Consider the following 256,020-nt stretch of genomic DNA (forward strand, 5'->3'; position numbering starts at 1 on the left):
GATTCACTGTTTTTGAAACTCAATACAAATGGTTCCCAACTCATGATGGTTCAACTTTACTATTTTTCGACTTTACGATGATGCAAAAGCAACACGCATACATTCAGTAGAAACTGTACTTTGAATTTTGATCTTTTCCTGGGCTAACGATATGCAGTACAATACTATACTCTGTTGTGATGCTGGGCATCAGCAGCAAGCTGCAGCTCGCAGTCAAGCCACACGATCACAAAAGTATACAATGCACTTAGAACCATTCGCTACCCATACAACCATTCTCTTTTTTACTTTCAGCACAGTATTCAATAAATTCCATGAGATATTCAACACTTTATTATACAGTTGGCTTTGCGTTAGATAATTTGCCCAACTGTAGACTAAAGTAAGTGTTCTGAGCACGGTAAGGTAGGCTAGGCTAAGCTATGATGTTTGGTCAGTTAAGTGTATTAAATACCTAGAATATTTTCAACTTACGATGGGTTTATCAGGACATGACCCCATTCTAACTCCATATGTGAGTTGAGGAAGGTATATATCACAAAAACATTTTGAAAATGAATCTTCAGAGATGTTTCCATTGTTATGTGATTTTGCTGCATTTTAACAGCAGATGTAAATATATCATCTATAATACTCATATAGCTGCCCCTTAATTTAAAAAAATAACTAAAATTTTATAATCTGTTAAAATATTTTCTAAATGAAGATTTCAGTGGATCTTGAACTCATTGCTAAAAATATAACGATGCAACAACTTCTGATTAGGTCTCAGAAGCAAGTGATTGGTGGGGCCGGCCCCATGGCTGAGTGGTTAAGTTGCGTGCTCCGCTTTGGCAGCCCAGAGTTTCACCGGTTCGTATCCTGGGCGAGGTCACGGCCCCACTCGTCAGGCCATGCTGTGGCAGCATCCCACATGCCACAACTAGAAGGACCCACAACTGAAAAAATATACAACTATATACTGGGAGGATGTGGGGAGAAAAAGCAGAAAAAAAAAGAAGATTGGCAACAGTTGTTAGCTCAGGTGCCAATCTTTAAAAAAAAAAAAAAGTGATTGGTACCAAAGAAGACACCAAGTTGCAGAATTTCAACAAAATGTTTGCTTAATTGGTAGACAGGATTGAAAAATGAGTATCATGCTTTCCTAATGCTTCCATTGAAATACTCATTTCATTGGACTATACAGATTTTTTATGAAGTATCTTTTTCATCTGTGTTAGCCCTTAAAACCGAGTTTAAAAAGCTGAACCTTTAACTTGACTCTCAGATCACTGAATGATAAAATAAGACTTTCATAGAAATTCAACATATTCGATTTTATTGTTTTCACTAAAAACAATTATCAATAACTTTGTTAAGAGCAAACATTTTATATATCTTAGTAACTTTAAAAATTTTTGAAACATTATTTATTTTATCCTTAATCTAGCCTTTAAATTTTTCTATTTACATATTTATAACTATGTGTATGCTATATTTTATACAATATAAAAGTACAGTAGTAGGTATGTGTATATTGTATAAGTAAATATACACCTATGGGATACACAAAATTTTTTCACTACTAAGGTTTTACTACTCATATATTTTAGAGTCCAGTAAATTAGTAAACTAGAAGGAACAAAATAAACTGTTTTTCTCTGAGAGTAATAATTGTATTGAAAAGTAAACAGCACCGTAGTGTCTGTTGTCATATAAGCACCACCGAGGACTGTAATATGACTTTCACGAGCCCTAGGCACTTTTGCTTTCATGGGCCTCTTCTTCCATAAGAATATTTAAAATTATATTTTATGACTACATTGGTATAAAGATGAATGTATTAATGCTACTTGTGTTCTCTAACCTAAAAATTAATTTTTTTCTTCTAATTTTAAGATAAATTAAAGCATTTTTATGAGCCCCTAAAAGTATTGTGGGCCCTAGGTACAATGCCACATGGATAAGTTGGCTCTGACACCAACACCATAAGAGATGAAATAAAGCTTCTCATATTTAGATTTGAATTTCATAACTAGTACACTATTTGTTACACAATAGCTGCGCATGAGGACCAGTTATACTTTATGAGGAAGGGCTGATGTGCTACAGGGTATGTGTTTTCTCCACATAATCCCTCAAAGACATTAAGTCTTCCTGCTTGAAAGATGGTGGATTCCTCAGAACAGCAGCTAGGACAAGAGAAAGAAGAGAACATGGACCTGAAGCTACAACCTAGGAACAGGTGGACAACGAAGGCAGACTATGTGCAAGTACTACCAGAATCAATAAAACAAGTGGTAAGGGGTCCAATCTTTAATGAAATCAAAACCCAAACTCCGTCCATGGCCTACAGGTCTGACCCATGCCATTCTCTCCTGCCTCATCCCCCTGCTGCCTTGCTCCTTGCCATGCTCTGATCTCACTGGCCTTCCTACTGTTCCTCAAATGCAAACATACCAAGCTCACTCCAGCCTAAAGGCTTTGCTGGGACCCTCTTTCCCCATATTAGGGTAAAGTGGCTCCCTTGTGTCATTGAGGCTTCTGTTTACATGTCACCTCACCAGATAGTCTTTGCTGGCCACCCCTTCCCTCATTACTCCGTTACAACACCTTGTTTTATTTACTTCATAGCATTTAGCATTGTCTGAATCTGTCTTGATCATTTGTCTATTGTCTATCACCCCAAATGGAATGGAAGCCCCTTGGTTACAGAGGGTAAGTCTGCCTTGTTTACCTGTAGCTCCTCAATGCCTAGAACAGTGCCTGGCATTCAAAAAAACTTATGGAATGAGTAAATTGAGCTCAATTTAGCATCTATCTCAATAAGTCCTCTACTTCCACTTGAGCAGCTCAGTTCATGGCTCTGTCGACCATGTGACCTTTCCTTTTTAGGTATGTCAAATCTAACTCAACATCTAGTTGAACATGATATATCTGAAAACTGCCATCATCACAAGATAAAGGACAGTGTAATACAACTAGGCAGCAGAGAAAAACCTACCCATACATCTTAAATATTTGTATTTCTTGGTGCTAATACACTTCACATGAGTATGTATCATAACATTATTAACTAGCTCCATTGTTACAGAAAACATCTTTGTGCCTCATCTGTGATTTGGGTGACAGTTTGGGCGAAATGACATTAATACATACAATGTACCCCGGGATCATGTATCTGCCTCTCAAAAGTGGAGGCAATAACAGAGAATGCAATGCCTAAGGTTTAAAATGTGAACACTATCATTTTTAGGGCGTCTTTCTCCAGCTACCCGGGGCTATTCCCAGCAGGAAAGTTTTTGAGGTGCCTCTTTGCCTACTTTCATTCTCTAGGGGGCAGTTGTGGTGTCAAATGGTCCCAAATTGGTAATACTCAGCTTTAAAAAAACTGTGGAAGATGATTTTCAAGTGGCCCCTCCCCCACCACAGACAGTGGTTTTGACTTCACTCACAAGTACTTCTGCTTGAACCTCTGCAGTTTTCCATTCTCCCTGTTCTAAACTGTGTTACCCATCCACCTCCACATGCACTTACAAACCAATCAACCAAGAAGTATTTATTTACCACGATGGTGTGCTCGGTCCTGTCCCAGAGCTTTGGGGATTTGCATGTGAAGTGTAAAAAATCATTCTTGTTCCTGGAGAACTTATAGTCCAGATAAGAGACAAAATTAGTAGGCATAAAAAGGCATTGATGAGTGTTAACTAGACTTATTGTGGTGATCATTCACAGTATATAAATATGCTGAATCATCATGTTGTATACCTAAAACTAATATAATATTATATGTTAGTTATATCTCAATTTTTTTAAAAGAAGGAATGGTAAAATAAAATCAGTAAATAAAAGCAAAAGAAGCACTGAGTCTTAGAGGACAAAATACAACTACAGGATGTGGCCCTCAAGCTCATTCTGCAAGTAAGAGAGAAGGGCATTTCAGGCGAATGGATGAAGGCATAAAGGATGAATATGGCTTGTTTGTGGACCTAGAGGAGACCTGATTAAAATGGAGTCTACACTGGAAAAAAGTGAAAAATGCGGTTAGTTAGCAAATGAGAACATATCATCAGGACGTTGAATGCTAGACAGAAGGATTTAGATTTGTTTGAGCAGAAAACTTGGAATTATATTTACTCTCATCTTTCTCCCCATGTCCCAAATTTGTAGAGAAAATAAAAAGACTTCTTTTTGTTGACTAATTCCTTCCTGGAAGTCTTCTATTTGTAGTAATGACAGTCAAAACCCTCTGAAGGTATGTTAAGAATAGTGGCCGAAACCTCATGCTGGGATTTTTAGCATTTATATGTTTTTTCATAAGGTCCTTTTGCTATTTTTAAACTTAAATAATTTGGTTTGGAGGAATGAGAGAAATGATCTTTAATGAGAGGTGACTTTTTTCTGACAGCGAATGGATTTTTTATTTCAACTGTGTCTTAGGACACAGTTACTTTCTCCATTTTCATAAGCTGCTTTTGGTTTGTTTCAGCATCTGGAATAAAAATATATTCTATGCAGTTGGGTAATGTATGACCTAAATATTAATATATATTTTTAAATTTAAACCTTATTTCTATCACTCTGTGACCTAAATTATCGTCAAAGGAAAGAAGAAAATTTGTGGAGCACCTATTATGGACCAGTGTATTAGTCAGGATAGACTAAGATAAGTTGCTGTAAAAAATTTACTCTCAAATCCCAGTAGTTTAACAAGACAAAGATTTATTTCCGTCATGAGTTGACAGGGGTTCTGTTCTGACAGCTGCTCAGAGACCCTGGCTGACAGAAGCTTCATCATCTATAGCCCCACCATCTAGAACACATGATCTCCTTGGTCCCAGCATCAGGGGAAGAGAGCATGAAAAATCACACACTGACTCTGATGTGCTTTGACACGTTGGCCAGAATTAGTCACATGGCTCCACCTAACTGCAAAGAGTCTAGGAAATACAGTCTTCCAAGTATGCAGGACAGGTGGGAGAAGCAGATTCTGGTGGGCACTAGTAAGGTCTGCCATGACTAGACATCGAGCTTCATATATGTTTTATTTAATGTTCACAGAAGCTTTAAGGAGTAGTATCCTCATTTTTGCAGATTAAAAAACCAAGGTAGCATGGTGAGGTAGAAAGAAATTTGGGTCAGAGGTCCTGGGTTGGAACGTCAGTTCAGTTATATACTAGTTGGCAGACAAGTCAGCTGACATGTCACTCCTTCTGCACAATTAATTGTGCACATCACAATTGGATGATTTTCCTGACCTCTTGTTGGTGTTATGTGCCTGTACTCTATTGTGGGAGATCAGAATTAGCCACCCCAAAACATGTCTCTCAGGTCACATTGTCTGTAATTGGCCCATTTACATTTCCATCTCCATGTAAATTGCCTTCCATCCCGTTGAAGTCCCAAACCACCACTCGCAACATCTTCCTTTGTCTTTAGCTGAAGATGGTATTTAAGATGAGGGCCTCCACCATTTCGGGGAGTTACTTAGTTTTCCTGAGTGTCTCCCATGTATACATGTTATAAAGCTTTGTTTGATTTTCTCCTGTTATGCTGTCTCATGTCAATTTAATTCATAGCCCAGACAGAAGGACCCAGAGGGTAGAGGATTTGTCTTCCTTCCCTACTCTATCATCTTCCCATCATAATCTGTGCTCCTATCCCATCATTGCAGTTATTGTGTTATAACTACTGTTACAATGGTAAATTTCTTTTTTTTCTTTTTAACATTGGCATCTGAGCTAACATCTGTTGCCAATCTACTTTTTTTTCTTCTTCTTCTCCCCAAAGCCCCCCAGTACATAGCTGTATATTCTAGTTGTAGATCCTTCTGGTTCTGCTATGTGGGATGCCGCCTCAGCATGGCTTGATGAGCGGTACTAGGTCCATGCCCAGGATCTGAACTGGTGAAACCCTGGACTGCCAAAGGAAAGCGCATGAACTTAACCACTTGGCCGTGCAGCCAGCCCCTAGAATGGTAAATTTCTTGAGGAAAAGGGCTGTCCCTACTCATAGTTTTACCCATTGTGTCTAGTCCTGTCTCTAGCACCTGGTAATTGCATAATCTTTATTGAAGGAATAAATTCAAATACTTAACTTTCTGGTCATCTATTGAGTTAAGACATCAGATGAAAATAGAGATGTTGATAATGACACAAAGTAACTTGCCATATTCCAGAAAAGCATAGCCAAAAATATGTACTTTTACAAATTCCTGGGGTTTTATATTTGTAACAAAATTACTTAATATTACATGGTGGTAAACCGTATATGTACATACATAGACATAACACTCAGAGGCATGTTTATTTACTATTGTGCTAGTTTCCTAGGGCTGCCGTAACAAAGTGCCACAAAATGTGTGGCTTAAAACAACAGAAATTCATTGTCTCACTGTTCTGGAGGTTGGAAGTCAGCAAGATTGGTGCCTTCTGAGGGCTGTGAGGGAGACTCTGTCCTATGCCTCTGTTCCTGGCTTCTGGTGATGGCTGGCAATCCTTGCCACTCCTGATGTGGTTTGTAGACACATCACTAGAGTCTCTGCCTTGTTCTTCACTTGGCCTTTTCCTTGTAAGTTCCTCTATTCTTTTCTTATAAGGATACCAGTCATATTGTATTAGGGCCCACCCTCATGACCTCATCTTAACTTGATTAGATCACAAAGACCATATGTTGAAGTAAGGTCACATCCACATGCACTAGGGGTTAGGACTTCAACATATCTTGTGAGGCAACACAGTTCAACCCATAACAAATATGAATAGTATTTTTTAAATATTTGACCCAATGTTGATAAGATGTGGACTTCAAATAAAAGTAGACTTCAAATGAATATCTGGATTTCTACTTCTCTCGAAAAATCAGAAGATCTTGAAAGAGAGGATCTGTCTTCCCAAATGGTATCAATCCCCTGGAACTAACAGATAGCTGCCCCTTTACATGGGCCTGTGCTCTCCAGTTTGCCACACTCCCCACTGATCACTGATGTCTCCCTGACCAAGTTTCAACTTCAGTTGATGCCAAGGCCAAGTTTCAACTCGAGTACTGAACATTAGTTATGACAGCATCAAAATGCCAGAATTTTTGCACTCAGCCCACCTCTCTCCACTGCGTTACATCTCTGGCCCTGATGATTTATGATTCTGCAACTCCTGTTATAAAGAAAGAGAATCAGCTCTATAGATGGAGATAAAAGTTTACTAAATTCAGGGGCTGGCCCCGTGGCTCCGTGGTTAAGTTCATGTGCTCCGCTGCAGGCGGCCCAGTGTTTCATTGGTTCGAATCCTGGGTGTGGACATGGCACTGCTCATCAAAACCACGCTGAGGCAGTGTCCCACATGCCACAACTAGAAGGACCCACAACGAAGAATATACAACTATGTATTGGGGGTCTTTGGGGAGAAAAAGGAAAAAAATAAAATCTTTAAAAAAAAAGTTTACTAAATTCACTTTATTGTATAATCTTTCTTTAAGACTCACAATATTATTTACTACCAAAAAGACTTTATTCGTGACAAATTGCTTCAGAATGGCTTATTTATAGAGTCTGGAGTATCATCAGATATAGCCCATGAGAAATGCAAAGGTAGTGTCAAAGGAGAAAATAAGGTCAATAATCACTTTTCAACAAAAGCAGCTGAACCGATGCTGGCAATAATTAAGAGGAAGAGACACAAAAAATGATTTGTATTATATCACCCACCCATGGGCAAAATAAAAAGATGCTGTACTCAGAAAAAAAAAAAATAACACTATTAAAAGTTATAACAGTCAACTTTTAAGGAATACACAAAGAGGATTTATAAGTGAGGAAAGAAAATCCCTGAAGGAACTTGAGAAATGAGGGTAAGATGTTAATTCTTTTTCAAAGTTGTTCTTTTGTTTCTTAAATAGACTAAACAGAAAGTCGTAATTCTGTGCAGCATACGAGGACAATGGACTTAACAAATTGGAGCAAGAATAGATCTTTAGAGCCGAATGCATGTGAAGCTCTGTTCCTCAGTCATTAAATTTCATGTGTCCAAAACCCGTTTCGTCTTCACTTTTCACTTCTTCCACCAAATCCACACCTGCTTCTCCTGTTGGATTCCGTGAGTTAAAAAACAACCCTGTTTTCCAGTCATCTGAGCTTCAGGCACCCCAGCATGCCTCATCCTGCACCCTCAACCTCATCCAGTCAGAGATCTGGTCCTGTCATGTTTGACCTCGTAAATATACTGGGAGAAATCTATTTCCTTTTTTGCATCCTTACTCTCGCTGCCTTCATCATGCCCTCTTCACCACACACCTCTTACGAAACTGAGCTATGAATAATCAGATAAATAAATTAAGGCAATTTAAGTCCTCATCATCCCCCACAGGACCAGTGCACTTCCTGGAAATTAGTCCCTACCACATACCTTCCCCAATTTGCTATCTTTTTTCCACACCCACACCATGGCCGTTTGCACTTCCGTGTCCTATATAAAATATTCCCTCTACTCAAATGCATATAATATCTCCCCTTTCACCTTCTATTACTCATCCCTCATCTCCGTCTCACTCTGTGGAGCCTTCCTTGTGGAGTTAGTTTCCTTTCTTCTGTGTTCCTCTAGCATCTCTCTCTTTACATGTCAGGGCACTTGCTCCTCAAACTGTGGTCCATCGGTCAGCAGTCTCCACAGCCTGGGAGCTTGTGAGAAATGCAGCATCTCAGGCTCCACCCCAGACCTACTGAATCCAATCTGCATTTTAAGGTGATCCCCAGGTGATTCTTATGCACATAAAAGTTTGAGATGTGTTGTTAGAGATATGTGATCGGAGGTTTGGATTTCTGTCTTGTACACTGAACTCTGAGCTCCTCCAGATGAGAGCCACATATTTTAATTCTGAACCCCCTAACACAATGTCAGTATATACTGAGCACATGTAAATGAGTAAAAGAGAAAATGGAAACAAATTGTTCAGTGGTCACCCAAGTAGTGGTGGCAAAACCAGCGCTACCCGGGCACCAACATGTCAGAGCCTTTCCATCACCCATGTGCACCGCTTACAAACTGTCTTTCTTTTCCACTTCTAAACCTCAGAGATGCTGGATGATGCACTTACTGTAACCAGGCTATTTTAAGTGCAAAGAGGACTCTAGAACACGAGTTTTTCTTTTGACACTTAGTTGAGGATCTTTCCACTGTGTCATTTGGCCTCTATCTGTCAGAAGAACAAATGTAAAACACATTAATTGAACTTCTGTTCTCACAATTCAAGTTTCAAACAGCATCTGCCACAATGAGTAAAAATATATTTGTATTTCCCCAGCGTGCTTTGTTTCAGTAGGTCCTGGATTATGGTCCGGTAAGACAAGCTCAGTGAACATGTTCATCTCAAAGCTAAGGCGGGGGCTCTAACTGAAAGACAAAAAAGAGTCAGAAATAATTATATAGAAATATAATGAGTCAATTTGCCAATTTTATTTTTCCTATCTGGTGCAATAATTTGTAGCTTGTAACGTTAAATGCATTTTTGCAGTACATTTTGAAAATGTGTGATGTACAATGATTACAAGCTTCCATTTTGAATAAGACATATTTATACTTCAAATGCTGCATTTACTTATGTATTTCCAGTGTGCTTGAATATTGGGGAAGGAAACAAATAGGATGCTTGCATAATTGCCTCCAATATATTTTGCCTTGCTTTATTTCTCCGTTTTGAAATAACAACCGTGTTATGTCATAAGCAACCTTTTCACTCAGGAGGGCAAGAAATATTTACTACATGTGCACTATATACCAGGCACTATCATAGGCTCTGCCCTCAGAAAATTCTGACTCCAAGAATTTTATGGATTAATAGGGAAGACAGCCCAAGAAGCAAGCAGTTACCATGGAGTTTCATGAAGGACAGTGTGAACACAGATACTAAAGGGCATCTAGGCAGAAAGAGCCCCCGGTCCAGGTTTGGGAGAACAGCAAAGCCTTTGCAAAGAAGATGACCATGAAGCTAAGTCTCAAAGAAGAAATGAATTTAATCAGGCAAATTATGTGGGATGGGACTTTCCAGACAGAAGGACAGCTGCATGTAAAGGCCTTAACCCAGGAGAAAAAATGGAAGGTTCGAAACAACTGCAAGTAGTTCAGAATGGCTAGAGCTGAGTATTGCTGGTGCCAGGGAGGGAATGGTATGGAGAGTGATGAGGGTTAATGCTGGACAGGAAAGGAGGGCAAGATCACGAGGGGTGCTGAATGCCCTGAAAGGAATTTGGATGTCAAAAGTCCATTTGGATGTCTAAATAATGAGTAACATAAGCAGCATTTCTAGTGCTTCCTATGGGCTCTGCATTGTTCTAAACTTATCTCATTTAGTCTTCACAACTAGTGTATGTTCTAGGTACTGTTATTACTCCAGATTTTGTAGATAATAAAACTGAAGCACAGAGACTAAAGGTACTTTGCCAAAGTTGCACAGTGAGAAGTAATGGAGCTGGGCTCCTAAAGGTAATGAGAAGAGGCTTGATGCAATTTTTGTTTTACAAAGATCATTTTGGTTTGAGTGCAAAGACAGAATTTGAGAAGACATTTCAGTAATCCACGTGAAGTAAGCTGAAGACCTGAAGTAAGTCAAGGCAACAGGAAAAGAAAGAAGCAGATGAGTAGAGAGAAGTTCCAGGGCTGGGATAAGACTTAGTTATGGGTTGATAAGGTGTGAGGCCAAGTATGTGACCAGGGCTTCTCCAAAGGAGGTGTGAGTACTAGATGTTAGGACATATACGATCAAATATGCATTTTCTATGACCATATTTTGAATTAAAATGACTAAAACGAATATCAACTGACCTCTAATTGATGACACACAAATTAATTTGAATGGTGACATAATTTAAATGAAGAAATTGAAAGACCCAGGTTTCACTTTATAAAAAATACGTAATCTACCTCCGGTGTTACTTCGTTCTTATCTCAAGTTGCTTACAGTGTAGCTCTCTCTCGCTCTCTTTTTTTTTCCTGCCAATTCTAATTCCGCATCAGAAGAACCTCATCTGTGACTGTGTTCTTCCAACACAGGAACTCAAAATTCGGGTGGTTTCACTGCAAGTTTCAGTCTATCTTTGATAACTCAGATTCCAGGTTGTGAGCATCTTCCTCGACCCCATTCCTCTCTCTATCTTGTCTCTGATTATCCTACTTAGTGTGCCAGTTTCTACACTTGGCCTTTCCACCCTGCAATGCCTGCCGTTCACACAGCTCTGAACCCTGGCCTCTCTAGCTCAGAATCTCTATTACCAGCTGCCAAACCAATCTATCAGTTCATTAACTTGTTCATACTTAGTGGTCTCTTCCCTTCTGCTGTGAGTTTTTTGGTAACATGAATGATGTTATGAGAAAATGAACATCTTTCAAACACAATGTTGTTTATGAATCTTACCCATAATCTGTATTAAAGTGTCAGCTCAGTATTCGTTAGCTGTGTCCAATGGCCTTGTCCATCCCTGAGAAGACACCTTTGAACTTTTAGAACTTTTGTCACTTATTCTTCTGATATGCTTGTCCTTTTTCCTTGGATGTATGGCCAAGCTTTGAACTCTCTTTCAATATCATATCTTCAACTCCTTATCTTTAAAACAATTATCCTTGTGTGTTCATATTTCAAGTTTTCGCCTAAACTATAGTCCTCCCTGTCCTTTTTTTCTGACCTTCCATGTGCTGACCACTTCCACCAGGGCCAATATTATAAACAGTCATTAATCCTCACTTTAGACTAAATTATTATTAGATTAGCCAAAATTGTGATATTACATAGCCATATTTTAAAGATAATGTATCAGTAAAGGGAAAGGTGAGGGAAGAAAATTTTATTTTAATAAAAGGACAGAGAAACACACATTGCATTTATAAAAACCTAAAACATAAAATGATGCCTTTTATCAGGGGAAGGATAAAGAAAAAGCAAACATATCCTTTGTTATCATTTATCTCCCTGATATAAATAATATCTGTCATTTATTTCCTTGATATAAATAATAATACAGCAAATCAAAGCAAGTTTTGAAGTACACAAGATTGAAGGTAAAATGGTTGATTGACAGTAAAAAAAAAAAAGGTAGTGAATTTGGAAAACACTGTAAGTTCATAAGGAGTAACAAAAGAAGAAAAGTGAAGTATGAGTTTAAGATGAAAATTCTCTGCAGAGATAAAAAGTAAAAGTAAATTAGAATGATTAAAATGCCACTATCTTTGCATCTTTATCATCAACATTTAAAAAATTATTCCACTGGTGGATTTTTTTTTTATCGAGGTAACATTGGTTTATAACGTTATATAAATTTTAGGTGTACATCATTATATTTCCATTTCTGTGTAGACTACATCATGTTCACCACCCCAAGACTAGTTACCATCTGTCACCGTACCCGTGTCCTTTTAGCCCTTTTGCACTCCCCCTTCCCCTTTTCCCCTCTGGTAACCACCAGTCTAATCTCTCTATCTATGTGTTGTTTGTTGCTGTTGTTGTTGTTTTTATCTTCCGCTTATGAGTGAAATCACATGGTATTTGACTTTCTCCACTGATTTATTTCGCTTAGCATAATACTCTCAAGGTTCATCCATGTTGTTGCAAATGGCAAGATTTCATCTTTTTTGAAGCTGAGTAGTATTCCACTGTGTATGTGTACCACATCTTCTTTATTTATTCATCCATTATTGGGCACTTAGGTTGTCTCTAGGTCTTGGTTATTGTGAAAAATTCTGCAATGAACAGAGGGGTGCATACATCTTTTCACATTAGTGTTTTTGTGTTCTTTGGATAAATACCCAGAAGTGAGATACCCAGAGCCTGGATCATATGATAGTTCTACTCTTAACTTTTTGAGGAACTTCCATACTGTTTTCCATAGTGGTCGCACCAATTTACATTCCCACCAGCAGGATATGAGAGTTCCTTTTTCTGTACATCCTCTCCAACAGTTGTTATTTGTTGTCTTTTTAATAATAGCCATTCTGGTGGGCATGAGGTGACCTAGGTCTGATTTCACGTTTATTGCAGATGTCAGCAAACTACAGCTGGTGAGCCCACAAGCTGAGGATGCTTTCACATTTTTAAATGGTTGAAAAAGCCAAAAGTAGAATAATATTTTGTGACACATGAAAAATAAATAAAATTCAAAATTCATTGTCCATAAAGTTTTATTGGAACATAGACAATTGTTTATTGTTTATGGCTGCTCTGTGTTACAATGGTAGAGTTGACTAGTTGCAACAGAGACCATATGGCCAACAAAGCCTCAAATACTTAATATCTGGCTCTTTACAGAAAAAGTTTGTCAATTCCTGATTTTGTGACTAAAGTAAATTTTATCTTATTTGACAAAGACCTTTTAATTAATATATTTTGTAAGTATTCTTTTCCCAGAGCAGTAGATGACTGTATAATACGATAAGATGAAAGTGAATAGAATGACTCATTTCCTGTACGGATTATCATGTCACTTAATTACCAGTCCATACAAAAACAGCGATTTTTGTGGCATATGTGACAGTTGAACAATCGAGAAAACTTATCTAAAATATTTTGTTGCTTGTTTATTGACTTCTGTATACTTCTCTGGAAAGTTCATTTTGAGGGACACAATGAGGTTGTTTTGGCCATACAATGGGAAATAAAAATCCTTGGGAATTCTGAAAAGGAACAAAGAATAATGACAAATGAATAGAAGAGTCTACATAAAATGACTGTCATTTTTACAGCACATAAGAATATCCCTTCAGCAATAAATAGGACCCCTAAAAATGACATATGTTTGTGGAATAAGTTTACCATGCTAGATTGAACTTGACTCCCCTATGTAAAGGCCGCTGAAATCCTTCAGCCAATCTATTGTATTTACATAGGTCTTCAGTGCACTCTATCATTTCATCAACCTTTTAAAAAAATACAAGAGCTTTTGTTTTTGTTTATGTATACATAAAATTTGAGAGTTAAGACAACTACACAGTATATACATCATAGGCAAACACGTATAAAAAGTTAACACAAGGCAGGTCGTCTATATTAACCAACAGATTTCATTAAAGTTTAGGAGGAATATCTTTTGCTAAACTGAATTTGAGACACTAACAAAATAAATTAGTAAAATATATTGTAATGAAGGACAGGTTTAAAAATTGATATTCCAAAAAGGAGTTATATATTCTATCACTGATGTTTTTAATGTATTTATTTCATAAAAAAAAAATTATTCAGCCTGCAAGCATCACAGGCAGTGGTGTGGCTAAGCACATAGGCTGTGATAGAAAAAGACCTGAGTCCAAACCTCAACCCCATCTCTAACTAGCCATGTAACTAACTTTTTTTTTTTCATGAGGAAGCTTGACCCTGAGTTAACATCTGTGCCAATCTTCCTCTACTTTGCATGTGGGATGCCTCCACAGCATGGCTGATGAGTGGAGTAGGTCCACACCAGGGATCTGAACCTGTGAACCCCCCTGCCAAAGCAAGAGCATGCAGAACCTTAACCCCTTGGCCACAGGGCTGGCCACTAACTTTTTTTTGTTGTTCCAAGTTTTTCTCCCTAGAAAGTAGATGTAATTATATACCCATGTCATAAAGTTAACTGATATAAATTGTTATGATCATATTATGCCAGGCCCTGTGTGAAGAATTTTAACCCAACACAAGTGTGAACATTTACTATCTTCTTGATTTTTCCCTCCGTCAGCTCATTCAGAGTATCATTATTCCTAGTCACTTCAGCTGTGTGTTTTTGGTTTTTTTGTAATCTTGGTGCAGTATGGGAAAACTAAAATGTTTCAAACAACACTATGTCACTTATGAAATTTACCCATCAATTGTCCATATTATATATTAAATTGACCACTAATCTTTAGTTGTATCTGTGATAAAATGCGACCACCATTGGCTGCCACAATGTGGGGATTTAGTGTAGCTGGTGGAAAAGCAACTTTCTGAATGCATATTCCTTCTGTGTGAACTTCCCTATAACCATGGAGCCAGTCTCACAGTGAGACTGTGGGAGCCAGTCTGACTATAAGCTTCACTGAATGAAGTCCTGTTCTGATCTGGCATTGGCTTCAGGAGATTGGAGCACACCCAGTGGTCACATCCAAGACCTCATTGGGAATTTCCCTTTAACACAGGCATGACTCAGGTCAGGTAAATAAAACCAAAAGTCCCCAAGTATGGGAATTTCATATTGCTGGCTGAGCAGCCATTTCTGAATGACTATTCCAATTGTCTGGTTTCTCTATGGTAACCCTATCTGGGAATTTGGATCTACCCTATAGTAAACAGCATAAAAAACTGTGCAAAATTTTGGTCAATTATCTTTTTGTCCAAAAGATAAACATGCTTCTCTGAATTCACAAGACATTGCTCTGTTGTGAAAGTTCTGTGCGGCTCACATAGGAGGACTGTAGGAGCCATTGCAAGTGAAATCTTCTCTGAAGATTTGGTCTTGGTTCGGTATTGGCTGCCAGAAGATGGATCCAGGGGGATTTCCTGTAAGCTTGAGAAACTCCCTAGTAGATACACTATGAAAGGGGAAGCCAAACAACTCTGGAGTGCCATCATCTTTTCCCCCAAAGAATATGTACGATCTTTCCCAAAGCAGAGAGAAGACATTTTGTGTTGCCTTGAAAAGGTTGGACCATCCTCAGAGGTGACATCTAAGCCACTGAAGAAATGACTCAGATGAGGTGAATTAAATGGAAAGTCCCCAAATTTCCTCATAAAGAACCTTGGCACCAAGTCCCTCATGAAGATTTCTGTACCAAGAACCCACACTCTCTTGGGAAGGGTGTTTCCTGAGTTTGCTGTTCTCCAGACTAGAGCCTATCTCCAGACAATCAACTTGTGTTGGAGCTCAGAAAATAAAATTAGACTATGTCAAAAAAAGTCCCAAATTTCCACACGTACAATGGAAAATCGTATTCATGACCATTAAATTTTGCCAACTTTGTTTAATAATCTTTCATTATATGTTTATATACAAACATAAAAACAATCCATTGTAACAAAAAAAATTAGCCAATTTGGTTCACTAAGAGTTTCTTTAATATTTTAAAACTAGTGCAGTGGGTACTGCCAAGTCCCAGGCATATGGCTCCACCATGTGGATGAGCTTCCGCAAATAACACTGACAGTAATTTTTAAAAAGAAGAAGTTAGTTATAGTGAAAATCAGAGATCAGAGGTCAAATTCTCATTTTATATATGAGAAAAGAGATTTATAGAGGTTAAATGATTTACCCAGACACACAACAACACCAAAGCTAGAATTTGGGGGCTCTTTTTATCAAGTAGTTGCTTGAACTAATTAAATCTTACAATTAATTAATGCATTCATTCATTTTAATTAGTAAACAATCAGATTAAACATGTTCAGTGGGTATTTGCCTGGTTTTTGTCTGCCCATAATCTAAGCCCCCTTCCTACTAGGTAGGAATTCTGCTGTGTGCGTGTGGTGAGGAAAAGCCCCACTTCCCTCTAGAGAAATGGAAGGAACATTTATGTCCTTTTCTCACCCTAAAGCTAAGGTGTATGCATTTCACTTAGGTTTGGCCGGCAGGAAGCTCTGTGCAGGAATGTTGGATCTGCAGGAAGTGACGGAATCAGGGGTAGTTAGGAGTTGTCTGGAGGCAACAGAGCAGTTATGCCACAGTGGTGACATGTCTTCATGTCAGCAACAGCAGCAAGAATCCAGTGGTGGCACTGTTAGTGGCAATGGCCTACCTCGGCTGATCCTGAGACATGAACTTGGCTACATTCTCTGCTTCCCAGTCTCTAATTCAGGCCTATTTTCCAAGCTTGTTTCTTTAGCCCTTGTATAGACTATGCGAGCCAACCCATATTCTCCCAATGTAGTATTTTTCTGCTTAGTAGGACCAGAGTCAGTTTCCATTGTGCAAACAAGACCCCCATTTAAACAGAAATTATTACCAGTAATGAGTTGCAGCACAGACCCTCAGTGAAAGTGGCAGAAGCTAAGGCTTTTATCTGGCCTGCCTGAAGGTGAAGGAATTTAAAATCCTGGTCATTTTAGGGATAGAAATTACACCTGCCTGATTCTAGTATGCAAAAGAGAAAGATCAAATTAAATTCTTTCCTGCAGTCACTGGGAGTGAAATCTTTGCGCCTTGTTGCCATCATGCTATGTGATTGCCAGAAGAGGCCACATGTAAGTGCTCCAGCTGCCAGTCCTAGTCCTTGAATTGGTCCAGTCTAGGTACCAGATATGTGAGTGAATGAGCCTTCAATGGTTCCGGGCCATAGCCATCGAGACATCCACAGTCTTCAAGATTTCCGAGCTGAGGCAGCAGGTATGGTGGAGCAGAGAAAAGCCATCCCCAGTGTCCCACCTGAATTCCTTACCCAGAGAATCCATGATCATTATAAAATGATTGTTTTAAGCTGCTAAATTGTAGGTTAATTTTTTTGTGTAGCAAAGATAGCCAGAACAGGAATCTACACCAATTCAGAGGCTAATGAACTAGTTGGATGGCCAGGTGGTTGGAAAGAGCAAGACTGGAGCAGTGTGGAGGGAGTTGGGGGAAAGGGTCTGCTGAAGTGACATGACCTCTCGTGATGAGCCTGGAATGTCAGTATATTTCTTGGGAAGTTATCTGTTCACCACAAGGCCTCGAGTGTGGATAAGATGACCCACTCAGTAGATATAGGTCAACTTCCTTTCTCAGCAGTGCCAGTGGATTCATCAAATGTTCACATTCCACAAATGTTCACCATGGAAGGAGTGAAGATTATCCACAGTTTCAACCACATGGAGGTCTCATCAATGGCCATCTGGCTACAGCCTTGAGGAATGCTCCATTTTCTAGTATCAGTAACTGATCATGGGCTCCTGAAAAGCATTATACTTTGAGGAACCAAAGAACTATCTGGTGTCAAGTTGACTATACAGGATATCTATCATATTTTGGGGATCAACAATTTTTCCTTATTGCAGTAGGTGTTTATTCTGGGTTTGTTTTTATTTTCCATGATCATTTTTCTTCGTCATTATGCTATCTGCAGATTAATAGGTTGCCTTAAGCAAGGCCATGGTATCCCACACAAAATATCTTCAGTTTAAAATAACTAATTTTCTAAAGAAACAAGCAAGGCAATGGGCTAATGTTCAAGGGAGTTATTGGCATATTGAACACCCCATTACTCAGAAGGAAGTGGTCGTTGAAGATTCAGATGAGCTTAACCAGGGTCAACGACCTGGGATTTGAGGTGCTGTCCTTCAGGATGCAGTTTATGCTCAGAACTAATAACTACCACGTGGAGTTCCTTTTCCCCTTGGCCAGACTATCCGAGTCTGAATCATAGTGTTCAAAACTGGGATGGAGGTTCTGAGGATTACACTTACTCACTTGCCAATTATTTGCTTTCTGTACTTTAGATTTGGGATTCTGATAGAATAGCACCAAGAGAAGAGGAAGTCCATAGAATTGCAAGCTACAGCTGTACCTAATAAGTTTGGGTTCTTCATGTCCTATGTAAGCAGGAAAAAACAAAAACGAAAAAAAGAAAAGATTGTTACTCCTATTACTGTTACTATGTTTGTTTGTTCTCCTTAAGGGAAAGGAGAGTTATTGCCACATTTGTGGGTAGGAAGAAAATGTCAATATACTGCAACCTGATTTAAGCGAAGGCACCAGGGGCTCAGATCCCTCACCATATTGAGTAAAGAATCATGATCCACTGAGGTTCAAGCTGAAGGCAAAGGAAAGTGTAGTGGAGGAGGGGAGTCGCAAATATCCAGTTAAGGCCTCAGCCGAAGAACAATCTTGGTCGTTCCCATGGTCCCTTTTTGCTGTATCATGATTCTTTCTCGTTGTCACTGTTTATTTGGTTGTTTGCAACCAAGAATTCTGACTGATATAGTTACCTAATTTGTTGTTGACTCATTTTTCTGTTAAATGATACAAAAGTGCTAGTCCAATTTAAGTTTATAACTATTGGAATAATATAAATTTGCATGTTTTAATAAAACTATATTAATTAAACAAATTATAGCTCTAGGAAGAAATACTATATTTCAAGAAAATGGGTATATAAAAAATTTCAAAATAGAGTTTATTTGATGTAAATATTTCATCAGGCAGTGACTTAAGCCCCAGTGAGTTTCTCATTTTTGGATTTTGTAGTTGTAGAGATTGTACCTGGGAAGTTATTGACTTTTAGATAGTTTTTTATGTTACAAAATGTTTATTTCTCAGCTTCACATAAAATTTTTCCTTATTAACTATAAGAATGACATTTCAACTAGTCTCCACCATGAAAGTGAACTCCTTTCTTAAGAATATTTTTGATGATAAAGTAACTGAGTCTGGAAATAGAGCACTATTACTTTAGTATTGATTTTAAATCTCAGCAAATTTTAATTCTAAGCATTTTTCATTATTGGAGACACTATAGCTCACAATGATAGTATTTACTGTATTAAAATAACACAAATATTTTGAGTTTTAAAAAATGAGAACCAGGTATGGGATAGAAATAAGCATTTTATAAATGTTAGGATTATTTGCTACAGGATAGGAAAATAAATTCCTGAAGGATACAAACTTTGGCTCATGCAAAGAAAATAGGATAATGATTTGGGGTTGTTGGGGCCTTTCAAAATAAATTGGTAGTTATGTAAGAATATTATTTCAGTGTTTACAGAGTAATTTATCACAGAAAATTGTTCAATTAAGATTCCAAAATGATCTACCACAGACATTTTAAGCATATCCAAACATTTCCACATAAATTAAACATGATGTAATTGAGTGTTACATTAAGCAACGCACGACTGTTGATTCTTGTGGAAATCACAGAAGTTTCGCTGATTACTATCCTTTCACTGTGTGTTAATGTAGACGTCACAGATGCCTTCACGAGGATCAGGCTGTAAATGGACTTTCATGTACCATTTTAGAGACTGAAGCAGAGTTTTCAAAATGTCAGTCTACTTATGCACATTCACCAGATTTTTAGAATTTAATTTATAAATAAGTACTCGTAAGATTACTTTAAGGAAAACCATATGTTTAAGTAAGTCGTTTTCCTATGCTAGCTCTTTGTGTTTATCAAAACATGAGTTAACGTCTGTTAAAAAGTGACGCTTTTTTTTATGGTTATTCATTTTCTATTTTAGCATAAACATAATTAAGACAATAGGCTGCTTTATAGTTCTGGTCTTTTGGGTTTCCTAATCATCATACAAATTATGTAGTCCCTATTTATTTATTTACACCCAGATATGCACCAAAAACAATTTAAAGATTACTAAAAGTCCTCTTAATATTTAAAATTTTTAAAAATCAGTAAGTGATTTTAAATAAGGTAAAGGAACAACAAGAATGGAAAAGTTAAATGGAGCCAGGAGGGAGGTTAATATCTAAAAAACACACACTTACTAGTGATGAGCTGCAAATTTGGCTCCAAGCTCTCCAGCAGCCAGATATTCCTTAAATAGCTTGGGGCTGTCTTCACACAGAAGCCAAAAACCAGTCTGAATGACCTTGAGGCTACTCAGCCTTGCTTTCTTGTATGGTATAAAAAGATTACAAGTAGACCATGTTTTACACAATAGATTTGTTACTGAGAAACTGTGTGGAAATGGAAATTTTGCACATGCAATTGTGTTGTAAATGTACTGGTGGAGGGATCATAAATGGTTCCTTTTAAAGAAAACCTGCAAATGACTCCTTGTGACACATGCAACTTAGACACTTACTTCTTATATGTATTTAAAATTTTTACTATTGGATTTCCTCAAGAGTCAGTGTACAATATTATTGTGCCACCCTTTCATCTCAGTATCATGGTTGTAGAAATATTCAGTGTACGCAATGAATTTTTGAGGGAATGGTTTTAGTCTCTGTGTAAAAACCTCTAACTTCTACTTTGTTGTGTTGAGTTGTGCTTAGTATGTTTCATTTCCTTTGTTCAATTTTCTGAGGGCATAGGGAAACCTATAGTTTAAATTTCTTTGTGCAATACACATATCTTTGAAAATATAAATACACATATCTGTAGCCATATTCAAAGATAACCCTAACATTTACCAGTATTGTCTACCATGGTAAACTCTAAATATTGAATCGGGCATCTCTTAAAATATCTTTATTTTTTTTTAAAGTTTTGCTTTTGCTAAAATGTGTAATCTTATCTGATTCTTGCAATAAAAATGATCAGATTTATTAGAGACTTGATCCCTAAAAGGGCCCTTATAGATAAAGTGTCAGTTTCCCATTTTGCAGGTGAAGAGCATAGGATGCGGAGAGGGTAAGGTTTTGCTTACTGTTGTACCCAGGGCCTCACATTGAGCCTAACATGTAGTAGATTCTCGGTGCATATTGCTAAATGAAGGCCAAGTGTTTCCATAGTATTCCATGATGGCACTGCTTGAATGTTCACCTATGATGGTTAAATTAGCCCTCAGAAGTGCACTTACATGTCGCCTATGAAAACACGGAGTTACATTTCCATTTGGAGAAGCATAAGTTTCTGTACTAATATCTGGTATTTTCAAATGCTAAAAGAACTAAGTCAAAGCATGGAGTCAAATCAGAGTCCTTGCCTATAATCAAGACCTTATGACAAAAATGAAAAGCCCAATTAGTACTTATATGTATTAAGTTGAAAATTGCTTTAGGGCAATGATCCACTTGGAAAGAAAATGTTTCAATGTGAATAACTCAGAAACTGAATCACTAACTCCAAAATGGGGGTACAATGACTGCAGACAGACTAAACAGTAGACACCTTGCTCGTTTACTCCAACATGACTGAAAAATAGAGTTACTATTCAAGTATGAGACAAACTGTATAAACTAAGTGACAAAAACTATTTTAATAGCAGGTGAAAAAGTACTGTTAATTTCTCACAGGCATTTATTTATATTAAATAAACCTACAGAAATTTAAAGCATTTCCTCTGTTTATAACAGAGAGTTTCAATAAAAGACAGGAATAATGAGATGTTCTCAGTGACACAAAGCTATTCTCATTTAGTTCTCCTGAGAAATTGCTTAACCAAATAAAGTGTTATTTAAGAGCTGGAGTGGAGTTAACCTTTATTTATGTCCACTACTGAAAATGGAAATGCAGCCAGTCAGCCAAGGTATCTTTAAAAAAGACACAAAGCAGGACGAGAGTCAAAGTACATTAGAGAATCAACTATGAATAACAAATAGAAATGACAGGTAAAATAATCATAACAAGATGGAAGTTGAAGGAAAAAAAATGTACAAAAAGGTACTAAAAAGGGAGCCTTGAAGACACGTTGATGGCGGGGAAAGCAATTTGTAAGAGGAAGGAGGAAAGAAGCAACATTCATGTCTGCTGTGGAATAAGAAAAAAAGAAGGGAAGAAAGAAAAAGACAGGAAGAAAGAAAGGGTATAATCTAATTTTTGAAGTGATATCTTACTGAAAATCGAAGACCCGATTCCAGAAGTTCATTCTCAATCTCTTTTCTTGCTAGAGTGACTATTTCATACATAAGCCCTAAAATCACCAGCTCTCCTTGAAGGCAAATGGCAAGGAGCTTAGTTTTTGATGTGTTTGGTTGGTTGGCATCCATCACGGGGGGGGGGGGGGGGGGGGAGTGGGTGAGCAGAGGAAGATTTACTCGCTCTTCTAATGACAAAGAAAACTTTTCATCCATTTATTTATCTTATTTGTTGATTCTTTTGCATATTTCAAGCAGGTTTTTAAAAAATTGAAGAAGAAACAGTTACAGAGTCCATATTCCTATTTTAACACCATTGCTTCTGTCAGTCAATGTTTCCTCCCAGTTTATTCACGTCATGTGGTATAATCAAAGTATACAGATCATCAAGTGCTCTGCTTCCTAACTTTTTGTTTTTCTATGTTATTACACAGTTTATGTTTATAATTATTTGAGGGGATAAAATATTCCATGGATGTTTACTTATTTATTTGTCTATTGTTGAACAATCAGTATGCTCCTTAGTTTTTATTTATAATTAACTCTGCATTTGAATTCTCTCTACATTTATGGGTTTTTTTCTTCTTAATTACTGCCTTAGGATAAATTCCCAGGAATATGGGGAACTGTGCCAAATGGTATGAACATTTATAGTACACTTTGTAAGTGTTGCCAAGTTGTTTTCTAAAGGGAATATACCAATTTACACTTTCATCAGCAAACCCTGAACGTATCAGTTTTCTGCAAAAGTTGACATCAATTTTGCTTTATCATTTGACCACATCTGTGCTTGGGGCTGCTTTTTCTTTTCCCTCTTTCTCACTATCCAAAAGGGATGAATAAATGAACATAGAAAGCATGGAACTTATAACTTAGTTTGGAATGACTGAGGAATCCTGTTGTTTTCATTCAATAGCCATTGTTACGTCTACTCAATGAAATATTATGCAGGAATAAATAAGGATAAACACAAATGCTGCATAGTGACATCAAAAACACATTCTGGAATTCAATTCAAAGGAAAAGGAAGACTTAAAGGGTTTGGCTTGTCCACTTATGTTTCCAAACCCACACCATCTGAGAGACAACTGTGTATTCTCAGCCTTGTTTTATGCCAAAGACTTTCTTGCAGCACAGTCTGTTTCCAAGGGTAATACAAATCTATTTTTCCAAGAACACTGCTTGCTGCCTAACCATTTCTAGCCACCTACAAAGTTCAGAAGAAATGAATTAAATGTGAAGCCCTCTAATTTTGCTGGATGGGCATAATGGGCCTATTGGGAATGTTGCGAAACATTCTATCTAAAGGTATAGGACATCTAGCTAATTCTTTTCTTGGTATTTCTCTATCTGATCCTTTTCGAATTAATTGCAAATCATGTACTTTTTAGAATGTTTGACTTAAACTAACATTTACAAAAATACCTGCTCAATAATAAACTCTTCTGTATCTGTTTACAAGAAGGGACCCTGGAACTAGGTTGATTGCATTCAAATTCCAGCTTTGTCACTTAGCTGTGAGACCTTGCATGTTACTTAAACTGTATTTGACTCAGTTTACTCATCTGCAAAATGAAGATAATAATAATACCACCTGTCTCATAGGACTGTTGTGAGGATTAAAGGAGTTATGCTATCCCAGTGTCTGGAACCATAGAGTAAAGTATTCAATAAATTGTCTATGGCGCTGTTATGTGAGAAAACTGACTTTTCTGTACTGCACTGACTCCAAAAGCCCAAGTCACAATAGCTTGCTAGTGACTTCATTTCCTCCCCTTGAATTGCCATTTTTCCATTTAAAATATAATACATAACAAAGATAATAATAACAATAGCTGACATTATTCAATGCTTATTATGTCTCACACACAGCATTGCGGGCTTTGCATGCATTATCTCACTAATCACCACAATAACGAAGTTGATACCAGTTTTCAGATGCAGTGATGGATGCTTAGAGAAGCTAAATGACTTGCCCAAGACCAACTCGTAAGTGGGAGAACTTGAACTTGAAATCAGTCTTGCTTGTCAGAATATGTACAGAAAAAAGTCGAGAGAAAACGTGCCCCAATATCATCAGTGTTTGTTTCTGGATCATAAAATTAGGAGTGATGTTTTAAAATGTCTCCACATTTACCTCTGTTTTACGTAATAAGTACATATTTCTTTGATAATAATAAGTTATTTAAATCGATTTCAAATTGTGTAGATATTAGCATTTCTACTTCACAGTGAATAGTAGTTACTGTTATTGCTCACTCCTGTGAACTAAAAAGTAATCTATCTTTGAATAGGTCTTTTTATCCTTTGCACAAAGCAGTTCTATTACCGCTTTCTAAAAATGAATATAGTGTTTCAGAATCTGAACTCCATCTATTTGTTCTTAGCACAAATGTAACATGCACAGATTTTTTAAAATTCAAGTTAAAATCCAGCATCAGGTTTCCCTCGGCATCAGAAGGTCTCCTTGCTCTTACCCTTTACGTCCCTGAGGGAAATCCCCCCTGAGTTTGCATGGGGACCAGCAAGAGGGAGGAGAGGCCAAATGGAAGCAGAGACACAGCCTGGGGACTCTCTCAGAGGAGGCTGGTTTGTCCCTCACTAATTCACTTCCAGAACCGCAAAGGAATGGAGAGGAGGAAAGAAAGGCAGTGTGTGACAGATCAGATTCACGGCCAACTACCATTTATTCTAGTGCCTACAGCCCCTAGATGATTTTATCAGTATTATCCCATTTTATCCTCCAAGACCAGTGTGAAACTGGTATTGCTAGTCCCACCTTACAGGTGAGGGCAATAAAGCTCAGAGATCAAGCAGCTTACCCGAAACTATGCAGATGATAAGCAGTGGACAAGGGATTCGAACCCTGGTCTCCAAATCTCCTACTCTTTTCTCTATGTAAGGCTGCCAACGCATTCTTCGTTCCTAATGCCCAGAAGTAAAAGACAGGTAGTAATCTATTATGAGAAGTACTGTGTGTAAGAAAGTATCCATAAATTGGAAACCTATTAGCAAAAAAAAATTAGTAAATAAAGAAGTATGGGTCCATTTACTACACCAATCTGTATTTCCTTCGCTTTTTTAATGTAAGAACCTATTTTTTTATTACATGTTTCAGCTCAAGAAAGGGTTTGCCAAACCTATGGTCCTTGCTATGACGTGCAAGGCAAAATTTCATTTAGTGACTCAATAAATAGTTGATCTTATTTATAAAAACGAATAGTTGGAACCATAATATTACCGTAACTAGAACCACAATCCACAGATGTGTTAATTATTCTCTCCTCTGAGGTCTCTGGAAAGGTGATGATAACCCATTCTGTGACCCGTCTCTAAGGCTCTCATCATCTTTGACGTTTCTGTCAATTTATTATTCTCTATATCTGTCAACATGGAGATTAAACAGAGCAGAGTGTGGACTTATATTGCTTTCAGAACTTTATGAGGATAAGGACATTTAGATGATGGAATATGTTACCAAAGCACGTTATGAAATTTTTTTTTTCCAAGAGGCTGAGCTGTCATTTGCCTGGAATGGTTCAGGACAGTTCTGCCTGGAGGCAGGACTATGGACTCATTAACCTCCTAGCCCTGCAACTCTGTCAATCTCAATTCTCTCCATGGTTTCAATCAGATACAGCTGCCTCTATTTTCATTCTGGATGGTTTAGCGTGGCTGTGTGCTCTTGCAATTTTCCGTATTGCAGGGGTAAAAAGCATCTTCAATATGTGTCTGTAGCTGTGCACAAAGCATGTGCATAGTGGATCTTTCGTCACTGAAAGTCTTAGCGTAAAATATATTGTTAGATGAGCACCCTGCTATATAGAAAAGCACCATGTGTCAAATATAGATGATTCTTATGATTTCTCTTTGCATATAGATGAATACACAGCTGCAGCGCTCTCCGGAGGCCTAGGAGTCAACTGGGTCCAAAGGAATGACTGTGCTATTTTTGCACTTTCCCTCACATTATTTCTCAAGGCGTGAGGGAATTTAAATGTGACTTACTTGGCAATGACAAGTCTCTGTCCCCTCGGTGCCTTCTGAATGAGATCATTTACACAAGTCACTTCCCCATAGCTCATTCTATTTCTTCATAGAGAAACAGGGTCACTTAGATGGAATCTAGATTTCAAGAAAGGACAGGTTTCTTTTCCCCTTAAAATGGCTATGTTAAAACATGTTACTATTAAATTCACAGTATTTGTGTGATGATTCACAAAAATTAATGTTTTCTGGAAGAGACAAGGGTCATTTAACAGAACCTGGGTATTGCCGGTGAAGGAATTGCGACTCAGAGAATTCAGTGACTTGGATAAGATCTCCAGGTAAGTTGGTGGATTCACCAAGACTAGAACTCAGCTCTCTGGTGTCCTGGTCCAGCATGCAAACCTCAGCACCTTACTCAAGACTCTCTGTGCTCCCAAAGGAAACTGATTCTACCAAAGGCAATGAAACCTCTCCCCAGTCAAATGTTACTAAACTTATATCATGAAGTAGAATTTTGGAACAAGCAACCATATTTATTAGTACACATAATATCTATTGTTCCTTATGAGTCTAAAATAATTTTATTATTTATGAGATAGTGAAAATTGTCTGTTCCCTTATGGAGATCTGTCAAAATGGAGACAAGTAATAATCAAGTCAAGCTTAAAATACACAATGAATACAAACTCAGAGAAAGTGGCCTTTCAGAGTTATTCTCTTCCATAGAATTAAAAATAAAGGCTTGGCGAGGGGTGGGGAATTGGTTAGAAGCCACAGTACTTTACAGAGTGGGCACTTAATAAATGCTTTTAGGATAGATTAATGAACTCACTTATGTGAATTTCTAAGTGTGTAAACCACTTTTACAAGTACTATGAAGAGTTCTGTGCTTTTTAATGTATTTATGTGTATTGATGGCAGAATATGTTTAAATGGAAATCAAGGCTACTTCGAGCAAATGTAATCTAAATGACCAACATTTGCTTGATATCTTCTTAGAATCTGAGAAAATTCTATAATAGCTACATCGAGATTGAAGCTTGGCCATTGTCATATTATTATGCCATCAATACTATTGGCTACCACTATTTTCTTACAACATTTGCAGGGAGGTGGATCAATATTTCTAATGAGAGATAGAATAAAACTTCAAATGATCTATTTTACTCAGCCACGCTAAAAAAAAATGTAACTTACTGAATGGCTCGTTTGTTGTTTCAACAAATATGTATAATGCCTGCCTAAGACGACAGGTCATATAGAAGAAGGAGGAATCGAGTCACAGTACCTGGGTTATGCTCTGTTCTATTTACTAGATATATCTTGGGTAATTTGTTCCTCAGTTTCCACATTTGTAAGTTGGAGATAATAACAATAATAGCTATTACTGTTATAGATTAAGTGATTAATATCAATAAAGCATTTTGAAGAGCATATCATACGGGAAAATAAGTGTTAGTTGCTGTTATTATTATGTGTTATGGACTATGAATGGAGAATAAACAAGATAGATATGGTTCTGTCCTCATGGAGAATAAAAGTTAGTAGTAGGAAATAGTCATTAAATAAATAATTGGATGAATACTTTTAAATTACAATTACGTTAAGTGGTAAGGGAAGTATAGTGTGAACAAGGTAACAGAGATGTAACATCTCTCTAAATGTTCACGTGTCATTTTCTTCTGCTTTGGAACCAAACAGAACCACATTTCGCTATGCTATTCCACGCCCTGCTGACTGAGTCTCTAAATCTTTGCTATTTCCAGGGTGAACATACCCTTTCAAGTGAGTAGCAAGTGGAATTTCCCGTCACGAACATTGTGTTGAGCACACAGCCCTGGAATAATTAATTTTTCCGTTTTTCTTCTCATTTCTCTATGACCACTTAAAGTTTCAAGAAAACAATCCTAATTTCATTTTGCTGCATTCCTTGAGGCACAAATCTCTGTTATGCTCCCAACCTTTATCCTGATAAGAGCAAGTACTTCTGGGAAGAAATGAAAAGACCAACTGCCAGTGTTTGTTGAAGAGGAACTCAGTTGTTCCTCACATTATGCAACAGATGGCATTGACAGCCTGATGGTTCCGAAGGAGGAAACATACATTTCCATTTACCCAACCACCATCATCTTACTCCACAACACCACGTCATAATTACATACTCATTTCTCTTCTTCTGATTCCACTTTTCAGCCTTCTAGAAGCAAGCCTATGTGGGTAATCTGCAAAAATATTAACCAGTGGAGCTGGCCCCGTGGCTGAGTGGTTAAGTCCACATGCTCTGCTGCAGCGGCCCAGGGTTTCGCTGGTTTGGATCCTGGGCGTGGACATGGCACCGCTTGTTAGGCCATTTTGAGGCGGCGTCCCACATGCCACAACTAGAAGGGCGTGCAGCTAAGATATACAACTATGTATTGGGGGGATTTGGGGAGAAAAAGCAGAAAAAAATTATATTAACCAGATATCCCTAAACACACTTGGCATTTTGGCCCCCATTCACATATCAAAAATGTCTAAGGCAGATTTTAAATCCATATTTAAATGACTGTTGGCTGTTCCACAGACAGCTCATCTAGACGAGGATTTAAAAAGAAAAGAATGCTGTCAAAGACTCTTCAAGAAGTCAAGCTTATTTCTCTGATTTTTTTTTTTTCCTAAAAAATGAAACAAAACGATTTTCACATTAGGATTCCCCAAATCAAGACTGGACAAAGAGTGAGTCAAAAGTTCCAGGGTTATTAACAATGATTTACTTTATCATCGGCACTTGTATTAAAAATCTTATCCTATTTTTAGACAAGTTTTTCGAGGTCTCTTCTAAAATATAGGGGTAATCAAAATATCTTATGTTTCCTTTCTTTTTTCTTCTTGCAACAACATGGATATTCTTTATGATGGGTGAATGGGAAACTTTGGGCTCATCTTTTCAATTGGAAGACACAGATAATATAAGCCCGGGCCGCCTGCTGGAAGGGAAGGTGCAGTCCAGGACGGCCGCGGGCATATAGGGAAGTGTTACAGCATTTCCGCCGTGTGGTACTTGAGTACGCTAAAAATAGGTAACCCTGAACTATACCGCAGTTGAAGGACAAGATAAAAATAGGAAATAAACTTGAAAAATAATTTGTATAAATAGAGTCCTGGGATTAACAACCTGCAGGGTTGAATTCACTAATAAGATTGGTTATTTTTATCAAATGCATGAAATAGGATACTATTAAAATATTTAAGAGAAATATTGATTATAGAAGTGTGCTCTGAATTTAATAATGATTGACATTCAAGCAGTGACAACTTACACTGTCATTTGGAATAGAGTTTCTTTAACCTTTTCATCTGGGATGTCCCTTTTATCTTTTAATATACTCCTCCTGGTATAAAAACACAAAAATACCACAAAAAACCGGGGCTGGCCCCGTGGCCGAGTGGTTAAGTTCGCGCGCTCCACTGCAGGCGGCCCAGTGTTTCGTTGCTTTGAATCCTGGGCGCGGACATGGCACTGCTCATCAGACCACGCTGAGGCAGCGTCCCACATGCCACAACTAGAAGGACCCACAACGAAATATACAACTATGTACCAGGGGGCTTTGGGGAGAAAAAGGAGAAAAATAAAATCTTTAAAAAAAAAAATACCACAAAAAACCAAACGTGGATAATATCTATCAGTTAGATAAAAACATCTGATCTAGCAGATGCATCTACAACCCAGTGGTGATTTGGAGTGTCACAGCTTTGGTCTTGTTATCAATTCCCAGTGCGTAGTAAGGACTGGGAAGAGCCCAAGAAATGGAGGCATTCTGTATCATTTAGCATAAATTTAGCCACTATAGACAGCATCAATTGATTTGACATTCTTCTTATCTCCTTAAAAGACCGTATTTAAAATGCCGGTTTCAAAAATTCTGTTGTGGAAAGCTACTGGATTCCTGGATTATTAACTCTTGGCCTTCTATTTCAGTCCTCTCTTATTTTTGCCTCTGCATTTCCACCAAGAACACTCTCTCAGTTATTAGCCCTGCTTCTCTTTCCTTCCCATTCTCTTCTGATGCGACAGCCACGCCTAGGGCCACAACTCCCTCAGTTCACAGTTGGATTTTGGCAAAGATTCTTAACTTCTGAATTTCTGCTTTTGTCCATTTCTTGCTGGTTAAGTTCGCATGCTCCACTTTGGGACTAGGGTTTGCGGGTCTGGATCCCAGGGAGGGACATACACACCACTCATCAAGCTATGCTGAGGTGGCATCCCACATACAAAAGACTAGAGGAAGATTGGCACAGATGTTAGCTCAGTGACAATCTTCCTCACACACACACACAAAAAGTTCAGAAGATTACTTAGAGGATAAATTTTAGACTGTTAGGATAAAATTCCAGACTTTCTAAACCCACTTTTCATTTTTAACAGTAATTAATTATACATTCACTTTTATTTAACCGATTTATTAATTTTAATCCCTCAGTCCACAATCCAATTCATAACACAGAATAAAATATCACCAGGGGCCAGCCCTGTGGCCGAGTGGCTCTACTTCAGTGGCCGGGGTTTCACCAGTTTGGATTCTGGGCGCAGACATGGCACCATTCATCAGGCCGTGCTAAGGCAGTGTCCCACATAGCACAACCAGAAGGACCCATAACTAAAAATATATATATAACTATGTACTGGGGGGCTTTTGGGAGAAGAAGAAAGAAAAAAAGAAAAAAGAAGAAGATTGGCAACAGATGTTAGTTTGGTTGCCATTTTTTTTTTAAAAAAAGACAATTACCAATAACTTACCCAAGTGCTCCTTGCCTACACTGATCCTATCCTCTTTCTTCCCTCTCAGAGGTAATCACTGTCCTAATTTTAGTGTGTATCATGCCTCACTTTTTAAAAGTTTTAGCACATATATGTACATATAAACAATAGACCTTTAATTTTATGAAAAGGTTATCATGCTATATTTTGCCTTCTATGACTTGCTTCAAACTTTTTCCCTTGACATTTGGTTACTAGGACTCATCTATGTTGTTGCATGTGGTTATAGTTGACTAATTTTCAGTTTTGTATAATATTATGTTGGGCAAATATATCACAGTTGGCTTTGTGTTCTTTCCCTTTTTTTCCTTCTTTCTTTTTTTTTTTTTTTTTTTTGCTATTACCAAAGCGTATTGCAAACATTCTTGAATGTGTTTCCTGGAATGCATTCCTGCTTTGGTTTCTCTTGGGCATATGCCTAAGAGTGAAATTGTTGAGTTTTAGGTTGTACCAATAAGAGTCCCGGCAGGAACAAGATCAAATTGTGTAGTGATTGAGGAAAGTTTACTACAGGCACTATTACAGGATAATGAAGCTTGCTAGGACTAGCAAGGGCAGGGAGCCATAACCACCCCTATCCCTGAAGAGGTATAAGGGGGGAGAATGATTATTGGAACCCAAAGAGGAGAGATGCAGCTGTAGGAGAGGATTACTCAACAGAGCTCTAGCTTTCAGAAGAACTCAGCGAATCCACAGCCTGTCACAGAGGGAGCTGATCTCACTAAAAACCCTGACCTCACTCTCCACCTGTTTTGCCAGCATCTCTTACTGGCTGAACCCAACCAGAAGCCAGAATGCGAGGGAACCCACTGATGAAGATTATAAAGGTCAGCTTCCAAGAACACAGAGCAGCGTGGAGAAGGCTGGAGACTGGATCTAGAGAGGTAAAAGGATATGTGCAAATATTAAATATGATATAATTCCATCCTGTTTCCCAAAGTGTTGGTACCAATTTATACTCCCACCAGCAGTGTATGAGATTCTGTTGATCCATATCTGCTCCAACACGGCATTATTAGATTTCTGAATTTGTGTCAATATGTTCAAGTGGTATCTCCTTGTGGTCTTGATTTGCCTTCCCTTGATTACTAATGAAGTTGAGCTATTCTTTGTGTTTATTAGCCAGAAACATTAACTCTTCTGTAAAGTTCCCATTGATGTTCTGTGGAACTTAACAAGTTTATCGTAAAATTTATATAAAAAGAGGAAAGAGCCAAGAACAGCCAAGGCATTTCTGAAGGAGAAGAAAAAGGAGCGACTTCCCTTCAACATATAAAGGCTTATTATGAAGCCATAGTAATGAAGACAGTGCGATATTGGTGCAGGAATAGACGTCTTGACCAATGGAACAGAAAAAAAGAACCCAACACAGACCAATTCATTTCAAGAACTTCAAAAATGGTGGGGTTGGTGTCAGGTCATTGGGGAAAGGCATGGTTATTTAACAAATAGCATTGGAAAAATGGACCCTTGATATAGGGGGCAAAAGGGGAAACAGATTGCTACCTCATACCATACAAGAAATCAACTTCAGATGCATCCAGACCTTAAATTTAAGAAACAAAACCTTAAAACTTTCAGAATAAAATATCAATGAATACCCCTTTCTGACCTCAGGTTAGGGAAGGATTTCTTCAATATGATGCAAAAAATCTTAGCCATAAGTCTCATATATTTAATTACTTTAATAAGAATTTTTCATTAAAAACACAGCTTAAAGGGCCAGCTCTGGTGGCCTAGTGGTTAAGTTCGACATGCTCTGCTTTGGCAGCCTGGGTTCAGTTCCCAGGTGTGGACCTACACGACTCTGTTAGTGGCCACGCTGTGCTGACAGCCTACATGACGAAAAAATAGGGGAAAATTGGCATGGATGTTAGCTCAGGGCGAATCTTCTTCAGCAAAAAAAATCCCACAACTTAAAGAATAGGAAACAACAAGCTACAAACATGAAGAAGATATTTCCAATACACATAACTGATAATGGGCTGGTATCAAGAATATATAACGAACTCCGAAAAATCAAAAATAAAAAGACAATGACCCAGTGGAAAAACAGGCAATTAAATTTTCTAGCATACTTTTCTTTTACGACCATGTGTCATAAACTCTTGCTAGTTTATAGTTCTTGGAGGACTAGAATTGTGTCTTGGTTATCTTTGTTTCCTTACCACCCAGCACAATGCCTGGTGGAAAGAAAATGGTCAACAGATACTCATTGAACAAACGAGCAAACTTGCCATTCTAGAATAATGTAGACTCTGTTAACAAAACTCACCATATGCCCACTACCCTCAGGGTCCTCGCTCACATTCTCAGCTTAAACACCTCTCCTCCTATATTCATATTACCAACTCCTATCCATCTTCGGAAGTCCAGATCATGGTTCCTGTTTATGTCATAAAGTCTTCACTGCCCCTTACATCTACCAGATATTCCTTTGGGACACCTCATGCACTATTGAGTTGTGTTACTCTTTGTTGAATTGTGTTACTCCACATTTTCACATTGGTGTCACTTCTCTCTGGCTTAGATTCTGAACTCCTTGAGGGCAGGGGCCATCCTCTCGTCTAAATACCCAGCAGCTCTATGAGGTGCTCAATTAACATTCACTGGGGATGTTGCATAACACCCAGCAAAATTAATAGCCATCCTTCAAGTTTCAAAATGGCAGAATAACTTGTCTCAGAGAAATATTGGTCACTACATTTTGATTTTTCCCAGGTTCAGGCAATTGAGATCAGGTTACAAAGGCTATGGATATGCTCTATAAGAGACAATCATTGCAAAGAAAAAACAACTTTTTGAAGATTGTTCAAGCACAAATTTTTGACTGGAAAAAGGCAGCAGAGTATAGTAGAAAAAATGGGGGCCATGGAATCAAATATCTGTCTTCAACCTCAGAACCACCCTAGGTGAGTTCCTTAGCTGTTCTGGGCCTCAAGTGTAAGAAATATGATAAAATCCACCTCAAAGGTCACCCAGCAGAGTGAATGGTGTATCGGTGGTACTTAAATTTTGTTTTCCTCACTTCTCTCCTCCCTCTTACAAATAATGCTGTGTTCAGTCAGATTTTGGAGTGTACGTTTTTTAGTTAAGACTGAACCATAAAACCCTTCGATAAACTTTGCTGACAGCAAGTTGCTTTTGCCAAATGAATACTTGCTTCGCATCATCTACCCTGACTTGCTGAAAATTCTTAATTTGTAGAAGGGAAACAAATGACCACAAATTAAATCTCTCTCTCCCGACATGTGTATAGTGCAGCTGGTTGCAATAATAGGAATGTCTCAATAATTTATTTCCCAACTTTATTATGAATAATTCCAAACATGCAGGAAAGTTAAAAATCATGTATAATTATAACCACATACCTCCCACCTAGATTTAACAATTGTTATAACAATTTTCATAATAATAATGCTGAAGTTAATGAGGATATTAGCAGAATTTGTTAAGTATATTATTTCCTGATGATTTGAAGTTATCTAAAACCCACCAACAGAAGTCATCCAAAGGGTTTCTTCACTGTGAACTCTTCAATGAACTTTTCCACACTCATTACATGAGGGTTACTCTGATGGTGAACTATCAAGGAGAACAAAGGTTGAACTACTCTTTTCCATAATGCCACTTCTTGCTCTCTTGACTTAGCTGAGCCTGGGCCTGCTTGCTTCTCTCTTTTCTCCACATGATGGATGCTCCTTTTTGCTTCTGTTTACTCCTTCAAGATTTTCAATGAAACAGTAGAGCTGCCAGATTTAGCAAAGAAAAATACAAGATGCCCAGTTAAATGTGAAGTTCAGAAAAACAATTTTTTCGTATAAATATGTCTCAAATATTGCATGGGACATACTTATGTTACTGTCCCAGATTCGTTTTTGCCCGCCACCTGGAAAGCCAAACACTGAGACGATGAGATTGCAGCAGAGAGAGGGTTTTAATCACAAGGCAGCCATGTGAGGAAGCAAGAGGAGTCTCAAGTCTGCTTCCCCAAAAATGGGGACTCAGGGATATTTATGGGGTATGAGGGAGGTGGTCTGAAATGTGGAGACAGGTGGTTGGGGGTGAGGAGAAGTGAGGTAACTGATGATCTGTACAAGTGTAGTCAGACTCCACGCCTCTTCATAGGATGCATGTCCACAAAATGGTGGCGTTGGCATGATCTGAGGGAGGAGTTTTTAGCTTCTTGATGCCAAAAGGTCGCTTATTGGGCATCTTCATGGGCCCAGTGGATGGGTTGGTGGTCTCAACTGGCCTGAAGTGGACAAAGGGTTCTAATTCCTGAAAAAACCTCTCACACACCCATTACCATGGTGACCCAGGCTCCAGGGAGATGTTATCTATAGGAAACCAGTGGGAGTCAGATAGCATATTGCCTAAACAGCATAGTTAACAATTGGTGGGTTAAACAGCTAAAAGCTACAATCAGTAATTGCAAAAAGAAAAAAAACCTTTAGTTCCTACCTACTTAATCATCAATGGCTGTTTGCTGGTTTCACTTATACTAAAAAGTAATTCATTGTTTATCTGCAATTCAAATTTAACTGGGCATCCTGTATTCTGTCTGGCAATTCTACGAAATGGACAAATCCAAAGAGCTTCCAAGGGGGCTGTGGACCTCTTTGATAGTTGGGCTCTCATGCTACCAGATCTGAAGTTAATATGAGACAGAAGGATAGAGAAAGGGAGAGAAAATATTTCTGTACTACAAATAATAAAGGGCTTACTAAGTTAGAATTGTTTTGAAATAGTTGGGAGCTAGACAGTGAGCCTGAGGTGTGTATTTGTTGGATTTAGTAAATAGTCTGTGGGACTCTGTGGGACAAAGGGTGTGTGGACCTGAACAAATTGAGTAAATTTTTGATTAGGGGTCGAGTCATATGTGAAAGAGTTTAAGGGAGCATATGGCATCTATTGCCACATTCATGCTGTGGAACAACCAGCCATGAAAGGGAGTAAGCACTCATCGCCCACACATCAGAGTCAGCTATGGGGTGGCTATGCGGCCCTGCTGGTCTTGGCTGAACTTGCTCACGTCTGGGGGTCTGACTGTAGAATGCTTTAGGCTGGCCTCAGTTGTGAGTTCTCCTCCAGGCACCTCTCAGCCTTTTCTAAGGCCCATTCAGCTAACAGAGATGTCTTTCTCACGGCAACATTTCAGGCACCGGTCGAGCAAGCAAAAACATGCAAGCCTTTGAGGCCTCATCTCAGAACGGGCACAGCGTCATTTTCACCCCATTCTATTAGTTACAAAACCTGCTTCTATGGGTGGAGAAATAAGCTGTCTCTTTAGTGAGAAGAAATGCAAAGTCACATGGCAAAAGGCGTGGATGCAGGTGAGGTAAAGAATTGGGGCAATCACCATAATCTACCACAAGGGCTGGGTAGGAACATAAACATGAATTGGGAAGTAAAGAAGTTGCTTGTTTTGAAAACTACAAATTTGTTTGGTATTGTAGCACTTTTTCTTCTCCAAGATGAGTAATTTGCAAGACTTCCAAATGAATTTCTCCAGTTTGTGAAGCAGAAATGCCAACAGTTCTACACAAATTACCAGAATGTTTCACAATTCCTCTCGAAATACCTGCAGAAAAGTTCTTCTGAGGGAGCACATGGTGGCATTTTTCTTGCCATAAACAAAATACATCTATCCATATGAAGAGTGTGAGGTGTTAAAGATGAAAACTTGCAGGAGAGTGGTAACATTTAAGAGAAAAAAAGACCAACTGAAGATCCAGAATAAGCAGGTTACTATTTTGGTGTCCCTTGAAATCTAGCACCATTTTCCTCATCATTTGCAAAGTCTGGCTTTCGGAAAGAGCAGACTGGAAATCAGATTGGGATTCTGACACTTGTCTGGTTGAGTGACCTTTGTAAAGTAGCAGTCTCTTTGTGTACTTTTTTGGTTCCATATGTGGATCAAATAGCATAAAAGTTCTGTGTAAACTCTGAAGAACCAAATAAATGAGCTATTTTTTACTTCAAAAATAACCTCAGAAAAAAAGCTTCTGTCCATGGAAATCTTCATTGTGACCTCTAATTGCAAGTTCCCTTTTCTTTCAAGTCATTTATCAAAGTCAATAGACAGTAAAAATGATGTTTGATTCTTGGCTATTTTTGTATTTATTGTATCTACTGGTAGTGGGGAGAAAACGAACTGGCATTAGACAAATAATTGTATTAGTTGGGACTCTTCCAGTTTCCAGTATAGGCAACTTTATGTCTCAGGAAAAAGACTGGTCTCATTCAAGGACTTGGATCAGGTGGCAGAGTGTGGATTCGGTTGCCATGCCTGGTGGCCAAGGCCAGATCTGGCCTTCAAATGAGAGGGAGGGTCACTCTTTAGAAGGATGGCAAGTATATTAAATAAATAATACTTGTTCACTAATAGTAGTATTAAAAATAGGTAGCTTTTTAAAACGAATTATATGCTAGACACTTTAAAAATTCATTTAATCCTTACAACCATTCCCATGAGGTAGGTATATTAATAATTCAATTTTTCAGAGATAAAAAGGAGGTATCTAGAAAATAAGTGATATGCCCAAGATCCCATGACTTGTAAGTGGCAGACTTGTGATTGAACCCAAGTATATTGGCTCTAGCCTGAACTATGTACCACTGCAAGAAACAAACAACAGAAGAATTGGAAACTGAAATATGATAGAGTGGATCTGTCTATGTGTAAAGAAAAGCTCTTCCAGAACACCACTGGTGTAAAAGGCAAGTTGCTAAAGGGTATTAGAGTGTGATTTTTTTTAATGTTAAAAAAAACCCAGTAACAATGACAAAACCTCACAAAACACCAAAGCCCAAAGCAAACCTATAGATATATATTGGATGTAAATAGTACACCTATACAGGGATTCATATCGAACCACTCACAGTGGTTATCTCTCGAGAGGGGACTGAGATGCTGGAGACAGAAAAGAGAATATTTCATTTTGTACCCTACAATTTATATAGAATCTGGAGAATTTTAAAATATGTATTATGAAGAAATAACCTGATGGGGGAAAAAGGAAAAGCAAAATGCCTAGATGCCAAAAATTAAATATGAAAATCAAACTTTGTTTCTAGACCATTCCTGTATCTTAATTTTGCTATTACTTGAGATACAACTGGTGAAAACTACCTGTCACAAATCTCTTTCCCAATTGACTAGAGAGGGTAGCACACGTTTTTCTCCTGAAATTTTGTGGAGAAGGCAGTATTTTTAGAATGTGTGTGTATTAATGGCTCATGTACATATTCCCGAGTCCTATGTGATTTTTAAAAAATATTTTAATTATAAACTATTTCAAGTATGCTAAAATCTAGAATAAAACTACTTTGTTTTCAAGTGGCATGAAATAAAATACTACAAACACAATTGATGCATCCTGTAAATCTCCCCAGTCCAATCCTCATTTCTTCATTCCCACCACCAAACCTGTGTATTTTACTTTCTATATACACAGCCATAACAGTATGCTTAATAGTATCATTTTGCATATTTTGTACTATTCATAACTACTATCATAAAACACACATTTTTCCACAATTTGCTTTTCTTGCTCATTATTTTTGAGATGTATCCATGTTTTCATGCATAACTCTGGTTTGTTCATTTTGACAGTTGTACAGAAGTCTGTCATGTTAATAACTACCAATGTTGAGTGCTGGTGAGGGCTCCTTTCTGCTCTTATACACAAGGCTGTCATGAACACTTTGTATATGTCTCTTCATGCACATTCATAAGTACTTCTTTAAGGTAACATGGTAAGAGATTTTTAATTTTACTAGATATTACAAATTAGATGCCAATGTATTTTCCCACCAACAGCAGAAACACTCCCATTGCTTCACTGTCCTTGACAACTCTTACTATTTTGACACATTTTTGCTAATTTGAGGGTGTGATATGGTACTTCCTTGTGTTTTTACATTGTATTTCCTTGATTATTAGTGAAGAGTATTTTTTCCATATGTTTGTGGCTGTTCAGATTTCCTCCTGTAAGAAATCTTTGTTTTTTCAGTGTGTGCTTATTTCTACTGTTATAGGAATTTTTCATGAGTTATAGGAATATTTACATTTTTATAAATCAACCCTTATATATATTAAAAACATCTTCTTACTTGTGCTTATTTCTCCACTTTTATAGTACTTAATGTACATAAGTTTTAAATTTTAATATAAATTTATCATATCTATTTCTTATGACTTTGTGCCTTAAGCACCTTTGTGTCTTACTTAAATAACTTTTTCCACATTGAGGTCTGAAAGCATGTTGAATATATTTATCTAAGTTTTAAAATATTACTTTCAAAAGGCATCTTTAATCCAATCCAGATATATTTATGGTTTGAGGTAGGGATCCAGTTTTTTTTTTTTTTTTTACCAAGAGGAAAATCAATCATATAAACACCATTTTTCAAAAAGCCAGTCCTTTTCTACTAGTTTATAACGACACAACTGAAGTTTCTATATAAAAAGGTCTCTCCAAGTCTGATTCAAAGAAATAGCATCAACAGTTAACACTTAATGTGCACTTGCCCTGTGTCAGGAACTAAACCAAGCATTTTACATGCTTTGCTCATGCATTTTGGAGTTGGAATGCCTCAGCTGAAATGTATACTGGGGAGCTCTGGTAAATGGTAGGCCTTCCTATTACTTGTTTGTTTACTGGCTGATAGAGCTGTGGTCGTCAGGTCAAGTACACAAATATGCTGGTTGACATGAACTGCATTTAAAAAAAAAGCATCCCAAATATATAACTTGCTTTTATTAAACAGGGCAAAAGAATCAACACATTTTCCAAAGAGACAGATATCCCAGTAGCTTTAATGAAAACCAGCTTAACATCAGCTTGTTTGACAAAGCTTTTAGAATAAGTGAGCAATTAAATTCTTAAAGTAGGAATAGAACATCAACAAGCTCTAGACCCCAGAACAACAAATTAGGCATCGTTTTGCTTAGCAGTTTTAGCTTTAATGTAAATATATATTATTATTTAGAATATTAGCATCCGAACTACATAGTAACTTTATCATTTTATTTTAAGTAAAACCAGGATTTCTGGAACCTCCAAGTAGTCTTTAAAGTTTTCCAATATGGACATAAACTAACCCCTATTCCTCTCTATATATTGAATGTGAAACAGTTGTCACAATATATCAACATTTTCACAGGAAGATTTTTAAGGCTTCTGGCACATAAAATGTGTAATATCTGTGTGACAATAATGTCATAATTATATACAGAAAATATTTAAAATTCTCTTTGTGCAACTTAAGTTCTAAAGATTAAAAAACAAAGTGTTCCACGTTGATAAAATATTAAAATATTATGAGCGTCCTATAAATTTGACACTGATCTTGTGATTACATAAAGAACGTGCAAGATAAGACTTGCATGCTAAGTGATTCATCACTGAAATTAACTGTGGAACTGAATATACTTATTTGATATCATTAGTTTTCTAGATCATACTTTCAGCACAAAACAGGCTTTAATATAACTTATAAACGTTTCCAATTAAACTGTGACATTGACGCAGCCCGCGTCAATCTATGTTTGCCTAGTTATTTATATGACATACAAATATATGTCTATGAATCTTAATTTATCCTTTTGTCTAAGTCACCATTGTAGAGAATGTGTCAATAAGTAAGTGGAATCAACAAAAGGTGACTATTTCTCATTTGAAAAAAATGAAAGTCATTAACACCTTGTCTTAAAGATCTAAAGCAGCATAATCAGCTCTTAAGGCAAAAAAGGCCAAAAATATTATTATAAATTATAAACTCTTGTAATTCTTTCTTTTGGCATTAAAAGCCACAGCACAAATTCTTACACTTTAATAGATAATATATTAGTGTACATCTGAATATACATTTGCCGACATTCTCCATCAGTATGAAGCTGTTCTGTGAAGTGGAGGTGGAGAAGGGCAGGGCAACATTTAATGGGCGTCCTGGGCATCAGAGGACATGGAACGGCTGAGTCCTGACCTCCCGTTCACAGATATTGTATTTGATGGAACAGTCACCTGAGAGAAAGAAACATACTTTGCACCCATCAATTTAAAACAGGACAGCTATCTAATTTTCAATTTTCAACAGTTACCACATTTTAACTTCTGTTTAATTGTAAATGCTAACATTTAGTATTTTTTATTCAATAAATTACAAATAACGAGAATAAATGTTCATTCTACCATGAAATTAAAAACGAGCGAGTTGTTATTTCCACAACAAAGTTAAGTAATCCATTAACACATCATAGTCTTTACAAAATGACCAAATCAACTCAAAGGACAAGAACACAAACAGACTGCAGGCAAGCTGTTAATGACATTTTTAGCTACACTAATTCTGGCTTCCCAGAATGCCTTGGAGAATGTAGAAAAATAAAATGAATTCCACATAGCAATGAATTTTACAATTTTTGTACTGATAGTATAAGGAATTGTTTTTGTTTTCTTTAGTAAATAAACTCCTAAGTTCCAAAATTCTATGGCAAAGTCTCCTCTTTGCAAACTGTAAGTGAAAGAAAAACACTAATATAAAAATTTTCTAAATAGCTTGAAATTCCAATATTATTTAGAAGAATATAAAGAAAAATCACCTGGATTCTGAATAGGAAATAGGTATAATATTTAGAAATATTATACATAACATATAAGGACAATATATTAAGAAAAATGGTTTATCTCCAGATTATAATCTGACTAGTTTAGATTCATAATTAAAAACAATCATCTTCTCATAAGTAGGGAAGTGAAGTAAGAAAGGCCACAGATTCTGCCTAGCAACAGAGGAAGTTAGCAAAACAGAAAACAAGATTCGCAAATTTAGTTTGGATTTGGTTTTCTTGTGCTTCATTTCTTGCCTTTTACTAAATGAAGATTGGTCATCTAAACTAAGCAATTTTCTTGACTGTCTTATCAATCTAGGATGGAGTAGAATGGTTGATACCATCCACCTGAAATAAATTCCTAACATTCCTAAGAATTCCAGGGGAAGGAAAACTCATGTGCATCCTGTTTAGCATTCAGGTGGAATTCTTTCCAAGTAAAGCCAACAAACAATAGACAGGTAAGAACTTTTCACTGTGTAATCTGGTCTGAAAAGTCTCTGTATGTAGGAGTTATTTTTGTAATCCTTGCCCAAATTGCAGTTCTCCTAATTCTTTGTAAAGTGAAAGAGAGAAAAGTTGTTTTAAGCATTTTAAAAAACATACTGATGGCTCTAAATTTCTACAAGTAAAAGATGTTCATTGCAGCATCATTCGTAGAATGAAAAACTAGACTCTAGTTAAATGTCCACCAATAAGGAGCAAATAAGCTACAGTTCATTCATATAGTCGAATGTTACGTAGTCTTAAAAAAATAGCACGGATATATATATAATAAGATGGAAAGCTTCAGAGAGAGAGATGTTTATGAATGATTCACAGAGGATTCTATCTTCGTAAAATAGTAGTATGTAGTTTACATACTACAAAAGTGGTCTGGAAGGTTACACTATAATTTATCAAGAGTAGTTACTTTGGGGGGAAAGTGGTATTTTGTTTGATATTTAAAAATTTGTTTACTAAACTTTCAAACATGAGAAGGCATCGTTCGAAGACTCATATAAATTCTGTGAGGTCAGAGAACTTGTCTATTTTAATGCCACTTTATTCTCATGTTTATTTTAGTGCCTGGCACACTGTAGATCAATGAATACTTCTTGAATGGAATATGGTTATTTTTTACAAACATTTATAAAATAAGAAAGTATTGCTAGAATTTTTTGAATAAACATACAATACTTATAATAAAGATCTTTCTTAAAAACAGCGTTTCAGGATTTACTGATAGGAGCATCTACTAGTTGACTCTCCACCCTTTAAGTTGAAAGAATCTTCAGGAATATTCACACAGCTTTCTGATTTCCATCAAGGAGTGTTAACTATGAAACTATCATTTATTTTTGCTTTAAAAATATATGGAAAGAACTGCCAACCTGAAACCCTTAGATAATTCAAATTCAAACCAAGGAAATATGAATAAAAGGCAGACCAATTTAAAAAACAAAACAAACCAGCAAGATTCTGGGTGACTTATCCAGTTTTTTTCTTCCTTCCAGATTTCTATCTAGCCAAAGATAAGTTTTACATTCTGAGGAAACACTTATTATCAAGTACTAAATTATCATTCATTAGTGTATTCGCAGACTTTATTTTTACAAACCTATATTCGACTTGTAATCGTGTAATAATCTTTAGTAACTCAAGCACCGACAAGAACTTTCTTGTCTAGTCGACAATAAAGGATTACTTAATCTGCCTTATTCTCTGAAAAACAATTTGCTGACTCACATATAAATCTTGACATCAAACACGTTTCATAAAATACTGAGGTAGATTTATTAGTGCTTCTGTGAAGACAAGACAAATTTCTGTGACTACATGGGGGTCAAGCAGGGGTAAGGTATGGAAAAAACCTTAAGAAACGTGAAAAAACATAGCATGCTCCTGACTACATTTACACTAGAGCAATCAACTAGATAATTGTTCTAATGTGAACCAACTATTATAATGAAGGTTAATTGCTCGGGTATGAACCAGAGCCATAAGGCAGGTTGGTACCTGGAGTTAAATTGAACATTTGGGTGCCAAAATGTAGGCAAACACAGAGCCAACTTTCTGATGAACAATCTAAACCAACTGTCAAAATCACTGGAGATTTTATTTGGCACTGTAACTGCTGTTCTATAAAAGAAATGTTAGAATTTAAAACAAACCAGGAGAAATGTTCAGTACAGGACAGAAATTTGGGACTTAAGCAAAGATCACAAGAAATGAGAGTCTTCTTGTGTCCATCTTTAACCACTTTTTTCCAATATTTTGAAATACACGTACAGAAAAATGCACTGAACTTAAATAAACAGCCGAATGAAAACAAACACAAACATGTATATAACCCAACACCCAGGTCCAGAGACAGAGTACCTCCAGCTCCCCACGGATCTTGTCTTTAGTTAAAATTTTGACATTTTCTTCATCATGGATTTTTACATTAATTTGGACATTTAAAAAATACTGCCTTAAGATTTATCTTGATTACCTAGTTTTTTTTGGTTCCCTGTTAAATTGTATGCCTGTCCTGCTCCAATAAGCCCCTAACAACCCCTTTTCTTCCCCTCTGGAAGTAACCACTATCAAGATTTTTATAATTATTTCATCATTTTTAAAAATAACTGCTACCTATGCATGCATCACTAAAGAATATAATTTAGTTCTGCATGCTGTCAAACTTTACACCTATATTTTTATATGTCTCTATCTACATTGTTGCATTTAGCTGTATTTTGTCCAATTTATTGCTAAATGATTGTTTATTCTTTGAATATACTATTAATTCTACTATTTTTGAATATTAAGGGTATATTTATTTGGAGCTATTACAAACAATATTCTAGGATATTCTTTTAATATGTGAGTTCTGGTACACAAACACACACCTTTTTAGGATATGTAACTAGAAGTGAAAATGCTGATCATGGAGTGGGGATATTGAGAACTTTAGTAGACTAGACCCTGTGTCCATTTTTAGTGGGAAAAAAATGGAAATGTAACAAATTTTCATTAAATAAAATTTAGGAGCTGGCCCTGTATAGACTTATAGACTCAGAACTATCAATAACCTCCTACTGAAAGAGAGAAAATTTAGACTCAATAGAACCTAAAGTAATGAGTTATAAACAGGATACAATTATAGGATCATCATTTAGGGCCTGTTTTCTGTGTTGATCCACATCCAGGCTCATTCTGGAAGCAATGAGTTTTATATGTGAAGAGACTGCCAAATCAGGGCCCATAACACACCAAGCATACAGCTGCTTGCCTGTACAATTCTGTTGGCCTAAAAGGCAATTCCAATTTAATGCACTGTTTTCTGCACTTAATTCATTGAAATGATTAATCCAGCCACTGACAGTACAAAGACACTGCTATTAGTTTCTGTGTAGGTACTCGGTTCTTGTGCAGGCCTGATGGACCACTGTTTCTCAGTCCCAGGCTGCAAACACCCAGAAGGCTGAGGCTTCATTTTACGCATTTTTGTAGCCCTAGTATCTGGTACAATGCTTGGTCCTTATGTGCTTAAAAAAATGCTTGTCAAATTTATAGACTTGATAAAAAGCTTTAGATCGGAAATGATTGATTTCAAATTTGTCCTTAATTTACAAGATGAGAAATAGAAAAATTTTTATAAATGAGAATGTGTGATTAACAGGGGCATATTTGCCCACAAAAATATAAATATTGTGACCTGTGAGGTACCAATTTTAATATTTAAAGCTATACCAAATTTTTTTGCTGCCTGGCACCTAAATTCAGACTCTACAAATAATCTACAGAATTCAAACCTAATCCCCTGAATTATTCCTTCGTGTTTCCTCCACTCCAGACAGCACGCAATATTTTGCCTTGTCTCCATGTTTGCCCAGATGGGAGCGCCAAGCCCTCCGTGAGGACGGCTGTCACTCATGGCTGCATGGAAACACGCTGCAGAAACTGGCTGGTGTGGGCGAGCCTGGCTGATGTAGATGCGTCCGGGGGCCTTCCCCTTTCTTTCTGCCTTTGCAGCATTCCTGTTCCTTCGTGGATTTCATTTCTGTTGAGCTCAGTGTTTTACTCAACAAGTCTCTTACTCTTCTCTAAATATAGCTTCTAAAATGATGAGGGAAGGAATTCACAAAATGAAATGCCTAGGGAGTCAGTGGAATAATGAGCACTTTTCTTGTCTTGGGTGTTGAGGAACTGGCAACCAAGACAACTGAGGAGAGAACAAGAGAGACATTTAGGGAGACTACAGGCCCTGGGAAGTCCAAGTGATGACGCCAGGCTTCAGGCTTCCCCACCTCCTCTCTCAGTGGATGCCGGTGACAGAGGGAGGAAACTCAGCTGCAGAGTTCCCTGAAAGAATTGGTGGGTGTTTGCCCCAGAAGCAGCATACCTGGTCTCCTGAAGTTCTGCTTCCCCTCAGTTAAGGAGGAGCCAGGCAGCTCTGGCAGGGGAGGATTAAGACTTGAATTTCTGCATTAGGTCTCATCTAAATTCTCCAGATTTCCCCTACATTTTTTGGTTTAACCTGTAAAACTTCCCCCCACCCACAATCCCACATAGGGTAGTAACTTTGATCGCTGTAGGAGTGATGACTGAAAACTTGCAGGCTCCTATTGCTAGGGCAGTTTTTCTGAAATAGGGAGGGATTTTCTTTCCAAAAGAACCCTTCTTGCTGTGCTAACATAATTTCTTAAAAATAAGAGACCAGGGCACTCTCTCTATATAGTTACACAATAATGAGCAAAACTCATGTTCTGCACCTGGCCCGTGTTGCGGAAAATAGACCTGACACATTTTTAACTCCATGTAAGACTCTGGACTCTCTCAGCTGATACTTCTAAAATGACCCCGACATAAAAAAATAACTTCTGGCATCTTCCCTATTCAGATTTAAATGCCAGAAAACAATTTCCCCTAAGTATTAGTTTGACAATGTTGAAAATAAACCTACTGTCACCCATCTGATAAAGAAAACTTACCCTTTTCAATTTGGCAGCAGCCTCTCCAGAACGGATTGCCGTCAGCAAACTCTGCCGGACCTGTTCTGGGTCAGAGCTTTGGAATGGTAAAGAACTTTGTCTCTTAAGGGTGAATGATGGGCAGTCAGTCAGAGATGGTATTTGGGAATTCTGTTCATTATGTGCAGAGTTATTTTCCTATAAAAATAATGCAAAATATTTATATGAATACCAAGTGAAGAATGGGCCAGTTTTCAAAAATTTTCATTATCAGTTCTTAAAGAATCACCGTTGGCCACACTGCTGTTCGAGGCACAGCTCTGTTTCCTCACTCACTGCATTATGTCTGCTGCCAGGACTCAGTTGGAAGATGAGCACATTAACTTCCCTTCTCTTGAACTCAGGGGGCTAAGGAAGAAAAGTGGTACCTCTCTTTGTTTCATGAACACACGGGTAATTTTAGTGTCCTTGAGTCAAATAATGCTAATTTCTCTAATGGAGTTGCCTAGAAGAGCCAAATTAATAATAGAAATATTCCACAGACTAAAAAATAACCCCTTTTCATAGTTCCAACATATTAGGTTGTGAAATTATTATTTTTGAAGGAAAAAAATGGACAAATATTGGCAATTTCATATTGGTTGAATTTAGCATATCTTCTAATCAAGGAATACTAATTACTATGCTACACATAACAGCTTATTTTGCTACACATAATAGCTTATTTCTGGAAGTCACAGGGACCAAGTGATGGCCATATTTTCTAAAATATGAGGAATTTCCAAATTGAAGAATCAAAAAATTAATTAAACTTCTTAGCAAAGAATATTTAGTAACTGATTTAACTGGCAACTGTTATCAAATAATCTTAAAAATGTCTTTTTCAAAGTGCCAAATATCCTTACAAAAGATGAGCTAAAGAGAGCTCAGGCAATGGCTCAAAAACTGTATTTTCTAAACCCAGCTTCCGTTGTTTAGGAATGGTATTCCATTCCAAGAAAAAACACAGGCTTTGTTCCCAAGTAGAGAATTAATCTCTCTACCATACATCTCTTCCTGACATTATAACAAAGTAATAAACATAAATGTGAAATATATGAAGAAATATTCTACGAGATAAATATTGCTTTAAAATTATGGAAAAATCTTTACTTGGCAATATGGTTAATGTTCTGTTACTCTAGAATGTTTGAAAAAGTAATATAAAATACTTCTGGATCTGTCACACAAATATGAACATATTCTTTAAACACTATCAGAGTAAAAGTACACAAAGCATTTTTTAAAAGTTGCATGTGGATTATCATAATTCATACTGTGAATTTCATCTTCTCCTTTGACCAGACTATCTCAACCTAGGAAATTAGAACATTCAGTCAACTGAACACTAAGTCAACAAATCCCTCTTTTTGTAAATTATTACAGCTACATAGTGGTTAAATGATATTTTGGCCAACATACATATAACTGGAAAAGTTGACATTGAATTAACAAAGTGGGAAATTACGAAAATTACATATTTAAACTCTGGTTTCAATTTAAATTTACATGTAAAAATGTTTGGCAAGCTGAAGTTGAATGTATAGGATAGAAAATGCATAGCTGAGATATGTTTGGTTATTTTATCTAGTCTTTGACACTGCTTATGTTTCTATGTAATTGAAACTATTAATCTTGCTATTATGTAGAACTGGAGAAGAAAATCAAGTAAACTAGAACATCCAGAAAAGTTATAAACAAATTGAGATAGCAAAACACAGGAAAATATAGAGTCAGAACTACAAACTAGTACATTATACAAATGTATGAGCAAAGAAAAGTTAAAATATTTGCTAAGGATACAATTATATAATGATGACCTTATAGTAATACCTGATCAAGTTATGTGAATTACAATAATTCTGAGAGTGAATAATCGGATTCTATGTATTACCACTCTTTTTTCTTACAGCAGCTCAATATTAGATTAATATGAATTCAGAAATAAGTAACAGACATACCAACAAGCTTGTTCACCCCCGTTTAAACCATGTTGTATATGATGCCCTTATTAATTTTTTTTGTGAGGAGGATAGGCACTGAGCTAACATCTGTGCCAATCTTCCTCTATTTTATGTGGGATGCTGCCACAGCAGGGCTTGATGAGCCACACTAGGTCCATGCCTGGGATTGGAACCTATGAACCCTGGGCCAGCAAAGCTGAGCACTGGAACTTAATCACTATGCCACCAGGCTGGTCTCCAAGAATCCCTTATTTTTAAAAAGGTAACATTTACCTTATCACTGACACCTAGTTGTGGGATGTCCACAAATTTATCTACAGAAGGAGTCTTCCCTTCCTCTGTGTCAGCTGGAGGTTGGTCCAATGCACCCTCACTGCACGACTCTGTGCGTGATTTGCTGAAAGACTGTGACCGTTTCACTACAGCGAGGGCAAACGGTGAAGGAGCAGAGCTGGAGTAAGGTCGTGGGGCACCAAAAGTTTTCAAAGTCTTCAGATTTAGTGCAGCTAATTGACTCGTGGGAAGAGGAGTAGGTTTCGGAGCTACGGGAGGAGGAGAGGTTTCAGGGGGCTTCTTACTGAGGATGTCATCATCAGTGTTTTTAGTGTGGGGCTGTGGAGAGTGAGCTGTTTTACTTAAGGGAGAAAGAGTTTGCTCTGGAGGAGGTATCATATCTCTTTCCACCTCTTTCTTTATTTGTTCCTTTGGAGTAGGATTAGGGGCAGCATGGATACTCTTGGCAGCTGCAGATGTCACATAGTGACCGGAAACTCTTTTTTGCATCTGCAAGAAAAAAGAACTTGGTTTGGTCTGGGGATTTGAAACCCGAGATTTAAGTTTTGACTCCAAAATGTTGTTTATATCTTCCAAATTCGGTGCAAAAGGAGCTGTGCCAGTGTCTCTTGTCATTCTGGGAGTAAGTTTCAGAGGGTTCGCCGTGGTGCTGTGGGGTGAGCTCTCCATACTGTGCACCTGATGCTCTGTTCTCGGGGCAGGCTTCTGTCTAAGGGCTGCCTGTGGCTCCTTTGAGCTTTCAGAAATAAGATCTTCTGTTTGCATTGCCGTTTCTCTCACATTCTCATGAGGGTGCTTTTTTCCTAAAGTATGTCTGTCCTGATCATCCTTATACCCTATGGTTTCTGATTCCCAATCTTTCAATATTTCCAGGGATTTGGGAGGCACTATTTTATAAGTAGTCATCCCAATTTTGGGTATGTACTCTCTTGTAATTTCATTTGAAGGTTTTGGCTTGGGATTGTAGTCTTGTCTGTAATGTGGATAATTCTTTATATAAGATGCAGTTGAATTTTTATCAATCCCATCGACAGGAGACAAAAGACCATCATTACTTTGTGCACAAATTGGATCTTTGATGGTGAGTTGATCTTCTGAATGTACAGTTAGAGGGCCCTGACTCCTGAATTCTCTTGAGAGATCTATAGAATCTTGTGGACTTGAAGGTGAGTGTTGAGTTGATTTGTTGTTACTTGAAGTTTGCATGCTTTCATCAACTTTGAAGTCAGACAAATTATGATCTTGGTGATTCCCATCAAAACTGGTACAGGAAGGCGTTGTCTGAATTGCTGCATCTTGCATTTTTGTCTTTTCTGCACTGGGTTGATTCAGTTTTTGATCTGGTACTAATGAAGCAGCTGGATGATTTTCCTTGTAACTTCTAGCACCATCAGTTTTATGTGCCTCGTAGTTTGATAGTCTGTCAACTTCCATGTCCACATTGTTATTTTTGGCAACACCTCCTGCACTGATTTCTTTTCTCCACACTCCATTTTTCATATTATCTTCTGTGTTCATTGGAATGACAACTATTTCATTTTCATCTACTGAGAGAAAAAAAATGTCATCAAATATATGAAAAAGTAGAAAAATCTCAAGTTTTCAATGCCTGTCTCCCTGAAACTGACACAGTTAGTTTGAATTCTACGGCCAATTTTCAGCTCATTAATTACACAAAAGCAGGTATTGGCATTTAGAGAAAACGACATGGGCTTTGGTATCATAGAGACCTTGGTCTGGAACCCACCTGACTAATTAGTCTCTGTGGCAACAAAATGTTCCTTAACCCCTTTGAACCTCAGTTTGCTCGGATGTAAAAAGGGGAAAATATGTATTATATTTTTTTATATCACTTACATAACATGCTTTTATGATAGGATATTACCCAGAATAAGCACTTCATAGAAGATAGCTATGTTTCTTATAAGATTTAGTATTTCGGTCATTGTTAAGAATGATGAAAGAAATTGACAAATTCAGAAAATGTATTTTGTATTCTTCTGGGTTTTTTTCCATTTTGATTCTCCCTCTGTCTTTTCTATAGCCCCTTGTATTTATATTTCATACCTAACATTAAAACGGAAACAACCCCAGCAAATGTTATCAGTTTGAATAAAGGGAGATAACGGAAACATTATCTTTAAGAATCTCAGATGATTGTCTTGTTAATTAGGTATGCCTGCTAAAGAGCTTTAGAGGACTTTGTTTTTAGTCATAATATGGGTGATTTCAATTACATAAAAACAATCATGTGGGTTTTGATTTTTCTCTGTGGGAAAAGATATCCTTATTCTTCTCCTGTCAGAAGCCAAGTAGAGAAAATGACCCGCCTGTCCCCTGCACTACTTTTCCTCTTCATCCTAATTCAGACCACCTGAAAATGAAGACCGTCTGCCAGTGTCCAGGTTAACAAAGCAGCAGTTGCCAGCCAACAACATGATAACAAAGAATTGGAATGAGGCTTCTGGAAGGAAACACAGGTTTACTGAGTGTGCACCATGTGTCTGGTACTGGGCCAAGTGATGTCTATAATGTGCTCCTCTAGTCAATTGCCCTGAAGAACCATTTCTCCTAAATGACCAACTAGCCCTCATCTTCAAAATCCTTAGCGGCCTCCCCTTTCAGCTGTGTAATTTGCACAGCATGAGCGAAATGCGCGCCTTGGGAGTCAAATTGGGAAAGAAAGTCAAGTATTTCTCTCTAGTTTTATCATCACTCACTTTCACCTATAAGATAAAGATCAAGTTCACTGCCTAAAATGTCATGAGCTACTTAAAATAGTTCCTCTGTTAAAAAAGAAAAAAGAAAAATATGCATGCAAAAAAAAAAGTCATGTTGCCAGGTAAATTTGTATACAAATAATTTTTGAAAATATCTTCATATTTTTAAACCCTGCCTAATTGTACAACAATTTGGTCATAATAGTTATACTTTATATTATGCTGCAAGCTCCCTATATTAAACATATAATTTAAAACAGAATTCATTTTTATTCCCAAATAAAATGCAAATGATTATCAGGATATGTATTGTCTGTATGAGTGACTTCACTCAATGACTAATAATTACCAACTTTTATAACTTATAAAATTAAGGACACATGATTAGGAACCATGGAAGAAGTACATTTCTGCCTGTGTGCTTATTTACTTGGTTTATAAGTATTTTTAATATCTATATGAAAAGTGGTGCTCTTAACACTGCTATGAGTACAAAAGAATATAAGAAATGGTCCTTGGCACCAGGAAATAGCCTAAATGCATTTCCTTCTCTCTTGTTTATTTCTTATTTCACTGAATATAGGTACACCCCAGCTATACAATAGAAATGTTTTTCAAAAGGAAGTAAATCAATGTAAAAATATATTTTAAACTGAATCCCCTGTAACAAACCCTAATTTATTGGTTTTAGAGCTCCAGTTTTCTATTTTTCATATTTTCGGTGGATTACACCTACTTTATCAATGTCTAACTCTGAATGTCTCAACAAAATTTCATGATTATTCCCAACGATTGTCAGGCCTGGAAAGCTAGAATCACTAGTGAATTCATAGCTAATCCATCCTCATACATGCCTGATAATGATGTTAACCAAATGTCAATGAATGGTTAGGCCATTTTCCAAGAATGGCCAGTAGAGGGAGAAGGTATATTTTGTACTATCCTGTCCTTTCCCTATTATGACACCAACACCTACAACCTGACGAAAGGATGATTTAGGTAGGTACACAGGGTAGGTAAAAAAGGAAGAGGAAAACAGAATAAGACTACTTTAAGGATAACAGAAACTATTTATTTTAAAGATCACCTAGAGTTGACAAAGGTCATTGCAAATCAAGTGCAAATCAAAATAAATATTATTACAGAAATATACTTGTGACCCTAGCATTAACTTGATGCCAAATCTTAGCAAAAATGATTCAATTTGACTATGCTTTTAAGAAGAAGGAAGCAGCTTTTAATTCATTATTTCTCAATAGAAATGCTATTGCCATCATAGTATATGTTGTGAAAAACTGAATCAAGAGGAAAAAGAATGGGAAATTATATACTTTTAGGCCTTCTCAGAGTTGTATCTCAAGACAGCATTGACCATGGGAAAAATGAATCAGACACATACATATTCAAATTAACCAACACATACTATATATATAAAATGAGATATACCTGTATATCCACTTCTCTATTTGTTTGTGACACTGAGATAATCCATGTTTTATCTGAATATGAATACGTACATTCCTCTGTTTTCTAAGACTATTAACCTAGTTTTGTATATTAACATACATAAATTAACATAATATTTGTATATTAACATAATAGACCATGAGAATTCATAAGCCACTTCCTTCATATCCCCTTAAAATACCACTGTGCATTCCTTGTATCTTTTATTGGCGTAGTATCCATTTTTCTGAAATTCAATCTTAAGTATATATTTTAACAGTATCTCGGTATTCTGCTAGGTGCTTTGAGGAGTTCAAACAAACTGTCAGAATTTCTCTGATCCAAGACTGTTCAGTCTAGTCGAGGAGTCTAGCCCAGAGAACTACAAGGCTTCTAGTAATCAAGTAACAAAATAAGTGAAGTGGCAGGATTTGGATGGTAGTTGAACAGGTGAAGATAGGTGGAAAATTATTTTCCATGCAAAGACAAAAAGGAGCATAGGTCTAATGACAGAACTGAGTGAAATACAGGATGAGAAGGAGAAGAATCTGTTGATTTAGGGGGTGGGGAGTGGGAAATACTGGGTAATAACATTACACAATTAGGTGATTTGAACCTTAAAAATCAGGCAGATAAGTCTCACCCAAGATATAGCAACTTGGGTATGAAGTACAACAGGTTTGGACTAGGGAGTCAGTAGAAGGAAAAAAAAGAAATATATCACAAGTAGACTCACCGAGTATACAAGTTTAAGACCCAAGATCTAAGACAGGTAACTTCTAAGATTTAACAATAACAAAAGTAGTACACACGGTAGTTAAAAGCACACTTTGGAGTATATTGCCTGAGTTCAAATCCGAGGTCCACCACTTACTAATTGTGGTACCTCAAGTGAGTTATGTAATATCTTTGGGGCTCAATCATCTGTAAGATGGTACTAAAAATAATAATACCCATAAATGAGTTAATATACAAGATGAAATGGGTTAGATATAGAGAGTCACACACTGCATAACGATGGTTCACAGCAATGGACTACATATATGACAGTGGTCCCATAAGATTAGTGCCATACAGCCCAGGTGTCTAGTAAGCTATACCATCTAGCTTTGTGTAAGTACAGTCTATGTTCGCACAACAATGAAATCATCTAATGACATATTTCTTGGAACATATCCCCATCGTTAAGCAACACATGACTAAAGTGTTTAGAATGGTCCTTGGCACATAGTAAGTGCTGTGAAAGTGTCGGCTATTTGTGTTTATAGAACTCACCATTCTCTTGGTTTGGGCCCAATGACTTCAAGTTTCTTACACTGTCAACTACCTTCTCTTCATTGCTTGCATTATATACCATAATGTGTGGTCCCCTGCAAAATACGATATTGTATGTAATATATTGATACTATCCAAACATATACACAAATACACAATGAGAAAACAGGCAGTAATTTCTAAAGACAAATAGACTGAAATAATCTTTTTTTCTGCCAAATACTGGAAATGTAATAGCAAAGAAAAAGAAAAAATACAACAGAGAGGAAATGCTGCTATGAAACATTGGCTTTCATATGGTGGTCTTATTACAGAGAAAGATGCAAGAAACTTGGTAAAATAGACACTTTCCCAAAAACAGTGTCTTTTTGTTATTATCAATTATTTGTCTTTTAAAGAAAAAGGAAAGTAAATGAAACATTTTAGTCCTGCATCTGGCAAAGTCAACTTGTAGCAAGTCAGGATGTGGTTTGACCTCACTGGTTTTTTTTGGTGATAGAAGAGTTTAGTTTGAAGACAATCTCATGCAAATTATAGTAAAACTTTGATGAAGATGGTTTATTTTGCCTAGTTGATTCATCTTTATTCACGGTGTGGCATGTCTAACATAATGTAAGTGTACCGTACTCTATCTTTCAATTCCTAGGATCAAATGGAAAGTGCATTCTCTGCATCATAAAGTTGACTGTGAAAATAATATTAGTAATTTAACGTTAAATTCTAATATGCAGAATTGTCTTACATATCAGTCGGTGAAAATCCTTGGGGAGCATTTGGCGAAAGTTAAAAAGTAAATGTTTCATTTAGGTCAAATAGTTAGTAGGCAAAACAGATAGAATACAAATAAAAATGTTTATATTTGAGTCATACAAATTAGGTACACTTTATGGTTAATCTGACACAGGGATACCAGAACTGTTGAATTTGATTTTATTTAGAAACAATTACATGCAAATAGATACTTTATAAATAAATATTTTTATAATGATGGCAAAAGGGATAGAGTCTAAACTAAAGGGACCACCATATTTATGTTTAAAATATCAGATCTCTATTTCAGAAGACTAGTATTAATTAAACAAAGTGCTCCCAACCCTTCTGGCACCCAGACGACTTACTGTCCATCTGCGTTTCCAGCTTCTTGTTTTTCTTCTGCGGAGTTTGGTGAGGACCTGCCAGTGCCATTGCCCAGGGCTGCGTTGGCATCATTTTTCAGTGTATTTGTTCTATCAGTAGACCCGCACGGAATATCTTGTGACTTCAGAGAAATATTTTCAGCCTCATCTTTAGGCACTTCCCTCAGTTCTTCCTTTTCATCTATCTCTTCGAGGCTATAATCAGAGCTTATGCCAGCTACAAAGAAATGAAGATATAATACTAAATATTAATTTGCCCCATTCGTCCTAGGCAATCCTGGCAAGGAAGGAATTTTTGAAATAATAATTAGCTGGATTTTTAAAAATTCTGGTTCAAAACTAATAGTAAATACTTTTTTAATGGTGATTAATCATGTTAACATATAATCAGATTATCTCAGACACACATAATCCTAAAAATAATATGCCGTCACTCTAGGTTTTATTCATAGTAGAAAAAAGAGATTATTTAAACTCATAAATTTCAAGTTATATATTTAAGAATATATCTTTAAATTCAAATGATTTTTATATTCTTCCATAGCTCTAAATACAAGTTAAAAAAAAAAACAAAAAAAAACATGAGATTTTCATATTGTCTACAAGCGCATTTATAAAATTTGGCTCAGTAGTTATCAGAAACTACAATTGAGAATGATCTGAGCCCCTTTTAAAAACACTGATGCTGGGGCTGGCCCCGTGGCCAAGTGGTTAAGTTCGCCCGCTCTGCTGCAGGCGGCCCAGTGTTTCGTTGGTTCGAATCCTGGGCGGGGACATGGCACTGCTCATCAAACCACGCTGAGGCAGCGTCCCACGTGCCACAACTAGAAGGACCCACAACGAAGAATGTACAACTATGTGCCGGGTGGCTTTGGGGAGAAAAAGGAAAAAAATAAAATCTTTAAAAAAACAAAAAACAAAAAACACTGATGCTTCCCATTCCCTACCCCGGACCTGGTAAATCGGAATCTCTAAAGAGTGGGACCAAGAATTTTAAGGCTCCTCAGATGATTTTAATATGCAACAGGGCTAAAAGCCACTGATTTAGATGCTTAAAATAATTTTCAAAATTACAATAGAACAAGTATTATACAATGAAAATTAATTTTTATTACCATCCAGTTTGATTCTCAGAGGCAAATCCTTTAACAGATTTTTCCTATACATTATCAGAAAGTATAATGAGCACATATAAGCAGATATGCGTACTCACATGTTTCCTTCTTTCTCTTTTTTTGTTGGGTTATTTAACACAAATGGAAGCATACTATACTTCATGTTTTCCACCTAACTATTTTTTTCCCCACTTGATATTATCTTAAAGATTGTTCATATCAATATGTGTGTGTGTGTGACAGAGAGAGATTCTTTTCAATAGCTGTAGTTAATATTTCCTTGTATAAAAATGTGTTTTTTTATTATTGCTTAGTACCAACAACAAATGGCCAACAAGGTAAAAGAGAAGGAGACATCCTAGGAAGTTAGTGTCCACACCAGCTGTGAAAGTAAATTTAAACCAAAGAATGAGGTTCTGGATCTTTGTTTATTTAAATATAATTCAATACTTCCATTTATACAATAGCAGCTGAACAAAGCTTAATTTTACCATAGAGGAGAAAAGGAGGGCAGCATAGCATTGGATTATAGTGATCAGCACATCTACAAATTTAATAAAATTTTAACACATTTGAAGAATATTTAAAGTACTTAAAATGTATTTATTTAATTTTGTCTTTAGGTATAGAGACAGAAAGTGTGTTATTTGTGCTCTTCAATAAATAAATATGGGGAATCTTAATGGCATTTTTCTTGTAAATAAAAAATAGATTACTTAACAGAAAAAATATAAAGAATTTGAGTGTGTGAATTTTTAAATATATATATTTTTGGCAAATTTTATGACATGTGAAATAGTCATTATGATGCCAAGGTACAATATTATGTGTCTATGATAGCATAATACATTTATGTAGTAAGAGTGTGTTTATATAATTTGAAAACTGTATATTGAGAAAAATGAATGGCCGCTCTGGTTTAGACGCAAATGTGTTTTATAAATGGCTCCTCAATATATGTTAAGCTCTTTTGGAAATTAGATTAACTGAGGTAACATTTAGGAGATTACTAATCATTATACCTATTTCTCTCTTGCCTCTCATGAGTATTTCAGACATATACAACTTTTCTTTAAGCATGGACCCTCTCTGAGAAAGTGTTCTCAATTACTTAAAGTATGGAGAATGAGTTATATGTCTCAAGTCTTTTCAAATTATTTTTCTGAGTTGGTAGTTACAAGCATCATATAGGCTTGCTTAAATATATATTTTTCAGTAGCTTGAAAAGCATTCTTATTATTAAAAGTCTTAGAAAAGGCTGTGATTCTTTTAAAAAATTCTAATCATTCAAGAGAACTTTCAGTTTGCTATTTAACTAGTACAGATTTCCCCAAACTTTGAAAAATATTAAATCATATTTGTTTTGTATGTACTAACAGACTGATATGATGGCCAAATTTTAGGACTATAATAAAAAAAATTGGGGTGGAGGCAGTGAACAATGATTAATTTTCACGTGTTATATTACAACTATCATATTTCAGTTTCATAAGTTCTAAAGGAAGAATATTCACTTTCAAAGAACACAGTTGAAAATCTTAGTGTAATTTTAAGATTTAATAACTTCCAAAGTATAAACATTAAAAAATTACAAAAAACATCACTTGAAAGTCTAATTATTGAAACTTCTTTTACATTTACTTAGCTTGAATTTAATACTTGAATACTTTTTATCTTAATTTTTTCAGTCCCTCTAAAATAAAATTCAATTAAAAATTATTTAAAATTCACAAAATGTAAAAGGAATTTAAATAATTAAACTTTCAAGAGACATTTTGTAAGTTTGTAGCATTTTACTTGCAAGTTATTAAAGCTTAAAATTTCACTAAGACTTTTGGGATACCTTGCTTATTTTCCTGGAGATAATTAAAATGGCAAAGTTATCTGACAAATACCACTCTGCTAAAACAGAATTGTATTAAATTAAATCCATTCTGGTGAACTACTTTTTTATTCATTCATTCATTCATTCATTCAAAAAATGCTTACTGTGTCAGACACTGTTATAGTTGCTGCCAGACAAAGTCGTTTTCCCTTTCATTTTTTTAAATCGAGGTATACTCAGTAAAATTGATCATTTTGGGGATACAGATTTGACAGATGTATAATCTAGTTGTGTGACCACCACCATAATCAAGATATAGAACAATTCCACCACCCGCCAAATTCCCCCATGCCCCTTGGTAATCAACCCCTCCCCCAAGCCCAGCCCCTGGCAACTGTTATCCCTATAGTTTTGCCTTTGCACGAACGTATCTGAATGAAATCATACAGCATCGAGCCATTTAAGTCTGGCTTCCATCATTGAACATGATGCATTTGAGATTCAGCCATGTTGTTGCATGTATTAGCTATTTGTTCCTTTTTATGGCTAGGTGGTAGTATTCCAATGTATGGATGGACTGATCACAGTTTGTTTATTCCTCAGTTTAGGGACATTGGGTTGTTTCCCATTTGGGGCAATTATGAATAAAAACTACACAATAATTCACGTGGAAGGTTTTGTGTGCAAGTAGCTTTTCATTTTTCTTGAGGAAACACCTAGGGGTGGGATTGCTGGGTGGTATAGAAAATGGATGCTTAAAATTAATTAAAAAAAACCTGACAAACTATTTTTCAAACTGGCCACACAATTTTGCATTCCTATAAGCAGTACTCGTTTGAGGTGATAAGGACTGTTTTTGAGTCACTGAAAAACTATTTATGATAAAATTCAAGTATTACCTAACTATAAAGTTTTGCATCTGGTAACAAAATAATTTCAATAATTTAAAAGTAAAAATCCCATTCAAAAACAATATTATAGAAAATAAGCCATGCCTAGATAACAAAAGAGTAGTTCAACAAAGAAAAACGTGTATATATATATATATATATATATATATATATATAAATAAATATATATATATATTTTTTTGGTGAGGAAGATTGGCCCTGAGCTAACATCCATTGCCAATTCTCTTCTTTTTGCTTTAGGAAGATTGTCGCTGAGCTAACATCCATGTGAGTCTTCGTTTTGTATGTTGGACGCCATCACAGCATGGCTTGATGAGCAGTGTGTGGGCCTGTGCCCAGGATCTGAACCCACGAACCCTGGGCTGCTGAAGCTAAGCACATGAACTTAACCACTATGCCACCAGGCTGGCTTCTATTCTTTTATGATTATATAGTTACACATCGAAAATAATAAAGTTCAAACAGTTTTGCCAAAAGCAGAAAGTCACATAGAGAAGAAGCTGAAATCCTTTAGAGCCACTGATTTTATTCATCTTGCACCTTGCCATATTCATCTATATAGTTAGGGAGAATATCAAATTCTAAAGCTGTAATAAAATTCCAAGTGAAAAGGGGGAAAGTACTGTTTCTTTATGAGACATTTTTACCCAAGGGATGAACAAGTAACTGAATCTACAGGTGATGACAACTTGACCTACATCAAACAAAGCACCAGGCAGGAAAGGCCGGGTCACCTACATGTCAGAGAGGCCACGGCTGCCTCGGGCGTTCCAGGGCACTCCGAGAGAGAGGTTTCCTCCGTCAGTGTGGGCACAGAGCACTGCTTGTGACTGGGGAGCGCGAGGCCAAGGGAGGCTTCTGCCAAGGAAGCAAAATCTGTGGAAATGGTACTTAGACAACAGACGTAAGGCAAGCAGAGATCACGAAGCATTTCAGAAGAAATCAGATTTGTTAGCTCACAATTATCAATGCATTAGACAAGAAGAGGTGACAGGGAAAAAAAGGAAGAGAAAGATAAAGAGATAGCAAGCAAAGCTTAAATAGTAGTCATACCTTTTTTACTGATACTTCAGAATCTTCTCATTTCACTTATATAGTTTGATATTATCTAATAAATTGCCTTTGTGGAGTAAAATAGTATAATTGACAGTATCATGGGTTGGAGTTAAGAAAAATCATTACTAGTTATCTAACGGTAATTTTTTCTTTTTGGTGAGGAAGATAGGCTCTGAGCTAACATCTGTGGCAATCTTCCTCTATTTCGTATGTGGGACACTGCCAGAGCATGGCTTGACGAGCAACGTGTAGGTCTGTGCCTGGGATCCGAAGCATCGAACCGTGGGCCACTGAAGCCGAGTGTGCGAAGCCAACCACTATGCCACCGGGCTGGCCCTAATGATAATATTTTTAATCACAGAGGAAATCTTCTTTCCTCCATATAAAATGTGTCAAAATCCCAAAGTCCTAAATGTCACTTAAGGATTAAAGATTTGGGGGCATTCGGGTGCCTCTGAATTTTTCCTGTATTTGTGAATATGAATTTATATCATATTCATTTATATCTAAGTCTAAGGATTAGGAAATTTTATCATACTTATTCTTATAATAGCTACTAAATAGCTATTATTAAAAATATTAGCAAACAGTACTACATTGAACTATTTTATTTTTACTAGAATTTCATTTATTTGGGGAGAATCCAAAATGAGACCATACAATAGAAAAGATTTCGTGATAACAAATTTTTGCCATTAGATTAAGACACTATGTACTTGAATTCATAGCTATGATAGTTGCATGAAGAACAGTGCTGTACACCTTCATGTCAGTTTTCTTCTGCACACACCAAGATACATTCCCAACAAAGATGTCTCCTTCCTCTTGGGAAGGAGATTAATAAATGATAACCCGGCATTGCGTAAGGAAAAACAGGAGACCTAACGGGGAAGGTACTCAAGGCACCAACGCAGAACTGAAATTTGGGGTTCTGCCAGTTTCATACAGGGGAGGAATTTTTTCATTTCAATAAAATAAAATTTGGGAAATGGAGTCAAAGCAAGTATCTCTTTCACATACAGAGCATTATAACTAGATTCATTCCTCAACCGTCAGGAAAGCTCTTTGTCAGTAATCACGTGATGTGGAGTACAGGTGTCCTACCTGGGCTGGACAGACCCTCAGGAGAGTTTGCTTCAGAAACACTGTCAGTAGGAACTGCATGGACTGACTCCAGGGCTAGAAGACAGAAGCAACACGACTTATAAACAAGTCACATTCACAAATGAAACAATGCCTCAGTAGCTTAACTTAGCTATTTCATACAACTCAGAAAGAGATAGCCCTAACCTTGTTAGAAGCCTTTTTACTGTCCAGCTTTAATACAATTAAAATCTACTTAGATTCCCATTCCTACATGTAGTCAATCCCAGAAAGGCGGGATCTTTCTGAATAGATTCACAAATTATCACAAGCTCTTTTTAGTATAATGGAGCTGAACAATTTTTTCATTTGATATTGTTACGTTACAGATTTTAAAAAGGCAGCTGAGAATAACCAGCGACTAAGTATTATTATTAAAATTAATTAATTATAAACCTAAGTTTAAGTACTACTATTTAATAAAATGACATGATTTATAACCTATATCATTTCTACCATCTATTTAAACAAAACACAATGCAAATATAATGTTAATGGGAAAAGTAACATTACCAGTCACAGGACTATTTTCATCACTTTGATGCAGGGACATCTTAGAGGGTGGGGAAGGTGCTTTTCGCTTGGTCCTTTTCAAAGATGAATTCCCAACGGATGTGCTACTGAGCTGCAGCGAGCCTGTCCTCACTATGCCTGCTCCACAGGGACCCTGTGTAAAACAAAATGACCACACCCAATCTCTATTTAGAAAATAATAGCAAACTTTAGGAAGCCTCTGATCTTTATGTCTAACGCATCATATGCCAGCAAGGAACGTAATATTCATTCATTCGAAAAACACGTATGGAGTATCTGCCATGTGCCAGGAGCTAGGCTAAGAGATGGATACATAAAGAAAGATAAAATATGGTCCTTCTCAAGAAACTTAGGCTAGGAGACAGACATGCAAACAACTAATTATAGTGTAGAGGACTCATAAGCAGTACAGTTAAAAACTAACTCTCAAAGAAAACTCTGGAGAAAACATTGACGTAAAGTAAGAAGGGAGAAAGTGAAGAATATCTGTACATTAAGATAGCTTTTGATTCATCTTTCTCTTTTTAGCATTAATGAATCAATGACAAACATTTCAAAAATCTATATGTCTACCCAAGGCAAGGTCATTGGAGGCCACCGACTCTATGCACAGCTAACATTCACACTCATAGCATGTGAGTGTCAGCAGACCCTAAGACAATCCTCCCTCAGCAGGCTGGCTGGTGCCTCCTGGCCCAGTGCCATGTCATCTTGCTCTTTCCCTTTACAACAAACCTGCATAAAAGCATCATTCATAGTTTTTGTCTCCAATTTCTCATCTCCCACTAGAACCCTTCCAATCAGACTTTTCCCAACCTTCACTTCATCAAAACTATTTCTACCAAAGTCATCAATGACCTCCACCATGACTAAATCCATGGTTACTTCTTGGAACTCATTTATTTGACCTATTAGCAGCATTAAACAGACTTGACCACCCTCTTAAAATTCTCTTTTTCTTATTTCCAGGACACCAGGTCCTTACTCTGCACAGATCCAAACTCTGTTTTCTTTGTTGGTTCCTTTTCATCTAAGTCCTTGGACGTAGTCTCCTTAGTATCTTTGTTCATTCCTCTGGTAATCTCCCCTATTCTGTTCGTTTCATGTACTATTTATATGCTAATGAATTCCAAACTTATCCTGGACCTCTATCTGATCTCCACTTAATGTCTAAGGCCATCTCAAACTTGGTGTCTAAAACTGAGATCCTGGTAATCCCTCCTTTCCCCTCCCCCATCAAAAATAATCCTGTTCATGCAGTTTTCCTCGTTTCAATAAAGAACAAGCCATTCTTCATCTGTTTAGGCCAGTAACTTTGGAGTCACCCTCATCTCCCTTTCTCACACTCTGCGTAAAGTCCATCCTGTTGGCTCATCCAGCTTGACTGCTACCATGTAGTCCAAATTATCATCAAGAACCTTCTAATTGGACTCTGCTTCTACACTGCTTCCCTACAGCCCTTTCTCAACATATCAGCAAAAGGATCCTGTTAAAACATTAGTCAGATTAGGTCATTTTGTTAGAAATCCACTAATGGTTGCCTAATTGGCACAGAAAAGCCAAAGTCTGTGTAATGACTTCTAAGGCAATTGTCGACCTGGCCCCTTAATCTCTGACTGCCTCCTTCTCCGAGGGTGGAGCAGCTCACTCCACTCCAGCCACACTGGCCTTTCATGCTGTTCCTCAAATGCGCCAGAGTGTTCCCACCTCAGGGCGGTTACACTTGCTGTTCCATATGCCTGGAATGCTCTTCTGATATAACTTGAAGCATAACTCCCTCAATTCCTTCAGGTCATTTCTCAAGTGTCACCTTTTCAAGGAGCTCCTCCTTGACCCCCAACACTTCCTCTCCCTCTTCCCAGCTTTATCCTGATGAGCAGCATTTAATAGCTCTCTAACACACCATATAGTTGGCTTATTTACCTTGTTTATTTTCTTCTTCCACTAGGGTTGACTATAAGGGCAGGGATTTCTTCCCCTCCTATTTTGCTCCCTGCTGTTTCTCCAGAACAATGTCTGGCTCATAGAAGTTTCTCAACAAATATTTGTGGAGGGAATGAAAGAGTGAATGAGATACTGCTTTCTTCATTAACAAACAAAAAGCCTTGATAAACTAGGAGAGCATGTAAAGCTTAGGCCATTCCAATCTTATGAGACAATGTAAGCACACCTAAGGGAAGTGAACTAGTTCATAAGATGTCTTTCAGTCTTTATATCTTGCTGCACACCAAGAAAAACTTAGCAAATTTACTATTCGGTAATTATGTGATATACCTGCCAGAGAAGAAAGGAAGCCTGCCCCAACAAAGAAAAGCTTGAGTTAGTCTTCACCACTGGCAGCTATGTTAGGAACTAAAGGGGAAGGTAGCTCATTTCATAGGGACAGAGGCAGAGTTAGGTTCACAGCCGGAGGGTGTTGACTGAACACACCTCTCACTAACGTTAGCTCCTCCTCACAAGGGGGTGGGACAGGTTAGCACGGGCTGACTTTACTGGGAGTCAAACCATTAAAGTTTTTCCATACCAGTTGGTAAACAGCTGCAGCCACCAACCTCCTCTCCCCTCACTACTCTGGTCCCTCCTCCAGAACTCTTAAGACTTCTCCACAATCCAGCAAGAAAAGTGTTAAAGCCTGCCACCCAAACTCATATTGATTCAAAGTCACTAAATGCAATTCTGATTAAATCTGAGGGTCATTCCTCCATAGTCCTCCACATCCCTCCCCGCCCAGCCCCGCACCTCCCTCCAGAGTGGATATGGGGACAGATCCTCAACTGCAGCTTGGACTTTTGAATCTATCAGGAGAAGGGCCCTCAGCCATAAAGAGTTGGGAGAGAAACGCAGTATAATACAGCTGGATTAGCAGTATTTAAATATCATTTTGAGTAGAATGTAAAGTTCTTACAGATGATATATCTCTGTGTTTGGACATTTTCATTTGCTAGCTTATAAAATTAACAAAGTTAGGAATCATTAGGAAGAAGGCCAAAATTTTCCCTAAAACAATGTGGCACTTCACTTTTTAAAATATTGACCTAAAAATCAAAAGCAGTAGAATCTATCATGTTATTTCTTGATGAATGTGCTCCTGTGAAGCCCTATTAGCATGCCGCACTGCACAGACCCAGCGTATCAGGAAGAACACAGCAGGTGATCAATAAGTAACAGGCGAATGCATGAACCTCCTGGTTCCATGCTGAAAACTCATTTCCCACGTTTTCACTGATCTGTATATTTTGACAAATTTTAAATTCTTTATCCATAGAAATATAAATATCCTTTACAAAAACAAGTGAGCTTATTTTAAGACCTCTAGGGTCATAAATGAAATATATGAGTCTATTTTTATTCTGTCTTTGAATTATGGATAGGTTCATATAAATTTGTGAGTCAGTGTATACAAATTCTTCCCCTTTTTATTTCTATACTGTCTGCTTTATTATATTATAACCAAAATTCAAGAGCTCTAACTCCTAAACATATACTATTGTCTGAGAAATTCATGTCATGACTGCTTTTCTCAGGTCATAGAAAAGACCACTAAATGAGTTGTTTTACAAACGCCAAAAAATTTTCAGTAGCATCCACGAAGACAGTTGAAGGACAAGAAGGGCAAAGCCATCAACATTTTGGAGGAGCACATGTTTTATAACTTTATTCTTTACGACTTATCCACTTTAACCTGTTGTGTGGGTGTATCATGAAAGTAATGGACATATATTTCTAGAGCAGTAGTTGGATCAAAGAGACTAGGAACGAAGACTTTAGGGGAAGAGAGTATGATTGCCACCGAGCAACACCAGGTAGACTTATGTGGCCTGTCATAACTAGATTCTATCTGCAATTAATGGTTAAAACTTACTAAGTTTATGACAAAAATATAAATTTAACAACTGATGTAAAATGGGCCAAAGGTAGGCATTTTCAAAGAATAAGAATGGTAAGCTTAAATAAACACCAAAAGATTAATGACAGAAATATAAGTTTTGTCCTGAGATATGAGTGATATCAATGTTAGTGTTCAAGGAAATAGCTCACATATATTTCTTGTCCTTTAAGAGAGAAAGGAAAGAGCTTTTCTTTTCTTTTTTTTTTAAAGACTGTTAGAAAAGGATTTCAATCAGCTAAGAAGCAACCAAGGAAAGTTAAGGGAATAAAAATCAAACTTGGAGTTATTTTGTGTTAACTCAGGACCTAACTTTAAGAACAAAATGGAGAAACCCTAGGCCTTAAGAAAGAAATGTTCTATATGTACTGAAAACATCCTTTTCTTGGGGAAAAGCCTGCAGGAAAAGAAGGGGCATTTAAGTTAGAAGATCTAGGTGCTTCTAAACAGATTGTAGCCAAAAAAACTAGTGTGTAGTGAGGGATTTGGGTGGAATATACATAATCTGGCACACAAAATCGGAGAGGCTCCTGACCCAAGAATGACTCCTGCTAAAAAGCAGATCTATTAAACTACCACGGTTATTTAAGTAAACACATCATGAGTTCCTATGTAAAATGTTGAAAAAGGAAAGAAAAAAGGCCATGATGGCCACCAAAGCATAACCAGCAGCATTCTCAAACCCTTTTTTTCTCTCTGCACCTCAGGAAAAGGCTCCCAATAGGCTCCCACTAGCTCTCTTCTTGCATTAGTCAGGGTTGAGCTACCCAGTATGTCCGAGTGTAAGTTTGTCTAATTGCAGAGAGGCTCCCAGAGGGTTTGCCAGTTGGAAGGCAGCCCAGTGTAATGGTTACCAAACAGATGAGCTCTGGGGACAATGCCAGGGCTTGACCCAGGGAGCGTGCACTGTGACTCTTCCTAGTACCTACACCTCGAAAGGGGTTGGATGCTTAAGTGAAATGACGTGAAAAATAGTGCTGTCCCCAGCATCCAGCACATGCTCCATAAATATTAGCTAACATTATTCCACATGATTTGTCCATTTTAAAGTACGTGAAATTGCTCTGTAAATAAAATAAGCAAATGATTGTTATAATGTAGAGATTAAAGTAAAAAGTATGGATAAAAGGAGGTATTTATTCTAAGATTGTGTTTTCTCTTTCGTGACAGTAGTGGTGGGAGTCTGATTAGAGTCAGTCTCAGTTACAATCAGCCTTAAAACTCTGACAGCGTCCAACAGTCGGCAACTGGTGCTTGGTCCACTGCATAAGCCAAATTCGTTGCGTGTAATTCACCGTGTGGAAAAATTCCACCTGTAAGTCACCTCAGGCGGCTCCTTTGTACTTGAAAGGAATTTAATAAAAGCTAAATATTTAACAACAATTTTGGATGTATATAGTAGCATATAAATTTTAACTATTTTATAAATTTAATGTGAAGAATTAAATGAAAGAACTGTTTACCACTGTCTTTAGTTTTTACCACCAAGATAAATTTCCTTTGGTCAAACTGTGACTGAAATTTTTAAAAAGGGATTGAGATTCAATTATATTTAAGTCCAAAGGGTTTACAAAACAAGAAAATAAGAGCGGTTTCTACTCAGTGGTGGAAAAATGCTTTGGTTAATTATTAGAGATATTCAATTATTTACTTTAGTTAGAGTCACCAAGTCTGCCTGCTATTAGCGAAAACTCCATCTCTAACAGGAACGCACATCACTAAATTTTACGGTCTGTGAAAAGGAAAACACTGCATAGAGAAACAGAATACACTAGGGAAAGTGGCAAGGTCACGTTGAAAACCATGCCAGATACTTAATCCCTCAGAATTCACTGGTTCAAAATGGAACTAAATTTAGCTGAAGAAAACAGAATTGAATGGCATTCAATAGATTTACTGAGTGTTAGCTTTGTACTAGTTATTAGGTCACTTATTAATCATAGTTGAATTATAAGATGTGGGTCACTGAAATCAACATATTCTGGACAAAAAAGTTAAGTGAAAGAATACAAATAGAAAAATAAAAAAAATTTGGATCAAAGGATGTAAATACAGTGGCCCAACTTCAATGATGTTGTTAAATGTTTTTATTAAAAGCTTTTGGCTTTTTATTTCTTTTTATTCATATGATTTCTAGATGTGGGAAGGGTTGGGGTTAGAGGAGAGAACCTGATAAATCTCTTAAAATTATCTTAAAACTCACAAAACTTTTTTTTCTTCTTCTTAAGGGACAGACTCACATTATCCTTCTCCAATCGGGACATTCTCTATAAATCCTATGACATATTATTTAAGTTACTATGAATTATATCCCAGTGACTGAATTTTCATATAACTGAAGGTTAAACTTAAATTCTTTTAATTATTGATGGAAGAACTCTTTCTAAAATAATTTTACAACTTAGACAACAAATCAATTTTCTTAAACTCCAAAACGTATGATATAAAAAATGTAATATAGAAGTATGGGGTACTGAATTTGCAAAATAGGCAAAGCTATGAAGGCAAGTGTTTTTAATCATAACAAAATCAGTTTTATTACTGATTTAATCACAAAATTAGCACAATCTCATATAAGATGCAAACAATGCATACATTGATGAGGGAAAAAAGAAAAATCCCTGTTAATCCCAATGAATACAGGTCACCTCAAAGAAGTTTTGGTATCCAGGCTTTGACACATATCCTTTATATCTCTATACACATAAATGCATATTTTGGCTTTTATTGAATGAAAGTATACATGCCAGTTTCTTTGTTTACGATGTTTTATAAAATGAAACGCTATCTTTCAGTGGACCAGGGTATGTTTGCTTTGCTGCCCTGAGTCTCCTTGTTCTGGACCCTTTTTCCTCTTGGTTGGCACTTTCTCTCAACTCCTAAAAATTTAGGACTTATGTATTCTATTTTCTTATTCTCTACAGAATCATGGTTGTTTTTGGGGGGGTTATTATGGTGAGGAAGACTGGCCCTGAGCTAACATCTATGCCTATCTTTCTCTATTTTGTATGTGGGATGCTGCCTCAGCATGGCTTGATGAGCAATAGCCATGCTCATATGTCAGTGCCTGGGATCTGAACCCGTGAACTCTGGACCACCGATGCCGAGCATACTTAACCACTACTTACCAATGGGCCGACCCCCATAATCCTGATTTAAGATCCTTCATTGATAGCACTGAAAGTCTTTGTTTGTCTAGGTCAACTTACATTTAAAAAATCCTATCAGTGAAGGAGTATAAGAAATAGGGGTGACATTTCAGGAACCAGACAACTCAATTCCGGGAAAGGAGAAATAGGGCAATATCATCTGAGCCTGGCGCTCTTCAATCCGCACTATGTAAGCAGTCATCTATTCTGCCAATTTTAAAGGTGTTCCTATCAATCTCCTGAAATAAACCTATGAGAGGAAGCATTGAGATTAGAGCTGGATTCACTTATAGGTGTCTAAATACTACTACCACTCTTAACTTGTGCCTTTTTGAATTAACTAAAATTAAATCCTTTCAAAGGAATCTGAGTGGCCAAGCTTGCCACTAAATTTCTCTCAAAATTATGTCGTTTTAAAGTCATCCTTAGTCAATGATAACATCTGTATTCTCTGTAACAAGCTCATTAACCTGAGCATATCTTCCTCAAACTTTGTATTTTCTACCCAGTTTTAGTGATGCCCAAAGCACTTGTGTTGACTTTCGTGTTACAATCAGGAGTTCAGGGAGAAAGATGTCAGTCAGTCAAGTTTTATTTTGCTATTGTACTTTAAGATTCAAAAATCCTCAGAGGACTAAGACCAGGACTAAGTATTACTACCCTGTTAACACTGATCTAACCAAAGGTCCACGAAACAAACCACTTTCATCTGTTAAAGGCCAATTTCAAAAAACAATAAAAGAATAAAATCATCTTATAATACTAAAGTTGGAAGAGAGTTTTGGAAATTTAGTTACAAAAGCTTACTCTATACAGGAGAAACCCAAGCCATAAAGAAGTTCAATGGTTTGTTCTTCAAGGTAGAAGATGAAGAATACAATGAGAAAAATGACAACACAAAGAAGAATAGAATAGACCCAGGAGTAGATGCAAGCCTCTCTCTCAAGCCCGGTTATGGCTTCTTCTGCCACAACATACCTCCTTTCCAATCCTTCTCCAGGCGCATCAGAGAGAAAACAAAACAAATCTTACAACCTGTGTTATACCCTTGGGAGGTTTTTACATTTCTCCTCCTGAGGCAATCTGTGCTTTCATTTCATCAACCCTACAGTACTTTGAGACAGCACATAACCAAGTCTTACTAGTGGTAATCCTTTACTTGCAACATTTTTTAAATGCCCAACGATGAGGGCCTAACTCAGTGGTACATCTTGGATGAAAAAAGACAAGATGAACCAGGAGGAAGCAGAGCTCAGGACCAAGTTAAAAAGACAGAGGATGTCTAGGGGCAGGTAGGAGAATACTGAACATACACAGGTGAGCTGAGTTTAAGGCCTCTGCTAGAGTAAGTAGCAATCAAGAGAGCAAACTGGGACCAACTCAGTTCTTCCCAGAAAGGGAGACAAGGTTGTATGGCAGGCATTATCCAAGTAACTGCATAGTTTTATCACCATGGCTCCAGGAAAGAGGCCTGCTTCTCTCTGCTCTGGCCTCTAATAATACCTGCTGGTTATCAGAGAAAGGCATGGCTCCTGCATGAGGTCCCAAACGTCACTGTGGTAGAAAGGCCAAGTAAAATTCATACTATGTATGGGACCTTGTAAAGCAGATTCTTAACACTGATTATTTTCAATGATATTTCACTTCAGAGAGTATGCACTTCAGAGAGGCACAACTTTTGTATACTAGTAGATAAGGAAGAGGAATCCACACTAATTCCATAAATGACCTATTGTTCTCTGAATAGTACTGTCCTTTAAAGTTTAACAACTTTATAATGAGTATAGTTCTTTATTTTTAGGTCACAGGTAAAGCTGGCAGAAACCTAAAAAGTAATGGCTCAGAGGATTTTTGTGAGCATTAAATAAGTAACGTGCCTAGAACTTTGTCTGGAACATTAGTAGGTGCTATATAAGCATTGGTCATTACTTTTGCTATTGTGATTATGACCCTTTGAAAATCTGATGAAAACTACAATGACAAAGTATATCTTATATCTGGGAAAGCCTTAAAAAGGAAGTAGATTAAATATTGTACTGTGCTGCTGCATTTCTCTACTGAATGAAACAAGTCATATTTTTGGAAGTACAGACAGCTGTATCCCGTATATCAAACTGCAAATGCCATGGTAACCACTGTTCCTAGGCAATTGTAGAATTATGTTTGTGGTCCACTTCCTATGTAATAAATATAAGTGGAGAGTGGAAGGGAAAATTATTTGTTACGTGATAACCCGGAGAAAAAACTAAAAGGAGGGGCCAGCTCCGTGGCCGAGTGGTTAAGTTCGCGCGTTCCGCTGCGGCTGCCCAGGGTTCAGATCCTGGGCGCGGACATGGCACCGCTCGTCAGGCCACGTTGAGACGGCGTACCACATCCCACAGCTAGAAGGACATGCAACTAAGATATACAACTGTGTACAGGGGGGGTTTGGGGAGATAAAGCAGAAAAAAAAAAAAAAGATTGGCAACACTTGTTAGCCCAGGTGCCAATCTTTAAAAAAAAAAACAAAAAACTAAAAGGAGGTATCTTTCTTAAAGATTACAAATATCTACTCTATTACAACAACCTTAATGACTCTGCATAAAACAACTAGGATTAAAACTCATTAAATGAAACTAAGACCAAATATATACTTTCGCATTTTCATAAACATATGACAATCTATCATCTGCTTGTAAACCATGATAAATATTAAAAGATAAAATTGGGTAAAAGATGAATAATGTGAAACATTTTTTAAAAAGAATCAAGTCAGTTGTCAAAAAACTAACATTCTAAGTATTAAATTTCACTTGCATAATACTGGATGGCAAAGTATTTCAGTTTCTCAATATCTGAGTGTTTGTCTGCAGTAGAATGCAAAATGAGACCAAACGGATAACCCAATCAAGATTATTCCGTACGGAATTTCCAGTCCAAAGTCAATATCCTGAAGAAAATGTGGTACCACGTTAACAGCTCAGGAACAGCTGCTTGCTGTCGTATACACACACAACTTCAAGCGGCAAAGCCACACCAAATGTGCAAAAATGAAGAATTCTTCAAAAGGTTCTGTGAATTCTATGGGTCAAGATTACCCACAACTTCTTTCTAACTCTTCTTCCTCTTCTTCAAATGCTTTAAAATTAGCTGAAAAGGATAATTTGTCAATAATACTAGGATATCCTTTGGACACTGATTTTATTCAATGTGCTCTTCACAGACGTGTGGTTGGCAGTTACGGTGCAGAAACTGGATTTCTGAACTTAGTTTCAACCCCAGAATTCTAAGTCATTTTCAATTTAAGTCAACGTCATTGCATTTCTAACTTCTGTCATGTATGAAATAAATGACAATCTTATGTAAATAACTACATACATGTAACCTTATTGTAAATAAGGATATACATTTCATACAGTAACACACGCGATATGGGTCACATAAAGAACAGCATGAGCCGGCTATTTACATATGTTGTTGCACAAATGGCATTTCAAATCTTTAGGCAGAATCATATCCACAAAATACTCCAAAGGTACCAAGAAAAATTGCCAGAAAATTTCTAATTAGATAGTTTCCTTTTCCAAATGAACATTTCCATAGAAGACAGTATATTCACCCTTATAAGGAAAGTGACACAAGGCTTGGAATCATGTGAAAGAGCGTACAGAGAAATTGAGGGACATGAAAAGGACGCTGTAGCAATGACAGTAAACTATGCATTCTCTAAAATATATTCTTCAGGTGGACAAAATAATTTTAGATGCAGAAATGTCCCCAAAAACGTTAGGATAAATTATTTTTCTAACTTGGATCTTCATTGAATCCTCTTTGGAAACCGCATAATCGGTTGCCAAAATTAGCTCAGAAAATCAACAGCCTTTTATGTGAATATTTCAGTTTAAGCTCCAAAATCACTATCCAAATACCTTAATTTGCCAGTATTGAGAAATGCCTTAGAGGAATGAGGCAAATTATTAAATATAGACAGCCAAAAAGTATAAAATAGATGTGGGTGACAAAAGTTTTTCCAAGCGATAGACTGACTTATCCGTAAGCCTGTCTAAGGTAAATATAATGTCAATGACTACTTAGAACACTAAAATGAAATAAAAGCTCAAAAGGACTAACATTGGGCTAATTATAAATCACTTTGTCATGCATTACTGTTATTTATCTCTTGAGTTCTATTTTCTGGCACTTCACCTGCAAGAGATAAGCATTTGCTATTTCTAATATAACTATTGCCAATATTTTCTTTCTGCTTTATTAAAGCATGAGCTGGGGAAGAAACTAGAAAAATCAGTATGCTGTAATTCTGTTAAACAGCGCACCCTTGTGGTTTATTTTGCCTCCTAAACAATAAAAATTACAGGATAAGAATGTATTCAAAATTATTCATGGACTTGGAAATGATTTTGTCATTTACTTTTTTCCCCCAAGTTATTTTTCTCCCCAGCCTGCTATTACTTTCAATCATTAAAAACAGCATCTTTTTAAAATTTCAAATTCAAAACTAAGTTGCTGAAATAGAGATAAAATGTCTATAGCAATGATGACTATCTTTGATTTTAAGTTTAAAATAAGCAAGCAGTAAAATAAGTAAAATTCACCCATAAACTTAAATGTTTCACTAAATTTCCTGAATATTTGCATCTAGCTATATAAACAGTTTCAATTCAAGGGTCAATTTTATTTCTATGCATTATGTATTGCACATTACATTTTAGTTGTTGGTCCTTAAGCTTTCATTACAACCTTGCCAAAATTCTAGCTTTTCTGTAAAAGCTTAGGAAAAATATTGCCAAGAGTTACCTGGGCCACTTACTATAAAAGTAAATGTAAGCAATTTTTAAGTTATCCAGGTATTTCTGAAAATTTACCGGATATACATATGAAAAACTAATATTTTGTGATATTCTGTGTGAAGACATTCTCATTGTGTATACTATACCTGGCCATGTGAAAGCTGTGATTAAAGTTTACTTATTGATTCTCTTGAACATCTACTATGTTACAGAATTTTGCTGGGGAACACAATTCCTGCTTTCTGTTGGGGAGAGGAAAAGGGGAAAAATTAATAATGCTAAAAGCTTTAAGCATTAATCTAACCCGACTGTTTATCTTCACAGAATGGGGTAACTTAACCCATAACACGTTATATCCATGAATGGAATATTATGCATCCTTTAAAAAGGAGAAGCCCTTTATGTACTGATAAGGATATCCAAAATGCTTCATTCGGTACAAAATGTAAGGTATGACATAGCACATATAGCATATGATCACCTGATAAAAAAATCATATGTAGCATGAATATTGGCTTTAAAATGCATAGATTATGTCTGGAAGGATATATAAGAAACTGGTAGTAGAGGTTGCCTCTAGGCAGAAGAATTTGGCTAGGAGCAGGGTAGAGAAGGGAAGGATTTCACCGTATTCTCCTTTTTATCTTTAGAAATATATATCCCATGAATATACTACCTACACATATACCTAAATTAAAAAATAAATAGAATAAAAAGGCACAAGAGAGACAAATTCAGAGAAAGTGAGATCACTCTGGGCTGGAATCTTTAGAAAATTCTCTATGAAGAAGGTAAAAGAGGAGCTGTCCTGGTGGTATAGTGGTTAAGTTCGCATGCTCCACTTTGGTGGCCCAGGGTTAGCAGGTTCGGATCCTGGGCATGGGCCTAGCACCGCTCGTCAAGGCATACTGTGGTGGCATCCCACATAAAATAGAGGAATATTGGGACAGATGTTAGCTCAGAACAAATCTTCCTCACACACACACACACACACACACACACACACAAAAGAATAGTTTTAATTTGAATGTGTGAGTAGAACTGAAGATGATGGAGCTGGAGGTCACTCTACTCTGAAAGGATAAGAAACAGGATTTTGATGAGTGACAAGTCAAGTCTTCTGGGCAGAGTTAGAAGCATGCTGAAAATGATGAGGAATTAAAGTTTAAAAAAGAACTGTGCTTCTTCACAGCAAAGGAAACCATCAACAAAATGAAAGAGCCACGTATGGAACGGGAGAAAATATTTTCAAATCATCTATCTGATAAGGGATTAATATGAAAAATATATAAAGAACTCATACAATTCAATGGCAAAAAAATAACCAATGCAATTAAAAAATGGGCAGAGGAACTAAACAGACACTTTTCCAAAGAAGATACACAAATGGGCAAGGGGTACATGAAAAAGTGTTCAACGTCACTAATCATCAGGAAAGTGCAAATCATAACCACAATGAGATATCAACTCACACCTGTTAGAATGACTATCGACAAGAAGATAGGAGATAAGTGCTGGCAAGGATGTGGAGAAAAGAGAACGCTTGCGCACTGTTGGTGGGAATGTAAATTGGTACAGCCTCTATGGAAAACAGTATAGAGGTTTCTCAAATAATTAAAAATACAACTACCATATCATCTAGCAATCCTACTCTGGGTATGTATCCAAAGGAAATGAAAACAGGATATTGAAGAGATACTTTCACTCCCATGTTTATTGCATCATTCTTCACAATAGCAAAGATATGGAAACAACCTAAGTCTCCATGAAAGGAAGAATGGATAAAGAAGATGTGGTATATATATATGTATATATACATACAATGGAATATTATTCAGCCATGAGAAAGAATGAAATCCTGCCATTTGCGACAACATGGATGGACCTTGAGGACATTACACCAAAGGAAATAAACCAGACAGAGAAAGAGCAAACTACTGCATGTTATCACATATATGTGGAATCTAAAAGAGTCAAACTTACAGAAACAGAGAGTAGAAAAGGTTGCCCAAGGTTAAGGGATGGGGGAAATAGAGAGAGGCTGGAAAAAGGGGACAGAGTTTCAACTGTAAGATGAATAAGGTCTGAGGATCTAACATAAAACATGGGGACTACAGTTGGTAATTCCGTATTATATATTCGAAATTGGCTAAGACAGTGTAACTTAAATGTTCTTACCACACGCACAAAAAAGGTAAATATGTGAGCTGATGGATGTGTTAATTAACTAGATGGGGGGAATTCTTTCACCATGTAAATGTATTTCAAATCACCACGATGTAAACTTTAAATATCTTACAACTTTGTTAGTCAATTGTACCTCAACAAAGCTGAGGAGTGATGGAAGGAAATTAGAACACCACCCTCCCCCCAAAAATTGTGATCATTATAGAGGACCTTACATGCCCAGAAAATAATAGCCAGCTATTCAAATTTTCTGAACTAGGAAGTGATAACACAAAATATAAACATGGCAGCTTACCACGTTCTTTGTATTCTGAACACAAGAAATGGGGAGATGAGTTAAGTCTTCTCCCTACTCACTGCCCTGGGTTTCTCTGAGGCATGACTTCAGCAGACGGAACAGGAGACAGGGCAAGGAGACATTATGAAGGGAGACTGAATGAAGGATTGGTCACTAATTGGATGTGGAACGAAAAAGGAAAAAACATCTCAAGCTTTTCAATCTGGGAGAAAAAAGATGAGTTTGATTTTAAATATGCTGATTTTCAGGTAGTGATGAGTCAATAACAACAGTGAGTTCAAACTGCAACTGGAAGAATATCGGGATTGGAATTACAAAGTTGATGTACTAGTTTCCGAGGGCTGATGCAACAAATTACTGTGACCGGCTGGCTTAAAACAACAGAAGTTTATTCTTTCACAGTTCTGGAAGCCAGAAGTCTAAAGTCAAGATGTTGGCAGGGCCATATCCCTCTGAAAGCAGTATGGGAGAATTCTTCCTTGCCTCTTCCAGCTTTTGGTGGCTCCTCGCATTCCTTGGCTTGTGGTAGCGTAACTCCAATCTCTGCCTCCATTGTCACATGGCCTTCTCCTTTCTGTCTCTGTGTCTCTTCTTATCAGGACACTAGTCATTGGATTTGGGCCCAACCTAAATCCAGGATGATCTCATTTCTAGATCCTTCATTTGATTACATCTGCAAAAACTATTTCTAAAGAAGGTCACCTTCACAGGTGCTGGGGGTTAGGACTTGGACACATCTTTTGGGAAGACACTGTTAAAACCACTACAGTTGAGAACTCAGCAAAGAATAGATGTTTTCTCTGAAAGAGTACAGTAAATATAAGCTAAGACCATGGGTTCAGGTATGTCCAAACTTAGAAAAGGAGTAAAGGAAGTGGTGGCAAGAAAAAAAAATATCTAAGAGAGCTGAGATATACGAAGAGAATCAGGATCATGGAAGAGAGAAAAATCAAGACCAAGGGGGTGATTCACCAAATCAAGTACAGCCAAGAAGTTAAGGAAATAAGTGCTGAGATGCCTAGGAAGGCATGAATTCACATGAGCATGCCCATGTGTACGTATGTACACACACACACACACACACACTCTCTCTCTCTCACAAACAGAACCACAGCTTAATCGTTAAGAATTTTTGTAATGAATAAATAAAAAATAGTTCTTCAGTTTCTCTAGGGAAAAACAAATAATTCTGGGTCCTACTGAACAATACATCAAAGAATTATCCAGATGTCCAGATCAAAAGAAAAAATAATTAGAAAATTGTATAAAGATGGCTAGTTTGCCAAAGGCAACATACCAAAAAAACGATTACTTAACATGGGGCATCAACTGGTCATAGAGCAGAGGGCGAGAATCAAAAGAAACAGCTTTTGGTGAGGTCACAGAGAGCACAGACCAGAATTTTAACAAGCAGACTATTAGAAAGACAACATAGACATCTTTGGGATCCGAGAACAAAGGAAGTTTACTGGAATAGACTGGATGAGGACAGCGGGAATAAAAATTTGTGAGCAGGGGCTAAGATTTATTTTTAAGTAAAGAAAAAGTAGACTTTGGTAGCTTCTCAAGGGTAAAATAACTTACACGCTTAGAATGTAGTTTTATGGTAATTAAAAAAATAAAACAATTCTGAAAATTCTATCTTTGAAATGACTTACTATGAAGAAATATAAGGGAGTTACAGACACAAAATGAAGTCACTGGGGACCCTGACTTGCCCTCGGCTCATATCCCTCAGTTTCAATCTCTGTTTCTTGCTCATGTCCAGGCATGTCATAGCTTCACATTCCTGCATCTTTGAATAGAGTTCCTCTTGACTGATGAACACACTCCCACACAATTTAAGACTGAACCCAAAAATCACCTCTTCTGTGACATATCACCCAACTACCAAGCGGTCACCCTGGAAAACTTTGTCACTGGATAATTCTATGATTTGAAAAAATAACCATATTCCTGCTTTGATGAGATTTTACACCACAACCGTTAGACAAAAGAATCTTAACAGAAATAAGAAGGCAGCTTAATAGATAATTTTCCAAGTAACAACTGAGTTTAAGCATTTTGAGGGTTCATTTCTATCTACTCGAGTTGCTATTTACTTTCTAAAGACACATATGATAGTTTAGGAAGGATAGAAATGTTTATTAGTCGGCTGTGAAGAGTTAATTTACTTGAGCATTGAATTTAGTAAGCTTCCAGTGGAGAAGGAGGAAATAAAACCTTCCAACTAGATACAAGAAAACTTCTCAGTGTCTCAAATATCTCAAAATAAAATTTGCTCACAAAGTTACTTAAATCATTTTCTGATTACAAGCAACAAAATACATGGTCTCATGTTCAGCTGCATTTACTTAAAACTTCATTTATAGCTCACATGAATAAAGCAAGGAATGTACAGATTTTATAGGCATGAAAAGTAGTCTGCAAATGGATTTCCACAAAACAGCATACTCCATGAAAATCTGGGATTAAAGGCGAGGGATAATAAGAAAACTTGGGGAAAAGGTTCACCTAGAAAGTGGTTTGAACATAAAAGCATATAAGAGTAACTATAACATATTCTATATAAAAGAAGTCTTTTAAAAAAAAATTGTTTTACTGTAGAGTATCTATGTACCAGGCAGACACCAGGATTACCCCCCAACGAGAATCTGAGTCTGGTCAAGAATATATATATACTTAAAAACCCATGAACACAACACAAACACTGTATCGCTGTTTAAAAAAAAAGTGTACAAAAATAAGTATTTTCATTCCTAATATATACATCAAGCAAGAGCCTCTGGTTGGGCCTTAGTAAACCAGGATGTTACAGTTTATGAAGGATTTATTTGCTTGAATATGAAAGCTACTTAAAGTTGACATGTTTATTCTTTACTGCATTGCAGAACTATACATATATAGAGAATCTCTTCTCCGTACCAATCTAATTAGCAACTAGCTATTCATCTTATTGTAACATTAGTAACTGTTACTAACCTTACTAGTAGTCTATTCGAAAAATGACAAGTTACATAAGAGGAAAAATAGATGGTCACCAGCCCCATTCTAAAAACACAAAACAAAATTACGCACCTTATGTGTTTCATCCACACTCATCGACTTCACTACACAAGAAGCTGGCCTTTCCTGGATGTGAGCAAGGTCCTGGGGGACACTCTGTGACCCTGGCATGGGTGGCAATGGAGCGCGCCTCTTCTTGGGTGCATCCGACGGCAGGGTGTTTGAAACATAAGTTTTGGAAATGGTATTGGACCTCATAAAAGTTGGGCGATGCTTACTTACTAGAGGGGTTGCAGGGGCACTTGCAGTCTAATAAAGAATAAAAAGGCAAAATCTGTATGTAATTTCAGGATAAAAAGCACATGCAATTTAAAAAACATTAGAAAAATCGACTACAAGGCTACATAAAAAAATACTTACTTGCTCCCGCTTTTTCTTACTGCGTTGAAAAAAGCTGAAAAACCCTTTATTTTCTTTCTCCTTCATAATGTCGAGGTTTTGTGATATTTGGCAGGACTCTAAAATAGAAGAAAAGCACCTCAATTTTGTACACAGAACTGTATGTTCACTTTCAAGTGTTCCCTCAATTGCTTTGCTGTGAAAAATTTTTCTAATGATAAAAGCTACTAATTATGGTCTATGAACCACACACTCTCTTAGGCACATTATATCTGATTTAATTCTCAAAGCAACAAGTAAATTTAGTATTATTATTTCTATTCCACAGCAGAGGAAACTGGAGCTTAAAGAAACTAAGATACATATTCAAGATCAACAATCAGGAAATGACAGAGCTAGGACATAAACTCAATTCTTTGTGACTCGGAGTCTGTATTCTATACATAATTACCAACATTTCAGAGTAAAAAGGACACTTAAAATTTGAAGTTGCTCTCATACAGTTTGTCCCATTGTTTATTTTGAATTATAATTTTGTCTCAGAGCTAAGCTACCATGAAATATTTTATTCTCTAGAACATGAGGTATTATAATTACTTAGTACTTTGTTAAACGTTTCATAAGTGTTGTTTCTTTAATCCAGTGGTCTCAACTGGGGGTGACTTTACCTCCCCACCCCTCAGAGGACATTTGACAATGTCTGGGAACAATTCTGGTTGTCACAACTGGAGGTAGGGTGGGAAGAATGTGTTACAGCATCCACCGTGTAGGGACCTAATACAATGCACAAGATAGCCCCCCAACAACAAAGAATTATCTGGCACCAAATGTCAATAGTGCTGAAATTAAGAAACCACAGTTTAATCAGAATGGCAAATGTCAAACTCAGGGCTGTATATGTAATATTTCATTTTCCAAAAAAGTATTTCCTAATGTCAAATGAAAGGGCCTACAAATAATTACAAACCCAGCAGTGTTGAGTCACCTTGGCCCAAATTGTCTCTAAACACCATTTCCCACTAAAAGGAACATGATTGCTCAGGAATGGCTGATTCTCTGTCGACATCAAGGAATGTACAAGATGAGCCTGGACTATCTAGTCATACCAGAGAGAAGGCAAAGTCTAGTGGGATTGTTTTAAAAGAACTCAGGAACCAATCTGATATGGTTTCTACTAGCAAAAGTCAGGACAATTTGGGCATATAGGAATAACTCAATAAATTGAAATATATCACATACATTTAACTCCATGCATTCATAGTGATACTAAAATAATAACTGATCCTCATTGTTCACCTCTGGGTAATGCTAAGGAACGAGTTCATTTTTTAAAAAACTGATGAAGAGAAAGAATCACACTTTTATCCTACCTTTTCCGAATGAATTCTAATTAAGTAGACAAATAGCTGACATGGGGAAATTTGCTTTCTTAGAAATATCTCAACCAAAAATCAAAGGAATGTTTGCAATAGATTATGGCCATTTTTCAACTCTTAATTAACTTAGAGAGAGGCAATGATTATCAATAGCTAACATCAAAACAGGTCACTTGTCATTACATGTCTGCCAATGGAAATAGACAATACACCTACAAAGCATTCTTGCCAAAAATATCTCACTTAAATCTGAGCAAGTCTCTAGATTTAACAATCAATTTACAGGAAATAGGGAGGGTAGAGAAAAATGCTAAGTGGTACCACAGTATGCAATCAACAACATTCTGAATGTAGGAAAATCTATAAGACAAATGACCTCGTTTCTTTAACAAATAAAGAGCAAATTTAAAAACAAAAGTTAGACAAGGAGTGAGGATCTGTAAATTTTAAAAACATCTTTATAAAGAAACATGGATTTTATGGTAAATCACAATATAATTTCAGTAACATTGGAAAAAAAGTACAGTATATCTAAATTTGTGGGATACAGCTAAGCAGAATTTAGAGGTAAATGTATAGTCTTAAATAAATTTAAATCTTAAGTAAATATCCCTTACTTAGAGGTAAATGTATAATCTTTTTAGTTAAAAGAAATGTTTAAAAAACTAAATTACAACAAAGTAGGGGTTATTCCAGGAAAGAAAAGATAGTTAACGCCAATAAATATATTAATGCAATATGCCTCAATAACATATTAAAGGAGAATTATATTTCACAAAATAAAACTTCATAAATCTGATGCTTCAAATCTTGAGTAAGCAGTATGCATTCTGCACAATGAGTTTATTGACAATGCTAACAACTAATAAGAATGAACATGTGGATAGCACTTCACGGTTAAAGATTTTTTTCATGCCTAATTTATTTCTCAGAACAATTCTGCGAAGTAGGTATCATAACTTATCATTCTGAGCCCTTTGTCTCAGTAGGCGGATGTAAAGAAATGGAAGCAAATGGTATCACCCCATTACATATCTGAGGACCTAGGTGACCAGAGAGTTTGAATAACTTGCACTAATACACATAGGTATTAAATGGTGGAATTAAAACTAGTATGTATTTAAAGATGATTTATAACACTTTTAACTTATCCCCTCCTTTTTTTTTTTTTTTTTCAGAAATGCTACTATTTCATGGCTGGCCTGGTGGCATGGTGGTTAAGTTCACGCATTCTGCTTTGGTGGCCTGGGGTTTGTGGGCTCGGATGCTGGGCACAGACTTGCACACCACTAATAAAGCCACGCTGTGGCGGCATTCCACATACAAAGTAAAGCAAGACTGCCACAGATGTTAGCTCAGCATCAATCTTCCTCAAGCAAAAAGAGAAGGATTGGCAATGGATGTTAGCTCAGGGCCAATCTTCCTCACAAAAAAAAAAAGAAAGAAAGAAAGAAAGAAATGCTACCATTTCATCTTAAAATAGAATCCTCCACTAATTGAATACAGATATACAATTTTTAGTTGGAACAGTAGATGGAAAATTCACATGGTGGTGCAGTGCAATAAATATAACGAGAGTATTTCATACAGTTATTTTTGGTAAAGCAATTTCCAGGCACCCAGTCATCTTCCACACTAGTTCACCCTAAGTCTCCACTTAAAGCTCTGTGTCAGGCATCACTGCAAGTCAGAGTTAAAGACAAAGACAAATAAGGGCTTGAGCTTACTTAGAAAGCAATTCACATACTGTAGTTTCCTGTTTCCAGAACAAAGGCTATAAGTAACTGCATGCAAAGTTCTAAACCTTCTGATAATATCAGACAAAATTAGGAGGCAGGGGCAGTTAGAGCCATTGGCTTGACCCTGTAGATTCTGACACTGTAAAAGGAGCTTTCTTAATTTTCCTATTCCAATCTCTTAAAGTTATGTTCACAACACTTAACGTTCTAAATAAACCATCTACTTTTTTGGCTGAAAGAGCTATGAGAAGATGCATTCAACACCTTCAAAATGAGATCAACAAGATTACGGAATTTGCTTAGGATTATGAAGGTAGGGAACGGCAAATTTAGGAGCAAAAGCCAAGTATAAGTAACAAATGTTTTTGCTGGAAAGAATCACAGAGACTACTTTTTCCAACCTCTTTATTACAGAAGTGAAGGTGAGATCCAGACACATAAAGCTATTTGTCCTCTCAGCTTGCCAGATGAGTTTGACAGCTAGCATAGTGTCAGAATTAAAAAGCCTATCTTCTGATGATTAGCCAGCATACACTTTACGATCTTAAGGATCTTCAACTCCTTTGATTAGGGTAGTCTTTATAATAGCCACTAGTAATAAATAATCACACTATTACTAATGTGGGCTTAAATCTTGGAACTGAGAGGCTCATTGTGTGATGAGAAAATTGGAAGGGTAAAGAAAGAAGATTCCAATAACACATAATATGTACAGTTTATTAGGGTTATTTTTAGCAGGGTGGTAATTATTACAGTAATCAATTATCTGAGCCTATCTCTTTTTAATGGGGGAAAAAGACTTTCAGGTTTTATTATGATCGGCTAATTTTTAATAAAGTTTTCCTCTATGAAAGTAATACATTCCCATTATAAAATTCTGTAATATAAAGAAAAGAATGAAAAAAGTCACCTGAAGCCCTATATCCAAAAGTAATTATTATTAAAATTTTTTACATATTTTCTTTCAGAAATTTCATGTAGAAGTTTTTTTTTACATACCATATTAAACACACCTAAATGCTTTAAAAGCTAATTTTAGCAGAAGCACTTTCCATGTTATTACAAAACAGTCACAATTTAATGGCTGCCAAAATTTCCGATGATGAATATACCTTGATTATTCTGAATAAGTGTTCAATGGAAATAATCTGAAATCCTTCCATGATACCACCACACTCTCAGCATTTGTATCCAATAAAGATCCTAGCAAAATCATTTTTTCTTGTCTGAGAGTTAAGAATATGTTTCACAACATTCTTAGGATGATATTAATTTTTTAATTTAATTTGTTTTCTTTTTTGAGGAAGATTAGCCCTGAGCTAACATCTGCTGCCAATCCTCCTCTTTTTTTTTTGCTGAGGAAGACTGACCCTGAGCTAACATCCGTGCCCAACTGCCTCCACTTTATATATGGGACGCCTACCACAGCATGGCTTGCCAAGGGGAGCCATGTCCACACTCGGGATCCTAACCGGTGAACCCCGGGCCGCCGAAGCAGAACATGCAAACTTAACTGAGGCACCACTGGGCTGGCCCCACGGATGATATTAATTTTTAAACAATTACTGAAACGTAATTATGGTATTAAATTTAGAAATCAAGGAGGTGCTGTGTAAATTATTTTTCAGGAAGTAAAAACCAAAGAGCTTCTAGGTTAAAATCTTTTACAGAATGTACACATTAGTAATGTTAAGAACAGATAAAATTAGAAGCTTACTTTTAATTTACCCAACAGAAATAGAAATTTCATGTTATAACTCGTTTCTACTGATTCATATGTCTTACCTTGTAAAGATGACTTACTGAAGGCAGTAACAGAAGTGGCTACAGAAGGAGGGGGTAAAAGAGGGTAAATTGACTGTAAAGATGATGTTTGCTCAAGTATAAAACATCACTGAATTGAAATAGTCGTCTATGGATTATTTAAAGCCACAATTTCAGGATAAATTTGAAGTTCTCAATGCATAGAGGGTGTATGTACTTATCCATCACTAAACTTTTATTTCTCCTAATCAAACAAATTCATGTTGAATAAAGAAGCTTGCATTTATCTATTAGACATCATAGAAACCAACATTACCTAAGGTCTCCAAATTTTAATACATTAAATTATTTCTATAGATGAATACTGCAAGCTGTATCTATTTAGAAAAATGTTTGGAATTAGACTGATTCATTTTATAAGTCAGTTGATTTGCGGTGCTGAACTCAGAAAAAAATATGTCAAGAAACTTCCAAACCTGAATGATAATTAAGACTCAGAATAAACCATAGTGAATCTGCAGTAATTCACACTTAATAAGAACAATGAATTGACATGTAAATTTTTATTTTCTGTTCAAGGGGAGATGGAAAAGTGTGAAATGTGGATGACCGCCAAGAAAGACAAGTTTTTATTCCAATTTAAATAACTGAAATCAAGTTAAATTTCATTATATTTACTTTTCTCTTCTTATTCCCAGTGACATGTATTGACTTTTAGCTGTAGGATCCATTAACTTGCCAATACGAACTTGAGAAAATCTATGCATAAACACAACACACGCATATATACGTGTACGCACATCCTGTCAATTAATAACACAAAAAGTAACTTACCTCTGTTGACATCCATGGCATACAATTCTCTTAGTCCCAGGTCATTAAGAGATTTCGTCATATCGAGGGGCTCCTGAGATTGATAATCCTTCAACAACAGTGTATGTAACGGATCGAACTCACATTTGCTGCATATAATGGGGGCAAGTTCTTGAAGTGGTGCATGTGGGCTAACTCTCACTATCGTCTTCTGCGTTTTTTTAAAGTTGATCACTACTCTCACAGTTTTCTGAAACACAGATTAGAGCCACAGTTATGTCATAATTCCTTTACCGAGACAAACCTTCTACAATGATGTCTAGAACAATGAGATAATCTACAATTTTATATTCATATAATAAAGAGTATTTTTCTATTTTGGTGTAAAATTCTCTTTTTGATTAATGTTGCTTCCTAAATCCAAAGCAGATTCTTAGCACATTCTGCTTATTATAGAATCTAGGTTAAATTCATTACCCTCATACAGTAAAGTATTAAGTAGATCTAAATGCAAAAGGGAACACAAAAGCCTCACCTGGTACTGACGATATTTCTGTTTTGTTCCTTAAAATTTACTTTAAAATTAGCAAACATATGCAATAATACAGAATTATCCATGGTTTATTCTATCTTTTACTTGAGGAATATTTGTCTAATGGTTTGTCAATTGTCTCAAGGAAAAAAGGGGTATTTTGGTTAAAATATGAAACTTTTGTGCTTCTCTCTATTGGAAATAAGATAAAAGATAATCCATATAAAGAGCTTAGCACAACATCTGGCACATAGTAAATTATCAATAAATAAACATTAGGTATTATAATTACCTACTGTTGACACTACTACTACTACTTTGACTAATTTTCATATAGTAAGGAAGAATATGAAAATATTCCTTATTTAGACACCTAATACTAATTCAAAATTTTTGAGATTTTCATCAGCATTTTAATATAATTAAATCCTGTACATAAATGTAACTTAGAAACATGACCATGCTAAATAAAATCTACAGTTTGCAGATCTCTAAAGCTTAACATGTATTCATTAAACTAAAATACCATGTATAATCGCATCATAAAGCATAAATGATTTCCATTTAGATACATAGCACATGTACCTAGATAGAAAATAGCCCAATATTCTAATATTTAATATTCACATTTTATAGAAAGCAAATGTTTTAATAGTATAAAAAATTAACCTTTTTGTAAAAAACTTCATAACAATATGAAGAAAATATGTTCTCAAGTCATATGTAGATAAACTATTAATTTAATATACAGATCAGTTATTATTAATATAGGTAATATTTAGTAAATATAACTTTATATATTTCCTGAAGTTAAAAAAAAAGTTGATGTTCCTAATGAAAGAATATTTCTTTTTTTTTTCCTTCTTCTCCCCGAAGCCGCCCAGTACATAGTTGTATATTCTAGTTGTAAGTCCTTCCAGTTGTGCTATGTGGGACACCGCCTCAGCATGGCGTGATGGGTGGTGCCATGTCCACGCCCAGGATCCGAACTGGCGAAACCCTGGGCACCAGAGCAGAGCACGTGAACTTAACCACTTGGCCATGGGGCTGGCCCCAGAGTATTTTTTGAAACCCATAAACTTCTATCCTTGTTGCTTTAGAAACAGAACAATTTTATAAAGAATTGATGATATTAGAATCATTGTGGTTAAAATTTTTTGCTTAAAACTCATATATTACAGAAAACTGAGTCATTGGGCAGCACAAATTAACAATGATTTAGAAGTTAAGAAGTTACAACCAGTGCTTATCAAGTACAGAGAGGGCAAAAAATTATTTTAATAAATTCTTAAGTGAATTTTCATTAAAAGATTCTAAAATCTTCCTTTAAGTATAAAATACTTTTTAAAAGAGTAGCTTAAAATACAGATCATTCCTAATTGTCAGATTCTGATATGGTCATATATAGATCACTTTGGATCATCTAAAATCTTAAGTATTCCCCAAATTCTAGTTAATGAAGGACCAATAACCAGATGAATTCTAAATAATGTGGCCTAGGAAAACATGATAACTATGTTCACATCAAATTTAAGCAAGAAAGCCAATTTTTATTTCATTTATACTGAGCTGCAGATAATGACTTAAAAATCAACTTAGTATTTTAGCCACAAGACACCAAAAACTACAGTGAAATTCTTACCTCTGGTATTATAGGTATAGGTTTTTTCTTATCCAAAATTTTTGGCTTTAAAATTACTTTCTCCACCTCCAACATTCCTATTGGTGTGTTTGGTTTAAATTTAATGGGGTTCTTTTCAGCTGACAGCAGATCAATTGTGTAACTTGATGGATTTAAGTGATATTGTGCACAGAGGAATATCAACAGGTCCATCATAGGTTTACTGTAAAATAAAAGTAATGCTGATCATAAAGGTCCATAAAACAATTTCATTAACTGTTAAAGTTATTGTTTCGACTATTCTTCTTAGGGCTTTCCTGACTTCAGTAGATACAATAAGGCTATAAAACAGTATTTGTGAAAGCAGCTTAAAATCTAACTGCAAGATATTTAAGCAGACAAAATTTTAATAGTTAAAAAGTTCTGAGTAGTACTCAAGAGAGCTTGGATCCTAGCGTTGATTTAATAATTACCTATAATTTATCTGCCAAATTGTCTCCATTTTATAAATTTAGAAGAAGTCCTTTCCTGAGCAGTGACTTGTTTAGCAGTTGCTCCTTCATAATACTATTTTGAATACTAGCAGTCTTTAGCTTATGAATTGGTTATATTCCAAAGTTCTCATAAGAATAAAGCATTAAGAACCATCATCATCCTTTGGGCTTTAGAAAGCATAGTGAGTATCTACATGAGGAAGCCCACAAAATCCTAAAGAAGAGTATAGTACAGATTTTTTTTTTAAGATTTTATTTTCCCTTTTTCTCCCCAAAGCCCCCTGGTACACAGTTATATATACATATATTTCTTTTAGTTGTGAGTCCTTCCAACTGTGGCATGTGAGACGCTGCCCCAGCACTGCCTGACGAGCAGTGCCATGTCCACGCCCAGGATCCGAACCAGCAAAACCCTGGGCCACCAAAGCAGAGCGTGCGAACTTAACCACTTGGCCGCCAGGCTGGCCCCCTAGATTTCTTAATTCATTCAAACACCAGTTAATATTTTCTAGGCACTGAAGACACAGTACAAGTGTTATGGCACACTTGCCCTCATAGATCTAATACTCAACAAGGTGAACTAGATCAAGTGTTGGCAAACTACCATCCACAGGTCAACGTGGGCCTACAGCCTGTTTTTGTTAATTAAGTTTTATTGGAACACAACCATGCTTATTTGTTTACATAATATCTAGAACTGCTTTTATGTTACAATGCATATTTGAGTAGATGTGACTGAGACTGTATGGCTCACAAAGCCTAACATATTTACTATTGAGTCCTTGACATAAATATTTTATGGGCTCTTCAACTAGACAATAAAAAAGTAACCAAGTTGGGGCCGGCCCAGTGGCACAGTGGTTAAATGCACACATTCCACTTTGGTGGCCCGGGGTTCACTGGTTTGAATCCTGGGTGTGGACATGGCATGACATGGCAAGTCACACTGTGGTAGGCATCCCACATACAAAGTAGAAGAAGATGGGCATGGACGTTAGCTCAGGGCCAGCCTTCCTCAGCAAAAAAAAAAGAGGAGGATTGGCAGCACATGTGGGCTCAGGGCTGAGCTTCCTCAAAAAAAAATAAAAGTAACCAAGCAAATGCATGAGATAATTTCAAATAGTAATTGGTAAGTACTAATGGTAATACAGAACCTATTTCTATAGGAAATTACACACCCAAATTGACATTCAGAGACACTACCCAATTTTTTACTTCTCTTTCCATAGACTCCAATTGTTGGCATAGACTTGTGTTTTCATTCACACCAACAACAGAACAATGTGGTCTCTGAGTCTTTCTTAATTGTCAGCCCTTAAGAGAAGCACATTGAAAAATTTTTTGTATTATGTGCTTTCCTCAAATGTCTGCCGACTTAAGCTGTTAGTTCATACTTAATACTGAGGTGCTAAAACACTGTGTAAAAGTCCTGTTTTCATGGATTGAAGTACGGGTTAATGGGCTTTATTTGAGGGTAATCAGGTAGCCAGGTATATTTTTCCCTTGGGAAATATAAATGTCAATAAAAAACAATTCTCCGATTTCTCGACTAGAGATATGAACCTGACTACTGGCTTTCAGAAACTTGACAGGGAAATGAGGCTAGGAATCTCACCATTCAGCATGCCATTTTTAATTTAGTAAATCTTTTCATATGCGCCTCACCCTCACCTTCCTAAGTGGAGTCCTCGGGTCTCCAGCCTCTCTGGTTCAGTTTTTCCAGAGAGGCAGTCTTGTCTGACAGTGTGTGTTCCTGAGGTCAAACAGCACTTTCGATAGATTCTCAAACCATCCGGTGACCAGCCCCCTACCTCATCCTCCCCTTCTGTGGTTATTGCCCATTCTTAGGCCATTCCAATCTCAAGAGGTATGTTTCGTAATGGTACCCTCACGTCTCTTCTCCTCCCGCCCATATAAGTAGCACCCCTTACACAAATATCAAGAAAAATAAATAAATAAAAGACTCTAAGTCCCTCACAAAGAAAAAGTTCTCTGAAATATGTTTCGGTCCTCAAAATGTGTTCCCTACATCTTTATTAGATGCTTCCACAATAATATTCAGGAGTTTTATGTGCTTCTCTTGAGCTATCTAGGATGCTTATACCTAAATTTGTCTATAATTGCCCAAATTTTGGCTTTGGATAGTAGATATTAAATTTCATCCAGAGGGAGACTAGCATAATGGTATTATTGAAGTTTATTTTTTAATAACATAGTATGCCATGAGAGAAATTTGATGCCACATGGAAATGGTACCTTCTTTTTCTGATAGCAAATATAGTTAGGAAGGATTAGGTAATGTCTACATAAATACAACATAATTATAAATACAGTTAAGCTGGAAGAGGAGAGAACTTTCACTGCCAACTGAATGGAGAGCTGTCCACTGTTGTCTATGAATAAATAGTGACACGTTCAGATTATATTTCTCTTTCTATGTATAAATGTGCCAAGTAATAAATGTAAAAGTTAAAACTTATACTTCAAACATCTTTTACTTCTTAAAGGTACAGTTCTTTAGAATCTCTGCCAGAGCTACACAAAAGTTAACAAGACAAAAATAGTTATTAAAGTTTTGTTTTTGTTAATCCATATTTTTGTGCCATTTTCATCCCCTTATGTACAAACATATAAAAATTTAAAGAAAAAGATATTATCCATTTTACAAGGTAAGAACAATTTAACCCTCTTGATGTACACTTCTTATTTAACTCTTCTGATATGCCTTAATGAATTATTGTATTTATAACTGTGATATATTAATTTTCTAATGGACCAAGAATATTATAATAAGGGCCTATTCCCTCAGTCGACTTGGTCATTTGTAATCTTTGCACACTAGACCAGATTTCATGGCAAGAAGGTTGCATGCTGACTAGAGCTATATCATGACCTTTGAACTCAAAACTGCCTAAATATTTTCTAGTAAAAATGCCTCTTTGAAAGACAATTAGAAATCATACAACTTCTTTACGACTTTATTCTCTCATTCTATAATTTTAGGTTTAATTCTTTAGTCAATAATTCTAGAAGCCCAATTTTGTCTTGAAAATATTCCTATTCCCAGACAGATAAATGCAACAGACCAGAAAGTTCTGTGACAGACACAAATACAGATGGAAATTTAATACTGCATATGATAATGGTATTTCAGATTTCTGGGGGAAGAACTGAATTTTCAACAACTGATACTGGAAAAACTGACTAGCTATCTGATGAAAAATAAGTTATGCATCTAACTTATTTCCTACACTAAAGTAAGCTCCAAGTGGAGGAGATATAAAAATATGAGGATATAGCTCTAGGGGGAAAAAAAAACCCAGGATAGAAATTCATCTTTATGCAGGTTAGTTCTAGAACAGTGCTGTCCAACAGAGCTTTCTGCAATGCTGGAAATTTTCTGTATCCATGTTGTCCAGGACAGTGGCCACTCACCACATGTGGCTACTGAGCAATTGAAATACGTTGAGCTGGTGGACTAACTAACTGAATTTTCTTTTCATTTCATTTCAACTCAATTTAAGTAGCCACATGTGGTGAGTGGCCACTGTATTGGGCAGAGCAGTTCTAGTGCATTGGTTCTCAAAGTGAGATTCACGGACCAGCAGCACCAGTACTGCTGAGAACTTGTTAGAAATGCATGTTGTCAAGCCTCAACCCAAGGCTTGACACTAAATCAGAAACTCTGAGGGTGAGGCGCAGCAGTATGTGCTTTGACAAGCACTCCTGATTCTGATGCATCCTATAGTTTTCAAACCAGTGATCTAGAGAGAAGAGGATAAACAAACGAGTAAAATATATAGTATATCAGATAATTATAAATGCTATGATAAAAATAAGATAGGGAAGGAGGTTAGGAAACATCCTAACTGACAAAATGACATTAGAATAGAGAACTCAATGTAATGGGACATCTGGGGAAAGATCATTCCAGGCAGAGCTGACACGTGCAAAGGCTCTGAGGTAGAAGTGTGCTCCACGTGTTTACGGAAAAACAGAAACCAGTCCTCTAGGGTGAAAACAGTAGACGTGAAATCAGAGTGATGATCTTACAGAGCTTAAAGGCCTGGTGAAGACTTGGGGTTTTATTGAGTGAGACAGAAAACCACTAAAGAGTTCTGAGGAGTGATGCCATCTACTTCACATTTTAAAAGGATTATATTCTGATGGCTGTATCCAGAGTAGCCGGCGGGGAGCAGTTACAAAGCTACTGCAAAAATTTAGGTAGGAGATGGTGGTGGCTATGACCCGTCAGAATCCAGATACATTCTGCAAGGAGTTGATAAGATTAAAGCCAGAACAAGAGGAAAGGGGTAAGAAGGCACAAGAAACAGAGAGAAGAGCTAGCCAGTGCAAAGAGGCCAGGTTTGCAGGGGCGCTACAAAGTGGCGGGGTTGCTGAGAGGACTGACGGGAGGCCTAAAACGCTAGTTTAAACTATTTGCTATGTGATATGCTTACTAAGCTCTCCCTGGTGACCTATAAACCATCACCAAGGTCCTGGTAGCCTTGGGAAAGGTTAAATTAAGGAACGAAAGGAAATTTCAGAAGACAGAGGCTGAAAAACAAGAATTCGAAAATAAGAACGTCAGAGCCAGAGGTGGCTCCAAGAAAACAAATCCTTGGGCATTTACAATAATATTATAAAGGGTCTTGAACTTTCCACAAGGTGGGGTTCAGGTCAATCTTATCTAGACCTTAAGGAGCAGAGTGACCTCAAGCTGGTATCTGGGTTCCATTTCCACCTGGATGTGAACTCCTGTCTAGCAGGGCCATCTTTTAGCAACCTTTATTCCCAGGACCTAATACAATGTCAAGCACATAGTGCGGTCAACATCACTGAATGAGGAATTTATAGGAACCAGCGACCATCTATCTCTAGGTAATTCTGCGTAAATATCCATGAGCTGAAACATATAACAGATAATATACAACTGAGATCTCTGTATAGTATCTGATGCATGAAAAGGCAAAGTTGTTGAAAGGAGATTCAGAGGCTTTAAAAACCACCATACAGGTGTGAAAGCTGTGTTGCTTTTTATTTTATTTTATTTTTTTTTAAGATTTTATTTTTTTCCTTTTTCTTCCCAAAGCCCCTGGTACATAGTTGTATATTCTTCGTTGTGGGTCCCTCTAGTTGTGGCATGTGGGATGCTGCCTCAGCGTGGTTTGATGAGCAGTGCCATGTCCATGCCCAGGATTCGAACCAACGAAACACTGGGCCACCTGCAGCGGATCGCGCAAACTTAACCACTCGGCCACGGGGCCAGCCCCCCAGCTGTGTTGCTTTTTAATCAACAGACGACTAGTAGCCTTGTTGTGTCTAAAGCCATGACATCTTTAGATTTAAGCATTAAGTTGGGCTAAGACCTTTTCCAAAACAGCCTCAGACCAGTTCGAATGCTTGAAGCATTTAATTGAAACCTCAGCAGTTGGCACTAAAAGCACAGAAGAGATGACCCTAACCTAGCTGATTTTGAGGGTGGGAATTACTGACTGTCTAGCTCTACCAGAAAGGAGCTGTAACCCTATGAAAGTAGGACATTACTTTTAAGTGGGGGTCCATCCAGTGGGGCTGCCGTTAGGATTATTTAAGTCACAAAGTGTACCCACAGAAAATGAAATCATCTTGAGCATAGTTGTTTAGAATTATCCACCCGGATGCCAAATTACTTCAACCAAAGACAACCATTTTGGTTTGAGGATAATTATCAGAGCTGACGCACCAAACAGCAGTTGGCTCACAGTTTCAACCACAGGATCACCATAGGAAGGATGCTTGTTTTCTTGTTTGCTAAGGCGGGAGTACTTCTAGCAGTCCACCTGAAAGCTGAGCCAAGTTATTAAAAGTTGAAAAGGACTGGCTGAACTTGATCATCGCTTCCTCACTCAAATAAGTAACAGCCTCTTCCTCCATTATACCACCGTGTCACTTTGAATTTTGGGTTTATTATAGTACTTAACAGAGCATGCTTTGCATGAGTCTTATTTACATATCTTTCTCCTGCAAAATAATGAGTTCCTGGAGGGCAAATTTGTTTTTAAGACTCTTTAAAAACTCTTCTTTGAAAGGAAGAAATCCCTATGAGATTTCCCACTTCCTTTTAAAAATAAATAACAATCCTTTATATTAATTTCATATCTGTTACTTCATTTGAGCTCACAACCACCACAAAAGCTACTCCCATTTTATGAATGAAAAAATTGAGGTTAGAGAAGTTACATGAGCAGATTATGAAGAGAATACATAGAATTAGGGTGCAGTCAGGATTAGAACATCTTGACTCCTAATGCAGCTACATTTAGCCTCATGATACCATAAGGCAGGATTCAGGCTGGGGCGGATGGTTTGCAACAAGCTATCTGCTGTAGTTTTACTTCATGGATTAATGACATCACTAACTCACCCCCTAAATCCTCTGGTAACCCTTTCTGCGTTCATGACGTATATCACAGGTAATCTTGTCCTAGTTTTGCTACCTGATAGATAATAGAAGACTTCCATTTTTGTGTTTTAAAGATCCAGTTGGGTACCAAAAATGAAAGTCACGGTTCACCACAGAGCTTTCACATCAGCAAGGTGTCCAACAATTGCCTTGGTGAATTTCCAAACTCCAAAGGTGTTTAAACAAAGTCACTTACCAATAAGGTGGCTATGTAATTTATCATCCAACCTGGGACACCTGAGAGTGAAAGGGGGCACTATTAGTAATTACACTGGGATAATAGGTTAAAACAGGGACTGTCATAGGAAAACGTGGATGCATGATGAAAAGTACTTATTATGAATAGATGAGTTTCAAGCATCTTATAAGGGGCTGAACTCTATGAAAAAGGGTCTTCCTTATTATGATTCTTTAAATCTCCCCCAGTATATAATAAACTACTTTACCCATTTTCAATACATCCTCAAAACTGAGTTTGGTTGAACTGGTTCTAGTTGCCCCTTACAAACGCACACTAACAACTCAATTAGACTTACCAATGATGGTATGGGGGTTTTTAGAACATTTCTACAGTTACTGATGTTTGTTTGTCTTATGCTAACCCATCTAGTTCAGTAATGAGTTTGTAAATGAAGCAATGCTCTCTACCTATGCCTGTATACATGAAATGAAGTGGATCAGGTACAGAAAATAAAGAAACCTTGTCTCAAAGTTGAGAATGCTTATTGAATTATGCACAATAAAGAGTTGAAGATAATTGATAATAGATCAGATCAGCATTAAGTGGACAAAAGTTCTTATATCAAATACTAAAAACAGATATTTCTAAAAGTAAAAAAGAAAAAAATTGAAATTCACTGCTTTAGACTAAACTCTACCTGGTCAATTATCATGGATGTTATATTAGGAGATAATTATAATTAAGTGCATAAATACTGTGACTTAAGGACATACCAATTAAAACATATACACATCCCTTATAAAAACAGAAATATCACAAATATATCTCACTGCAATTGGGGCAATTGAAATATGGACAAAGGATAAGGTAAAATTTTATTGACATGAAAGTTAGAAATCATTGACTGAAAAAAGAGCAGGTAAACAGATAGCATGTGCAATATGATGCCATACTGGTAAAAAAAAAAAAGTGCCTATATAGGCATATGGATACAGAAACATTTGTGTGTGTGTGCATACATGTGTACGTGAATAAAAGGTTATACACCACAATGTTAATCGTTGTAATCTACCTGCTTAATAATGCCATGGCACTTCAAATTTTTTTTGGCTTTTCTGTATTTTCCTACTTTCTCTAATGTTCAACTATTGCATTTGTAGCCATGAAAAATCAAAAACAAAAATTAACAAGGGTCATTCTTATAAGGCGAAGCTGCCAGGAAAGGATAGGGAAGACGGTGGCCCTCCTAGGAACGATACCCAGAGAGCATTTGTGAGGATTCTGTCACCCATTCTCAACCCGGAGAGCAATCAGCCAACAGATGCTTACATGCTCCCTGGCTCAGGGCTGTGCAGGGCAGTCCCAGGGCCTCAGTTACAGCATTCTTCAGTTCCACCAAGTGAAAACTCAGGCAGCACTGTTACACTTAAATAACAGTTAAAATTCCAACGTTTATTTTAAGCAGCTACAGTTGAATTAGTATCTAAATCAATTCTTTTTCACAGAGTTCAACTTTGAAATCTATTAGCCTATTATATAATGTATTTATCACACATTTGTCATCATTTGACACTTTTCAATAAATATAAGTATGGAAGGAAATTTTGAAACTCTTTGAGATCTATACTGCTGTGTTACTGTTTTTTTTTTTAAAAACACAATTGACCCACATGATCCAGTATTATCTTGTCATTTTTCATAGTCTACTTTTTTCCAATAGGTGGCACTGCAGTCCACGTAAAATGCTCCTAAGCTAGTTATCTGACCCACCCAACGCCAGTCAAATCTGTGGGCTTATTCGCAACACTGCTATAAACTGTGCTACTGGACAGGCAAATCAGGCCACAAATCATGTGCAACATATCCCTGGGTCATTTTACAGGCAAAGGCCAGAGAAGTGAAGTGACTTGCTTGAGGTCACACAGCAAGTTATGGAATCAACTATAGGGCCTGAGATTTCTAACTTCAAGTTCTATGCTTTCCTTATTTGTGTTTCCATTCATGGCATTCTCAGATTTGCTCAAATCAAAAGAAATTCCTATGTATGGTAGGGGCATAAAAGAGAGAAATATTCTCCCCTGTGATAAATGGTATTGATTCCATCCTTCCCTCTGTAGGAGAGCGAGTGTGCTAGTATAGCCATAGGATGCTCTCCCTATAGGCTAACAAAGAGGATTAATGCCCATCTTTCAAAAAATTTCTCAAATGAAAACTGCTTGTAAAGTGTCCCAGAGGAAGAGAAAAGAGGAAAACGGAGTGAACACTTATTCAGTGAGGAATAATTACATACGGGGCAGACACTGGCTACAAGGTAAGGACCCCATATTTCCCTGTTCTCTGTAGTATTTATCACAGTTCAGCATATAAGCTAATTTTCATTAAAAATTAACTTTTCCCAAGTCCTGGTACACACCACCACTTAGGCTGTTGCGTAGGGTGGCATTTTCTGAGGAGGACAGCCTCTAGGCAGCTGGTCTCTAACCACAGTCACCTTTAACACTCACTTTAGAAAGGCACAGAGCTGCTGTGTCAGGTGAAAAAGGTCGTTCACTATACCAGCACACTCGTACATATATACATAAATATATATAGGTATATATACGCATATACACATACACATATATAGCTATACTACAGTATACTATATGTTATAAATAAAATATTTTAATTCCTCCTTCCTTCAGCCCAACCATCCATCATATGAGGATACACAGAAATGCTCAAGAGTTTTCCGGCTGGCCCTGCAAAGGATCACAAAGGCAAGATGGCAGACACGAGGTGACTTTTGGTCATTAAAGAGCCAGTATCACTAAGCTCTGGTACCTAAAGATTGTTAAGCCAGAAGAAGGATACCAACCCAATTCAGGATAACAAGCTTTTAGTCTCCCCCTGAGCATAAAGTCTATTACCAACTCCAACTTTATTGTGTTCCCTAATCTGAGTCAGCTCTTTGGTGAAAAACCAATGTACAGCAAGTGCATTCTTCTGAAGATAATGCTGTGTTCACATTCTTGAAAATGGAACATTCTGAGCATAACTCTGCATGAGTTGTATTAGGAAGACAGAGGGGAATTTTCTAACAATCTCCAAGAATACATTGTGAGCAAAAACAATATTTCTGAAAAGTTAAATGAAACATATGATAAATTTCCTAAATATTTATTTCAGTCTAATATTGATATTATTCTTCAAAGGAAATGCATAGAAATAATACTATCAAGATAAACATATTTATATTGGAATATGATCTACATTGGAACATAATTATAAAGGAATATTTACACAAATTAAGAAAAGATGGTCTCAAAATTATATTAGAGACCCTTCACAGTGACATATGGAACTCTGATTTACCTAAGAAAACCTTATGCACTCAAACTTATTTAAAATTACTCCTCCCTAGGCCCCCACCAAATTCCTGTATCATTTTGTTGAAACTTTTCCTATTCCATTTATAGTAATAAAGCCATGAAGAAATTTAAATTATCTATGTCACAGGTCTTCACATTAGGTAGCTAACATTTTTCAGAAGTAGAATGTATTTTTCTATTTAAACCTTTATGTTGTTGTTGTTATTGTTAAACTTTTTTTTTAAACAATGGGCCAAGAGTAGCTGCAACATTCAATACATCCCAAATCACACTCTTAAGATATCCTGAATCATACTCTAAAAGATCTAGAATCATTCCTAAGATATCCAGAATCATACTCCTAAGATATTCAGTCACAGAACCACTTTTAATCATAAAAGCTTAATATAAAAACTTTAGTCATAGCATCTACAGCTTGAGTCATTCCTGAATAAAACTATTAGGAACAAAGTCCCTAAATCAACCCCCCTAGAAAAACATTGATATAAAACAAATTCTACCCTCAGAAAAATTTTTCAGCCCTAAACAAAATGTAAAAAGCAATCAGTATTTGGGGCATTTGCATTCCGGGCATGCTTGCCTTGCTGTCTACCTGGAGAAAATGCCTATATTTAAAAGATCCTGGGGAAGCAACTAGGGCCCATTCAAATGCCTCTTCAAAGCACCTCATTTAAGTTGCTACCTCCGTCTACGTATAAGGGTCTAGGAAGACTTTAGTTACTACATTGCAAGAATGTGCTAAACACTATGAAGAAGAGTAATGATGTCCATATGAGCTTATGGTTTATTCAAGAAGACATACATATAAATTATAGCATAGAACATATACCATTTGATAACCATCAATGGTATGAAGTGTCAGAAGAGTTTGGAAAGCTTAAGATATTCAAAGGGGAGTATCAAGGGAAAAGCCTACTTAATTTCAGAGGAGAAGAAAATAAGGTGTCCCAATCTCCAGGCTTGGTACTCTAGACTTCCTTAATTTGGTATTGAATTGCTCTTCCTGCAGTCTTTTATCAAAGTAGTGCCACAAACAGAGGGTGTTTCAGTCAGATTAATCTGAGGGTGGAGGGTAACTGGGGAGAGCCTAGGATAAGGAAAGCAGTTCTCAATAGAAAATGGAGGAAGCCAATACTTGCCAGGCACTGATAGTATTTCATGTAATCCTAGGAAGAATTCAGTTAGAAAACATTTTTATAGATAAGAAAAATAATTCAACAACAGTTCATCGCCCAGAAACAAAAAGCTGATTGATGAAAAATTACTCAGGTTTAGGGACCTGGCAGGCAATTATGCTGGGAGGTCAAAAGGGTGAGGGAAATCTAGGGTCCTTGTAAGTATGAATGTGGTAGAAACGACTGATGCAGAATCCCAGTTAAACATGAGGAAAAACGCAGCAACTGGAAGACCAGTCACAAAGTAGACTTAACAAGGAAGATGAATAACAAATCCAATTAAGAAAGAGAAAGTGGGTAAGCTAGATGTCAAAAAGGTTGTGTCCAAAGAGGGAACACCTTAAGACCTCAGGAATGGAACAGGTTGGAAGTGATCAGTTACCACCATCCTGGTGGACAGGGGAAGTAGACTATGGATGTAGGTTCCCAGAGTTAAGGAAATGGAAGAAAAGTTAGCCCAGGGGAGCATGTGGAAAGGTCTAAAATAATTATGATGGCAGACAGGAGAGGACACCCTGATTCTAATACTGAAGTCATTAAGGTTAAAAAAAAAATCTAAAGAACTCAGAAGGCTGATAGCAGAGAAGACGGCAGTGTAAACAGATGACTGGCATGTCCAAGAAGAAATTTTGAGGAGTACTGATAATGAAATGACTGTCACCTGTCAGCATCAAGAACTAGGACAGACATTGCCTTTTTTTTTTTTAACGTACGTTCAATTCAGGGAAAATTAGATGAATTGCCTTTATTACCCCCAGCCATGTCCATTATTGTTATTATTTTAAAACTGGGGTAATGGTATTATTTCAGGGATTGAAGATGATGACTTACAAGATGCCTTCCTCACCGAACAGAGGAATAACCCATGTGATTACCCGCGTCTTAGGTCGAAAGCCCCCAAGGACGTTCAGAGGTTTCTCAACCTCACAAATATGCTTCAGTGTGTGATCTCCAAAACTACTTTCGATACATAATAAATGGAAAAACACGACTTACTTAAATTTGATGAGAATTTAATATACAATACTATGTATTGTTTGCTAATGTTGAGGTTTTCTATGTTCACGTTCTTGCAATAGTCTGTAAAGTTACAGATAACCTTGACAATAAATCTTAAGATTAAGGTTATCTTAATGAATTTCTTCTAGATAAAACCACACTGTAAGAATGCAATACCCAATATATTGCTTACTTATTCTTTTGTTCTTTACACACACACACACACACACACACACAAACACACACACACACACTATACTAAGGTCAAAATAGCTTGAATTTCTACAACTTGACTCCTGATAACAAATGCGCAGTTGAAGGTGAAATGTGGAAAAGGACCAATACACAACTCCCGTAACTTTCCACTTCAAAATGAAATGGAAAATTATACTTGGCTCTATTCCATTTTTCCAATTTTTATGCACTTATTAAAAATAGGCCTCCTAAATCACATCTTCACTTCTGAGTTAAAGTTTAATTTTACATTTCTATTAAATTTATCCACATTTTTTAATAAATTAATTAAATCATTCAATGAAATTAAAAATCCTGCTAGTTTTACAGATGGATTTATCTCTTTTGATAAAAAATAGAGTATTACATTTTAAAAGTAGTTAGTAACTTCTGCAAAATCAAATTCAGAGAAGCAGCTTAAAAGAGAAAGAATAATTTGGAGAGGAAGGGAAAGGGTTCTTTTTATGGGTCATTGACTTGCTTTGTAAGTTTGTCTTACAAAAGCAATATAACTGATGACCATTTTTCTGGGAAAGGCTATTTTTAAAAAAATTTATTAAATGACTAAATATAAAATAGCTCTAAATTTCAAGAGTTACTTGACAGGGGTTGTGGAATTCATAGCATTGATATTAAAACATCATCAGAAAAATTTTAATACCTTTTAGCACTTTTTTTAAATAGATAACTAAACTAAGTGATAAATGACATATTTTGTCAAAGAAAAAAATCAAGAAGTATACAACAGAGGGTTTCAATGACAGAAGAAGAAAGAGAATTCCTGGTATTTCATGCGCTCCACCATACCTGCCATGAACGGTAGTAGATTTGATAACATCCCCAGGGAGAACCACTGAGAGTTCAACGTCTTTATCTACCATGTTTTCTTTCTGTTCCATGATAAAAGCAGAGGATTCTATAGAATCATCAACTGAAGAGGCATCAAGGTATTTGGTCTCAGCTGGAGGAAGTGGTGCCTTCGCTTTTGTTTTTTTCCTAAAATAAAAACAAAACATGAAAAATAAAACATATGTATTTTAAAAGTAAATTTTTACTATGAAAAAATTTCATAAAAACACAAAATGTGCATGTATATATGATTTTCACATCTAGACAAAAAAATGCACCAAAACCTTAACTGTTAGTTTACTAGGGATGATAGAATTAAGGATTTTCTTTTTGGCCTGTCTTAATCAGCAGTTTTGCTTGTTTGTTTTCAACAATATGCCTACATTACTTGGTAATAAAAAGAAACATGATAAAGAGATTTGATATTCGCAGCCATTAGGTTCAATTAATGCATGCTCACTATAGCAAAGCAAAAGTATAACATTTTCTTTGATGAGATAAATTATAAAAATCCTCCTTCGGGAGCCAGCCCTGTGGCCAAGTGGTTCAGTCTGCACACTTTGTTTGCGGTCCACCAGTTTGGATCCTGGGCGCAGACCTACACACCACTTGTCAAGCCAATAGAAGAATTAGAATAACTTACAACCAGGATATGCAACTATGTACCACTGCTTTGGGGAGGGGGAAAAAAAAAGAGGAAGACTGGCAACAGATGTTAGCTCAGGACCAATATTCCTCACCAAAGAGCGTACCTTTAAAAAAAAAAAATCCTTCCTGTCAATATCTCATTCTCACACCTCGTTATAGCTCTTGTGCCTTTTATCTATTAATTTCTAATCTAGTGTGTTCTGCCTCTCTTCCAGATAAACCCTACATATCCTTCAAAGTCTAGCTGAAACCAATCTCTCCTTCCCACCCACCCCCTACACAGAGTCTCTCCCTATAGAGCACAGACAACAGATTCCATAAAGGAAATATTTTTTCCATTTTTTCCTGGGTGTCAGTTCCACCTCTTTGCCACCATTTATAACTCTCTGCAAGAAAGAAGCATGCTGTATTTCCCACTGAGCTTCACAATCAATGATGAACTGTGATTGGTTATTTAATAAATTATTTTTTCTGTTTCAATGAAAAATGTTACAAATAATTATTCTAATAAACACACTTCAGTGTCCCTTACTAGGACGATCCCTTAACTGATTTATAATAGAACTAGGTAGCAAACATTCTGAAAAAATTCACATGGGCCAATTCAATGATTTGATGGGTTGAAAAAGGAAACGAAAATAAATATAAAGTAACTACAAGTAATAACATACACATATTTTTTTGAAAGTCTTGCAAATTAGAACTTTTGAAAATGTTACCATTACAGGCCGATTGCTTTTGGAAGAATAAATACTACTGCTTTCTATTCAGAAAAACACAAATTTTGATTCTTCCCTCTCCCCATTTCCCAGGCAAAACAAAAACCAAACAAGATAAAAGGGCTTCTTTGTCGGTACACATGTAACATCCAGCCATTCAGTATGTTCAAAATTTACGGCCTCACAAATCTAAGCACATTTACACATTCAGCATCATGAAAAAATAGAAGCAAGTTTCCTACATTGTACATAAATTTTCTAAAATAATAGGGCTTTAATTTTTAGGAGTATAATTTCAGAGATATATTGCACTTCAGAAAAGATTTCTTTAACAATAGTGACAAAAATGAAGTTTTAAAAGTGTTACAATAAATATAACACGCTTATAAAATCTATATGAAGAAAACTTTATCCAATTTCACAACATTTTTAATCCACAGAAATTGACCACTCATGTATTCAAGAAACATTTATCCTGTAACAGACAATCATGTAGCAGATTCAGCTAAACACTGGGGATGTGAAGATGACAAGACCCAGTCATCAGTTCCTACCCCTAAAGGGTTCATACCCCAAAAAGGACTGAGAGATATACACAAAATTACAATAAAGTTTGATGATTGCTCTAATATAGGTCTGCAGACAGCACCACTAATGCTCATAGAAAGAGAAACTTTCTTAGGAATCCAGAAATGTTTTATAGATGAGAAACATGAGTTGGGTTTTGGAGAATGAATAGAAACTCAGGGAAAAAACAAGAAATAATTGATATTGCAGGCAGAGGAAAGCAAATGGAGCCATGAAACAAAGTGGCACTTTTTAGAATTGAACAGTTTGGTAAAATTCCACAGAGAACTCACAGGAGACAAGAAATCAGTGAATCAATTAAAAAGCTTTTATAAATAAGAGAATTTGGCAAGAATTGTATAAATAAGAGAATTGGCTTGGTACAAAGGTAACAAGCTAAAGTCAATAGTCTCTGTAAACATAAGCAAAAACTAGTCAGGAAGTATAATGAAAGAAAAAACTTCTTTTACAACAACAAAAATGAATTGTAAAAGTTGTTACAATAAATATAACAAGAACTTTGCAAAATCTATATGAAGGAAATCTTAAACACAAAATATTCAGCTGGAATCTCTCCCTTTGACTCCAAATTTGTAAATCCAATACCTACTTGACATCTGGACTCAGATCACTAACTGGAATCTACAACTTCATTTAACTTCCGATTCCTCTCCCCAGCTCCTCCAAACCAAATCTTTTCCTCTCCAAGTCTTCCCATCTCAGTAAATCACAATCCTTTCAGTTGCTTGGGCCCAAAATCCCCTCTCACACACACCCTCACGATACAACCATCAACAAATTCTGCCAGCTCTCTCTTCTACAAACAGACCCAGAATCCACCAACACCCTTGCTCACAAACACCTCTGTTCCAGCTGCTAACTGGTCTCCCTCCTGCCAACCTTGTCACGTTACATTCTATTCCCAACATGGCAGCTGGAGTGACCCTTCCAAAATGTAAGTTGGAGCACCACACTTCCTCTCCCACCTTCCAATGGCTTCTGGCCTCACCCAAAGTAACATGCACAGTCCTAGGATCTGTCCTCTCCTACTTCCAGCCTCTCCAGTCTCCTCTCCCTGCCTTTCTCCCTAGGCTCACTGCATTCTAATCTTATGACTCGTGCCTCTTCCTTGAACACACTTAGAACAACCCTGACTCAGGACCCTCTACAGAGTTGGCTCAGGACCTTAAGATAACACCTCTATTTCTCTGCTTTACTTTTGCCTTAGGGCTTACCAGCCCTTAACACACTTGTTTATCATGTCTCCTTCCACTAAAGAGTAATTCATCCCATGAGAATAGAGACTTGTGTCCACTGCCATGTGTCACACATATTTGCAAATGCATAGAACCTCTGGAACAATGCCTGCTACATAGTAGGCACTCATATTTACTGAATGAATGAATTCGGTGACTACTTCCACAAAGATGAGTGTACAGTTGGGAAGGAGAAAAGTTCTTACCACGAAGGAGGAAAATGAAATTTTATATCAGATTATCTCTGTTGGATTTTGGAAATTGATTATATTTTATTTTTAAGGAGATGAGTACTGACAAATACACACTAGATTTATTGGCAAGGGTAACTGGGAACTTCAGGGCTTTAAAAGAGCTTCATGGAGAAGGCCAGAAGAGAGGCCCAGCTGCCACAGACAGGCAGGTGAAGCAGCAGGAAGAACTTGGTCCACAGAGGACCAGGCTTTCAGGAGGAGCAGCAGTGAAGAAGGTCTGATGGGCCCCTCCAGCAGCCAGGGGGATCTTCCCCGCCCCTGCTTTCATGATTCCAGGCACCTTCCCATGGTCAAGTGGTGCTCATCATGATCTCCATTTGAATACCCTCCCCATCCTCTCTGCCTTTACACATGCTATCTATCCTTCAAGGTCCATCCTCTCTGCCTTTACATATTCTATCTATCCTTCAAGGTCCAGAGTGAGTCACAATTCCTTGGGACGTCTTCCCTGTCCACTGCACACTGCAATGAACTCCTCTGGCTCATAGTTTTAATGTTCTGTGTATTCTGTCTCATTTCCTAAGGTAGTTTGCATCTGTGATGAAAACCTATCTCTAATTACTAAAGATAAGCCTACTTTAAAAAAAAAAAAAAAAGGAAAGCAGAACAAAGCACTAATTGAAATATTATCTGCATAGAACTTCTATTAAGAACATCTTAATATTCCCCAGTATTACTTCAAATATAAAAGCATCTGTCATCTTTGGTCCTGAAAATTGGAAAGCACACGTGAATCAGACCAAGATCCTTCCACACTGAACTAGAAATCCAATAGGGAAGAAGCAATGTGTAAGTAATTAAATAAGGAATACAATTCAAAAAAGAAGTGTCATTAAACAGATGGGCAACCTTGAAAATTCAGAGCAATGAGCGCAAGCTGAAACTAGCTCTGTGGGGGTGGAGAAGCAGGTATCAAGGTGCACTTCAAAGGGAAGAGGCATGTGACTCAGTTCTCGAAAGGAAAGCAGAATTTAAACAGGTAGAGCCTGTAGGATCAGGTATATGTTGGTTCCCAATTGTGACCTGTTTACATTAAATTTAGGAATGTGTCTATCTGGTTAAAGTTTGCTTAGCACATAGTACAGTTTAGTACAAAGAATACAGGTAGAGGCCTGGATTGGGCCTGAATCCTAAGTAGCTTTAAGACTTTGTTAACTTATTTGACCTTTTACTCACCAGCAAAATTTTTAAAATACCTTTTACCTAGTCACATCTCTCCCAATATTCTTAATTTTTTGACTGAGACAGTTTGAAGCAATAACAAAATTAAATTAAATGTTACCAAAGTCAAAGATCTAGTGAAAATAATCAAAGGTTATAACTAAAGTGTAGGAAATCCTGGGAAAGCGGAAAAAAAAAAAAGTTAACACATGAATCTGCAACAATAACTATAATTTAGTGCTTAAGAATACTAGCTTTCTTTAATATTTTAAAATCACCATAACTGCCATTGAAGGACCCCACGACTTTTAAACAGGAATGTGCAGTTTTCTTACCCAAAGGATTTTCACATAAGCTCTTCATCACCAGTGGCCTAGTTTGACTATCAGTTTCTGCACCTTAGAGGGTGCTACTCTTAACAGTCAACAATAGCAAATTTCAACAAAGGTGGGTGGAAAGGAGGTTATACTGAAAAGATATTTGGGACAGAAAACTTGTCTAGGTCAGGGCAAAAATTCACTAATCAAGCCTTAAAAATCACAAGCCATAGTAAATTATGGCTTAAGTAAATTACTGCTTTATTCATGAAGATTATCTCAATATGATGATTGATTTTCATAATGAAAATTAAGGTGAAATTTCATATTATGCAATAATATACTTAGAAAATATCAAAACAATCTTAACAGAATTGGTATGCTGCTATTACTACTGATTAGTCTTTTTATCAATTGATTTATAAAGCACTTCAAAATCATGTGTCCATACTAATCATTATTCCATTTCCGTCAATATTAATATCCTTAAATAAATGAAAAGAGGGAATAAAAGAGAAAAACAACAAAAATCTACTCAAATACCTTTTCTTGGTTTGAAAAAAAACAAAGCTTTAAATTGTATACGAGATATACTTACATCCTTAATAAGCTACTCAAATCCAACAGAATCTCATGTGTTTGCAAAATCTATGCAGAATTCTTATAAATTCACTAAGAGAAGTACTATGCAAACTGGTTTTAATATTATAATGACCAAAAAGGAGTGTAATGGTCACCTTCTCTCAGTACCGATCATCCAATAGCAAATGCACTGTGACAAGCGTTGATGAGGAAGTCCTTCAAAATAACTGGCAATGTTCTGACGGTCCCTAAACTACACATTTCAACTAAAAAGTGGAGACCAGTTCCTCAAAACAATTTCTTGGTGTCTCTCTCTGGGCTTAATCAAATAGATTTTATTAAATAAAAATTTGTTCCAATGGTGGGCATAACATTGTGCTATGTGCTTGAGGAAATGCAATTAAGAACACCAAAAGGTCCTTTTTCCTGATGAACCTAATATCAGATCAGAGGGAATATATCAAAGTGGCTTTAAAAGATAAGCAATAATGAAAGGCAACAAGGAGAGACTCAAGGCGTTACATGACTCTTGACAGACACTTCTCATGTCAAGGTCACCAATCGCCTATGTGTGTCTAAATCTAATAGACAATTATCTGTCTTGTCTTGGTCACATTTAAGCAAGTTCCTAAATTCCAATCAGGAACACATTCCACAGCTGCCCAAGCTCTCTGCTTGGCCTTCTCTTCCCTTGGCTTCTTTATGTGACAACATAATCTATAGCTTTCTTGCCTCTTCACTGACACTCCTCAGTCTCCAACGCCCTGATCTCCTTGCCTGATTTCTCAGCACCCCAGGGCTCTTTCTCTGTCCTTTTCTCTTCTCTTTCTACAACCCTCACTCCCCACCTGATTTCAACAAATCCCATAGATTTAAATACATCTACAAGTTGATGACTCTCAAATTCACATCTCCAATCCTGACCTGTTGATTGAGCTCTGATTTATATGCCCAGTAATCTCACGGCCATCTCCGTTTGGATGTCCCATAGGTATCTCACAACCAAAACTCTTGATCTCCTCTCCACCCCCAACCCCTATTCTCATCCAAACCTCCCCCAGTATTCCTCATCTCTGCAAAGGGCACCGCACTCACTGCCCTGTTAACTCAAGCAAGAATCCTAGGCATATTTTGATTATTCTCTGTCTCTATTTCCTATTTCCAATCCATGATCAGGCCCTGTGGACTCTTAACTCTAAAACATATCCTGAATCTGTGTACTTTTCACCGGCTCCTCTGCTACCAACCCCAGCAATTAAGCCATCATCTCTTGCTTGGACTGCTCCAATAGCCTCCTCACTGTCTCTCCTGTTTCTCCTCTCGTCCCTTAAAATCTATTCTTCTCTGCAGTAGTCAGAGAAATCTTTTAAATACGTAAATCAGATTACATGACACATCTGATTCTTCACTGGCCTCCCAGTACATTGAGAATAAAACCCAAATTCTTTTCCTTGGTTTACAAGGTCCCAGATGAGCTAGCCTGGTGGTTCTCAAAGTGTGATTTCAGAGCAGCAGCAGCACCTTGGAAGTTGTTAGAAATGCAAATTCTCAGGCCCTACCCCAGACCTATATAATCAGATACACTGGGTAGAGCCCGGCAATCCTCATTTCACAACCCTCCAAGTGATTCTGATGCATGCTAAAGTCTAAGAAACCACTGAGCTAGCCTCTGCCAACATCTGAGCTCCGCTCTTACCACTCTCAGTTTCAATTCCCTGTTTAATTCACACTGGCATCCTTTTCCTTCCTCAAAAAGATCCAGCCCCCTCACAGCTGAAGGACTTTCACAGCTGTTCCCTCTGCCCAAAATGCTTTTAACCATTGAACTTCAAATTGCCTGCTCCTTGAGCTCATTCAGACTTCAGATCAAATATTTCCTCTTCATGGAGATATTCTCTAACCACTCAAAAGAGGTGCCAATGCCCATCCCTACCCATCTCTGCCCATTCTTCACATAACCCTGTTTTGTCCTCATCACATTTATCATTATCTGATATCATCCTGTTCATTTATTTATTTATTTGTTTATTATTTGAATTTAGCCTCTAGAATGAAAAATTCCATGAGAGTTGGGACCTGGTCTGTCTCATTCTCTGCTAGTACCTAGAACTTTGACACAAGATGGAGTGGGTGCTCTATAAGTGTTTGCTGATTTAAGTGAGGGAGGAAGAGAGGGAAAATTACATCAGTTCCATGAATTCATAGGAGAGTAAGAGCTTGGTGGGTTGCTGAGAGTCAAACTATTTTGTACCACAAGCTATTCTGTGACCCGTCAGACGTATAAGAACTCCACAGAGACTTACATAGGTAAAAGCATTTAATCCTCAGGAAGATATTAAATCCTCTACCTATTTGGGGAAAAAATAGGGCTCAGGATTAAATTGAAAGAGAATGAATTCTATAGTGGAAAGACACTTCCTTCATTTTGCCCAGATGTTCAATGACTTGGCTGAGGCCACGTAACCAATCTGTGGGTCAGAATTCAGATGTCCTGGCTGTAGCTTCCCTCAACCAGTGAGGATCATGATTAATACGAGGGGAGAATAACTTAATTCTGTGTTACCTTTTCACTTTAGGAATGGAACTCATCTTTCAGGTACATTTGGCATAATGTACCAAATGAAGAGGCAGTAGGTATCCTTCGCACAAAGTACGTACTTATTAAATGCTAGTGCCTTCATGTTCCAAAAGTAAGTTCCAATGAGGACATAAAGGAAACATAAAATGGCTTTTTTCTTATGTTACTATCGTATTATCCACAACAGCTAACCCCTGAGTGTTGACCACGTGTTGGAAATCGTCCTAGGTGTTTCCCATCTACTAACTCCTCTTCACAGCTCTGTATGAGGTAAGTGCTACTATCTCCCCATTCCAGATGAGGCAGCTGGTGAGCAGAGAGGTTAAGTGCTGGAGTGGAGATTTCAATCCAAGTCGTGAGATTCTAAAGCCAGTGCTTTTAACTGCTACACTCTATCGTCCCTTTGGGAACTGAAACGTTAAAACAAAATAAACTGACAACAACAAAAATGATTGAGCACAAGCCAAGTGCTAGAGGAGAAAAAATGAGAAGTTATTGAATATCTACTGCTAAGCACTGTGCAGGTGCCTTTTTTCTATTTAATCTCATGAGGCATTTGTCATTGCCATTTAGCTGGGGTTTACAGAGGTTAAGAAACTAGCCCCGAAGCACACAGAACATAGTACCAAATCCTCCTGATAACCTTGACAAGGATCATGTAAATAATTCCTGATGCTTAAATAGGAACACAGATGCCAGACGTAGAATGCCCCACTCACACCAACCAAGGCTGCTGCTTCTGCAGGTGGAGTTGTGGAAACAGTGTATTGGGAATCAAAAAGCATGGGAGTATCCTAAATGGCTACCTGTGTTACCTTAAGTTAATCACTTAATTTCTCTGGTCCTCCATTCCCTCATCTACAAAATACAGGTATTGGGCTAGATGATCTCAGGTCCCTCCCACCTCTAACATACAGAGATTTATGCATAATAATTTACTTAAAAACTGAAAATGGAAGCCTCAGTAAGGTATTTTAGGCCTGGGGGCCGGGCACAGTGGCTGAGCTAATTTACAATTACCATTTACTTAAAAGAGGGATATGGACAGGACCCCCATTCCCAGGGAGCTCTTCCTATCCTGAGAACAACTCTGGTCCTGGTCAGGAAAGGATCTCTTGTGAGGCCTGCAGGAAATGGTTCCATTTCCAAGCAAAAAGCCTCTTGAAAAGCTTCTGGTTTCCATCTCCCACACTCAGTTCCTGTACATTTCAACACCCAGAATACAAGATCACTATCACAAGCCACTCGTCACGTCAGCTTTTTCGCCCCATTGCACCTCCACTCAAATCTGACCAAAAATCTAAAGCCACTATATCCTGTGTTTCCATCATCTTAGATTTCTTTCCTTCTCCCCAGGACACACACAAAAAGTGCACAGATTTCTGTTATTGTAATTTCCACTTTCCTGCTCCTTTCAAATTCCATTTTATTTCCCTCCTTTTACAGCCAAACTTCTAGAACTTTGCTGTCCAATATAGAAGCCATGTGGCTACTGAGCACTTGACACACGACTAGTGTGACTGAGGGACTACATTTTTAGCTTATTTAATTTTAATTTATATTTTAAAGCTGACACTTGATTCAGTTATTGGAAAATATTTAAGTATATTTGGAACAACTTAGGTGTGTAGATTATTTTCAGGTGTAAATGTTATGACATCAAAATATAGATCAAGTATATCCAATGGAAATATAGCATCTGAATTGAGATGTGCTACAAGTGCAAAATACATACTATTTCATAGACTTAGTACAAAAATATTAAATATCTATTAGCAATTTTTATATATTGATAACATATTGAAATATTTTTTGATATGCTGGGTTAAATGAAACATATTACTGTGGTTGGCAGCCTTTAAGATGACCCCCAATGACCCTGCTCTTCCTTGTGTAATCCCCTCCCCTTTAAGTGTGGGCTGGATTTAGTGATTTGTGTCCAGTGAACAGAATGCAGCAAAGGTAATGGGATGTCATTTCTGAAATTAGGTTACCAAGACTGTGGCATCCGTTTTGGGTACTCTTACTTCCTCTCTCTAAACAGAAGCCAGCTGCCAGGTTGTGAGCTGTCCCATGTCTCTGGCCAACAGCCAGGGAGGACTTGAGGCCTGCCTACAGCCACAAGAGTGAGCTTGGAATCAGATCCTACCCCAGGGGAGACTTGAGCCCTAGCCTATACCTTGATTGCAGCCTCGCCTCCCTAACCAGCAAGCTAGAGAACTATAGTTCTATATAAACCTTATACCTCAATTTCAGCTTCAGGTGATTTAACATACATGCTATGCTCTAAAGCACCCACTGCTCATGCCATTACCTGCACACAGAGGACATCTTTACAATCCACCAGTGAAAATCGTGTCTCTCTTTGCATCCTCATCTTTCAAGAACCTTTGTTGTTTTACCCACGAGTCCTTCTACTTTAAATTCTTTCAGTATTTTGTTTATATCTATAGGAGGACACGTGTTCAGAGCCTTTTGTTCAATAAGTAGCTATGATGATGTCCCACACCCATCACACTGTGGAGATGGAGTGGGGTAAATCCAAAGACAAGACATAGGTCTTCCCCTCAAGCACTTACGGTGTGGTAGAAAGAGCGAAGAAGTAGCCAGTATCAGTAGAACTGATACAATGCAGGAATAAAGCACCCCAGGCTACCTTGTGTCTTATAGCATAGTTTCTACTGTATACCACCTTATTTGCCAGATAAGGTAGCAGAAATCATGAATATAATTTTTTGTATTTTTGATTAATATCATCTTTTTCAGTGTTTGCTCAATTATTTCTTAAAGAATGAATCTACTTAACTATAGTTTTCATTATGTTCATTCACATTTTTGTAATCTCTCTCTCAAATCTTCCCCTTTTCCTGCTTTCGGGAACTTCACAGTTAAGTAAAGTGAGGGACAGGGACACAATAGAATCTCTTTGTAACACCAGGTCTTTGAGGATAAGTTAGCATGAGTAGATGAAGCTTATGTGGTGATTTAATTGTCATATAACCAGAAAGACATAACCTGCTCTATATTCTGACAAATAAAAATGGCAAGCAATAGGATATATTGGAGAATATGAGGAAGCCATTTGGTATAAACCTAATTCGGCCTGACCTTGTCTTTCCAAAAGGGCCTGACCTTGGCTGTTGAGCATGCATTGTATATCTGATTTAGATATTCCCTATGGCAAGAGCAAAGGCCCTTGAGATAAAGGTGCAACTTCCCTCCCCCTCCCAACCGTTGGCATCTCCTTAAGGATTAAGCATCTTTCCTTAGGCTAGAAACTGATTGCTGCACTCACCTGTGACCACCCAGCTGGAGACAATAGATTTGCCTCCTGCTACGCCCTCTGAGATAGCGGACCCACTACCTGCTGTGTCCATCAAGTGCTGTGCCGACAGGGTGATCTTGTGACTATTGTGGGAGGGACATTTCAATCATATGTGAAACGTCCTGCTTGGGGGTATATAACCACTCTGTGCACCTCACTTCTTTGGTGCCCTTTCTTCCTTCAGGAAGAAAGGCCCCGGGCCATGGTCCTCAGATTTCAGCTCAGAATAAACTCACCCAAATTTTCATTTATAGATCGGATATGGATTATTTTTGTCGACAATTCTAATTCATGCAATAAATGTGTCATGTAATAAAGACAGGACTCTTTAAACTTAGGTATTGACTCAAAAGCTGATATTTCTTAAATCAAATTAGACAGTTCAGCTGCTGCTTAAATACACTGTCCCCTTAAATCATATAAACAAATTGACAATACTTATTATTCTGTTACACTTACATATATACATATATATAAATCACTACAAGTGCAAAATACATCTCAAATACATCTTATAAATAGTTCCGACTCATGCTTAATTATAATTTCCTTTCTTTAATAGACACACACAGTATAACCTTCCAGTGACAACATTAAGACATGGCAGAAAGGTACACAGTGATAGAAAAAAGGTATACGTTTACAAGTAAAAATGAAAAAAACTACATATTAATCACCAAGTGTTACCGATAGTTTAAGATTTCAAAATATCAGAGATCTTGGTTTGTACCTGGATCTGCGCTTATTAGTTATTACGTCATTTAATCTCTCTGAAAAGATTTCTCCAACTGCAAAACTGGATAATATATCCTGCCTCACAGGCTGCTGAGGGGGTTAAATGGGTAACGTATATTCATTGTCTAGCCCACTGGTTCTCAAACTTGGGTATACCATGGATTCGCCTGAGGAGTTTTAGAAAATGCTAAAGCCTAGGTCCCACTCCCAGAAATTCTAATTAAATTGGCCGTGGGAATTTTTTAAATTTCCCCAAGTGATTCTAAAGTGCAGTCAAGTTGGAGAACCACAGGTCTAGCATAATGCGTGACACACGGTGATACTCAATTAGAGTTAATAATACACCTTGATAAGAACTGTGTAAACTCTGAAACACTGCCTGCAGGTTGCTCTCTAGGGTCAATCAAGTTCATGTAAATTCAGGAAGGTCTCAGAATCAGTGAATATAACAAATCTTAAAAGTTGTGCAAAAGTTTAGTAATAACTTTTTCAAATTCAAACCCCCATTATATTTTTGGTTCCTTTTATCAAAGAAGGAAATTCCTTACGAAAAGAAGGAAAACATAAATTTCCCTTGATATTTTTCACTGAGGCATAATTTATATACAGGAAATTTATAAATATTAGTGAATACATTTTAACATATATATACACACTCAAGGAACCATCACAGGGACTAAGATATAGAGTAGGATAATGTATCGATAAATTAAAAAGTAAAGATTAAATTTCTCATATCTGTCCCATAAATGTCACCACAATTTCGGTTTGTCTCGGGGCTTTCCTAAATATCTTATGGGGATGTTTATTTTATGCAGAGTTAAGAAAGTCAAACATCAACAAGAAGACAGTGAAGAAAGCCTCTGGTAGAAATGGGCATATCAAAGGAGCAGATAAAAAAATTAATCAAAACAAATGAGCAAAGTGGAAAAAAACAGACTTGAAAGCAATATAAACAATGAGTCACAAGACAGTCAACAGCATTTATTGGGCACCCACTGCATGCTCAGTGCTATAGAAAAAAACTGGGTAGATTAAAGACATACTATATGAGTGCTCAGATACCAGTAGCTTCAAAATGAAATGAGTCAACCCAAACAATTTCAAAGATACTCTAAATGGACCCTATAAAAAAATTCTAAACTAACTGAATGCTTATCTAGTTCCAGGAACTGTGCAAATGTTTTACGTTGGTAATCCCTTGATAAATACTGTTCTTTTTAAAAAATATATTTCGGTACCTTAATAAATTCATAAACATTGATAGAAATTAGCAAATAATTTCTCTCAAAAATAAATTGAAGCTCCAAAACTGTGACCCAGTGCTCGCTTGCTGTTCCACTCTCTCTATGCACAGACTTCTGTCCAGTGAGCAATAAACGTCAGTAGCAATGGGCTCACCATCATCCACTGAAAGCTTCCTTTTCACTTTGTATGTGTTGCCTTGCAGGCAATGCATGTGGGAGAGTCAGCGCAGTTTATGAGAATTAGCCTGAAAAGGTAATAAAGAATGTGATTGACACTACAATTTAAAAATTAAAAAACGATTAGCAAAAACATGGGGAGAGAAAACTGTGCAAAACTGCTTGAGGCTTTTTCCCTTGCCACAGAAATATTAAGTATAAAAAGCCTTGTTAGAAAGAGATATTTCTACTTTCAAAAAAGGTTAAAGACTTTCAAAAATTCAAAGAAAAAATTACTGATTAAATTTAAGATGAAAAATTATCCATGGGATTGTTTTATCTTATAAATGTAAAGAAAGAAATGTTCACCCCTAAAATTAGTAAAATTAAAAAGTTCCTGGTTGCAACCAAGATGGCCTTCAGTAGGTGAATGGACAAATAAACTATGGTACATCCAGACAATCGAATATTATTCATTGCTAAAAAGAAATGAGCTATCAAGGCATGAAAATAATGGAAGAACCTTAAATAGAAATTACTAAGTGCAGGAAGCCAGTCGAAAAGGCTTCATATTGTATGGTTCCAACTATATGACATCCTGGAAAAGGCAAAACTATGGAGACAATAAAAAGAGCAGTAGTACCAGGAGTTGCACGGGTTGGGAAAGGAATGAATAGGTTGAGCACAGAGGACTTTTAGAACAGTGAAAATATTAAATGATATTATAATGATGAATACATGTCATTATACATTTGTCCAAACTATAAAATGTATACCATCAAGAGTGATCCCTAATTTGGACTCTGGATGATTATGATGTGTCAGTGTAGGTTCATCAGTTACGATAAATGTACCACTCTGGTGGGGGATAATGATAATGGGGGAGGCTGTGCATGTGTGCCTGCAGAGGGTGTATGGGAAATCTCTGTACCTCCTGCTCAATTTTCCTGTGAACCTAAAACTGCTCTAAAAAATTGTCTTTCAAAACAAATGCTCTTAGTTGGAATGTTTTCCCAATTTTCAAAAGCATGCTAGATTAGGAACTAAAAATCACTGAATGTGGATACTATACTTATTAAAGTATATGCACATATTCATATCAAGTAGTGGGTATGTATATGCCAGCCAAGCAAGCACACTGGTAGGTTAACGAACCATAAAATGAAAGCAAAAGTTGCTTTCGAGTCACAGTCTCAATAATCTACTCTCAAATATATACTTTGGTAAATATTAAACAGGATTTAGTCATTAGTCTCTTAAAGTTTTAAATCTGTTTTGGGGAGTGGTGTGTGTTGGAGGAAACCATATTCAAGATCAAAATTCACTGCATACTGATAAAGAAAAGTCCTTCTAATTTTCCTAGCTGCAAATTTTGTTAAATACTGATGAGAAGAACTACTTGAAGATAGTGTCTCAAAGTTCAGAAATATTAAAATTTAAAGTAGTACCTTATACAAAAATTAACCTAAAGTTGATCTAAATGTAAAACATAAACTTACAAAATGTTTATACCAAAAAATGGGAAAATCTTTGGGACCAAGCCTTAGGCAAAAGATTCTTAGACATGATACTAAGGACACAATCCATAAAAGAATTTTAAAAATATCGATAAACTGGCCTTCATCAAAAATTAAAAATTTTGTCTCTGTGAAAGGCCCTGCTAAATAGGTGAAAAGATAAGCCACAGACAGGGAGAAAATATTTGTAAGTCACATGTCCAACAAAAAAGATTTATATCCAGAATATATAGGAGCCCTCTAAACTCAACAGTAAGAAAACAAAGAATTCAAATATAAAATGGGCAAAAGGTTTGAACATTCTACTAAAGAGGATATAAGAATGGCAAATAGGCACATGAAAAGACGTTCAACATCATTACTCATTAAGGAAATGCAAATTAAAGCTTTGGGGAGATACCACTATACACCTAAATCAAAAACTACTTGATAATATCAAGTGCAGACAAGAAAGTGGAGAAACTGGATCTTTCATATGTGGCTTGTATCATGTGAATGCAAACTGGTACAGCCTCTTTGGGAAACAGTTTGCCAGTATAACATGAAGCTAAACATCCACATACTATATGACCCAGTAATTTACTCCTGAGTATTTACACGAGAGAAATGAAAACATATATTTACACAAAATCTGTACAAGCATGTTTATGGCAGCTCTCTTCATAACCCCCAGCTGGAAACAACTCCAAAGTGCTTCAGTGGGAGAATGAATAAACACACTGCGGTGCATCCACACAATGGAGTATTACTCAGCAAAAAAAGCAGTAAAGTCTTGATACACTTAACAGCTTGGGTAATCTCAAGAGCATTATGCTGAGTGAAAGAAGCCAGTCTCAAAGGGTTACATACTGCGTGGTTCTATTTATATGAGTCCCAAAGTGAAAGCAGATCACTAGCTGCCAAAGGTTGGAAGCAGGGTGTGACTGTTAAGGGGAAACACAAGGGAGTTTCTTTGTGATGATGCAACAGCTTTGTATTCTGGTTATGGTGATGCCACAAGAATCTGCACATGCAGTAAACTTTCTTAGAATCATAAATCAAAATAAATAATAATAGTAATAATAATAAGGAATGCACGTAAAACCTGATGAAATCCAAGTAAGGTCTGTACCTGCGTTAATAGTATTGTACCAACATCACTTCCCTGGTTTTCACAATGTACTATGGTTTGTAAGATATTATTATTGGGGGAAGCTTGGAGAAAGGACACAGGGAAACTCTCTGCACTAATTTTTCAACTTCTTCCAAATCAAACTATTTAAAACTTTTTTAAAAAACTACAAAAAATATATCTAAGGTAGTGATTCTCAAAATTCAATGGACATTAGAATCACCTATGGAAATTATTTCTGATACAGATTTGCCTGGGTGGCCCCACACTGTATCTATTTAAGTAGAGTCTGCATATGGGGCCCAAGTGATATATACTCATGATCCAGAATATTACTGTTTGAGAAGCAAGGAACTAAAAAAAAAAGGCAAAAGTATCAGAAAGAAAAATAATGATCCGCATCAATATGTATTGTTCTATTTAGCGGCTAAGCACCAAAGAAGTCCTACCTCAAAATCTTCATAGACTGTATAACTGGGCCAAGAGGCTCTCATTTATAGATACAGTGCAAGACAGGCAAATTAAATTAATTCTTGATCTATTTAAAAAACATAAATACTGTTACTCATAATAGAAATCTGATATAGCAACACAGAATCGAAAATGCTAATGTAAGAAAAAAACCAATGCTATTAAAACAAACACGGGTAGGGAAAACAGATCCTCAATAAGAAACAAGGGTCACATTTTTAAAGTCTATTAAAGGTACTTACCTGCTTTCTGTGTAAAATAATGACTGTTGTCAAATCACGTGCACATCTATAAGATCAAGGCATTTAATTTAAAAGATTCTTTTTGTTAGGGAAAAAAAAAAAACATTAAAAGATCAACCCACATATATTATAATATAGTAAGAGTTAAAACCCAAAAAGTAGGCTTCAATTAATCCTTCGATTAACCTTCGATTATTCCCTCCCAGGAGGCTGTTCACAGGAATGGGTAAGAGCCCATGTTTTCAAGCCCCAGATCCACGGTTTTCACATTGACATCAGATGTCTCTACGCCAAGCACCTACTAGGCCCCTTTTACCTTTCCTCAGGGAGGAATGAATCACAGTTTCCTACTGTCTCCCATCCATCCTATTACCAGAAGAAATGTAGCAATGTAACCAGAGAATAAGTCAAAGTCTTAGAACACCATTTCTGAAATGCCGCTAATCTCTACCTTAAACAGTTACCACAAGCTCTTAAATACTAGCTCATTTGCTCTCAGCCATGTGGAAAAATAAATTCTTTTGGATGAAAAATTACAGTCATTTTCTGATTATGCTCAAATATTTCAGCTGTTTACTATGGCTTCAAGGAAATCTTCAGTCTTTGGCTTAATCCCTCCCTATAGGCCTATGTAATCTGACCACGCTCCTTGTTCACAGGTGACAGTGCCAACCACCGAGCCAGTAAAAAGTGAGCATCACTGGGCAAAACAAAAGCCAACTGAGCACGTGTGTTTGAAGAAGGAAACCTCTATGACAACTCAAAAAGTACTTTCAATATAAGGTTGGCCAGTGGTGCCATCTCCTCTACCACAGATGAAACACAATCTAATATACAGTGTCCCGAACAAACCAGGAAGGGCAGTGGGGCACTAAGAAAAAAGCACTGCATTATGAGATGGTAAACTTCAATTCTAGTATCCATCTAACACATACTGAGTCCGACTCGTTAAGTGATGTTAAATGCGCATCTATTATATGAGAAGAAACTAGCTAGCTTGGTACACATATCTGGTCATTTTAAACTGTCTACATTTTTGGAGATGGCATAAAGCAGGGGTCAGATCTATGGCCTGCAGGCCAAGTTCAGCCCATCACTCACTTTTTAAATAAAATTGTATTGGAACACAGGCACACTACTTGTTCACCTATTGCCCATGGCCGCTTTCACGTGGCAACAGCAGAGTTGAGGAATTGTGCTGGAGATCCGTAGGGTCTGCAAAGTCTAAAATATTTACTATCTAGCCCTTTATAGGAAAAGCTTGCTGGTCCCTGGTATAAAGGGTAACATCTCTGATAACAAAGTTATTATACAATTTAAAAATCCTCGATTTTACAAAAAGACACTTCTCATCTATGAGATTAAAAGAAAAAAGGCATTTGACAACATACTCTATTGGTGAGATTGGGAAAACAAGCACTCTCATACACTGATGGTGGGAGAGCTAAAGGTAGAAATTTTGCCTATGGAGAAAAATTTGGCCATATCTAACAAAATCAAATATGAGGTTATCCTTTGACCCAGTAATACTACTACTAGGAAGCTATCCCAAAGAACACCAGCTAACCTATTAAATGAACCACATGTAAGGTTACTCCTTGCAGCATTATTTTTAAGAATCAAGATTTTTGCATGAGAAGAGATAAATGTATACGATCAAAGTTCAATACAAACCCTGTAATCTTAAATTTGATTAAAATTATTAGTATGGAAATGATTTTCTTCTTTCAAAAATATACATTATCCAATTGTCCACTGAAAGTAATCATTCATTAACAATGAGCATGTACAGATGGTCTGTAAATATATTTTCCACCAAAGGAACGAGGGTTCCCTGGAAAAATGGCTGACTCCAAGTGTGGGCCAGGAAGCATAAAAGACCTTTTTGGCAAACAAGATGTTCTAGGTCAGAGAAGGTATCCCAGACTAGTGAGGTCATGTCAAAAGGACTTGCAGGGTGGGGGTGGGGGTGGGGGCACAATTGGAAGGGGCTCTCATTGACCTAATATGGGACCAGTTGAACATCAAAAAATGACTACATTGAAACACATAAAACTTATAAAAATCTTTGTCTTCTTAATAATAATAAACTAAACAGTTACCACTGAAGTTTGCTAGGTACACTTAGTACTCTGAAAATGTAGGGAAAGAATCAAGTATTTATGCTGCCTGAAATACAGTTCATTGATAAACAAAATATTTGATGAGCAAAGATTTTTTTTAAAGAATTCCAGCTAATAAACTGCATAAGGAATAAAAGAATTAAATAATTATTGGTTTCAACCCTTAGTCAAAAATGGCTTTAAGCAACCATTCATCAATGGACTTTAAGTTGATGGAGAATGTCATCAGATGGACACCCCCTGAACCCATGTTTCAAATTTAACATCACTAAATATTGGACAGACATCATGTGCTTCATGATGTGGTGCAACGACAAATACACAGTATCACTTATGAAGTGCTCTTGCCTAAACAAATTTAATCTGATTCAACTACGATAAATTGAAAAACAATATAAACACCACCACACGAAAGTAATCGGCAAAATCCAGAATGTGGATAGTCTACAGGACTAATAACCTAATTTCTCTAACAAATCAATGATGTGGGAAAAATAGGGGGCATGAACTGATAAAGAATGAGAGATTTAAGTTACATAACCATCAAAGAGATGTGTGAAACTCATAAACGGAAGATAAAAATACAAAATAAACACATAGATACAGAGATTAGATTGGCGATCACCAGAGGGGAAGGGGGAGGGGAAGGCAAAAGGGGTGACTGGGCACAAAAAATAGATAAATAAATAAATATTGATCTCCTAAATGAAGGTCACTTCTGTCTTTTTATATGTAAAATGAAAAGCTGTGCAAAAAAAAATTGTGTAGTTTCTTCCACTCTAACATTCCTACTAAGTGCTTTAAATAAGGAAAGATCATCATTTTTCTTTCTAATATCTTTGCCCTAACCCATCTTCAGCCCTAAACCACTAATCTACTATCTGTCTCCATATAGCTGCCTTTTTGGACATTTCATATAAATGGAATCATACAATATGTGTCCTTTTGTGCCTGGCTTCTTTCACTGACCATAATGCTTTTGAGGTTTAGCCATGATGTAGCATGTATCTGTACTTGGTTACTTTTCATTACCCAGTGGTATTCCACTGTATGACTATACCACATTTTATGTACCCACTCACCAGTTGATAGACATTTCAGTTGTTTCCACTCTCTGGCAATTGTGAATAAAGCTGCTGTGAATGTTCACGTGCAAGTCTTTGTACACACCCCTTTCGGTATGTCACTCTTGTTAAGATTTCACAACAAAATTAACAGAGCATGTTCCTAGTACTTAGTGTAATTTTCCCCACTTTCCTCTAGATACACGGGAATAGTTCAAAGCCATGATTTCCCAAAGTTATTTGAAGTTACTGGCATTTAAAATTACAACATATTCAGTAAAAACCAATAGATATTTAACAATTATAAAACACACTTAGACTATACAAAACACAGCCTCAGACACAAATTGATTATCCAGGAAACATTTTGATTATGATTAAAATAGCTCCAAAACCATAAGATTTTGCTTTTCCATTGAACAATTCTTCTTTCAACTACAGATTAATGGGTCAGTATAAATATCAAATATACTATATATAATGAATACTATAATTAAACACATTTGTTTTAAGAAAAGTTACAAAGCAGCAATCATTGAATAGACTAACATATCGAACAAAGAAAGAGGTAGTTGGTAAAATGAAAAACTACATTTAACTTATGCACTGGTTTCACTGCTTACACCCAGAAAAGATAGGATTTCTCCATAAGTGTTGCTTATGCAACAATGTGTAGTTCAAAATTGTACTTATTTTTTGCTCAGGAAGATTTGCCCTGCACTAACGTTTGTTCCCAATCTTCCTCTGTTTGCTTGAAGGAGAGTCCCCCTAAGCTAACATCTGTGCCAGTCTTCCTCTATTTTGTACATGGGTTGCTGCCACAGCATGGCTGCCGATGAGTGGTGTAGGTCCATGCCCAGGAACTGAACCTGGGCCACCAAAGGCAAGCATGCCAAACTTAACCACTAGGCCACAGGGCCAGCCCTCAAAATTGTACTTTTAAACTCGCACATAAAACTGCATCAATGCTTTTACTATTTTTCTTACATATTTAAATAAATTCATTTTGGGGAAAAAGAATTTCTAGAGTTCTTACATATATAAATAGAATGGATATTAGCATTATCTTACAGAAAACAGTTTGAGAAAAATGATTTAAGAAAATGATCAAAAAGGAAGGCAAATTAACAAAAGCTCTCTAATATTTCTAATCTAGATTAGATTATAAAAAAGTCATTTAAAGTGGGAAATCTAAAGTTCATGTAAACTTTAAACATTTTATTTTAACTTAAAATACATAGATATAAATTAATTCATTGGTCTTCAATGTAGAATGAATGCTTCTTATTGCAAATGCACCCAGTGATGGGATTTTCACCCTGTCCTTCTTGAATAAGAAGCACACAGAAGAAGGGCTTGCTTTCCACTTCCAATTTTTTAAAGTGAACTAAGGATTTCAAGACACCCACAAGCAATTTGAGTGTAAATTCCTTGATTTTTCATAATTTTGTTTCATTCTTTTACTTGTCTCATTCATATATAATTCAATAGTATATTTTTTTTGGAGGGGAGACTCACCAAAGATTCTTTCTAAAGTATTTAACTTTGCTTTTATAAAAACGACACTCTTACTGAATTCAAATCACATGTTTAAAATATTTAGTTAAATTACATTATTACAATCAGTAATTGTAAAAACAGGCCTTAACAGGTTAGGAAAGAGTCAAAGCAAATTTTTGATGAAGTATAACAACAGGCAAGAGCAGGTAATGTAGAAAGTAGCCTACTGGATTTGGGGGTTCATTGTGCCAAGGAGAGCCGTTGAGTATATTTTACCAAGGGAGTGGAAATCTTATTTGACCCAGTGAGTGAGCTGACTGAAGTTTAAGAATTTCTAAGTATCACTAGATGTAGGATTGCTGGAGAACTCTGATCCATACGCTGACAAATCTTTAAGAAATCATGGACCCAAACTCCATTCTTTTAGTTCATACTTGTAGGCCAAGTAAAAAACACACCAACTACCCCTTAATTTATTACATGATTGTTAAGAAACGTAATAAAAAATGAGAACACTGTGGTTCAGATCACACATGCCAGAAATGATATTAATAATTCTCTCAATAGAATAATTATCTAAGCAGTATACAATATAAATTCGTAAGTATAACTCTCCAGAAACCATCATTTTTCTCCTTCTGTAGAAACAATCCCTTTTATTTGGGAGAGAAATGATCTGGAGCTATCCCATTTCTATTAAATGCTTTCATGACTATTTTCAATCCCAAAGTAAATAAAAGTAAAAAAATCTTATTTGTGCCATCAGAACTGGAAAATTACAATGAAACTGAAAACCAAGTAATAATTATTGACAAAGAATATTGATAAAAAGACAAAGAACTCTGTGAAAGAGATGGTCTTCTTATTTCCTTAATTATTTTTAGGTATTTCTTTATTTATCACAAGCATACAATGGTATACTATGCAAAGAAATCCCTGTTTACATACTATATATTTTTCATACAGCAACAATAATGTTCAAATGCCTTACTGTAAACAGTCACAAGTCTGACTAGTGATTAGTTCAGATTAGTGAACTCTGAATAGTAAATGGAAGCTCACCGGGTCCAGGCATTTTAACTCTCTGGTTTAGTGCTATATCCTGAAGGATCTAGAATATTCTTTAGCACAAAGAAGATGCTTAATAAAATACTGTTGAATGAATGAATTCCTTCTCTTTTTCAGATAAATATTGTCACACACACACTGGCATTTGCATGAGTACACACACACCTACAGAAAGTCAGGTCTTCAAATGTTTTACCAACTAAAAAAATCCTAATTTCTTAAAAGCATGCTGGGATAGGACATTTGATGTATTTGGTGTGAAAGGATGGTCTCCTTTCACCATTTGACCGTGATTCTCAGAAAACAAGGAGAACTTGCATAAGGAATAAATTATTCTCAGTCATACAAAAATCTGGTTGTCTTTTAGCAATGTATGAAATAACCAACCAAACATTAGCATTCCAAAATCTATTCTCTTCCTTCTCCCATCTATCATAAAGAGTCATTTACCTTTTACTAATATTTTCTCACATTGTTAGTCTGACAACTCTTCCAAAGAAATTATTTTATATATATTCTCCCCCAATCATCAGCAAATAAGAATGTACTTGATATTCCTGTCTGTGAAGAAGGGCAAATTATAGATTAAACAAAATGAGCTCCCTTAATATAGTAATTGTCCAGAGTTAAAAGTAATGATACGTGTGAGAGAATTCTGAACGAGGAGGTAAAGAAACAAGAGTTTTCCCACACACACTCCCACACAACGAGCATTTATTAAGCACTTACACTGGCTTTGGGTAGGGAAATAAATGCAAAAGTTCCTTCCCTCAAACATTAATAGTTTAATATTGTACAGTTTTACTCAACTACACACAAAAAGCTCCAAATGCTACCTTGCTCTCCCTTTCTCTTTTGGTGTCTTCAGTATGATCAATCAATGAGCACTGGTGAAACACCCATAATAAGACCAATAGTGCAATTCATTAAGCTACAACGGGCAGGAAGCTATGTATGCATTACAGTTAATTCTTACAACAACCTTCTGAGTTGCTGTTATGTATATAACACAGCGTGAAGAACAAATTAGCGAGAGGAGAATTAACTTGTTCTCGGTCACAGTCAGTAAACTGGAGATTTAGGTTTTAAACCCAGGATAGTGCATTTCCAAGCCCATTTCCTTCCCCCCATGTCATCTGCTACTAAATGTCCCCTGTGTTTGTCCAGCACTGGTGAAACAACTATCGGAGACCTCAAAATTCTATTTGGAGTGACAGATGGAAAAAAAACAAAAACCAACATTGTGTGAACCTACCCAATAAGTACAATTTATTATTATTTTTTCTGGAACAACGTTTAAAAGAAGCACTGACTCACCAGAAGAAAACCATGAGACATGTGTATGCTAAAGACTAATTCAGCAGAACCACAGCTTTCATGATCTATAAAACTATCGTCTTTACAAACAAAGGAAATCACCCACATTCTAAAAAGTTGATAATGTGTCATCTGTCTGGTTTAAGCAACCTAAAATACTATTCCTGGCCCTCCCAACCACCACACATTTCAGTTCCACAGAAAGGTAACTAATTTAGCGTAGAAATACTGTAAAATCCATTGCAATTCTTCCGAGAAACAACAAAAGGAAATGACAAAGAAATATACAGCGGCCTCATTTATACAAACTTTCCCTGAGGAAATAGGTGGATCTAGAAACAAAGGCATATATACATGCCAAGTACCGGTGGTCAATACAGCACAAAGTCTTAGCAAAGATTGTGTTCAAAAATAACTCTTACGATATCAAAGCCATTAGAACAACTTTTTTAGCACAAGTATTCTGGTATATAGGTGTGGTCCTGGTATTATGAATGCCAAGATAAAATAATAACTGACACATTCATTTTTTGATCCTAAAATAAAAACCAATCAGATATATTTACTGGAATGATCTCACAAAAAGATTACATTCTACTTTTTGTCCCCAAAATTTCATAAGTGCTATTCACATGCTATTCTTACTCTATTTTCTGAATCTCTATCTACCACTTTTCTTAAGGAAAACTAAAAAAGTAAAAAATAAAAGCTAGAAAAGATAAAGAATGTCATCTATATTTTACCTCAAAAGCAAAACTAATTCTTATCCTATTTCTCTTTGGTAGATTATTGCATATTTTCATGAATTTGATAGGATACCTTGTGTTTGCACTTTAAGAAATGAGAGCTAACTTTGACCAACAACTTAACTCTTTTCCAACTCACTATTAAAATTGGAAAATCATCTTTATGTGATTCCCCAAGAGAAATTCTCAAAAAAATAAAACCCAAAAAGCCTGAAACAACCAATGCAACCAGTCCTCAATTTAATACTCCATCCAAATTTTTTTTGTTTAAACAACAATTTACACTATTTTCTAGAGTTTCTTTCTGGGGGAAAAAAATAAACAGGTACATTTTTTACAAGAGGTGAAAACCTTTGACAAACAAGTTACCCCAACAAAGGGAATTATTAGTGGACTTTCCAAATGACTTGAGAGTTCCATGACGTAATTGACAATAGAATGAAGTTAAAAAAAAGAGAGAAGGGTGTCAGTACCAGGCAAAGCATTGTGGGAAGGTTGAAACAGCAGGGTTTAGAAGGAACGAGTTTCTAGCTATACATCTCCCTATATATGATTTATGGACTAACCACCACATTTTGTCTTTGTATGAATAATTATCCTCTTTCCTTTGACAAGGTTAAAGAGGGATAAGAAGGCATGCAAACACCCATTTAGAGTCATAACTATATAACTCCAACTCTGTGGAAAACACTCACCCAAATTTAATTCTAAAGATTAATGCATAATCATTTCAAACATAAAAATGGAATATAATTATATTCTTAATGTTGAATGTATAATGAGTTTATGTTAAATAATTCCATTACTCACCTTAGTTTTTTTCCTTATTTCATCTGGTTCAGTAATTTGCTTTCCAAAGAACATATGCTTAGTGGGAGTAAACAAGATACCCCAGAGGTACATTCTCCTCTTCCTTATTAATGACATTATTAAATCTGCCTATTTATAGTCTCAGCTATCTGACCTCCCGGCCTACACGGATAAATGGATTTGTTTAGCTCTTAATCCTCAGTGTGTGCTTAGCAGCAATTAACCAGAGGCAGATAATAACTTGATATATCTTTTTGATCTTTAAAATAAAATATGATGTGATTGCATTTTCTGCTGTGTTGATTTATGTGAACTTTAAATATGATAAGGTTTCTTTGTGAGTGAAATTTAAAAAATAAACATCTCATGTATTTATTTCTATGGGAAAACTGAATTTGAATTACGCGGGCCAGATTTCTACAAGGTATTTAGGAACACAGTCCTTGCTAAAAAAAAAATGTAACCATTCTGATCTTACTGAACTATTATTTTTCAGGTTTTAGATATATTTTATAGTAATAAGTTGATTTATAATTTGAACACTTGGAATCTTTCCTAGGTACAAATAATTGTTACTTCTCCTCCGCTCTCTATGGTTCTTATAATCTTATCACTTATAAGAAGACTTTTTAAAATACTAAACAGCTATGTTATAAGAAATCCTTTTGTGCACTGTTGGTAGGAAGGTAAATTGGTACAGCCACTATGGAAAACAGTATGCAGGTTCCTCAAAAGATTAAAAAGAGAACTACTAGATGAGCTAGCAATCCTACTTCTGGTTATATAAGGAAAGGAAATGAAAACAGGATATCAGAGAGATATCTGCACTCCTATGTTCATTGCAGCATTATTCACAATAACCAAGATATGGAAACACCTAAGTGTCCATCAATGGCTGAATGGATAAAGAAGATGTGATACACACATACACACACACCCCTATATACACACACAATGGAATACTATTCAGCCATGAGAAAGAGGGAAATCCTACCATTTGTGACAACACGGATGACCTTGAGGGCATTATGCTAAATGAAATAAGTCAGATAGAGAAGGACAAATACTGTATGATATCACCTATATGTGGCATCTAAAAGAGCCAAACTCAGAGAAACAGGCTAGAATTGTGGCTACCAGGAGCTAAGGAGTGGGAGATGTTGATCAAAGACTACAAACACAGTTATAAAATGAACAAGTTCTGGGGATCTAATGTACAGGTGGGGATTATAGTTAATAACACTGTGCTATATACTTAAAAGCTACTAACAGAGTAGATCTTAAATGTTATCACCATTAAAAAAAAAAAAAGAAGAAGAAAGAAAGGGTCGGGGCCAGCCTGGTTAAGTCTGCACATTCTGCTTTGGCGGCCTGGGGTTTGCCATTTCAGATCCCTGGTGTGGACCTACGCACTGCTTCTCAAGCCACGCTGTGGCAGGTGTCCCACATATAAAGCAGAGGAAGATGGGTACAGATGTTAACTCAAGGCCAGTCTTCCTCAGTAAAAAGAGGAGGATTGGCAGCAGATGTTAGCTCAAGGGTAATCTTCCTCAAAAAAAAAAAAAGGTGATTATGTGATGCAATGGAGGTGTTAGCTAAAGATATGGTAGCCATCATTTTGCAATATATGTGTATCAAATCAACATATTGTACTTACACAATGTTATATGTCAATTATATCTCAATAAAGCCAGAAAAAAAAAAAACCCTTTCTATCACAAGACAATGTTATTAGCTCACATCTTTCTTCACCTTATTATTTCTTTTAAGTCACCAAACCTCCAATGGGAACCATTTGGAATTTCAATTAAAGGGAGCATTTCGATTATCCACAGATATTCTAACCCCAAATTTTACCATACACAAAAAGACTCATTTTCACATTTCATCTAAGATTACATAATGCCAGGCATTTATTTTAGGGATGAAGTTAGTGTGGTCTTTAAAAAAAGAACTAAGTTTCAGCACACACATTTTAACAAAAGAAGTACAGTACTATAAGCAAAGTGATGAGTCAGGTTATGTTCTTGGGTTAGTTAAGGAAGCCGAGTCACACGTAATCAAGTACCAGCCAAGTCAGAATTTCCACTAGCAACCTTCTTACTCACGGCTCATGCTGACAGACTTAATATTACATAATGCAAGGTCTGCTCTGAGAGTAATGTTTTAAGGACTGGTTGTTTGTCTTACCATTTTTTTGTTTTAAATTCAGGTAAATCTGACTAAATGCTATTTTTACTCACTACCTAAACGCGTGTTAATACAGAGAGGCCCTATGCAGGATGGTACAGGGGAAAGAGGACCAGTCTAGAGATCAAAATGCTTAATTCTAGCTTGAATTTCTCTAAGTAACTTAGCACCTCTGAATCTCAGTTTACTTACTTATTGACGTTGAATGAAGAAAATATTCAAAGTCTGCTTTACAGGCCTCTTGTAAGTGATGAAAAAGATGGTGATTAGTATTTTGTAAAAGTGAAAACCCTAGATAATTGTAATTATCATATTGTTCATCGAAATGTTCATGATAATTTGAAAGGAACTTCACATCTTAAAGCTTGAAAGCATATCAAATAAGAATATAACAAGCAGCGGCAACGAATTTTATATACTCACGGAGTTTAATGGATTAAGCACTATATTTCAATTACTTTTTCTTCTCCAACAAGCACATATATTTAGTGTGTCAAAGAATATACATTATGTAATTTACCCTCTAAAACATCAGTTCACAAGACCATGAGTTCTTTAGCTTTTTCTACAAAAATTTTGACTGAAAGAGTCCTCAAACATATTAAAATGTTTAAAAGTAATAATAGTTCAAATGAAAATATTAGACCCTTTTTAAAAGCAGATGAGTAGAAAATATTAAATTATTTTGAGTTAACAAATCGTATATACTTACAATTCTTTCAGAAAGTCTCTATGAGGCAGTACAGTTCCTGTGGCCATTTACTCTTAGAGAATGCTAAACCGACAGCCCTGTTCTCTTGCTAACTCGACTGTTTATCATGTGTGTAAGTGCCAGGCACTTCTTACCTCTGGCAAATATATAAAAGAAGGAATTCATCGGTCTTACAAAATCGTTCCGGGAATGATCATGTAACATTTTCACAGGTCCTTTTTCCAAAGAGAATGTGTTTTACACAGTAGTTTTAAAAAGTAGCTCCCTATCAAGCAATTTAAAAAACAGAGAATTGAATGTTTTTGTCTCCTTTACAAAGTTCTAAATGCTTGCAGATTTCTCAACGTAGACAAATATTTTAAAAAATGTTTAAGCCACATCTCACTCACTAGGTAATTTAGTTAATCATTAGATGTTAGTATTAAGAAACTCATCTGTATAATATTAAAGAAAAATCTTAACGTTACTTGTAGGATGATAGTTTGAAGAAAGCTGGGTATGTGAAAATAAAATTCAGAGAAAAGATCAGCCATTTAATTTTGTAAAAAGGAGAAGGAAACAGGTAAATTCTCTAAGACTTCTCCCAGTTGCTTCAAGGGAAACACCATTTTCCACCATGAAAACCCCAATACAGCCAATGGAAGCTAATACGTGAGTTACACGACCTCACACCTACTAGCCCAGAGGAGTATGACCCTCAAGTGAATGCAGTGGAATCTGAAAGGTTAGATTTTACAGTCAGTGCTTTTATAAATCAAAGCTCATCTGTGCAACAATTCATATTTTTTTAGGGTATTCAAAATCGAATACAGATTATTCAAATAACAGCAATAGACACTATGATCCAAAATTATGTCCCATTATTTTCACTAATAGGAGCATTATTTCTCTTCCCACACGAGCAATGTTGACTCTGATGCAGCTATAGCCTAAAATAAAACAAGAACTTCCCCTGGGACTTCTTTGCAGGCTTGATGAGACTCAATGGTCTCTTATAAGCTCTAGCTATTTTTCACCAACATCCTCTCCACAACAAAATCTCTTTGAAAGGATGTCTACAGTTTCTGTCTCTACTTCCTTACCTCATATCCACTCATGAGTCCACTCCCACTTGGCTGCTAGCCGAAATCCCACTGAGACTGTCCTATATTTTTATTATCACCAACGATCTTCATGTTGCTCTGGATACTGAAGAACAGACCTCTTCTCTGTTCTTATCACACTTAACTTCTTAGCACTACTCTAAACATCTGATATTGCCAGTCCTGAAATCTTTGCCCGGAACCAGACTCCTACACGTAATGCATTCCAGTTTGTCAAGAGAGTCCCAATTTGCCTCTGTTGTCCCTGCTTTAGTATTTAAAACCCCAATCCCACCACACCCCACCTTTACTCTCAAATGTGTCCTAAGTTGCACAATTACATAGTCACCCTACCTGTGGTACTATTGTCCATTTTCTTTACATCTCTTCTTGGCTGTCTAATTAGGCATCTCAAACTTGACAACGCCTGAAGTGAAATCTTCACCTCTCCTCTCTCAGTCTTCCCCATCTCAATACACAGCCTATGAAAGCCAAAAATCTAAGAATTAACCTGAATTCTGCGCTTTCCCTCACTGCCCACATTCAGTCCAAAATAGATGCTGAATCCATACACTTAATTTCTATTACAAGCATCCTAGGTCAACCCACCATCCCCTCCCGCCTACATCACCATTACAGCCTCCTTCCCTCTGCTCTCACACTGCAATCAGATCTCTTCCAAAAACTTCAGTGGTGATCATTTTAAAATATAAACTCTATCGATTCATTCCCTGTTCTAAATCCTCCAAAGACTTCCTATGGCTCTAAGAATGAATCCCAAAAGCCTCATCCTAGGGAATGAAACCCAACCAAATTGGTCCCATCTGGCTCTCACACCCCTTTCATCAGCCCACTATGCTCCAGCAACATGGACTTTCTTATAGGTCTGTCATCCATAAACCCTCCCCTTCTCAAGGGCTTTGCCTCTGCTCTTCCCTAGACCTGGAATTCTTTTCCCCTTGAGCTTTCTGCATCACTCAGATCTCAGTTTAAATGTTATCTTCTCACAAAGATTTTCAGGGATCTTGTTTAAAGTAGCAAACCAGTTGCTATCACATCACCCTATTTTAATTCTTTTCAAAGCATTTATCACTGCTGTTTTTCTTTTATTTATTTTGTTTGTCTGGCTGTCCTCCCAAAACCTTGGTCCCCTCAGAATCTAAATTCTGAGAAGAGATACCCTGTCAGTCTTTTCACAGCAGGATGCCTCCCAGCCTCCCACAGACACTCAGGCTTGTCTCGTCAGAGCAGGAGGCTCCCCTGAGAGTCCCTCCACCAACAAGGTCCTCCAGCTCCTGCAGCAGAGTCCGCACAGACTAGGGTGCTTCCGCCAGCCACTGTCCCAATCATTCAGTCTAGGAGGAAAGAGGAAGAGTTAAGGTGATAGAGCGCCACTAGCTGAGATGCAAAATTAAACGGAGAGTAAGAGATGTGCAAGCTGAAAACGTGGGTCAGGCCTTCATCTGCGGGAACTTTCCCATGTTGCACTTAGGCCTGAGATGAGGCCAATCGAGAACAAAGTTTGCCTCATACACTTTTTATATTTTCAAAGGTAAAAATATAGGATTACTCTTATTTCTTTTGTAGTTTAGAGACATAATTACAGCCTCACTCCTTGATCCTACAATTCAAGCGAAGTGCTACTTTTGCTAGATAGGAGGCAGTCTAGCAAGACAGAGCCGACCCCCTGGGCTGATTCCCAGCTTGCCATTAACTGTCTATGTGATCTAAGGCAAGTTACTTATCCTCACTCTATCTTAGATCCTCATCTGTAAAATGGGGTAGCAATAATGGATACTCAGGGGTTTACTGGGGAAATCTGATATGCTTACATGGAGAAAGTCCTTAGCACAGTGTCTGCAGCATAGAAATGGCTAGCACTTATTAAGCGTTCTAATGCTCCCGAAGAGAACATTAAGTAGAACTTTGTAGCAAATATTTTTGAATATGAATTAATTCTATGCAATCTCTTCCTTTAAAAAAGGGTAAATCAGTTAAAAATTTTAAATGTATAAGTTATTAGTCAATTTAAACTTAAAGACACACACACTTAAATATTTTTTAAGGCCACTAAGTGAGTCACATGGAAAAGTTCTGAGATTTTTTCATGAGGGCTTTTTCTAAATCAACTTTTTTATTGTGGTCTCTCCTTGTAAAATAATTAATAATCAACATTAACTGAAGAGCTAAATATTATTTTCCTTGGCTTCCAGGATATTGGGTTATGAGCTCTACAAAGACACAGACATTATTACTGCCAAGTATGGACAGGAGTTGCAATACTCCTATTTATTTAGCAACCACTCCACTTTTGTTATTTTCAGCTTTGTGCCTTATTTAGAAGCCAAATGGTGTTTGCCCTGGGCGGTGCTGTCAGTGTCTCTGCCGGGCTCAGTGGAAATCCAAAGGCAGCGTAAGCAAAGACACAGTGGAGAGGCTGTATTTTCTGAAGACACACTGTCGCCTTGTGAGGTCTCTGGGCAAGGGGTACATATAATTCTCAGTCAGTAATTTGCTCTTCCACTTAGTCAATCACTAGAACAGACACCCTTTAAGAATACCTTGCCTGCGATGTGCATATTTTCCCCCGGGTGTTTCCTTCATCTTGGGAGAATTCCAAATACACACACTTCCCTTTAGAATTTCAGGAGCAGTGAATAATGTGTTGCCCTGTGTAATAGTGTGAATTTCGTAAAGTTACATTTTAATTGTAAAAGTAATTTTCACTACTTTAAAATCAAAAGCACGAAAATAAGATTCAACTCCTTATATAGAGATCACAATGAATAGAGAAACAGAGAATTATCTTCTTTGTACTGATTTAAGTTATAAGACTTTCTTTTTTTAATCAAAAAGGCTCTAATATTTTAGGTGCCTCATCTCCATATGAGAAAACCAGCACCATAATGGCCCATGTCCAAAGAAAAAAGTATGTGAATACTTAGGGAGAGAGGTTAGAACAATTTAGTGAAAGGGCGCTGAAAATAAAATTGCTCCAAAAAGCTGTAGAAGTGTCGAGCTGACGTTTCACTTTTTAGACTAAGAACGCTTTGGCATCACCACGACCCTAAGCAGCAGCTAACATTCACAGTGCACCTAGTGCAGACCAGGCTCTTTGTAAAGGGCTTTTCAGGCACTCTTTCCTTCTTACAACAACCCACAAACAGGCCTGCTGCTTATTTGCAAGAAAGCTAGTTCTTACCTAAGGATGAGAACTATTTAGAGAGTCAGTGAGGTAGGGCATACACCTGGGCGGGCAGGATTTGAACCCAGGCAGTCTGACTCCAGAACTGCATGCTTATCCACTAAACTTAAAGTCAAACTTAATTCCAAATGTGTTCCAAAATTACATCTTCCAACCTGATTTTGTTTCAAAGGCCTTATCTGTGCAACAGCTTGAGTACATAAGCACTCTGTTCTCAAAATATTAAAAAAAAAAAAAAGCATACGGAACTATACACACAGAGAAAACCAATAAAATAGACCTATTTTCAACAGATATCAGAAGCATAAAAAGGTATTCAAACCTCACTACTGCTTTTTAGAGAAAATGTAAAAATGCTTTCCTAAATAATTGATAAAATTATTAATTATCAATATATACAATTTTAAAAACTGAACAAAGCCATGCATTATTTGTTTAATGGTGTTTTTTCGTTAGCCTCAGAGAAGACTATCCAGTAGAAAAAAGGGAATTTTTATCCTTGTAATACAGGATATTTTTCATTTAGACAATACTTTTACTTTGCATTGCCTTTTACTTTTGTTTTACAATTTTAGATTTCCAAAGATGAGGAAAGCGTGAATAATCTTGATGGCTAGTGTGATTATAGTAGTTAATGCTCGGTATTACGAAAGCTTAAAAAAAATGCCTGAGGGCCAGCCTCAGTGGCCTAGTGGTTAAATTCAGGGCTCTCTGCTTTGTCAAGCCAGGTTTAGTTCCCAGGCATGGACCTACACTGTTCTGTTAGCAGCCACGCTGTGCTGGCGGCCCACATACTAAAAAATAGAGGAAGATTGGCATGGATGCTAGTTCAGGGCGAATCTTCCCCTGTAAAAAAAAAAATGCCTGACCTTTATTCTATTACTACTTATTTTTAATGTTGTGAGTTTTGTTTACTGCATTAATTATTAATGTTTTAGTATTAAATAACATTTCTAAAGTAGAGCCACTCATCCCTTAATAACCTCTCTACATTGGTTCATGTTTTTTCAAATGCTCACCTAAACAGAAAATTAGTCTAATAAACAGAATAGAAAAGTATTATTATACCACCATATAAACTGAGCAATAAAGATTAAACTATCATATTTCCTTGAATTTGCAAGCTATGACATCAGTGTTTACATCAAAAATCAAACAGAAAGCAGATTAGTGGTTACCAGGCCATGGGGGAGGGAGGATGTGGAGCGACTGCTTAATGGGTATGGGTTTCCTTTTGGGATGTTGAAAATGTTCTGAAAATGGATAATGGTGATGGTTGCACAACACTGTACTTGTACCAAATGCTACTGTATTGTACACATTAAAATGGTTAAAATGATAAAGTTCATCTTATGTGTATTTTACCAAAAAAAAAAAACAGCCAGATATTTTAAGACTGCTATTAATATAACAGGTAGATCTCTGATGAAAGATTTATACTTAGATAATAGCAATTAGGATATAAAAGTAACATGTCTATTAATACATTACATATTAAATAATGTTTAACAAAAGTTTAAAGGATTAGCATGTTTGAAATACTAAGCAAATCCATTGCAGGTACAGTTTTATCTCCTGGAAAATTTTAACTTCCTCTAAGGAAAGATATATTTAAAACAAAATGCTTATGTTTAAAATGTTCTCAATAGTTCAGTAGATTGTCAAGCTTTCCAACATTTTTTCTTATATGATGTAAAGGGACAATTAAGCCTTCAGTATGTGATTATGATAACTATGTATTTTTGGGCTTCCACAGCAATAATCCAACAATAAATGCCAAAATCCCACAGGTCTTTCAAAAAGGCAAGATGCATGCCTCTCAGGTTATGGGCTGCGGCCCTGACAAAGGCCATCCAGTCAATCGGGAGCATCAGAAACACATGTCCTAGCTGGGCTGGCCAGAACCAAAACTGAAATCTCCTCCTCCAACCCAGACATTCCAAGCACATCCAAGATTGAGAGATAATGGCATCAGACATTTTAATAGTGTGAGCAAGAGGTAAAAATGAAGTTAAAACCATCAAACACTACTGATGGGAGTGGATACTGTCACACTCTCTTTACAGGCGCTGAGCTAGGCCATAAGGAGGTGGCAGCAAGACCAGGGTCCAGGCAGGAGAAGCAGCAGATCCAAGTGGATCGCTATAACCTTCCTTTCTCTCCTCAACTCATGGGGATCTCTCTCATTTCACAGTGTTCACAGTACTTATCTCTAACTTCATTCATATTAATTTTATAGAGTAACTAAAATGCTAAGTTTTGATATATGCATGTTTTATATTCTCAAATAGACTTTAAGATCCTCAAAGAAGTGAGAACTGTCACCACAAGTACAGTACACAGAAGTCCCTCAATAAACACTTCCTATGCTTATAACCCTAGATTGTCTTACTACTCTATTTTTGTATCTACAGATTGTATCTCTAACTAAATTTTAAGGTCTTTCCTTTAAAGAATAATTCATACATATTTCTTTAGTATCTCAAGTTCCTTCTACACTGCTAAAGCATACAGAAGGTGCTCAATCCACATACATAACTATTTTGCGAGGCTGCTTCCATGAATTCCTTGGTGATGTGTGCATATCCATTGTCCAAAGCACTGGTTCTCTCTAACAAGGCAGTTCTAATGTTAATTCCTCTAAGAAGACATCCTACTCTCTCCCTCTTCTTCCCAGTGGAACACTCTAGACCCCTGTTGTGCGTTCACCAAGCACTTAGAGGAGGCCAGTCACTGGTATTTGGAGTACAAAAGCTCTATACAGTGCTTATTATGCATTAATCTATTTCCCTTCCTACATTGTGGATTCCCTTAAGGTAGGAAATTTAACATTTTCATTGTTCAATTCCATTGGCACTAAAAGAGGCCATAAAAGATTTTTAAAACGATGAATATAAAGTGTAAATGGATATAAAAGGAAGGGTATTCAGACATTCACAAGAATACTTCTAGAGAACCCCATGAATGAACTGAAGTAGTCAAAGATTTAAAGAGTTGGGGTGTTTATTTGTTCGTTCGTTTGTTTTTAAAGCAAAAAAACAATAGGTAAAGCTCTTCATGATGAAACAAGGAGAGAGCCACAACTTCCAGTAAGGTTTAACATAGGAAGTTACCCAGAACATTTTCATGTGAGCTAGGAGCTCCAAAAGCGAGAGACAATGTAACTGCTGGTAGTTGCTATGGTAGCAAAAATAAACCTTATACAGATATTCCAGTCATTATTTAACTATGCATTCCACTTGCTAGGGATTTTCAAGGATGTTTGAGAACAAGAAAGGAAAAACAACATCTGAGACATATTCTCCAGAAGAAAATAGGAAGCTGATACATGGGCTACAGCTAAGACCTGCTTTGATTAAAAAATAGCTAGAGGAAATCCCCAAACCCTCCCAAAAGGCGGGGATTTTTATACCAGACAGGTATAAAACAGGCAGCTAAAGGTGATAAAGGGACTGAAATAAAGCAGTGACATTAAAAAAGGATAGTAAATCTAACTTTTTAGACTAATAAAATGTCTTAAGTTCAATTTACAGTTTTTCTAAGCATAAAAATAATTCTAGTTAGAAAGTTGACCCTGCTGCATGGAGAAATGAAATCAGGAATATTTTAACACATGGATCAAAACTCCACTCATCTGGAGGGCTCTCCCTACACTGCACTTGGAGTCCCTTTTGACTGCCCTATTCACAAAGGTATTTTACACACACAAAGGGCAAGGCACCACGCTGGATAGTATAGGAAAAGTACCGTCTGGCCATAAACAGACATAAAATAACATGGGTGCAAAACATCTTCAAAGTCATGCCAAATAAAACAGAGGATATATCTGGGCAGAAGTATGAAGAAACCATCCTGGAGGTGGTGGGGGTTGACACAGTCTCATGGGAGGTGGATTATAGATGGTGAGATGGACTAAGAGAGACATTTCTGGAAAACTGGATGTATAAGCAGAGGCAGGCATAAATGGGGCTTGGAGAATAGCGAGCAGCTCAGTTCATGGGGTAGTCTAGGAGGAGTGGCTCAAGCAATAGCCAATGATAAGACTAAAAGAAAAAAAATAGTCTCAAATCACACCAGAGAGAGCCTGAATGAAGAGCCTTTATTTTGCAACTCCATGCTTCTCAGGCCCACAATTCCTAATCACTGCCTCGAGTAGCTTAAGTGTCATTTTTCCAGGTTCTTTCTCACCAAACCTGACCTATACCCTTTTCTATCATACTTCTTGAACTGCTACCTAATTCCCAAGAAGCTTGGTACACCATTCTTAACATTTTCTACAAAGATTCCTTCTACTTCCTTGCCTTAATGTATGTTGTCTTCTCCTCAATTATGCCATCTCCATCATAAACTTCTCAAATGGAGTCTGTTCATCTTCCCCTTGCCTCTGAAGACCGGGGAAAGGGAGCAGAGTCAGCAGAGTCAGCATTTCCTGAATCCCTCCTGCACCTTCCATGCTAATGTATTACTCTAGTTCACTAACAACCACTCCTCTTCCTCCAAGAGGCTTGCCATCTAGGTGCACTGCCACCTTATCCATGTTAATCACTTAACTCCACACTGCCTTTTACAAACATTGAGGAATTTTACATCTGGCTCGTAGTGCACTTACCCTGCCTATTGCTGTCACTACTCTATAAATTTCAGTGCCCATATTGATGGTTCATTCAACATCCTACCTAGTTCACTGGCCTCTTCACACCTGTAGCCCATCACCACAGGACCCTGTCATTGCCTGAAATACTGCCACATCAGAAATATCAAACTTTAATACCCCATTCCGATTATAACTGCTTATATCTTTTCCACTCCTGTATCCCTGCTCTGTGTACTTGACTCCTAAAATAAATACCCTCGCCTCATTTAGTTGCCATCCATGTAGACTATTTGCAAATCACCTGAGCTATGCTTTCACCTACAATCTCACTTACTCTGCATTCTAGATCGTCCAGCTTGTAGGACTCATAGAAGCCCAAGTTGGAATTACTATAACACTTTCCCTACTCTCATATGGGACTTCTGAAGAAAGTAAACCCTGCAAAATTGTTCCATTATTGATTTCAGACTGTCTTCTCTCATGATTTAAATAAATTTTCTAAATTTCTGTAAACAAACGTGAAATAAACTATTAGAATTTGAGAATGTGAGAAGCCCTTTCTTTATAGTGAGTAAAAATATCAGCCACTGGAACAGACTCTTGTCAGTTGCTTCCCCAGCACCCATTTCATACTTCTTGCACAGTTTAGCAGTCCTGGTGACTAGTTTGGATGGATTCACATAAACTAGCCACATAAGTGGGCCCTAATTTGCCTAAAAGAAGTAGCAAAATCTCACAACCTTATTACTGTGATTAGCAATAACTCAAGAGCAAACCAATTAGAGGCTGGCATGACTCTGGCATAGGAATTGCTATGGAGACTGGCTTAAAGCCGGTCCAGAGTGAAGCCCGGGAGTCTTTTTGACAATGAGGGGAAGTGAGACTTTCTTCTCCAAGAAAGATTGATATGCAGATGTGGCATTTGGAACACTGCATCCATTGTGCTGTCTTGCATCAGAAGGCCTGGGTTCAAACCCAACTTTGCAGTACCTTCTCTTTTTTTTAAATCTGAAAAAAAAAAAGTGATAGCAATAGCTTCCAGGGAGGTTATGAAAATTACATGAGATACATGCAAAGAATCTGCCACCAGGTTATCCAGACCCACTTTCTTTCTCCAATAGCATCCAGCAGCTGAAGAACTGAAATGGGAGATACTACAGTTTAGACTGATTCAGTTTTATGGTCAGAGGCATGTTGAGCAAAACTTTGTCCAGGGAGAAGAGAAAGCTTGAAATTGAGCCAACTATTGAAGGGAATTAAAATGACTGACCCTGGAGTTTAGATAGAAGAGAGAAATAAATGCATGAGAAGCGAGATAACTCGAAAAATAAAAAATGTTCAAGAGAGGTAAAGAGCAATAGAATAGGTTTAGTAGGAAAGGGCAGATAAGAATTTGTTGAGTGAGTAGAATTTCTGAATTTACCATTTCAGAAGTATGCTAATTCCAGTTAGTATCAAGGGAGATGGTTTGCAGAGGTATAAAAGAAGTTTTTTTGTCTTTTTTAAACAACAACCAAAACATTAAGATAGGGTAGTGAACGAGTCAAATATCCCATCTTAATGGAGATCATGATGGTCAGAGGAGAATGAGGAAAAACTGGAAGGGCAGCTCTGAAGGTGATCAAGAGTGTTGGGCCAGATGTCATCCATCTCCAAGGTACAGAGACTTCTTGATTGTTTACGTCTTGTCTTAAAAGGAGTGTAGAATAATATGAAGTAAAGACAAGGCATAGGGAAAAGCCAGTACTAATACTATCTCTGTGCTCAGGAGAATGAATATCTTCCAAAGGAAATGCAATGTTCTCGAAGAACAAGAATAATGCAAGGAACAGAGGGAGGTGGAAGTTGAAGTTGTGTTTGTCATACAGTAGAGGTTCAGAGGGGACAGCTGAACACGTAGCTAATCCATTAATTCTCAAAAGTCTGTATTTTTAGCATTGTATTATTTCTATTCAGATTTCAGAATAGGTGAGAATATAAGATTAATTTAATTACTACTTAAATATCTACCTGAAAACCTATAATCAGCAAGCCTATTTCTCCTATCAAAATCTAGATTGTAATTGCAGATATTCTGTCTGCAATTACCCCTTTTATAGAACATTTTCAAAAATAAGTAATAATTGAGTGCAACTGGATAATTCTCAGCTAAGATTACTACTTATTTTCCTGCCCTTAAGTTGATGGATGTTTTACACATATTGGGCTGATTACATCACTGTGAAGACTTCCAAAATAGACAGCTGGTTTTTTTAGCTTATCAGTTGTTTTTTTTTCTCCTCATACTCAAATGCATTGAAAGGAAACAGATTAAGGAGATAAAAATATAGATATCAAGATAAAAATATGAAATACAAATACTCTTTATAATTAAACATGACCAAAGATTCCTTATTCAATTTTTTCTCTTAACTTATAAAGTGGTAATCATATATTTGCTCATCAAATATAAAAGCTTTTAAGAGGATAAGTAAAGAAAGAAAATGGAAAGACTACACAAGAAACTCAGAAAACATGGTTTACATAACACAGCACCGATCATTGAGGGAAAGTGCTGTGGGGGACACTCTACTTCTCTCTAGAAACCAATTCAACCTCTGACAGTTTTAGGCACCTGACCTAAAAACACCAAAAGACATAATTCTAGCTTAGAAATAACTTCCTTCTTTTCTACACTTCTGCATCACCTGAACCATCCTCTTCATAAGGTGTTCTCCAAAGGACAACTCCCATCAGAAATCTCCAGAAAAATCCACATCTAAATTACTTTTCATTCAGAAAAAAAAATATATAAATATATATGTATAAGTTTATACTGTATATACACACTTGATTCTCTGCAGCTTACCTCTGAAAAAGTACCCTGCAGAATACTCCCCCAAAGATATAACAGATTTAGAACACTCTTCTAGAGTTATAGCCACTAACTAGTTTTTTTCTGGTATTTTGGGATTAAGTGCTAGAGCTTAGCTCTAGCATCCCTTGCTCCACTTGCTATAATATCCAACTTCTCAAAATTAAAAAAAAATAAGTATAACTGCATATATTAATCAAATATTTAAAGTATTTATTCACTGAGAATATCTCTGGTTTAAAAAAAAAAAATTCTTGTCACCTATATATCTACACACTCAAAACATTAGAAAGGAAAAGTCAAAAAATCTTCCACAGGACCCCTGACCAGAAAGGCCAAAGGTGACATTTTAGTGAGGGCTGGAGGTGAAGAAAGTCAGGAAATGTGACCATGGAAAATAAAGCAAAGTCTCATCCATTGTGGTGATTTTTTTCACAGTGTGGTGGATAGAGTGGACTGGCGCTCAGCCTCTGTACCAACTTCCCTCCTGTGTGCCCTCCTGTATGACAGAGGCCAAAACCCTAAACATTTCTTTTTCCAGGCTCTCTTGCAACTAGGGGTTTAGATTCACAGGCATGAGATTAGGAAGGAGAAAGCAAGCTAAGCAAGGTCACGAAGACACTGGGTTTTGTGGCAGGAGCACTCCACTGTCCAGTCCCTAATTTCATGGGTGTAAAAAAGCAAAGCATGAGACACTCATTTTTTTGCTGAGATGAATCCAACTTGCACAGGGTGGCTTCGGAGTGACCATTTGCAATGAAGTCTACGAGATTCCTGGGTCACATCTAAGCTCCAGGGCAGCTTCTCCACCTTCCGGAGGGTAGAGAGGCAGCAGTGCCTCTGGCAGCCCAGATAAATGGCGCTACCACACCCAAAGGCCTAGCCTAGGTCCAGCAGCCTCAAACTGCCAACACTCTTATAAGTATTATTCTCTGTACTAAATTCTTTTCTGTTTAAAACTGGTAGTTTTTAAGTTCTAAAACTAAGAACTGACAATAATATATGTATATTAAGATATCAAAAAGAATCAGGTAAGTGCTCCTTTTATTTTGTAATCCAAATCCTCCTTTGATAAACACAATAAGAGATGCTATTTTAAGTAAGGAGTAAATACACTTCCCAAACCAATTCCCAGTGGCTCCTGAAAGAACAGAGTTAGCCTCTGGGTTATCTCATAACTGGAAATGGTCAGCTTTTGACAATAGGGTCAAGATTAGGAAACATAATCCAAGTTGGAAAGACCTAGGGTCAAATTCAGACTCCATTACTCACTAAGTAACTTCGGGCAAGTTATTTAATTTACAGAAGTAAGCCTCAATTTCCTCAACTTTCAAATTGAACAGTGCCAGTCACATAGTGTTTGTATTAAAACCACATATATAAAGTGCCTTAACAAGCATGAGATGTCATGAGGGGAAAAAAAAATTCCCTTTTCAAGTCACTTAAAAGTTTTTGGTTCAAAGAGATTTCTAGAATATTTAAATTTTTGAAACATCAAGTTTTTACTAATGTTTCGTATGTAGAGAGAATACTTTTGAGCATATACTCTTTCTCGCTGGAGATCTTCTCCCTCAGAAACTCCTGCCCTAAACTCAATATTTAGGAAGATTAAGTGACTGACTGCTGCTCCATCCCAGGGTTAATCCCCTTCCAGTCCTGTTAGATCCTGGAATCCTTGGAGTGGACATTCCATTGGAAGACACACCCTACAGCTCCCACCCATAAATGTTCTTACCACAAAGCTCCACTAAATTTCCACTCAGGGATCACTATTTAGCCTGGGGGAGAAAAGAATCACCAAGCTCATCTGCTTCTTTCTTCCAAAAGGCAGTCCTGAGATAATAAACCCCTAGAGCTGCCCACCAAGGGCAGCAACTCTTAAACTTACCCTCAGGACCCAGACCCATCTCCTAGTTAAATACAACTAATCTCTCTGAAACACTCAATTTATTCCTTCTGACGAGACTTCTACAGTATTTAAATTGTAGAAATAAATGGAACATTTTTTTCAGCTGGAATAAAACACTACTTTTAAAGAAAGGTTGCAGTCTTCTCTTTAAAAGAAATTAAAAAGAAGGGACTTCATACCATCTCAGATTTCCAGCACGACCAAAACTGAACTTTTTGACAAATGTGATATATTTTAGTTAAAACTTAATTTCAAGTATTTTCACATGTAATTTTGACATATATTTTAAGTACTGGAAAATACTAGAGGAAAAACAAATGAGATACTGTTGTGATAAGGTTTTGCCCTAACGCACCTACGTTTTTGCCCTGATCCTTATGACTGAAATCACTAGTGACCTGGAAACATGTTGCACTGAAAGACTTTTGTTTTTATAGCTTTCATGTGATAAGCTATGTGAAATCCCCTTCCATTATTAATGGGTCTACATGTGACCAGAAATGAAATGCAAAAAACAAAAAAATCCCCCTAGTATGTCATACAGTAAGAAAGACATTTGTATGAAGAACCATTCAACAAATCAAAACCAAGCATAAGTGTCTATTTTATAGCAGGCTTGGATTAATATCACTTTGTTTATCTAGAAAACTAGTAAAACCATAAATATTTTCCTTAGTAAGCTGTTACAAAGTATGAATATTATTAGGGTCATTGACAAAAAGCAGTTTTCAATTACAGATTAGAGATTTGTGTATGTGTATGTCTCCAAATTCATATTATGGGCAGTTTTGCCGACGGTTAAAACAGCTTTTACGTAAGTTACTTAATTATTTAATCATAATTAGAACTTCTCCCCCTCAAATGATATGGTTTACTATTTACAAGCACAAGGTCATACAGACTCAGAAGAGGAAGAATGAATTTGAAGGAAGAAACAGCAGAACTCTCTGTGTCAAGCAAAAAAATTGCCTTTTTAATGTGCCCGTCTCTTTGAAAGGAAAAACCCAAACCTCAAAGCTGAAGGGGTGGAAGCTTAGGCACAGCCTTCCCATCTGTATCCTGTCATAGCTGTGCCTATTCTTACAGCGTCATTGTAAGGCTTAAGTTCTGTATACCATAAATCATTGCACAGATGTAAGATAAAAGAAAACTGTGCTTGTCTAAATGCTCCATATGAGGGATAGAAAGAATGCCCTTATGTTTGAGAGGTACCTTATACCTGGTGGAGGTTCTGGTAAGAATCTTCAGAAGTATACAAACAAAAGTTCATTTCAGGTCATTTGGGGGAGGTGCATAAGGTGAGGCAGGTACGAAGACAAAAATCAAAAATCAGATGAGGGCAAATGCAGACACACCCTGAAGAATTATACAATGCCATATTTAGAATTCTGACATTTCAGTGACCCTTTACTAGGCACAGTGATGGCCCAGCAAATTCCACTGCTCAGTCAGGTGCAAGCTCATGAATGATACAGTGAGCGCAGAAAGGAGAAGAAAGAACAGGACTAACTGGGGCTCAGGACATACACGGCACAGGTTCTTAACTCCCCAGGAATCACAAGGAAATTTCATTCTCCTCCACAAAAGCTGACGGTTCAAAGACGTGGACACCCTCCCACTACCCCTCCCTACACTCCTTGCCCTGGGTTGCTCTACTGTTTTCTTATTAAGTCAATACTATTTATATATAAGAGCAAAAGACATTGTTAAACTCACAAATCCTTTCCCCACCCAATAAGTACTAGTGTTTAAGGCCTAGTATTGTTAGGAAAAGCAAAGACTATGACTTTCTAAGCCTTCTAAATCAATGCCAACAGTGAGAGCCAATACAAACAAAAGGGAATTGTGAGAAATAGTTATCACATTTACCAGTCTTCACTAGGCCCATTTCCTTCTAGGACTCTTCTCATCTTCACAGCTAGGGAAAAGTTGCTTCCACATATCAAGTAATCAAATATGTTTATTTTGAAAGGGAAACTACCCTAGATGTTTCTTTTAAAGTTAGTTCTTTTTAACAACATTCTAAAAGAAGATCCTTTAAAATGTTTTTGAAAGGCAACACGGTATTTTGAAGCACTCACAAGTCTAAAAAGATATAAACTGAAAATTCTTCAACAAAAGAGGAATATTACGCATTTTTTTTTGTGTGTAAATATATATAGAGAGAGAGACAGAGACCGAGAGACAAAAATTGCAATGGAAAAATGATACCTTTTACTTTTGATAAAAATACGCAATTTCCTCAAGGTTTAGAAAATGAATTAAATGCCACAAATTTTTTTTTCATGGCATTACTACTCATTATTTCCATTTATTCATTATACTTTATTAAACTTATCATTTCAAATATATTTTAAACCTTTCTTGCCCCGGGAGTAGATAGACTGACAAATAAGTCACCTCCCAGTTAAATTAATTCTCTCCAGGATTGTATGCAACATCTTCATCATAGCCCCTTACAGGCTTTAAATTGCCATACTATTTCTTTTTAAAAAATCCTACAGAATATACATCTAAAATATCTAAGATGCTTTACTATTTTCTTCAGATCAAAGATCCCACATGATGAAGTCTAAAACAATACATGCTTAACGTTAGAGAAAGCATCCGATAAGCAATAGTTTATTGACAACCTTAAAATGTATATTTGAAAAAAAATTTCAAAGTTTCACTGGAGACACTAAAAAAAATGTTTAAAGGAAATGTATAACTTTCTTATAAGGTTGAAAAATTATGATCTTCAATATGTAGTAAGGCCAAATACAAGAAATAAAAGCTTGGCAGACTTAGAAAGCAGCTCTGATATTGGGGTCTAAAGAGTGTGCCACATGAATGGTGGCTCCTCTGGATACTGTGCCTCCTGATGTAACGTGCTGTAAAAAATGACAAACCTACAATATATTCTAGCCAAAAATCATTTAACTTGAGTCTATGTTGCCTACATCCAACTTTTCCATATTCAAGGATTTAAGAACAAGCTACTACCACCACCATAGGGAAGCAACAGAAAAATCCAGAAAGTGCAATATTTTATAGGGCAACTTGCCTGGTCTCTTCAAAAGGTAAGTGTCATTACTTGAAGAAGTTTACAGTACATACCTGTAAAGCAATGTCCCAGATTAGATCCTAATTAGAATAAAGTATTTGTAAATGTTTTAGGGGCAATTGAGCCAAAGTGAGAATGAGCTGGGTATTACAAAAGATGAAAATGTATTGACATAGAAAGGTGAAGAGTATTATCAGAAAAAAGCGGTTGATAAATCAACATGACAAAAATAGCATTCCATCTTGTAAAAATAAATTATGTGGAAATAAATGGATCTAGAATTCTACACACTGAAGTATAAATAAGATAATCCCTAGATAAGAGAATGTTGTTTTCTCTTACTTTTGCTTATTAATATCCTCTAACTTTCTACAATGAATATATGCTATTTATAATAAAGTAATATTAATATAAATTTATTACAATTAATAAAAACCTTAAAAAGAGATTGAGTTTCCGTCCAGGCAACCAATCTGTTATAAAATTTTATGGTGTATGATGACAGATGGAGTTGCGGGCCTTCCAAAAAGAAGGGAAAGGATTTAGTAATAAACTTGCCTGATGGAAAAAAATTAATTGAAATCATTTCACATCTAATATTGCCCATAAATCTTCTAAAAGTCAATGCTATTCACAAGGCTAGAAGAAAATGAGGCATTACTTCTAGGAATCTTGTTGATGTCATCAGTTACAGATAAAATGTCAATGTAACTAAAAGTCCTTTCTGTGTAGGCAGTACCAAAACAGGCAATGTTGGGTCTCTGCTGGATAATTCTGCCAGGCAAGGTTGGAGAGGGGATGATAACAGGTAACAGACAGGGAGAGATGGACCTGAAGCTTCTCTCCCATAAACTAGAAACCCCAAACACCCTCTGCCACCAAGATGATCATCAGTAACTTGAGACCAGCTGCTGCAAACCTAAAGACATTCCAGAAGATTCAAGGGATGTTAGGATCAAAGTTCAGCAAGTCTTTCATGTACCTTTCGTATGATTTAAGTTCTCAGTTTTCTAAATCATTCCTTCAGAAGACAGGAAATTGTATGCAAGGCAAAATGAGTATCAAGTTAACATTTTGCATAGTCTACAGATTCAATATGCTGGCATAACCACTCCCTTTCCAAAATGAAAAATGCTGTGTGAGTTATCAATTTACCGGCTCTCAGTTCCAAATGTACCCTGCAACGCAGGTCCTGCGATCAATAAACCATGGAATGCCTTTAAGCATCTCTCCTTTAAGGTAGGCATGATGCTAAGCTTTTGTATACAGGGCACTGGAGGGACACGGCAGAGGAAGGGGCTTCCTGGAATTTCCAGCCTGGGCTGAGGGGTTGGGAGCATACGGGTCAAGACACCTGGTAGAACCAAGCCCCAGCCACAGCCATAAAACACCATTCCCCTGAGATCTTGCAGCCTCCTCCTGGAAATAACCTTTCGGAGGCCCTCTTGTCATAGAAACCAGAGCTTCTACACACACAGAACGCTCTGAAGGCTCTTGCCTGTATTGGTGTCTGTACTCTCTTGGCGGGACCCCTTGCGGCATGCACAAAGTCACCTGTGGCCTGGAAGGTCACACTCGGGGCAGCAGCTGCTTCTACAAAGCCCCCCCCTCCCCCACACACAAACCTTCATCACCCCCACCCTTCCCATCCCAGCCATCCCATGCAATGGGAAGGACTTCTGCCTCTGCCAGCACTCAGACTCCCACTACACGTGAACACCTGCTCCCACCTGCACTGCAGAGGGTGGACTACTTGCCCAACAACTCAACACCAGCCCCAGCCTGACAAAACTAGCAAGTTTCTCTGCCCTCCGACAGGCTGAACCACACCTCCTCCAAGGAGGTCTGAACCCTTTGCGAGTGTTGTTCCTTGGTGACTCTCCCTCAGTCCTAGGGTACCCTAGTGTTTCCTTATATATTACAGTTACTTTTTTATCGCAGTTAATAATTCTTTATATTACATTTCCCATGTGTTTTCTATCTCCTCTTTGGACTAAACAGCTAGAGATGCCAAATAATATGGTCTGTTTTCTCAGGCACATGCAAGTGAGAAATTCATATAATCACCCCTTGGCCTATTACTTTTTATTCTGCTCCTTCTTATCAGTCTAATATCTTCACAAGCTCACCTTAAAGACTAAAATGTCTAAATAAAACCACTACGGGTCTTTAATGACACCATCATGTGATACAGATGAGATGGGGCCTAGAACATTTGTGTTTGTGAGATGGCATTCATGTAGTCACAAAAGAGAAAAGTTAAAAGATGGAAAAAAAGAGCCTGCTAACCACAGACACAAGGAGAGTATCCTGCCTGAACCTTACTCTAAACCCACGACTCCCCTGTGTCTCAGTTTTAGGGAATGTAAGCAAAATAGGGTACTCTGGTCAAAAACTAGGCACCCTATTAAATAAGCTAAACATTTTCCTTGCTATTCATCAAGGTTGAATATTAGCAAGTGATCTTTCAGAAAGCTCTGAGCTATTAAACTACCTACTCTTTTGCTCTAGCTGATGTACAATAAAGGCACTATTTCTTTTTTTTTTTTATTAATGTTATGATAGATTACAACCTTGTGAGATTTCAGTTGTACATTTTTGTTAGTCATGTTGTGGGTACACCACTTCCCCCTCTGTGACCTCCCCCCACCCCCCCTTTTCCCTGGTAACCACCGATCAGATCTCCTTATCAATATACTAATTTCCACCTATGAGTGGAGTCATATAGAGTTCGTCTTTCTCTGACTGGCTTATTTCGCTTAACATAATACCCTCTAGGTCCATCCATGTTGTTGTGAATGGGCCAATTTTGTCTTTTTTTATGGCTGTGTAGTATTCCATTGTGTATATATACCACATCTTCTTTATCCAATCATCAGTTTCTGGGCATGTAGGCTGGTTCCACGTCTTGGCTATTGTAAACAATGCTGCTATGAACATAGGGGTGCAATGGACTCTTGAGATATCTGATATCAGGTTCTTAGGATAGATACCCAGTAATGGGATGGCTGGGTCATAGGGTATTTCTAATTTTAACTTTTTGAGAAATCTCCATACTGTTTTCCATAGTGGCTGTACCAGTTTGCATTCCCACCAACAGTGTATGAGGGTTCCTTTTTCTCCACAACCTCTCCAACATTTGTCGTTCTTGGTTTTGGATGTTTTTGCCAATCTAACGGGGGTAAGGTGATATCTTAGTGTAGTTTTGATTTGTATTTCCCTGATGATTAGCGATGATGAACATCTTTTCATGTGTCTATTGGCCATATTCATATCTCCTTTTGAGAAATGTCTGTTCATGTCCTCTGCCCATTTTTTGATCGGGTTGTTTGTTTTTTTGTTGTTAAGCAGTGTGAGTTCTTTGTATATTATGGAGATTAACCCTTTGTCGGATAAGTGGCTTGTAAATATTTTTTCCCAATTAGTGAGCTGTTTTTTTGTTTCAATCCTGTTTTCCCTTGAAAGGCACTATTTCTTAATAAGTATATCACCACGTGGCAGGCACAGGTTTGGGTCCCTTTACAAATGTTCTTGAATTTCATAGAATACGTGTATGAATTAAGTAGGTAAATCAAGCGTACCTAAGAGAAGAACCTCGGTTATTAAGCAACATATCCATCATTTTAGTGACAGAGTTTAGATTCAAATCCAGGTCTTTCTAATCCCAAAGTCTACGCTTATTTCATCATGATCATGCACCCATTCCTCCCTTCAGACTCCTATCCTTCAAAATGAGACATAGCAAATATTTTGTCAGTCTTTTCAAGAAGTTCTGATTATATTTTTTTGGACTATGGTACACTTTTCCTCCAAGAAAGCAAGAAAGAATATAGACCACTCTACCCACTTTTGAAAAAGCACGTGAGTACTTTCTTGTCCTACGACAGAATTGAACTTTGCTTTCTTTTTCCACATGCAAGAACATGCTACAAGTATTTTCAGTTTGAGGTAAAACCAGATTGAAACTGAAACTATATAACTCTACCCTTAAATGATTATGCTGAGCTACAGTATTATCAAAATTTACATTGAAAGGATCAGTTGTTACTGGAGATGAAGTCAGAAATCCACGGTTATACTGGCTTGTGCTTAGCATACCTAAAGCAAACCTTAAACACAAAAGTGAACAACAAGTTTCAAAGAAAGTGTCTCTATCTGGCCTAATTTCAACACAGAAATTGTCAATGCAAAATTCCTGGCTAGATAAATGAGCAGTTTTTACAGTAGTGAATAAAAAATAAATAAAATCTGAGATTCTTATGCAAATTAAGAAAGTTTCTCCCTTCTTTAGAATATCTGCCTCTACATCTCATCATTTATACAAATTTTTTTTAAATGAGTAACATCAAATTTCCACATAATTTGCTTCATACAGACAAGTTTGTTTTCAAAATATCAATCCTCCAATCCTCTCTTATATTTGCCAAGGCTGCCAGCAGAAGCAGTCTTAAATAACTCAAATATAATTTTTCAGATACTACCATGATTTCTCTTCTTTAAGGAAAATTGTCACAAATATGTTACTCTGACATCACATACTCAATTACAATTATGCAAACCAAAAATTTTTATTTTCCCCGAATAGATACTTTACAACTATGAATAGGAGTTGGGTATTCAGAGTTGGGCAAAGAGTTATTCGGTAACTTTCTTGAAAGGGAGTAGACAAGGAAGAAATGTTACCAGATCTCAACACAGAGGGGGATTGTCTGCTGACAGCAAACAAAATCTGAGATGTGATTAATGATACTTAATTTCAGTCACTGCAAAAGAGATTGGTCTTAGTTCTAGTTTCAGGAAACATGAGTTAAGCACACCCTACCCTGTCTCTTCAGCAGAATACAGCTCTAAAATTCAGACAGAATGCATGAAGTGTTAATTTGAGGACTCTGAAAGTAAATTAGAGCAGGTGGATTGGAGAAGATCAGCATTCAAAGTACCACTGAATTGGCAGTGAGCTAACCACTTTTCCCCTCCACTATATCCCAGTCAGGACTCAAGGCAGCCTAAAACTCAGAAGTAGACAATAGATGCAAAGAGAGGGTACAAGGAGAAGCTCTATAGTTCCAAGGTTAAGGAGCAGGAAAGGGGTCTCAATGCACAGAAAGAAGAAGGAAAATGCCCTTTTTATTTCATTTTGCAAAACCCAAAGGTATTTCTATAGAATAGAATAGAATGGACCATTTAAAAATACCACAGAAATGAACTACCTGGGTATAACTCCATCAAAATGTATACAGGATCTGTATTCTAAAACCTACATTACACTGATAAAAGAAATCAAAGAAGATCTAACTAAATGGAGAGGGATACAATGTTCATGGATTAGAAGATTCAACACAGTAAAGAGGTCAGTTCTTCCCAAACTGATCTATACATTTAACACAATCCCAATTTTATCTACAAAAACCCCGGCAGGATTTTTGTAAATATAGACAAGCTTATTCCAAAATATCTAGTAAGGCAAAGGAATGAGAATAGAAAAACAATTTTAAAAAACAAGAGCAAGCTGGAGAACCCACACTACTGATTTCAAGACTTACTATAAAGCTACAGTAATCGAGAGTGTAGTAATGACTAATGGATAGACATAGAGAGCAACAGAACACAATAGAGTCCAGAAATAGAGCCACACAAGTATAAAGAACTTATTTCTAACAAAGGTTCAAATTCAATACAGAAAGGATAGTCTTTTCAACAAATGATGTTGGAATAATTGGACATCTATATGCTAAAAAAAAATAATAAATCTAGACCTAAATTTTATACCTTTAACAAAAATTAACTCAAAATGAATGCTAGATCTAAACACAAATGAAAAGCTGTAAAACTTTAAAAAAAAAAGCATAGGAGAATATCTTCATGATCTGGGGTTAGGCAACAAATTCTTAGACGAGACACTAAAGAATAATCCTAAAAGAAAAATTTGATAAATTGGACTTTACCAAATTAAAAGCTTTTGCTCTATAAAATACACTGTTAAGAAAATGAAAGGATAAGCCACAGTCTGAGAAACTATTTGCAAATCACATTAGACAAAGAATTTATATCCATAATATATCAATAACTCTGAACATTCAACAATAAGAAAATAAACAACTCGGTTTAAAAATCAGCAAAGGACTGAGTTCACTACAGATGGCAAATAAGCACATGAAAAGCTCTTTAACACCTAGCACCACTAAGGAAATGCAGATTAAAAACAAAATGAGATATCACTACACACCTATTAGAATGGCTAAAATAAATCCAGCCAATACCAAGTGCCAATAAGATGGAGAGCAAATAAAACGCTCATGCATTATTGGCAGGATGCAAGATGGTAAAGCCAGTCTGGAAAATCACTTGGAAGTTTCTTATAGTTAAATACACACTTACCATATGACTCAACAATTACCTTCCTAGACATAAGAGAAATGAAAACTCAGTGTTTACACAAAAACCTGTACATAAATATTCTATTCATAATGACTCAAAACTGGAAACAACCCAAATGGCATTCAGTGGGTGAACAGATAAACAAACTGTAGCACATCCATTATATGGAATACCACACTAAGCAACAAAATAGAGCTACTGATACACATTAAAGTTGGATAAATCTCAAAGGCCTTATTCTGAGTCAAAGAAGATGGTCCCACTTTTATGATTCCACTTTTATGACCTTCTTAAAAAAGTCAAACTATAGTGACAGAGAATACAGGTCTGTGGTCACCAGGTGTTAGTGATGGGAGAAGGTCTAAATACAAAGAGGGATTTTTCTGGAGGATGGAACTGTTCTGTGTCCTGACTTGGGTGGAGTCTTCATGAATCTGTGCAGGGATTAAAATTCCTACAACTATACTCCCAAGAAAGGTTAATTTTACTGTATGTTATTAAAAAAAGTTTAATAGAATGGCCTTTATTGATACCCAGACTGCCACATAATTTTCTATTCCTGCCTCCACTCCACTTTAACGTAAAACTATCCATGACAGAAGAAGGCAATTGCACAAGTAAATAACATTTATTTCCATTATCTGTGAACATGCTGTATATTTCTAGCAGAATGATGGGCTCCAGAGGCTGAAGGAAGATTGGCCTATAGTACAAACTCCTACAGACACTGCTAGTCCTTTGAACAACATGTTTTATTTATTGAGCATTCAAAAGGATAAAAAAAAAGAAGATAATAATGAATTTTCCTGACTTGAAGTAAACGTAAAAGTTCATTTTAGCTTAGTGTCCAGAAATAGAGTTTAATAACTAAATCAAAATTTACATGAAAAAATAGACATAAAATATTTAACCATCTTTTATGTTATTTACAGTCAACTCCATTATCCAGTGAGCAAATTAACATTCACAAATTAATGCTAGTAACAAAACGAAAAGCATAACTTTAGAGAAATTAAAGTTAAGAATCTGCAAAAAAGAAGAAAAAAACTTGTATTTTTGTAAACCTCATAGCATTCAGCCATGGGATGGCACGTGGGATGCATTCATCATAAGTCCATAAGATATTATCTAATAGCAGTGAATAGGAATATTCAACATAGAGCCCATAGCTCAAACATGTACCTCTACTGAGGGCTAAGCTTTAACAATTCACTCATACAAACGTGCATATGCACCTGCCAGTAATGAATTTGGGGGCAGAGGATGATCTAAATGTGGAAAAACTGAGTTCACGTGGCCCAGTACAGCAGGAAAAAGCAAGGGATGGGGGTTATTGAAGTCACGAGAAGGTTGTGTGCCCAGCTTCCATTGCATCACTCATCAGACAGTGTTGACTTACTTTCCAAGTAAGGTCCATTGTATGATGTGATGGAGGAAGTCAGAGCATAAATATGTTCAGGGATGTAGGCTATAGGAAATTTGCAACAAATTACAGTAGAATTCTGGGGTGGTTTATTTTAATACTAACAGTTTTTGTACTTTGAAATACCAGTATTTTGATACATAACTATTTTTCTAGGTCTATACAATTTTCCCAGAAACATCCAGGTAGATTTGCTACCAACAAGTTGGGAATAACATTTTAAAATCAAACTCAAAATAAGGGAGGGAGGGAGGAAGGAAGGAAGGGGAGGGAAAGAGAAAGGAAGGCACACAGACATGAATAATTAAGGCAAGACATGTCTAGAAGTTGTCCAAAATCAAATAATAATCAGGTCACATAATAGTACTAGATGGTCCTTCCCTTTCTGAAGAACAGAAATTGCCGTTGTAATCGAGGATTAAAGGTTACAATACAGAGTTCTAATTCAATTTTTATGACATGAATATTTCCTTAAATACAGGAAAAAATTTTCTCACTATCTAAAGGCTTAGTAATCTTATCATAGATTGTAAACGTGGTCATAGAATAACGACCAGAACTTCTGGAGGAAGCTAGGAAGTAACTTAGTTTAGCTATTTTACATTAAGTAAGTTGAGTTATTGCACATTTCCCTGCCTTTCAATAACTGTATTATTAGTAATAATACACAATATTGTCTTTAATAAGTGATAAAACAGTCATAAAAGAATTAAGAAACAAAGTTTGGCAAACAAAACTAGCATTATTTTTCTTCATCAAATATGTTTTGAGATAATCAGGCTTATAATATCTTTATCAACTAACATTGCATAGGGGCCTTTTTGCATACCATTTCTCTCCTAAAACATGGTTTTAATCAATTTATCTAATTATAAATTTGTGTTCCAAACACTAGGACAGTCATGGTGCTAAGTCCTAGAGATCCCTGCTGAAGTCTGTCACAATGGCGACAAGCAAATAGCAATGGTCTAGGCCAAGCTGACTGGACAGTGGGCTGCATAAGGGGGCACCTCACCCAGGTTTGATGTAGAAAAGGCCTTTTGGAAGCACTGACACCTCAACATACCTGAAAAATGAGAAAGACACAGCCTAGTGAAGGGGGGATGAAAGTCCTCTAGGCAGTGCTAAGGGAGAGAAAGATCCTCTAGGGACAGGGATGGGAGAGGGTAAGGCCTGGAGAGGAAGACAGGGCCCCTAGCAGTGTATCTTACAGGACCAAAGTTGGGCCTTAGCATAAAAAAGTAGGGAGGGGGCTTGCCCTGTGGCCGAGTGGTTAAGTTCACACGCTCCACTTCAGCAGCCCAGGGTTTTGCTGGTTCGGATCCTGGGCATGAACATGGCACTGCTCGTCAGGCCATGCTGAGGCGGTGTCCCACATAGCACAACCAGAGGCACTCACAACTAGAATATACAACAATGTACTGGGGGGCTGTGGGGAGAAGAAAAAAAAAAAGATTGGCAACAGACGTTAGCGCAGGTGCCAATCTAAGCAAAAAAAAAAAAAGAGGAAGTGTTTAAATCAAAAAAGTGACAGAATCAGAGATGCATTTTAGAGTGCTTTCCCTGGCTAACATGGAGCCTGGATTGAAGGCAGGTAAGACCAGAGGCAGGAAAACCAGGTAGACTAATCCAGACTGGAAATCTGGATCTTATTTGATCACACAATTCTATCAGTGAAAGGAAAAAGTAGACTCAGCAACTCAATTATAAGTAACATGTGTTGCTGTATTCATGGGTCCTTTTTCAAAAGTGAAATTGAAGGGGCTGGCCCCATGGCCTAGTGGTTACATTCAGTGTGCTTTGCTTTGGTGGCCCAGGTTCACAAGTTCGGGTCTTGGGCATGGACCTTTACCACTCATCAGCCATGCTGTGGTGGTGACCCACATATAAAATAGAGGAAGACTGGCACAGATGTTAGCTCAGGGCTAATCTTCCTCAAGCAAAAAAAAGAGGAAGATTGGCAATAGATATTAGCTCAAGGCGAATCTTCCTCAGCAAAAAATTAAAAAAGTGCAATTGAAGAGTATGATAAAATGAAACATTTAATATGTTTTATGTATTAATGGTATTTATTAGTAAAAAGTAGATGTAAATTCTTATTTCAAGTAGTCTGATAACTGCTTTTGGGGCTCCAATTCTTATCAGATCTGATTGCTTCTTATAGCATGGCTGACAACAAGCTTATACTAAAATAAGTGTCAACTTTGCTGTTTCCATGTAGTTCAATTGTGCTTGTATTTTTATCATATTCAACGTGTGATTTCTTTGCAGATATTCACATCTGTCCATCCTGAAGATTAGTTTATAAATATGATGTGTAAAACACTGACAAACATGTAAATTGCAATACACTGAAAGATAATAACGACATGAGGTTAGCAAGGTGGCCCCAGTACGGCACACTCACCCTCTCTTGCTGTGACATAACTCTCTGACCCACAAACTGAGTAACTTCTTCAGTGCCTAACCACGCTTTAAATATCAATAGAGCTTAACTTCTGGGTTTTTGTTGTTGGGTTTTTTTGGTGAGGAAGATTTCCTCTGAGCTAACATTTGTTGCCAATCTTCCTCTTTTTTCGCTTGAGGAAGATTAGCTCTGAGCTAACATCTGTGCCAATCTTCCTCTACTTTGTATGTGGGATGCCTCCATAGCATGGCTGATGAGTGGAGCAGGTCAGTGCCTGGGATCCAAACCCATGAACCTGGGCCGTTGAAGCGGAGTATGTAGAACTTTAACCACTCGGTCACGGAGCTGGCCCCAACTTCTAGTTTTATAAAATTACATATTAATGGAAGTTCTAATATTTTCTTTCTCTCACCAATGAGTCATCTCCTGTTCCCTTCTCTGCAGATGCCACTGTTTTGGAAGTAGATAATGATGGCCTAAAGTGGCTAAGGGGCAAGGATGCAGATTTTTCCATATTAATTTTTTAAATTAACAGACTTTATTAAAAAGCAATTTTAGGTTTTTAGAAAAATTGATTAGAAATTACAAAGAGTTCTCATATACCCTTAATCCCTTCCCCTGACAAGTTTCCTCTATTGTTTACACCTTTTACATTTGTTACAAGTGATGAGCCAATATTAATACATTAGTATTAAAGTCCATAGTTTACATTAGGGTTCACTCCTTCTGTTGTACAGTTGCATGGGTTTCAAAAAATGTAATGACATGTGTCCATCATTACTATATCATACAAAATAGTTTCACCACCCTAAAAATCCCACACTCCACTTATCCGTTCCTCCCTCTCCTATCCCAAACTTCTAGCAACTGATTTTTTTTCACTGTCTCCATTGTTTTGCCTTTTCCAGAATGTCATGTGACTGGAATCATATCGTATGTAGCCTTTTCATACTGGCTTCTTTCGCTTAGCAATATACATTTAAGTTTCCTCCATATCTGTTCATGGTTTGATCATTCATTTTTGAGGAAGATTAGCCCTGAGCTAATGCCTGTGCCCATCTTCCTCTACTTTATTTGTGGGACGCCTACCACAGCATGGCTTGTCTGCACTGGGGATCTGAACAGGCAAACCCCAGGTCGCTGAAGCAGAACATTTGAACTTAACCGATGTGTCACTGGGCTGGCCTGATCATTCATTTATTTTTATTGTGGAATACTATTTCATTGAATGGGTATACCACAACTTATTTATCCATTCACCCATTCAGGGAAATCTTGTTTGCTTCCAAGTTTTGGCATTTATGATAAAGCTAATATACACAATCTTGTGCAGGTTTTTGTGTGGATATAAGGTTTGAATTCATTTGAAATTCATATCTACCAAGGAGTGTGATGGCGGGATTGTACGGTTAAGACTATGTTCAGTTTTGCAAGAAACTATCCCACTGTCTTCCAAAGTGACTATACTATTTCGCATTTCAACCAGCAATGAATGAGAGTTCCAATTGTTCTATATCCTTGTCAGCATTTGGTGGTGTCAGTATTTTGAATTTTAGCTATTCTAATAGGTGTGTGCCTATCAATTTTTATATCCCAACAACTTTCTAAACCTTTGTATGGGTTTTAAATGTTTTCCTTTGATTATCTTAGGTGTTAGGCAGTTTATTTACCAAAGGAAAAAAAAAAGAAAAGAGAGAAGGGAGGGGGGAAAAAAGTACACTCCTTTGAATCTGTATACCTCTCATTGTCATATCTTATCCAATGGCATTATCTAAAACTTTCAGAAAAAAAGTTAGTAACGGTAATGGGAGGCATCTTTAATTAATTCCTGATTTTAATGATATAACTGCTAATATTTCATCATTAACTATAATGTTTTCTATTGGCTTAATATATATGTTGTTTAATTAATTGTTTAATCAATATCCCTCCATTTCTAGGTTTCTCAGTTTTTAATTTTCCATCATCTTTTGAGAAGAACTATTCAGTGGCCAGAAGAACCAGATTTAATGTTTTGTCTCTCTAGAGGACAGAATTATGTATAACTATATAGCTATATGTATATAACTATACATAATTATACACTAGAAGTTATAAAGACACACACTTCAGTTCCATACTGTTCACACTTTCTGAGCTGTCCTATTATACCATATGACCTTTCCCAATCTTTGTTTCCTTTCCAGATTTTCACCATATTAATGTAATATTAATGTTTTATGTATGTATTTTAATTACTTTCTCTTGTTTTAAGCAATAACATACTGAACCCATGAATTGATACATATTGTTTCCTAATAGAGTAGAATAAACATGACCATTAAAAGAAAAAAACTACCCTCTCAAAAACAGTTTATTACAGTATTGAGAAGTACTGACGGACCAGGGGCCTTTCCAAGCAGGAAGACTCTCTTATTGATCTTTGTCGCCCCAGACACCAGCACCACGGCTGGTGCTGGGCAGGCACTCAGCAAACATTCACAGGATGAATGGACAAGCATGCAATATAGCCCTAGACTGGCTCAGGAGGCTGTGAGCCCCTTGTCTTGGAGTCATTGCAGCATGAATGAGATAAGCATTTGATAAAGCTGAGAGACAGGGCAGGACAGGGGGCCTCAGAGAAGTCTAGGAGAAGTATTTTAATTTGTAAGGAGAAATAAGAGTGACTTCCCAGGGATGGATAGTGACTGGCTAACATGTGCATCGCAAAACTGACTTTGACACCTAGTTTTGCCACAAACAATGTAACCTTGAGCATGACTTTCCCTTTGAGTTATTAATGTAATATATAAACAGTTTTCTACTTGTAAGCCATTTTTGGATTCCCACAATAATCCTACTTAGTGACAGAGTAATATGCTGATGAATTTAATTTTATTTTGCAATTTTACAGTTGCACTGAAAAGAGAGGATGGCCTTTTTCATTTCGTACAATTTCTTTGCAAAATGTCAGTACAGATATGCTCACTAAGTAGAATAAAGTCAGAAACTTCCTAGTTTTTTCTATGTTCTGTAAAGCTTTAAAGAATGTTATCCCAGACTCATAGAAAAAAAGATCAAACTTGTGGTTACCAGCGACAGAGGGTGAAGGGAGAGTGAATTGGAGGAAGGTGGTCAAAAGGCACAAACTTCTAGTTATAAGGTAAAGGAGTACCAGGGATGTAATATACAACAAGATGACTATAGCTAACAATGCTGTATGATATACAGGAAAGTTGTTACGAAGGTAAATCCTAAGAGTTTTCACCACAAGGAGAAAATTTTTTTCCTTTTTTCTTTTTATTGTATCTATATGAGAAGATGGATGTTAGCTGAACCTATTGTGGTAATCATTTCACAATATATGTAAATGAAACCATCATACTGTATACCTTAAACATAAAAATTTTTTTTCCAGTAAACTCAATAAGAAAACCAAAAAAAACCCAGAATGTTATGTGTTATCTATTCTTTAGAAGACCAAACAGGCTTGCCTCCATAACTAATCCCAGAACCTTCTGGAGGATAGAACCTCTGATAACTTCTTCATCTTGTTTTTCTATAATCAATTGATTTAACAACTCTAAATCTTGATTCAAATTTTTATTTCATGCATTTTCCAGATAGTCATCCATTTCATCTGGAATTTCTAACCTATTACCATAAGTTATACCTATTATTCTTGTAACTTAAAAACTCTCGGAATCCATAAGATTTTTCTTTTCTCCTCTTTTTTCATCAAATTTGAAAGAGAGCTGTGTTGCCCTCCCCTCCTAAAAAAATAACTACATAGTTTTGCAGTTCTGTATTCGTTAAATCATTGATTTCTGCTTATATATGTATTATTTACTTCCTCCTTTCATTTGTTTTGTTTTAGCATCATGAGCTGAACTTCTTAGCTCATGTTCTCTTATTTTTCACTTTGATTCTTATTTCACTTTGATTAAATTTCACTTTGACTACTATTTCCATGTGGTTGAGTGGTTTTTGTTTAAGCTTTATTTTAACTAATATCTTTGGGTCAAAGACTGTCTCTGTACAATTTCATACTTGTGGAAATGAACTAGCTTTTCCTTCTGGCCCAGTCTATAATTAATTTTACAACCTTCTTAAATATATTAAACACATTTTACCTTGGTTTAGTGCCTTATGGTCTCTTTTTTAACTTGGTAAATATTATTTTCAGTGTTATGTCCTTGCTGGATTACACAACACCTTAGAGGCTTACCGATGTGCATGGGCCCTCACGGGAAGGTCCGTGGAGTTCTTGAGTCTAGTTCTAACAGTTTTTCTGTCTCCTCACTTTCTTCCAGTCATCACTTAGTGTGTCACACTTTCAGTACTCCATCTCCACTTTGCTAAATCAGTACTTCTAGCATCTGCCTTTGGTTTTGAAATCAAATAGTCCTGTCTATTAGAATTAAAAGTTAAAATCTGATCAGGTTTGAGTAAGGAATCTGTAGGTGCCCTTTGAGAAAAACACTTGAACTTTGGAATATCTGCTTTAGCTACTCCGACCTTATGTTATTTACTTACTTCCTTGTTCTCAGTTTAGTTTTCCAAGGTACAGTGGAACTTTAACTAGTATTTAAAGATTAGTTAAATACTTAAAGGTACTTCAGTACTTTATTTTTAAAGATTTTTAAAGTACTTAAGTACATGGAAAAAATAAAAATACTACACTATTGTTTTTTTAAAAGTTGAAAATTTTGTTTTAAGTATATAGCACAAAAGTCCACAGTATTTTAAAGTATAATTTTTTCTATATCACTTCATTTGAAAGATTATCACTAACTAAAGTGAAGCTGTTTCAACCAGAAATAGCTGGTTTGTTGCCCCACTCACATAGTCTTAAAAAAGTACAAACAATGTTTCTTTTTATAGCTAAACAATGTGGTATTTTCCACAACATTCACTAAATAGTCTCAATGTACATTAGACAATAGCACTAGACCATTTGTAATTCTGTCATCCTCAAAAAATACCAATACATTAAGTACCTTAAATATTTCCATTTTTGTCTAAAACAGTATTTTCTTGACTTAAAGGATAAATTCTATCATTTAAATTAGATATGAATAAAATGTATACTTGATGAATTTTAAGAAAAGAATTAACCTGCAGCATTTTATGCCCACATTTCTGTAGAAATCAGAAAGTTGAAAGATATAAGCAGCTTACAAATTTTAGTATTCTGGTAGGTATGTTTATATAAGCACTTTAAAAAATACCCAACTACAAAGGAAATAAACATTCACTATTAACTAACATCTGATGGTGAATTATTTGTTTATTATATAATAAAATGTCCCTAGACAGCAAAATCCCTGTTGCTGAGGTTGTCATTCTGGGAAGTCCCTACTCTTCATCTATAAAATCAGAAGATTAATATAAAAAATCATTTCTTGGCTTAAAATTCTACAGGATTACATGCCTAAGCTAAATGTAAAACAGCTCAAAATTACAGAATTGGTCTTTCAAAAATTACCCAAGTCTCAGAGTATTAAGAAATCCAAAAATGACAATGACGAAAAGATATTTAACTTTTAAGTAACTGACTTTTTCATTAAGTAAATTTCATATTTTTGGTTCTAAAGAACATAAATGGTGACAAAACAAACTTGTAATTCTTTCATTCAGAGATCTGTCTCTTATTATCATTTTAAGACAAATGTATTGATGTACCTATTAGACAAGAGAACACAGCATTTTCTTGTACTATTATACGAGTGAACTTCAAAGTTATATACAAATACAATTTTTTAAGTTTCTGAATAAATTGTCCAGTTACAGACTACATTACTCAGTCATTTTCATTAAATATAACACAAGATTATTTATTTTTGAAATACCCAGATTCAGCATCTTTCTACTATTGTGAGTTGTCCTGATCATGATATATCATCTTTCAAACATAAGTACCCTATATACTTCAGCTCAATATTTTACGCAATAAATATATTCACACGACATTAATATCATATATCCAGAATTTTGTATTTAAAGAGCCACACAATTCTAGTAACATTCACTTAAACTCTCTATAAAGAATTTTAAAAATCAAGTCTTTAAAATGAATTCCAAATAATTCATTAAAAATCATGTACCTTATTTTACTTTGAGATGTTCAGAAAATTTTATCTTAGAAAAAGGTAAAACATCAACTTAATATCACTAGATATATTTTCATATGTATGAAAGAGAAAAATATAGTTAGATAAGAAAAAAATGAATTATTCACTTTTATCAATCTCAACTTGAATGGATATCATCTTATAATCATAATATTTTCATTACTTATACTTCTAATGAAAAGATACATATCTTTGTATGCTCGCCTATGGAATATTTTTCCTTTTCTAGTATTTGAGATATATTCAATTCAAGATCTTTTTTCTTAAGAAGAGATTTGAAAATTAGATTTGGGGTCAGGGGGTTATGTTCTAAAAATATGTGTGTCTTATATGTCATATTACCAAAGCAAATATTTATCAGGAAACTTAAAAGTTTGACTTCTAAAAATCCAAGTTATTAGAAAATAATCCAAAAGTAATTCTATAATGAAGCATGTGCCATTTAAGAGTTAAATAAATGACACATCAATGCAATTGAATATGATGTAGATATTAAAATTTTGATGAAGACTGAAGCAATGTATTTATGATTATCATAGAATAAAATTACAGGATCTAAAATTTTTAAACAGGTAAAAGAAACACCTTAATCAAAATAATTATTTTCTTTTTATGGTAACGTTAAAGTTAGTTGTTTATTGTTATTTATGCCATGAATATATTTTAAAAATTTATAATTCTCCAAATCACCAAAGTTCAAAATTCTTACTGTTGAATTTTCTTCAGTTCTCTAAAGGGAATTCAGATGTCAGAAATCTGGTTCACAGCAAGAGCTTTAAAAAATAATTCTATCCTAAACAAAAGTTGTTTGAAAAGAAATATAAAATAAAATAAACAAATATATGAAAAGCATGTGCCAACTAAGTAAATTATAAAAGCATTCAGTATCATATATTGTTTATACTTATTAAGTATAAAAATGAGATCAGAAAGATGAACATTATTAAGTGATATTGGTCACTTCTACAATGTGACTAGGACAGGAGTGGTGGTTACCTATAATGTTTTATTTCCTAAAGAAAGATGATAAAATGACTTAAAAAAATGTTAAATGATTTCTGGGTGGTGGAAATCTGAGTGTTTTGTACTTTCTGAATTTATCAGCATTTAACTTTGCAAAACAAATACAAAGAGTGTAAGAACATTTCAAAAATCCTTTAAACATTTGAGCAGTATTATGCTAAAGTCATTTATGAATCAGGTAGCTGCCATGACTGAGGAAGGAACTACCACGTGTCTATCTCATGTCAATGGTCAAACTCATGTTGGACTTTTCTGTCACAGCAGGACACATCACTACATGTACAGGGACACAGAATTTCAGAAGATGATAGAGAAGCTTAAAAGTCTCGAGAGTTACAAACCATTCATTTTAGGGTAATAGATTTGTAAAGAAAAGAGAATAATATTTTTTTTCAATACTGATTAAAAGAGAAATAATGTGTGAAATCTTTTATGCTAGTATTCATTTAATCCTAACAATCCTCTGAGGTAAGTATCATCATCATCTCATTTCTCACATGAGAAAAATGAGACTCAGAAAGTAAATAACTTCGAGAGTCACAGGTTAGTAAGCACAGAACCAAAATGCAAATAACTAGTCTGTCAGACCACTGAGCCAATCCTTTTGCTACCATCCCACACCTCCTGTTAGAACAAAACATCTCTCCCAGGAGTATTGTGAAAAGCACTTCAAACGAGCACACAGAAACCCAGTATCTGATCCCAGCTTTGCTTCCAAAGAGCTCTATTGACCCCAAACTAATCCCTGTGTACCTAAATCTCCTCATGCATAAAATTGTTAAGTGGTGGACCTAAAAACCATATTTTACCAATTGTAAGCCACACTTTTTTCACTTTTTAATAAGTGTGAAATCTAGTTGTATCTTACACTCAACGGCATCTTTCAGTTGCTGTTGCCCAGGTGATAGTCATGATGCAAGTATGCCCATATGTGGTCCCAGGTGTCCATGTTGTCGCCAACCCCAGAGAATTACGTGCATCGTTGCTGCTACACATTAGTACTGCCAACCAAGCAAAACAACAAGAGGCAAAGTAACTGCCAAATCTCTTGGACAATATGAAGATATGTGAAAGCAACAAAAAGCTAATGAGACCAATCATTTCATACATCCAGCAAGGCTAACATTAAGGCTTCAAGCATCAATTTGTCAGAAAGTTCCTACTGACTTTGAATCGAAGCTGCTTAACTTCCAGTGATGTGTTACTATTGAGGAAAAAACAAAAACCACAGTTGTTAAAATAAGAAAATGGTGGCTGAAACTTATGTAATGGACATGAAAATCCCAGGAGCCATAGTAGAATATATTTCCAGAAGTGCTGTATCCATGCTCTGGACTGCATGAGGACAAGAGTGAGTGAAATAACAGTCACTGACAATGCAATTCAAAAGAAGAGTCAGACTGTGAATATGAAGTTTAAGAAAAACTGTAAAATTTTCAAAAGGCCGGTCCTGCGACCCGGAGGGGAAGCGCCGGAGCTCCGCCCAGGCAGCAGACAAAACTCTCTGTTTGCTATTAGCTGAGGGGCCACGCTGAGCATTCACGGCTCCGGCAGAGGCCCGGAGAGAAGCCCTGAGGGCGGGGCGACCCCCAGCTGCCGTTGCCCACCCCGTGGGTCTAGGGATTGCCGGAGATCTCGGAGAGGACTGGGGCTGGAGAGAGTTCCAGAGACCCAGCTTAGTAGCCTAGGGGGAAACCCTACAGGCTCACAGCAGCCTTAGGGAAAGCCTCTGCACAGCACCAGTAGAAGGCACCCAGCCGCCAGCCACAAGGCTGGAAGACCCCAGGGCAAAAGCAGCATAACTAGGTGTACTAACCACAGACTGTAGAAGATGCCAATAGCTCTCCTGCGACCTATAGAGGACAAGTGAGATTTGGTGGGTGCCGACAGCAACGGAGCGACAAATATAAGTGATCCCACCCCTGGCTGCTGGAAAAGCCCATAACACCGTTGCAGACCCCAAGGAGAGAGCACATCTAGGTGGGCTGCAACAGTAGGCACCTGCAGCCTGAAGCCCCCCTGTGACGGCCCCCACAGCAGAGGAGGGAATCCAAAGGGCCACTGTGGCTACGAAGAGGGGCCCAGGCCCAGTTAGCAACTACGGACAGGGTTCCTGGTTGGTGAAATATAAACAGCTGCTCCTCCCACCGCAGCAGCTGAAACAAGTGAAAGGAGCAACTAAACTCTATCTCCATGCGGAGGCACAAATCAACAACATCAAGCAATATGAAAAAATACATCAAATCTCCAGAACAGAAAGAAAGCAACAAATACACAGAAAACAATCCCAAAGAAAATGAGATGTATAACCTAAATGACGATGACTTCAAAACAGCCATCATTAAGATTCTCAATGAGTTAAGAGAGAATTCTGACCGACAACTCAACGAGTTCAGGAGCTATGTCACAAAAGAGTTTGATACGATAAAGAAGAACCAAACAGAAATATTGGAAATGAAGAACACAATAGAGGAGATTAAGAAAAATCTAGATGCTCTGAACAGTAGGGCCGATAATATGGAGGAAAGAATTAGCAATTTGGAAGATGGCAATATAGAATTGTTGCAGGCAGAGGAGGAGAGAGAAGCAAGACTTAAAAGAAATGAAGAAACTCTCCGAGAATTATCAGACACAATTAGGAGATGCAACGTAAGGATTATAGGTATACCAGAGGGAGAAGAGAAGGAGAAAGGGGCAGAAAACCTATTCAAAGAAATAATGGCTGAGAACTTCCCAAATCTGGTGAGGGAGATGGATCTTCAGGTGACAGAAGCCAATAGATCTCCAAACTTTATCAATGCAAGAAGACCAACTCCACGGCATATAGTAGTGAAGCTAGCAAGAGTCAACGACAAGGAGAAAATATTAAGGACAGCCAGGCAAAAGAAACTAACCTACAAAGGAACCCCCATCAGGCTATCAGCAGATTTCTCAGCAGAAACTTTACAGGCTAGAAGAGAGTGGAATGATATATTCAAAAATCTGAAGGACAAAAATCTACAGCCGAGAATTCTCTACCCAGCGAAAATATCCTTCAAATACGATGGAGAAATAAAAACTTTCCCAGACAAACAAAAATTAAGGGAGTTCATTGCCACAAAACCTCCTCTTCAGGAAATCCTCAGGAAAACCCTCTTTCCTGAAAAATCCAAAAAAGGAAAGGGGCTACAAAACCAAGAGCAGAGGAGATAAGTAGAAGGACAACAACAGAGAGTAGTAGCTCTACATCAGAACAGATTAAACCATGGGACGAGAAACAAAGGAAACTGAAGAAAACCGGAAAACAAGACACAAAATGGGAGTGGTAGGCCCCCACGTCTCAATAATCACTCTAAATGTAAATGGATTGAACTCCCCAATCAAAAGACACAGAGTGGCAGGATGGATCAAAGAACAAGATCCAACAATATGCTGCCTCCAGGAAACACACCTCAGCCCCAAAGACAAACACAGACTCAGAGTGAAGGGATGGAGAACAATACTCCAAGCTAATAATGAACAAAAGAAAGCAGGTGTCGCTATACTAATATCAGACAAGGTAGATTTCAAAGCAAAACAGATAAAGAAAGATAAAGAGGGACAGTATATAATGATAAAAGGGACTCTCCACCAAGAAGACATAACACTTATAAATATATATGCACCCAACACAGGAGCACCAAAATTTGTAAAGCAACTCTTAATAGAACTAAAAGAAGACATCAACAACAATACAATAATAGTAGGGGACCTCAACACACCATTAACACCAATGGACAGAACATCCAGACAGAAAATCAACAAGGAAATAATAGAATTAAATGAAAAATTAGACCAGATGGACTTAATAGATATATATAGAACACTTCATCCAAAAACAGCAGGTTACACATTCTTCTCAAGTGCACATGGAACATTCTCAAGGATTGACCATATTTTGGGAACCAAAGCAAACATCAATAAATACAAGAGAGTTGAAATAATATCAAGCATCTTTTCTGATCATAACGCTATTAAACTAGAAATCAACTACAAGAAAAAAGCAGAGAAAGGTGCAAAAATGTGGAGACTAAACAACACGCTTCTCAACAAACAATGGATCATTGAAGAAATTAAAGAAGAAATCAAATATTATCTGGAGACAAATGAAAATGAGAACACGACATACCAAATCATTTGGGATGCAGCAAAAGCAGTCCTAAGAGGGAAATTCATCGCAATACAGGCTCACCTCACTAAACAAGAAAAAGCTCACGTAAGCAACCTCAAACGACACCTAACAGAACTAGAAAAAGAAGAACAAACAAAGCCCAGAGTCAGTAGAAGGAGGGAAATAATAAAAATAAGAGCAGAAATAAACGATATTGAAACAAAAAAGACAATAGAAAGGATCAATGAAACAAAGAGTTGGTTCTTCGAAAGAATTAACAAAATTGACAAACCCCTAGCCAGACTCACCAAGAAAAGAAGAGAGAAAGCGCAAATTAATAAAATCAGGAATGAGAGAGGAGAAATCACAACAGATACCAATGAAATACAAGAGATCATAAGAGAATACTATGAAAAACTATATGCCAACAAATTGAACAACCTGGAAGAAATGGACAAATTCCTAGACTCCTACAATCTCCCCAAACTGAATCAGGAAGAAATGGAGAATCTGAATAGACCAATCACAAGAAAGGAAATAGAAACGGTAATCAAAAACCTTCCCAAAAACAAGAGTCCAGGACCAGACGGCTTCTCTGGAGAATTCTACCAAACATTCAAAGAAGACTTAATACCTATTCTCCTCAAACTGTTCCAGAAAATTGAGAAAGATGGAGAACTCCCTAACACATTCTATGAAGCCAACATCACTCTGATCCCCAAACCTGACAAGGACAACACAAAGAAGGAGAACTACAGGCCGATATCACTGATGAACATAGATGCAAAAATCCTCAACAAAATTTTGGCAAACCGATTACAGCAATACATCAAAAAGATTATACACCATGATCAAGTGGGATTTATACCAGGGACACAGGGATGGTTCAACATCCGCAAGTCAATCAACGTGATACACTACATCAACAAAATGAAAAACAAAAACCACATGATCATCTCAATAGACGCAGAGAAAGCATTCGACAAGATCCAACACCCATTTATGATAAAAACCCTCAGTAAAATGGGTATAGAAGGAAAGTACCTCAACATAATAAAGGCCATATATGATAGACCCACAGCCAACATCATACTCAATGGACAAAAGCTGAAAGCCATCCCTCTGAGGACAGGAACAAGACAAGGGTGCCCACTTTCACCACTCCTATTCAACATAGTACTGGAGGTGCTGGCCAGAGCAATTCGGCAGGAAAAAAAAATAAAAGGAATCCAAATAGGTAACGAAGAAGTAAAACTCGCGTTGTTTGCAGACGACATGATCTTATACATAGAAAACCCCAAAGAATCCACAGAAAAACTATTAGAAATAATCAACAACTACAGCAAAGTAGCAGGGTATAAAATTAACGTGCATAAATCAGTAGCATTTCTATACACTAACAATAAACTAACAGAAAAAGAACTCAAGAACTCTATCCCATTCACAATCGCAACGAAAAGAATAAAATACCTTGGGATAAACTTAACCAAGGAAGTGAAGGATCTATACAATGAAAACTACAAGACTTTCTTGAAAGAAATTGACGATGACATAAAGAGATGGAAAGACATTCCTTGCACATGGATTGGAAGAATAAACATAGTTAAAATGTCCATACTACCCAAAGCAATATACAGATTCAATGCTATCCCAATCAGAATCCCAAGAACATTCTTCACAGAAATTCAACAAACAATCCTAAAACTCATATGGGGGAACAAAAGACCACGAATTGCTAAAGCAATCTTGAGCAAGAAAAACAAAGCCGGCGGAATCACAATCCCTGATTTCAAAACATACTACAAAGCTACAGTGATCAAAACAGCATGGTACTGGTACAAAAACAGGTGCACAGATCAATGGAACAGAATTGAAAGCCCAGAGATAAAACCACACATCTATGGACAGCTAATCTTCGACAAAGGAGCAGAGGGCCTACAATGGAGAAAAGAAAGTCTCTTCAACAAATGGTGCTGGGAAAACTGGACAGCCACATGCAAAAGATTGAAAATCGACCATTCTTTTTCACCACACACCAAAATAAACTCAAAATGGATCAAAGACCTAAAGATTAGGCCTGAGACAATAAGTCTTTTGGAAGAGAATATAGGTAGTACACTCTTTGACATCAGTTTCAAAAGAATCTTTTCGGACACTGTAACTCCTCAGTTGAGGGAAACAATAGAAAGAATAAACAAATGGGACCTCATCAGACTAAAGAGCTTCTTCAAGGCAAGGGAAAACAGAATTGAAACAAAAAAACAGCTCACTAATTGGGAAAAAATATTTACAAGCCACTTATCCGACAAAGGGTTAATCTCCATAATATACAAAGAACTCACACTGCTTAACAACAAAAAAACAAACAACCCGATCAAAAAATGGGCAGAGGACATGAACAGACATTTCTCAAAAGAAGATATGAATATGGCCAATAGACACATGAAAAGATGTTCATCATCGCTAATCATCAGGGAAATGCAAATCAAAACTACACTAAGATATCACCTTACCCCCGTTAGATTGGCAAAAACATCCAAAACCAAGAACGACAAATGTTGGAGAGGTTGTGGAGAAAGAGGAACCCTCATACACTGTTGGTGGGAATGCAAACTGGTACAGCCACTATGGAAAACAGTATGGAGATTTCTCAAAAAGTTAAAAATAGAAATACCCTATGACCCAGCCATCCCATTACTGGGTATCTATCCTAAGAACCTGATATCAGATATCTCAAGAGTCCGTTGCACCCCTATGTTCATCGCAGCATTATTTACAATAGCCAAGACGTGGAACCAGCCTACATGCCCAGAAACTGATGATTGGATAAAGAAGATGTGGTATATATACACAATGGAATACTACTCAGCCATAAAAAAAGACGAAATTGGCCCATTCACAACAATGTGGATGGACCTCGAGGGCATTATGTTAAGCGAAATAAGTCGGTCAGAGAAAGACGAACTCTATATGACTCCACTCATAGGTGGAAATTAGTATATTGAGAAGGAGATCTGATCGGTGGTTACCAGGGAAAAGGGGGGGTGGGGGGAGGGCACGGAGGGGGTAGTGGTGTACCCACAACATGACTAACAAAAATGTACAACTGAAATTTCACAAGCCTGTAATCCATCATAACATTAATAAAAAAAAAAAAAAAAAAAAAAGAAAAACTGTAAAATTATTGTGTTTATATGTTCCTTTTTTAAGATTGCACAAGAATGACATGATGAAAACGTGAAATTAATTTAAAATACCTTTCAATTTCATTAAATGTAATATAAAAACTAAGTCGTAATATGTTGTGTATGGACTTGTTCTATATCTCAATTGCGATGGTAGCTGTGATGGTGTGTCATGATGGCATGGGTTTGTCAAATGTGAACTACACATTAAACTAGGTAAATTTTGGCATATATAAATCATGCCTTAATAAAAACATTTTTAAGAGCATTGTATCAATTTAATTGGACATGTCTTTTCTTTTAGCGGTACATAAAATAATGGTGAATCTGAAATTTGACTGCATCCTAGATTCAATGAAATATAGTATGTCTAAAGATTGACTCTATTAGAGAGCTAAAATCTATCATGTGTGACCAGTGTACTATTTTGGGCTCTACTTTCCATACCCAAATGCAAATATGTGCACTAGTTTCTCTCTCAATTTTCTTGGCTCTATGACTACTGTTTTTAAAAAGGTATTTTGACTTCCAGAAAAAAAATCAAAGTTAGATTTTCAAAAATCCCTCTCTGAAATATACTAAGGATAGAATCAATAAGAGATAAGTTTAAAAAGTGGCACATTCAAAAGGTAAATCCAGGTTTCTGTCATCAAGGTAAGACTAAGAGTAAGTCAAGACCCTGAGCAACAGTCTGCAAAAGTTCAGGAAAATAAAATGTTTTCATTTATATTCTCCAACTCTAACTCTAGACACATCTACTCACAACTATTAATCTAAATTCATAATGCTATATGGTATGGATGCTATATGGTAGCATTTTTGTCAGACATCACAACTGGCTAGAGGTATTTTGCGATGTATTTTCACCAACATCCAGCACTACAAATAAAAGAACCCTTTTGGTTTCTGACACTCATTGCATTGTATAAGAAACTAGATCAGTTAAGAACACTTGAACGCCTTTCAATAGTGAATGCCTGTTTTCCAGACAAAATTAAAATCATCATATATGATTTTTTATACCACTTTCTACAAAAGCATGTTTTAGTTGATTCAATTTTAAAAATGAATGAACTAGCCTACTGTGTCCTAGGCATATGTGATCAATGTAGGGAAATATGGAAGGCATACATTGTCCCTGTCTTCCTAAGGTTTTAGAATCTACTTGGTTCACATCTATTATTTAGTTATATTCTAGAGTAAAATATTAAAGATAAATTTCATTTACACACAAAAAATCTCACAGCAAAGTGAAAAAACATTTTTGTAATACCGTAGAAGCAACGGCAGCCCAGCGGTTAAGGGAATGTGAGTGGGTCCACGTGCTGCTTCCATCACCTTCCAAATCTGCAGCTTTGGCAAGATCTCACCTTTCTCTGCCTGCATTTCTCCAGCTGTAAAACAAGCATCTTAGCACCCATCTCTGAGTTGCTACAAAAGTAAAACACACATTAAGCTCTTAGTGCAATGTCTAGCATATAGTAAGCACTTGATAATTGTTAGCTGATTTTTATGTTAAAAATTAGGGCCCGGATTCATTTTAACATAGCATAGACCTTATAAAAAGAAAGTCATTACCACTAGAATATACAACTATGTACTGGGGCTTTGGGGAGAAAAGAAAAAAAAAAGGAGGAAGATTGGCAACAGATGTTAGCTAAGGGCAAATCTTTCACAGCAAAAAAAAAAAAAAGTCATTGTTTAAGGATTATTATGCAGTTGCAAACCATTATATACCAAGATAGAAATAAATTAATCTTTTTTGTATCTTTCCCATAAATATGGCATAACCAAATAAAGTCCATTTATGCAAACTCAAATAAATTAGGACTTGATCATTCACCTCACCAAAAATTTCGCCATTGATTTCTTTCAATAACAACTTCTTTCAGTCCATATAGGACCAAAATTAAATTTCCAAATTTTAAAAAACTTTATTTTTTTAACAATTTCTCCAGAATTATATTTTAGAAAGTGTTACATACTTCTAATTATGATTCATATAGGTATATCATCAAATGGATTGATGCACATGGAAATGTTAAATTAATATGGTATTACACAACTTCACTGTAGTCAGTTGTTACTTTAAATCTAGTTTTTCAGCACAGCTAAACGGAACAATACCCTCAAAAAATCCACACTGTCATATGACATCTTCGTTTAATCAACAACAAAAATTTCATAGTCATGTACTTACTTTAAGCACTAGATAAACAATCATGTACCTTCAAAAGACCTCATGGGGGTAACCAAACGTTACTAAATTATAAAGTCAAACTGGGCACTCCAGAAGCTTATCTGTGAGGAAAGCTTTTATCTAGAATCAAGGCTGTGCTGTTTAGCTAAAGAGATAGAAACAGCATTATTCCTATTATGCAACTGACTCCCACTATCCAAATGGAACACCCAAAGGTTGATTATTGCTCTTCGCCTGACTGCGGAGTCGGTAGCCCTTTCAAGCATCAAGAAGTAATAAAAAGTCATGAGTTAATTATTAGATGAAAATATTTCCATCCCTCTTAAAATAAGAAATGGACCACAAAGTAGCAACCTAAATACAAGACTTCCAATTTCAAGTCCAACGTTTACTCTCCAGTATCACAACTGGACTTCTTAAGTTGCTGGAACTCCTCAAGTTGTTTACAAGCAAATTGTTGGTAGTCAAGCTGAAAAATTCAGTACTATCTTTCATTTCATGGAAAAATAAGAGGAAAAGAAATGGGAACTAAGATTTTAGGGTCCTGTGCTTTACATATACATGCAAAATGTGGTTTTAATCCCCATTTTATGGGTAAAGGTACAGAGGCTCTGAGAGGTTAAGTAACTTGCCTAAGGTCAACCAATAAGAAAATGGCACATCTTTGATTCAGACCAAAGTCTACGTGACAAAGTCAGAACAGGCAGACAGAACGCTATTTTTCAAGAAGTTTTGGAAAACTAATCTCTAAAGAAAGTCTTTCACTTTCACATGGAACATACTAAAGTCATATACGTATACTTTTAATGGATGGATCACAGTAGCAAGGTTACCAAGTATGATCCTGGAGAAGTTGCTGCCTCTAATTGTCTCAGGTTTTTTGTTCATCTGATAAATAAGAACCAAGACAGAAGGATCTCTCACACAAGGTTGTTATAAAGATAAAATTCTATAATATATTTAAGATACTTAGCATTAAGACCTAGCATCTAATAAGGTCTTAATAAATGTGGGTCAACTTTTATATTATTACTCTTGTTGTCATATGTAAAATTAGAGTCTTTACTCTTTGCTGGGTCAACAATTGAGAGGTCTCTGAGGAAGTCACAGGGTCTGTCTTATCCCCTGTCCCAATAGAGAGTCTGGAATATAAGTCAACAGTCATTGAATAAACAAATCATCTAATAATTTAACATTCACATTTATCTCAACATATAAACATTGATGGATAGTTAACTAAGAAGGTATCCATCTTGCTGATCTTTCTTTTTCTCCACAATGATGCCTTGATTCAAAAGTTCTCTGAGGACAAAAGATCCTTCAGAGGAAGTCCTACTTGGTTAAAGAAAGAGGAAAAACAAACAAACAAAAAAACCCCAGAACTTCCATACATCATGTAAAGAAAAACCAGGCAGACATGCATGTAAAAAATACCTCAATTCACAGCTTTTTCTTCTCCACTTGAAAGTAAATCACCCTCCACTCTAGAAAAATGTATAAATTCTCACTGTCCTCTTAAATCTTCTACTACCCTCCAACAGGATCTCTTAATTACCAGTCCTCTAACCATACAACAAAGAAAGAAGAGCCAAAATCAATCAATTCTTTGTGTTTGCCCATCGACTGACTGCACATGACATAAATGTCTTTAAACCAATATTTACATTTTTAACTTCATTTTCTTATCTATAATTCAATTTGATAGGTTAAGGTACCTTGCTGACATCTTAAGCATCTATAATCTGATAAGCACTAGTTTGGAGATGGGCACACACAAATCAATTTTTCTACTGTGAGCTGATCTGAAGCAGAACTTGACTTGTTCCCTGTAGCAGGAAGGTGGGGTCAGAAATGCCTACTTTCCAAATGCTTAGGTAAAGCAGGAGAACACAGTGATGAAGAATGCTGGCTTTGGAATCAGACAGACCTGACATGAAAACCTGGTTCTATTCTTTACTTAATCTCAGCTAAGAAATCTGTATGAGCCTCAGAGTTTCCTCCTGTATAAAAAGGGATATAACATGAACCTCGTGGAGTTGTTGGGAGGATTAGCTAAACCAAGATAGGTACTTGGTATTAATAATATCAATAAATGATAAGGATTGTGATCTATTTTCAAGCAATTTTCAAATAAAGCATTACAACTACCATAACTAGTTAAAGGTCCATGGAGAGTGTCCCTTCCCAAACCATTCCTTCTCACACAGCCTCAAGCATTCACCCAAATCCTCTATTCCTCCACTGCACCCCTTTTTGTAAAAACCAAAGTTTCTTAGACCATCAAAATCCTAACACAAACAAAGCATTTATTGAAAACCCAAATGGACAAAATAATGTGAGGGAGTGCTACCATGGATAAAAAGATAACTAAATCTCACTCTTAAAAAGCTTACAACTTGGGGCTGGCCCCGTGGCCGAGTGGTTAAGTTTGCGCGCTCTGCTGCAGATGGCCCAGTGTTTTGTTAGTTCGAATCCTGGGCGCGGACATGGCACTGCTCATCAGACCACGTTGAGGCAGCGTCCCACATGCCACAACTAGAAGAACCCACAGCGAAGAATATGCAACTATGTACTGGGGGGCTTTGGGGAGGAAAAGGAAAAAATAAAAAAAATCTAAAAAAAAAAAAAACAAAAGCTTACAACTTGAGAAAACAAGCTTATAAACAAAACAAAAATAGAAGATAGACAGTCATACATGCTCTGGCAGAGTTAGAGGCAAAGTACCATGAAAGCCAAGGCAAGAAAAAAATGCATCTGGCTCGAGGATCTATAAAAGCTTCAAGAAGAAGGTGGAATTTGGAACTGAGCCTTGAAAAATGTGTGGATTCCTCTGGGCAGTGAGGTGGGCCAGTAGAATTCCACACTGAAGAAACACTAGAGAAAAACAAGGAGGTTGAAACTCCCCAGTATTCAGGAGATGTCACAGGCTGTCTCCCAGGTCTGAAAAGAATGTAGGTAGGAGACAAGGCCCGAAAGGAAAGTTAGGACCAGGCATCCATGCATTCTCAATGCCTACCACAGAGTCTGGCCTTTACTGTACAGGTAGCAAACATTATTTTGGGGGAGAGCAGGGGAGCTTGATATGAATTGACTCATGGCTTGGAAATATCCCTGTAGTATATTAAATCTTAAAAAATAAAAACTAAGGGTAAGAAGGAGCCATCAAAACAGTCCAAGCCTACACTAGGACATCAAAAAATGGAAATAAGAAAAGACATTGTACTGCAAGAGCCCACAGGATTTAGCAATTTGTAATTCTTATAATATACAAATACATTTCCTCTACTTGGAGTAAAAGTTAATAGCAGGCTGAGTGGGGCTGACCAGTCATGTGTAACCTAAAGTCACAATAACCCCCAACAGTTGCTAAGAATAGGTTCAATATTGGTTTTAAGGGGTACCTATACTATATTAAACGGGTGTCAGCTGGTGGATGAAATAACAGCCAAGCTCTCAAGGCACTTGTGGTATATGTATAAGTCAGGTTAGGGGTGTGGTCAAGATTCCCAATGGTCTCTCTGATTCACAGCAGGCTCACAACTGCTTACTGAGGCCACAGAAATCCAGGCCACAAGGGGAAAAAATTAGCTAGCCAGGGAGTCAGGGCCCAGCCAAATGACCAAAAGTTTAGGACAGGACTCCAGTGCAGCATAAGAAACATCCAGGGGCTCAGTGGGGAAAGTCCTGGATATATGGATGTTGAGAGCACACTTAACAAGGAAGCTTCAGGAGGCAAGAATAATTCCAGGCCACACCAACTGGTGGAAGAGGCTTTGTCTGAATTAACTAATGAACTTTCGCACCCATAGGTTGAAAGTCTTTAATATTGAGAAAGGCTGAATAGGACCCAAACTAAAACTGTGTTATACGAACATGAACTTGTAACAGAAATGTTTTTCTGAACTCCTAACCTAAATTCCCTATCTGATATGAGTGTAATGACATAGGTTACCAAAAAAAAAAAGGAAAGAAAGATGAAGACCTAGCAACAACTGAGATAAAATACTTTTACCAAAAAACAAATCTAAATATTAAAATGAGAAGTCTTTCAATCTACCATAACCTTAGGAAAACTTGCGCAATTGGGCCCAACTTCACCTCTAGCCTCACCTGCCCCTGCCCAGTCCATATGCTCTACTCACACCAGACTACTCCACATTCCACAATATTCAGGTCACTCTGGTGTGTTGAGGTCTTCATTTAGAATATCTGTCGTTTTTTCTGGCTCGGCAACTCCCATTCAACCTTCAAGTCACATATGCTGTAAGAGTCTTGGTGCCTTCAAGCAGAACTAATCACTGAATGAGTTCCTATAGCATTTTCTACATACTTCTCCTGGATGTACTTGTCTTTCAAGATCAGCTCAAGAGTTCCCTCTTCCAGGAAGCCTTGGGACTCTCACAGCCATCCACGTCTGTCTTTATTCCTAGCCTTGCAATTGATAGTCTCACATCACTTGGCTATTTCTACCACCCAATTGTGAACCACTCATGAGCCACATTTAAAACTTACTCATCATTTTATACCCTCTACTTAGAGCCCAGTTTCTGGCATAACGTAATTTATCAATATGTTGAGTAAATTAACATTTTTCTAGTTTGCCAATAACTGATAAGGTTTTTTGTATTTACATTTTCATTTTAATCTTTACCGTTTGAATGAAGATATTAGCCCTTATTTCATTTGCATATTCTAGTTACCCTTCCCTCAATTTCTTAAAAATTTGTTATGATAATTTTTTAAAACTAGAGAAATATAACAGTCTTTAATTTCATTCAATATAACAATGGAACTGCAACAATTTAATCCTCCACCTATTGTTAACAGGAAATTCAGGGATTTCACTAATAGTATGCCATTGTGTGTCTGCCCACTTAAAAGGTGCCAACCATGAACAAGACTGAAAATGTTTATTCTCACCGTCCCATACCAGGTTATTTTTATGCCCTTCTTGGCATCACCCATTATCTAGAACCCATCAAAACCAGCAACACCCCTTGCTTTCCAGACCTTTCCCTCCATTACCCTAGACACCACCACTACTATCTAATACTTATTTTGTGCACTACTTCAGCCCTTGCTTATTAGAAACAATCACAGCTACTCAGTATCTACACTCCTTGTTTATGATACAGATGATTCTTGTAACAGCCCATATTACAGATGAGGATATTAAGACAAATATAAAAGTAACTTATGCAAAATACACTGTAGTAAAGGGTTAAAACAGGATTTTATACCATATGACTCCAATACCTATGCCCTATACACTACACCAGAGGTTCTCAGCCTTTCCCATGCAAAACAGATCGCTAGGCTCCTTCTCCAGACTTTCTGATTAAGTAGGTCTGAAGTGGGTCTGAGAATCTGCATTTCTACTAAGTTCCCAGTGGATACACTGCTGATCAGGGATCACACTTTGAAAACCACAATGACAAAGAAAGTTACTTAATAGGAGATATTTGGTTAATTCAACAGCCCTCAATATGATTAGCTCTTGACAGAGGGCACCTACAAAGGCATACTTTTCGAAAATCTGATGTCCTATGACAGAGAGGTGAGCCATCAGGGGAAGAAAATAGTGCTGGAGACATGTCCCTGAATGGAAAAATTCAACATAGTAGTAATATCAACTCCTTAAAAATCTATATGGAAATTCAACGCAAGTAATCAATTCTCATTCCCAATTCTAAATTCAGCATGGAAAAACAAATGCCTGAGAGCAGCTAGGAGAATTTCTAAAAAGAACATTGACCGTGATGACTTACCCTACGAGATCATTAAAACATACTATAGAGACACTGCAAGTAAAATATTTTGGATTGATAGAAAAGCATAAAAATCAGTGCAGCTGAATGGAAAGCCCACTAACACACACATGAATTAAAATAAATTTAACATATAATCAAGGTGCCATTTAAAATCAGTGGGAAAAGATCAACTGTTCAATAGACAATGCTCAGGCAATTACTTTTTTTAATTTAGACCCTATCTCATACCACAAGTGAATAAACTTCAGTTTGTTTTCATCCAATATTTAATCTATCATAAACTTCAGGGAATATTTCAAAGACCTATAACGTACATGCATTTCCAAGTAAGACAAATGAAAACACTTGGAATTGTCTCTAAAATAATATGAAACTAGAATGCTTAAAATGCTTCCATAAGCAAAACTGTATGATAAATGATAAAACTGGGGAAATATTTAGAACATAAAATATAAAAATTCGATAGGTTTTTAAGAGAAAAATACATATTTAGAGCTCTTACAAAATCAATGACAAAGATGAATATAAAAACATAGAAGAGATAAAGGGTATGAGGTGAATTTTTAAGAGAAAAGCAAGTGAAAATTAAATATTTTAAGAGCTTCTCAAACATTATCAATGAACTAAAAAATACAAATTTAAATAATCATAATCATTTTCCCCTATCAGACTGGAAACCATCTAGGTTTGACAATGTAGAAAGTGATTTTTTTTTTTTAATCAAACTCAAAACTGGAAAAATGCAATGAAGGCTCGTGATGTCAGGAAACGTGCTCAAGTGTCAAACACAATGTGAATGTTAAGTGGAGAAGGAAATAACTGTTCAGAAACTGGATATGTTTCTACTCTTTATAATCCTGAGGCCAGGCTTTCATTGACTGTCATTTAAAGTGTGTCCTTGACTTAAAAAGATGGAAAAATTTTATAGGCTTTTGTTCATTTTTGGGGGGGTGGGGGAGGAACAGCTAGTTTTGCCCCTTGTTTTTTGTCTTTTTTTTAACTTCATGTACTCTTTCTCTGTTTGGAACAGTTTAGTGCAAAGAGCAAAATGCTGTTATTCTCATAAAATATACAAGTACTGTCAGGAAATTCAATGATGCTTGACAAACCTTTAAAATTGCCCACTTCTCTGAAATCACAAAATAGTAATGTGTGACAAGTGTTCATACAGTTCAAATAACAGCCAGTTTCAATAAGAATGCTTGCATTTATTAGAAAATGCACCATTTCAAAATGTGAACACACTTTAGTAGGCTACCCTCTTCCAGGATCATATCTTCCTTCTCGATGACCTTGAGGGTTCACACCAATTTTTAATAGTTTATGACCAGTGGTAACCTGGTTGGGATACCTTAATGAGGAAAAAACATAGCTGTTTGCTTTATGACCAAAGTAACAATCTGCGTTCCTTCAGAAATGGCATTGACAATTTTTAATTGGATGAGTATCCATGTGGAAATGAATCTGACATGACATGAAGATGACACCAACAAGCTCAATGAGAAAGAACATCTTCATGTAGATGTCACCTCACACTCCCAAGAGAATCTGTGCTGTCAAGAGAACCAACCTCATCAAGAATTTAGAAAGGAAATGCATAACCTATTCAAACTGAATCATTCATTTCAAGACAATTATTATCAACCAAAAATTCATATGTGGTTCTCATCTAACCTAGCATTTTTAACGTAAAGGGGCTATTTGTAGTTTACAGATGTGGAAAGTACGTGGCCATGTGGTGAGAGGTTCCCAGCCTATATTCTGTTACTGCAGCTTCCTAAAAAAGGGATGGAACCTGAGCTGTGGATAGGAAGGTACAAAATAAAAATCTAGTCTTCTCATACAAGAGGGAACTGTCTGGTAGTCTCAAAGATAAGGTCTTTTCATTAGGCACCGCTGCCAACAATGAAGGCCAGTGAAAGAACATATTTGGTTAGTTGATTATTTTCTTTCCTAGAAGAAAAAGGAATAAAAGTTTACAATATACACATTGTGTGCTCACTATCTACACATCTTACCAGGTAGAGCTTTTTCTAACGATTGTAAAGGGCAAGAAAATCTGCTTACAGAGAATCACATTCTATGAACTAATGAGTTACAAAACAGCATTATTTATATTTGGGAAACAATGGTCCTTAACCAAATAGCAACTATAATTTACTGAATGGAAACCAAGAGTGGTCAGCTTAAACCAATCTTGTGAATTTTTCATTTGACTGATGTTCAAAAACTTTAATAATTCAGCTACAATTAATTGTGAAATTAAAATCACAGTCAGTGAGAGTCTTATTAGTTGGTCAATATTTCATGGAACACTTCCAATTAATCCCAGGCGTAAGCCAATTTGATAGGTAGCTCTATTTTCAGATGAAAAAAACAAAAAGAAGGAAAGAAAACAGATGCAAAGAGGTTAGATAATTTGTCCAAAATTTCCTAACTGTTCAAAGGCTGAACCAGAATTTAACAACAGGGCTCCCTGAAATGCCAACCCTGTGCCCCTTAGACTATTCCCAGGGCTTCTTGATTGTCATTTCACATAGATAAGTCGTAAGTTTAAGGCGACAAAGGTGACTGTTAGAGTCTAGTCAGATGAAGAGTGAGCGCTGCTGCCTGATGTCAAGCTGGCAGCTCTGCCCCGTGCCTCCTGAGCTGGGGGCCCTGAAAGTCCGGGCATGGAAGGAAGAGGCCAGAGCCAACAACCTCTTGCTGTCATAGCAATGAACCTCAGACCTGCTGGGCTGCTGGATATTCCCTTTAGGAATTTTCCCCTTGGCACGTCCTCGAACCTTGCAATCCACCGCCCCAGTGAGGCAGTTTTGCCATTAACAATCCTAGGCCGAGAGAGGCAGTTTCGACACGCAGTTCTGGCCAAGAAAAGTCAATACTAACAACTTCCCAGAGTCCAGTGAGAAGAACTCATCTCAGGGAGAAGTGTGATGGGGGCAGCAAGAGGGCACATACACATTTGCAAGTTCTATATTTGTGTAAACCTTCTGAAAATCTGAGGGACCAGATATAACGTTAACTAAGGCAAAAAAAAGAAAAAAGTATTTCAAGCTGCGTAATAACTGGCAATTCAGAGATTTGGACTTACTTTAAAACAGAGAGAGTATTGTTTCCACTGCCTTGGAGGTTTTCAAAGATGTGTATTTTTAATAAGATTGAATCATGTTTTCATTCCAGCCAAAGTGACTTGATCCCATGAATAAAATTTCCACATAATGTACAGTAATATTTTCAATACAATTAGCTGTCAGTGCCCAGCCCAGCACCTGAGACATAGTTAGCTGTCAAAAGTACCTGTTGAATGAAAAAAACCAAACAGGAACTGTTGGTTCTTTTAGGACGATTTCTTACTTTTGTTGTTGTGACAATGGGTTATCTATTAAGTAGCTCCAAACTCAATCCTCCCCAACTAATCCAAGTTTAAAACTCCCTTCTCAGAATCCATACGTGTCCCCAAGCCCAGCTTCCTCACTCCTCAATGGAGCCTGAGACCCCCAGCTTTCTTACCATCCTTGACCAGAGCAAAGTCTAATAACCAGAACTCCACTTGTGTCCAAGCTTCCCCAGTGCTGCTGGGTGGAGACCAAGCCTGGCCTGGGGACCACCCAGGCTGCATTTGAAGAAATGTGTACTTCCAAACCAAATAGGTAATTGCACACACACACCTACCTTCTCAGCTCATTCTAACAGCTGACTACTCCTATTTCCCAGTAAGAATGTCCTTTCTTATGCATCTCTCTCTCCCTGACAGCATGTCATAGGGCCATCCCATACAGATTTCTCTGAAACTTGTGATGGCTTTCACAGTTTCTAACTGGAACAAACCCTGGGGCTGGTCTCCTCACTGCTGTAGACTTTGCAGTCTTTCAGTTCTGGAATCACGTTCACCCAAATCTGAAACTCATACTCTTCCACAGTTAAGGATTTCATTGGAAATAGCCCAAATGTTTCACAATAGGCAAAAGGTTAAAAAAAAAAATGCAAACACACACTCAGACATACATATGGTTTGTTTACAACTATTTCAAAAAGGATTTTTAAATGAGTTTTAAATAACTAAAACAACCTATAACATAATCCTGGAGAAAAGGAATATAAAAATAGAGTATGTAGCTAAAAATCTAAATGTTTATTTAAAAGTCTGGAAGTATGCACTCTATCCACAGCATTACGTAAAAACTGTATCTGAAAGAACACTGGTTTCAAGACATAAATCAGTGTTCTTCAGATAAATAAATTTGGAAATTTTTACTTTCTATGTTTCCTCTTTGGAAGCCCAGTATGCATATTAGCATATTAAATTCCCTGAAAAGACCTAAAGAGAAGAAAACAGTTTAATTTTGTTTAACCCAGACTTTCCCAAGATTATTTGACCATGGAAGTTGTTTTTGCAGAAAACATGTTAACTTGGATCTTATTCAGAATGCACCTTGGAAAATGCTAAAATGCAAATCATGTTAACAGTTGTGCTTTCCAGGTAGTCTAGATGATGATTATTTTTCTTTACATATTCCTATTGCTTTCAAATATTCTGTGATAAGCACGTCAACTTTGTAATTAGAAAAAAAAACAGCAAAAAAATGTGTAGTCCCATTTAACATCATTCCTACTGTTATTTATCATATTGGCTTTGCCACCCCTGGCACTTTGAAGGGTGGAGGGGAGGGGAGTAGAACACAAAGTGGTCAAAGCAAACGGATTTCAAATGGCATCTGGATTCCAGTCTCAGATCTGCCACTGCCCGGCCATGTGACCTTGGATACGTTACACTCTAAGCCCCAGTTTCCTCTTCCGCACAAGCTGGACAACGACCACATCTACTTTACAGAGTGGTTGAGGACTATTAAATGCAGGAACATGCGTCATACATTTAACACAGTACCTGGGGAATACTCAGTGTTCAGTAAATGTTTGTAACTTGTGTGACCAGTCATACAAATCACTGCCCATTATCCTTCAATTACAGTGACCCTGATGCTTTTAATTAGTGGAAATCTGAATGAATTTACAAACATTCATTCAACCTCTGAAGCAATTAAGGCTCCATATTATTTTACATACTGTCTTGTAAAACATATTATTTACAAGTAAACTTACCAGGAACACCTTAATGCTCAAGAAACTTTCCAAATGCAGTCTGTGCATGGGTATAATTCATTCTGCCTGAAAATTTTCATTATACTTACTAAGATAAACTAGATCACAATCATGTTAAGAAATTTTGAATGATGGGGCCAGCACCGTGCCCAAGTGGTTGGGTTCGTGCGCTCTGCTTCTGCGGCCCCGGGTTTCGTAGGTTCAGATCCTGGGCGCGGACATGGCACCGCTCATCAGGCCACACTGAGGAGGCATCCCACATGCCACAACTAAAAAGAAATATACAACTATGTACCGGGGGCCTTTGAGGAGAAAAAGGAAAAATAAAATCTTTAAAAAAAAAAAAAGAAATTGTGAATGAGTCTTTCCTCTTTGACATTAAAACTCACCTGCAAGAATATGGAAAATATTCCTAAATTACAAAAAAGAGTGAATCCAGAAAAATATAAATAAATAAGACTACTGAACTGTACTTGCTATAATAAAGGCTTTTTGTCAAGGGTTTGCAGGGTTACTTTTCAGACTGTGTCATCATCCTGCCACCAGAACTTAAAGAGTTACAGCTTGACTCAACCTGGGACAAATGCTGCCCACTTCCCTCCCCTGTGACTAAATGATACAGTCACAGTCATCCTTAAGGATGAAGGAGTCAGGACTCAGAGATTACTCTTTCTCTTATCAATAGCTAAAGTTATTTTCTAGATTGCCACTTAATTCTACAGCATGTGTGGTATAGTATAAGGCCTCAATTTCTTGTTTACAGGAAGAGGAAGATTTGATTTTTAATCCATGTGTCAAAAAAAAGAAGCTCTCTTCAATATATGATAGTCTATAATTAGAACAGTGTCTCAAATTCCCACTTCCTCTTTTGAATAATGATGTTCTTGTGTGTGACATTACAATTGAAAATTTTCAGTCACTGCACATCAGTCCTAACAAAATCAAAGAAATGCAGTTAGAGTTACTCTCATCTTACATAGAAAAAAAGTGAAACATGAAAAGGTAAGGCAATTCTCAGAACGCGGAAGTGAGGAAACAGCCAGAATTACAATCACCCTGGTAGCATATTCCTAATCTCAGAGGGGGCATTTTTCTCCTCTAAAAGAGAATGTGATTTTCATTGAGATTAGTACCCATTTTTTATTCAGTGTTCCAAGAACAACTTCCCTGCATCTCGCACAGGGACTTTCACAGTGGACTTACGAAGAAAACCAACCCCATCTTCTACTTCCCAGGAAAGGAACATGGCGTGTTCCCTCACTCCTTGGTTTCCAATTAGAATAATATCGATGCCAGCATTACAAAAGGCTGTTTTCTAACAAAGCAGACAATATTTAAAGTTTAACAGGGGGCGCCCGGTGGCACAGTGGTTAAGTTCACACGTTCCGCTTCTCTGCCGACCGGGGTTCGCTGGTTCAGATTCTGGTGCGGACATGGGACTGCTTGGCAAGCCACGCTGTGGTAGACGTCCCACATATAAAGTAGAGGAAGATGGGCATGGATGTTAGCTCAGGGCCAGTCTTCCTCAGCGAAAAGAGGAGGATTGGCAGCAGTTAGCTCAGGGCTAATCTTCCTCCAAAAAGAAAAAAAAAACTAACAAACATATACTGAATGCCTGATAAGTGTGGGTGTTACTTCCACACTTTCATTCTTGTTCTTGTATAATTATCTTGTATAATTATACATTCTTGTATTATTATCTTGTCCCACCACGGAGGAAACTGAGGCCCAATGAGGGGGAAAGAAGGTGCCTTAACCAGCAAGTAGCAGATACGAGATTGGGTTCCAGGTCTTCTGTCTCCAAATCCGTTCTGCAAGAGCTGCTATTCTGACTTCTGGCTGGACCAGTTTTATTTGAAACCAAAACCAATGCTGTTAAATGCCCGAGAGCCAAGTGCACTGGTTCACCCCACGAGACAACCGTAAGGCAGCCTGCAGAGTTAAATGGAGAGTACTGGGCTCACTTCAAATGCTGTATGGAATGTGGTGTCACCTGCCCATACATTAAATGAACAAGTTTTTTTCCTGATGAATCCTGGCTTAGAATTTCATATTATTTTAGGACAACGTAAAATGTCAACTTATTGCCAAAAACACATTCTTAGGAAAAAATGGACAAAATTGTTATCTACTATGATATTTGCAGTTTTGTATCCACTTTTAAGTATAACTCTCAAAAATACTGAGGAGAAGAAGCACTCAGACTGATTTTTCTGCCCTAGGTGCCTATTTAACAATTTAATTTCTTCCATTCATACTAACTCTAATTCTCAATCTCTTCTTTCAGGAGCTGGAAGAAAATACCCTTTATTATTTGGTTTTATCCTTCAGCCATTGTTGGTCACATCAGAAGGCTAATTTCTTCCACCAGCAGAAGAACCAGATCAAAACAGCAAGGCTCCTGACAATTTAGATTGCAGGGTGTTCACACAAATAATTAGAATTTTTATCTACCAATTAATCATATAATTAACAACTAATGCTTTGTTCTCAAAAGCAATAACTTATTCTATAAATCAAATGTTACCCTGCTATCATTATTCAAATAGGAATATTTAGGCTGTAAATAATAATAAAACACTTATGTTCTGTTAAACAACACTGCCCATGATGGCCAAACTTTTCATTTTCTCTAAATTTGAGGAGGTAATAACATTTCTCAGAATTTTCACTTATAATACTAATGAAATGCATACTTCTTTTATAAACACCACTGCAGGGAACAATGCTGAAAAAGAATCTCAAACCAAGAATGGAATCTTATAATAGAGTGCTGAGAGATTCACAACAGCCCTTTTAATGGTGTAGCATTTGATGGTGGCTTAACAACAACTCATTGATTAATGGCTGCAAAAATGAATGTTAAATACTTAGTTCGATTCTTTGCATAACTGACCTGCTACCATGCTAGTGGATGAGTAATTCAATGATCTCCACCCCCAATACTGACCTCTTGCTCAAGTTCACGCAAATTCAAACAATATCTAGCCACTAACTAATAATTATGTGTCTAGGTATGTGCAGGAAATTAAATTAAACCCAGCAGTACACACAAAAGAAGTAGTCAAGAATATGGCCTCTGCTTTTTAGGGTTTCACAATCTAGTTAATTTAATCAAACACACCAGCAAAGAGTATTAGCACAGTAGATTGTAAATTGCATAAAGGATGCTAAAATGACCACTTAATAACAGCAAACAGGGCGTGAGGGGAGAGAAATAAATCCAAGTATCCATCAATAGGGGACTGGTTATACAGATTCTGGGTTCATCCCTAAAAGACATAATACAGAGCTAGGGAGAAAAAATTGAGCCCTGTATATAATGGAATAATCAGCAAGTTATATTGTTAAGTAGAAAAGGTACAAAGCAGCACTAATTGTGTATAAAAGAGGGAGAAACGATACGCTTACACACACATTTGCTCCTGAGTGTGAGGAGATCCACCATCAAATGCGGTAGCCGCCAGCCACATGAGGCTCTTCAGCACTAGAGATTCGGCTAGCGTGACTAAGAAATTTTACGTAATTAATTTAAATTTCAAATCTGACTCAGTGTAAAATATTTTTGTATTAAGGACCATTTTGTTGTTTTGTAGAACTGGAATCATGTTAACCATTGTATCGTGCAACATATTATTGAAATGGAATTTTTAATGTAGCAGCTAGAAAATTTAAAATTGCATTTGTGGCAATTATGTTTCCATTGCACATCACTGGTATAGAGTATCCTACCAAGGTTCACAAGAACAATAACACTGATAGCCTCTGGGGAGAAAATCTGGGGGACAGGAGCCAAGGGGCTGGGGGTAGATTTCTCACTATGTTGTCATTTTTTGCTCTTGAATTTTGTGCTGTTTGAATATACTGCCTATTAGAAAAATAATGAATAAATGATGTGACCTATAAATACCACTGTAAAGATTTATTGTCATTGCATAATTATCAGTTTAATTTTGGATGGAATCTCTCCCCTAAACAGCATCTATGGTACTTCTAAAGAGGTTATAGATGGTCTTTGGTAGAAAATGCTTTCTAATAACCTAAGATCACAGAAGGGTTTCACAAACTAACAGCATCAGAGTTATAAATCGAACATAAGAGATTAAAGCCTTCCAACCACCAACTGCCAGTTTAACGCCAGCACGGCCTCACATTTAGCACTGCGGCCTTTTCTCCTGCCATCAGAGACTCTTCTGTTTTCCATTTGTCCATTCACTGAATATATTTCTTGTTCTTTTCTTCATTTACATCCCTAAGTAAAAATTTAATTATCTCTACATTTCCATTTAGCACAGGATTCATCTACTTGGCTAACCAAAGAAGGAAAAAAGCCAGGAAAATTCTCCCCTTCATAACCCATGAAATTTAATGCTTTTTCCATGATGCAGTAGTGTAAAAACATAAGCAGATGACATGGGTCTCAAGCAAAGGGAGTTAATGAGTATTATATACACAACTGAGATACTCTTTATGTATATAAATATAAAATGAAAAATCAAATTGCTTTATCTACAGGGTGTTACCACTTCTTCCAAATTTTCCTATTTTATTTTAAAAATAGACAATTTAAAAAAATTTTTCCATTTAGTCATGGCCAATTTTAGAGCTTAAAAGGCATATATCAACGAAAACTGTTTCTCACTAGCAGAGTTAAATTTCAGCTGGGTGGTTCTCTAGGATTAAGGAAGAAACAAAGCCTCATTCTCAACTTCTAAGCACTCCCCCTGTTCTCACTCACTGGCCTTCTTCCACAAGAATGTCTGACATAGGGCTGCGCTGGTGAGTATCACTGAGGAAATACTCCTCAGGCCACAGAGACCACGTGTGCAAAGCCATCCACGACAGCTCAGCCCCTGGGTCAGACAGCTTCCTCATCAGTCACGAAATCACGCACCAGAATGAATGATCATCACGATAAACAGAGGCTTTGGTACTTAATTCAGAGAGCAAGGCATGCTAGATAGCCTTTAACTATTAAAACACAATGGCTAAGTGCCAGAATTTTTAAAAACTGCTTCTTGACAGGGAATCTTATGAAGCACCCTATGAAGACCGATGGTAAAAGATGTCACCAATGGAATTCAATAGGTATCACTGTACTGCCTCCTAAACTAGGTACGGCTCAGCACGGCACATCAGTTCTTGGTGCCGCAGGGCTGTTCCTTTAGTACCAACGGTATTTGGGTACCTTTGTGTTGGAACCATTCCAATTATCTGTGGGGTTCCAGAAACTTGTTCTTTACCTTGCCAAGGTTTTCCAGTGATATAAGGAAACTGTGAATGCCCCAAATCCCTGATATTCAAATATGCATTCCTGCAACTTCAACTTTTGGTATGTTTAATATCTGGAAGAATACAAAAAAGAATGGATTTGGATTACAAAAATTACAGCAAATATTCATTCAACACCTTCAGATAACTTTCAGAATTGCCACTTAGTCTAACTTGCATAATCGGCTTAGTGTCCTAAATAACTATGATTCATAAAAAAATGAAAATCCCAAAGTCTGGCACCCCAAAGATATATATGAAATCCTGAATTTGATTACAAAATTCTAAAAAGGTCGCTAAGCAAATTCAAGGCTATACCACTTATAACCATTCAGTTAGTTGGAAACACGTTCCTAGGCATCACAAAGACACCAGCACAAACTTAAGGACTGCATTTTCTTAGCATCATCTAAGAGTGAACTTCCCATGTATTTCTACATACATACAGGATCACAAACAGATGATGTGAACGATTCTAGGATATTGCTCCTTTCAGACCAGATTAGATTTCAAAAATAATATATGGTAAAACAGAGTAAATTACAGGTTGGAATAGGTTCTAAATACAAAATTTGTCCCAATTAAAATGTGAGGAGAAAAAAATCCACCTGTTTCCCCTTTCCGATCACTAGTGTTACATATTTTTCATTCAGATGAAGTCACACCCTACTTTCCTAGGGGGAAAAAAGTTCATAGGTAATAAACCACCATAGTCCAACTTACCCTCTTTTAGAGAAAGAGAAAACTGAAGATAGAAGGCTAGCATAGGGTCACAAAGTACAGTGTAAAAATCAGTTTCTTTTCACCTGCTAACCTTATTCTCTGCACTATGCTCTCCTGAAACACAGCAAAAATGAGCTAGCTGCTCTCTGGGAATGGACATCTTATGTAGGCAAAAGACGGGAAGAAACCACTCCTGTAATCTGGTACAACACTTTGCTCCGTAGTTTTGCTGCCAACTAATAACCGAATCATGAACACCTAATAATAATTAGGGCAGCCTCAGACCACAAAATACAGATGCTGTCCCATAAGACAGTGAGCCTGTCTCTTTCCTAATTCTTTTAAAGCAGTTGACTATCAGGCATAAAAGAGAGAAACAAAGGCTCGCCCCTCTCTCTGACATGTGTGCTTTCCGTACAACCTGCATCTACTTTAGCACAAAGGAGAAAATAAATTCAGTGGCTCTTATACTTATCTTGACAACTGTTGACTCAATTGGTCTAGAAACTACCGCACATCCATCAGACCTGGGAACGGCAGGGTGGTAGCCATTTTCAGATTTAGCAACTCAATTTCCTGTTTTTCCAGCATATCTGAACTGATACATGACTGGAGCAGCTGTTAAAACTCTGGCTCCTGTCACCACTATCCCCTTGGGCACATCTAATACTTCCTCACTTCCGTTTCTCCTGAAATCATAGCACGTGTGCATGGGCATGTGATAACACGTGTGCAGGCTAGAGAGACGAAAATCCTCAAGGACTAGTGATAAACGTCCCACCCAGGTTTGAACGTGGTAACTCTACTTTCTTGCAAATATATCTTGGTGTAAGTACAGAAGCTGTAATGTTAGACTACAAAGTGAAATGGTGTATTTAATTTTAACAAATATACCGGAATGCATACAAATTACTTGGTATTAATATTTCAAATTAATCACATTGAGAAGCAATGCATTTTTTCCAATGATTCTATCATTTAAATAACAGATTCTAATTTTCTTTGGCATATTCTTTGGCATTCAACCCTACTTAAAGTCAACTTACACCCCATACAAGAAAATTAGAATCATTATTTTATAAGCACAATCATATTTTGGACCCAAACTATTATCACTTAGGTTGTTTTTCAACCCTATTTCAGAGGCTTGCCTCCGAACCACTTTGGTTATTTAAAAAAAAAATCAAATCCCCCCAAATATGGCATTTTCAGCTTTTAATTCCGTCCAAAGTAATTTTCTACAAGTCTGAGGCAATAATAAAGGAAAACTTCTGTCCTATTAACCCATACTTTTTAAAATATAATTATTTATATTATCTCTAAAGCTGATTTCAATAGGGGGTTCCAATAGGGAGAGAACAGGAGTAACTAGAGGAAATTAAAATGAGGGATTCAGAGGTCATTCTTCCCCCTGCTCACCTAGCAACCCCATCCTCACTACCTCACAACCACAAACCTGAAAGCCTTAATGGGCTACAGTTTTTTCTAGAGAGTAGGCAGTTAAGAAGGGACCTAGTTCTATAGGGTATTGTGCCTTCCTCCCACCTAATTCCTAGAGGCCTGCCTCTGAACCATACCCCTTAGCTACAGTGCATAAGGCACAGACAAATACCTTTATTTGCTGCCTATGAAATTTGCAAATTCTGATCTTTGTAAGATTTACAACTATTTAAAATGTGTTAAAAGTTACCAATAGTACTAAGTTTTCAGCTTTCCATGAGTTGAGCTTAAACTAATTCTCTTGCCTTTGCATTCCTCATCTTCTGAGATGACCATCCAATTAAAGTATTTCCTTTGTCAAACTACTCCATAATTCAGCTCCACAGCCTTTTTTTATGTCTTAAGTCAATTAATAATTTTAGCTTATTTAAATTTATAAACAGCACTGTAAACTTAAACTATATGAAAAAAAATAATAACCCAAGTTCACTCTAGCATTTTTCTAAAGTCATTGAGAGCTTTTTCCAAAGGATTCATTCCGCAGATATGAAGTTTATAGGCAAAACTGAAGACATTTGGCCCTTTATAAATAGTCATGGGAAACTTCTTTCTCCCATACTTTTAGTTTGTTTTTACTGTAACAGATGGAGAAAAAATTTAGCAAAGCAAAGTCATAAAAAAAAAAGAAAGTCTTACAACTATAATACTAATGTTAGAACACTAAAAGCTTAAGGATATGAAATATCTTTAATAACAACAACAAAAAGACTTGCTGGAAATTATAAAGACAGTCTGAGTTAACTCATAAAATAAGTATAGACTCAGAAAACTAGAGAGGAACTCCTTCCACCTTTGGTCCAGCTCCTCCTAAGCACATTTGTTTCTAAACATCTTAACCACGGAGCAGTCATTTTTTGTGAAAGCGTCTCCAGCTCAGTTTAGTACTTCTCTTTAAAATATATTCCAATATCATACAAATGTTAAAATTCTATAATGCTTCCCAAGGGGCCAAGCCTAAGTCTTTACTTGAAAAAAAAAATCAATCACTATCACCATTCTGCAGAATCGCTTACTGTAAGATGTATCTTGCTTTATGCAAACATAATATTAATCCTTTTGTTACAATTTATATTTAAGTTCAATACTTAGAAGTCCTCCTCAGTAAATAAATTTTGAATTAAATAATCTCTGCTCCATTTACTGATTTCACAAGTTAGGCCAACTTGTCAGAGGGTCAGAAAACTTTTTCCATATATAGGCAGAGGGAAAATACGTTTAGCTTTGTGGGCCCTATGATCTCTGTGTGGCCTATCCATCTATAATGTGCAAGCAGCCATAGACAACATGCAAAAGAGTGGCTATGACTGTGTGTCAACAAAACTCTACAAGAACAGGTAGAGGATAAGAGATTAATATTCAGAAAATACAGAAAACTCCTAAAACTCAACAAATTAAAAAAGCAAACCCAGTTGAAAGACAAAGGACTCGTATAGACGTTTCTCAAAAGAATATATATGAATGGCCAATAAGTAAATGAAATGCTTCATATCACTAATCATTAGGGAAATGCGAATCAAAACTACAATGAGGGGCCAGCCCTGTGGCTCAGTGGTTAAGTTCACGGGCTCTGCTTCAGCGGCCCAGGGTTTCACCTGTTCCGGTCCTGGGTGCGGACGTGACACTGCTCATTAGGCCACGTTGGGGCGGTGTCCCACGTGCCACAGCTAGAAGGACCCACAACTAGAATATACAACTACGTACTTGGGGGATTTGGGGAGAAAAAGCAGAAAAAAAAAAACTACGAGATCCTACCACACACTCATTAGGATGGCTACTATCAAAAAGAGCTAGAGAGGATGTGGAGAAATCAGACTCAGAAGCAACCAAGTGTCCATCGACAGATGAATGGATAAGCAAAATGTGGAATATTATTCAGTCTTAAAGAGGAAATGATGATATATGAGACGACATGGATGAACCTTGAGAACATTACAGTAAGTGAAATAAGCTAGTCACAAAAAGACAAAGACTGTTTAGTTCCACTCATATGAGGTACCTAGAATGGTCAAAATCACAGAGATAGAAAGTAGAATGGTGGTTGCTGATGCAGGGTCGGTGAGCTGAGGAGTCGAAAGAAAGATTTCTTGGACTCTCAAGATCTGGCGGTAGTGCTCTTTTATTTAGAGAATAGTGTGGAATAGCATGGGGACAGGACCCATGGGCAGTCAGAGCTGCTGCTGCCGACATGGGGACAAGACCCATGGGCAGTCAGGCTGCTGCGTGGGGACAGGGCCCATGGGCAGGAGGAGCCACTGCTGTTGCCCCTACTACTGCTGCCATGGGGATAGGACCCATGGGCAATCAGAGCTGCTGCTGGCATGGGGAGCTGCTGCTGCCGTGGGCATGGTGACAGGACCCATGGGCAGGCAGAGCTGGTGCCGGCATGTTGCTGCTGCTGCTGCTGGCATGGGGACAGGACCCACGGGCAGTCAGAGCTGCTGCGTGGGGACAGGACCCACCGGCAGGAGGAGCCGATGCTGCTGCCACTTCTGCTGCAAACATGGGTGGAGAGTAAGGCTAAATTTAAGGCATAGGTATGTGAGCCATCTTTTTACAAGACAAAGGAAAGAACATGTAAAAAAGTTAAAATGGTATCAGTGCAGGTGGGGTCTGACCATTGGGTGGTCCCACAACTTTTAGATAAGAATCAAATCGGATTAAGTAAAGGCCAGAAGCCACCACCCTAAATCAGTTACATGAGGTTGCCAGACAGTAACCAACTTAAGTCCTTGCCTTAGTTTCCAGATATAAGGCCATCCTGCCTTCCTCCCGGTGCAGAGGGGGAGGCATGGAGATTTCCTTCACAAATGCAAATGTCTCTCAAAGGGCAAGCAAACTCCACTCCTCGGAGCCTGCTTCTCATCTGCAGTTTTAAAATTAACCAGCCTAAAATCCTCATCAGTTGCCAGGGGCTGGGGGTGGGGGGAGAGGAGAATGAAGAGTTATTGTTCAATGGTTTCAGAGTTTCAGTTTTGCAAAATGAAAAGATAAACGGATAGTGATGATGGTTGCACAACGATATGAATGGACTTAATATCACTGAATGGTACACTTAAAAATGGTTAAGATGGTAAATCTTATGTTATAAAATTTACACAATAAAAAAATAATTGGACAAAAAACAAAATCAAACAGGTGGAGGGCCCACTTCGACCTTCTGGACATAGTTTGCTGACCAGTGAGTTAGGCTATTGCATTTTAAGTCCTAAGTATAAACACAATGTTTCAAAGCTAACATCAAAGTACCACTTCTACGCTAACATCATGTTCCTTTGTTTTTTCTGGCATAATTACAGATAGTTTCTTTAGTAAAGCTCATAAGATCAGAAGCCAATCTCCCAGTGCCTAGAAAAATGTGTTTTACATAAAATAAGGGCTCACAAGTTCTGACTAAATAAATGAAAGAAGTTGTCTCAAAAACATGAAGCTTGACATTTATTATTATATAAATGCACCTGGCATTTCGATAAGGTCAGATCACAATGTTATTCAATTACCCTCTAACACATTCAGAGGAAATTAGACTTTGAACAAAAAGTCTAGCATTATCTTAACAAACAATTTCATTTTTCTTATTTGGTAGTCAAATCCTACTTTTGAAATTATGCCATAAATTTAATAGCTGCCTAATAGCAAAAATAAGTACAGAGTGTTATATGACAAAAGAAGGCTGTCCATTTACTATGAGTTAAATTAAATCACCCCAAACACATGAAAGTATTAAATATGATTTTGAAGACATAAACCAAATATTTAAGTTCCCTTTAAAGGCTAGGCTTTGGGTTTTTTCATATGCATTAGAATTTGTAGGAGTTGTTTAAAAATATAATATAAACATGATTTTAAAAGGAACCAAGAAGGGCCAGCCCCAATGGCCTAGTGATCAAGTTCAGTGGCACTCTGCTTTGGCAGCCCCGGCTCAGTTCCCAAGCATAGACATACCCTGCTCTGTTAGTGGCCGTGGTGTGCTGGCAGTCTACATACTAAAAAACAGGAAGATTGGCATGGATATTAGCTCAGGGTGAATCTTCCTCAGCAAAAAAAAAAGAAAGAAAGAAAAAAAAATCAAGACAATGCATCTAGAAAGCCACTTGAAATAAAAACTCTTTAGCCATTCTGTATAATCCATGGTAGCAAACACCCTGGGAGACAACAGGCCTAGTGATGAAGAACATAGGCTTGGAGATCAGACCTTGTTTCTGACACTTTCATCTGTTAGATTTGTGTGGCCTTGAGTATGTTAACTAAACTCTCTGAACCCCAGTTTCCACGACGGTAAAATGCAGTTAACATGCTTCCTCAAAAAGGAGTAGCACAGTTTCTTCAGTAATAATACTGTAAAGCACCTAAATGGAATCTTTAAAAAGGCAAAATAAAGCCGAAATTTAGGATCTTGAGTTCCCTAAAAATGATTACTAGCAGCCTCCACTTCACTTCTGGCTTCATCTCCATCTCAGCTGTTGACATCTACTTAATCAATGACTGTCAGATCTGGTTGCATATTAGAATCACGTAGCAGCATTTTAAAATTCTCAATACCCTTGGCCCAGCCCAGGCCAATTAAAATCAGAATATGTAGTGGTGTGAGAACGTGGGTCTAGTTTTAAAGATCCCCAGGTAATTTTCAGGCTGAAACTTCAGCTAAGGCATTCAACTTCTAAGTATACAATAAATGTTAGCTAACAAGAACTCAAGTTTCTACAATCAGTAAAACTTTAGAACCAATAACACACCCACATAAAAGCTTAAGAAAGCAGCTGCTAAATCCCTTCTTAATTTTTACCACACTTTCAATTAACTCCACAGCTCCAAAGCTGCAAACATTATAAAGACTTAGGGTTTTTTTTGCCTGATCATTCTTGAAAGATTGTTTCAGGATCAAAACGTTAACGTTCCTTAAAGCAAGGTCACCTACACTTTTGACATTTAAATTTCAAAGAGTTAAAAAAAAAAAAAGTACTTATCTGTCTGGGCAAGTAAAAAACTCAAGCACTAGTAGTTCTAAAGATAAGGTACCTACGCTGACTCTTTGAAATTTAAATATATTATATTGTGGCCAGGAAAAGATTAAAAGCAATTAATGCAAGGAACTGGGAAACTAAAGTACTGGGTTTTCCTTCAGGTTTTGTCACAATTTGCTCTGAGTCTTCAGCAAAGTCACTCAGTGTCTCTGGGCTTCAGATTCTCATTTGTAAAATATGGAGTTGCACTCAATTTCTTTAAAATGGTGTTATGACAATGCAGAACTTGGAAAATTACAGAGAGATTCTTGAGAGCAGTAACATCCAAGGATAAGGACTCAACTAGGCCTCATAGGCTATTAGGGTAATGAGTCATGATTTAATTAGTTTTATAGCAAGGAATTTACTTTCCAAACCAAACAATTTATTATAACATATTGATTGCGATTGGTCCCTGCCACCTCCCGAATACTCACATCTAGGATAATTTTCTTCCCCACAATTAAAACCTTTTTAATGTTCTGGGTCTTTGAGCAAAAGAAGAAAAGGAATACTGAATATTCAATAAACATTTTATCACAGGCAGTTGGGTATGCCTAGGGGACAAGATAGACAAGTGGAAGAAGACAAAGTAGAGAAGAAATATTTTTATGCTCATACTTTTCAGAAATGGATAACCTCTGAATAAAGTAATGCAAAGTAAAATGACACAGTGGGGGTGTTACTTTAGATAAGACGTAGAAGCACATTTCCAGATGTTCCTCCTTAAATTTGGAGAGGGGAGGGCAAAATTTCCTTAAAGGTATTTTCTTTATATTCGAGAAATTAGATAAAGCAGCGTTGTACATTCTTTTGAAGTAAAGAATTTATCAGGTTAAGCTTCAAATTCTCAACAGTAAAATCTGAAGTATCTTACTACAGTCTGCTTATCACCAGGAAGCTTTTCCCACTTCCTTCATCTCAGAGCACCTGATGTCACCTGACTATTTTACTCAAATGTATTATTCGATTTCTGAACACCCCTAAGTGGATTTGGAGTATGTGCATATGCTAGGTTCTTTTTTTTTTTTTTTAATAATACCTTAACCTAATCCATTTTCAAATCCACCAATTTAACACTATCTTATGTTGTGGTACCTGAATACATTTCAGTAGTATTCCTGAAAGCTCTCTCATCTTCAACTTACATAACTACAGCTCCATTTACAGGCCCAGGACTTTATGATTAATATCTTTCTACCTATGTATTTCTTTACTCTTACATCCTAATGTGAGAATATATGGCAGAATACATGATAATGTCTAAACAATGAAAAAACTGGGGAAAGAGCAGGAGGAGAAGTCAACAGTAATAAAGCTCCTTGCAGAGGGGAGAAGTTAACTAATTGGAACAAAATGAAAGAATTCATACACTACATATTCCTTCCATGTAAGCACCATATGAAATATCTTTTACATTTGTCATGTTTCTTTGAGACTTTTCCATGTTTCCTCTAGACAACTGCCAATGTTCGCATGCTCTCTGATGAATAAACATGCTGTGACTGGCTCCTAAGGAAACGCCTGTCATGTTCCAGGGAAAAATGACTTCTCTACGCTTAAATCAGGAAAACTGTACAACTCCTCTCATTCATTAGTCCCAACGTCGATTTTTCCTTAACGTTTCTTTTCTGAGATGTTCATATTCTCTTTAGGGCATTTCTGCGTTCAGATTAACTACCAGAAAAGAAAGTGAGCTGGGGCAACACTCATAGGAAAAAGTTATACTCCAACAAAGGAGTTTCCCACTTCAGAAGCTCAACTAGCATCCAGCTTAAGCCTCCACTGTTAACCAGGACGAAGGTTATTTTCAGATTTTCCCCATCTCCCGCAGAACTACCTGTTCTCATTACTGTTTACCCAAACGCTTAGCAAGGTGATTATTAGCATATCTGGCAGGAAGACATGCTTCAGTTAATATTAACTCACCATGTGACAGCCCCTTCCCCTCCAATCTCTCCTCAAACACGTGAGGATACAAAGAAAAGTTTCGTTGTTTCCAGCCTGACTGCGCTGGGCTTTGGCACCAGCAATTGGCCACAGGCACACACACCCCCCAATCAGAGGCGCGCGGCCCGCCGGGTCGGGAACTGTCAAGCAGGCTGACAGCTGGCACACTCCCTGTCGCCCTCCGCCCGCCCGCAGAAAACCCCTTCCTTACAGTCACCTTGACGTTGCTCACCTGCCTGGGCCTCAGCCCTTGGCCGAGGAAACTTTTCTCCCCCTTCCCAGGAGCTCACTTACAGGTATCGCCCGCCGCTCTTCCAGAGCGCCAACAAGGGGCCCTTTGTTACCATTCCTGCTCCCAGACTCCTCACCCAGTTCCTGGCATTCAACCGCCCTCCAGCAACCCAGGGCCGCCCCAGTCGGAAAGCGATCGCAACCGGCCAGAGCCCCCACCCGGGGCGGCCTCCGAAGAGGCCGGGGGAAGCCGCGTCTGCGGCCGCGTGTCGGGGCCAGCGCGTCCGGCCGCTGGCAGGGCAGTCCGGTCCGGGGTGGCGGCCTCGCGGTCCTCGCCCTCCCTGGCGGGCGGCGCGCGCTCGCGGCTTACCCTGCGGGGCCGGCGGCCGGCGGGGGCGCCGCCGGGGCGTCCTGCGCGCGCGGGGCTCGGCCGTCCATCGCCAGGCGGGCCGCTGCGCGGGCTCCAGCTCCGAGGCGGCGCGTCGCGGCTGCAAGGGGAGAGGCCGGCCGGTCAGGGCGGGCCGCGCCTGGCCGCGCGTCAAGAGCCCGCCCGAGCCGCCCCAGCCCCGGGGCCGGCCCGCCTCGCCTCGCGTCGCCTCGCTCCCGGGGGCGCGTCCACCTGCGGGCCCCGCTCCCAGGCGGCGGCCCGCTGGAGCTGCTGGCGGCAGGAGGCGGCGCTGCAGCCCCCGCCCCGCGGGGTTACTGGGTAGCCATTTGGCGCGTCTCGGGGAGGGAGCGGACGGCCCAGGCTGGAGGAGGAGGAGCAGCGGGGCGAGGGGCGAGGCGCCCAGGCTCCGCCGCCACGCCGGCAGCGCAGCCCGCGGCTCCTGCGGCCGAGCTGGCCCAAACCAGACGCCCCGGGGAAACTTTCCTTCCGGGGAGAAAAGGCGGGAGGGCTGATTTCTCTTTTCCCACCCAGGGCTCCGACTTGCTTATCGAAAGGAGACAGTGGCTCGCCTGTTCCCGCCCGCGGCTGCCTCTCCCACTCTGCCCTCCCCGGGCCGCGCGCTCGCGGCCGCTCTCGAGCCGGGACTTGAACGGAGGAGAGAGCGCAGCCTCCCCCGGGCTGCGGGTCCCGGCGGGGCTCCCCCCGGTCGGCTCACTCACCCTGCCCCATGTCCCTGTCCGGAGCCCGGGAGCTCGCTGCCACCTCCGCCAGACGGCCACCCACAAGTGGCGACGAGGCTCGGCGGCATCGGAGCGAGGGAGGCAGCGAGCCGGAGCGAGAAACGGGGCGGGTGGGGGGGGGGGGCGCCGAGGAGCGAGCTGGCATTTCCTCCCCCCCAGGGCTTCTGGTCTTTGGGGTCCGGCGGGGCCGGCCGAACAGAAAGGAAGCTCCTGTGCGGAGTGTTCCCATTCCCACCGCTAGGGCGTCGCTTGGGGAAGCCCGGCGCGCCCGCGGGACAGGTGGGGAGGCCGGGAGGGCACCTGCCCTGCGAGGACGACGGGAGCGCCCGGGCTGCCGCGGAAGTGGGGAGAGAAACTCACAGAAGGAACCGGGCTGCAGCTGGCCCTCCTGCAGTCTGACCTCCCACCTTCTGGGTGTTTTGTTTTTCAACCTGACCTCTAAGATTGCTAGTCTGTTAAAAGCGTACCTGTGACACTGATCTTTCTGATCTGTGGCAGGTTTAAGCTTGCCCTGTCTTCAGAGGAATATTTCCTTTTTTTTTTTTTAAAGCCTGTAACAGCTGTGACATGAGAACTGAACAATAGCGTGTCTGATGACGATTTATAAGCCATGAAGCGAATGATGGATTTTGTTCACTTCTTGGAAGTTTTACACGAATAAAGGAATCACATACAGAGCTGCGTGCTTGTTTGTACGCTTTAGTTCCCATGTGCATGCTCTTTAGCTAGTTCTTTACACCTGGCAAACAGGTGTATTTGCATATCTCGTATATTATTATAAGTGCCAGTTGTTGTAAGGTGCAAGCAATTTTTGAAGGTCCAAAAGCTTGTTTTCAGAAAAATAACGTGAAATTAACTTTACAGTTTAAAAAGAAAAAAATGCTGCAATAAACTGTTGTAGAGAGGGTAGATGAAACAGCATCCTAAAGGATGCCTCTACTGTGGTATTAGCATCAAGTAACAAATCTGTGTTAGCTACTTCATCCTACCGGTAGGATAATATTTGGTAGGTGGTGAAAATTAAATTGGTACTTAGAACTAAGGCTAGACTAAATGCTCCTTTAGTTGTAGCAACCAAAAAGATTGCTGAAATTAAGTAACATACTAAATACCCAGTAATATGCCATTTGTCTATTATGGACACTCATTGGTATTTATTCCTTCCTGTGCATCATATATTCCTTTCAGTGTATCTTTACATAGGAAAAGAAAAAATGGTTTATTTGGATTACAATGTTGGAACCGTGTCAGAAAAAGTTGCTATTTAATATTTTACTTAATATTAAATCAATTCATTTAAATGTGTCTGGATTTTAGCCTTCAAACAACTCAGGTTAAACAGTTTCACGAATCAATTATGCCTCTAAATGACTAGCTTTTCCAGTTGCTTGCTCAGACAATAATGCAAACGTTGAGTAATAGTGAAACTACTTAAAGTCTATAACTTTCAATCACGAGATCAAGATTAATCTTTAATTAGTTTCTACCTTAATTTATGACATGTTAGTAATATTGACTCCATTAAGCTAATCTGAAACATAAAACATTTTCATATCTGCTGAAGGCATTTTCATTGCTCACCAATTCTTCCTGCCCTTCCTGGTTTTAGGCTAGGGGAGGATTGTACTAAGCCCCCCCTCTGCCCCCACCTCGCCACCTCCCCTGAAATGAGGTATGGTAATGTAACTTGTTTGGGTAAGTAAATGTGAGCAGACAGTGAAATGTTTCATTTCCTGGTGGAATCACTTAAGGGCTACTGTTGACTCTATGCTCTTCCCTGGCTGCTGGGAGCATGGAAATACATATTACGATGGAGGTAGCACAGGACTGAAGGATCCTGGAATGCTAAACTATTACCCTGAGCACAGCTGCCCTGGAGAGCCCCAGGACCTACAACAGAATCTTTATAAACCAGAATAAACTTGTGTTGGGTTAAGCCCCTGAAATATTGGAGCTATCTTGTCATTGACTAATTGCCCTGAGGAACTCAAGGGAGATTTCAGAAGCATTTAACTTTCTCTAAATCATTTTTTTTTTTGTTAAGAGATGCAATCACCAGCCACCCTGAACCAGTCCAAACCCCACCACAAGAGCCACGCCTGTGACTCCTACGCAGTTGGGCTGAAAAGTGCCTGAGAGATGACCTTTGCCTCACTTTTTTTTTTTTTTTTTTTTGAGGAAGATTAGACCTGAGCTATCGACTGCCAATCCTCCTCTTTTTACTGAGGAAGACTGGCCCTGAGCTAACATCCATGCCCATCTTCCTCTATTTTATACATGGGGCGCCTACCACAGCATGGCTTTTGCCAAGCGTTGCCATGTCCTCACCTGGGATCCGAACCAGTGAACCCCAGGCCACTGAGAAGCAGAACGTGCTAACTTAACTGCTGCGCCAACGGGCCAGCCCCTCTTTGCCTTATTTTTAATGCTAAGATCTCCACAGTGAGGAGCTTAGGCCTTATTACCATAACCTGCGATGTATGTGGAAGCATGTTTTCCATCTGAGCCTGCACAAGCGAATTCCCCCCTCTCCCTTTTGAATATTCATTATGCATCTGAAATCAAAGGCCCCTGCTGTCCTGTGCTCAGGGAGAGCCACGGCTTTGGAAACGATTTTGCCTGGTCTCCTATTTGCTGCAAAGAAACTACTTTGTGTGACAACTACTTCTGGTGAAGTGTCTGATTTTAACTCACCAGGTAGGGAACCCACTTTGGTTCCGTAACAGTCTGTTGCCCAGCGTTACTTAGCCGACCTTGGGTATAATAATGTTTGGCAACTTTGAGAATCACTAATGGCTAGACTTGGTGTTCTCATGTGATGCTAAACTATCCCCCCTGTAGTCTGCTGGGTACATAGTTCATTAGCAAACTGGTAATCCAAGTTGCTATAATTTATAACATATAAAATAAATGACATACTCTAATGAAGTGGTTATACAACTATTCATATTATCAAGTGTTTACTATAATGTAGGCCTCCTCTTTAAGTATTGTAGATCAGAGGTATGTTTTTAGAGGGTGAGTGTGGAGGACATTATATTTTTATACAGTTGTTTTTACACTATTAAAAGAAAGAAAAGTCCTATTTGGCTATTACATTACTAAATATAAGTAAACCCCTGTTTTTCCTCTGTGAAGTTTAATATTTACCTATATCAGACTTTGAAGAAAATAAGAACAATACTATTTATAAGGTAAAATGTAAATTACACTGTTCATGGCCCTATGTTTGGAATTATAATTGTATTATCACGTTATACATTTTATCTTTTGGGAGGCTATTTATAACCAAGCATTCTAGAGATTAAATGTAGAATTAGATGTGCTTTATTGTCAATTTTAATGAGCTTTTAACTCATCAGATTTTATGTGTTGAAACTTGGACAACCACTGTACATTTTCTTAGAATTTCTAAGTAGATTATATATTCATGAATTAAATTTTATTTCAATAAAGGGAATATTTATTGAATGTCTGCAATACCAAGCATTGGACTAGGGAAACAGACAGCAAAGACATTGCCTCTGCCCTGAGGGGCTCACAGACTTCTGGGTGCAATAATGCTTTTGTGGCCCTCGGTCAAGTGAAAATCTAAAGGAAATAGGTCAACGATCAGTGTAGGATCCTCTACCTCTCTTCTAAAAGATAAAATTAAACATTTTTTCTATCCTAATTATCAAAAGAAGAAATGACTGAGGTTAGTATACTAACCTCTCTTTATATCTCTTATAAATGACACTATATTTTTGTATTATCATATACATTTCTAGGCCAAGACTCTCTTATTAACATGCACACATTCCAGGATAGAGGTGAGGCGTGGAGAAACGTGCATGGGCATGCAGACAGGTAAAATATATAGTACTATGGGCACAGTTTTCAGTCCCTATTCAAATACCAGCCTACAGATTCTGATGTATCAGCACCAAGTTGTCCAAAATCCACTTTCTCATGCCCTCTTTAAGATGGCCTTTTGTCACAGTGAATTTCTGTTTCTGGATTCTATAATTCTGTTCTGGTTGGCAGTAATTTTCTTACTCATCAGAAGAGAATAAACCCTTTTATGTCATAGTATCAGCTCTGTTTAAAGAACCCTCATGATTGAAAATTTAAACACCATTCAAATATAGATGTTTCTTCTCTTCTCTTAAAAAAGAACCCAAACAGTCTAAGGATAAAAAAAAAATTCAAATTATGTTTATTTGATATGATACTATTAACTAAATCTTGGTGTTTAGCATTTTAATATTGCCTATTAAATTGTAACCATAACTGGGAGCTGTGTTTCTCCCTTTATAAGTCTTAAAGAGTTTGGTAAACTTTTAACTGCTTGTCAGTTTCCATGTATTTCAAAATGTACAACGTTGAGCCAGGCAGCCACTGACTCTGGCTTTCCAGGCCTAAAACCTAACAAGCCTTGGCATATTTCCTTCTTGCAGGGCTCTCTTCCCCTCCTCTGCCTTTTCTCTTGGGAGGCTGAGCATGTGTGTGGTTAACTAAGTACCCCAGCTGTTAAGAGCTCAGCCTCTGGAGCCAGACAGATTTGCGTTTACATCTCTGGCTTGGCCACTTACTGTCTGGGTGACATTAGGAGAGTTACTGTTCCTAGCAAAGAAAAAGCATCCAGTGAAGATACAATAAGCGTCCAGTGAGGGTAATGGAGACCCTTTTTTTAAAGAATGTTACAAATGGGAGCTGCCTGTGTCTTGCTTAAGGTGGGGTCTGTAAAGCAGAAGTCTTCTTGCCCACGCTGAGAGGTCTGGCTTCTTATTCCCATGATGACTTTGATTAAGTGACTTAACTGTGGAATCTTCAATTTTCTTACCTCTACAATGAATCTATAAATATTCTATGATCTGAACTCTTTTCTATGTTGAGTAATCAAACTCACTGTGTTAAAAACTTTTGAATTTATATATATGGACAATGAATAACAAGACTTTATGTTATAATACCTTGCAAAGTACTTTCATTTACTGAGTCTAGTTTGAGCCCTTTAAGAGCCTACAGAGATAGACACTCATATCCCTACTTTACAGTTCCGGAAACTGGAGCAAATGACTTGCCTGAACCCTCTATACTAGTGAAGTGGCAAAACTAAGATCACAAGTTATTTCTTGGGGCTGGCCTGGTGGCGCAGCGGTTAAGTGCGCATGTTCTGCTTTGGGTACCTGGGGTTCGCCAGTTCAGATCCCAGGTGCAGACGTGGCACGGCTTGGCAAACCATGCTGTGGTAGACATCCCACATATAAAGTAGAGAAAGATGGGCACGGATGTTAGCTCAGGGCCGGTCTTCCTCAGCAAAAAGAGGAGGATTGGCAGCAGATGTTAGCTCAGGGCTAATCTTCCTCAAAAAAAAAAAATTACTTCTTGTTTCTATTTTTTATTTTTTAGAGATATTACAGCTAACTTGCTGCAAGCACAGCACATTTTTTTAAAAGTTATTCCACAGCAAATTAATGTTATTGTGTAAACAGCATGCTGAACATCTTTTCCCGTCTCTGAATGCTGTCAGCTTCAAAGGTACTGGCTACCCAAACCTGCCTTATCCCAAAGGACTCACTCTCGTCTGGGGAGACTTTGAGATTGTGGATGTTTCCAGTTTCACCCAAGGAATCTGAAGGTCAGGGACACAAAACAGAAAAATTCAAGGGTGATCAGAAATTCAGACGCATTCTGGAGTGACCTACCCTTGACCAAACCAAGAAAGCAGATGCTATAAAATGTGAAATCCTGTTATTAACAATCCGTCTTCTATTCTGAGATCACAGAACTGCCCAACATATTCTGAGAATTGTACAGAACAGAGTTAAGTTGAGTTGCATGCTTCTGTATTCCTATTAAGATCTGCCCTGTGAGGTATTTGCAGTTAAATTAATTACACTGTATATTTCCCCCTCCTTACAAGAAAAAACAAAATCTATCTGCATACACAAAGGCTGCCAGACAAGGAAAATAACGCACAAAGTGTATATTTGGAATACTGATAGTATGATGGAAAGAGCACACCACCAAAAGTCCATGTAGTGTGTAGAAATTACTGTACTGTTTTATATCTTTTTGAATATTAATTATTGGCTATTTTAGCTATTTTGCTCTGGTGACTGTAGTAGAAGTGGAAAGATGTGATAGGAAAGCAGAAAAGAATGGAGTTATAAACTGATTTATGTGTGTGAGCATGTCAACTTTGAGTCTTTTTTTTTAAGCTCATCTAGTAAATGGGAAAAATAATACCTGTTTCATTAACAGACTGGATGGAACTAGCACACAGAAGACACTCCAGCAGCTCTGGCCATATGAGTCTAAGTCTGCAATTAAAAAGTTACTAGAAAGAGCTTTGCAGAAATCACTGTTGACTGAAATATTTTCTTCTAGGCTTGCAGTATTTATCAGACATCACAAAACGAGTAGGTAGAAGATGAAATTACTTGAGTAAGGTGATTTTCCTATTTGGTATGTTTTTATATGATTACATATTTACAGGAGCTATTGTGTAAATTTCAGGGGTAGTAACAGCTATTTTCTAGATCTTTACGATTTTCTGTTGTAATAAAGTAGATGACTTTGGTCAGCAAGGAAAGAATATTCTCATACAGAGATTTAAGAATGTACTAAATAAACATATGGTTGCCTTTGGAATAAAAACATGAAAATGGGATTAAGATGTTCTTTCTAAGGGTGCTAAAGGAAATGATGTACAACCATATTGGTTTTAACCTCTGAATTCCCTGACTGCATAGGAACTATTCATGACAATCAGTGACCTTTTCCTTGGACTGTTACTAAGACATAGTTTTACACCTGGCAAATGTGAGGCTACTTTCCTCTCTATATATCTTGATTTGGATTAAGTGTTGCCTCATAGCTCGAAGCATGATTCTTCTGCATGTTATAAATTAAATTTTGCAATCTGTCAATACTGCAGAACAAGCTGAGCTATTACTAACACGATTTCAACACCCAAGAGCTTCCTTCCAATTCTTTCTGAAATAGCTCACCTTTTTTTTTTCCACAATGTTAGAGGAAGTTGAGGAATTTAAAAAGTAAGTTGGTGAAACATGTTAATGGTAGGTTTGAAATACGATTCTTCTATTGGTGAGTTCTGTGTTTCAATTGACATTAGTTATAGCAGGCTAGAGGAAAACAATAAATTACCTAATTATTTCAGTATTAACATGTCTTTAAATTTCAAAGTCAAGTCAATTCAGTGAAGCTAATCCTTCTACAATTACCATAGTTTTATTAGTGGGAATTCATAATCCCAAATCTGAAGGAAAATTTGGAAAATAATTTTGTAATTTTTAGTTTCATCATAAATAAAATGGTGACAAACTAGTTGATATTCTATGTTGCAAGGTTTGAATTATGAATATATATGACAAATGATTATAGTTGATAAAAAAAGTCTAACTGTAACAGATAGGGATCATACAATGTTAAATTTGAGAAAGACTTTAGAGGCCATCCATTACATTTATTAGAAAATTGAGACATAAATAGGATTGTCAGATTTAGTAAATAAAAATACAGGATGCTCAATTAAATTTGAATTTCAGGAAAACAATGAATAATTTTTGGCATATGTATGTGTTATAAATATTTAATTATACTAAATAATTATTTGTTGTCTATCTGAAATTCAAATTTAACCGGGTATCCTGTGTTTTATCTGGCGATACTACCCATAGAGGTATCATAATTCTTTTCAAAGGGCATACGGCTAACTATATGCTGATGCAGGAATAGAATCTGAATAATTAAGGAGGTTACAGAGCATTCCTACAAGAGATTAAGTTTTATACTAGTATGTTTTAGAAAAGTAAAATAACCATATTCATAACCTTAACTTCATAAGAAACTGAAAACAGTCTAATCATTTAAAATGGAAACTTTTGATTCTATTGACCCTAGTTACCAAGCTCTGAATTACTCGATTCTCTCAGAAATTGAAAACTGCTCACATTTAAGGATCAGGGTTTCTTTTTTTCTTTTTGTCAAAACATGAGTAGCTCGGTTAGACATCACTGTTAACCAGAACTGAATAGCAGCCATTCCTCAGAGCATGTTTTCTGAATACTTTTAGTCAATAATTAAAGTCATTTTTAAGTGTAGTAAAATCTTAGCTAAAAAAAAATAAGAATTAGAATCTTTCAAAATCGTTTTATAGCTCTATTCTGATCTGAAGTTGATGTTTTAGATTGTTATCACTTATTTTATATTTTTGTTTCTCACTACCTTTATTCATTTTTGTGTGTAACTTAAAACAAATCCAAGATTTTAGCATTGAAGTGCTAATATATTAAACAGCCTCAGTTGCAGAGGCAGATAGGGATGTCACTCAGGGGACTTCCTGGAAACTGAGGCAGGGCCTATTGAATTGGCCTTACCTAGTGAGGTCACCAAAGCTCTTAGGCTTCTCCATTTCTCCTTGAGTAAATTTATCCTTTTCATATAAATTTCTTTTTTGAATTTTTTGAATTTTTTTTTTTCTTTTTGAGGAAGATTACCCTGAGCTAACTGCTGCCAATCCTCCTCTTTTTGCAGAGGAAGACTGGCCCTGAGCTAACTAACATCTGTGCCCATCTTCCTCCACTTTATATGTGGGATGCCTACCACAGCATGGCTTTTGCCAAGCAGTGCCATGTCCGCACCCGGGATCCAAACTGGCTGAACCCTGGGCCACCGAAGCAGAATGTGTGCACTTAACAACTGTGCCACCAGGGCAGCCCCTGAAATTTCTAATTTAATCATTTTATATAGGTTTTCAAAATTATCAACATAAAATTGATAATAATATCCTATTTGTTTAGTTTCTGAAAAGCTGTAATTACACTGCATTTTTCATTCTAAATGCTTTTATTTATGTCTTCTCTCTTTTATTCTTGTTAACCTTGTCAGAGTTATGTCGATTTTATAAAACTTTTTTTAATAACCAACTTGTGGCTTTATGATCTCCACTGCATATTTATTTCCAAATTTTTTAAATGCAATGCATTGCTCTGTGAAATGGTCCCTAGGAAAAGGTCAAATTGGAGTTAGAAGTCAGTTTATGAGGCAAGTTATAGAGATGATTACCTGCCCTTAAGGGGAAGTTGGACCAATGTTTTCGATACCCTCCAAATCTAACAAGCTTTGTTTTTGAGAGCTGTGCACATTTAGTAATTGTAGCTAACTCCAAATTATAATTCTCTTCTATAAAAGTAGTCCTTAGATATCTGAAATAAGAAAACATGATCAAAAATAAAAGATCTTGAAATTCTATAGAAGAGATTTTATTCAAAATGCAAACTACAAGACATGTTGCCTTCCAGCAAGCTATAAAGAGAAAATTTCATACTAATGTTACAGTAATAATATGTTTGATATTTGTTATATTTACTTTTAAGGTGGTAAAGAGCTCTATATATTTTAAAGATGTAATTAATTCTTGTGACACCTCATAAGGCAAAGAGATGGCATAATTATTCTTGGTTTAAAGATGAATAAAATGCAGCTCAGATTTGTTATAGTATTACCCCAAGGACCCACAAATTAGTGGAAGAGTAGTGCTTAAGTCTCCACATCTTTAGTAAAGAACACAGTACGTTAGTTTACCTTAATGCCAGGAATTATTTTTAAATTACTTAAGGAATATAACTTTATTTTCAGTTATTTTAGATTAAGATTATTCTGATTTATTATAATTAATCAATGATAATAGAATCACTGTAAAAATAACAAAATGGAGTAAAAATGGATTAGAACGTTGTTCAAATTTCTCCTATAAAAATAATCAATCATGCCAGGATGGCATTATCCAAACATACTGTTTTATAAGAAAAGTGCAATATACAGATAACTTAAAGTCTTTTAAGCCTTAAAATAGATCTCAAAATCAACTATATATTTTGAAATCTTTTAAGAAAGAAAAAATGGGTAAATCACTTTTTAAAAGAATATGTCAAAATGTTGTTTACTTGTCATATTTTTTGTCTTCATAAGTAGATGGCACTTGTAGACAAACAGTATTTTTCTATAATTATCTTAACAAGTTTACTCAAGCTCATAGGAGATGCTTTTAAGTGCCGGGTACTTTTGGAGGGTTTTGGTTACTAAATGTAGATAAATTGAGGGGCTGTTAAAACAACAGCTGAGTGGTGTGTGGGAATATTTCCAGGGTCTGGGAACTATTTTTATGTTGTGAGTATTATATATTTACTGCTTAGTACTATACATTTGGTTTTATTTGTGTATTTAGTTTTACTTCTACATTTTATACGTATGTGTAATAATAGTATTACACATTTGCTATGTAGTATTATGCATTCACTATTTATTTACGCTTATTATTTATTTACATCTACTACCTAGGTATTTGACAAAAATATATTAATGAAAATTAATATTCATATCTAAACAAAATACACTATTTGATATTTGGTAAATACTTGCTATGATGATTTACACCAATAATGACAAGATTCCAATATCACCTTGGCAAAAACCCTGAGGAGTCACTCATCTAAGCCCCATTTTGACTCTCAGAGCGGTAAAATACCATGGCCAGCCTCCCAGATTAGGGGGCAGAGCTGATATTTAAAGATAAATTCAAAATGTTTAGTTTATTATCATTGGCCACTAATTATGTTAATAAAGTCTAACTTAAAGCAGAGGTTAAAAGAAGTATCTAGATAAGGCCACAATTATAGAGTTTAATAATCCTGTGTCCTTTCTAGTGTTTGGTCTTTATCAAAGACAGGATTTCATACCTGGCTGAGCAGTATAATCACTTAGTGTACATGTTATGTTAAACATATTGATTCCTGGTTTTCTCATCCTCTCCCACCCTGTCTTAAAATAGAAATTGATGTGCTCTGTAATGTTTTGAATCTCACACTCTTTGGGTCTTTCGTCATCTCAGTGTCTCTTCCAGTTTTAACGTTCGCCATTTTACCTCTGCTGTCTGGATCGCCATTGACTGCTACTTAAGCAAACTGCTCCATAAGGTGACACTCAGCAGGCACAAACTCACGTTTGCTTTACCACAGGAGATTAAAAACTAGCCATGTAGACTGCAAACATTTTCTGTCTTGAAATTCAAACGAACTTGAGGCTAAGACACGTAAGAGCATGCATGTATTTGTTTCTGACTCTAATTACACATTTATGATTCCTAGAGGGAAAAGTTTTAGGGCAAAAAAAGGCAAATCCATTTTCACAAAAGTCTTCTTTCTTGGAAATCACTACCTCATCATATTTGAATACCTGGAAAAGTAATGGAGAATTTTCATTTAAGAAATTTCCATTTAAGTTCAACTAATTTTGCAAACTGTGACTCCTTTAAAGAACTCAGACTCCTCTTCCTTGGCGGCTCTGTGCTGGAAGATTGTGGCTGCACTCACAGAACTCTGTTCCGAGAGAGACTCTGGTGAGGCACTTCAAAGGGCTGCGTGTGGGAACAGAGAGCTGATGCAACTGTGAACAATACGAATGCATAATGAATCGTAATAGATAGTGCCAGCCAGCGCCAGGAGGACAAGACGCAAAAAGATTATTTAAATCTTCTAAGTTGGCTTCTTTACAGTCACTTTTTAAGCAGTCTTTTAGATTTCTTCAAACAACCTCAAATCATCTGTCTTCTGCTAAGAAGCCAAGAAAAAAAATAGCGACTAACTACCATATATTTGAGACTTACTGTATTGCAGGCACTGTATTAAGCACTTTGTAGACGTTATTTAAGAGTCAAAAAAATACAGCATGGTTATCATTACCTTCGTTTTACTGATGAGAAAAAACTTAATCACTATCGCAAAAAGCACGTCATAGTATTATAGTATAACATGCATGAGCCACTAGCACGTTTTTCACAAACCTAAAGTGGGGTATAGTAGAGCACCACAATAGGCTCTTATTAAAAGACGCTAATGAGTTTTTATATAAATAGTAATATTGACTCAGAGCGTTTCTCATCCAAGAAGAGAAGGCCATGGCCCATGACAGGCAAATAAAAGACAGATCCTTCACTAGTCTTTTTAATTTCTGTCCCACATTCATCCAATTGTATTGTCATCAAATATCTGTGATTACCTTCACATAAGACATTTAGGTAAAGGAAGCTTTGGTCGGACAAAATGGAAACAAATGACATTTATTCTTTTCCAACTTTTTTTTTTAAAGATTTTATTTTTCCTTTTTCTCCCCAAAACCCCCCGGTACAGAGTTGTATATTTTAGTTGTGGGTCCTTCTAGTTGTGGCATGTGGGATGCCACCTCAGCATGGCTTGATGAGCAGTGCCACGTCGGCGCTCGGGCATCCGAACCGGCTAAACCCTGGGCTTCCGAAGCAGAGCACACAAACTTAACCACTGGGCCATGGGGCTGGCCCCCTAACTTCTTATTAAATATGTAATTGAACTTTTATTGTATAATTCTGGCCTTAGTGCCCTCAAATGAGTTCTACACCTGTTCGTTTTTTATTGGACATACCCCACACTTTTACTGTGGGGTAAGTTTAAAGGTTATCCAAAGAAAAAATCAGTGAGGTCTCTATTTGCATTGATGTTACTAAAATTATTGATCTTTATTGAAGAGAGGCCTAGTCCTTTTCAACTACTCTGTAAGGTAGGGGTTTGTTAGAATTCTATTACCATGCTGTCTAAATTCCATCTGCCAGTCTCAGTACTAGACAGTACAATTAGAAGAAATCGTGTTATATTATTTTATAGCTATACTTAGAGATTTCTTCCTCACACAAACAAAAACCATATACATATCTTCCTATTCTGATTGTTATTTTTCTCAATAAAGAAATGTGTAATATCAATCATTCTTCTCATTAAAAAAAGTAACATTCATTCAACAAAAAACGCAACAATGACTATACTTGTGCAACCATCCTATACATATGAGACAAGAGGTTCCTTTCTTTGAAAGAGATTATGGTAACTTTTCTTCATGAGTACTGCCACACATGAGATATCAATCTACTCGAGAGGGCAAAGTTGTGCAAATATTGTTTTATATTTGTTGTTGTACACTGAATAAATAAGCAAACCTGTCTGACTCCCATGATTCATCATAAGATTAAAAATAAAGTTGGGGGACCGGCCCCTTGGCCAAGTGGTTAAGTTCGTGCGCTCCGCTGCAGTGGCCCAGGGTTTCGCTGGTTCGGATACTGGGCAGGAACGTGGCACCACTCATCAGGCCACATTGAGGTGGCGTCCCACATGCCACAACTAGAAGGGGACCTGCAACTGAGATATACAGCTATGTACGGGGGGGATTTGGGGAGATAAAGCAGAAAAAAAAAGATTGGCAACAGTTGTTAGCTCAGGTGCCAATCTTTAAAAAAAAACATAAAGTCGAGTTAGTGACAAATTCAGGTAGATGTTTCTGACTCTAAAGTTTAATACCTTGTTTTTACCAACTTAAACATTTCCCTCCACCGAAAGATTCTTGCCCTATGCAGGGTACATGTGAAAACGAGTCATAGTCACACCACTACTGATTTGTACCTGCCAATTTATGATTACTGGTATTTAACATAATTATGAATAATCGTGATTCAAAATGTGGAAAGTCACACAAGGCAAACAGGCCAATTCTGATATGTGTCACATGTAACTAAGATAACCAGTCTTTTGTTTGCCTACTAGTTATGGAAATGCTGACTCCACAAATGAGTCTAATGCAGCCAAAGGCTAACCCTGGCATAACTTTAGCTATAGTTTAGGATAATAATCTCCCCCTTAACAATTATCCACCTTGCTTAGTTATTAACTTACTTCTTGAGGGGATGAACTGGAGATTCTATTCAGCCAAAACCAGGTGCATACCTGCACCTTTTAAATCCTTTATCCTGGCTTAAATTCAACTTTTTATTCTGTCTAATAAAAACAAGAACAACAGACAGCAAAGGAGGTGACTTACAGTTTAGATAGCTGCTATCTCTTAGGACTGGTTGACTAAATAGTTGAGCTGTTGTGTATAAAGATGAAATAGTCAAGAAATAAATGAAACAAATATAGTCAGAGGCACTGGGAAATTGTCTTTCAGATCAGATGGCTTAAAGCGCCTCATGCGTCTCAAGTTTTTTCATGTTAATTATTGCACATTTATATAAAAATATGTATAAAATGAGCCTAATTGCAGTAGTAGTTAATCACTGTCTCATAAATTTAATACCCCCTGAAGTCTTCCATCTTTTCCTTATGATCCCAGACCTGGCCCTTGATGGGGTAGAAGTAATCATATTCTAGGACACAAAAGAGATAAACCAATTCTGTACTCCTAAGAAATCACCCCTTCCCGTACTTTCCTCTTTTTAGTCTCTGTAAGCTCCGTTCCGTCTCCTTCAGCTGTCAGGGGCCTGGAATTTAATCCCTATTAGACTATAAAGGAGTCAATATGTGCTCTATGCAATTTATGGAATTTTTCAATGCAAAGCCACAATTTGCATATTTGCTTTTTATGGCATTACGCAGGGTCTTTGGTGAGTTTTCTTTTCAGTATTTTCCTCTTATTTTTATCCCTGGCTTTAGGGTTTGCAATCCTAGATGAGATCTAAAAGATTTATAGTTTTCTAGTATGCAAGATACAAATGAAATGCTAGATGAAGTTTAGACTCTTATTTAAAGAAGTAAAATTTTTATCCCCTTAAATAATGTGATGTGATTCAGAACAAGTGAGTTCTCTTTCTGCCAGTGCCCTTTGTCTCTACATATTTCAAAATTACAAAGAGCAAGTACGGTTGGAATCAAATTTCCTGTCTCTTTGGCTACCATTACTATCATGGGTAAGAAGACTGTAGGGTGAATGGGCCAGAAAAAGCAAATTCCTTCTTAAAATTCAAATATATCAAAATGTTAACAGTCATTATTTTCAGTGTTTGATATTTTTCTTTGTACTTTCCTTAAGTGTGCTTAAGAATTGTGCTTTCTTGTTTTTTATTATTTTTTTTTTAAGATTTTTAATTTTTTTCCTTTTTCTCCCCAAAGCCCCCCCCCCCCCCGGTACATAGCTGTATATTCTTTGTTGTGGGTCCTTCTAGCTGTGGCATGTGGGACGCTGCCCCAGCGTGGTTTGGTGAGCAGTGCCATGTCCACGCCCAGGATTCGAACCAACGAAACACTGGGCCGCCTGCAGCGGAGCGCGCAAACTTAACCACTCGGCCACAGGGCCAGACCCAGAATTGTGCTTTCTTAAGCAGTGACATTCTTTTCCTTTTGCATCCTGTTTGTAACATTTATCACACCATACTTGTCTAGACAGATACTTGTCTAGGTGCCATACTTGTCTGAAGGCAGAGATTATATCTTAAATCACTTTGTGTAGCTTATATGAATTGCAGGAAAATTTACATTTCTTTAATTGTTATGAGTTGAATTGAATCTCCTCCAACATTTGCCAGCTCACCTGGAGGGAAACCCATTACTAGTCTATTGTTGGGTTATCCTCGTGCCATCTCCCATTAGTTGGAGCAGAACACGTGGACTGAAGCAACCCAAGAAATTAGGGAGGGGCCCATCCTTGGCTTGCTTTGGTCAATGGTGTTCCTGTAGCTTCTCTCTGCTCAGGCTCCTTCTGTTGTAAAGGACAGTGGCTCCTCAGTGTGAGCCAGCGGACAGACCTGCAGGTTCTTTTCCATTTTTAGCAAGTCTGATACACTATCAGTTCCCAAAGACTATGCTTCCTCTGGCAGCATACTTTTGAGTGACTCCCAGGCTCCTGCTGCCTGCACAAATCTCTCAGTCTCGGCCCTTCTCTCACTTTAGGCGCTAACGGGTTTGGGTTACTTCCTCCCTTCAATTCAATACACCAGCAATCATGCCCTCCACTTTCTTATCAACTCCAATTAATTCCCTGATGGACAGAATCTTCCAGAACAAAATAACAGCATCTCCTCCCCACCCTACCTCACGAAGATCATGACGAGGCTAGAAATACCCCTTGTAAGAAAGAAGATGAAAATAAATATATGTTCTTTTTGCTTATGAACCCTTGTCAGAAAAAAGGCCAAAGTTAATTTATTAATAATTTACCCTGCTACTGTATTTTGAGCACTTCCACTCTCGTTTGTCAGGCAGTGAAAGAATTACTTCTAAATGAGTGAAAATCTCTTTGCTGACTTTATTTTTCCTATCTATGGATTCAATCTTAATACTGGACCCATATTTTTCAGTATTTTTTCAATTTTATATATAGTTTTTGAGGAAATTCATCCACTGTCATGGCTTCACCTAGCATTTTTTTTTTTTTTTTTTGGAAGATTGGCCTGGAGCTAACATCTGTTGCCAATCCTCCTCTATTTTATGTGGGATGCCACCACAGCATGGCTTGACAAGAGGTGCTAAGTCTGTGCCCAAGATCTGAACCTGTGAACCCTGGGCCACTGAAGTGGAGCATGGGAACTTAACCACTACACCACCAGGCTGGCCCCTAGCGTATTTTTTTTTTTTTTTGAGGAAGATTAGCCCTGGGCTAACATCTGCTGCCAATCCTCCTCTTTTTTGCTGAGGAAGACTGGCCCTGAGCTAACATCCATGCCTATCTTCCTCTACTTTGTATGTGGGACACCTGCCACAGCATGGCTTGACTAGAGGTGCACAGATCCACATCCAGGATCAGAACCCGCAAATCCTGGCCTGCTGAAGCAGAATGTGTGAACTTAACTGCTACACCACTAGACCTGCCCCAGCATATTTTTTTTTAAAAAATTTAATTTTTCCTTTTTCTCCCCAAAGCCCCCCAGTATATAGTTGTGTATTTTTAGTTGTGGGGCTTTCCAGTTGTGGCATGTGGGATGCCACCTCAGCGTGGCTTGATGAGCGGTGCCATGTCTGTGCCCAGGATTTGAACTGGCGTAACCCTGGGCCGCTGAAGCAGAGCACTCGAACTGAACCACTCGGCCACAGGGCCAGCCTCAGCATATGTTTTTAATAACTCCCAAATCGACACTAATAGTTCTCCCAATTTTACATCTATATATACAATAATTTGTTATTTAATATATTACATATTGAAATTATGAAAGTTCGCCAGTTGAAATCTGAGTTCATCACTGTTTTCCTACTTTTCTCATCACCAATAAATCATTATCTTTTGAGTAACATAGACCACCAGCTTTGAAATCTATGTCTTCAGTTTTCCTTCCGTCTTTTATCAACTATTGCTGACTCTTCCCTTTTCTCAGTAATATTTCAAGTTTTCAGTCCTCAAGTCCGTTAATACTTGGTTCACATCACCTGGCATGTGATGGCATTGAACAAATAATTAAAGCTAACATTTAGCAAGCATTTATTATTGTAGTAGTAGGGTATTCCTCACCAAAATTAATTTTAGCAAAACACGTTGCCAGCCTGTTCACCCAGGGACAGGAAACGACTTTACAATCATTACAGTGGTCAGGAAAGACATTTTAGCACCTTCATTCCCGATAAGGGAGGAGATAAAAAAATATTTTTCGATAGCAACTAAACTTCCCTAAAAGGATCACTGTGTCTCCTGTAAGGCAATCCAATATAATGTTGCCTTGGAAATCGTCTCTCCATGGTTCCCACAGTAGTGTAATGAGATTCTAAGGATATTATATTTTATGCCCTATGTTTGTTCAGCGTAGACCTCCCTGCCTCACGTGAAAGCTCCTTAAGAGCAGTGGCTCTAATTGCTTTTTACACTGCTGTATCTCCGACATTTCAAATAGTGCCTGGAAAGAACCTGTGGGTCTGTCCACGGAGGAACCACTATCCTATACAACAGAGGAGCCTGAACAGAAAGAAGCTACAGGAACACCACTGACTAAAGCAAACCGAGGATGGGCCCTCCCCTAATTTTCTTGGGTTGCTTAAGTCCATGTGTTCTCCAACTAATGGGAGATGGCACGAGGATAACCCAACAATAGGTTGGTGATGGCTTTCCCTCCAGGTGGACTGGCAAAGGTTAGAAGAGCTTCAATTCAATTCATAAAAATTAAAGAAATGTAAATTTTGTTGCAATTCATAAGTGTTCAGTAAGTTTTTGAGAGATGAATGAATAAATGTATGATATTCTATTATATACATTTAACTATTCGAGGAATATTGATACATATTTACTCAAATAGTTCTCATTCTCACATAATCCATAACCTCATTCATGTTTTAAGAGAAAAATAAAGAATCAATGGTATGGTCTCTCCCACAAATATTTTCACCCTGCTTTAAAAAGCAAATGTGTTCCCAGATGCTGGAAACTGTAAATGTCTGTAACAGAAATACTCTATCTGGCATAATACCAATATATCTTCATGCTTAGTCATCTCCAGATCCTGGTGATGGAGCTGCTTGCTATTTTTTTTTTTAAAGATTTTTTATTTTTTCCTTTTTCTCCCCAAAGCCCCCCAGTACATAGTTGTATATTCTTCGTTGTGGGTCCTTCTAGTTGTAGCATGTGGGACGCTGCCTCAGCATGGTTTGATGAGCAGTGCCATGTCCGTGCCCAGGATTCGAACCAACGAAACACTGGGCCGCCTGCAACGGAGCGCACAGACTTAACCACTCGGCCACGGGGCCAGCCCCTGGAGCTGCTTGCTTTTGAGTATGTGCCTTATACAGCCAGATCCTAGGGTATCTGCCACTAAGTAGAGAAACATAACACCCACCATTAAGGCTCAGCCAACAGCTAAGTCTTCCTTGAAGAAAGAGGCTGTAACTAAACTCAAGTCCTTGCCAGAGAGGAAGAGGAAGTAGAAAGCTTAGCTTTTCCAGCCTGGGAAGTAAGGAAAACTGATAGAGGCAGAGGGAGAAAGTCAGATCTTGTGTCCTCATCTCCTCTCTTGAAAGGTGCAAATTCCAGAAAGGAGAATGTATTAGAAATGCTCAGATAAGTACAAGATAGCCTGAGAATGCTTAAAGCATGTGGCCTACATTTTGAGGTCACTAGTAGGAGCCAGCTTGGTGACATACCAATGTGGTGCCTTGGTGTAAGAGCTTGGTGAGATAAGCGAGCTCAACCCAGTGCTCCAGCCTCCATGCAGTCTTCCTTGGCCAGATGCTCTTAGAAGGTGTTGAGAGAACCATAAGGCTGATATAGGCTGGCCTGGGGTCATGACAAAGAGCGCTAGTGTACGAGGATGCCTCACATGCAATAAGCATCCAGTTGCATCATAGTGCTAACAAGTACAGAGATCAGCCTGGCCCAGCAGACGGCACATGTGTGCATCTCTGGCACCATTATCCCTTTCCTCCATGAGTTCACATAAGCCCCTATATGCCCAGAGGCCACATCACAGAGAAATACATATGAAAAACTTAAAGTTTACTTAAAGAGACTGAACCATTTAAAATTGATACATGGAACAGCAAGATTACTTCATAACCCTCATGCCATGTCACTCACGGGTGGGAGCTCACGAGGATTAGCATGATTCAGCCATCCTTCCTTTAAGTACACCGAGGTATCAAGCAGAATGTGCTTATTCTGGATGGGGCAGAAAAAGGGATGATCAACCACTGCTTATGGCAGTCTGGAGACAGGAAAAAAGCAAGGAAGTTGGTACCCAATCCTCTGATTCTGCGCAGCTGTTTCCATCCTCGCCCTCCGTTTGTAACTGTCCTCTTTCAACTTGACGTGGTTGGGCTGGCTGTAAACTGCGAGGGTTTGGCTGAGGAAGCAAGGGTGGCTCTCTTTGATGTCTTTGGTTGTTGAAGTTGTTTTAGTTAAGAAATACTGCAACAGCTGCTTGCTTCTTGTCAAAAAACCAAACCAAAAAACCAAAATGCCATTTTTCAACAAGCATATGAATCATTCCTTTTCCTTTTTTATCCTAAACTCATTCTAAAGCTAGTTATTGCTCTCTTGGATTGCTTTTTTTTTCATTTTAGCATGGCACCTATAAGAACTTGACTGGGGCTAAAGAAGGGAGATGTACCATATTTAGTTCTAATTAACTAGGCAAAAGCAAAATCAGTAAAGAAATAGACAATCTGTGCAACACTATAAATCATTAAGACCTACTTGACATTTATAGCCCAATAGCCCCCCAAAAGTGCAGAATATACATTTTCAAATGTACATGATATGTTCACCAGTATAGACCATATGCTGAGCTATGAAATAAACCTCAGTATATTTACAAGATCTGAAATCATACAGAGTATATTCTCCAACTGCAATGAGACAAAACTTGAAATTAGTAACAGTAACATAATTAAAGAAAATTTTAAATATTTGAAAATTAATATACTTCTACATAGTTCTTGGCAAAAAGAGAAATCAGAGTGAAATCATGGATGAAAAGGGAAATCGGAAAATATTTCAGGGCCGGCCTGGTGGCATAGTGGTTGAGTGTGTGCACTCTGTTTTGGTGGCCCAGGGTTCATAGCTTTCGATCCTGGGCACGCACCTGCACACTGCTCATCAAGCCACACTGTGGGTGATGTCTTGCATACAAAATAGAGGAAGATTGGCACAGATGTTAGTTCAAGGACAATCTTCCTCAAACAACAAAAAAAAAAGAGGAAGATTGGCAACAGATGTTAGCTCATGGCAAATCTTCCTCACGAAAAAAAAGAAAAAGAAAATATTTCTAACTTTGTTAATGAAAATATATCAGATAAAAATTTGTGGAATGCAGTTTAAGCAGTGCTTATAGGAAATTAACATCGTTACCAACTATTACACATCTTAGGGTGACTCATTTTAATTAGATTTTTCAAAGCTCAGCTACCTTCTCTAATTTAGAGAAAAACGTCAGTGGAAATGCAGGCAAATCTTGAGAATGTGTACCATATGCATGTAAAGAGGGATTTTTAAAGTAAATGCTAGGATTAAATGTGTTGTAACAACGTTTTTGGATAAACTTTCTTTAGTGTTTAAGTGTCTCTGAAATGTTGCTATAAGTCGGTGAAAAAATGTGATATCACACTCAGATGTTTGTTTTTTGTGATGATTTAATGGACTACATCTAATGCAAAGAGCAAAGTCAAATATACAATGTACAAATGAAAAATCTTATCTATTTACATAGCACTTAGTTTATTGTTATCATTTGGTACAAACGTCCTCATAGTACTATGTACGTACTAAATTCACAGCACAAATTGAAACACTGTGGAAGTATTATGCAGATAAACACAAAATGGAAAGCCATTGGTTTAGCACTGGGTTGAACTGAATGGGGAGGTAGATGGATTTTTCTGGGTTTAATAATTAGTAAATACTGATATTTTTGTGAATATACAGAGATTTTTTTTCAAGGCTTTTAGGGTGCCTAAAGTATTTCTCTTGGTGCTTTCTAATATTTGAGCTCACAGATTATTAGTGGATAAGTATCATTTGTTTAAAAAAGAGAGGATTTGGATTGTGCACAGGGCTTTTTATGCAACTTCATTAGTTAAATTATAACCAGAATGTCCTTTTTCAATATTTAATGTTGATGTCATACCTCTTCTCTAAGCTGAGGTCAAATCATACCTCCGTCAGGCAGCCTTTCTTAAAATCCACTCCCCACCCCAAAACAGACAAGCTTTTGCCTTACTGTTAGCTGCACAGTCTCTTAGTTTATTATGTCTTGTCCTGTCTTTACTTGTACTTCCCTTATTCCTTTTCAATATACACACCCTTGATGTCAGGCACTCAAAGTACCTATCATAGTGATTTGTACATAGTAGGTGCTAATAACATCTGGGAAATGACAAATATAATAATAGCAATTACTAACATTTACTGACTTTTCCCTATTAGAAAAGGACCTGAGAAATGGAGACGATAGACTTCCCTTCCTATATCAGCCCTAAAGAGAGGTTGAGTTTTGTGGCTGCACTGTTCCATGAGAGCAGTGTTCCATTCTCTGTCCCCATGACTACTAGATGCTGGCTTGAGAAGCACTCTTAGGGTTTGCCTAATAGATGGTGTAGTGGAGGGCTCAGCAAACTGCCAGCTAAGATTGATTTTTATATTTTTTAATGGTTGAAAAATAGTGAAAGAAAAAAATACTGTGATGCATGAAAATTATATGAAATTAACATTTAGCATCTATAAAGAAAGATTTTTTTGGAACACAACTACACTTATATGTTTATTGTGCATATCTTCTATGGCTATGTTCATGGGACTACAGAATCAAGTAGTTGCTGAGACAGAAACTAGATGACTCATAAAGCCTAAAATATTCACTATCTGGCCCTTTCCGGAAGCTTGAATTATCATGTCAATATGCCATATCAAATCTTCTCTTTTAACTTTTATATTGTATAAATCTGATAAAATTTCATAGGCAGGATGTTTTCAAATATACGTGTCTGGGGAAAAACAATGAAGAAGTCCAATGCCACATATTCTTTTGCCAGGCTAAAGATTCTGTGTCGCATGGATTACTTTGTTTCACGTTCCCTAAATTCACAGTGAGCCCTGGATAGCAGTCATAAAAATAGAGCATAAACTGAAGTGGATTTGTGTAATTTCATCAGCACTGTTTGAGTAATAATTTACTGTTGACTGTCCTGCTGAGAGTAATTAATAGCATCGTCTCTGAAAACAAAGATGACACCTTTTTCGTAGCACCTCTTATCTTGTGGGTTCTCATAAATATGAGCATTTCAAACATTTTAAAAGGCCTTAAAAAATAAAGCAGTGTTTGTTCTATTATAACATAGGACATTTTGTGCTCTGTGGGTGATGTGGAGGAATAATACCATTTTGAATTAAAAATGAGAGACACGGACAGGAAAAGAAGAGGACAAAGACGACAAAATAGGAGTTTGGGGGGCAACATTTCTTCCTTTTAACAAAGAAGCTATTCCTGAACAGAAATTGTTATTACCTGGTCGGTTTTTCAAAAAAAAATAGTGATTTGGTGTGACTCTAATAGCAAGAACTCAAATAAAAAGAAAATGGAGTGTAGCTAAACCTTTAACTACTTTTTCTCCTTTAAAATCTTTTGTCGGGTCTGGAGAAGGCAACGAGTAGATTGGGAAAGATGTTGGTGTTCAAACTCAGCATCTTCTATGTAGTTGAGAGAGGTTTAAGAAGAATATGAGGGGCCTCCCGGTGGCGCAGCGGTTAAGTGCGCATGTTCCGTTTCGGCGGCCTGGGGTTTGCAGGTTCGGATCCTGGGTGTGGACAGCTTGGCAGGCATGCTGTGGCAGGCATCCCATGTATAAAGTAGAGGAAGATGGGCACGGATGTTAGCTCAGGGCCAGTCTTCCTCAGCGAAAAGAGGAGGATTGGCAGATGTTAGCTTAGGGCTAATCTTCCTCAAGAAAAAAGAATATGAAACATGTAAAAATCTCCCACACTGCTATTATTTAATGACTCTAACTGCTCTGAAAATGTCATTTATAGGTAAGGAGAATTGAGTGTGAAATTATGAAGTAGCAATTCATTTGTAATACTCAGAATATTTCTATGTAGAATTGTCAATTCCCACATTTTCCATATTTTTTTCTTAAGAAATACATTGATCAAATCCATATGAAATAGTTATGTGACACTTCAATAGAAGATTTTACTCTTTTCCATTCTGATACGGGTAGTTATTATAATAAATTAACCTTAAACTTTGTCATATAATCAGCATGTGACTTCTTTCCTCTCTTCCTTCTCTGAATGCTCTGATCTAAACTATAGGCTAGAAAGAAAGAAAAAAGAAAATCTCAGAGCCTTGTTAAAAGGATTATGTAGTAGGCAGAACCCTAAAATTCTTCCCTCCAACCCCCAAGATTTCCCTCTTAATCCTCAGGACTATGAATGTCATATGCTATCAGGTCTGTGATTATGTTATGTTACAGGACAAAGGGGATTTTGCAGAGGTAATTAAGGTTACTAATCAGTTGCCCTAAAAGAGGGAGAATATCCAGCTGAGCCTAATTGAATCACATGTGCTCTTTAAAGGAGGAAGTTTGCTCTAGCTGGTGGTGGAAGGGAAAGCCAGAGATAGTTGAAGTGTGAGAAGGATTCCACTCACTGTTGCCGCTTTGAAAACAGAAGGGGCTAGATATGGAGGAACACAGGCAGCTTCTAGGAGCAGAGAGTGAGCTCCGGCTGACAGCCAATGAGACCTCAGACCTAGAGCGGCAAGGAAGTGCATTCTGTCAACCACCAAAATGAGCTTGCAAATGGGATTCTTCCCCAGAGCCTCCAGTTAAGAGCCCATTCCAGCCAAAATCTTGATCTCAGCGTTGTGAGACCTTGAGGATTGAACCCAATTGAGCCCATGAGGACTTTTGACCTACAGAACCATTAGATAATAAGTGGAAGTTGCTTTAAGCTGCTATATTTGTGATAATTTATCATACAGCAATAGGAAACAAATATGGACTGTACCTTGTACTCTTAACTATTGATATTTCAAGACAGAGACTTACAGGTGTAGGATATGGATCTTCAACTGTCACCAGTTAGACAACTGTCACCAGTTAGACAACTGTCAGATGGCACTAAAAGATCCAGTCAGGATTTTCAATACTCTTTTTAATCCTGAGAAAGACAACTGCACAAAGCAGACTTGACGTAATATCAAAGATTCAAATAGGAGAGAAATCTAACTGTTGACATTATTTTTTGTGTTATTTTTTTCTGATTGGGTATATAAGGGAAGTTTTTTTCTTTTTTTTGATCTCTCTCCCTGGCCCTCAATTTAGGAGACTATCTCATTGCAAATTGAAATGAAACAGTCTTTAAATGGTAACTTATTCTCCTAAGGCTTCAGAGTTCGGGAACAAATACTTTCCTCAGTCTTTTAGCTTTTTTTTTAAATGGCAATGATAGTTAATTTGTACCTGTTCAATGAGAATCTGTCCTTCTTTATACCAGGACGTAACTGGATAAATTGATTGTGCAACCAAGACCATATCTGGAAGTGACAAATGTGAGAGGAAATCTCATTTCATCAGTTCTGACAAGCCCACCATGAAGGAACAAAGGTTATACTTCTAAGGTGAAACCAATGCCCATAAAACAGTCTCAGAAAATTGGTCTGATATGCATTCTAGAACTTACAGGCTATAAATAATGTCACTCTGTGGCAGACCAGAAATCTCATTGTATTTTAGGGACTTTGAGGAGAAGAGAATTTACCCAAATTTATAGATTCTACAGGTGAACTCTGTTGAGATGAATTTCTTGGTTTGGTTTCTTAGTCTCAGAATAAAATAGCCAATAAGAGCAATTTAAAAACTATTTCTGGAGTAATAGAGGCTATTGAAACGGCAACCTGAGATTCTTTATGAAATTTTCACAGAAGTAAGTTTTCTGGCCTGGGTAAGTTGTTCAACACTGTATGGCTCTAGATGAGCTGACCTCAACAAGGAGATTTATATGGTTAATTAACATCTCCTGTGACACCCACATGTCAAGATGAAAGGAGACCAGCCTTCTTTTGTTTCCAAGAATAACCTTTGGAGATTATTTGTTTGGTGTTTGTTTTTTGTATATTTGTGAGTTCAAGTGAATTGGGAAATATTTTATGCCCACTAAAAAGAACAAGTTTTTGAGATCTGGACTGGTAATTTTTGGTATTTCTTCTCTTGGAACCAGATTTAACATCCTGTTTCCCCCATTAATGAGCTAAATAAATCTTTGACACGTGTTTAGTCTATATTTGTATTAGCGTCATGTTTTCAACTTTTTGAAAATGATACAATATAAAAAAATAATTAAATCCACTTTAGGTTTCACACCTAACTTTTTACAATTTTATTGTGATTAATGATTTTTAACTTTGGGATTTTATTCCAAGATAAAGCTTGTTTAACTTTTAAACCATTAACTTTTAAAATCTTAAAGGAAACACTGTATAATTTGAGGATCACCTTGCTCTTGATCTCTGAAATTTCTGCAACGTTAAATGAGAAGAAAAGATTATATTTCTCTAAACCAACTGGTTAATTCAGATTATCACTCTGTTTGAACGTAAAAATCACCAGATCTATTTTTTGGTAACTTGTCATCTCCTTACTTGTCTTAAATTTACAACAGTATTTTCTCATCAGTAAATTCATTGCTTACTTTGAAAACTACATACATTTCTAGCCATTTTTACATTAAAGAAAGCTGAGAGAGCATACTTTTTGAGTATGAGGTGTTACTATTTAGGAGCACCTGCAACTGGCTAAGTGCGAGCTGGTACTGGAGACTGAGGAGTAAATACCAATCGTTGAGCGTAGAATGTGGTCAGTTGGAGAAACAGGTAGAGTATTAGCAGTGAAAGAAAACTTTTTAAAAAAATTATTTTTCATGGGGCAAATGAGATAACTTTTTAGTAAATTGCAAATGGGAAAAAAACAGTGAAATATATGTATCTCACTTCACCTTCGATTTCTTATACAATGTCTTTCATTTTCATGTACACATTAAAACCAGTTACAGTATTTTAAATGACTTGAATACCTGGATCAAAATGATATTTTTGTCAAATGATATTTCAATTACTCTTGCCTGTCTTATTCTGGGGAGAGATTTTATAAGATGGATAGAACAGTTGGTTTTGGTTAGTCAATAAGTCTTCGTGACCATCAATTTTCCCCAGCAGGTCTTAGACACCAATCTATAATTTAAGTAATTACTATGGCGTTAGCTTAATTGCTTAGCCAGGAAACTCTTCCTAATCAGTTACGGACAAACAAAAACAACAACAGGATATAATTCCTTATTTTTATTTCAAAAATAGTGATTAAATTCATCAAATGATAGGTTAAATTCCTTTATTACACGATCAATGCAAAAGCTGAGATTCTATTACAGATGACATTGAACTAGACTTTCCCAGATAAACATAGAGTTAAAGGAAGAAACTGCCATTAAATAAAAACAAGATATTTTATATGATTTTCAAGGAAATTTTTTCATTCAGAAGTGTTACGTTTATTAAGGGATTTCCTGATTTGTACGTTTTACCTGAAGTCACACGACCATATATTTGGTCAGTGTTCCATTTGGAGACACTTTAGGGTGTGAGTTCCTACTTTGGCTATTGATTGACTGACTACTTAATGAATATAGAGGAAAGTATGTCCTGAATTTCCTTGGAACCACGGGAGAAGAAAGTAGACTAAACTATGTATACATCTTTTTTCTACACATATAATTTTGTATTTGATAAACTTCTGATTATGTTGAGAATCAACATTTCTGTTATTACAAAAGCTTAGTTTTCCTGTCTACATAACTTTTCTCAGAAGTGTAGACTCTAAGACCCTGGACAGGTTTGAAATTCTTTCTGGTCCTTATAATGATCAGTGTAAAGTAACTGATGAAGAATTGATTATTTAGATCGGTTTGTCATCAGCCATAGTATTTTAATTCAGAACTGGTTAGAGAGGTAAGGGGTGATGGATCTCTTGTGGTTGTAGGGTAGAAAATTCATTATTATACAGACATGCAAAGAATGCATGACTTCTGAGCCAGCTCTGATGGCCTAGCGGTTAAAGTTCAGCACACTCTGCTTCAGTGGCCCAGGTTTGGTTCCAAGGCACAGAACCACAATGCTCATCTGTCAGCAGCCATGCTGTGGTGGCAGCTAACACAGAAGAATTAGAATGACTTACAATTAAAATATGCAACTATGTACTGGGGCTTTGGGAAGAAAAAAAAAAAGAGAGAGAGGAAGATTGGCAACAGATGTTAGCTCAGGGTGAATCTTTCCCAACAACAATAACTGATAAAATTTTCCTGAGACCTCAGTTCACTCAGTGGGGGTAATTGAGGTAGGGAATAAAACTTCAATTTGCCAATTCGAGGTATATCATTTTCTTTCAGTTTAGACAGTTTCTTTCTGTTAAAACAATTTGATTAGGTAGACATTTAGTCCATTCAAAGATCAACTCTTTATCAGGACTGTTTGTCCTGTGCCTACCTCCTTCATAAGAGGGCATCTAGAGAAGGGGAAAGTATCCTCATGATGGTCTTTGTGATGGTCTGAATTTACAATGGTTGGTGGTTGATATCCACTGACTTATGATCAGTCTGGTCCAGTCCACCAGCATCTTGCTGGTTTTCATCAGTGAAATCTTTGGCTAAGAAATTATGGTCTATCTTGACTAAGTCAGAACCTAATTGTTTTCCCTTTAACTACATACTATCTTGATCCTAGCACTACGGATCCCCCATTTGTTCTGGGTGTGTCTCCCTCTTGCTGGCTGGTCTGAGTGTCTGCCTCAAACTTCTTTAATATGGGAGTGCTTTGATTTCCTCATTGTAACCACCTTTTTAACCACTTCCCTCCACTGCCTCAACACTGTTACAACTCTCCTCTCCCTGCCTCAGTGTCAGTGTGAGGATGGTCTCCCAGTACCTACTCCCACGGTACTAATTGGGAGATAGGGCCAAAACTCCTGCTTCTGGCTCTCCTTTCAACCTAACTAATATCCCACCTGCCATGATTTTACTCCTGAGAGGTGCAGGCAGGTCATAATATACATCTGAAGGGCTGTTTTCTCTGCCTCTTTTCCTTCCCAATATCACCTCTCCTGCAAGAGAAAGGCTTTCTCCTCTTTCCTTCTTTCTGAAAGAAACTTGCTGATGCCAGATCATGGGTTTCCTCTTCCCTGTGGTCTAGAATAAAACCTTGCCATCCAATTTTCTCAACCTTGTTATTAATACATTAATGGGAGCTAAAAAAATTTGGAAAATATTTTGTTTCTCAACAAATTTTGATATTGAAACCTATTGATTACCTGAAAAATTACACCTTGGTTGTCAAAAGCTGAACATTTTCTTCTTTGCATTTCTACTCTGTTCATCATAACTATCCTAGAGGCAAATGGATGCCTCTGAAACCCTTTGTTTATTCTTTCATTCAGCAAAAATGCATTGAGCATATGTTATGTGCTTGGCACAGTTTCAGGTACTTATATGCTAGTGGAAGAAGCAGACAATCAATAAGAGATAAGAAAGGTTAGGAAGCGATTAATGCTAAAGAGAAGAATGAAGCAGAGAAAAGCAACTGGAAGTGTTGTGTGGGGAAGTTGTGCTATTCTCCACGGGGCGGATGGTCTCACTGAGAATGTGTCTTTTGAGAAAAATCTGAAGGAATTGAAGGAGTTAGTCATCCAATATCTAGAGAAAGACCATTTCAGGCAGAGAAAAATATCAAGTTCAAAGGCTTAAGGGAAGGAAGTGTGTCTGCTTGAAACAAGAAAGGAGTAGGAGATGAGGTCAGAGAGGCAATGAGCAGTCAGAGCATATATGGCCTTGAAGGCCAGAATTGGCCTTTGGTTTTTACTCTGGGTGGGTCAGGAAGCCATTGGAGGCTTTCAAGTGAGGAATGACGTGATCTGAAGCAAGCTTTAGTAGTCTGTAGGAGAGAAAGGGGGGAAGTAAGGAGACCACTGGAAGTTATTGCAGTAATTCAGGTGAGGGCTGGTGGTGACTTAAACCAGCCTCTGACTGTGAGGAAGGAGCTAAATTCTGGATGTATTTTGAAGTCAGAGACATCAGGATTTGATAGCAAACCAGATGTGGAATGTAAGAGAAAGAAAAGAATCAAGGATGGCACCAAGATTTTGGTACTGAAAACTTGAAAAATGGAATTGTACTGAACTGAAAAGTAAAATGAACACTTTTGAGATGAGGAGGATATCAGGAGCTTAATTTTGGATGTGATAAGTTTGAAAAGTCCATCAGACATTCAAATGGAGGTGTTCAGTCCACAGCTGGCTCTAGAGGTCTGCAGTCCAAGGGAGAAGTCTGGGTTGGAAACATACATTCTTTACATTATTGCCATATTAATTTCTTACCTAAGGTTAATGAAAGCTTGCCATATTTGACAGGAAATAAACAAAAACAGCAAATTGAAAGAAGTTAATGGAATGCCTGGAAAACAAACCAAAAGTTCTAGTTAATAATAGATTTTAATGAACACTTAAAATCTCCCCCCCAACTTCAGATGTTAAAGCAAAAAGATTACAGAAGGAAATTATTCAACAGTTCTTAATAATTGATAGTATTCAGATTATTATTATTATTATCATTTGCTGAGGAAGATTAGCCCTGAGCTAACATCTGTACCAATCTTCCTCTATTTTATATGTGGAGGAAGATTGGCCCTGAGATAACATCTGTTGCCAATCTTCCTCTTTTTGGTTGAGGAAGATAAGCCCTGAGCTAACATCTGTGCCAATCTTCCTCTGTTTTATGTGGGTTGCCTCCATAATGTGGCTTGACAAGCGGTGCTAGGTCCTCACCCAGGATCGGAACCTGTGAACCCTGGGCTGCTGAAGCAGAGCACCAATTTAACCACTATGCCCCTGGGCTGGTCCCAATTATTTCCTTCTTAACAAAGGATACCTTGACCAATGTATTTAGGGTTAAGCCTAATGCTTTCATCCTACCCATTCCAAATTTCCCTACACTGCTTTACTTTATTTTTTATTTATCAATAGCATTTGCCACTTTCTCAGATACTATGTGATTTACTCACCTTTAGTCGTTATTGCATTGAACACAGCTTGTGCACAGCTTTCAATCCTGCTGGCCTCACTTATGTTTCCAGCTTTGGCAGTGGTCACTAGTGTCCTGCAGGCTTTGACCAGCTCCATGCAGTTGCAACCTGATAGTGCCTTGTCTCAGACCCACATCTTAAATTCCTGCTTTAGGGCTTCTCTGATATTGCAGACTGCCTTTGGGAACATTCTGGGTACAAAATTAGTGTAATCTGAAGGTGGAAGAGTTAATCCTGCAGGACTACCCTTGACCAATGGGCGGTGGGCATTCTCTTCCCTCAGGCTGATGTTCCAGGGTGCTTTTCATGAAATATCCCATGGAATAGAACACCCAGTTAACCAGAGTGGTGGCCAACTTATTGCATCCATTAACGGATTCTTCCACCATTCTTTTTTCATTCCCACATCCACTGAGATCATACTCTTAACCACTTATATTTAATTAAGCCTTGGTCACAGGTGCTGCTTTATGAAGAATTCAGATGAAGAATTTTTTTGTCTCTGTCTTCTACCACTTCAGCTACCCAAACATAGCTAATATATCTTAAGCATATTGTCTAGCATCTGACAGGTTCTCCAGAAATATGTGTTGAATTGAATTGAATGTAATTAGGTTCTCTAATTACTAAATCAGGCAAAGATTAGAAATTTGCAGATTCATTGACAAAGTACCAGTATCAAAATGACACTACACTATAGGGGAGTTCAAGCAGGTATGAGAATCAAGAGTAGGGGTTAAATGGCTTGTATTTAGGAGGCATCCTTGGGTTATGTGTCACTTGCTACATCTATAAACTCGGAAAGTTCTTTAGCCTCTCTGTGCTACAATTTCCTCATCTCTAAAATGGGGATAATCATAATCTCCAATTCAAGGAGTTGTTAGGATTAAATGAGTTATACAGAGAACATACATGGCATGTAGTAATATGTTGGAATATATAGAACATACATGTTTCCTGTTATTATTATTGATTTCTGCCACACCTAGTATGGAGAATCAGCATCAAATTAAAATAAGTGGATTTGCCAGATTTTAAAGAAATCTAACCAAAGTTTTCTTACCATTTTCTTATATTTTACTTGGTATTAGTTCTAATTAATATTTAGTCTAATAAACATTTAAACAGTTAGAAATATATAAAGTCCTACAATATGTTCCACTGCCACAGCCCAGCTGAAGTTGCATGTTATTCATGTATAAGTTCAGTGGTTTGCTAATAATATCCGCCCAATTTATAAATGAATTAACTAACTCATGATAAATGTTAACATTTGATCATATATTAGCTTATCCTTGGGCCCCAATGCAAGGTGCTGACAACATCAACCTATTTTGCTGCTCTGAAGCTTATGGACAAAACATTAAACTAACTTTCAGAGTCCTGAAATGTCATCATTTGTGAAGTGGAGATTGCCATGCCTACCCCACCATGTTTGAGGGAGAATTAAATGTCATAAGGTTCAAGAAGCGTCCTGGCACAGGCTCTGGTATGTCGTTGGAGGTCAATAGAACTACTTGAAATCAATGCCAATTAATTGAAATCCCATCCATATCCCACACTTCCCTGGGTGCTGTGATTTCCTTAAGAACTCAAACACAAAGTTTCAGTCCTACAAATGTCTCATTAGTACTTGGCAAATGGACCTCACTTTCATGAAAATAAATGTTCCAGAGATGGGTGTTAGAGACTGAAACCTTTTCATGAGCCATAACAGCACCAGTTACAGGGTTATTTCAGCTGCATTTCAATTTGTAATTTGATTTAGTAGGTCATAATGAGAATTACTAAAAGCAACACAATCCGAGTTCTTTGGATTCTTTGAACTTGGCATTATGTCCTGAGCAAATGGGTTTATTAAGCAAGCTGCTTGTAAGGCATGATACCTTCATTCAGATACTAACCAGTGTTTTACAAAGTTTACACTTGTAATGCATGCTGAGTGTGATTTTTAAGGTAATAAAGATAAGGTAATAAATGGAACACTAGACTTTGTGTTAAAAAATTAATCTCTAACTGGATGACCTTGATTTAACCCTTACTTTTTAAGTCTATAAAAGACGTAGCCATAGGAATGCAGAGGAGATTATAACAGGTATCTCCTATTTCCTTCCTTGGTATTTATGCCAAAAAACTGTACAAGGAAGGTTCTATTTACGTTCAAGACATTATTACTTTAGAAGCTGGGACCCTCAGAGTGAGAGACAGACTAACGGAGTACTTCCACAAATAGGAAAGAGTTCTATTCCAGGGAGCTTAGTTTTATTCCAGAGAGCTGCCAACTTAAGGATGTGCCACAGTCTTTCTTTTTTATTATCAGGTGACTAATGGATATCATTATATATGCAGCTCGGCATTTATAGTGGTTTAGGTTAAGTACCATAAGCTCTTGGGATCTGTAAACTCACACGTAATAAAATCCAGAAGATGAGAAACACGTGATTTTCAACCATTTGGCCCTCTAATATGAATTTATTTACAACCACTTTGACTCCTAAAACGATTTAGTCCTAATCACACATTACAAGTGAGATAATTTAGCATAACAAAATTATGCCTTTTCATATCAGTGCTAATTGAGTGCCTGAGGCAGAGCAAGTACCAAATTAAATGCTAGGGTAATAAATTCCCGTGTCTTCATTTGGGGAGAAATGACTAACTCTAAAGCAAACTAAAAAAATAGGAAGAAAACACATATGACATTTTTAAAAGGGATTTCTGAAGCTCAAATTGAGCTAAGATTTTACTTGAAATAATACTGAATAATTACTGAAAAGAGTGTGTCTGTATAAAAGCTTTCGCTAAAATCATTTTCAGAACAATTCTTCAAAATTATGAATCTAGACTGTAATTATCCCTTTCTGCAACCTTAAGAATGTATTTAGATGATTTGAGGCAACATACGATGTTAAAATCAAAATGACCCCAAATCCGAGAAATAGAGATGAAAGTACTCTATTAATTCTAAACTGTTTGAGCTTATCATTTTTCAAAGGTCTTTCCTGCCCTGTTTGAAATGTCTGGTGCTAACAACGATAAGCAAACAATTCTGTCAATAGACCGCTTATATTCCTTACACTGTTCTTCTCAGAGTGACAAAGCGCCTTGATTCCAGCCATGATTCCCAGTCTGCTTTCTCCTCGGGTTTCCATTGTGACCCATTAACTGCTGAAACTGAGCCCAGAGCCCAGGATCACAGGATCTGAATGTTGCAAGAAGCGATTCGGAAGAGGTAAATGAACTCATTCCTCTGCCTCTAGGAAGGGCAGGCTGTGCCCAAATATTTCCAAAGGATTAATTTTGCATCCTAATGAGAGTGAAAAACTAAGAAGCAGGAATTTCCTTGAGAAACTCGTTTGCATACTTTTGGACTATTTCTATGCTAATGCAATTGCAACAGGAAGAAATGTTCTAAAGGGTAGAGGGCAGTGCCTCCCCACACAGCCAGATGAGCGCCTGACTAGGATTAGGCATCTAGCTGTTACAGAATCATTAATTTGCCTGAGAAAATTCCTTTTACGGATTAAACAACCCCATAGAATATAATCGTTTTTATACATCTTATTTTCCATGAATAAACATTTCTACTCTCAGTATTTTTCCATCTCTCCCCTCCCTTTAACTTCCCTCTCCATTCTTTGCTTTCACTTTTTCAAGGCTGTCCTCTTTCTTCCTGGCCTGCTCTCTACCCTCCGCCCATTTAATGGTAATGGCACCACTAAACTCCAAGTTTAAAGCCTGCTACCTTGGCACCTTCTTTCCCCTGACCTTTTATATTCTGTTGGATGCCAAAGCTGCAATTATTGCTTTAAAAAATGCCTCCTGAATCAGTTTCTCTTCATCCTGTTGCCACTATCTTACTTCAGGCTTTTATTAAATGTTTTGCTTGGATATAAATAAATCCCTTATTCTTCTCCTTGCTTTGGTTTCTCTCCAGCTCCCAAGTATTTTAGCCCTGCTGTCAGAGTGGTCAGCACAAAGCGCAGCTTGGGCTTAATCCTGCATTGAAACCTTTGGGGCTTCCACACCACCTGCTGAGGCATCCGAACTCCTTGACGTGGCTCTTCCACCGCTCTCTGCCCGCTGCCAACACATCCTACGACCCAGTTCCAACCTGACTTTCCAGCTTTACTATCCCTTTTTTCTCTTTCACATGAATGACAGTCTTCCTAAACTACACAAAATTTCCTGAATACACTCGAAATTTTTTTAAATACTTTTCTCCTAATTCCATGTTTTTGCAATCTTGTTTGCTTCATCTAAAATTTTATTCTGCCAATATTTACGTATTGCAATCTGACTCCTCCTTCAAGTCCTAATCAAACAACCAAGGACCCAACCCACCAAACAATAATAACAGCAGCTATGCTTTGCCCTGAGCTCCTAACATGTCAGGATCATACTGAACATTGTAAATACATAATCTGTAATTCCCACCCAGACACCTCCTAGCAAGATATTATTACAACCATTTCACAGGTGAAGAAATGGACATTAGCGAATGGTAGTGATTTTCACCCTAGGCTGTACAACTAATAAACGGTATGTGGCACATCTGAGTACTTACCAACCTACACTCTTCCTTCCTTTTTTTCTTCAGCAGAACCCTGATTTTTTTGGGGAAGGGGAGTAGCAGTGTGACCAGCTAAGACAAAAAGAAAACAAAAAACTACATATTCCAACCTCCTTTATAACAAGGAATGAGCCTTTTGACATAGTTCTAGCCAAGGAGACTTAATGGCAGTCTTCTGGGGATTTTGGCAATATGTTGTTGTCTCGTCCCTGTCACTTCCTTCCTCTTTATTCTTTAGGAAGCAGGACCGAGGTGCCTGGTGAAGCAGGAACCATCTTGAGACTATCAGGTTGAGTTGAACACTAAGGAAGGTAGAGCAAAAAGATGAAAAGAGCCTGCTGGGATGATACTGGGAGCTGCTGTACTGTCACCTGTCCAGAAATTCTTGCTGGGTAAAAGGACTAAAGCTTAACTTCGCTAACCTATTCATTGGGTTTTCTGTGGTTCATACTTGTCACAATTTCTAGCTGGTTCTCGATAGATCTGGGTTTCATCCATAGATCTGTGTCACCCGGATTCTACTTTAAACTGCATCATCACCGCATCCTTCATGGAGCAAGTCAAACCGTACTCGAATCCCCACCTCAGAAATAAATTTTTCCTTCTTCTGTACTTCCATAAAATTTTGGGCTACTTTTAAGGTCCTTATGATTACCTCTTTTTATTTGGAATTTTTTAAGTAGATTGTAAATTCCTCAAGAGCAGTCTGTAACTTCCTTCCTTCTCTATACATAAACATTGAGTGAATGTTTACTGTGTTGTATTAAAATCTATAACATTCACTATATAGCTTCCTATTATCTGAGGCTTCTGTGAATTATTTTTAATCTTCTTTAAATTTGATATGGACATAAATGTAACCCAAATCACAATGATTTGAGCTCCCATTGTGTCTGCCAGAAACTAGAGAGTTTCTCGGTTTTATTAAGCCTCGGGGGTGCTTAGAAACCAGGCCCTCCTGTTGGTTCCTCTGCTTGGCCTCTTCATCTCTTCCTCTGAGCTGCTGCCCCCGATGCTGCTGAGACTCTCTCTGCCCATTCCAGAATTTGGGGAGGAAGCACTGGTCTCACTACCCTTTTGCTCTGTACTGGGGCACAGATCTTTTTCTATTTACTCATTGTACAACTGAGACCGTGTTATAGCTTTAAAGAAAACAACACAAAGGGAGGGCATGATGCAATGGAAGGAAAACACACAGAATATTTACAACTACTCTAGGCCCAGATGCACTGGCTTCCAGCTTTTTCTTTCCAGGCCTCTTTCCATGACCAGGGCAGTTCACTCCCACCACCAGAAATCCCGTGGCTCTCTAAGGCTGGAGTCTAAGCAGACCACTGGTCCCAGACAGACTGAGCATGTTTTTTCCTCATCCATCATAAGGACTCCTTCCTCTGGGCTTCATTTTCTCATTTCCCATGACTGACAGTGGGAATATTAACTTCTTTTAAGGGATGCCCAAGCCTCACCCATAGTGAGCCTGTGGCCCTGATGAGTGTATCACAAAATGTGACTCAAATTCGATTTGATTGGAGTTATTCTGATATCTGCAGAAACTTTGTTATGTGAATACAAACCTGATCATAGTCAGAGTATAGTGGACAGATTACATTTTGTATCAAAATTAGTTTCCAATAGCTGAAGAATTTTCTTAATACTCTAACATCGTTATTCTCGATTGCTAGTGACACTGGGATATTGTCGCTAATTTTCACAAATAACAACTGAAATTTTAAAAGATGGTGATGAAGTCTTGATTTGAAGTGGTTTAAAGAGATGGGAAGTGAGTGCAGATAAATTTTTAAGATATTTTGTGGAGAAGGAAAGGAGAGGGCATCAGGACTACATTTGGAACTTGAGAGAGTGTTAGGATCAGGTTTATGCTAAATAAAGAAACATGAAGAAGAAGGAAGAGGAGGATGGAGAGGAAGAGAAGTGGAATGAATGGGAGAAGGGAGAAGAGGAGAAAGAGAAGGGAAGATGAGGAGAGAGAGAAAAAGACCTTTCAGTAAAAAATATTAATTATTATAATTGACTTGGTACAACATTTAATTAAAGTCATGTAAGCAATATCCTGGTATTCTCATATGTAGTGTACAAAGAGTGCTCTGTGCTTATGGATAGGAAGAGAAAGTACAAGAGATAAGTCTTTGAAGAGAAATTATTTAGGAATTAAGGTGGAAAGCATTTAAAATCGTTTTTATTTTTATTATTTTTTAGGAAGATTAGCCCTGAGCTAACTACTGCCAATCCTCCTCTTTTTGCTGAGGAAGACTGGCCCTGAGCTAACCTTCATCCCCATCTTCCTCTACTTTATATGTGGGACACCTACCACAGCATGGCTTGCCAAGCGGTGCCATGTCCGCACCCGGGATCCGAACCGCTGAACCCGGCACAGTTAACTGCTGCACCACCAGGCCGCCTCCTAAAATCAAGTATTTTTTCAGGCACAAGAACAATATAAGTAAACTATGTTCTTTTATATATAGCCAGTAGTCAATACCACATATATACATTGTGTCAACATTCTGTTGGCCAGTTTATAATTTTGCAACACTTTTTGATTCTTTATTATCAACCTCAAAATGAGGTAGCCTTTGATAACATATTCTGATTTTAAAAGACAATAGTAGAAAGTTGTAAAATCTATTATTTTAAATCTTTTAAAAAATGGGACCGTCCAACCTTCTCCACAGGACTGATGCAATAAGAAGCTGCAGGGCTGTTTGACCTTGGAATTCAGCTGTTCAGAGACAGCTGCCAGCTCTGTCTTACCGACAAGGCTGTGTCTGCTTCCCTCTTCTCCGGCCTCCAGCACAGAAGACGGGCTGCTTGTAGCCTTTGTAAAATGGAAGGTAGTTCTGCCCTTGAGGATAAGACCCTCATTTGCTATTTGATCCCTTCCTAGAATCTTAAGGTGGTAGAATAGACACCGACAACAAGAAAGCAAGTAATGAAGAGAAATTAAAGGACACATTTCAATGATGAACTTTATAGATGAATTCATAATGATTGTTGGGTGACACATAAACTTTCTTGGTTGGCTTATGATAGATGTAATGAACTCTTTACATTCTTTCAAATTCTAGAATATTTTATATTTTTGGAGGTAAGTTCTTTCAAATGGAGTGATTCTGGAACATTTAATTTATGTTTTTTGAGGTCTTTGGAATGTGTCAATTACCACGAAGAATATAATTGATTTGTGAGATTTAATTAAAGTCACGTGAGTGACATGCTGGTATTCTTATTAAATGCAATATACAAGCAGTGCTCTGTGTTCATGGATAAGAAGGAAAAGCTCAAGAGATAAGTCTTTGAAGAGATATTATTTAGGAATTAAGGTGGAATGTGAAGTTTGATGCCTGAGTGTACGTCAAAGGAATATATCCATTCTGCCCTTGGAAGGAACTATCTTCTCTCTCTTCCTCCATGTTTTCTTGTTCCATGCTAGCAGAAAGCCCCCATTTTGAAGCCTGCTTGTTCCTCCTTAGTAACTGTCACTGTCTCCTGCTGGTCTTTCGTTTAGCAGGAAAGGAAGTCAAATGAGTCTTAATAGATCCTCATTCCTCTCCTTCCCACCTCTCTTGAGCTCTGCTATTATAGAATTAAATTAAATTGGTATCTACATTATCTTAAATGGTCAAACCTAACAAGCTGAAATTTAGTTGGTTAAATTTAAATACTGCTTCCCCCTCCGGATCCCGTATCCCAAATACTACTGTGAAGTGGCCAAGTACAATATAGAAGAGGCATATTAACAGTGATTAATAGAAAAGTTTATTTTTTGACACTTTTCTGTTTTTTCCTAAAATAAGCAGTTATTATTTTTACAACAAAAGTTTAAGCACTATTTAAAATTATTTTGAAAGCTTGAAAGCTCTCGATAGATAAAGCTATCCCCCACCTCCCCCAAATTTTCTGCCTCCAAATGTTTATGTAATGCTGTGAACAGTGGGCTCTGATCTTTGCCACTGTGTTCCACTTTGTCAACTCCATGAATAGTCTATCATTCAGCATCTAGCCAGGAAAACAGAAACCACCCTCAGTCTTTGGAATAGAGGAATTAATACAGGGAATTGATCACCCAGGTGATGGAAAACAAAGCAGCTAAACATGGATTGGTGAGGCAACGCAGAGAAGCGCTAATCACCCTCAGCCGAGGACGACAACAGGTGATTGTGTGGTTACCAGAAACCAGAAGCTGGACTCAGGTTGGAGATTGAACCATGATGAGAGGCAGACCAGTGATTGCTGGGGGCAAGGGGTGGGGGTGCTGCCTAGAGGAGTTGGAGCCGTGGGCAGTGTCAGAGATTCCTTAGGACACCAGGAGAGAAGGGAAGAAATACCCTAACTTCTCCCTGTAATGAAAACTGTGGTAGGATAACAGAATCTTGCTTGTGTCCCTCAAAGGCTCCTTCTGGGTTTTGACTCTGAGGGCAGGAATCAGCCATGAGCTAAACTGAATTTTGCTCAGTAGAGACATTCCGAGTCTTACAGGACCCAAGTGAGTAAGCAGAAGGACCGGCTTATCAGAGATCAGATATTTATCTGTGGGGCAAAGCAAGGTTATCCCTGTATCCTTCTTTTTATGTTGCAATGTAAAATGTACCGATTTAATGTAAATTCTATCTTTGATTTGTGCCTTTCTGTTTGTCACTATATAATGTGAGGTTAATAATAATAACTGTATTTATTTATACTTTCTATGTGCAAAACTCTGTTCTAAGAGCCTTACATGTATTAATACTTTTAATTCTCAAAGCAACCTCATGAGGTAAGTACTACTATCAGCCCATTTTATGGAAGGAGAAGTTGAAGAACCGAGTGGTTAGCTAATCGGCACACTGTTATATTTGGTGACACAGTTGTATTTTGGGGTACTGAAGTGACCTTTGTAATCAGCTCTGCCATGTGATTATTGCTGCAAAGACAGTCCTCAGATAAGCCCTTCTAACGTGGAACACTGTTTTCTTATAGACATTCCCTACATACCAGCACCTTAAACCAAGTCACAATCTTCTATTACCATACCATTACAATGGACTCTGCATTGATCTTCTCACTCCCATTCTTGTCCTCTTCAGTTTATATTCTGCAGAGCAGCCAGAATACCTTCTAAAAACACAGCTCCTCTTCTTAAAGCCCTCCAGTGGTTTTCTATTGTTGGTAAAGTTCTACATTACTTAAAAATACTATACCGTGGGTTTTTAGCGGACAGGCATAACCCAGTACATTTGGAGTGCTGTTGCTTTCCTGGTGTGACTGAGCAGCCATTTATTTACCTACCTACCTCCTTTTGAAGGAATATTGTCTTTACCTCTTATACTCAGAGGTCATGGGCAAGTTCTGTAAATGACTCAGAAAAGTCGTCCTGAAATTATCCTCACCTTCTACTTAGGAGAAGAGCATTGATCCTTAGGCAGCAGAGAGTTCCAGAAGGTCTGGAGATTTGTATGATTGACTCATCTCACCCCTAAAGACCCCCTGAGGGCCTGTGAGTCTGCTGGAGCTCCTGGCTAAGTTGACAGCCATTTTGTAACGTCTGTTGATGGTACTGTTTGTCTTGGCCTTTCTTGGGTAAATTTGGCAGACAGCCAAGGCAACAAAGGGCCCTCCTCAGATTAGAGTTGGAAGAGGAAGCTGGGGTGAATCTCCAAGTAATAGAGAGGGGTGTAGGGCAAAGGAAATTGGCCAGGGGCACACATGAGCTAAATTTCACAACTTACTTGCATAGATTTGAACAAACAGCAAAAGCTACAAGAATGCTACAATGGGCCTGAACATGCTGGAAGGAAGGCTTGATCCCGGGGTGCTCTACATTTAGTCCCTTTGGTGATGAATCAGGCCAGGGATACACCCTAAGTGCTGCTCTTAACCAGCAAAAATATCTTAGTTGTCTCATATGTGTGATTAATACATAAGGGACAACGTGAAAGGCTTGGCACTGTCATTGGGTCGTCTAGATGTATTTATATTTCTGAGAAATGAGAAAGATTAATTGGTATGTAAATATAAGGAATATGTACTGGCTGTTAAATAAAGGGCATGATAAAATACCTTAGGAAAAAATTTGTGTTCTCATAGACTAGCAATAACTGATCAAAATTATTAGAATAACTTAAGAAAAAGTTTTTGTTTTGTTTCTTGTTTCATGAAGTTGACAAAGCTGGGCTATACATGGTGACTACAACTAGAATAATGCTATTACAAGTTTTCATATTTTAATCTAAATAATTTGCCATAATTCTTCTCAAGACTTCACTGCTTATGAATTATATTGAGTCCTACGGGTTCTGTAAAAGAACTTTGAAACGGCTTTCATTGCTTCAGGTTTTACGCAGCCAAAATAATTACTGAAGACATTTCAGCTGCCTTTTCTCAATCCAAAGGTTATTCACACTGACTTTTCTTGTTTTGACTTCATGCAAGACATCATTAATTACACGTGCTATTAAAATGTTAACTTTCCCTTCAAACTCCTTCTTAATGTACAAGTACATTTAAGTATTTTTTTAATCTGAATTAATGAAAAATACCTCTTAGGTGAAAGAAAATCTCATTTGTTTTATTGCATCTTGCCTTGCAAGACATCACAATCTAGTACCTCATAAATATTTTTCCTCTTTAAATCGTTGCCTGGAAAATAAATTTGTCTCACTTTTTCCATAAAGCTGAAGTTGTACAGGTCAAATATTGTAGATTATACAAAAGAGTTTCCTCCGTGAATAAGTACAAGCTCACACGACTGGAAAGTCGTCAAGAAATAACACAGTTCAGAGACAGCCCTGATGGCCTAGTGGTTAAAATTTGGCAAGATCTGCTTCAGTGGCCTGGGTTCTGTTCTAGGGCATGGAACCACACCACTTTTTGGTTAGTAGCCATGTGGTGGTGGCAGCTCACGTAGAAGAACTCGAAGGACTTACAACTATAATATACAGCCATGCACTGGGGCTTTGGGGAGAGAAAAAGCACAAAGAGGAAGATTGGCAACAGATATTAGCTCAGGGCAAATCTTTCCCAGAAAAAAAAAAAAAAAAAAAATGACACATTTCAGCCTGAATCCAGATGGGTCCACTACACACGGACAGTTATTGTATTGTTCAGACTCCCTGAGACAAAGTACCCAGAGCCTCTTGCTACAGTAGCCTGTCTCATGTTAAATCATCCTGTCTTGTTTGTTTGTTCTATGAAGCTTTATCTGTCTAATTTCTGTTATTAAGAATTATGCCCATTCTTGCTATGATTTTGCTCTTGAAGACAGAACAGCTGGACAAAAGACATACTATGACAGTGATTACTGAGTGAAAATTGAGCAGGAGCTGAGATTTGGTGATATTTTGCTATTTTAGATGTTTTAATGCTTTTTGAGTGTTGATATAGAGATGTCACAACTAATTTAATTATTTCATACAAATTTAAGGGAAGAATAACTGTGGAACCTCTCTTACAAATGACTGAAATTCTTACATCAACACTGTGTCATTTTTTATCTATTGTTGATAGGAGAGCACAACTCTTCTCAGCAGAGGTGTTCTATTTCCTAAATTAGCTCAAGTCTCTACATTCTTGCCAATGGATTAAGGCAAGTTTGCATTTGATGTATGAGAAGTCTGAAATTGAAGTCAGATGTACTCAATAGCATATAAAGCACTTTCTACAGGCTTTCCTTAGAACCACAATATTAAAAGCAGTGACTAAATTTGTAAAATGATAACCAGATTATGACAAGTGTAAATCTCAAAAACAAGTCATTACTACATCAATGTTTGCATTTAGGGAAGACAAATATTAAATTCTTGTATCTTCTGTTTAACATTCATCTGCTTATGTAAATAGATGTTGCATTTTTTTTTTCCTCCCCAAAGCCCTAGTACACAGCTGTGTATTCTAGTTGTAGGTCCTTCTAGTTCTTCTCTATAAGCCACTGCCACAGCATGGCTACTGACAGATGAGTGGTGTGGTTCCACACCTGGGAACGGAACCTGGGCTGCCGAAGTGGAGTGCACCAAACTTTTAACCACGAGGCCATCAGGGCCAGTTCTTGATGTTTCTTTTTTCATTAGGAGTTTTTACATGTGCATAGGAATTTAGAATTTCTATCTGTAATATAAGCACCAAAACCCTTCCTCATATCTTGGTGAGGCTCATTGTGAAATATCTTGCTTAATCAGTTAATGAACACAAAGCTAAATAAGAGCTACTTTTTTTCAACCATAAAATATCATTTATTTGGCAGATATCAATTGTGTTCCAGTATTAGGCAATCTACTAGATGGAGGAAGCATAACCTGTGATTTTCAATATAAATAACAGTAATCTAGGATTTTTTTCTTTATGAGCTGTTATAGGAGATGTCTTGAAAAAACTGTTAAAATTGAACTTACGTATTTTAGGAAGTTTTGCTATTTAAATATTTCTATTTTCTTTGATTTTATTGTACATGTATTTAAAATTTATCATTATGAAAATAGAATATTCTTATAATAGTCTCAAAAATAGACAAGTAGGAAAACAACCCAACATAAATATAACATTTTGGTGTATTTCCTTTCAGATTTTTATACATAGTTTAAAAAATGTCTATATGTATCATATTCATAACTGAGAAAAATCTGAAAAAATAAAATTAAGTGGATTTATTCACCATAAAAATGTGTCCATTAATATGACCTTGATGTATTTCAACATATCTTTATAACATGAAAAAACATTAAGGATACAATAAGTGAAAAAATTCACAATATGAAATTCTATATACATAGTTATACTTAAATATCATATAATAAACTTGGAAACATCTTAGTTTGACTTATAAACTAAAGCCAATTGTTCGAAATGGCTTCTGGAACTGATCATGTTTCTGAACAATGTGTTACAAATAAAAGTAATCCAGAATACTTGGGAGCAAAGTGACAGGTCGAAAGATTGTTTTCAGCCAACTCTATGGACAAATTAAATACTTTATTTTTCTTGGAAATTTATTTTAAAAAAACCCCTCCACATGAGTTTTGGTTCTTAAAAATATGAAAATTGGACACGAGTGTTTTAAAAAATTATCACTCAAGAAAATAATACAATATAAAAAATTAGCAGGGGATAATTTTATCTCTAGATTTTTGGGGCAAGAATAGAGTGCAAACTTTCTCTCAAATCTTGCTAAATCTGGAATGATCATCTGTACAGAATGCAAAAGATTGACTGTAATGAAGTACTGGCATTTTTATGGCATGGACTCAGGTTGAATTCTGCAGAAGGTGACCCTGAAATGAGGATTCATGCATAAATCTTCGAGATTTATTAAGGAGGTGCTCCTGGGAGAGGGAGGAAAGGGAGTGGAGGAAGCAGGACTGGAAAGAAGGAAGAAGACGAGCACAAGAGAAATTTCAGGTGATTTCTCAGCTTCAGACCAATTCTGCACGGTGCTTTGGAACATAAATTACATCTCAGATTTGTCCCACTTTGAGGTACAGGATGGGATGTCAAACTCTCACACAAGTCAGTACTTGGTTATGAGTTTTCCCGGGAATGTCGTGCCTCTCAGGCACTTCCGGTTCTCTGTACAGAACACAAGGGCAGAAGGGGCTCTAGCAGCTCAAGGTCAGTCCTCGGAAGAGAGGATCCGAGGGGGTCTGGGTGATCCCCAGGGGTTTTGCTACACATGGCTGTCACAAATCTGCCATAAATCTGCAGTTAAGCTGGGAACCGTGATTCTCCAGGTTTTCTGGGCCAAAGGCTTCAACTGTGAGGCAGAGGTTACAAGTCCGAGGACACACCTGGAACTTGGGCATTTTCAGAGAAACTGTAATTGAAATTACGAGTGGAGGTTGGTAGGGGGGAATCCTTAGGTGTCGTGATCAGGATGGGAAAGAAGACACTAATATTAGTTACTTAAAATTTGAAACATAGGAAAGGGAGGAGAAAAAAGCAAAATAATTAAGAGAAACATATGCATTCAGAGCACATTCATTCAGAACATATTCATTATGGGAGGATGCTTAGCTCAGGTAAACTGTGTTATTGCCCACACTCCAGAGGAAGCTTGGTGGAAAAATTCTCAGTTCACATTTGGAGCTACCAGAACAGTTTTCAAGTGAGCACAGAGAACCTGAGTCAGGCCCCAGGCTGGAAAGGAGCTTGGCTTTCTAGGGGCTGCGGAAATCTGTGGAAGTAAAACTCAGAGGAGGCCTGGGATGACGGTAGGCCTAGCCAGAAAGGACAGTGACCCTGGGTCAAGGCCAAAGGTGGGGCCAGCTGCCTCCAAAGGGAATAAAAGTAAGCCATCCAAGAACTGACTGTTTAAGGCTTTAAACTTGTGCCAAGTTTATTGAGGAATGTGAGACTGTGTACTTGCAAATTACCTCAACGCTATATAATTTGTGTTCTGAAATTTTCTCACACTGCAATAGAGATTCAGAGCCTTTCCCAATGTTTCAGTCTAGGATTCTGTGATCCTAAAGAGTTGTATGTGTTAATGCATCCTGAGGATGCTGTGTTGCTGTGAACAGCATGAAGGCTGAGTATTGCTGGGAGGAAAAGTGAAAAAAGAAGACAGTGATCCTCCCTCTGTGGTCTTGTGGGAGCTATCCTGCCCTGTGATTATCCAGAAACTTCTCCAAAGCAAGTGTCAAAGGGAACCCACTAAGGAGAGGCTTCTTTTCGTGCCTTAAATTTGAGTACCCTGTTTGGACACTGTATGTCTTTTAGTCACATGTGTACGCTGGCAAACTATACTTAAAAAAAAAACTCACAGCAGATAATAATTATAAGTCTTCAACACTGTTAGAAGACAAGCTCGCTTTGTCTATATTCTAGCAAACTCCATTTTTAATATTAAAAAAGAAAAAATAGAAAGCTAAGAAGGGAGAATACTTGAGGATAGTATTTTCACTTCCATTTCAGTTTTGCACTCAAGAAAATAATTATTATTTGGGAACCGAGAGCCGTTTCTATCCTCTTATATCATCCTTTAAGTTGGGCACAGGTGTTGGTTCAAAGATAGCATTACTTTTACAATGACCAGAAGATTGTGAGCTCACACTTTCTTTTTTGGTGAGAAGATTGGCCCTGAGAGAACATCTGTGCCAATCTTCCTCTGTGTTGTATGTGGGATGATGCCACTGCATGGCTTGATGAGTGGTGTGTAGGTCTGCACCCAGGATCCGAACCTGTGAACCCTCGGCCACTGAAGTGGAGCACATGAACTTAAGCACTATGCCACTGGGCCAGTCCCTCACACATTTTTTTAATGCTCAAAAAAATAGTTTCAAAAAGTGTCGCATTATGCAATTTCCTCCTTGTAGGCCTGGAAAGTTCTTTGTAATTAGATTCATTCCCTCTTCTCCCCTTTTGGAGGACACTCCAAAACTATTTTGTTCTTTTTAAAACATTTTTTTTTGTGGAAAATTTCAAACGCATACAAAAGGAAAGAATAGAATAATGAATGCCCATGTCCCTATTACCCAGCTAGACAAAAATTACCACCTTATGAACAATCTCTCATTTATACCTTCATCCACTTTGCTTTTTACCTGATGGATTATTTTGAAGCAAATCTCAGATACCATTTCACCCATAAATAGTTCAGTGTGTGTCTATAAAAGATGAAATCCGTCACAAAACAGAACCATAATACTACTTTCACACTTAAAAAAATTAAATAATCCTTTAATATCATCAAGTATTCAATCAGCATTTAAATTTTCCCATCTCACCCCTTACCCCAACTTGTTGGCGTTAATCAGAATCTAAATATGAGTCATACATTGTGATTGGACAACATGTCTCTTAAGTCTCTTTTTTTTTCCTGCTTTTTCTCCCCAAATCCCCCCAGTATATAGTTGTATATACATTTTTTTAGTTGTGGGTCCTTCTAGTTGTGGCATGTGGGATGCTGCCGCAGCATGGCTTGATGAGCAGTGCCATGTCCGCGCTCAGGATCCGAACCAGTGAAACCCTGGGCCTCTGAAGCAGAGCATGCAAACTTAGCCACTCAGCCATGGGGCTGGCCCCCTCCTAAGTCTCTTTTAATCTATAAGTTCTCTTCTTCTCTCTCTCTCCCCCTTCTTCCCCACCTTCCTTCACTCCTCATCTTTATTTTTTGCAATTTATTTGTTGAAGAAACTAAGTCATTTCCTCTGTAGAATTTTATATAGTCTGGATTTTGCCAATTGCATCCCAGTGGTGTCATTTAATAGTTCCTCTGTCCTCTTTCTTTTCTACAAATTGGAAGTTAGATTTAGAAGCTTGATAATTCAGGTCTGAGTTTTTTTTGGATAGGTGGGGTTGCAATTTTCCATTGATGGCATACAATATCAGGTTACCTCTTTTTGTGACAGCAGTTGATGATCATTGCTTATGCTCATTCACTAGGAGTAAAAAATGGTGATATTTTAATTCTACATTCCCTTTTCATTTATTATTTTGAATACTTCAAAAAGGGAAACTTTCTCCCATCAAATCTTTGGTTACCTAGTAGTACATCTTGTAAAGGAAAGACTAAAACTGCTTAATTTTCCTCTAGTTTATTAGTTTTCAAATAATGCATTGGTTCCTTCAAATCCTTCAAAGATGATGAACGAGTTGGGTTTTTAAAACACATATACAGAATTTAATTTAAACCACTGCTATTATTGTCCCAATTGATGTTCATATTGTCCCATCCTTGACCAATGGGAGAAAACCTCTTTAAGTTGACTTCCAAGTTCTTTTGATGGTTTTGCTTCTTTGCTTTCTGTCATCAAATGATGCTCCATTCTTATCTTGTATATTTTCTGTTCTACTCCTGAAATAAGCCAATTCTTCAAGAGGCCTGGCTTCCTTTTAGTGGGAAAGGTATTTGGAAGCCACAGTCTTGCCGTTGCTGTGCTCAACCTGTAAGCATTCATCATTGTTTTTAGGCCTTGCAGTGGACAGAACTAAGAAATATATTTTTAATTCTTTTAAGAAAAAAACCTTTTGAATTTATACAAATATTTTCAATTCAATTTTAGGACTACAGGAATTTTACAAAATGTTATTGATGTTATATCTGCATCCCATGTCAAAAATCTTGATTTTGAAGGACATCATCATAATTAATCATTTGCCTTGAACCACAATATCTACATAATAATCTTGGAATAACAATTCCTACACCACCACAAATACCATCAATAAGATTATATAAAACTGCAGGGGATTTGTTAATGTTCTTTTTGTTTTAAAGTATATTTCTCTAGTGGTGTACAGTCAAAATATTGTGTTTTAAAGTCATTTAGAACAGCTCCTCTCTGATGGCTAATATTTTTAAATGGTAACATATAGTGTTAATGTGTGGCAAATGGACCTTCATGCATACTTGCGAAATTTTAAATTAGTATAGCTTACTCATGTTACTGAACCAAAGTGAGTTCGCTTCTTGGTGAGTTAAAATCAAAGTCTTTCCCAGAAGCAGTTGTCACACAAAGTATAATTTATTTGCATCACTTAAGGAGACCATGGGGAATCATTTCTAAAGCCATGGCTCCCCCAGCAAAGGAAAACAGATACCTTTTATTTCAGGTGGGGAATGAATATTCAAAAAGGAATTTTCATCATCACGTGTAGAGGTGGGTATAAGCTCACACAGGCATAGTTTGAACACCCACTTTCACATACATCTAATGTTATGCTAATAAGGCTTAACTCCTCCTGGAGCGGAGATCTTAACATTAAAATGAAGCAAAGGTGACTTCTGGACACTTCTCTACCTGTCTGTGAAGATGTCACTCTTGTGGTGGGGTTTGGACCGATCAGGGTGACTGGTAATTGCTTCTCTTAACATAACTGAAAGCAACTTTGAGAAACAGTTAAGTGCTTTCAAAATCTCCTTTGAGTTACTAGAGGCAGTTAGTCAGTGACATCTAGAGTTCATTTTTTCAGAACAAAAAAAAGAGGAGCCTTAAAAATTCTATGTTCCTTCATTTAGTAGTGGTATTCCTAGGAATTTATCTTAAGGATATAATGGTATAATGGATAGAATTCTCTTAAGGATATAACGGAAATAGGGTATGAAGATTCACATCAAAGATTGTTCATTAATGTTATTTATAGAAAAAATGAGAAATAGCCTAAAAACAACAACGGGAGAATGATTACGGAATATATGAAAAGTGGAACGTTATGCAGCTGTTAAAAATGTCTACCACGAACACTTTAATAACAAGAGAAAATGCTCTAATATAAATATTTTTAAAAAATGGACGCTGTACATTATATATAGCTAAAGGAAAACCTGTTTCTCTGACATCACAATGCTTCTTTAGTCACCAAATGTGTGAACTTTTTTCCCCACACTGACCAATTCTCTGGTGCCACCTGGGAGTCCTGTATCTTTCCTTGTGTCAGGAGGCAAGGGACACGTGTGGGGACAGGTGTACCATCTGGCAGGGAGGGAGTAGATTCCAGGGAAGCCTTATAATTCGATTCGATTCTGACACTATCTACCTGGAGTTAGCATCAGATCCCACACATTAAGGGCCCAGTCCCACAAGACTGCCCCTACTTCAGATGCCAAAAGCAAGTCCAGGGTTCCCATATTTCTGACCGACCAGTTATAAATCAGTTGTTCCCACAATATCGTCCTTGGGTCAGATAATTTGCTAGAAGGGCTCACAAAACTCAGGAAAACAGTTTACTTACTATTACTAGTTTATTATAAAGGGTACACCTCAGAAACAGCCAAATGGAAGAGATGCATAGGCAAGGTATTGGGGTGAAGGGCATGGCAAGGCACTTCCACATCCTTTCCAGGCATGCCACCCTTCCAGCAACTCAATGTATTCACCAACTAGGAAGCTCTCCAAACTCTATTGTTCAGAGCTTTTACAGAGACTTTATTCCATGGGAAAGGTTGCTTAAATCCTGAGCAGTTGGTGACTAGCTCAGTCTCTAGTCCTCTCCTCCTCCCCAGAGTTTGAAGGTGGAGATCAAAGTTCAACCTTTTAATCATGCCTTAGTCTTTCTGGTGATGAATCCCTATCCTGAAGCTGTCCTAGCCACCACTCATCTCATTAGCATACAAAAAACACTCTTATTACTCCAGAGATCCCAAGGATTTTAGAAGCTCTTGTGTCAGGAATCTGGGTCCAAGACCAAAATTAGAACAAAAGATGCTCCTAGCACCCGTATCACTTAGGAAATTCCAAGGGTTTCAGGAGTTCTGTGTCAGGGACTGGGGGCAGAGACCAAATATATATTTTTTATTATGTTAAAATTGCATTATCCCAATTTTGGAGAAAATATACAAAGAAAAATGGCTGGAAGGTAGTAAACCAAATTATTAACAGTGCAGTGATTTTTATTTTCTCTTTACGCTTTGTTATTCCACTTCTATTTACAATATGAATTTTATAACTACATAATAAAAATACTTAAGAACATGAGTGAATTGTAATTAATTCAAAACTAGAAGATAATTTATGTAAAGTATTATCTAGAGTTGAAGAACATTGATAAGAACTATTGAAAAAACTTAAAAACAATATATTTGGCTATATAAAATGAAAAACATCATTAGGTAAAATAATAATTAACAAAGTTGAAAGGTAAATACCAAAATTTTTTAAAATTACTACAAACATTATTCATAAAGGCATGATATCATTAATTCATCAAGGAAAAAGCAAAAATCTTATTGGGAGAAAATAAGTAAATGTAATAAATAGTATATAGTAATTCAAAAGATCAATAAACGCAGGAAAAACTCTCACAGAAACCTAGTATATAATGATTTCTTCATTTTACAGATGAGGAAAGTGAGGATCGAAAGATTAAATCACTTGCTTACGTGAATAACGACAAAGTTGAGATTCATCCTTCTGACTCTGGACTCAGACCTCAAAAGCTATTACACTGATGACTGAGGAAACCTGGGTGGCCCCCACCTAGCCAAGACATTTTGTGGCTCAACCTCCTAGTCAAGAGTTCTTGTGGTTAGAATGAGGAATATTTTCCCTTCTCTAAATACCAGACACTCACTAATTTTAAATTAAGTTGTATGACTCAGTTATCACTGGGTTCTAAATAGAGCATGCTTCTTTCATTAAGCTTTTAATGTTAAAAAGTAATTACATGTGTATCTCTATTAAAGTAAAATGTATTTTAAGCTCTTCCTCAGTCTAATTGGAGAACATGTCTTACGATAGTGAATATTTTGTTTAGTCAACCACTTTCTCAATCTAGAAGTAACATGGAGAGTATTTTTGAAGACTTTCATACATTTATCTAATACGTTGTCCTTGTAATGCATTCAAATATGAATGCCATGTTCAGGCTTTAAACATTCATTGCACTGATGCTCCTCCACCCCCGATTTGTTTGATTACAGATATGACCATAAATTCAAAGCACATTCTCACACTAAAAACTTTCTGACTTATTCATTGGGGCTTTTTCACATACAAACTAGAAGTCAACAGGATGTCTTACAAGTTTTCTTCATTTGTAGCATTGTTTCTACTATAGTTGAAAAGAAATTGCCATTATGAGCTAAAGAGAAAGCATGGCTAGTGTGTTGTAATTTTAGACAATGTTGGGGAAAACAATCATTTTTTGACTGCATGATTGTTCTGCAAAAAACCAGAACAAACAGAAATTGTGTTATCGCCATGAATCAATGATTTACAATTGTTTTACCTCCCCAAATCTCCAGAAATGTGTTATCACACATTCTCATCAGTGCCAGAAGCCCTAGTGTGGGCATGGTAGACTCTGAGAGGTGGTTTCTTATTTAACAGTTTCATAGCTGATTCCGATATGACCCCAAAGGACAATAGTGCTTCTCAAACTCGAACATGAACCAAACTGTGGCTGTTGTTATAATGCAGGTTCTAGTTTGGCAGGTTTGGGGTGGGGCCTGAGCTTCTGCATTTCTAAAGAGCTCCCAGGGGATTCCAGTGCTGCTGGTCCACAGACCATACTTTTCCAGCCAAAGCAGTATAACCACCTCCCAGCTCTTAATCGCCAATAGATGCCATACATCTGTGAATCCAATTATGGGTTTGACGCATTTGTCTGTATCTTGTCTGTGACTGGGTTCTGTTCTGCTTTTAGGGAATTTCCTCCAATCAAAGGGGGCAGTTAAAGAATTTATGAATCTATTTGCCACAATTATTAAACAGCTGGTTTAGTGTTTCCTGCAAATATATTTCCCCAAGCAGAAAATCAAGAACGATGACAAGAAGGAAGAGAATGAAACCTGGGCTTGCATGCTGGTTAGCAGTGGTGGCAATGACTCCTGTGCAGACACAGTGGGAGAATAAATGAAGATATTGAAGGGCCCTCTCACTCCCTATGAGCTTCCATTCTTCCGTGGGACCTAATCCCCAGAGATCTGGTGCTTCGTAGGGCTGCTCCACATATGCTTTATTGACTCCAGGTTGTCCTCCCTTCCCTTTCTTAAGCCCCCCTCAAAACCAGCTGTCATGGTTCAACCCATACATTTTTTTGACACTTATTTTGTGCAAGTTTGCCTAAGCACTGAAAAGAGATGAATGACCTCATCAGAGAATGAGGCATTTGGGCAGAATCTTAAGTTCTGCTGGAATTTAGGGAGGTGGAGAGAAATGGGGAGGGCAGCATTCTCATCCTCTTAGAGGATCCTAATTGTTAATGTGTATTCTCTAATTATTGCCCCAGTCTTAAGGGATGGCTTTATTTTATTTTACTTTTTAAATTTAACTTTTTTATTGAATTATAACTGACCTACAATATAAAATTAGTTTCAGGTGTACAACATAGTGATTCAACAATTTTATGAGTTACAAAATGATGACCATGCTAAGTCTAGTCACTATCTGTACCCTTACAACGTTATTACAATATTATTGACTAAACTCTCTATGCTGTACATTACATCCTTGTGACTTATTTAGTTTATAACTGGAATTGCTTTTACCTCTTGATCCCCTTCACCTATTTCACCAATCCCTTCACCCTCCCCCACCCCAGGATGTCTCTATTTTAAATACTAATGAGCAATCAACAATATGTCAGATACCATGGTATCATTCCATAGAAGATATATGAGAAAATGAGTAGAGAGACTTTTCAGATTCCCCTTACTTATAAAGCAGATGATTATTCACCCACTACAGCTAATTAATTCTGAAAAGCCAAATTTATCCAGAGTGCAAAGGAAGTAGGCAGAAACACAGCTGATGTTTGGAGAATAGTACAGGGGGTGAGGTGAAAAATTACAATGGCTGAAGATAAGCTATAGGGGCCGATGGAAGCACAGCTTTAACCCATGTGGGTTTACCAAGTTGGGAAACCACAGTGGGAGCTGGTCAACCTTCTGTTCCCTATTTTGATGGAACAGGTCCTATTTAAAGCCATGAAGCCAAGTTTTAATTTTAGGCAAGGCAGAAGTCTTCTGGGCTTCTCTTTTTATGGAGAGCAAGTCATCAGAAATGCAATTCAGAATATAAATGACAGGGCACCTATATGTAAGGAAATTGAAAAATATGGCTGCGTTGACAGCTTCCATCTTCCTTCTTCTTAGGAAGAGAATGGCATTTGTACTGGAAAAATGCCATGACATGGTGTGGGGTAAAGTGGGAGAGTGGCCATCTAGAGGCCTGGAAGTGCTGGGACTTCATTGAGGAAGTCAGAGGGAAATATTTGCTTGTTAATCTGGAGAAGGAGATGGAAAATGAGAAGAGTAGAGGAGGAATTTGGATGGAGAAGCCTGAAGACTGGTCAAAAGCCATGGTCTAGGATGTGACCCTTACTTGTAACTACTCTAAATCTTCGAAAGATGCAACAACAATGAAAAGTTAGCACAGCGCATGATGTGAGTGGATTTTTATGGAAAATGATGAAGGGATTGTGTTTTGCATCTGAAGTACTGTGGAGTTTTACAGGTACAAAGCGAAAGAACACAGGTTTATAGTGGCATAGAGATGCATTAGAAAGCACATCAGAAAAATTTGCCAAAATTATGGAGTAGGCTCCTGATCGTGGAATGGATTTTAAGATCAAGTTTAAACAGATCACTTGGAGGTAAGGGGTCCTCAGCTGACATTTAGGTTACACATATAAAATCATTTATTCCAAGGAAGTTTTCTGCCTGAAGCTAATATTTTTAAATTTCTTATTCTCTTCTTTAAAATGTCTACTTTGAAAGGGCAGATTATCTTTAGAAGAGGGAGCACCTCCCACTTGATTGTGCAATCTAGAAGTCCCTTTTATGAAACCCAAAGATTTTCTAAGACCTGTTTTTCTAAACGTTTAAAGTTAATTTCCTTCCCTTGTCTATACTTATAGTTCTTGAAACAAATCTAAATTCATTTGGAAATGCTTTGAGACATAGAGCACAGAAAACCCAAGGTCATATTCTCAACTTCCAGTTTGTCTACATCTTGCACATGAAGGAATAACAGTTAAAAGAGGTAACAGAAAATTTTTGTTAAGACTTTATAAGAATCCAAAATTATGTAAGAAAAGTCAGAAGTCACCCAAAGGCTGCTGTTCCGGGAAAAAGGGATTTTTCTTTTTTTTCTTAGAAGATGCTTTACTATTTTCCCTCTCAGAACCTAAAGAATTAAAGAACAATGTTGTTATGCGATGGGACCTGACTATGAGAAGCCTGGATGGAACTCATTTTTCTGGCACTGGCTCTGTTGTCTTCCAGCAAAACAAAATTAAAAAGTGATAAATACATAGCTGCCACTGTGCTTTGCAAATAAAAATTTCCAAAGTCTTTCCAATTTTAAACTGCAAACTGACATGTTGCCTGAGGTGTTTTTCTTCAATTGTTGCTTGTGTGTTCCTAAAGCAACTCTTCTTTCCAGTGCTCTATCAAACTACTGAGCTGTCTGCAGAGGTTAAGCCAGTGGATAATTGCATTTAAACCATAAATACATTTCAGTTTAAAGTTTTGACTCTCTGTTTCTTTAGAAATAATACTAAATGAAGGGGTTAACGTAAGTTTTCCTGGTGGGTTATAAACTTGAGTTAAATACATCTCAATTAGATAGATTCCAGTCATTAAATGTTTATTGAGCATCTTGAATGAGTAAGAAATATGAGCATCTGGCAAAAAATAAGCTTAAATATGACATGGTCTTAGGTCCTAAGGAGCTTATAATTAAGAAAGATACAAGTAAATGTTTAATTAGCAGTCAACATAAGTGAGAAGATAAGCACCAATTGGTATGCACTTAAAGAGTCCTTTTAAGAGTATTTCAAATAGTTTCTCTGAAGGGTCTAGGCATAATAAAGCAAAATAAGAAACCCAACTTAACTATCTAAACCGGCGTGTTGGATGAATGACTGCATCACATTAAATCGCTACTTTACTGAATGACAATCATTATAGCTGGAAAAATCTAATAAAATAATTTGTATGGCCATTGGTACAATTAACCATTTTCTTTTTCATATCATCAATCTCACTTCAAATACTTAAGTGTTTACTACATTTAAGGCACCATGCCATGGGCTATAAAGAATAAAAAGAGGTTTTAAAACACAGTGATCTCTCTTTAAAACACACTGTCTGCCTGGTTGGCCCCACAAGGTTTTTTCATATAACCTAACTACAAGAATTACAGAATTCCAAAGGAGGAGGAACTGACTTGCAGTTAGAGTTGTCAGGGATGGCACAAGGAGAAGACGGATCGATTGACAGAGTTTTGATGGGGGGGTTTGGACATTTCAGATTACAGAATGGCAATAATTCAGGGACAAATGCAAAGGCACAGAGCAATTTCTGTATGAAGTAATGTTTTAGTTATGCTAGAATAAAGGTTCCTTCCCACAGATACAAGAGATAAGGCCAGAATGACATGTTGAGTCCATATTATTATGAAAGCTTCGAATACAGGCTATGGAGTTTGTCTTTAAAAGCACGAGAGTTTCATGGAAAGCTTT

General features: G+C 37.3%; 1 protein-coding gene across 21 annotated transcripts; it reads right to left on the minus strand.

Annotated features, from left to right (window-relative positions):
* Positions 1–34,508: 34,508 nt before the first annotated feature.
* COBLL1 (cordon-bleu WH2 repeat protein like 1) lies at positions 34,509–200,553 on the minus strand. 21 transcript variants are annotated; one of them, XM_070508016.1, is made up of 16 exons: positions 189,602–190,911; positions 172,558–172,678; positions 101,479–101,667; positions 87,794–87,995; positions 85,641–85,869; positions 84,828–84,866; positions 79,949–80,046; positions 79,601–79,837; positions 62,195–62,348; positions 61,643–61,717; positions 60,221–60,358; positions 55,614–55,848; positions 54,496–54,590; positions 49,034–50,601; positions 46,779–46,955; positions 34,509–34,951 (listed from the first exon to the last, which is right to left on the minus strand). In XM_070508016.1, exons 2-16 carry the CDS (start codon positions 172,668–172,670, stop codon positions 34,850–34,852), a joined length of 3,651 nt encoding a protein of 1,216 aa, XP_070364117.1. In that variant the 5' UTR covers positions 172,671–172,678; positions 189,602–190,911; the 3' UTR covers positions 34,509–34,849. The 21 variants fall into 21 exon arrangements, with proteins under 21 accessions (XP_070364117.1, XP_070364110.1, XP_070364109.1 ...); XM_070508009.1 differs by lacking the exons at positions 84,828–84,866; positions 172,558–172,678; positions 189,602–190,911 and adding exons at positions 199,404–199,521; positions 200,141–200,514 and having other exon boundaries at positions 49,034–50,598; positions 60,221–60,340; XM_070508008.1 differs by lacking the exons at positions 84,828–84,866; positions 172,558–172,678; positions 189,602–190,911 and adding exons at positions 199,404–199,521; positions 200,141–200,514 and having other exon boundaries at positions 60,221–60,340.
* Between the last annotated feature and the right edge of the window lie 55,467 nt (positions 200,554–256,020).

The sequence above is a fragment of the Equus asinus genome, chromosome 4, assembly GCF_041296235.1.
Source record: "Equus asinus isolate D_3611 breed Donkey chromosome 4, EquAss-T2T_v2, whole genome shotgun sequence".
NCBI lineage: Eukaryota > Metazoa > Chordata > Mammalia > Perissodactyla > Equidae > Equus > Equus asinus.

Coding starts and splice junctions, on each gene's coding strand:
- COBLL1 (XM_070508006.1), bottom strand. CDS start 200,390: ATGGGAACACTCCGCACAGGAGCTTCCTTTCTGTTCGGCCGGCCCCGC. Junction 85,870..87,793: donor CTATACCTATAATACCAGAG/GTAAGAATTTCA, acceptor TCTGTGTTTCAG/AAAACTGTGAGAGTAGTGAT. Junction 60,359..61,642: donor TGAGGGTCTGTCCAGCCCAG/GTAGGACACCTG, acceptor CCATTTCCACAG/ATTTTGCTTCCTTGGCAGAA.